A 270,339-nucleotide genomic window follows, 5' to 3' on the forward strand; every position below is an offset into this window, starting at 1 on the left:
TGGGATTACAGGCACAAGCCACCATGCCCAGTTAAACAATGACTTTTAAAAAAATTGAGACGAGGGTCTCACTATGTTGCCCAGGCCGGTCTCAAGCTCCTGGGTTCAAGTGATCCTCCCACCTTGGCCTTCCAAAGTGCTGAGATTACAGGCATGAGCCACTGTGCCCAGCCAAAGCAATGATTTTTAAAGGCAAGCTATAATAAGGAAATTAATTTTTTAAAATTCCAATTTCACTTAGTTGAGGAAATATTAAAACCTTTATTAGCTTGAAAAGAAAATAAGTGGATTAGTAAAAAACACTGCTTGTTTCCAGATACCTGTTTAGTTTTCACTGGGATGTTTTGGCTTTGGGTCAACAGAGTTTGCTCTTGTCTGTATGGCTCTGAGTGGTGCCTGTGAGATGGAGAGAACACCACAGAGGAGATCCCCCTAATCACCTAGGCCAAGTTGTCACCTTTTGCTCCCAGAAGTGTGGCCACTGTGGTACAAGCTGACAAGCTTCTCCCTGGCCCTGCCTCAGAGTCCCTTTCCAACAGGTCTAATAGACCCCAAAGATGAATGCAGCAGGGCCTGAGGCTTGGGACTACATGGGAAGGTGGAGAACTCCTCCGGAAAATCAATCGAACATCATAAAGATAAGCTGATAATGTGCAAACTTTAGGACCCAGAAATATCCCCAGAGAAACTCTTGACCATGGACCCCAGTAGTCACACACAAAAATGTTCATAGCAGCATTTGTGTGGCCAGGCATGGTGGCTCATGCCTGTAATCCCAGCACTCTGGGAGGCCGAGGCGGGTGGATCACGAGGTCAGGAGTTCCAGACCAGTCTGGCCAACATGGTGAAACCCCGTCTCTAGTAAAAATACAAAAATTAGCCGGTCGTGGTGGCAGGTGCCTATAATCCCAGCTACTCGGGAGGCTGAGGCAGGAGAATCATTTGAACCCAGGGGTGGAGGTTACAGTGAGCCAACATTGTGCCACTGCACTCCAGCCTGGGTGACAGAGCGAGACTCCATCTCAAAAAAAACAAACAAATAAACAAAAAAAACATAGCAGCACTTGCCAGTAATAGCAAAAAATCTCAAGGCCAGGTATGGTGGCTCACGCCTGTAATCCCAGCACTTTGGGAGGCCAAGGTAGGTGGATCACTGAGTCCAGGAGTTTGAGACCAGCCTGGGCAACATGGTGAAACCCTGCGTCTAGAAAAAAAAAAGAAAAATTAGCCGGGCATAGTGGCACACGCCTGGGGTCCCAGCTACTTGGGAGGCTGAGGTGGGAGGATTGCTTGAACCCAGGAGGCAGAGGTTGCAGTGAGTCATGATCCTGCCACTGCACTCCAGCCTGAATGACAGAGCAAGACCCTGTCTCAAAAAAAAAAAAAAAAAAAGGCAAACAACCCAAATGTCCATTGATAGGAGAACGGAGAAGAAAACAGCAGAAGGGTCACACAGTGGAATATTAGAGAGCTACAGCTGCAGCAAAGAGATGTCACATACATCATGTGGAGAGGTGAGAATAGCAAACTGAAGAATACATGCAGTATGATTTATTTTATATAATGTTCAAAAGCTTGCAAAAACAGCATATTGTTTACAGATGCATATTTTGGAGGTAAAATTATGAAGAAAAGCGAGATCATTATAAACAAAATTTAGGAGGGGGCTGGGATGGAGAAGGGCATGCAAAAGGGCTTTAACGGTGTTGGTTGTAATCTGTATCTTAAACTGGGTGTGGGTAGTAGGGTGTCCAGTTTTTATACTCTGTTCATGTGATCTCTTCTTTTGCAAGCATTTAATATTTAATTAAATTTTGAAAAACTAGATGTGGCAGAGGTCTCCTGCAAAAAAAAAAATTACAAAACGTTATCCTCCTAATCCCAGAACTCAAAACTCATCAACTCTCTCTGTTTAACAGTCAGACAAACAAACAAACAAAAGGACCAAGTTTACATATAGAGCAAATATAGATGGAGAAAAATGACCCAAGTGCCCGAGTTTCTCTCTCTTCTGGATCACATTTGTCTTTTAGCAATTTTTTTTTTTTTTTTTTTTTTGAGATGGAGTCTCACTCTGTCACCTAGGCTGGAGTGCAGTGGCTCCATCTCAGCTCACTGCAACCTCCACCCTCCAGGTTCGAGCAATTCTCCTGCCTCAGTCTCCCGAGTAGCCAGGACTACAGGTGCGCACTACTGTGCCCAGCTAATTTTTGCATTTTTAGTAGAGATGGGGTTTCACCATGTTAGCCAGGATGGTCTCGAACTCTGACCTCAGGCGATCCACCTACCTCAGTCTCCCAAAGTGCTGGGATTGCAGGTGTGAGCCACCATACCCAGCCTAGCAATTTTTAAAAATATTTCATTTAGGCCAGGCACAGTGGCTCACGCCTGTAATCCCACCACTTTGGGAGGCCAAGGCGGGCAGATCGCCTGAAGTCAGGAGTACAAGACCAGCCTGGCCAAAATGGTGAAACCCCATCTCTACAAAAAATGCAAAAATTAGCTGGGCATGGTGGCAGGCATCTGTAATCCCAGCTACGTGGGAGGCTGAGGCAGGAGAATCGCTTGAACCCAGGAGACAGAGGTTGCAGTGAGATCATGCCACTGGCACTCCAGCCAAACTCTGTCTCAAAAAAAGAAAAAAAAATCATTCATTATTGTAGTCACAAATACTTCTTCAGCATCTCATAAACCAGGCAATAAAGATAAACAAGGACAGATGCTGCACAGCAAAAGCACTGGAGGCTGGAGGAGCACAGGGCAGCCACAGGCAACTGGGCCTTGGGACATGTACTTCATTTATTTATTGTATTTTTTGTACAGATGGGGTCTCGCTGTATTGCCCAGGCTGGTCTTGGACTCCTGGACTCAAGTGATCCCACCTCGGCCTCCCAAAGTGCTTGGATTACAGGCGTGAGCCACCACTACCACTGGGATACGTACTTTAGAGCAAGCAGTGGTCCCTAAACTTTTTGGCACCAGGAACCAGTTTTGTGGAAGATAATTTCTCCATAGACAGTTTGGTAAGGGGGATGGTTTGTGGATGATTCAAGCACATTACACTTATTGTGCACTTTCTTTCTTTCTTTCTTTTTTTTTTTTTTTTTTTTGAGATGGACTCTCGCTCTGTCGCCAGGCTGGAGTGCAGTGCCGTGATCTTGGCTCACTGCAATCTCCACCTCCCGGGTTCAAGCGATTCTCCTGCCTCAGCCACCCGAGTAGCTAGGACTACAGTTGCATGCCACCACACCCAGCTAATTTTTGTATTTTTAGTAGAGATGCGGTTTTACCATGTTGGCCAGGCTGGTCTCGATCTCTTGACCTTGTGATCCACGCGCCTCAGCCTCCCAAAGTGCTGGGATTACAGGCGTGAGCCACCACGCCCAGCCTGGGCACTTTATTTCTATCATTATTACATTGTACTATGTAATGAAATAATATACAACTCACCATAATGTTGAATCAGTGGGAGCCCTGAGCTTATTTTCTTGCAACTGGATGGTCCCATATGGGGAGGATGGGAGACAGTGATAGATCATCAGGCATTAGATTCTCATAAGGAGCACACAACCTGGATCCCTCACGTGCTCAGTTCACAATAGGGTTCCAGCTCCTATGAGAATCCAGTGCTGCTGCTGAGCTGACAAAAAGCAGAGATCAGGTGGTAACGCAAACTCTGTTTGCGTACTGGGAGTGGCTGTAAATACAGATAAAGCTTTACTTACTGGCCTGTGCTCACCTCCCAATGTGCAGCCTGGTTCCTAACAGGGCACAGACTGGTATTGGGGTGACGGATTGGGGACCCCCTGCTTTAGAGAGTAGTAAGAGCAGATGTTTGTTGCATGGCAGGCCATATTCTAAGCATTTTACATATTCCATACAACATGTAGGAATTCACTGGATCCTCACCGTGCAACAATCCTAATGAGGTAGGTGTTATCATGATCCCCATTTCACAGAAGAGGAAATTGATAGGCACAGAGGGGTCGAGTGACCATCCATAAGGTCACACAGCTTGTAAGTGCTGAACCAGGATTCAAAGCCTGACACACTGGTGTTCCTGACCACCACACTCTGCTGCCCCTCATGCTTCCCTGAGAAGGTGACACTCTGGCTGAGACCTGAGCGATGAACACCAGTCAGGCAGCAATAGAGGAAGGAGATGGATGAAAGTTCAGGCAGATGGGGATGGATGAAAGGTCACCTGAAGGTCATACAAGGAACTAAAATAAACATTTAGCTGCACAGAGTGTGAAAGATCCATCCAGCTGAGAACAGTCCTCCTTCGTTTCTTTCTTTTGGACCTTGGCTGAGAAGGGCAGTGCAGGGATGAGGCGAGGTTTGGGGGAGGTGGTTCGAGCTCTGTGATCATTTTCTCTGGGTGAGAGGCAGACCTCGGTGCCAGGATCTGAGGGCTTCTAAAGGCCCTGGCAACAGCTACCAGGGCTCCTGAGAAAGTCCCCAGGCATCCAGGACCCTGCAGGCTTGGCAGCCCCTCAATCCCCTCTTGGCCTTGTTTCCCAAAGGACCCAACATCAATCAGGCACAAGAGCCTAAAACACGACCTAGCAAACAGCTGGCAAACTATTTTTAAAATCCAATTTAAAGTTGTATATGTATAAGCTCCAGTGGATTTCTCTGGGGAATTCTATCTTTCAAGTGGAAATTTTTTTTTAAGTCAAATAAGGTAATCTCTATTTTGATTCCCATCAAACCCCAGTGCGGGGCCCTGCAGCCAACGGTAAGTGCTAATCCACTTTAAGCACAAGCAACTCAGAGCTTGGGAGTCAGCGAGCCTCCAGGATCCACAGAGAAAGGTCAGGACTGCTGATATTTATCGTGTTAACGCTGTTAGTGTGTGTTTGGCTCTGTCCAGCACAGGAAAAGAAAGAAAAGACATGAATTTTGCCTGCTGGAGTGGAGAAGAGCCAGGCTTCTGGGATCTGCCCATGAGTTGTGCAGCTCCCTAAACCTTAGATTCCCTCTAGCCCTCTTCCAAAAACATAAATGTATAAATAGAGGAACCAAAAGAGACAAGAGCAGAGAGCAGGGTTCTGAGGCAGGAAATGGAGCAGAGAGAGCGAGAGGCAGGGCAGAGGGATGGGGAGGCAGCAGGCCCAGCACTCCACAGCCTTCTAGGCTAAGCTCAGCCACTGCCTTTTTTGTGATTCTGCAGCCACCAAGCTTAGGCCTCAGGCGCTGATGGAGAGATAAAGCATCGTGTGACAGGGCCAGCAGCACAGTGTACCCTGCAAGGTCGGCAGCTCTTTGCTTCTCCCAACAAACACCTTTTTCTGCATTCAGCCACCCAGATTTATTTGTCTCGGCTTTTCATCTTTCTGAGATCTAAAGTTACAAATTGGACAGACAGAGCTAGAGAAGGATTTCTCCTGCATTTTCTTCCCTACAGTGTGCTCTGCAAATGTCATTGCTCCTGCCTCACGGTTTTTGTCTAAACACAAACAAAACACAAACTTTAGGGTAATCTAAACGGACCCTTGGCTACCTAGGGGGTCGGATCTGCCGTGGCTACCCTTTCCCCCACCCTGCCCCCACCAGAGGCATGTTCCAAGCAGGCCAAGGTATTGAGACATTGGGAGGAGAGAGCAATGCTGGACAGACATCCTGGGGTGGAGGGGAGAGGGTCCCAGAGTGAAGGGAGAGAACTGGAAGGAAGCTCCCGACAGAAATGCTTTGTAATTTGCCTACTGTGGAGGGGCCCACAGAGGTTACAGGAGGCTGCTTTCAAGAAGGAAGGCAGTTCCACTGGGAGGGGAGAAGGGCAGGGAGCCCTACCTGCCCCTTCTGTCTGCAGTCATGATGTATGTGACCATAGTTTCACCAGGAAGTTCATGTTCAAGTCTAACCATTTAAAAAGCCATTCTTGGCTGGGCACAGTGGCCCATGCCTGTAATCCCACACTTTAGAAGGCTGAGGCAGGCGGATTGCTTGAGTCCAGGCTTTCAAGACCAGCCTAGGCAACATGGCAAGACCCCCATCTCTACAGAAAAATACAAAAATTAGCTGGGTTTGGTGGCACACACCTGTAGTCCCAGTGTCCAGCCAGGAGCACAGAACAGTCATCTGTGACCCCACTCCCTCCTGGTTTTCCTCTCCCAGGTCTGATCACTCCTTCTCAGCCTTACTGCCGGGTTCCTCTTCTTCCGCCCAACCCTTAAGGGTAGGTGATCTCTAGAGTCCCACTCATTTGGCCTACACAATTTCCTCATATCGAGTTTCAACTGCCACTTTCTCTGATGTTGCTGTCTTCAAAAGCAAACTGCTCTACGTCTCATCTACCTCATCCATCTTCAACCCAGAATTCTTGAGCACTAGATCCATAGATCTACTCAATGTGTTCACATGCAGCATGTTCCTCAACTCACCATTTTCTTTTTTTATTTTTATTTATTTATTTATTATTTTTATTTTTATTTGAAATGGAGTTTCGCTCTTGTTGCCCAGGCTGGAGTGCAATGGTGCAATCTCGGCTCACTGCAACCTCCGCCTCCTAGGTTCAAGTGATTCCCCTGCCTCAGCCTCCCGAGCAGCTGGGATTACAGGCATACACCACCACATCTGGCTAATTTTGTATTTTTAGTACAGACGGGGTTTCTCCATGTTGGTCAGGCTGGTCTCAAACTCCCGACCTCAGGTGATCCACCTGCCTCGCCTCCCAAAGTGCTGGGATTACAGGTGTGAGCCACCACGCCCGGGATTTTTTGTTCGGTTTTGGTTTGTTTGTTTTTTTTTTGAGACAGAGTCTTGCCCTTGTCACCCAAGCTAGAGTGCAATGCGTGATCTTGGCTCACTGCAACCTCCGCCTCCCGGGTTCAAGCGATTCTCCTGCCCCAGTCTCCCGAGTAGCTGGGATTACAGGCTCGTGCCACCACGGCTGGCTAATTTTTTGTATTTTTAGTAGAAACACGGTTTCACCATGTTGGTCTGGCTGGTCTCAAACTCATGACCTCAGGTGATCTGCCTGCCTCGGCCTCCCAAAGTGCTGAGATTACAGGTGTGAGCCACCGTGCCTGGCCTCAACTTATTATTCTCAAAGCTGAACTCATTATTTTCTTCCCCATCCTTTTCTGGTCTTGAACTCTCTCTCTCCTTCTGAGTGTTCCCTTGGGCAGAATTGCCATCCACTCAGTCACCCAAGGCAAACGCCTGCACTGTCTCCTTAATCCCTCCTTCTTTCTCATTCGTCTCATCCAATCAGGCACCAACGCTGTCAGTTTGTCTTTTCAATAACTTTTCCTATCTGGGGCTGCCCCTCCACCCCCACCATCACCTCTTAAATTTGAGCCCTGCTCTGTTGCAGAAATCTTCTTACTGGTCCCCTCGACTCTAGTCTCTTATCTCCTCTCCATCTTCCAGGATGCTTCCCTGGTGGTCTTCAGAAAAAACAAATGATTTGGTCACAATGCTTTCATTAATGCAGCTAAAAAACAAGGTTGTCCTATGTCAGAACAAACCATAATCTCCCATCTGAGGGATTCCTCTTCTCTCTCTTCGTTGTCTGTCCATGTTCCTTGTCTGCTTTCAAAATATTTATTTATTTTCGCTGGGTTCGGTGGCTCACGCCTGTAATCCCAGCACTTTGGGAGGCCAAAGCGGGCGGATCACCTGAGGTCAGGAGTTCGAGACCAGCCTCACCAACACGGAGAAACCCCGTCTCTACTAAAAATACAAAAATTAGCCAGGCATGGTGGTGCATGCCTGTAATACCAGCTACTCGGGAGGCTGAGGCAGGAGAATCGCTTGAACCCGGAAGGCAGAGGTTGCAGTGAGCCGAGATCTCACCACTGCACTCCAGCCTGGGCAATAAGAGCGAAACTCTGTCTCAAAAAAAAAATTTTTTATTTTAAAAATACGTTTTTAAAAATTAGACTTACATTCACCTAGTATAGAAAATTCAAATAATATAGAAAAGTGTCAAACAAAAAGCAAAATTTACCTTCTCCCTCCAGTCCCCAGAGCCACTCTCCAAACGCTACCACCATTTGTTTTGAATCGTTCCTGAAAAGTCTACATATACCTGTATACCTCTTTTTAATCTAACACAAATGAGATCATATTACCTTGCATATTGTTTTCTGGCATAACGTATTTAGAAGTTTCCCTATCAACATATATACTTCTACCTCCTATTTCAGTGATTGCATACTTTTCCATTACATGGATATATTTAACCAGTCTCCTGCTGATGGATGTCTAAGTGTTTTCCAGTTTTTTGTTATTATAATGTTGCAGTGAACATCCTTGTACATGATTTTGGCATAATTTTGCCAGCAAAATTACCACTAGGGCAAATTCCTAGTAGTAGAATTGCTGAATCAACCAGTACCTGCACTCAAAATGTTGACAGACACTGCTAAATTACCCTCCAGAAGACCTGAATCTGTTTGTACACTCCCAGCAACAAAGTATGAGGGTGTCTATTTCTCCATAGTTTTGTAAATACTGGGCATTACAAAATTTTTATTTGTTTTCCAATATGATGAAAAGTGGAAACTCATTCTGCTTTACATTTCTTTGACTATGAGTGAGGTTGAATATCTTTTCACATACTTATTGGCTATTTGTATTTCTTGTAATCTGTTCACATCCTCTGCCTGTATGGTGGTTACTTTATGAGTCCAGGTGTCTGAACCATTGTCTATTGTCCTAGGGAAGTTAATAGAGTGATAGAACCCCATGAATTTCACCTTTTCACAAGTAGGAGCCTCAATCAATCAAAGAAGATTGAACAGCCCTAAAATGCTCAAGTAAGGGATCGCTCCCGGTGCTTTCTGTCCATTGGTGCTTGGCTGACCATCTGACTGCTTGAAACTCCTTGATCATCCAGAGCTTTCAAGTTGGAGCAGTCACCATCTTCTCCCTTCTCCCATTTGGTGCATAACATCAGGAACAGGTGGCAAGGGAACTGACCAGGTCCAAAGCCACTTGTCTCTTTGGGAAATAACTGCAGCAGCACAAATCAATAAGCTTTGACCCAGTACTTCTACTCTGACCTATTACTCTACTTTGGGAAATCTTTCCTAAAGAAAGAATTCCAAATATAAAAAAAACTTCTATGCACAAGAAGTTCATTTACAGTGTTGTTTAAGTAATGGAAAACTAACTTCAAACAGCCTGTATGTCCAACACTCAGGAATTGCTCAGAAAATCCTTTGAATTTATTATCACGGAGTGCTTAATGATCACGAATATAAAGACAAGGTGATGACAGAAAAATGCTAATAATACAATGATTTAACTTTTGATGAAACTAATACATTTACACTATTTACCTATAAATATATTTAAATTATACTTTTTAAAAACCCAAAAGGGATGTTAACAGTAGTTTTGCTAACGAGCTGGCAGTATAGGTCGTTTTCTCTTATTTTTCCAAACATAAAAAGACAATTTTTGTAATTGAGATATAATTCACATACCATAAAACGCACCTTTTTGATGTGTATCAGTGATGTTTAGTATATTCATAGCGTTTTGTAACCATTACCACTATCTAATTCCAGAATATTTTTATCTTTCCAAAAAGAAACTCCATACCCATTAGCAGTTACTCTCCACTCCCTTCTTCCACCAGCCCCTGGCCACCACGAATCTACTTTTTGTTTCTATGGATTTGATTTGCCTATTCTGCCTTTTTTTTTGAAACAGGGTCTCACTCTGTAACCCAGGCTGGAGTGCTGTGGCACAATCACAGCTCACTGCAGCCTCAACCTCCCAGGCTCAGGTGATCCTCCCACCTCAGCCTCCCTAGTAGCTGGGACTACAGGTGTGTGCCAACCATCCCTGGCTAATTTGTGTATTTTTTGTAGAGACAGGTTCTCACCATGTTGCCCAGGCTGGACTCAAACTCCTGAGTTCAAGTGATCCTCCCATCTTGGTCTCCCGAAGTTCTGGGATGACAAGATGAGCTACTGCACCCAGCCTGGACATTTCATACAAATGGAACTATACAGTGTATGCTTTTTGTCACTGATTTCTTTCACTTAGCATAATGTCTTCAAGATTCATCTATGTTGGCCGGGCACGGCGGCTCATGCCTGTAATCCCAGCACTTTGGGAGGCCAAGGCGGGTAGATCACCGGAGGTCAGGAGTTCCAGACCAGCCTGGCCAACATGGTGAAACCCCGTCTCTACTAAAAATACAAAAAACTAGCCAGGCATGGTGGCAGGCACCTGTAATCCCAGCTACTTGGGAGGCTGAGGCAGGAGAATTGCTTCAACCCGGGAGGCAGAATTTTGCAGTGAGCCAAGTTCATGCCAGTGCACTCCAGCCTGGGCAACAGAGGGAGACTCTGTCTCAGAAAAAAAAAAGATTCATTCATGTTGTGGCATGTATCAGTACTTTATTCCTTTCTATGGCCAAATAATATTCCATTATATGGATATACCACATTATATTTATCCATTCATCAGTTGATGGACATTTGGTTGCTTCTACCTTTTGACTACAATGAAAAGTTGCTATGAACATTTGTGTACAAGTTTTTGTGTAAACATGTGTTGCAGCTCTCTTGAGCATACACCTAGGAGTGGGCCTGCTGGGTCATATAGTAACTATGTTGAACTTTTTGAGAAACTACAGAACTGTTTTCCAATGCGGCAGCACCAGTTTACATTCCCACCAGCGGTGTACATGTGTTCCAATTTCTCCACATCCTTGTTAACCCTTGTTAGATTCAGGATTTGTCAACATTTTCTCTCATTCTGTGGGTTGTCTTTTCACTTTCTTGACAGTGTCCTTTAACACAGTTTTTAATTTTGATGAGATCCAATTTAGCTCATCTTTCTTTGGCTGCTTATGTTTTTGGTGTCATTTCTAAGAAACCAAGATCATGGGCTGGGTGCAGTAGCTCACGCCTGTAATCTTAGCACTCTGGGAGGCCAAGGCAGCCCAATCACCTGAGGTAAGGAGTTCACCTGTCTGGCCAACATGGGAAAATCCCATCTCTATTAAAAATAATACAAAAATTAGCCTGGCATGGTGGTGGGTGCCTGTAATCCCAGCTACTCGGAAGGCTGAGGCAGGAGAATTGCTTGAACCCAGGAGGCAGAGGTTGCAGTGAGCCGAGACTGCACCACTGTACTCCAGCCTAAGTGACAGAGTGAGACTCCATCACAAAAAAAAAATCACAGGCCGGGCACGGTGGCTCACACCTATAATCCCAGCACTTTGGGAGGCTGAGGCGAGTGGATCACGAGGTCAGGAGATCGAGACCATCCTGGCTAACATGGTGAAACCCCGTCTCTACTAAAAATACAAAAAATTAGCCAGGCATGGTGGCGGGCGCCTGTAGTCCCAGCTACTCGGGAGGCTGAGGCAGGAGAATGGCGTGAACCCAGGAGGCAGAGCTTGCAGTGAGCCGAGATGGCGCCACTGCACTCCAGCCTGGGCAACAGAGAGAGACTCCATCTTAAAAAAAAAAAAATCATGGCAGGAGGCCAAGGGGCAGAGCCTGGCAGTGCCAGTGTTGGTGGCAGCAGTAGGCCTGGCATGGGCAGGATTCCAGGGAGAGCGCAGAGTCTGTACACACCAGGCCACGCCCACAAGGGCTACCCATCAGGTAACTTATGACACGTAGTTCCCAAGGCCCAGCCAGACTGCAGACACCATGAGTGTAGTCCAATCTCCAAGTAAGATTCTCAAACTAAAGGAATGCCTAGGACAGTATTGCCCCTGCATATAGAGTATCTCAGGACACTGAAGCTTAGGCTGGGACTGTGACAGTATCCACGATATGTGTGGGGGTGGGGGTGTCTATTGTGTATACTTTGCATATTTATAAAATAAAAAGTTCAGTGGTCCATCAGGTGACAAATGACTTCAGAAGAATGAACACAATGAAGCATGGGTTGGCTGTCCTTCTTTTCACAGAGGGCTCTGCAGTGGTGATGGCACCTCTGAGGCAGGTTACCTGGTATTTGGGAGCTTCCCCATAGAAGGTGTGCCATAGAAAATGCTTGCTTTGGCCAGGCATGATGGCTCATGCCTATAGTCCCAGCACTTTGGGAGGCCGAGGTAGGCAGCTCACCTGAGCTCAGTTGTTCGAGACCAACCTGAGTAATATGGTGAAACCCCCTATCTACAAAAAATATAAAAATTAGCCAGGTGTGGTGGCATGCACCTGTGGTTCCAGCTACCTGGCAAGATGAGGTGGGAGGATTGCTTAAGCCTAGGAGGTTGCAGTAAGCCAAGATTGCAACACTACATACAGAAAGACCATGTCTCAAAAAAAAAAAAAAAAAAAAAAGCCTGCTTTCCTTGCACTGGGGGAGCTCACTAGAATGAACCACTACTGCCTGGCTCCTATAGCCTGTTTATTCACCACACTCCATACCCTAGAGATAACTCACATTTGCTGCTAATCTTTTTTGGTTAACTTGCTGAAATAATTCTTACAAATTTTTACAATTTCAAATGACACGAGTTAGTACAGGAAAAGTATAAATCCCACCCACAGAGATACTCATTGTAAAGTTTGGCGTGCAGATTCCCAGAATTTATTCTATGAACCAAAAAAATATACACCTGTGGCTGGGCATGGTGGCTCATGCCTGTAATCCCAGCACTTTGTGAGGCTGAGGCGAGCAGATCACTTGAGATCAGAAGTTTGAGACCAGCCTGGCCAACATAGTGAAACCCCATCTCTACTAAAAATACAAAAAATTAGTCGGTCGTGGTGCCGGGCGTCTGTAATCCCAGCTACTTGGGAGGCTGAGGCACCAAAATCGCTTGAACCTGGGAGGCAAAGCTTGCAGTAAGCTGAGATTGCACCACTGTACTCCAGCCTGGGTGACAAAACGAGACTCCATATCCAAAATATATAAATTTGTTTTTTTCGTTTTTTTTTTTTTTTTTTTGAGGCAGAGTTTCGCTCTTGTTGCCCAGGCTGGAGTACAATGGCACAAAATCAGCCCACCACAACCTCTGCCTCCCAGGTTCAAGCGATTCTCCTGCCTCAGCCTCCCAAGTAGCTGGGATTACAGGCATGTGCCACCACGCCCGGCTAATTTTTTGTATTTTCAGTAGAGATGGGGTTTCACCATGTTGGCCGGGCTGGTCTCAATCTCTTGACCTCGCGATCCACCCACCTTGGCCTCCCAAAGTGCTGGGATTACAGGCGTGAGCCACCGCGCCAGGCTTTCCTTTCCTCCCCTCCCCTCCTCTTTTCTCCTCCCTCCCTCCCTCCCTCTCTTTATCTTTTGACAGAGTTTCACTCTTGTTGTTCAGGCGAGAGCGCAGTGGCACGATCTCGGCTCACTGCAACCTTCACCTCCGGGTTTCAAGTGATTCTCCTGCCTCAGCCTCCCAAGTATCTGGGATTACAGGCACCACCACCACGCCCAGCTAATTCTTGTATTTTTAGTAGAGACGGGGTTTCACCATGTTGGTCCAGGCTGGTCCCGAGCTCCTGACCTCAAGTGATCCACCCACCTTGGCCACCCAAAGTGCTGGAATTACAGGCGTGAGCCACCGTGCCTGGACTAGAATAGCTTTCTAGAGGTGGGACTGCAGATACTAGGGAATGTGAATTTAAATTTATGAGAGATACCAAAGGATTTAAAAAAAAATTTTTTTTTGAGACGGAGTCTCACTCTGTCGTCCCGACAGACTGGAGTACAGTGGTGTGATCTCAGCTCCACTGCAACCTCCGCCTCCCAGGTTCAAGTGATTCTCCTGCCTCAGCCCCCTGAGTAGCTGGAATTATAGGCATGCACCACCATGCCCAGCTAATTTTTGTATTTTTAGTAGAGACGGGGTTTCACCATGTTGGTCAGGCTGGTGTCAAACTCCTGACCTCAGGTGATCCACCTTGGCCGCCCAAAGTGCTGGGATTACAGGCGTGAGCCACCGCACCGGCCCTAGCAAGGATTCTTAACTTGCAATATATGGTTAAGTTTCAGAAATTATACATAAAATGTTTGTCCATGTGTGTGTGTGATTTCTAGGGAGATCCATAGATTTTGTCAGATATTTAAAAAGTTTCAAGTCACTGGGGTACAGGGGGCCGGCACTTCACTACAGCAGTGGACCATGTGTAGTATATTTGCAGGTTTTGAGCAATTTTATCAACCAGGTACTTGTCCAGCAAGGGTCACTGTCTGTGCAGCTACCGGACCACCTGCAAGGAGAGCAGATGACAGCATTCCCACGTATCTCCTGCCCCTAGAGTAAAGGTGAAGATCCATACAGACCACAGTCATGGTACCACCTCCTCTTTAGGTCTGATTAATTTGCTAGAGTGTGCCGGGCACGGTGGCTCATACCTGTAATCCCAGCACTTTGGGAGGCGGAGGTGGGCAGATTACCTGAGGTCAGGAATTCAAGACCAGCCTGGCCAACATGGCAAAACCCGGTCTCTACTAAAAATACAAAAATTAGCAGGGCATGGTGGCAGGCGCCTATAATCCCAGCTACTCGTAGGCTGAGGCAGCAGAATCACTTGAACTCAGGGGTGGAGGCTGCAGTGAGCTGAGATCTCGCCACTTCACTCCAGCCTGGGTGGAAGAGCAAAACTCTGTCTCAAAAAAAAAAAATTTTTTTTTTCCGCTAGAGTGGCTCATAGAACTTAGGGAAGCACTTGCTCATTTTTACTGGTTATTTTAAAGGATACAAACAAACAGCCAGATGAAGAGATACATAGGGTGAGGTCTGGGAGGGTCCCAAGTGTAGGAGCTTCTGTTACCATGGAGTTGGGGTGTGCCACCCTCCTGGCACGTGGATGAGTTCTTATTCACTTTCCTGTCAGCCTCCACCTGTTCAGCTCTCCAGAAACTCTCTGAACCCAGTCCTCTCAGCATTCTTTGTCCCAGGGTATGGGGTAGGACCCTCTCTGGAATGAGGGTCTTATGACCCATGATCAGAAGGGCAGGGCAAGATTAGAGTCCTGCCTTGGGGCAGGTGAAAGAGAAGCAGGAAAAAGTCAGAGAGATTCTGTTTCCTGAGGCCTGCTCCTGAGTCCTAACACTCTCAACATTATAACGAAACACTGTATAACAAGGGCTATGGGAGTTATGAGCCAGGAACCATGGATAAAAACATATATAAATTCACACATATATTAACATCACATCTATCAACGAGGTTGAGCATTTTTTTCATATGTTTATTGCAATTTGCATTTTCTCCTTGGTGAGCTACCTATTTTATGTTGTATATATTTTCCCACAGTAAAAGAGAAGGAAATGATTTACAGCTCTACATAGTATCCTGGAGAGACAGTCATGAAAATTGTTAAGAAAAAAAAAATCCATGTTTCTCTGAATAGTAAGATGTGTGCGTGTGTGTGTTCACAGAAAAAGGAAAGGGAGGATATAAACCAAATTGTTAATATTAACGACCTCAGGGAGTATGCAGTATTTATTGTTTGGCTATAAGAAGGGGCATGAATTTAGAGGTCAGACCAGGCTCAAGGCCCTAGCTCCACTACTGATTTGATGTGTGACATGGACGAATAACATGCCAGTTTCTTCATCTGTAAAACAGGAAGAGAAATAGAGCTGTTGTGAGTAGTAGATATTACAACAGTGCCTGTCACAATAAAGTGTAGCTATTGTCATCATATTATTATCTCCTTCAGTGTCTTCTTCACTGTACCATATCTATTCTTCCATTCAGGACTTCTTTATTGGGACTGTAAAAAGATTTAAGTATCAAAAGAGAAAAACATAGAAATAAAAACAAAATACAAAAAGCCTAATAATGAGGGGGTTCACATAGTACTTGTTTCTGATCCCACTAGAACTAGCTTGCCTCTGAGGCCATCCGAGATATCTAAGCTTTGGCCCTAAAGAACTGCCACAAATTTGGAGACGTGGCCTACATTTCTTTCTTCTTGGTCTGTCTTCACATAGAAGGTGCTCTTAAGACACACAGCCTAGGAACCTCCTTCTCAACACCTCCACACCTTCACTTGCTCTTTGCTATCCCTACTGTCACCCTCCTCTTTTCTCCTGCCACATCAACAGCTTCTTGCACTGCAAATGTTTTCTGGAACTCTCCCCATGACTGACAGGCTAATAAGGAGTTATTTTATTTGCTGTTTGAGTCACAAATACCATTTTTATCCAATCCCAACTTTGCCTTTTTTGTAGGGTTACTGCTACATTAATGTTCTCTGGCTTGAGAAATCTGAAGCCTTTAGGCAGTGATTAGATTTTTCCTACGTGCTTTACAACACTTCACATTCAACAAATTCATTAACGATAAACAGGAAATAAACCAACAATTTCTCCTGGTTTAGTTCACCCTTAGGACACGCATCTATGAAATCAGAAATCTTATTCCTGTCAGAACAGGATGGCCATGTGCTTCCCTGTTAACAAAGAAGTCTTAATTTTATTAATTACAATGCTTACGACTAAAACAAAGCAGGACCTCTTTCCATTGATTTCACATGATCGCCAGAGTCTCTCATTTCTCTGCTTCCTTCTGCCATCTTTTTTTTTGAGACGGAGTCTTGCTCCGTCGCCCAGGCTGGAGTGCAGTAGTGCGGTCTCAGCTCACTGCAAGCTCCACCTCCCGGGTTCACATCATTCTCCTGCCTCAGCCTCCCAAGCAGCTGGGATTACAGGCGCCCGCCACCACGCCCAGCTAATTTTTTGTATTTTTAGTAGAGATGGGATTTCACCGTGTTAGCCAGGATGGTCTGGATCTCCTGACCTCGTGATCCACCCCGCCTCGGCCTCCCAAAGTGCTGGGATTACAGGCGTGAGCCACCGTGCCCCGCCCCCTTCTGCCATCTTTATATTCGTTCATTTTCCGTTTCCTTCCCTTCCTTTCTTGTCTCTCCCTCTTGAACATTTCTAAGCACCTTGTGTGTGCCAGGCATTCAGTAACAAAGCTTGAGCAAAACAGCCCACCTTCTCATTATCATGGAGCTTACAAGCCTAACTGGGAATTGGAGACATTCATCAAATAATCACCAAATCTATAATTTGAAACTGCACTTAGTGCCATGAAATAAAACACAGGCCCCTGTGACAAATCTGTGTAGATGAAGGCTTCATCCAGGAAGTGGTAGCTGAGCTGGAGTGAGAAGGATAAGGAGTTAGCCAGGCATCTCCCCACATTTAGAGCGCCGAGTGGGCAGAGACCAGGATTGTTATAGCATTTGCTCCTGGGTCTGACTCACAGATGTGCTCATAAATATTTGTGGAAGGGAGGAAGGGACAATACGAATAATATAAAATAAATGAAAATGTGTCCTCCTTTGTTTTGATACTATGAAATTAATAAAATTAACTGCTACTAACTAAAAAATCCAAGTAGAACACAGAAAGGAGAGTGTGGCACAAGGTAAGGTTGCAGAAGTAGCAGCCAAATCACACTGGGGCCTTGAGTATGTAGAGATTTTAGTCCGTATCCCGACAGCAATTGAAAGCCACTGAAAAGTAATTCACAGCAAATATAGTTAATTTTTTTACAGCTTACATTAAAACAAATTATGTACTAGATACTGTGCTAAAGACTCTACTTGCACTATTTGAATCCTTGAAACAATCCTATGATGTACTATTAATATTCCAATTTTACAGAACGAGGATACTGATGCATAGAGAGGTCGTGACTCCAAACCCCTACTCTTACTGTATTACACCTACACACTATTCACAAGTGAGAGAAGTAGGTAAGCAACTATGTACAGCTAAATCTCATCTCCTTGGCAGGCCTAGCCCCACTGTGGAGTTGGTAGCACAGGGGTATCAGGATTTAATGAGCCAATCATTGACTTTACGCTCCTTGTTCTGACTCCCTAATAAAATAACCTTCTAGTTATATTCTGGCTTCCCATATAGATTTTTCTGCTGGGAGATAATGCACTGACCAGCCTACACACGCATTTTGTTCCAGTTGACAATTTTATTACACATTGTAAGTTAATAAATTGGCATTCTCCTTTAAAAAATAACAAAAAAATTTAATAGTCTTATACAGTTACTTTCCCATGAAGGGTTAGCTTGAAAAGTAAAAAGCAACGAATAAAAATATCATCACCTATTGTCTCTTTTGTGGTCGAACCTTTTCTTGCTGCCTGCTTTGAGCGACCGTGGATGTGGTCACTGAGTCTGGGGAGGAGCCCTTTATCTTCTTTGTGGATGCCCCCAGCACAGCCCAAGTGCTTCCTTTGTTTCCCACTGAGCCTTTAGCAAATCCCACCTTTCCTCCTGCACCGACGGAGAGGATTGTTCTTGGGAATGCACCTTGTTCTACTGCCGCCAGCAGTAGGCAGCTGGAGACTGTTACTAGGGGTCTCCTTCACCTCCCCAGCGTAAAGTACATCCCATGCTAGGAGCAGGCCGTTCCCTGAGAACCTCATTAAACCCGGCGTTCTTGTCACGCGCTCCGCTCAGGGCCACCAGGCCACCAGCCCGACCAGACCTGCACCGAGGCCCAGCCCCAGAACAGGCTGCAGAGACCCCCGCCCCCAAGGCGGGCTCCCTCCAAACGGGACTCCATACTCCTTGCTGGCTCAAGTTTTGTTTCGCTCTTTTTCCCTGTAATTCCTTTATTGGGCAAAACTGGGACAAACGCAGGTGGACATTTTAAAGTGAAAGCTTCATGAAACAGCCCATTCCACGCCGTCAAGAGATCTGCTTAAGCACATTCAAGGGAACGAATAGCCCCCACCCACCAAAAAAGAAATGTTCGTTCCATATTCTCCTGAACAGAGGATTGAAACATCGATTCCCCCCCCCTTCAAAGGAACAGGAAGGCCACGGGGCAAGGACGGACTTGGGAGCGGCCTCCTTTCTCTCTGGAGGGAAAGGCTGGAGCGCTGCCTCCACTTTTAAGTCCACGAACCACGAAGGGTGAGGATCCCTCAGAAACTTTAGCGCAGGGGAGCGGGCAGGAGGGCGATTGTTTAAATCGATGGCAGCACCTTCATTAATCTGCTTTCCGGCCATCTTCAGCAGAGCCATTCACCAGGAAACGACTAGAAGGTGGGCCTGCGCCCCTCAGATATCCCGGGGCCGGCAACGAGCCGGGCAGGGACGCCGAAGGAAGGCCGTGAGGAGCCCTCGCTGGCCGGCCAAGATGGCCACCTTCACATGGCCGACCGCCACCGGCTCCCTGCCACCCGGCATCTAGAGGCGGGACGGCCAGAAAGACCCCAGCCGCAGCACAAAACCTCCGCGATTCCCGCCGCCTCCGCTGGGGGACGCGACCTCCGGGAAAGCTATCCCGGCCAACGGTCGGAAGGGAGGTGCCATGTCACCGCACAGGGGAGCGGGTCCAGCAAGCCCCAGTCGCTTTTTCTCCCACATCAAACAAGGAAGAGCAATCCCCCACGTCTCCTCGCGTCTGCATTTTTCTCCTAGCTCTAGCGGCTCAAGATAGCTGAACGGTCTCTGGAGGGCCGGATTGCCACGGCACCTCCCGCGGCCGCGCAGTGTGGTTCAGCCCGGACTCCGCGGGGCGAGCTGCCCTTCCTCCCCCGACCCCCGCGCAAGTGGTGCATTGGCGCGCGGCGCCGAGGGGCGGGGCCCGAGCCGGGCGCGCGCGGGCGCTGCTCTATAAATACCGGGCCGCACCGCCCGCTGCTTCGTTCGCTCCGCGCCGCCCGCCTGCTACGAGTAGAACGCTGTCCGCAGCTTGCGCATTTCGCAGCCGCTGCCGCCTCGCCGCTGCTCCTTCGTAAGGCCACTTCCGCACACCGACACCAACATGAACGGACAGCTCAACGGCTTCCACGAGGCGTTCATCGAGGAGGGCACATTCCTTTTCACCTCAGAGTCGGTCGGGGAAGGCCACCCAGGTGAGGGGACGGCCTGAAGCGAAGCGTGGGGCGGGGCAGAAGGCAGCGCCAAGGTCCGGCTGGCTGCGGCCGGCCGGTGGTGGGGCCCGCGCGGGTCGTCCTCGTCCGCCGGGTGATGGAAGAGCGGCGACCGCGCGCTTTCCTCGTGGCGCCGCCAGGGCCTGGCGCGTGGCCGCCGCTCCTCTTCCCCCTCCCCTCTCCACCCTTCCCTTCCCCCCTCCCTTTTCATTCGGTCGCGCGCCTAGGCATGCGGAAGGTTCCAGAAAACGTGAAGGGCGGGGGCTGTGGTCGCTAGTGAGTTCTGGCCGGGAAGGGAGGGCACTGTTAACCCCTCCCGGCCCTGCCGTCTGACAAACCTGGAGTGGGCGACCCGCCCCGCGTGCTCGCGTCCGGCCCTCGGGAGCGCGCGCCCCGCATTGCAGCGGCGACCACGTGTTTGCCGCATGTGGTATCTGGGCGAGGGGGAGCCGTGAGCCTCCCCGGCTGTCCTGGCCCTCAGTTTGAGGGGTGGGGGGCCTATGCCTTGGGACGTCGTCTGGCTCCACTGCCTCAGTGGTTAGGTCTTGACTACACACTGGAGAATACGCACATGCCCTTCGGCGGATATGGCCTTGCCTCCAAGGTGACGGCCTCTGACTAAATATAGCTCATGTCCAAGAAGGCAGTCCTTATTTGGACCCCTTGTGAAAAGGATGGGAAGCATGAATTAGGAGCTGCCATTGCTTTGGGTTCGCATTTAAAGTCTTCGGTGCAGGGTTTTACTTGAGGCTTTGTCCGCTCAACCGCCATTATGGGGATCAATTGGCACGTGAAGGAGGAGTAAAGCTATATTTCCAGGAACTGAAAATCTCAGCCTGAGCATATCGGCTAGTAAAGATGATTATTTGGCTCTTTTGGCTGTTTCTGCCCTTAGGATGACCGCAGTAGTTATCTATCTGGTGGCTTTAGGGTCTGGTCAGTTTACTGTGCCCATGATGAAATCCCACAAGTAACTTAGTGGTATGAGAGGACAAACCCAGGATCTTGATGAGTGCTGAAGGTTAGCTGTTACACCAGTTAGTAGTAGACCGAAGTTCAGAGCCTGCAGTCTGGCTTCCACATTATGTTTGGATTCTGTTTTAGGCGGTTATAGAAAATTCAGAAAAACGAACTTGAATTAGGGAGATATTTGTTCTCCCTCCTAACAATAGATGACAAAGCAGGGAGACATGGATTCGGAATACGTTTGAGCATCTTCTACACTGTTGAGCTTTTGTTTCCTGCGCAACTCCTAACAGCAAAATCAGATAATTGCCATTTTAGTCAGAAAATGCTTTTCATTTAATTGTTTAATCGAATTATCTTGTTGCTCATTATAATTGGTGTTCCTTAAGATTAGGGAAACTGGCCTACCTGTGGCCTCAGTTCTACCAGACTCCCAGGTGCAGAGGGGTTTGGTACAGTTGTGGAAGTGAATATGATATAGGGCAAATTCTGTTCTTTAAAGGATATAGGACTAACAGTTCACCTTTCTGGTGATTAGATTTATAATGCAAACTTTGAATTTTAGGAGGAAAGTGCAAACACAATGAATTAAGATGTATTAAGCATGTTTTTTAAAATCTCCAAAGATTTTACAGATAGTAACAGGGAGGGAGCTTGCATACATACATACATACTTTGTTTAAAGTTAAAGAAACTGAGCCAGGAATTTCTCTTTTCCAGATAAGATTTGTGACCAAATCAGTGATGCTGTCCTTGATGCCCACCTTCAGCAGGATCCTGATGCCAAAGTAGCTTGTGGTAGGTTCAGAATGTGCTTATCAACTGGTGGAAAGATAGCATAAAAATTATTTTTATAGAAGTGATGTTTGAGTTGAATGTCTCTTTTTATTAGAAACTGTTGCTAAAACTGGAATGATCCTTCTTGCTGGGGAAATTACATCCAGAGCTGCTGTTGACTACCAGAAAGTGGTTCGTGAAGCTGTTAAACACATTGGATATGATGATTCTTCCAAAGGTGTGTTTTAATGATTTTGCTCATTTTTTTCTAGGTAACAGCTGTGAGGTTTGAAGAAACTCCTAGAATGTTCCTGCTAATCCTAAACTCCAGTTGTATCTTACTATACACTAAGCCCTATTCTGTTCATTCTCTAAAAGGTCCGATGGTTTAGGTATATTTGATTTCTTCAGCAGTGTTTAGAATTCCAGATAATTGCTGTAAACAGCAGGTATTTCTAGGACGTAAACAAGATGTTGTGTTTTTTGCTTATAGGTTTTGACTACAAGACTTGTAACGTGCTGGTAGCCTTGGAGCAACAGTCACCAGATATTGCTCAAGGTGTTCATCTTGACAGAAATGAAGAAGACATTGGTGCTGGAGACCAGGTATCTTGGTGTAGAGGCTGTTTTAATCTCTTCTAACATTAAATTCTGGAGCTTGATCACATTGGTGACTTTTCTTTCTTTAGGGCTTAATGTTTGGCTATGCCACTGATGAAACTGAGGAGTGTATGCCTTTAACCATTGTCTTGGCACACAAGCTAAATGCCAAACTGGCAGAACTACGCCGTAATGGCACTTTGCCTTGGTTACGCCCTGATTCTAAAACTCAAGTAAGTGATGATCATAAAGCTTGGTTGTCTCATTTATTACATCAGCACAGAAGATCCATAATTTTGATAATAGCTAACTGGAAAAAATAGCATTTGTTTTCCTATATTGTAACTTCAGGTAGAGAAACAAATACAAAGTTATTGTTTGGTGTGATGTTCTGATGACCTGTGTTGCCTTCAAGGTTACTGTGCAGTATATGCAGGATCGAGGTGCTGTGCTTCCCATCAGAGTCCACACAATTGTTATATCTGTTCAGCATGATGAAGAGGTTTGTCTTGATGAAATGAGGGATGCCCTAAAGGAGAAAGTCATCAAAGCAGTTGTGCCTGCGAAATACCTTGATGAGGATACAATCTACCACCTACAGCCAAGTGGCAGATTTGTTATTGGTGGGCCTCAGGTAATGTCATTTTGTTGCATTTTTCTGGATTTTTGATGGTTACTTAAAATTTTGGCTACTACATTTTTTTCAGGCTTTCTGAAACCTACATGTGAATCATCGGAGGATATTTGCTGAATGAATTCAGAATAGGCAACCTAATCCACTTGGAAAGCACTAGGCGTAAAGTAACTTAAATCCTGTAATTTCAGGGTGATGCTGGTTTGACTGGACGCAAAATCATTGTGGACACTTATGGCGGTTGGGGTGCTCATGGAGGAGGTGCCTTTTCAGGAAAGGATTATACCAAGGTCGACCGTTCAGCTGCTTATGCTGCTCGTTGGGTGGCAAAATCCCTTGTTAAAGGAGGTCTGTGCCGGAGGGTTCTTGTTCAGGTATACACTCTTTATATAACGAACGATTAAAAGTCATGTAAGTGGGAGGGTATTTAGTAGTAATCTACTTAACTACTTGTTTTATACCAACGTATTATACAAGTATATGGGTCTTTGCAATCACTGATTCTTACGACATTTGAATCCTTTTAGGTCTCTTATGCTATTGGAGTTTCTCATCCATTATCTATCTCCATTTTCCATTATGGTACCTCTCAGAAGAGTGAGAGAGAGCTATTAGAGATTGTGAAGAAGAATTTCGATCTCCGCCCTGGGGTCATTGTCAGGTAAAGATGGTAAAGCCTGTTGCTAGTCAAGTATTGAGGGTGTTGGGTGTGTGTGTATATACTTAAGGCTGAGGAGGTGAAGGTGTGAAGGAAGACTCCTCAAATGGGAATATATTTTAATTCCTGGAACAGTTTTGAACTGCTGCCTTAGTGAAGACTTAGTTATTTGAGAAATTTAAAATTACGGTGCTCCATGGCTTAGGCTAACCACTCTAGAGAATGTTCCAGATTTGATATTTGAGCTTTGTGCTCTTCTACTTAAGGGTGTTAAGAAAATAGAGATAAAGTGGGTTGCTCAAGGTTTGTTGCAATGTAAAAACCATGGTAGGGTGTGGGCGGCGGGACCTTGGTAAGTATTGTGTGATCTCAGGTGAGCTTTTTGACAATTGAAATTTCTCAGAATAATGACAAGTTTTCGTATTTGTTGAGCCAGGGACGGAAAAACAACTATAGTTACTAATAAGGACTGTGCAAGGAGTTTGGACACCAGGGAAGTAACACTTTTGCCACAAATTTTTTTCCTAGCATATCCCAGAGAACTCATTTGCCAGAGCTCTTGAAAATGAGTCTTGCTGATTGTTTTGCTTTATTTTAATTTAATGCTACATATTAAGTTACGGACTTGTATATTCCAGGGATCTGGATCTGAAGAAGCCAATTTATCAGAGGACTGCAGCCTATGGCCACTTTGGTAGGGACAGCTTCCCATGGGAAGTGCCCAAAAAGCTTAAATATTGAAAGTGTTAGCCTTTTTTCCCCAGACTTGTTGGCGTAGGCTACAGAGAAGCCTTCAAGCTCTGAGGGAAAGGGCCCTCCTTCCTAAATTTTCCTGTCCTCTTTCAGCTCCTGACCAGTTGCAGTCACTCTAGTCAATGACATGAATTTTAGCTTTTGTGGGGGACTGTAAGTTGGGCTTGCTATTCTGTCCCTAGGTGTTTTGTTCACCATTATAATGAATTTAGTGAGCATAGGTGATCCATGTAACTGCCTAGAAACAACACTGTAGTAAATAATGCTTTGAAATTGAACCTTTGTGCCCTATCACCCAACGCTCCAAAGTCATAATTGCATTGACTTTCCCCACCAGATGCTGAAAATGTCCTTGTGATGTGCACGTAAAGTACTTGTAGTTCCACTTATAGCCTCTGTCTGGCAATGCCACAGCCCTGTCAGCATGAATTTGTAATGTCTTGAGCTCTATTATGAATGTGAAGCCTTCCCCTTATCCTCCCTGTAACTTGATCCATTTCTAATTATGTAGCTCTTTGTCAGGGAGTGTTCCCTATCCAATCAATCTTGCATGTAACGCAAGTTCCCAGTTGGAGCTCCAGCCTGACATCAAAAAAGGCAGTTACCATTAAACCATCTCCCTGGTGCTTATGCTCTTAATTGCCACCTCTAACAGCACCAAATCAAAATCTCTCCACTTTCAGCTGTCTTTTGGAGGACGTACGTAATAAGGTTTTAATTTAGTAAACCAATCCTATGCATGGTTTCAGCACTAGCCAAACCTCACCAACTCCTAGTTCTAGAAAAACAGGCACTTGGCAGCCTTGTGATGTCATACAGAGAAGTCACAGGGCAGTACCTGAGGGTCTGTAGGTTGCACACTTTGGTACCAGATAACTTTTTTTTTTCTTTATAAGAAAGCCTGAGTACTCCACACTGCACAATAACTCCTCCCAGGGTTTTAACTTTGTTTTATTTTCAAAACCAGGTCCAATGAGCTTTCTGAACAGCTGGTGTAGCTACAGAGAAACCAGCTTCCTTCAGAGAGCAGTGCTTTTGGCGGGGAGGAGGAAATCCCTTCATACTTGAACGTTTTCTAATTGCTTATTTATTGTATTCTGGGGTATGGCGTAAGTACAGAGAAGCCATCACCTCAGATGGCAGCTTTTAAAAGATTTTTTTTTTTTCTCTCAACACCATGATTCCTTTAACAACATGTTTCCAGCATTCCCAGGTAGGCCAAGGTGTCCTACAGAAAAACCTTGGGTTAGACCTACAGGGGGTCTGGCTGGTGTTAACAGAAGGGAGGGCAGAGCTGGTGCGGCTGGCCATGGAGAAAGCTGACTTGGCTGGTGTGGTACAGAGAAGCCAGCTTGTTTACATGCTTATTCCATGACTGCTTGCCCTAAGCAGAAAGTGCCTTTCAGGATCTATTTTTGGAGGTTTATTACGTATGTCTGGTTCTCAATTCCAACAGTTTAATGAAGATCTAAATAAAATGCTAGGTTCTACCTTAACTGTGTCTGTTACTCATTTGTTAAAGTGCTTTGGGGCCATAGGTACGTGCCTATAATCCCAACACTTTGAAAGGCTGAGGTAGGAGGATCACTTTAACATAGAAGTTGGAGGCTGTAGCGAACCATTATCAAGCCACTGCACTCCAGCCTGGGTGACTGAGACTTTGGCTCTTAAAAAATGCTATCATATGAATAACCTGAGAATACTATATGTGTATCTTTAACCTTGAATTGTAATCCATAATTAGCCATAATTCAGGAAAATAACCTCAATCCCTAGACCCAGTGGGTGGGCATTTTTTAAAAGCCTAAGCAAGATTTAGTCCTCCTAGTCCACTTAAGCCAAAATTCATGTGTCCTTATTGCAGCAGCCATTCAATGCCATTTTTAAGTTTTCAACTAAGGTTGAGGGCTTCAAACCATTGAAGGCATAAAAACCGCTAAAAGTATTAACCTGGAAGTGGTAATGTCTATCTAAAGTCCTGGCAATTTAAGCCTATTAATCTGCATACATTTTTAAATTATGAGCTTAGTTTTAAGGGTTGTATGATGTTTTCATCTGAGAAGTTCTGAAACGTGATTTCTAGTCAATATCTTGCAGAGATAAATAATGCAAATTAGCTGAAAATGCTATAAATTTCCAAAGGCTTAAATTTCATTTATGGCAGGTTGTGTAGAAAATCCGCAGACCACACTGCTCTTGAACCTAGGAGCTACATGCATAGAGAATAGCCACTTGGATTACATTTCTACCAACATCTGAATGGTGGTCCAGCTTGTCCTGCAAATGTAGAGCCAAGGAGTGCTTGCTTATGCCTGTTTGCATGGAGACTTAAAAACTTGGAAATTTGGAGGCCAGGCGGAGTGGCCTGTAATATAGGCCACTATATAGTAATATAGGCGTGAGCCTATAATCCTAGCACTTTGGGAGGCCAAGGCATGCAGATCACGAGACCATCCTGGCTAACACAGTGAAACCCTGTCTCTACTAAAAATATAAAAAAGTTAGCCAGGCACCTGTAGTCCCAGCTACTCAGGAGGCCGAGGCAGGAGAATGGCGTGAACCCGGGAGGTGGAGCTTGCAGTGAGCTGAAATCGTGCCACCACACTCCGGCCAGGGTAACAGAGTGAGACTTAAAAAAAAAGCCGTGGAAATCTGGGTATGGTAGCTTACACCTGTAATCCCAGCACTTTGGGAGGCTAATGCGGGTGGATCACCTGAGGTCACGGTTTGATACCAGCCTGGCAAACTGAAACCCCGTCTCTACCAAAAATACAAAAAAGCTGGGTGTGGTGGCAGGTGCTTGTAATCCCAGCTACTCAGGAGGCTGGAGAATCACTTGAACCCAGGAGGCAGAGGTTGCAGTGAGCCGAGATGGCGCCATTGCACTCCAGCCTGGGCCAGAGCAAGGTTCCTTCTCAAAAAACTTGGAAATCTGTTGGGAAGTAGGGGGAGGGCAAGGTTAAAACCTATGCAGGTGTGTCAATTAGACTTGTTCCAACTTGAGAACCTGAATTTTGCATGTAATTGAAATGTTCCAGAACAAGTCTGGCAGTTTCATAAGGGAGTTTTTAGATGCCAATACATTGCAGATAACCATATTGGCTACATTAGGGGAATGAGCATGGATAGGTGCCTCCAAGTTGGTAGAATAGCATGAGAAGTTTTCAAAAGTAACCGCTTTAAGGTTATGTTCAGTATTTGCTAAGTAAACAAAGATTCCCCAACCTTGAGGGAGCTTGTGGACCAAGGGGATAGTGTTGTCCTGCCCAGCCTAGGGGAAAAGTATCCTGAAGGTTAATAAGGTGGTGGAGGAACATTAGGCCACAGGGAGCAGAGGGAAAGCATAACAGCAGGGGATGATAAGGGTGATTATAGTTTAGAAAGCATGAAAGTATGACTTAAGGAAATGTCTTTAGGTTGAACATTCTGTATATAACCTGCCTTTCTAAAGTTTCAAAGGGGATGGATACCCATCAGGGGCAAAGATCCAAATCCTGAGGGTAGAATGAGGAGGATGTATACTAAAGTCTTTTGGCTAAAAGGACATTGATAGCCCATTTTTAGAATGGCTACAGTTGCAACCCAACTCTACCCCACTGAACAGCTTTTATTACCAGTATTTACATGACCACTTTTTCTTTACACCTCACCCTACCCCAATATCTTCCTTGGGAAAATTGGTCAGAGAGGTGGTATACTAACAGTTTGGGGAAGGGCAGCATCCTTGCCCATATTTAGAAAAATACTTTTTCAAGTGTCTTCTCCCAAGTAACTCTTGGGACTTTTGTTACCAGTCAAGTAGGTACAGTGAGTTTGGCAAACAACATAGTGGCAAAGTATCTTCTATTGTGTTACTATGAGAGAAGATCTGCAAAAGGATTGAAAATCAGCATCCCTCCCACCCATTCTTACAAAGTAATCAGGGGACCCTGTGCCACAGCCATTGCTTGCCCATATAATACCTTGAATGAATTAGAGATTTTCCACCAAACTCCATTTGGCCTCCTCAGTGGTGGGGGAGGGTGGCAATCTGCTTGACAACTAACATGTCGGCCCTGTCCTGGTCTATCCCTAACTAGATGCTAATACAAAGGTTGAAAATACAGATATAGGTAGTAATGAAAACAGATTTGGCTGGGCACGGTGGCTCACACCTGTAATCCCAGCCCTTTGGGAGGCCAAGGCAGGTGGATACTTAAGGTCATGAGTTTGAGACCAGCCTGGCCAATGTGGGAAACCATGTCTCTACTAAAAATACAAAAATTAGTTGGGCGTGGTGGTGGGCACCTGTAGTCCCAGCTACATGGGAGGCTGAAGTGGAAGAATCGTTTAAACCCAGGAGGTGGTGGCTGCAGTAAGCCAAGATTGTGCCACTGAACTCCAGCCTGGGTGATAGAGTGAAACCCTGTCTTTAAAAAAAAATAGATTCAAGAGGTATCCAGGAGGTAAAATTGATGGGACTTGGCAATTTTAAGAAATGCAAGGAAAAAGGAAGAGTCAAGGCTGATGACCTAGAGATAACAGCTTGGCTAAGGTACAGAGCTGCCATTCAATAATAAAGAATAAGGAAGTCTGAGTTGGGGATGAATGTAAGTTCTGTTTAGGATGAACTGAGCTTGATAGCCCTGTGGGATATCCAGGTGGAACTTAGACCTATACGTCTAGGGCACAGGAAAGAAACCTAGCATCGTTGGAAATCCTGGAGTAGACACAATCATCTGAAGTATGTATACTGAAAAAGCAGTTGCTTAGGAAAGAACCCCCGGAACACTGTCCAAGGAGGAGTGGGGGAGAGTATGGGAAGAGAAGCCTGCAAAGAGATGCAATCATTTACAGAAGTTACTGAGACTGCCAATTTACTACCGGTCTCTGCTACAAGTCCATGAGCTCCCAAAGCAGGGATCCTTTTTCATAACCCTGCATTCTCGCTTCCTAGCTCAGTGCCAACCCTTTGAATTTTCACTGAACTGAGGAGCTTCCTGAGTTACCCTTGTATACCCCAACCTACAAAATGTCTAAGCATTCCCTAATCCCTTACTAAATTTAGTTAATTCTTACTTTACCTCCCCTTCTGCTCACCAAAGGCTAGAATAATACCAAATACTAAGCTTATTTTTAGAGAAAATCTAGCAATCATCTAGATTTCCTTATTTAACTTTGATGCTGCTATTCTGACTGCTCTCATAACTGCTAGTGAAACACTGGGTGTATATAGATAATAGGAACAAAGAAGGAACCAAAATTGCAATGAAGATAAATTACTTTGTGTGCATTTACAACCTGACCACCATCCAATTATACTTTTAATTAAGAAAACATGTTTTAAGCTGCATTATTTCAGATTATCAGTGATTCTGAAAATTACAAGTGGCAGGGTGCAGGACCTTAAGTCAAATAGACGTTAAGTTCAAACCATCAGTCCATTCGTCACTAGCTGTATGTCTTCGGGCAAATTATTTTACCTCTCAGCCTAATGTAATAATGCAGGTAACACTGCTCACGCGGTGTGTTGCACATAGCAAACACTTGGGAACAGTTAGCTATTCATCGTGGTACATTAAATTGCTTTTCCCCAAGAGCCACTTTATTTATTTATTTTGAGACGAAGTCTTGCTCTGTTGCCCAGGAGTGCAGTGGCTCGATCTCGGCTCACTGCAACCTCCACCTCCTGGGCCCAAGCGATTCTCATGCCTCAGCCTCCTGGGTAGTTGGATTACAGGCACCCACCACCACGTCTGGCTAATTTTTGTATTTTTAGTAGAGAAGGGGTTTTGCCATGTTGGCCAGGCTGGTCTCGAACTCCTGGCCTCAAGTGATCTGCCCACCTCAGCCTCCCAAAATGCTGGGATTACAGGCGTGAGCCACGGCACCCAGCCCCCAAAAAGCCACTTTAAACCTTATCCTAGGAGGACAGTTTCACATTGCGTCTAACCTCTTCCTGGCCTCTTAATCTTGGGTTGTTAAATCTTATTTGCTTTATTTCCTTGGTTCCTCTAAGTTGTAATCTCGGAGTTAAAAACAGCTTTAGAACCCCGCCCCCCCAAAAAAAAAAAAAAAACTTTTGAGAATTTTTTTCAAATAAATGTCCATTGCATAGAATGGGTCTGTGACTGGCTGCTTCTACATCTGCACCCAACATCTGGCCCCCTTCAGAACTCTGAGTGGACAGGATCAGGATTTGACTCAGGAGGATTAGAATGTGAAGAATCCGTGTTTGAGGGATTCAGTTCTCCAACTGCCTCAAAGGGTCTCAAGTTTGCATAAGTCACCTCCTGGGCCAGCTGCTCCAGGGAAGGACGGCCTAATATCAGATTTCGAAGTGAGATACAAGTCATCAGGAAGCTGAAAAACAGGAAAAAGCCGACCAAGTTCAAACTCCTGTTTCACCAGAAGAATTTCAGCTAAAGCCCTTAGAAGGCACCTGGTCCTCACTCCTCCCACACAGGCATATATGGGAATCTCCCCCCAAGTGACCCTCCATCTCCCAGCTGGAAGGGTACACCACTCTTTATACAGTCTGGTAGAGGATTCCAGGATAGGGTAGGAACAGCCCACAGAGAGGCTGGAGATAAGCTGAGGCAGAACAAGAAAGCAGGCCATCAGATATAGGCCACTTATTCTTCCAGTAAATCAAGAAGAATGGCAGGAAAAGATACCTAGAGCTAAACTGTCCTTTCCTGTATGACAGTCTCTAGAGTTACTCTCCCCAGGGGAAAGTTACCAAGCTTGCCAACATATGATGGCAATGACAAATATTGTTGTGAACTTACCTGCGGCGAAAGACATAGAGCTTTCGCAACAAGAAGCGGAAGAATCGCTCATGGAAAGGAGTATTTCGCCGGCGTTCAATCTCCTGGAGCCTTTGTTGGCGTCTAAGAAAGGTCTGAACCAGAGGTGTTGGCTCAGGGCCCCCTTTTACTTCCCCTTCCAACAGAGGCTGCAGCTCTGGGGGTAGAGGCCCTGTTTCTGCCCGGAAGACAGAAAAAAGAGGAATCACTGAGATGGATCACTCTCTCCCCTTAGAACTCCTCTTCTGCCAGCTAGAGACTTCAAGTTCATTCTTGAATGGCTAGAACATCATTCATAACCCTGACTTCTTGAAACCAGAGGCTATCTCAGCCCAAATGTTCATACACTCACCACTTCCATTCTCCACCTTTTCCTTTAATTCTTGCAGATATGCCAGGTCTTGCTCCAGTGCAAGCTCTGTAGTGTTGACATAGACGTACATGTAGCAAGAAGGGCTAGGTGATGTCGTATACACCTTATGGTACTCACCAGCAGGCAACTGACAAGGGAGAAGAAATGGATAAATTTCATCAGCTTTTCTCTAGCCAGCTTATGGCCTCCCTACTCTATGACTCTTGGCTTCTTTCTACTCAATTGTGTTTTGGAATCGAAAGTAACGGACCTCTAGAATCCTGGATGAGGCTCTTCACAGTCCCAGGGGCCCTTGTTTTTTGAGCTCCACTGCATTACTGCTATGGTAAAATATTTTCAGTCTATAATAAGTGAATCTTGCTCATCTAAGCTTTCTGCCATTGTTTTTTAAATTGTTAGAGATGGGGTCTCACTCTGTTGCTCAGGCTCACTGTGAATTCCTGGCTTCCCACCTCAGCCTCCTAAGAAGCTGGGATTACTGGTGTGAGCTACTGCACTCAGTTCTTTCTGCTGTTGTTAATCCCAGCAAAATACCTGCATTTTTTCTCCCTCTCGAAGAGTCTGGTTCTTCTGTTCTGCCACAAGCTCCACAGTCACTTCCCCCTGCAGCAGCTGGATGCTAGTGTTGCCCAGGTCTTCACTCACAAAATTCTCCAAGTGCAGTCCTGCCAGACCAACAGAGTTCATCATCCCACCCCATGGCAGAGTGAACTCACTCCCAGCCAGAACAGAGACATCACACCTTTACCACCATCATCCCCTTAGGTTTCAAAAACATTCCCTCTCCCCTCCCACCACATGGAATGTCCCTGGCCAAGGAAGCCAGAAGGAAAGACAGAAAAGCCTCTCCTCACTTTCCTCCATACCAGGGAAATCTGCAATGAAGACCACCTCAGTGTGGTTGTCTAGGCTGCTCTTGATTTCCTGTAACTTGGCCCTCCAGGGAGACAGGTCCATCAAGAGTGGTTGCACCCAGGATGTGCGCTGAAAGGGTGACCAAGCGGCCTGCACGATGTCCACACGAGGGTCAAAAATCCTTAGGAAAGAAAACCATGTTCTAAGGACATCACAGCCACCCACCCACCAGAACTTCCAGTTCTCTCCCTTTCATCATCATTCCTAAGGACAGGGAATAGAAGAAGAAATGGCCTGTGTCAGCATGTTATTGCCAGTCCAGGGCAGAGAAAGAAGGCAGAAGAGATCTGGAGCACTGGGTATAATGGGGGTTAGTAGCTACCTGAGAAGGTATTATGTCAACAGTGTCTAAAAGAACAAGTCAACTCACTTTTCTCCTGGATGATGGTGCCCCCTGCTGGAAGCAACCAGCTATGCCCACAACCAGATCAAGGGGGACATGCACTAGAGGAAGGACAGCTTTTTAAGCAAGACAATACCAGGAAGCAAGGGCTGTTCATCTTGGTAAAAAGAACTGTGCTTCATTTTTTCCCACTCTCTGCTCCCCTTGCCCACCTCTGCTGGAAGCGGTCATTGATGGAGACCCAAATATCAAAGTAGATCTGGGGCTCAGTGACATTATACTTGGGAAGCAGGCGGCTCAGGCAAGTGGCATATTGCTTCAGCATGTCTGCATGATCCTTCCATCGCCGACTCTGTGTAAATACCTGCCCCAAACCCCCATATTAGTCCCACCTCATCATTATCAACTTCCAAGACATGTCATGCACTGCCAATGGCACAACGAGATCCCTGCCTGCTGCCCATTCTGGCTAGAAAAAAATGGAACTTGCCTTTGGGAATGAATTTTTCATTGTTGGGCTAGTGGTGCTTACTTTTCCTGAATCTAATCTCAGTTCAAGGAAATGAATGCATTGCCCTATCTCAACCCACATAAAAGATAGTTCAATCTGGCTCTTGAGAAAAGGCAAAGCAGACTCAAATTTGTTTTGCTTTATGGTGTGTGTAAGACAAAACCAGACCCCAAAGCACAAGGGGGCTCTGAAGAACAGTAAATTGTCAGCATCAGACATCTCACCCCAGGGTTAAGGTAGCCCAGTTCGCCAGTGCGGCCATCACGGTAGGTGATCTTCACGTGCTGGTGGGAGCGGGAGTGCACCATCATGTCCCAGGAATAGCCATACAGCCCATTTGTCCAGTTGTTATAGCCCTGGGAAGGCAGCACAGAGGGGAATCAGCTCAATGCTTCTCACACTGACCCCATCCCCTACCAAGAAGGGGCTGCAAAACCAGCCCCATTCTTTCCCAACTATTGTCATCCGTTCCTTTCTAAGTCCAGCCTTTGCTGTACACTCCACAGCCCCTACAAACCTGGGTGAGAAAATGAGAATAGGGCAGGAATAGCTGCTCCAGGAGGTAGAGCAGGGTGAAGGCAGCTCCCAGCTGATGGCGCAGCCCTGGCTTCTGGCCACTTTTGCCCCGGCTCCTCTTATACACACAGGAAACACTGGGCTGAGGGGCTGCCTTGAGGGGCAACAGTTGTTGCAACCTTCGGGGGCAGTAGGACACCAGCTTCCGAGGCCACTCAGGGGAGCAGAAGAGAGGGCTGCTGGCCAGCATGACGTAGGAGAACATACCTAGGAAAGCAGGGAGAAAATACATATTTCAGGAGTTTGGCTGGGCCTCTTCAACCCCGTTCCCTTAGGAGACTTCTCCCAGGTGTTCCACTGAAAAGGAAAGTAGTTCTTCTTTTTTTTTTGAGACAGTCTTTCTCTGTCGCCCAGGCTGGAGTGCAGTGGCGTGATCTCAGCTCACTGCAACCTCTGCCTCCTGGGTTCAAGCGATTCTCTTGCCTCAGCCTCCCAAGTAGCTGGAATTACAGGCATGCGCCACCATGCTCAGCTAAGTTTTTGTATTTTTAGTAGAGACGGGGTTTCACCATGTTGGTCAGGCCGGTCTCGAACTCCTGACCTCAGGTGATCCACCCACCTCGGCCTCCCAAAGTGCTAGGATTACAAACCTGAGCCACCAAGCCCGGCCACAAAGTAGTTCTTAACTGTAAGATATTTGTTCTTCCTGGAGATTCCCTACTGTACAACATACTAACTGAGCCCAGAAGCCCCAGTCCTCTTATCCCCATTTATGCCTACTTCATAGTGACTGCCCTGGGTTCAATTTAGCTCCTGCTCACACCACCCTCTCCCACTCCCAAACAATGCCTCTGGCTAGTCCCTTCCTGCAAAACTGTGGTTCCTGTTTCCTCCCAGGCTACAGGTACTGACCAATGCTGAAAAGCTGGGAATTCATGCAGTGGAAGTAGGACACAAAGAACAGGCCAATGGATCTTGAGACATCAAAAAAGAGCAGGAAACCAGCTGAGAGGTCAAGCAGCAGCCCACCCCAGTGCACGACCAGCAGGCTAGTCAGCTCCTCAGACAACAGCAGTCTGCAAACACATGGAGAAAGTTCAAGCACCAGCCCACTGGAGAACACATCAAAGCACATTCACAGCACGAATGTGCCTTGGCTACTCCAGTGGCTGGGTAGATGCCTAAGGTACATAATCCACCCATGAAGACACTCCTCTAGGTTGTTTGTTGTTGTTGTTGTTGTTGTTGTTGTTGAAACGAAGTTTCACTCTGTCGCCTAGGCTGGAAGGCAATGGCATGATCATGGTGCACTGTAGCCTCAAACTCCTGGGCTCAAGCAATCCTCCTGTCTCAGCCTCCGAAGTAGCTGGAACCACAGGCACGTGCCACCACGCCTAGCTGTTTTTTTAAAAAATTTTTTTGTAGAGACAGTGTCTTATATTGCTCAGGCTGGTCTTGAACTCCTGGGCTCAAGCAATCCTCCCACCCCAGCATCCCAAAGTGCCGGGATTACAGGCATGAGCCACCATGCCCAGCCCCCTCTACATTTTCACACACTTTAGGTGTTCAATGTTTTCTAACATATCCTATGTAATAAGCAAGGGCAGATCTCCTAGGACAAAATTTGACTGAGATGTGTGTGTGTTGTGGAAGGGACGTTCCCCACGGAGGTCATGAGTGAGAGGACACTTTAAAAGGTGAATGCTTGGCTAACATCATAATGAAGTCAAACTTCAGGAACTGGAAAATAACAGGGAAGAAGAAAGAGAATAAAGTAAAACAAGAGGAAAGAAGAAATGGGAAGAAGACAAATCAGAAAGGTGACCCTTTGTTTTGTGGAAGTGATAATAATGGTTTTGTCAGAGCCTGAACAGTGAGTGCCCATCTTCTCAGTACATCAGCTGCAGGGCTCTGATGGGAGGCTAGAGTGGCAAGGCAAGGACACAGGCACCATCCAAGGCAGCTGCTGAGGGCACTGGCTCACTCACCAAGTCAGCCAGTTCCGGCTCTTTCCTTTCCTTTTTAAATTTCTTTTCCTTTCTTGCCTATCTATACCATATATCTCCCAAGAGCAGCTAGGGCTCAATCTTTTGATACCACTGACTCTGCTTCTGCTGAATAGGGAAATGAGTGGACAAAGGAAGGCATGTGGCAAATTCAGGCAAAGTAGGAACAGGTGCCATTACTGAGAGAGATGAGTCACCTGCTCTGTACCCATGCCTCAAAGAGGCCTCCACCATGACTGCCACTCACTTGAAGGGACTGAAGAGCCAGTGCCGGGACAAATATTCCATGGAATAGCCTTCAACCCAGTCTGCATCCAGCTTTTTCACACCCGCAATGAAGTACACAATGAAGATCTGAAAATAAAATGTGACACAAAGTTCAAGCAAAAAGAATCTTTTCTACAGATAGGCAAGAATAAAATAAGGAGCATATAGTTAGGACAACTTGAATCCATGCTCCTGAGTTACAGTCCTTGACCCAAATATTACAGTCCTTGACCCAAATAATCTACTTATATATATTTTTTAAATGAATAAAATAAATACTGATCTGAGTCCAGGGCCCAAGGAAGAATAGACCCCATCTTCTATTCATTCATCTCAGAAATTCGCCTCATCCAAACAGCATTTATTGACATCCAACCAATGTCAGCGACAGTATCAGGCACCAAGGAAGAAGTCATAAAGCACAGACTGAATCCTTTCTCTTTGTCATGAGGATTCCAATCTAGCAGGGACAAAGCTCTAGTCTTTCCTTGACAAATAAGATAATTCAGAGATTAAGGGATTGGAAAAAATGAGAAGCCAGCCTAGCTTTCCAGCAAAGGGTAAAAACTAAAAACAGAAGATCCAGGGAGGCAGCGGAGAGTGTAGTCTGGCAGTGGGATGGCCATGCTGACCACATGGCTGTCAAGGAGCTCCTCCCTCTGTCCTAAAATGCTGTACCTGGCCACGGAGCACTGCATAGTTCCAAAGGGGCACGTGGGCATTCCTCCTATGGGCATTCAGCAGACCGTCCACAGACCTACACCGAGGGAGGTAAACATTGAGGGGGGAGCTGCTTAATGCAGCTACATCTCCATCCTTCCTTTTATACACGATAATCCTATCTATCCTGGGCACATCTCCCATATCCTCCCTGGTTATTCTGAGACCTTTTAGAATTATATGAGCAAATTCTAACATGATTATACAAGTCATAGAAGAAATATTGCTACTAAGTTATAACAGCAAAAAGTTCAGTATTTCTTGTTAGCTCCCAGTTGAGTTTGTTCTAATGGATCAAATCAGGAAAAAAGGACTACAATACTAGAAAATTACTGAAAAAGGGGAGGAATTTGATGGAGTGTTTGAAAAGCTATGTATGTGTAAATAAATATGCGGTGTATTATCTTTAAAAAAAAATGAAAACCCTCAACAGCAGAGTAACACACAACATAAACTAACATTTCATAGACCTGGGTGCCAGGATCCAGTATAAGAGGGTTCCTGCTAACAGCTTGTATTCTGGAAGAGAACTGATTAGACCCAGGCTACTAACACCAGATGTACTCTGGGGAAGCAGAAGCAAAGCAAGTTTTCAAGAAGTAGAAGCTGGGAAAGGGGCAGCTTACACTGTGGTCAAGAGCACTGGACTCTGCAGTCATGAACACCTGGACTCACTTCTGTTTCTTAACTGCTAGCTGACCTTAGGCAAATTCTTCACTCGTCAATAATACTTAGCTTCTTTATCTTTAAAATGTGAACAGGCCAGGCTCAGTAGTTCATACCTATAATACCAACATTTTGGGAAGCTAAAGCGAGAGAATCTCTGGAGCCCAGGAGTTTGAGGTTGCAGTGAGCTATGACTGCACCACTGCATTCTGGCCTCAGTGACAGAGCAAGACCCTGACTCCAAAAAACATAAAATGTGAACAGCACCATCGACCTTACAGGGTTTTAATGAGGAAAAACTCTAAATATTTAGTATAGTGCCTGCGATGTGGAAAACCCTGAATAAATGATAAGTGATTTTTTCAAAATGCATAAAGTCATAAAAATGGAACTTCTGACTAGCCTGAGCAACATAGTGAGATCCCATCTCTACAAAAAATTTTAAAAATTAGCTGAGTGTGGTGGCACACACCTGTTGTTCCAGCTACTCAGGAGGCTGAGATGGAAGGATCACCTAAACACAAGAAGGTTGAGGCTGCAGTGAGCTATGATCACGCCACTGCACTCTAGCCTGGGCGACACAGTGAGATGCCATCTCAACAAATATCCCCACAACGGAACTTTTCAGAGATATTCTATCAAAACTGCCTCTTAATTCTCTATGATCAGAGCTGGCCATTCTGAATGAGTTTCAAGTTTTACCAAAGGGGTTTTGTATGTGTGTATTAACAAATAGGCCGGACACAGTGGCTCATGCCTGTAATCCCAGCACTTTGGGAGGCCGAGGTGGGAGGACTGCTTGAGCCCAGAAGTTCAAGACCAGCCTGGGCAACAAAGCGAGACCCCATCTCTATTTAAAAATAAATAAATAAAAAGAAAAATAAATAAAACTTAATGACTGTTAATGAATTCAATGTTTGAGTTTTTTTCCCCATACTCATGTTATTGACACCTATTTTATTACTTTTCACTCAACATATAAAGAATCCTTAAGGTCAACTGCCCCACCACCTTATCTCCAAATCCCTTCTCCACCTCCCCTTAGAGACAGTCACCTAAGCCAGAAATGGGGAAGGGTTACCTCCTCCGAGAACAGCAATGCTGAGCAGCCCTGGTGGGCCCTCTTCTCCTGACATGATCTCTGCCTCACAGCAACTTCTACTTTTGGCTCTAACTCTGCCCTTCTGGACTCACACAGAGAAAGTCTGCTCCCTCTTCTACATAACCACCCTTAAAGTATCTGAAAACAGCCATGTCTGGCTTTAGTATTCTGTTTTTCTCTCTAAGAGGGTTACAAGAGGTGAATAAATCAAGGCACCTGGGGAGATAGGGAAAGACTGAAGGGGTGGGATGGAGCCATTTTGCTTTGTGTCATCCCAAGCGCTCCAACTAGTTGGCCCTTTCCCCTCCCAAATCCACCTAGATCAAAGTGACCTTGTAACCATACTTTGCAAACATGACTGAAAAATTCCAGAACCTCACTGGGCCCCTATCTCTGATAACCATCCTGACCCAGCCAACCCCTCCCCTTTGTCCCCCCTGACTCATACCAGTAGTGGTTTGCATCCATGAATGTTAGCTGAAAGGCCAACAACCCATACAGATAGGAGTGGTTGTTCCATGATGTCTTGTCCAGGAGAAACACATACCAGTATGGCAGCAGGAATAACACACAGCTTATCCGGTAGCACAGGCCCAGCATCATGCCCAGTGCCCCTGGGATTTGTAGGGAGAGGATTAAGAGGTCAAGAGATCACCACAGGCCCAGTTTCCCTGGACCAGGATATGGTTGGAATTAAGAAAAATCAAGCATTGTATAATCACATAAAACTAAATGAAAATTAAATGTTATTTTAATATTTTAAAAAGAATTATGGGATCACAGCTTAAGTGACACACAGGTCAACAGCATGAAATTGATCACAGCAGAAGTGAAATAAGGTGCCAAAGACTTTGACCATTCACCAGCATGCTTCTATTTCTGTGTTTCTGGCAGGCCAGTCAATATTTCCCACAGTTCCCCTCACCCAGAAACATGATGGTGTAGACAAGATACATCCAGTCAAGTGGCAGTGGGCGTAGGGCATCCAGCAAGGGGAAGCGGCACACATCCAGCCCATCAAGGTATTTCCGGTCCAGAGAGCTGAGCCCCCGCTCCTGGGGAATGTCTAGCACCATCAAGAACCCTAAGAAGGCAATAGGGGAGTTGGTCATTGGGCCTCAGCTAAGGAAGCAGTAGAATACAGTGGAACACAGTTGACAGTGTGCAGCTCCAGGGTCAGACTTCTTTTCTAATCTTGGCTCTGCCATTTATTCAGTATTAATTATTGAGTGCCTACTCTGCACAGTACTACATCTGTTGTGCCATCTAGAACAGCCCCTGCAGCTCGGTTAACCAATTCCCCATTTGTGAGAAGGGGAATACATCACAGGACTACAGAGAGGATTAAATTACAGAAATGCACAAAATGCTATAAAAACTGTTAGGGTCTTGACAGCTATAAAGATCCATCCTATTGAGCTTCAGAAAGTGCTCTGGGAGGCCAGGCACGGTGGCTCACGCCTGTAATCCCAGCACTTTAGGAGGCTGAGGTGGGCAGATCACCTGAGGTTGGGAGTTCGAAACCAGCCTGACCAACATGGAAAAACCCCGTCTCTACTTAAAATACAAAAAAATTAGCCAGGTGTGGTGGCGCATGCCTGTAATCCCAGCTACTCGGGAAGCTGAAGCAGGAGAATCACTTGAACCTGGGAGGCGGAGGTTGCAGTGAGCCGAGATCACACCATTGCACTCCAGCCTGGGCAACAAGATCGAAACTCCGTCTCAAAAAAAGAAAGAAAGAAAGAAAGAAAGTGCTCTGGGAGTGCTTCTCAACCTTTTCTGCTTCCTGGCACACTCCAAAAACAGTTGCATTTCGTCAACACCCTGGGAATAAACAGAAGAGGCTACTCAGATCAGGAAGCCAGCTTGAGATAAAGCAGGGTTTCTCAACTTCAGGACTAGTCACATTTTGGGCTGGTTAATTATTTATTGAGGGGATTATCCAATGCACTACAGGACATTTAGGAGCACTCCCTGACCTCTATAGAGATGCCAGCAGCCACCTATTCTTCCTCCCCCAAGTTGTGACAACTAAAAATGTCTCTAAACATTGCCAAATGTCTCCCAGGGAGCAAAACTCCCTCCAGTTGAGAACTACTGGGCTAAGGGGACTAATATCTCTGCACATCTGTAAACCATTCCAAGCACACCATGCTGCGGCCTCAGTTAAGAAGCTCTTGATTAGGGAGTCACAGCCAAAAGGTATGGTCCCTGTGGCCCCCTGCTCTGTTTCTCTGAGTCTTCTGGGCAACTTCATGCCACAAGCAAAATGGGTCACTGCTGCCTCGCCTCTACATATCATATAGCATTTCTAGCTGGGTACGGTGGCTCACACCTGTAATCCCAGCACTTTGGGAGGCCGAGGCAGGCGGATCACCTGAGGTCAGGAGTTTGAGACCAGCCTGGCCAACATGGTGAAACCCCGTCTCTACTAAAAACACACATACAAAAAAAATAAAAAATTAGCCGGGTGTGGTGGTGGGCGCCTGTAATCCCAGCTACTCGGGAGACTGAGGGAGGAGAATCGCTTTAACCCGGGTGGCGGAGGTTACAGTGAGCCGAGATAGCGCCATTGCACTCCAGCTTGGGCAACAAGAGCGAAAGTCCGTCTAAGGAAAAAAAAAAAAGCATTTCTGGCCACCAAGTAAATCCTAACTGTAGGAGACAAAGCAGGTTTAATCCTAAACTTCGCAAAGACCTCTTCTTTTATACCAATGTCTTCAGCTCTGAGGAAAAGGGAGCTAAGTCTACTTGCAACCAAAAAATAGAGATTGTCATTCTCCACTCTCAACCAAATTGCTCCCACCCATAAACTGGACTCACCAAAAAGAAAACGAAAGACAGCTAAGCTTGCAGGGTCCGTTGGTCGATTCAGCAGGGTCACCAGCCTCCGCCAACTGGACAAATCTGTCCACTCAAAACCCAAGAGTTTCCCTATTCGGCTGTCCTGCCTGGGCCCTGAGATCAGTTCAGCCTTGTCTTTCTGTACTTTATCTGCAATCAATAAATGGAGAAAATATGTGTGCGGGGGTGGGCTCCACCTCAAATCAAAGAAATCACTGCACCAACAGCTCAGAGCTTCCGCCCACCCGGGTCGGCTCAATGAGGTTGCCTCAATGATCTGACTATAGGAAACATCCCTGCAGTGCAGCCCCCTCTCCACGATCCCCTAATGTCCCAGAACCCCTCAGACTACAGTCCCCTAACCGCAGTGTTCCCGAATGTCATCATCATTCAGAAGCCGCAGGCTGCAAATGTCTCACAGCACGCCCCCTTCCCCACAGAGGACCCCCCCCCCGCCTCACCGGGAGACACTGGGCGTCCTCCCGCCCCCGCCCCTCTGAGACCAGCGCTCCTAGGAACTCTCCGCCGGAGGGCGGGGTCCTAAGCCTACCTGAGCTGGGCGAGGTCCGCGCGGACCCGGCAGACACCGCCATTGCTCTGCGGAGGAGGCAGGTGGGTCACAGCTGCCGCGTCTGAACGGAGGCCGCCAGGAGAATTTGCTTCCCTAGGCTCCGCCTCCCGACGCGTCAGCGGCTGTGCGGCCGGCCGCAAAGCGCCAGCACTGTCGTAAATACTACCCACGACCGGCGGCGCCGGATTCCTTGCTTGGCGGCAGGGGGCGGAACAAGGAGCCTTGGAGCGGGGCAAAGGTACCCCTTAGTGCCGTTGATCTCCAGGGGCATTGTTAGACTCGCCTGTTATGCCTTCCGAGGGGGCCTCTGCTTTTTAAACACTGAAAAGAGTCTGAGTTCCCCAACTTCCTTGGGTCCTCCCCGACCCCATTAGTCCTCTCCGTCCCTGCGTCCCTGCGGTGCTCTCTGGTGTGAGGGATCGGGCGCAAAGGGCAAACTTTTTGTCAGAGTGACGCCGAGTTGAGGACGCGCCTGGAAATGTTGCCTGGGTTTTGAGCCATTGCACGACCCCTTCACTTTCTTTTCCAGGACCTGCAAAGAACCGAGGTTTCAAAGCAGTAGGGGCCGGGCACTGCTCTCGCTTGTAATCCCAACAGTTTGGAAGGCCAATGCGGGAGGATCGATAAAGAAAAAAAAAAAAGGCAACAACAAAAAAAGAAAAAACACTAAAAAAAAAGTTAGCTGTGTGTCGTGGCGCGCTCCTGTGGTTTCAGCTACTCGGGAGGCTGAGGTGGGAGGTTCGCTTGAGCCCAGTAGTTCGAGGCTGCAGGGAGCTGTGATCGCACCACTGCACTCCAGCCTGGGGGACACAGTGAGACCCCGTCTCAAAAAAAAAAAAAAAAAAAAACAAGCCGGGTGCGGCAGCAAGCCTGTAATCCCAGCACTTTGAGAGGCCAAGGCGGGCGGATCACTTGAAGTCAGGAGTTAAAGACCAGCCTGGCCAACATGGTGAAACCCCGTCTGTACTAAAAATACAAAAATAATCCGGGCATGGTGGCGTGCGCCTGTAATCCCAGCTACTCGGGAGGCTGAGGCAGGAGAATCGCTTGAACCTAGGAGGCGGAGGTTGCAGTGAGCCAAGATCGCGCTACTGCACTCCAGCCTGGGCGACAGAGTGAGACTCCGTCTCAAAAAACAAAAAACGAAAAAGAAAGAGAAAGAAAAGAAAAGGCGGGAAGAAAAGAAAGAAAGAAAATTAAAAGCAGCCAGGGAAACAGGAACAACATAACTGAAGAGGGGATACAGAGCAAGGGCAGTGAGTAGAGTGTGGCCCATCAGGGAAGGTTCTCAGAGGTGAGTCTGGAGCAGAATTAAATACCTAAATCTCTCCACTGGGATTAGCCAGCAGGAAAAGAAGAAGGCATCCCAGAGAAGCGGTTCTCAAACAGTTGGGTCTTGGGAACCATTTACAGTGTTAGAAATTATAGAAGACCCTAAAAGCTTTGTTTATGTGGATTATATCTTTCAATATTTGCCGTATTAGAAATTTTTTTGGCCGGGCGCGGTGGCTCACGCCTGTAATCCCAGCACTTTGGGAGGACGAGGCGAGTGGATCACGAGGTCAGGAGATCGAGACCATCCTGGCTAACACGGTGAAACCCCGTCTCTACTAAAAATACAAAAAATTATCCGGGCGTGGTGGCAGGCGCCTGCAGTCCCAGCTACTCGAGAGGCTGAGGCAGGAGAATGGCGTGAACCCAGGAGGTAGAGCTTGCAGTGAGCCGAGATCGCACCACTGCCCTCCAGCCTGGGCGACAGAGCAAGACGCCGTCCTGAAAAAAAAAATTTTTTTTTTTGAGGCCAGGCGCGGTGGCTCACGCCTGTAATTCCAGCACTTTGGGAGGCCGAGGCGGTTGGATCACTTAAGGTCAGCAATTTGAAATCAGCCTCGCCAACATGGTAAAACCCCGTCTCTACTAAAAATACAAAAAAAATGAGCCGGGTGTGGTGGCAGGCGTCTATAATCCCAGCTACTCAGAAGGCTGAGACAGGAGAATCACTTGTACCCGGGAGGTGGAGGTTGCAGTGATCCAAGATCGAACCACTGCACTCCAGCCTGGGTGACAGAGTAAGACTCTGTCTCAAAAAAAAAAAAAAAAAAAAAAGGCCGGGCACGGTGGCTCACACCTGTAATCCCAGCACTTTGGGAGGCTGAGGCAGGTGGATCACAAAGTCAGGAGTTCGAGACCAGCTTGACCAATACGGTGAAACCCCGTCTTTACTAAAAATACAAAAATTAGCCGGGTGTGGTGGCACGTGCCTGTAATCCCACCTACTGGGGAGGCTGAGGCAGGAGAATCGGTTGAACCCGGGAGGCAGAGGTTGCAGTGATCCCAGATTGCGCCACTGTACTCCAGCCAGGGTGAAAGAGCAAGACTCCATCTCAAAAAAAAAAAAAAGCTTTCTAACTTCTACTACAAAGGAAAAAAAATGGCATGTTTCTGTAGTCTCAGCTATTCCCAGCTTTTCTGGAGGCTGAAGCAAGACAATCACTTTAGTTCAGGAGTTTAAGACTAGCCGGGGCAACATAATGGGATCCATCTCAAGGAAAAAAAAAAAAAGCTATCAAGCCATTAGAAAACATGGAGGAACCTTAAATTCATATTGCTAAGCGAAAGAAATCAATGTGGAAAGACTACAAACTATGATTCCATCCATATGACATATATATATGTATTTTTTTGAGTCAAGGTCTTGCTATGTTGCCCAAGATGGTCTTAAACTTCTGGTCTCAAGCAATCCTCCTGCTCAGCCTTCCAAAGTGCTGGGATTACAGGCATGAGGCAGTGCGTTTGGCCCCAACTGTATGATATTCTGAAAAGGCTAAACTATGGAGATAATAAAAAGATCAGTGACTGCCAGGGAAGTGGAGTTGGGGGGAGGAAGGGATGGTAGGTGGAGCACAGGGGAGTTTTACAGAAGTGAAACTATTTTGTATGATGTAATAGTGTCATGGTGGATACATGTCATACTTGTGTGTGGAAAAGAGTAAAGCCTAATGTAACTTATGGACTTAGTTAATTATAATGTATCAATATGGACTATGTTTTTTTGTTTGTTTGTTTTTTGAGACGGAGTTTCCCCCTTGTTGCCCAGGCTGGAGTGCAATGATGCGATCTCGGCTCACTGCAACCTCTGCCTCCCAGTTTCAAGCGATTCTCCTGCCTCAGCCTCCTGAGTAGCTGGGATTACAGGCACCCGCTTCCACGCCCAGCTAATTTTTTGTATTTTTAGTAGAGATGGGTTTTCACTATGTTGACCAGGCTGGTCTTGAACTCCTGACCTCAGGCGATCCACCCGCCTCGGCCTCCCAAAGTGCTGAGATTACAGGCATGAGCCACCGCGCCCGGCTGGGCTATGTTAATAATATACCAATACTGGCTCATCAGTTGTAACAAATGTACCACACTAATGCAAAAAGTTAATAATAGGAAAAATGGGGAGCCTGAAGGGGGATATGGGAACTCTCGGTACTTTCTTCTTCTTCTTTTTTTTTTTTTCTTTTCTTTTTTTTGAGACAGAGTCTCCCTCTGTCGCCTAGGCTGGAGGGGCAGTGTCACAATCTTGACTCACTGCAGCCTTGTCCTTCTGGGCTCAAGTGATCCTTCAACCTCAGCCTCCCAAGTAGCTGGACTACAGGCGTGCACCACTGTGCCTGGCTAATTTTTTTTATTTTTTGTAGAGACGGGGTTTCACCATCTTGCCCAGCCTGGTCTCAAACTCCTGAGCTCAAGTGATCCTCCCTCCTTGGCCTCCGACAGTGCTGGGATTAAAGGCTTGAGCCATTACTCCCAGCCTGGAATTCTCTGTACTTTCTGCTCAGTTTTTCTGTAAGGCTAAAATTGTCCCCCCAGAATAGTCTGTTAATTAATTAATTAATTTATTTATTTATTTTGAGATGGAGTCTCGCTGTGTCGCCAGGCTGGAGTGCAGTGGCACAATCGTGGCTCACTGCAACCTCCGCTTCCCATGTTCAAGTAATTCTGCTTCAGCCTCCTGAGTAGCTGGGACTACAGGCGCGCACCACCATGCCCAGCTAATTTTTGTATTTTTAGTAGAGACGGGGTTTCACCATGTTGGTCAGGATGGTCTTGAGCTCTTGACCTCGTGATCCGCCTGCCTCAGCCTCCCAAAGTGCTGGGATTACAGGCCTGAGCCACCTCGCCCGGCCTAGTCTGTTAATTTAAAAACAACCATAGACTGGGCACAGTGGCTCATGCCTGTAATCCCAGCACTTTGGGAGGCTGAGGAGGGAGGATTATTTGAGCTCAGGAATTCGAGACCAGCCTGTGCAACATGGTGAAACCCCATCTCTACAAAAAATTACAAAAAATACAAAAATTAGCCAGGCGCAGTGGCACACGCCTGGAGTCCCAGCTACTTAGGAGGCTGAGGTGGGAGGACCGCTTGAGCCCAGGAGGTTGAGGCTGCAGTGAGCTGTCACTGTGCCACTGCACTCCAGCCTGGGCAACAGAGCAAGACCCTGTCTCAAAGAAAGAAAGAGAGAGAGAGAAAGAGAAAGAAAGAAAAGAAAAAAATAGGCTGTAATTGACTTACTGCTTGTATTCTTCTTCATCAAAGAATGCAATTGGACACTATTTGCTTTTTTGGGTGTGTGCATCAAAGGGATACTTGAAAGTGAAAAGAATGAGAGAAAGTATTTTAAAACCATATCTGATGAGGGTCTAGTATCCAGAATATGTAAAGAACTCCTGCAACTCAACAATGAAAAAGACAACCCAAATAAAAATAGGCAGAGGGGCTGGGCACAGTGGCTCACGCCCATAATCCCAAAACTTTGGGAGGCCAAGGTGGGAGGATCGCTTGAGGTCAGGAGTTTGAGACCAGCCTGGATGACATGGTGAAACCCCATCTCTACAAAAAAATACAAAAAAGTAGCCGGGTGAGGTGTCCACCCCTAGCTAATTTTTTGTACAGATCTGGTTTCTCCATGTTGCCCAGGTTGGTCTCGAACTCCTGATCTCAAGCAATCCTCCTGCCCTGGCCTCCCAAAATGTTTGGATTATGGGCGTGAGCCACTGCACCAGGCCAAAGGTTAGTTTAATTGCACAAGTGCTTTTTCTTGACAAACCATGAGACAACTATTATATGCAGAAGTGCTATATGCATATTTCCCATTTCTTCACACAAAATATTAAAAAGACATGTACTGTAGGGTCAAGATTTAATACAATTAATAATTTGTACTGCTTCATCAGGGATACTCATTTTTTTTTTTTTTTTTTGAGACCGAGTCTCACTATGTCGCCCCACTAGAGTGCAGTGGCACGATCTTGGCTCACTGCAACCTGACTCCCTGGTTCAAGCGATTCTCCTGCCTCAGCCTCCTGAGTAGCTGGGATTACAGGCACGCACCCACCATGCCCAGCTAATTTTTGTGTTTTTAGTAGAGAAGGGGTTTCTCTATGTTGGTCAGGCTGGTCTCGAACTCGTGACCTCAGGTGATCCACCCGTGTTGGCCTCCCAAAGTGCTGGGATTACAGGTGTGAGCCACCACACCCAGCTTCATCAAGGACGTTCTTAATAGAAAGTGGCATTTTTAAAAATTGCAAGTGCATGGCATTGAGGAATGCAATGGCTACTACTACAATTTGGTGCCATGGTCTTCATTCCTGCTTAGTTGCCAGCACTTTTACCCACCATTGCTTTTGCATCATCAGTACAAATGCTAGCTGTTAAAAAGGTAAATATCTCAGTATTACTACAGTAATTTTGTCTTTGAAGACCCCAGGAGTTTCTAGGCCATCCACCGAGAACTATTGTCCTAAAGGAAAAGAATGGCAGAGGTAGACATATAAAAGGGACTATTGGTACCAGATGGATTTCTAGCAGGAGGAATCACCAGGCAAACTGTGTTCCTGCTATTGAGGATATAGCTCATTTCTAGGTTATTCTAACAGGCAAGGCAGGTCAAGTCACTTTTTTTTTTTTTTGAGACCAAGTCTCACTCTGTCACCCAGGCTGGAGTGCAGTGGTGCAATCTCAGCTCACTGCAACCTCTGTCTCCCGGGTTCAAGTGATTCTCCTGCCTCAGCCTCCCAAGTAGCTGGGATTACAGGCGCCTGCCACCACGCCTGTCTAAATTTTGTATTTTTAATAGAGATGGGGTTTCACCATATTGGCCAGGCTGGTCTCAAACTGCTGACCTCAAGTGATCCACCCGCCTTGGCCACCCAAAGTGCTGGGATTACAGGTGTGAGCCACCATGCCCAGACCCATCTTTCTTTCTTTTTAGAGACAGGGTCTCACTATGTTGCCCAGGCTGGAGTACAGTGGCTATTCACAGGTGTGATCCCACTACTGATCAGCGTGGGAGTTTTGACCTGCTCTGTTTCCTACCTGGGCCGGTTCACCACTCCTTAGGCAACCTGGTGGTTCCTTGCTCCCGGGAGGTCACCATAATAATGTTGAACTTAGTGCAGATACCCGATGGGCATAGCACACTATAGCCCAGAACTCCTAGGCTCTAGTGATCCTCCTGCCTCAGCCTCCCAAGTAGCTGAGACTACAGGCACCTGCCACCACACCTGGCTTTTTTTTTTTTTTTTTTTTTTGAGACAGGTTCTCACTCTGTCACCCAGGCTGAGTGGCATGATCACAGCTCACTGCAGCCTTGACATCCTGGGTTCAAGCGATCTCCTCGCCTCAGCCTCCTGAGGAGCTAGGACTAGGCGTGCACCCCCATACCCAGCTAATTTCTTATATTTTGGAGAGGCAGGGTCTCACTATGTTGCCCAAGCTGGTCTCAAACTCTTGAACACAAGTGATCCTCCCACCTTGGCCTCCCAAAGTGCTGGGATTATAGGCATGAGTCATTGCTCCCAGTCTGAGATGTATTTCTTAATCCACTGTCAAATACTGGCCCAAACAAATTCAGTTTGGCTTAGGAAATTTGTATCCACTCGTCTAGGACTGCTCAATATTAATGCTTCCAGTAAATTCAGCATTTATGGTCTGTTATGTGCTAAGGACTGAACAAGTTACAGAGAGGGGGAAATGACTCAATTGTAGCCTCTGTCTTCTAGGAGTTAAATGGTAAGGAAACATGATAATAATAAAATAATTTAGAAATAATAGGATAGTAATAACAGTAATAGAATGTAGAAAGTCATAAATACTATTAAATGAGTGCAATGGAAGCATTGAGGAAGAAATGAATTACACTAGAGAAATCAGGAAAGCTTTTTTTGAGACAGGGTCTCCCGGTCTCACTTGGGCTTTGAAGGATGAGTGCAGTTTTAAAAGGAGAGAGGGAAATCACGTTCTTTTCAAACTTTTTTTTAATTTAAAAAATATTTTGGCCAGACCCGGTGGCTCACACCTGTAATCCCAGCAGTTCAGGAGGCCAAGGCAGGTGGATCATCTGAGGTCAGGAGTTCAAGACCAGCCTGGCCAACATGGTGAAACGCCATCTCTACTAAAAATACAAAAATTAGCCAGGTATGGTTGTGCATGCCTGTAATTCCAGTTACTTGGAAGGCTGAGGCAGGAGAACTGCTTAAACCCAGGAGGTGGAGGTTGCATTGAGCTGAGATCGTGCCACTGCCCTGCAGCCTGGGTGATAGAGTGAGACTCCATCTCTAAAATAAAATAAGATAAAATAAAAAAAAAATAAAATCGGCCAGGCGCAGTGGCTCACGCCTGCAATCTCAGCACTTTGGGAGGTTGAGGCTGGCAGATCATGAGGTCAAGAGATTGAGACCATCCTGGCCAACATAATGAAACCCAGTCTCTACTAAAAAAATACAAAAATTAGCTGGGCGTGGTGGCAGGCACTTGTAGTTCCAGCTACTCGGGAGGCTGAGGCTGAAGAATCACTTAAACCCTGGAGGCGGAGGTTGCAGTGAGCCAAGATCGCGCCACTGCACTCCAGCCTGGCGACAGAACGAGACTCTGTTTCAAAAATAAAATAAAATAAAATAATAAATATTTTGTACAGATGGGGTCTCATTATGTTGGCCAGACTCATCTGGAACTCCTGGCCTCAAGGCATCCTCCTGCCTTGGCCTCCCAAAGTGATGTGATTACAGGCATTAGCCGCCTTGCCCAGCTGGAGATCAAAAGTTCTTAATAGTCTTGGGTGAACAAGAGTATTCTGTATAGGAAACATACAGCTAATAGCTGGGCGCAGTGGCTCACGCCTGTAATCCCAGCATTTAGGGAGGCCGAGGTGGGTGGATCACGAGGTCAGGAGTTTAAGACCAGCCTGGCCAAGATGGTGAAACCCCGTCTCTACCAAAAATACAAAAATCAGCCAGGCGTGGTGGCGGGCGCCTGTAATCCCAGCTACTTGGGAGGCTGAGGTAGAGAATTGCTTGAACCTGGGAGGTGGAGGTTGCAGGGAGCCGAGATTGTGCCACTGCACTCCAGCCTGGGCAACAGAGTGAGACTCCGTCTCAAAAAACAAAACAAAAAAAAAAAAGAAAAGAAAAGAAAAGAAAAATACAGCTAATAAATGAGCTTGCTAACTCAGTATCTCCAGGTTTTCCTTTCAGGACCAATATACAAAGATTTGTGATATTTAGCATTCATTTATCCATAAAATAGGTCAAACTTTAGGAAAGAAATTTCTCTATAAATCTTTTCCAACAAAAATCATCTTTCTCTGTACTGTGGAGAAAGCAGCTTTCTTTCAGACTTCTCAGTTCAATATCTGAAACCTTTAGTGAGTTGCCTACATGTCTAGGACATATGTCATATACTACAAAGGGTACCAAAGTGAGGACTCAGTCCCTGCCTGCCTTTATAGGACTTAAGAGTGTTGGAGGGGTCAAATATGTATGACAAAGTATGTGAAAGATTCTTTAAAAGAAATAAAATGTGATGGAGATCAGAACAGGAACAAGTTAGCTTCAGTGGGGAAATCTCTAAAGCTTCATGGAGGCTATGTCTTAAATGTGAATAGAATTGTCATAAGCAGTGATGAGTGAAGGCCTTAGGGAAAGATATAGAAGGTGGATGGTGTACGACGTTTGAGAAAGGACATGTAATTTGGTTGACTGGAGGGCTGGGAGGTGAATCTAATGGGAGAGAAGTTCAGAAAAGCAGGTTGAGAACAGTCTTGGAATGCCATGCTAAGAAGTTTGGGCTTTATCCTGGAGGCAGGGTGGAGCATACAATATGTGTTTCTGGAAGATAGCAATCAACCACAGAGGGGTAGATGGGAAAAGAAAGGTGAATTTAGAGGGGATTGGAATTGTCCAGGGAAGAGATCGTGCTGCTGGCATTAACCAGGAGGCAGGAGCTGGTGGACCAAGGAGGTGGTGGATATGAGAGGCACGACCAAGAATGAACCAATTGCCTGATTTTTGTGCCCTTGTAAAAAATTTTTTTAAAAAAGTATGAACTAAGGCTTGGTGACGACCTTGCATGTGAAGGATGCTTTGTGGTTCCTAGCTTGAGAAGCGGGTAGAATGGGAGTCCCACCCAGGAGGAGGAACATGGAGAAAAGATAAAGGGTTTGGTTTGGGTGTTGGAGGTGTCTGTGAACTGTCCAGGGCATTGGAGAGGCAGCATTGGTAGTTGAGGGAGAGGCCCGGGCTGGAGATAATAAATTTGGGGATTTTTCATAAATGGCTATTGAAGCCGTAGAGGCACTGCACTTCCCTATAGGGAGACCAGGGTTTTCTCAGCCTCAAAACAATTGCCATTTTGGTCCAGATTCTTTCTTGTGAGAGGGTGTCCTTTGCATTGTAGGATATTTTAGCAACATCCTTGGCCTCAACCCACCAGATACTAGTAGCACCCCTACCCCCAGCTATAACAACCAAAAATGTCTCCAGACATTGTGAAAAGACCCCTGAAAGGTAAAATAACCCCTCTGAGAAACACTGCTCTAAAACAGAGTGGTTCTCTTCAGAAGTCGGAAGAAAGATTGCCAACGGGCCGGGCATGGTGGCTCATGCCTGTAATCACAGCACTTTGGGAGGCCGAGGCGGGCGAATTGCAAGGTCAGGAGATCAAGACCATCCTGGCTAACACGGTGAAACCCTGTCTCTACTAAAAATACAAAAAATTAGTTGGGCGTGGTGGCACATGCCTGTAGTCCCAGCTGTTCAGGAGGCTGAGGCAGGAGAATCGCTTGAATTCGGGAGGTGGAGGTGGCAGTGAGCCGAGATAGTGCCACTGCCCTCCAGCCTGGGTGACAGAGCAAGACTCCATCTCAAAAAAAAAAAAAAAAGAAGAAAAGAAAAAGATGGCCAAGGGCAGAATCTCTGTGTTCTAGGGGCACATTCAGAGAGGAAGAGGGCACATTAGGAGACAGGTGGGATGGCCAGCAGCATAACAGGCTACAGAGAGAAGGTTTGGAGACAGAAATGAACCTTGGCAGTGGTGAGAACTTCATGATCCTTCAGGAATCAGGTTCAGTTGAGCCTCCTGAATGTACCTTTTCCTTGTTCTCCAGCTTTTTTCCTCTGAGATATAGGAGTAAACTGCCCACCTGGGGCATAAATCAGAAGACTGGGATATATGCCAAGGGTTATGTACCTGAAAGTTTGCTTGGTTGCCTTTTCAGGTGGTAATATTCCCTTTCTCTTAGTTTCTCATTCAGTTTTCTCCATTAGTGTCCTTTTTCTCTTTTCTTTCTTTCTTTCTTTCTTTTTTTTTTTTTTTGACGGGGTTTCGCTCTTGTTGCCCAGGCTGGAGTGCAATGGCACAATCTTGGCTCACCACAAACTTCACCTCCCCGGTTCAAGCGATTCTCCTGCCTCAGCCTCCCTAGTAGCTGGGATTAGAGGAATGTGCCACCACGCCCAGCTAATTTTTTGTTTTTAGTAGAGACAAGGTTTCACCATGTTGGCTAGGCTGGTCTTAAACTCCTGACCTCAGGTGATCCACTTGCCTTGGCCTCCCAAAGTGCTGGGATTACAGGTGTGAGCCCCTGTGCCCCGCCTTTTTTTTTTTTTTTTTTTTTTGAGATGGGGTCTGGCTCTGGCTCTGTGAACCAGGTTGGAGTGCAGTAGGGCACGATCTCAGCTCACTGCAGCCTCCGCCTCCAAGCCTCAAGCAATCCTCCCACCTCAGCCTCCCGAAGTAGCTGGGACTACAGGTGTGGTCACCATGCCTAGTTAATCTTTACATTTTCAGTAGAGACGGGGTTATGCGGTATTGGCCAGGCTGGTCTCTAACTCTTGGTCTCAAGTGATCCGCCCGCTGCAGCCTCCCAAAGTACTGGGATTACAGGCATGAACCACTGCACCCAGCCTATTCTTAATCCTATTTTGCAAATGAAGTGACTTGCCCAAAACTGCACAGCCAGGGGTAGTAGTGTAGAAGAGCAGGAGGTCAGATGTCACCCTAGTCTTTTTATCACACAGGGAATTGCTAGGAAGCTGGGGCTTTATCCTGGAGGCAGGGTGGAGCATATTTAAATATCTGTTTTGGGAAGATAGCAATCAGCCACAGAGGAGTAGATGAGAAAAGAAAGGTGAGTTTAGAGGGGATTGGAATTGTTCAGGGAAGAGATCATGCTGGCATTAACTAGGAGGAAGGGGCTGGCATTAACTAGGAGGAAGGGGCTGGCATGGAAAGGAGGAGGTGTATATGAGAGGCACAACCAAGAATAAACCAAGATTTGGCCCATTGCTTCTTGGGCTACAACTCCTATAACCAAGCAGTTCAGCAGTTTTTCCTTACAAAGTCACTTCACTGAATATATATATATATATTATGTTTGAGGCTGGGGCGGTGGCTTACACCTGTAATCCCAGTGATTTGGGAGGCCGAGGTGGGCAGATCACTTGAGGTCAGGAGTTCGAGACCAGCCTGCCCAACATAGTGAAACCTCGTCTCTACTAAAAATACAAAAATTAGCTGAGCATGGTGGCGCATGTGCCTGTATTCCCAGCTACTTGGGAGGCTGAGGCAGGAGAATCACTTGAACCCAGGAGGCAGAGGTTGCAGTGAGCCGAGATTGCGCCACTACACTCCAGCCTGGGCAACAAGAGCAAAACTCCTTCTCAAAAAACAGAAAAAGAAAAAAGAAAAAGACAGGGTCTCACTATGTTGCTCAGGCTAGTCTCGAAATCCCAGGCTCAAGCAATCCTCTCACCTCAGCCTCCCAAAGTGCTGGGATTACAGGTGTGAGCCACTGCACCTGGTCTACTGAATTTTTTGAGTGCTAAGCACAGATGATGAGGTAACTGAGGCTTAGAGTTGTTATGCAAGTTTGTCCCAGGTCATGTAAATATTAAGGTATGGATCAGCCACCATGCCCAGTGATAAGCCACATTACAATATGTATTTTAACATTTTTCACTAATCACATAATTTACATTTTTCTACTGGCCAAATTTTAAAAGTAAGAGAAACAGGGCTGGATGCAGTAGCTCATGCCTGTAATGCTAACACTTTAGGAGGCTGAGGCAGGAGGATCACTTGAAACCAGGAATTTGAGGTTACAATGAACTATGATTGTGACACTGTACTCCAGCCTGGGTGACAGTGAGACCCTGTCTCAAAAAAAATAAATAAATAAATAAAAATGAATTTTAAAAAATAAAGAAACAGGTGAAATTATTATTATTATTATTTTTTTTTTTTGGAGACAGTCTCACTCTGTTACTCAGGCTGGAGTGCAGTGGCGCCATCACGGCTCACTGCAACCTCTGCTTCCCAGGTTCAAGTGATTCTCTTGCCTCAGCCTCCCGAGTAGCTGGGATTACAGGCAAGCGCCACCACGTCCAGCTAATTTTTGTATTTTTAGTAGAGACGGAGTTTCACCATGTTGGCCAGGCTGGTCTCAATCTCCTGACCTCATGATCGGCCTGCCTCAGCCTCTCAAAGTGCTGGGATTATAGGTGTGAGCCACCATCCCCGGCTGAAATTAATTTTATTTATTTTATTAATCTTTTATTTAACTCAATATATCCAAACATTATTTCGCCACATAATCAATATATAAAATTATTATTATTATCATTATTAGTGACAGGGTCTATCTCTGTCTCCCAGGCTGGAGTGCAGTGGCACTATCATAGCTCACTGATGTCTCACACCCCTGGGCTCAAGTGATCCTTCTGTGCTAGCTCTCCAAGCAGCTAGGACTATGGACATGCACCACTATGCCTGGCTAATTTTATTTTATTATTTATTTATTATTGGTTTTTTTTTTTGAGATAGAGTCTCACTCTTGTTGCCCAGGCTGGAGTGCAATGGTGTGATATCGGCTCACTGCAGCCTCCACCTCCCGGGTTCAAGCAATTCTCCTGCCTCAGCCTCCCGAGTAGCTAGGATTACAGGCATGCGCCACCATGCCTGGCTAATTTTGTATTTTTAGTAAAGATGGGTTTTCTCCATGTTGGTCAAGAGCTGGTCTCGAACTCCCGACCTCAGGTGATCTGCCCATCTCGGCCTCTCAAAGTGCTGGGATTACAGGCGTGAGCCACGGTGCCCAGCCAATTTTATTTTTTTAATTTTACTTTATTTTTATTTTATTATTATTATTATTATTATTATTACTTGAGACAGAGTCTCACTCTGTCGCCCAGGCTGAATTGCAACGGTGTGATCTCGGCTTACTGCAACCTCCGCCTCCAAGGTTCAAGCGACTCTCCTGCCTCAGCCTTCCGAGTAGTTGGGAATACAGGTGCCCACCACCATGCCCAGCTAGTTTTTGTATTTTTAGTAGAGATGGGGTTTCGACATGTTGATCAGGCTGGTGTCAAACTTCTGACCTCAGGTGATCCACTGCCTCGGCCTCCCAAAGGGCTGGGATTACAGGCATGAGCCACTGTGTCCAACAGTTTTATTTTTTTATAGAGACAGTGTCTTGATATGTTGTTGCCCAGGCTTATATATAATATTTGCTGAGCATGGTGGGTTATGCCTATAATCCCAGCACTTTGGGAGGCTGAGGTGGGAGAATCACTTGAGGTTTGGAGTTTGAGACCAGTTTGGACAACACAGCAAGACACTGTCTCCAAAAAAAAAAAAAAATTAACTGGACATGGTGGCCCTTGCCTGTAGTCCCAGCTAACTGGGGAGGATGAGGTGAGAAGATTGCTTGAGCCCAGGAGTTCAAGGCTGCAGTGAGCTTGAACACACTGCACTGTACTCTAGCCTGGATGACAGAGTGGGACCCTGCCTCTAAAAAAAAAAAAAAAAAGCTACAGGGGTCCGAAGTTTGTTTAAAGCTTTTAAAAAGGCATTTGTGGCCGGGCGCGGTGGCTCACGCCTGTAATCCCAGCACTTTGGGAGGCCAAGGCGGGCGGATCACCTGAGAGGTCAGGAGTTCGAGACCACCCTGACTAACATGGTAAGACCCTGTCTCTACTAAAAATACAAAAAAATTAGCCGTGCCTGGTGGCATGCACCTGTAGTCCCAGCTACTAGGGAGGCTGAAGCAGGAAAATCGCTTGAACCTGGGAGGCAGAGGCTGCAGTGAGCCGAGATAGCGCCATTGCACTCCAACCTGGGCAACAAGAGAGAAACATCTCAAAAAAAAAAAAAATTATTTGTGTCTGGATGTGGTGGCTCACACCTATGATCCCAACACTTTGGGAAGCTGAGGAGGGAGGATTACTTGAGAACAGGAGTTTGAGACCAGCCTGGGCAACATGGTAAGACCCCCATCTCTACAAAAAGTTTTAAAATAAATTAGCCAGACATGGCGGTTCGCACCTGTAGTTTCAGTTACTGGGGAGGCTGAGGCAGGACGATCGCTGTAGCCCAGGAGTTCAAGGCTGCAGGGTGCTACGATCATGCCACTGGACTCTAGCCTGGGTGACAGAGGGAGACTATCTCAAGAAAACAAAACAAAATAAACAAACAAAAAAAGTGTTTGTTGGAGAAGCTGACATTTCCTCCTTGGAACTGATTTCTTCTGGAATGGGTCAAGAATGTTCGTTCCCTTCTGAATGTCCCTGTTATTGTTCTTCTGTCTTGATAAACACTGTCAAGGAAGATCAGATTTTCTCTGGCCTGGAGCCAGGTTAGTGGAAAAATCCTTTGCCTTGGGCCCCCTGCTCTGGTTCACTGGGGCAGTCCTCTGATCACTGACTGGGATCAATTACCTCTGCGGTAGCCCCTAAAGGGAAATGCAGAATTGCTGAACTCTGGAAGGGAAGGAGAGGTTTGGTGAGCCATCATTATAGACACTGTGCTAGTGGCATTGCACTGCACATGCTATCTTTTTGCTTCTTTTTTTTTTTTTTTTTTTGAGGCAGAGTCTTGCTCTTGTCACCCAGGCTGGAGTGCAATGGCATGATCTCAGCTCACTGCAATCTCTGTCTCCCGGGTTCAAGCAATTCTCCTGCCTCAGCCTCCTGAGTAGCTGGGATTATAGGCAACTGCCACCACGCCTGTTTATTATTTTGTATTTTTAGTAGAGACAGGGTTTCGCCATGTTGGCCAGGCTGGTCTTTAACTCCTGACCTTGTGATCTGCCCGCCTCGGCCTCCCAAAGTGCTGGGATTACAGGCGTGAGCCACCACGCCCGGCCTCTTTTTGCTTCTTACCAGCACCATCTGAGCTAAGCATCAGCACCTGCAAACTCCACAGAGGTGAAAAGTTTCCCTGAGGGGCCTGTAACTAGTAACCCAGAACTTTCTGAATCAGAGCCCAGGATCACAGTATTCCAGACTTCAGGGATTTTAGTGCTTTCTGCCACCCAGGGACCTGGGAACAAGTGTTATCCAGCAATACATTTTCATAACTGCATTTTGTTTCCCTGTGAGCTAGGCCTGGCATGGTTGATCTCAGTCTCTAGAAACTGGAGTCAGATATTCAAGACATTACAAGGAGATGGCTGGTGGGGCATCATGGCTCCTAGGACTTTGGGAGGTTGAGGTGGGAGGATCGCCTGAGCCCAGGAGTTTGAGACCAGCCTGGGCAACATGGTGAGAACTCGTCTCTATTTAAAAAAAAAAAAAAAAAAAAAAAGGCTGCCCTTTCTAGATCAGGAGGTCCAGCCTCTGGAAACCTCGGAGGGCTGCTTGATCTTTCTTTTCTAATTCCTGACAAGTTAGAAGACCTTTGGCTTCTGAGAACCCTATTACTTTAAGTTTAAGCTCTTGTTTGGGAAGCCACTGGGAGGACAGTGAAGAATGCCCGCCTACCTGGGGAAACCTGAGTTAGGTGTGGCTGGAGCGACTCGAGATGCGAGGTGGGCGGGGGCAGGCTGAAAGTTGGAGCAAGCAGGAAGTGAACTGAGGGCCACCCTGGGAGGAAGCCGACTAGGCGAATTCACTTACTGACCGGCCTGGGCTGCTCTGAGACATGGTGAGCCAACTGGGAACTAGGAAAGGGCTGGTTTAAAGAGGAGCCAGAGGGGGCTTGGGACTGGGGGTTGGCTGTGTCGGGGGAGGAGAGTTGGTGGCAAAGTTAGAGGGCTGGGCCAGTGCTGCTATGGCCTCTCTTCTTTGACAACTTGGCTGCAAATAGCTCTGAGCTGTCCTGGCAGGTGTTTCTACTCCTTCTCCCTCCCTCCCCTGACCTCTGTGCTGGTGGGGAGCTGGGCTTCCGTGCCAGCGCCGATGGGGGCTCCGAATTCCAGGCAAAGAGTTGTTGTGCCTTCCTCCTCCAGGGAGCCCGAGGCGGGTGTTGTGACACCACACCAGGCAGCGCCTGGGCAGTTCCCAGTTCAGATTCCAGCCCAGCGGCAGAAGCTCTCCTCTCCGGCCTTTCACTTTATCCCCACACAGAAACACAAAGGATTTGTGTGTCCACTGAGTCCTTTGGGTGTCCTTTCTCCATTAACATGGAGAAGAGAACTAAAGGTTTATAAGAGAACCAGAAGTTGGTTCTCTGTGATAATGTAGTTCTGACCCATGCCACTGGCCTATTTTTGGAGGTCAAGCGGGGAGGAGCTAAATACTATTTTTCTCTCCTTGTTCAAAAACCTTGTCATGAAGCCTCCGAGATGAGACATCAGCCAGGGAGGACTAGTCCTCCATTTCCCCCAACACCCAGGCGGGTATTTTTATTTAATATCTGCATAAGCAGGCGGTTGCTTGGTGCCTGCACGTGTCGCCCAGTGGTGGGGAAAGCAGAAGTGTGTGGCTCAACGGCTCCAGGCGCCTTCTGGGATACTTGGTTGCCTGTTGTTCTGGGTCACAGCAATGGCATTGCGGCCAGGGCCGTGCTCCGGCAGCTGGCTTAGAGGGACAGATGGGTGGGGCTGGGTGAGGGTGTTCTGCTGGCCAGCACAGACACTTTCAACCAGGGTCCCAAGAAATCAGGAAAGGGGGGTGGCTCTGGGAATTGTAAATAGTGGCGGGCTCTGCTCTGGAAGGGAACATTGTGAGATGCTGGCCCTGCTGTATTCTACGGCCCTCTCTAGGGAGCAAGGAAGCAGTGGGGAGGGATTTAGTGATGTGCTGCTTTTCCTTGTCAGGGGCCCTAATAACCCCAAAAGAAGTTTGATCTAGTCTGTTCAGCATCACATCTCACCTTCTGGGGCTTACAAATGCATTTATTTTTGATTACAGAAGTAATACATGAAAACATTCTCTTTGTAAACATTTCAAGCATTTTACAAAAAGCTTAAGTCTGCCTGAGGCCTTACCCTCCCCAGATCTCTGAGCCCAAGTCTCCAGTTCCCCCACCACTTGGTCTAATTAACCCCGTGTTGCCGCACAGGAGGAAGCCAGTGAAGGTGGAGGAAATGATCGTGTGCGGAACCTGCAAAGTGAGGTGGAGGGAGTTAAGAATATTATGACCCAGAATGTGGAGCGGATCCTGGCCCGGGGGGAAAACTTGGAACATCTCCGCAACAAGACAGAGGATCTGGAAGCCACAGTGAGACAGGGAGCCCACTGGGGGCTGGAGGAAAACAGGGAGGGAGGGAATTTCTTTTTGGTGGGGCAAAATGGACAGGAGGGCCAGAAGTTTGACATTTCTGTTGCCTTTCACCTGGTTTGGGAGCTGATGTGAGCTGAGTCTCCACTTCTGAATCTGCTCTGCTCCACAGATTGTTATGGATCCCAGGGAATGGATCCCATGACTGGGGCTTGAGGTGGCAGCTCGCCCATAGAGGCATGTTCTGAGACCGAAAGCTCAGTCAGCCCATGCATTCTCAGGCTTCTCTCCCGGGAAACTTGTTTTCCCTTTGAAGCCTGCCCATGACAATCATCTGGGTCTGACCTTCCCAGGGCAGAAATATTGGCTCTGAGGAAACCCCCGCTGTGGCCTCTAGCCTTCTCTAGGAGCTGTTAGACAAGGGGTGGGAAATTGCTGGCGTCTTGCTGAGTAGGCTTTAAAAAGAAGGGGGAAAGAGCAGTGAAATGCTTTGATCCCAGGGTCCCCTGCTAGATGAAGGCTAAAATAATATCTCCCACACATCTTGCTAGACCTCATTCTTCTCTCTCTCCAGCCAGGGGCTGAGGCCAGCTGTTTCAGGGAGGAAGTAACTCCAAAGTTGAGCAAAGTCTGGAGCCTCAAGTTCTGTGTTCAGCGGGGAGGCTGGCTCTGGCTTTCTGAGTCCTGTGTGAACTCTTGGCTCTTGGGTATTGCTCCCTTGTCTCCCTGGGGCTCATTGCCTGTTTCTGTAGCTTAATTGTAGCTTAATTTGGGGAGCATGGCCCCGGGAATTTTTTTTTTTTTTTTAGACAGAGCCTCACTCTGTTGCCCAGGTTAGAGTGAGTGCAATCTTGGCTCACTGCAAACTTCACCTCCTGGGTTCAAACGATTCTCGTGCCTCAGCCTCCTGAGTAGCTGGGATTACAGTGTGCACCCCCACACCTGGCTAATTTTTTGTATTTTTAGTAGAGACGAAGTTTTGCCTTGTTGGCCAGGGTGGTCTTGACCTCCTGACCTCAGGTGATCCACCTGCCTTGGCCTCTCAAAGTGCTGGGATTACAGACTTGAGCCACCATGTCTGGACAAGCCCCAGGAAATTTAGTGTCTATAACTTGAATTGCTGGGCATGGGGAAGAGTGGGTGGAGGAGGAGGAGTTCCCTTACTTCCAACCCTCTATCCTGTCCTGGTCCCTCCTCCAGCCTCAGCAGTCCCGATGGGGCAAGGAGTCCTGGAGCTGCGAGATGTGCCCACCTGGAGCCTGCACCCCTCAGTCCCAGGGTCTGCCCTCCCAAGGGCAGATTTTGCTGCCAGTGTTGTACCCTTGGGTGTAAGCAGGTGTCGAGGACCCCTCAGTGTGCAGGGGTAAGAAGAGAAAGGGGACCCCTAGTCATATCTAGGTGGAGACCTCCTAGGATCCTGAGAATTCTAAATTTCAACCCGGCCTTCCAGATTTTTAGGAAGGTACATTTGTCAAGGTAGGCAGATACAGCATTTTTTTTTTTTTTTTTTTTTTTTTGAGATGGAGTCTTGCTTTGTTACCCAGGCTGGAGTGCAATGGCGCAATCTCGGCTCACTGCAACCTCCGCCTCCCAGGTTCAAGTGATTCTCCTGCCTTAGCCTCCTAAGTAGCTGGGATTACAGGCGTCTGCCACCACACCCGGCTAATTTTCTTGTATTTTTAGTAGAGAGGGGGTTTCACAATGTTGGCTAGGCTGGTCGCGAACTACTGACCTCAGGTGATCCACCAACCTCGGCCTCCCAAAGTGCTGGGATTACAGGCGTGAACCACCGCACCCGGCCAGAGCATCTTTTATTTAGCAGTTTGTTACCTCAGCTTACAGTGTCAGTATTAAGATGTATGGCTTGAGCTGAACGTGGTGGCATGTGCCTGTAGTCCCAGCACTAGGGAGGCTGAGGTGGGAGGATTGCTTGAGCCCTGGAGATGGAAGCTGCAGTGAGCTGAGATTGTGCCACTGCACTCCAGCCTGGGTGACACAGCCAGACACTGTCTCAAAAAACAAACAAACAAGGCCAGGCGTGGTGGCTTACGCCTGTAATCCCAGCACTTTGGGAGGCCAAGGCGAGTGGATCACCTGAGGTCAGGAGTTCAAGACCAGCCTGGCCAACATGGTGAAACCTCCTCTCTACTAAAAATACAAAAGTTAGCTGGGCGTGGTGGTGGGCACCTGTAATCCCAGCTACTCAGTAGGCTGAGGCAGGAGAATCAATTGAACCCAGGAGGTGGAGGCAGCAGTGAGCCAAGATCGAGCCACTGCCTGAGTGACAGAGCGAGACTCCATCTCAAAAAAAAAAAAAAAGTATGGCCTGTGGGCTGCACTTGTACTCTTATAATCTTGTTCCAGTGGGAGGAGCCACTGGGTCACTCACTCTGCCTTTTCCCCAACAGTCTGAGCACTTCAAGACGACATCGCAGAAGGTGGCTCGAAAATTCTGGTGGAAGAACGTGAAGATGATTGTCCTTATCTGCGTGATTGTTTTTATCATCATCCTCTTCATTGTGCTCTTTGCCACTGGTGCCTTCTCTTAAGTAACAGGGAACCTCTCCCACCTGCCCTTCTCTTCAGGGACAACCCTCCATAAATGTGTGCCAAGAGGGTCTCCTTTCCTGTCTTCCTCTACAGAGAATGCTGCTCGGTCCTCCTACCCCTCTTCCCGAGGCCCTGCTGCCATGTTGTATGCCCCAGAAGGTACCTTGGTCCCCCGGAAGGAGAGAAAAAAGAGAGATGGACTGTGGCTGCATTTCTTGGGTCCTTAGAGTGGGCTGGAGAGACCTAGAGGGCCCAGCATGTGGCTGGGAAACTGTTGGTGGCCAGTGGGTAATAAAGACCTTTCAGTATCCCTATATGTGTGAGGCACTTTCTCTCTTCCCATTTTGCCTTTGGCTTTTCTATTTCTTTTCTTCCTGAGGATACCTTCTGGCTAAAATTCTCTCATCTGAGGTCCAAGTTGTTGGAAGGGCAAAGAGTATATGTTTGGAGAAGAAAGTTGGAGCCCCCACCCTGTCTTTATTCCTCCCAGTTCCATTCATTGTCACAGGTCTCAAGAACAAGAATTTTCTGGGAGTCTTGGCATATGGAAAGTTCAAAACCTTCATAGCATTTTGGGGTGGTATGCAAGATTTTTAAGTGTTCCCATTGGGTCCTGCCATGGCCCTGTAGTACTCTTCTTCTGGAATTGTTAGCTGAGGCATGAAGCTGGTTGAAATCCTCCTGCCTCTTCCACCAGAGCCATCTCTCTTCAACGACCCTGTAGTCTAGAGCCGAGGGGTGGAGGAAATGGACTGCTATTCCTTTCCTTGTGCTTCTGCATGTTTTATTTGTCTTTTCTCTGTCCTTGTCTTCTGGGACTTAGCAAGGCCTCTGGGTCTCAGTTGTCCTGAGGGGGCAAGCATCTCTCCTTGGCATCCCATGGCTGGGCACAGTCAGTCAGTCAGTGTCACAGGACAGGGCCAATGGCTCTTCTTCCCCTCTGTGCACAATAAGCCTTTCTGTCTTCAGGCCCCCCTCCTCCCTACCAGGTTCCACCATCACTGTCACTTTTTCCAGTGCCCAGTCCGCCTTGGTTTGCAGGGAGGGTTCTTGCTATCTCTGTTCCTGTTTCCTCCACAGGCTTTCCAGAATTGGAAACAACCTGTTGTCAGGAAGAAGGGGAAGGGTTGAGAGTCAGGGTTTGGGACCAGATTGGCAAGTCAGGCTCTGGAAGAATCATGCTCTGAAATTTGGGGAGGGAGGAGGAAAGGTCAGAAAAGACCCTTGTGATATTTTTATTTTTATTTTTTCAGAGATAGGATCCCACTTTGTTGCCCAGACTGGAGTGCAGTGGTGTGATCATGGCTCACTGCAACCTCCATCTCCTGGGCTTAAGAGATCTTCCTGCTTCAGCCTCCCCTGTAGCTGGGACCACAGGTGTGTGCTACCACACCTGGCTAATTTTTGTATTTTTTGTAGAGACATGGTCTCACTGTGTTGCCCAGGCTGGTCTCAAACTCCTGGGCTCAAGCAATCCTACCACCTTGGCCTCCCAAAGTGCTGGGATTACAAGTGTGAGCCACTGTGCCCAGGCTTGGGGTAGTCTTTGCTACAACATGTTAATCCTCTCTCTCCTGGATTCAAGGTGTAAGGAACTGAAGTGAAGCTTCTGCCTTGGGACCCAGGCTGTCCAAGGTGGGGGTGAGTGTCTGTGAAACCCTCTTGGTCTGGGACTTCTGTATTCACAGAGGCTCAGCCCCAGAGAGGGAAACTTTCAATTCTGTTGGTCAAGAGAGGCCTCACTTGAGGGACCAGGCCCAGTGGCTCACACCTGTAATCCCAACACTTTGGAAACCTGAGGCAGAAGAACTGCTTGAGGCCAGGAGTTCGAGACCAGCCTGGTCAACATAGTGAGACCCTGTCTCTCTCAAAAAAAAAAAACAAACAAACAAAAAAAAAAAAACGAGGGACCTTATTTTAAGATGTCCGAGGCAGCTTGGAGTAGTGGAGAACAGGTAGCTGGTGGTTTCTCTGTAGCAGTGAGAGGACAGGATGGGTAGATTCGGCTCAGGAAGGCTCTGAAGTGGTAGTAGATACACCAGCCTCCCCCATCCTCTGACTGAGGAGCAAGTGCATGGCGGGTGCATGACAGCACAGAGCTGCACTTGCCCTCATGGTGAGGAAAGACATACAGAAAGGCTAGAGCTAGTACTTTGCCCATGTGGGGCTGCTTTCTTTTTGAATAGAGGTGAAAGTCACACAATGTACAGTTTGTTATTTTAAAGTGTACAGATCAGTGACATGTATTCAGAATGTTGTGCAACCACCACTTGTCTTTAGTTTCAAAACTTTTTGGGTGCCTGTTTTTGGTTCTGGGTGAGATGCACTCACCAGGGTGATAAAGACCCTGCCTGGCTTGTTCATGGCGTCTCCAGGACCTAGTATGGTGCCTGACCGTGGCACTCATAGGGTGTTTGTTGAGTGAATGAATGATGCCTTTTCAGCTGAACTCGAGCTAGAAGACTCCAGGGCTCACTCCACTGTGCCCATTCCACAGATCCGGCCCCGAGGTGTGCCCGTTCACCAGGCAGAGGTGTCATCCGAATTCAGGCTCCTGGGGCCCGGGAGGGTCCGACTCTACGGACCCAGGTCGCTGTGGCCCATCGCTTTCGATTTGACTTGGTTTCTGTCGCCACTCGCGGAAGGCGCGCCCCCCGCCCTCGCTCGGCGGCCCGCCCCGCCCCGCCCCTGCTCTTCCTCCGGGGCCGCTGGCACTGCGGCCGCTCCGCAGGCAGAGAAGCCGGGAGCGGGCGAGGCGGCGGCGGCAGCAGCGATGGTGAGGGCCCAGGCGGGGCCGGCCAGCCCTGCGACGGGCAGAGGGCGAGTGGCGAGGGTGGGAGAGAGGAGTCCAAAGTCCGCGGGCTGGGGCCTCCCCTGGGGCCCACGAGGGCCAGACCTGAGGCGGTGACCACTGCTGGAGCAGGACGGGGCGGACCCTCCACTCCCTGCGCGCCGCATGGGAGAGAAATGCGTGAGCCCCGTCCTGGCTGCACCGCGCAGAGCGAGCGGGACTCGGGCTCCCCATTCTCCTGAAGCAAAGCGGTTAAGAGCACCGACTTTGGAGTCGGACTCCGGGCTGGGATCCCAGCTCTGTGACCCGGGACAAGTCACTTAACCTCCCTGAGCCTCCTTTTCCGCGTCTGTGAAGTGGGGTCAGTAATACCTGCCTTGTTGGGTCCTTGCGAGGTTAAAGGAGCCACAGTGGCAGAGACCCGCCTGGCACTCAGAACCCACTGCTAAGAAGTGGTAGGAAATGTAACGACCTCGTCAGCCCTTTCCGCAGCTGTGAGGAGCCAAGCCTGGCTCAGGAGTTGGAAACTTGAGCAGATGGGGTGGCAGAGGCCATTCCAGCCCCATGGCAGGGTGTTGGAGGGCGAACTCCTCCCCTAGAGAAAGAGAAAGGGAGATGTTTACTCTGAAAGTTCCACTGAAGTTATCAGTGTATGGCACAGGCCTGACTCCCTGCTAACCTCTACCTAGTGACACATTCCTGAGTTGAGTCATCCCCACTCCTGCTGCAGATCCTGGCCTTTGTCCTCACTTGCCATCTCCAAGGCAAAGATGTCAGGAACAGCTGGTGCCAGTTTCTCCCTTTCCCTAGGGCTCCTGGGAAAATGGACTGGGCAGGAAGTAGGCTTGGTGCTTTAAGATTTTGCCTTGGAGAAACTGACAGAGGTGTGATGGATGTGGCCTGGCTAGGGGTCAATGCCTGGATGGCCTTATCTCCAGGGAACTTGGAGGCAGGAAGAGGAAGTGGGGCAGGAAGGTAGCACTGAGCTCTGAGGCCAGGCCAGGAAGCTGAGGAAGGCTCTGAGAATAGGGCAGAGCCCAGAGCCCACTTAAGGGTGTGCAGGGCAAGGGGTCAGGCAGGGGTAGGGGTGGGCTTCAGCCGGCCCTTAGCTCTTTGGGAGAAGCTCCTGAAGTGAAGGCTGAAGGCAGGATATTTTATTGGGGGAGGAGGATACTGGGAAACCTGGGGATTCTCACGGGTACATTTGAGGCAGTCTGTGGAGGAGAGGCTGGGGAGGTCGCTCCTCCACCCATCCATCTCCTAGCCTCTTCCTGTTTCTTCTTTCACTCTTGCCCCTTTAGCGCTTTCCTTCCTTCCACCCATCCCCTTTCCCTCCCTGGTCCTTCTTCCTTTCACTTTTCTTTTCTTCTCTATGACTCATTCAACCAACAAGGATTTCTTGGAAATGTCCTTCATGCCAGCATGGTGACAAGTATAGGGGACAGAGCAGGAACAAAGCAGTGATGGGAAAGATGGAAATGGAATGAATAATTACTTGAATTCATTAATCTTGTAGATGATCCTCTCTCCAAAGAATGTGTGTGTTGAGCCACAGGCCTCCCTCATATGCACACAAATTAGGTTGGTAGCATCAACCAGATTCTTTAGCCAATCAGCTAAAGTGTCTGACCTCCTTGTACCTGCATCTAATTTAGCACACGGGTTACAAATGTGGTGCCTGGAGTCTGTGTTGGTTCAACTCCCAGATCTTCTACTCACTGGCTCTGTGATCTTGGACAGGTGATTTAACACCTCTGAGCCAAAGTTTCCTATAAAACTGGGAAAAGGCCAGGCGCAGTGGCTCACACCTGTAATCCCAGCACTTTGGGAGGCCGAGGCGGGCAGATCACGAGTTCAACAGTTCAAGACCAGCCTGGCAAACATGGTGAAATCCCGTCTCTACTAAAAATATAAAAAAATAGCCGGGTGTGGTGGCACACGCCTGTAGTCCCAACTATGCGGGAGGTTGAGGCAGGAGAATCGCTTGAACCTGGGAGGCGGAGGTTGCAGTGAGCTGAGATCGCGCCATTGCACTCCAGCCTGGGTGACAGAGTAAGGCTGTCTCAGAACAAAAACAAACAAACAAACAAACAAAATAACTGGGTTAATAATATGGCCTTCAATGGGTTGTTGGGTGAGGATTAAATGAGACAGAGCAAATGAACAGCAAGCAGCATAGTGCCTACCTCAGAGTATGTGCCCATTGGATGGTGGCTGTTATTCTTGCTCAAGATGTAAAACCTCAACAGCCTGCCGTGCCAGATGAAAATAAACTAGATGCAGCCGGGCGCGGTGGCTCACGCCTGTAATCCCAGCACTTTGAGAGAGAGGCCAAGCCAGGTGGATCACGAGGTCAGGAGTTCGAGACCACCCTGGCTAACACGGTGAAACCCTGTCTCTACTAAAAATACAAAAAATTAGCTGGGCGTGGTGGCAGGCGCCTGTAGTCCCAGCTACCCTGGAGGCTGAGGCAGGAGAATGGCGTGAACCCAGGAGGCAGAGCTTGCAGTGAGTGGAGATCACGCCACTGCACTCCAGCCTGGGCGACAGAGTGAGACACCATCTCAAAAAAAAAAAGAAAGAAAATAAACTAGATGCTAGTTACCAAGTTACCAAAAGCCCATTTAAAGTTCTGAGCCACAGGTTAGAAACAATTATGTGTACTATGTGTACAAGTTTGCCATAGGGAAGAGCTTGCTTGGCTGTGCATTTTATAAAACGAAGAGGTTTTACTGACCACCTGTATTACACAATTTTTTTTTTTTTTGAGACAGAATCTCGCTCTGTCGCCCAGGCTGGAGTGCAGTGGCCCTTAGTTCACTGCAACCTCTGCCTCTCAGGTTTAAGTGATCCTCCTGCCTCAGCCTCCCGAGTAGCTGGGATTACAGGTGCCCGCCACCACGCCTGGCTAATTTTTGTATTTTTAGTAGAGACAGGGCTTCACCATATTGGCCAGACTGGTCTCAGACTCCTGACCTTGTGATCCACCTGCCTCGGCCTCCCAAAGTGCTGGGATTACAGGCGTGAGCCACCACACCTGGCCATATTGTACAATTCTTGAGATCTGACTGCTAAAAAAAAAAAAAGGAGCTAGGGAAATGTGGGCCACATCAATATAATAGCTCTTATTTATTGAGCATTTAGTATGTGTCAGGCGTTGTGCTAAGCTTTTGATTTACAATAAGTCACATAATCCTTAGCTAACATTATTATCAGCACTTTACAGAAGAGGAAGTGGAGGTCAGAAAGGTCATATCCTCAGTCTCAGTCACTCAGCTGGTGAGTGGCAGAAGCAGGATTTCAACAGACGGGTGCAAAGCAGAGCCCTGCTCCTAGTCTCTGAGCTGAGTGCCGACTTAGGGAGGCAATGTTATACCGGTACTTGCGCCCATTCATCTGACGACAGTTAGAACAGTTTCTTGGATACTAGACAGGAGATGGGGAGACAAGGAGAGTTAGGATAGGGAGGTTTTTTTGTTTTTGTTTCTTTGTTTTTTCTTGAGACAGGGTCTCACTCCTTTGCCCAGGCTGGAGTGCAGTGCGCAATCTTGGCTCACTGCAGCCTCTGCCTCCTAGGTTCAAGCAATTCTCCTGCCTCAGCCTCCCGAGTAGCTGGGACTATGGGCAGGCACCACTTTGCCTGGCTAATTTATGTATTTCTTGGTAGAGGCATGATCTGCCCACCTTGGCCTCCCAAAGTCCAGGGATTACAGGCATGAGCCACCGTGCCTGGCCCAGATGGTGTGGTTTTGAGAACTGCGTTTTCATAGGAGGAATCAAAGAGATTGAGCCCAGAAAAACCTGAGAGGTTTGAGTGTCATAGAGGGGATATTCTGTACAGGGGGCAACAGTCTGTCAAGAACATTTCCTGTGTAACTGCCACTCTCTGGCAATTACACAACTGCTCCCCTCTCGCCCTGGCTCAAAATTCCAAGCCCTGCAGGCTTCTGGCCTCAGGTCTCAGAAATGCCTGTCTCACCCTTCTTCCTTTCTCCACGCTCTGCTTGTCACCCCTCTCCCGCCTGGTGGCCATCTCCTGGCAGTCTTGCTGATGGTACTTCTCCACCCCTCTGGCTGGCCTCTCTGCCATTTTCTTACTTCTATCTGTGCCTGTCTACCACCAATAGAGAAATTATCCTGAAGCACTTCTTCACTGTCACCCGTGGCTCAAAAACCACACTAGCTCTTAAGTTTTATCAGTCGCTTGGAGCCAGTCTTCTCTACCTGACCTTTTCTGCCTTCTGTCCTGCCCCATCCCTCCCATCCTCTGCCTGGTCCTCACTGTCAGGGTGTATCCCTATCTCTCAGTGCAAGAATGTCCCTGCTCCATGTCATCCTTCAAGGGGTCACCCGCCCCCACCATGGCACCCTCTCTGTGGCAGCTCTGATACTTACTATCTGTATCGCACAGTGTAACTCTTTACTCTTCTCTAATTGTATTACATGTGTCTTTTCCCCAGGGCAAAGTGGTCTCTTTAAGAATAGGCACAATTAGGCCAGGCATGATGGCTCATGCCTATAATCCCAGCACTTTGGGAAGCTGAGGTGGGAGGACTGCTTGAGCCCAGGAGTTCAAGACCATCCTGGGCAACATAGCAAGACCCCATCTTTAAAAATATAGGCACCATTTATTCAGGAACTGTTTATCACATCTCTGCTGTCTGCAGACATTATGCTGAGTGACAGTGTGGCGTAAGGCAGTATGGCCCTTGTCCTCTTGCTTACCTCCTTCCAGGGTCCCTGGAGCTTTATTTCTCACAGTGCCAGCAGAGACCTGTGTATATAGTCAGTGTCCTTTTTCCTCTGGTTGAGTGGGGGCCAAGGAGGGCCCGAGACTTGAGTCTAAGGCCTCTGTGTTCCCTGGAGCGAATGTGTTCTTTTAGGCCTGGGTCCATCTTGGCTCCAGGCAGGCCTGGCTTCGCATTGGGGGAGACTGGTCCAGATTACAGCTGGAAGCACAGCCAGCTCTTTGGAGAATGTGACCCAAATATCACCCCTTGTTGAAAAATAAGGTAACAACAGCTGTAGCATTTAGAATAGAAAATAAAAAGATAATATCCAGCATTTTCCCAGTCTCTAGCAGTGACTCTTATTTTCGAGTATTTATCCATTCTCAAGTTTTTGCTTTGGACTATTTAATTTTGTTTTTTGTTTTGTTTTGTTTGCTGAGATGGAGTCTTGCTCTGTTGCCCAGGCTGGAGTGCAGTGGTGTGATCTCGGCTCACTGCAACCTCCGCCACCCAGGTTCAAGCGATTCTCCCATCTCAGCCTCCCAAGTAGCTGGGATTACAGGCATGCACCACCATGCCTGGCTAATTTTTGTATTTTTAGTAGAGACAGGGTTTCACCATGTTGGCCAGGCTGGTCTCGAACTCCTGGCCTCAAGTGATCTGCCTGCCTGGGGCTCCCAAAGTGCTGGGATTACAGGTGTGAGCCACTGCGCCCAGCCTGCCTTGGAGTATTTGAATGTGGGGAAGTTCAAAGGATTGAATGATGGAGCCTTGTTGAATGCTATAGTAGTAATAATAGTGATGACGGTTGACTCAGGAAAAGGTGAGAGTGCAGTTTCCCTGCTCTCTTCGTTGTTCCTCTGTGTTTCCTGCTTACTGCTTCCTCCAGCCTGTGAGCGCAGCCTCCCCTACAGTGGTTTGCCTGACCTCTCTTGAAGCAGGTTGCTTTTCTAGCTCATGGGTAAATATTGACCTATTTGGGTTTCAAATGCCTGCCCCTCGAAACTCATGCAGGGCTAGAAAAACATGCTGGGAGAACATCTCTTGAGAATAAGAATTGCTTTTGGTTAGGCTGTATCGTAATTGGCCCACTCACTGATTCCTTGCTTGCAATGGTCAGCACTGTGCTGGCCTCCCGGTGGGATGGTGGTGGACAAAGGCAGGGCACTGCTCCCTGCCCTCCCTCTGGGAGTTTGTGGTCCAGCTGGGGAGATAGGACTCATACAGTGGGAATTCTTGGAGGCTGTATACCAAGCAGCTGCAAGGATCCTGAAGGAGGATTCTTGGCTGAGTGGGAGGTAGCCCTCTGTGACCACCAGATCTCTTCTAACACTTAAGTTTTCTGGTTTTAAGTGGAATTCAGTCAAGTGCCAAAATGTCTGTTGTAGACAATGGGTGACGTGGGCTGGCAGGAAAAGAAGCTTGCCCTTCTTGTAAGGAGGGGAAGGGAACAGGGATGGGCTGTGGGGAAGTAGGCTAAGAGGAAGGAGTTTCTGTGGTTTGCTAATCCACTGGTATTCATCTCCCTGAAATGTCCCTGCTCCTAGGCTTCTGGCTTATACCAGGGCCTCCTGCCTGGTGTCTCTCTCTGTTACGTGCACCCAAAGCCCAGTGCCTTTCTTGCACATGACCCAGACTTTCTCTCTCCCCTGTCATTTCAACCTTCCCCAGCTTGGATCCAAGACCTCCCTTCCCAGTCCTCTGAAATGAGCTGGTGTTTTCTGTTAGGCAAAGCTGCCCCCCAGGCTGGGAAATCCAAGAGTTAGTCTCATCTCTGTAAGTTGGACCCCAGTGAGGACCCCAGCTGAGTGGAAGGCTGGAGGCCAAAAACCGGTACCACTGAGGTTCCCAGACGGAGAGGGAAGTTGGAGCAGTGATATAGGGAGCAGGATCAGGCCAGGAGGCAGAACTGGCCTGACCAGTCAGAGGCCCAAAGAGGAAGATCTGAGCTTCTCAGTTTGGGGATAGAGGGGTTAGGCAGAGACTATGATGTGTGCTGCTTCAAAATTACCTTTCTAGCCTGTAGGGTAGGTCTCCTCCCTGTGTGTTCCAGCCAGGTAGCTTGGTTACCCATTCTTTGCTGCCTTCTTAGGCCAGTGGGAAACCTTAGGGCAGCTGTGCATTGATTGGGTAGACGCCATTCTGGAGCAGGTGAGAAAAGAATCAGCTTTGTGGGAGGGTGGGGTCCTGGGAAGATCCCACCTTGGGACAGCTTAGAGGAAGCTGAGGTGCTGGAAGCCGGGACTTACCTAGGTCCTAGGCCCTGCCTTGACGTGCAAGGGGAGGAGCCTGTGAGACTTAAGGTGTGCCGCACTCACCCCGAAGGCCAGACCTTCACTCCGCACACATCATACCCTTACACGAAGGATGCTGTTACTCTCATGCTGTACCCACCTACAGGGGGAGAAGGAGGCTTCTAGATCTCAGGGGCAGATGAGGGCCAGGTGGGGGCCTCATGCAGCCCTGACCTCGGGCTTGGTGTCCAGGCAGGAATAGAGTTGGAGCGGTGCCAGCAGCAGGCGAACGAGGTGACGGAAATTATGCGTAACAACTTCGGCAAGGTCCTGGAGCGTGGTGTGAAGCTGGCCGAACTGCAGCAGCGTTCAGACCAACTCCTGGATATGGTGTGAGGCCTGGGGGAGCATGGAGGGGAGGGGAGAGGATTGGGAAAGTCTCTCTTGGGCTGTATTCAGGATCTCCAGTTCCTTGGTGGGGTTGAGGCCTTCTTGAGGGCCAGTGTGGGGCCTCTGGGTTTCCTCAGGCACCCATAGCCTAGACATGCAACAGATAGACCCCACAAGATAAGAAGGCCTTGGTTTGAAGCTGTGGACCTTCTTAAAGGTAGAAAACTGGTATCGTTTTTTGTTTCTTTTTTACTTTGAGACAGAGTCTCACTCTGTCGCCCAGGCTAGTACAGTGGCACAATCATATTTGCTGCAGCCTCTACCTCCCAGGCTTAAGTGATCCTCCTGCCTCAGCCTCCTGAAGAGCTAGGACTACAAGCCTGCACCACCATGCCTGTCTAATTTTTGATTTTTTGTAGAGATGAGGTCTCACCATGTTGCCCAGGCTGGTCTTGAACTCCTGGATCCAAGAGATCCTCCCACCTTGGCTTTCCAATGTGCTGGGATTACAGGCATGAGCCACTGTGTCCAGCCTGAGTACTGGCATTGTTAACTGAGGGTGAGACACTAGGGCTGAAAGTCAAGGGCCACACCGGTGTTTGAGATGAGTCAGGCTGGGAGGGTTCCACGGCAGGTGGTATAGAAAGAGAGCAGACAAGGCCGGGCGCGGTGTCTCACGCCTGTAATCCCAACACTTTGGGAGGCCGAGGTGGGCAGATCACAAGGTCAGGAGTTCAAGACTATCCTAGCCAGTATGGTGAAACCCCATCTCAACTAAAAATACAAAAATTAGCCGGGCGCAGTGGTGTGCACCTGTAGTCCCAGCTACTAGGGAGGCTGAGACAGGAGAATTGCTTGAACCCGGGAGGCAGAGGTTGCAGTGAGCTGAGATTGTGCCACTGTACTCCAGCCTGGGTGACAGGGAGAGACTCCTTCTCAAAAAAAAAAAAAAAAGAAAGAAAGTAGACAAGATGGGGAGGATGCAGGAGGAGACTAAGCCTTACTGAGATGGGGTTGGGAGGAGCTGGCTCCCAGGCCAAGAGGGTGCCAGCTAACTCCCACTTTGTGTCTGGGGGTATCCGCAGAGCTCAACCTTCAACAAGACTACACAGAACCTGGCCCAGAAGAAGTGCTGGGAGAACATCCGTTACCGGATCTGCGTGGGGCTGGTGGTGGTTGGTGTCCTGCTCATCATCCTGATTGTGCTGCTGGTCGTCTTTCTCCCTCAGAGCAGTGACAGCAGTAGTGCCCCACGGACCCAGGATGCAGGCATTGCCTCAGGGCCTGGGAACTGACCCAGCTGGTCCTGAAGGAGAAGCCAAATGGCTGCACTGGCCGATTCTGGTCTCCAGAGGACCTTGGTGTTTGCTCTCCCTTGACCCACCCCAGTGAGTGCCAAAGGGCAGCCCCAACATGTGCACCCCTGCATTTCCTGTCATGCCACAGACTGGCCCTTGAGGGCAGCCTGCTGTACTGGCCATGCTGGGCCAGCCCCACCTGGAGCTCAGTAAAAACTGCTGTTTGATTAAAAGCTGGTATCTGTGTGTGAAGGTCCCCAGGTTGGTTAATCCCATCTGTCTCTACCCCTAGGGCTGCTTAAAAAGCCCATCACCCAAAGGACTCCACCCCTGGGAGATGGCTCCTTCCTCTCCCTTCCCTACTTGATCCAGCCCGACACAGACAGGGAGTGTGGATGCAAGAACACAATGGCCCCCAAAGCAGACCCTTGAACCAGTCCTCCCCATCTGAGCCTGTTTCTCTGAGAATGAAATCTATTATTTTTCTGTCATCTTGGGGATGCTTAGAGGACCAATGAGACTGTAGATGCGATGACAAAGAAGAAAGCACTTCACCAATTTTTTTTTTTTTTTTTTGAGACAGAGTTTTTGCTCTGTTGCTCAGGCTGGAGTGCAATGGCACTATCTCAGCTCACTGCAAACTCCACCTCCTGGGTTCAAGCAATTCTCCTGCCTCAGCCTCCCAAGTAGCTGGGATTACAGGTGCCCACCATCACACCTGGCTAATTTTTGTATTTTTAGTAGAGACAAGGTTTCACCATGTTGGCCAAGCTGGTCTTGAACTCTTCACCTCAGGTGATCCACCTGCCTCGGCCTTCCGAAGTGCTAGAATTGCAGGCATGAGCCACCGCGCCTGGCCCAAAAAATTTTTCATAAGGCTCTCACCTTCAGATAAATGGTTTCCCCTCTGAACACTTCCCACTCCTCAATTTCTCTTTCCACATTCTATCTACCTCAAGCTTTACATCAGACTGCAGATGGGGGAAGTGACAGCAAGAGATGGGGACCTTAAAGCACTCCTTGGTATTCCCATCTCCCTCCCTCCCTTCCTTCCTTTTTCGACGGGGTCTCTCCTGTGTCTTCTCTCCCTCCCTCTTTCGACGGGGTCTATGTTGCCGAGGCTGGTCTCGAACTCCTGGGCTCAAGCAATTCTCTTGCCTTTAGTGCTGGGATTGCAGGCGTGAGCCACCATGTCCAGCCTGAATTCAGGCTTTTCAAAGCTACAGGGCCATATAGGCCAGGGAGGCAGTGCCTTCAGGGCCATAGCAAAGATCATTGGGCAAAGGCATGGAAGAAGGAAATAAAGCCACACCAAGACTGTGGAAACAGGGCAGCCTCTGCCTGGGCTACTTAGCTGCAGTTCAAACTCAGGTGTGAGTGGCAAGGGGAATTCAGGGTCAAGTGTGTAAAATAAGCAGTTCCTTGCTGGGTAAAGTGAGCGCTACTGACAGAAACCAGAATAAGCCTGAGTTGTGTGGAGCTTCACCCCTTACAGAGCGTGTTAGTTTTACTGAGCGCATTAGCGTCTTCCTCTCTTGGGAAAGATGGAGGAAAGCACTTGGCCCTGCAGCTGGTCTGCAACACCACTTACAGACTGCAAATTTGGGCAAGCCACTTCTGAGGTAAAAAGGGCATAATGACGCTTAGCTCCTGGGTCTATTGAGGGGATGATCGAGCGTGTAAAACATACATCAGACTAACAGTTCTAGATGCTAAATAGTACCTATCATCCAAATCATTGAGTGCAGTGGTTCTTAAACCTGCTTCACCTGCATAATTTATACAAGTGCCATTGCCCAGGCCCCACCACAGATCAGTTAAATCAGAATCTTCGAAGGTATCAGACACGGGTGTTTCTAAAGCTCCTCCGCGCCCATTCTCTCCTCTGGGAATTCATGTGTAGCCAGGAATGAAAAGGTCTTAGTACAAGCCAGCAGTTTTACAGAAGCTAGGGATAGCAACGGGCTGAAGGTAACAGTCCCATGAGCTGGTTGAGGCCCCAGGTTCTCCGGCAAAGAGATCTCTCTCAGTTGGGGAGGCTTGCCCCACCCTTTATTATTATGCCTAACACATAAGAAATGCGCAGGAATCAAACGCAAACTGGTGAACCAACTAGAGGGCCGCGGGGGCAGAAGTGTCCGGCGGGGATCCGGACAGCGCATCCGGAAGCGCCATGGGCCAACGCTCGCAGGAACCTGAACCCCTGGGCCAGCGCCGCCTTTGCTCGCAGAGGCCTCTAGCATCTGTACTGTCGAAGCCCTCTGAGCTTCAGGGCAGACTGAAGAGCCTTACACACCAGACACTTGGACGCGATCGCGCCAGAAATCCCCGGGAATTCAGTCTTGGCTCCGACTCCAAAACAAATGATTCCTCACCAGCCAGATCTCCATCATTGGCGTTAGTCTCTGGTCACCTGACTTGTTCAAGCCAATGAGAGGGGGCCGAATTAGTACTTCCGCTTTCCGTGCTGTTTAACGAGCCACTATGCCCGTCCCTCGGATACTCTGATTGGCCAGCCTCTCTCAGCTCGTCAGTTTATTGGCCAGCGCCGCTAGGCCGCTATCGAGCAGGGTCCGAGGGCTGTGTCAGAAGGCTGGGCAGCCATGGCGTCCTATTTCGATGAACACGACTGCGAGCCGTCGGACCCTGAGCAGGAGACGCGAACCAACATGCTGCTGGAGCTCGCAAGGTGGGTGCGCGGGGCTTGGGGATAGGGTCCAACCAGCAGGTTTCTGGGCTGGGGCTGGCTGGAGAAGGCGGATTACCAGGGGCAGCGGATTCTGGGGAGGACAGATGAGTAATCTGGAGTGTTAGTACGGGCGGCGAGACTGAGGGGTGTGGGGATGAGCATCTCGATAATTTGGGCCGTCCGTTGGGCCGGCCTGGGGCAAGGGGATTGCGGGAAAGATTGGAGCTGGAGAGTGGTGGGCGTGGGGGCGGAAGGACAGCAGGCTCTGGGAGGTCTCAGAGAAGGTGAGGCATGGGGGCGGGGTTGGGGCCGTGTGCTGTGAGTGGGTATATTCATCAGTAACAGCAGGCACTGCTGTTACTGGACCTGGAATCTGGCTTGGTCTTGGAATCTGGGCTCTACCAGGTTATTCAGCGTAGCCTGAGTAACTTCTCTGAATCTGTTGCCTCATGTGTAAAATGGGAATAAACACTTTACGTGCTGGGGCGGTCTGATAGCAGTTGTAAACTATTTCCCATCGTGCTTTTTATCTAGTGAGCATCTACTAACTACTAAGGGTAGCTATTATTCCTACTAGCTGGGCAGCGTGTTTATTAATGTCCAGTGGATTATGGGGACAAAGAAAAAGCATAGTTTTCCTTTGTTCTGACTTTACATCCCCTTCCCCAGGTCACTTTTCAATAGGATGGACTTTGAAGACTTGGGGTTGGTAGTAGATTGGGACCACCACCTGCCTCCACCAGCTGCCAAGACTGTGGTTGAGAACCTCCCCAGGACAGTCATCAGAGGCTCTCAGGCTGGTGAGGACACTGATTCTTTCTGCTATTTGGGCCAGACCCACCCCTTCCCCAAGCCAGACTGTGGTCTGGTCCTTCAGTTTTCCAGGTCAGGTGGGGGCAAGTGTCCTTCAGGAGTGGGAGCTTGGGAGGCAGAGCCTGTAGCAGCTCTCCTGATCAGCACTCCTTCCTAAAGAGCTCAAGTGCCCCGTGTGTCTTTTGGAATTTGAGGAGGAGGAGACTGCCATTGAGATGCCTTGCCATCACCTTTTCCATTCCAGCTGCATTCTGCCCTGGCTAAGCAAGGTACTGCTTCTCTTCTTCTAGCTCTCACCGTGCCCTGGGCCCAGTACTCAAGCTTCTTTCTGTTCATGGACTGCTGGGGGATGGAAGAAGAGTGGCAGTTGGGAGCAGGGGAGGGTGGTTATCAGCTTATGAAGATCAGACCAAGGCTAGAACACTACTCTACTTTTCTCAGACAAATTCCTGTCCCTTGTGCCGCTATGAGCTGCCCACTGATGACGACACTTATGAGGAGCACAGACGAGATAAGGTAGGGGCTGATGCTTAAGTGGAGGGGTCGTAATGGGCTCCCTGAGTCCTGTCCCCGCTGCCATCACTTCCCACCTCAGCAGGACTGGGTAGGCCTCAGAATCCCTGGCTCTGGCTGTCTTCTTAGTGACTTTGATTTGTGGTGAGAGCCTCAGCAATGCAGACGCCAGAGGCCTGAAAACAGAGCCAGCCCCATAATAGCTGCCCATCCCCTCACCCATAGGCCTTCAGTTTTGGCCCCTGCCCAGCATGCCTTCTTTCCTTCAGGCTCGAAAACAGCAGCAGCAACACCGACTGGAGAACCTCCATGGAGCCATGTACACGTGAGGAGGTTGGGGCTGAGTGCTGGCCCTCTGCGTCTTCCTTATTAACCTTGAATCCTCATTAAAGGTTTCTTTACCCACCCTGAGGCTGTATTGATCACAGACCTGGCCAGGGGCTCTGCATCCTCCATCAGGTCTCTACTTCTGTTGGGGAAGGTGATCCTAAATCGCAGAAGGCACCAGGCTGCGGTTTTCCTCCCTGCTGGCCCATCTGGACTCATGGCAGTGGTAAAGAACTGGATTACTGCAATAGCCAGGGCTTGGGCCTATGTGTTCATGGTTGGAAGGCAAAATGTGTCAGGGTCTGGTACCCAGTTAATTACTTAAAGCTGATAAACTAGGCTGGGTGCAGTGGCTCATGTCTGTAATGCCAGCAGTTTGGGAGGCCAAGACAGGTGGATCACGAGGTCAGGAGTTCGAGACCTTCCTGACCAACATGGTGAAACCCCGTTTCTACTAAAAATACAAACATTAGCTGGGCATGGTGGCACGCACCTGTAATCCCAGCTACTTGGGAGGCTGAGGCAGGAGAATTGCTTGAACCTGGGAGGCAGAAGTTGCAGTGAGCTGAGATCATGCCATTGCACTCTAGCCTGGGCAACAAGAGCAAAACTCCGTCTCAAAAAAAAAAAAAAAAAAAGCTGATAAACTAGCCTGCACCCTCCTCCCACTGCAATGTCTAGTTAACTTTGTAATCCCACAGGTTTTCTTTTTGCTCCATTGAGAAAGCCACTTTTAATATTTTAAAGTTGCTCTCTGTACCACCCCCACCTTCCCCCCATGCCTCCTAAGGAATCAAAGTTCAAACCAGACTCTGAGTGGGGGATGGGTGAGATTATCAGACCAAGTTAGTTCTTTAGATTGCTTAGAGGCCCAGAAGGGTTTCAAGCCCTTTGAAGGGGTATTTGGGTGGCACCTGGCATCCTTTGTTTCTGGCAACAGAGTGCACTCAGCACTCCTGGGGGGCAAGGGCTTCCTCCCATCCTTGGCTTATGGAAAGCCATCCCAGATCAGGCCCCCCAACTCTCCAGAACAGGCTACAAACATGCAAATTAGAATTCTTTTAATATAAAAAAAAGTACTAAAATACCCACGTGGTTCTGCTGTGTTATTTGCCCTAAAGGAAGTGAGGGGCAGAGTGAAGAATCCCAGTGCAGCTCAGTGGGCCCAGAAATGGGCCTTTCCGTAGGCTAAGGCGTGCCCACTCCACCTCCACCAGACTTCTATCCCCTCTGCTGTTCCCAGCCCCCAATTCCTGCAGCAGGAAACCCCAGTGGTCTGGCTTTGGCACTGGGAGTAGAAGGCACCTGAAGGGCTGGCTGGGTGAGTGAGGACAGGTGACCTTTAAAAACAAAACGACACCGTGGGGTGGGGAAGCAGGTCATGCAGCTGTGGCAGCTGGCAGGGCCCACTCCTCCATGGCACAGGTGGGCATGGGATGGCCACTTCTCCAGAAGTGAGGAAGCCCAGATCCCAACAGAATACTTTCTCAAAATTGTTTTTGGTACGAAATAAATGGAAAGAAGATATGGGGTGGGGTGCTGTGGAGGCCGGGCCAGCCACCCTCCCCAGACCTTAGATCATAGCGATGCTCTCGGGGGCACAGTTGAGGTGGGTGGAGGTGCTGCTGCTCCCGGAGGACTTGCAGGCCCGGCCAGGGGTAGGCTGCAGTGCAGCCACCAGTGTGTCTGAGGAGACTGCCCCAAACTCGTAGCTGAAGGTGCCATAGAAAATGAGGATATCGATGACACACACCCACTCACACAGGGCTGCCCCATGTTGCAGCTGAGAACTCTCATGGACAAAGAAGACTCCACCTAAAACGAGGCTAAGGAAATGTTCAGTAGGACATACGGAAACCTGGCAACACCCCTTCTGCAGTCTCAGGCCTCACCTCTCCAAAGGGAGAGGTGTTAGTCCTCTCCCCCACATGGCAGTGTTAGGCCTCCACCCCCCATCCTCTTGGGAGGGAGAAAGGTTGAGCTAGAGGATGAGTTCCTGGCTGCCCCGTCCTGAAAGGATACTGAGGACCAGGGTGATAAAGGCGATGACAGCCAGCACACTTCGCAGATAGGCCACAGCCAGGTCCAGCGGGGCGGTGGCCCCTTGGTAGGAGAGAGCACAGTGCAGGCAAACAAAGAGCAGCCCCGCAGGGAAGGCCACGCCAGCTCCAACGTAGTGCAGAGACCTGGCATGATCCACCTGGGCCCAGAGAAGGGCCAGTTGGTGATGTGGCCATGGCCCCACCTCTCCACCCCTCCTTCAATGAATCTCCTCTCTCCCTCTTCCTTCCTCTCCCTCTTTCCAGCCCCAACCTTGAGGTGCCACACTGCAGGCAGCCAGGCCTTGTTAGGTAAAGTTTAAGGTTTGCAGGGGAGAAGGGGAAGCACCTGAAAGTTGCCAACCACCAAGAGGCCCGCAGCGTTGGTGCAGCCTGTGATGAGTGCCGTGGTGTTAACCCAAGAGTGCCGACTCTGCTCCAGGAGCTGCCCGTAGCGCAGGAGGCAGATCAGGGCCACTGGGGGAGGAGAGCACAGTTGAGGCCTTCCTCCAGCCCTGGCCCTGCCCAGCGAGCCTGTCAGCTTCCCCCAGACGCTGTGGTGCTCCTGCCCCTTCTGAGGGGCAGAAAGGAACAGACAGGCGGGTGGTGAACTAGGTTTCCTCAGGCTCCAGCCAGCAGGGTGGCTGTGTGGGAGTCAGCTTTTGGCCTTCAAGGAAGGGGAGAAGCTGCCTCTATTGCCTTAGCCCTTGGTGGGGAGGGCTGCACAGAAGGGCTTCCTGGGCCTTTCTGTGTGGGGATCACTGGGCTGGGCACGCAGGGTCAGGGCTAAGGGTACAACTCACCCATGAAAGCACCCATGTTGCCAATGAGGCTGAAGAGGCAGCTTTCTGGGGGATAGGAGCCACACTTGCTGCGAGGAGGGGGAAGGACAGAGTAAGAGGGGTGCAGGAGGCCCGGGGGGCCCCCATTTTGGCTCACTGGCTCTCCCCTGCTTTACCTGCACCTGCTCCTTAGCAGGCAGGCCACTGATTTATGTGAAGATCCAGGGTCCCTCATGAACAACTGGTTCCAGGCTGGGCCCCCAAAGCAGAGCTCATGTGTGTGAGAGAGAAGGGAGTGCCCAGGAGTGTTCGGGCAACCCTGACACTCTTTGCTGAGCCCTGCGGCTGGTTTGGCTATCCTTGAGCCAGAACACGGGCTGGGCAATCTGAGGGCTCCAGCTTAAATCCAGGTGCCTCCGCTTATTAGCTGTGTGACCTGGATGAGGAAGACTGAGCCTGTTTCCTCACCTATAAAATGGTGAAAACAATACCTGCCTCACTCCTGGGAGGATGAAAAGAGACAATGCATATAAAGCACTCAGCAGAGTGCCTGCCCCACAGTAACTGTCAAGTAGTGTTGTTATTAAGTGGCTCTTAGGATACTTATTGTTCCTGAGACCCAAGGACAGCTCTTTGCTTGAGGGGCTGTCTGGGAGGCCCTTAGATCTCCCTGACCGGCCCAATGTCCAGGCCTTACCTGATGAGGGGGACATCGTCCAGGGTGCAGCAGGTCTTGGGACCCCCTTGCTCAGCAGGGTCAGGAGGGCAGGACTCGTTGTAGGACCTGGCAGGCAGGACAGGGAGTAGACTGGGGGAAGGGACTGCCCCCAGGCCCTTGGCCTATAGCCTCAGGCCTCAAAGAGGACTCTCTCCCAGACCTCCCCTACAGGGACAGAAGATCCCACTCCCCAGTGCCCGCCTGAAGCAGTAACCAAAGGGGCAAAGGGATAGTGGGAAGTGGGTAGGTGGCAAGAAGCCATGCCTGGGGACCAATTTCAGAGAAGAGCAGTGAGGCTCAGGGTTGCAGTCTGGCTCGTGGCAGCCTCAGGCCCAAGAGGGGACAGAGATGAAGGAAGCTTTAGAGCAAGGTTGTCTGCAGAGTCCTTCATACCAGTTCTCCACAGGGCATACATGGTGGTTCATCACAGCCATGGCATACCTGTGGGAACAGAACTGTCACCCTGGCAGCCTTCCCGAGCCCCACTCAACCCACCCCATGACCCTTCTCTTCAACCTTGATTTCTGGCCCCATTCAGCCTCATTATTGTTGCTGGGGACTCAAGTTGAGGTCCCTAAGGCTTGATGCCACACCAGCACCTGCAGCATGCCCCCAGCTACAGGCCCTCTGGAAATTGCCCTGGCTAGAAGTATATTTGTCAGGGCCACCCTGCTGGACAGCAGTGGTGCCAGCTTGTCCCAAGGGGCTGTGTGCCCAGGCACCAAGTCAGGCTTTTGAGACACCCAGAGTGACCCTGGGTACCACCGTGGCTATGACAGGACAAGAGACTTTGTGTGCGTCATCAAGCTCCTGTTGCCCCCCGGGCACCCCCCTTTACTCACACAGTCCATATGCCAGTGATGGAGAACGCTGACAGGCTGACAGGCAGGAGGATCCAGGCGGTCATGAGGGAGGGGAGCCAGGGTGGTGGTGGTGTTGGGGGGAGGACAAGAGGTAGATGGGGAAGTGGGGGCGGACCAGCTACCTTGAGATGTTTCTGCCACAACCATCAGCTGTCCTGGCCTGGTGGAGAGAGATCAAAGTCCAGGAGTGGGTAACTGGCCGGGAAGGGGGAGGGGAAGGGGGTCAACACCTTATCCAGCGCTCCCGTTGGGTCTCTGAGCGTCCAAAGTTTGGGCTGAGCCCACGGCAGAACGTGAACACCCTCTGGCACTGGGGGCCTCCGCGGTCAACCCAAATGCCACCGGCGTGCTGAGAGACGCAGGCGGACCGTAACATCTGGAAGGGAGTTACCCTCCTTCTGAGGGACCAGGGCTGGGAGAAGGGCTGGACAACCGAAGAGGCCACGCCAAGGAGAGGCTGGGTGCCGGCCCAGTGGAGCGGTGGCGAGTCGGCGGCGCGCAGGCAACCACCTGACCATCGGCGCCCTGGGCGAGGGGCGGGTTCACGCGGAAAGCCCAGCCCGGCCCGGCCCCCGCTCGCCTGGGCGCGGGGACCCCGGCTGGGGCCGGACCCTGCGGCCGGCGACCCCCCAGGACCCGGGACGCGAGAGTCCCCAGGTGATTCCTGGAAGCCCGGAGGAAGGGAAGGAGCCCAGTACGCACCTCCCCGGAGCGCCCCGCCGCCGCCGCACCCTGCTCGGCCCCCTCGTGGCGCCGACTCTAGCTGCGGCCCTCGGAGCAGCCCTGAAAGGTTTAAAGGGCCGAGCGGCCCCGCCCCTGGAGGCCCCAGGCCTCGCCGCGCCGCCCGCCGGGACGTGGAGTCCGCGCAGCCCCGGCCTCGGTGCCCGCGCCCTGCCCGAGACTACAACTCCCGAGCCCCCGCGCCCGCGTCACGGGGGAAACGTGGGCGGTGTCCCAACTTCGGAGGACCTGGGCGCGGAGGGCTGTGGCGTGAAGACCGCTCTAAAACCGAGATGACTAGAGGTTCCGTTTAACCGATTCCTGCCGGGGAAGCGTCAGCAGGTGGGGATCTCGGGGCAGCCTGCATTCCAGCTCTACCTGGGATTGTCGCCGTGCACATGGCTGGAGGAGCGTCTCTCCGCCACTGCGCACATTTTGCAGCCTGCACCGGCCAACGGTGAGTCCTCTAGGAAGCTCTCTCAACGTGGCGCCCCATGCCTGCCTCTGGCCAGGGCTGCGGTGGGTCCAGAGAAGCAGACACAAAGACTTGGCTGTTTCTTAAGAAATCCAAGCGCCTGGGATTTGGCTTATGGTTCCTGTGGCTCAGCAAACTCCGGAGGAGGGCTGCTTTCATTAGATACTTTTTGCTTTCCTGCATACAAGTACACAATGTACTAGCCAGAAATCAGTGTCCAAGACGTGTTTCCCGACTGATCAACACTTATTTGAAATAAGACGGCAGAGACCAGAGGACATCCATTCTAAATAGACACATGTAGGTGTCAGTGTAGAGTAGGTAAGGATTAACATGGCCAGTGTTGGTAAGCAAAGAGGGGAAGGTGAGAGACCCGGAGGAATCTGGGAAAAGGAAACAGGATAGTGTGGGAAAAATTACTGACCAGCTTCACCAAAAACTTACAGGCTATGAGTGCATTCCTGGATGTTTCTTTTTTTTTTACTTTTTCTTTTTCTTTTTTTTTTTTTTGAGACGGAGTCTCGCTCTGTCGCCCAGGCTGGAGTGCAGTGGCGCGATCTCGGCTCACTGTAAGCTCCGCCTCACGGGTTCACGCCATTCTCCTGCCTCAGCCTCCCGAGTAGCTGGGAACTACAGGCGCCCGCCACCTCACCCGGCTAATTTTTTTGTATTTTTAGTAGAGACGGGGTTTCACCATGTTAGCCAGGATGGTCTCGATCTCCTGACCTCGTGATCCGCCCGCCTCGGCCTCCCAAAGTGCTGGGATTACAGGCGTGGGCCACTGCGCCTGGCCCGGATGTTTCTTAAATTATTGCAAGGGTGGAAATACTTTCACATATCAGAAGTGTGCCTGGCATTCTGTCTCAAAGGCGGTCCCAGCATCTGTTGGAGCCCTTGTGAGATGACAGATCATCACCTGAATGGTGCACAGGCGCAGGTTGCCCAGCGTGGGGAGCTGAAGTTTGGCAACACTGGTGAGGCAAAGGCTATGTGAAACAACAGGGTCCTGTGCTTTAGAGAAGTAGAGCAGAATAAACTGCACAATGACTTGAAGAGGGAGAAACCTTCTTGGACCCAGTGGAAAGCAGAAATGGAAGCAGAAAACCTGTTGGAGAGCCCTTTTTCTTTTGAGACAGAGTTTCACTTGTTGCCCAGGCTGGAATGCAATGGTGCAATCTCGGCTCACTGTTACCTCTGCCTCCTGTGTTCAAGTGATTCTTGTGCCTCAGCCTCCCGAGTAGCTGGGATTACAGGTGCCTGCCACCATGCCCAGCTAATTTTTTTATATTTTTAGTAGAGACGGGGTTTCACCATGTTGGTCAGGCTGCTCTTGAACTCCTGACCTCAGGTGATCCGCTCGCCTTGGCCTCTCAAAGTGCTGGGATTACAGATGTGAACCACCGTGCCCAGCGGGAGAGCCCTGTCCTTAAACACATTAGGACAAGTAGTTAAAACAGGGCCAAGAAGTATGGCTGTGTAGTGATCACTGTACAAGCACACCTGGCTGAATAAACCAGTGGGGGATAAAATCCAGCTCACCTGCCGCTGGCTATGCTTTGTGCCTCAGGACAAGGGTGTGCTTCCTTGCTAATTGACAGGAACCATCTTCCTGCCCAACTGCATTCCCACTGCGTAGGCACCTTATCTGCCCAATGGGGCTGTGAACCCTAATTGGAAGCTTTGCAATTCTTAACACTATATCTTCTTGAGCTGGGTTTGAGTCCCTATCCAATCAAGATGAAGGCCTGAGAGGACTACTCAAGTTCTAACATGATGTGGGGGCAAGGCATAGTAGTCCAGATCCGGGACATGAGGCAGCTTTTGGCTTAGTATGACAATCTAATAGTTCCTAAAATAGAATTATCCCAGGATGGAGCTCCGTATGACAGAAGGGCTCTTCATAGGTAGTTGGTAGGGGGAATTGTGTATCATGTAAGAAGTAGGACCAGATGTCTTTAAAAAGACCTTCCAACTCTAATGCTACATGAGTCTGTCTAGTTGTTATGTTCCAACAGGGACAGCTCTTAAAATAGTGTGGCAAAGCAAGAGATGAGATTTCCAGTGCTGACTCGGTGGTGGAATGACTTTAGGGCAGGTATTTAACCTCCACTTCCCCAAGTACACAAGTTATTTCACAACTCTTGGCAAAAACAGTGCTGTAAAAATCGTAAGTTTATTTGTTAAAAAAAATACTGTATTTGAAAAGTACCTTCCTTCTGGGATTTTCAAATAATTTGTACACTACATTTTATTCATCTACACATTGGAAATGAGTAAACTGGTGAACATATAGCTTTTTATACATTTAACACAACCAGTGCAAATTCTCCTGCCTCTGAGAAGGCAGAGAAGCCCTTTACTCAGAAGGTCTTCAATTCTAGCATTACTCCAACTCCTAGGGAAATTTCGGGTGGGTGCCTATGGCTGTATGACCATCTGATTCCTCAGGGACAGGACAGGAATTCAGCAAGGGAGCTTAAAATATTTTAAGTAATTGTCAACATTCCATGGTGACTCTCCCCAAAAATCTAGTGGTAGGAAAATAATCTGTACTTATTCCTCTTTCTGCACACAAAGCCCTCATTTAAATTTGTGAGCCTGCTTGGGATCCATTACCTAGCCATTCAGAGATCCTGTCAAATGCACAGCAGATTGGATACTCACCATCCCAAAGGGGTTCCTCCCACCTGGATGGGGCCAATCTCTAGTTGACAGTGCCCCTCAGAGTGCACCATGGAGATGGAATGTCCCTTCCAGAGAGACTTTTACACAGGGAAAAGCATTTGTTGGCTGGGCTCCAACTCTCATTTGGTACAAAAAGCTTTACATTCTTTTCCCTTTTTACATTACATTCTTCAAAGACTTCCGTGCTTGCCAGCTGGATAACAACTCAAGCTCTAGTGTTTACTCTTGCACAGCCCCAAACCCTTGGAAACTCAGCTTCGTTCTATCAGTGACATCACCCATTGTGGCCGAGGAACCACAAAACCTTAAAATACAGGCTTAAATTCAGCAAGCGAAGAACATTCCATATTGAATGGGCATGAGATATGCCTATCAGATTGTGTGTGTGTGCGCGTTTTTTAAAGACAGCCAATTACATCGTATCTAGTCAAATGAGCGGATTCTAAAGCAGCCTGCTGGGATGTTCCACTTAGTCTAATGCTGTTGCCACTGTACGCCACAGCACCGGACAGTGTTCTTTGGGACATCTCTGGGAAATGCTCTGGAACATGCTCCTTGATGGAAAACACTAATTTTTGAAAGAAGTAGATGTCTGGAGGCAGGTCTGGTGAATAAACTGAATAGTACTGCCTTGGACCCCAGCTGAGGGGTGGCAGTAAGCAATGAGGATGGGCTATAAAGCTGTTAACTGGCTAAGGGCCATCCTTGGGCAGGCATTTCAGACACATCTGTAGAGAGGGCAGTAGCATCTCCGATAGGCCAGCTCTGAAGGAAGCTTAATGCTTAATACAGTCACACTGCATAAATTAGCTTAGAATGCTCTCTTGGGTAAAAAATATTAATAGTGTATATGCACTTGAAAAGCAAAATTCCTCAAGAAAAAAAGTTTAATAGCAAGGAGTTTCCATCAGTCCCGGTCTTTGTGAGGATTACCACAACAAACACTTAAAAGGATACAACAGGTACTTATTAAATGCTGCCTTGCCTTTTACCTCTTCCTTTTTTTTTTTTTTTTGAGATGGAGTCTCGCTCTGCTGCCCAGCCTGAAGTGCAGTGGTGTGATCTCGGCTCACTGCAACCTCCGCCTTCCAGGTTTAGGTGATTCTCTTGCCTCGGCCTCCCGAGTAGCTGGGATGGACTACAGGCACATGTCACCATGCCCAGCTAATTTTTTGTATTTTTAGTAGAGACGGGGTTTCTGTGTTAGCCAGGACGGTCTGGATCTCCTGATTTCATGATCCGCCCGCCTCGGCCTCCCTACCTCTTCCTTTACTTAATAAGAATGCGGTCTAAATTTTCAGGTGCCAAGCCCCCAAACTCCTCTTCTAGCCTTCTGAATTGTGTAATAAAACCAGGAAACAGGTGATCCAGCTGTGCGAAAACAGACCTCAAATGTATTTCCAGACTAAAAAGCCAGACTTGCAGTGAAATCCTATGTTCCAAGTCATCAGATCAGTTTAAGGACTAGAAGACTAGAATGACTGACTGGTTCTCTGACCAGGAAGAACAGGGGTGGAGTTTGGGAGAGCCTTCTTGACCCAGGAGGCTTTGGAGGGTAGTTAACATTAGAAGTCAAAAGGCACTTCTAGCCCAGCTGCCTAAGTAGAGGACAAAGACTTTCTCCTTTCAAAGGAGAACTGAGCCCAGGATTGGTAAGTTTAAGGCACTTAACCTTGACCAGCTCTGTAGGTCTGGAGCATTCTGGTCCCTGGCCGCTTTCACCACCAGGCCCTTCTCACTTATCCACCTCACTTACTGCCCCAGCATTCCTTTGGCATTGCGAGCTGTGACTTGACACATTTTAATGACAAGATTGAAGTAGCTACCTTGCAGGATAGATTTTCTGGGGTATAGGGGACAAACCAACAGTGCCATCAGGTGTCTTAACACCCGGATGTGGAGAAACCCCTGGGGCAAGGGCCTATGGTTTCAGGAAATCTCAGTTCTCAAAGGCTTAAAGCCATATTTCAAGGCACTGAGGTTAGGCTGATATGCTGGAAAACAAGTGCCTTGGAACTTCCGTACTGGAGGGGGAGGATGTCTTGTGGAATTCAGACGTAAGCCTAACCCTGCATTAGAAAAAATGTTCACCGGGTTAGAGCAGTGGTATTCCTGGGGATCTTTATGCTAAGGATCTGAGTTACATACTCCTGGGAGGTAGGAGAGAAGGCCTCATTTCATTCCCTCTGGCGTGCTGTCAATCAGGCAATTATTGCTAATATTGACTTTCCCTTTGTAGGTATGTTCAGAACTGTTAAGTCACAACTGGAGAGTAAGTTCCCACTTGTTTATAATTCCCTTTTAGTCTGAGCAGAGGACAGTCTGTTCACGGCTAGGAATCAAGTTGAAAGTTGGAATTCTGTAGCCCTGGCCGAGGCAGGTTTTGCTGTAAGAAATCTTTTCAGTTTAGCACCAACATCTTCCTAGGTTTCCTGTCTAGACAGTGCAAAGCAGTGGAACATGCGAGAAACGAAAAAGCCATGGAAAGGGAGGGAGACATGCTTGCAAATAGGCCTCAAAAATGGAGGTCTCCCACTTTATTGGTATCAGAATTACTTGGAGAGTTTTTTAGAAGGGTAGATCCCCAGGCCCCGCCCCCACCTCCAAAGTCCTGAGCAGCTGGAGGTACACAGTCATTTGGAGGGGGAGGAAAACTGATGGATTCTACCTGAGGCAAAAAGATGAGGGAAAGGAACAAAGAAAAAGGGCTGAAAAAAGGTCTATAAACACATGGGTGGAAATGAGCAAAAGCACAGAAGAAACATAAAATAACAAACGTGGCTCATGGAGCTGAGTGGAACAGCAGCAGCCAGGCATATGACCTCGGTGAGAAAGCACCATGTTGCACGAGGCTTCATAAATTCTGGTTCTCCCTGGAGTCTCTGCTTCTAGAACACATTAGCCACACAAAATCCTCAAAAAAAAAAAAAAAAAAAAAAAAAAAAGAATTCCAGAATATCAGGCTGGGCAAATGGGTCAACATATAAGAAAGAATGACTGCAAGGCAGGCCAGGTGTAGTCCTGCAACACCCTATGGATGCAGCAGCTCTGGGGGTCTCAAGATCAGACAAACTGGTCCTGGTACCCCCACACTAAATTCCCTGGGCAGAATTCTTCCGAGTGCAGTGAATCCAGCCTGGAGAGAACGCCTTCAACATGGTCAGTGTTGGCTCTGGCGCTTTGCAATCTCCTCCTGGATACGCAACTTGAGGGCTTCTCGCATGGGTGGATCCAGAGGCGTGTGTGCCGACACCTTCTCACTCACCTTTCCTGGGTCATCACCCTACGTGGAGGAAGAGTCAGAAGGCTCAGGGCCTGGCCTCTTCCAGAAAGGTGACCTGCCCTGTCCCTAAACACTCTCACAGAACTCCATTTAGCTCAAGGCTTTTTGCCAGCACCTGTCATTTCCTATGTGTCTCCTGTAATAGTGATTCTCCACTGGGGGCCAAGAGCCCTCCCTGTTCCCCTACTGAGAATCACTGTGAGATGGGAGTGAGTTGTGCTCAAAAGCACTGCCCGGCAGGCCTAGACTCACATGTGGAGCAGACGCTTCCCATTGGGGGTCCTGAGGAAAACAGGGCTCAGGGTCTGACAATGATTACTACCATGGCCCAGGACCTTCAGGCTGCAGCTGTTTCCACCAGGCGTACCTGATAGACGATAACTGATGTGACCTCTCCACTGTCTGCCTCGTATTCTAAGCAGAAGAGCTGATGGCCAGAAGGCTCCAGCTCAGAGCCTCCACTACTGCTGCTTTCACCGGACTCTTCATAGTCTGGGTTGCGTGGGTGGGCAGAGACATCTGGAAGGATGAACCACAGTAAGAAAGAAGAGGGGGGGTGCTGCTGAAGGCCCTGTCCATAGAGATGCTGCAGGAAAATATACGGTTAGGAAAGCCCCAGTCTTCTTTTTTTTGAGACGAAGTCTCACTCTGTCGCCCAGGCTGGAGTGCAGTGGTGCAATCTCGGCTCACTGCAACTTCCGCTCCCAGGTTCAAGCGATTCTCCTGCCTCAGCCTCCCGAGTAGCTGGGATTACAGGCAAGTGCCACCACATCCAGCTAATTTTCATATTTTTAGTAGAGATGGGGTTTTACCATGTTGGCCAGGCTGGTCTCAAACTCCTGACCTCAGGTGATCCACCCACCTTGGCCTCCCAAAGTGCTGGGATTACAGGCGTGAGCCACTGCACCCAGCTGCCCCAATCTTCTTATGGGTCCAGTGTAAGTGGTTTTTTTTTTTTTTTTTTTGAGACGGAGTCTTGCTCTGTTGCCCAGGCTGGAGTGCAGTGGCTAAATCTCGGCTCACCGCAACCTCTGCCTCCCAGGTTCAAGCAATTCTCCTTCCTCAGCCTCCCAAGTAGCTGGGATTACAGCCGCCTGCCATCATGCCTGGCTAATTTTTGTATTTTTAGTAGAGATGGGGTTTCACCATGTTGTCCAGGTTAATTTCGAACTCCTGGCCTCAAGGGATCCGCCCACCTCGGCCTCCCAAACTGCTAGGATCACAGGCATGAATCACCGCGCCCGGACCAGTGTAAGCATTTGGTGTGCTGCCAATCAAGGACTTATTTACCTTTGCATCCCTGCTCTGAGGCCAGCACAATCCTGTCACACAGTAGGTACACAATGCACATTTGTCTAGCAAAAAGTACTGGAAAGCAGAAGGGTGGATAGAGCTCTGCCTGGGTTCAAATCCAGGCTCTGCCATTTACTAGCTGAGATCTTGGGCAAGTTGTTTAACCTCTCTGTGCCTGTTTCCTGACTGTGAAACAGACAGAAGCTTTCTTATGAGGTTGTATAAAGACTCAATGAATTAATATACGTAAGATCTAAAAGCACTTTCACTAATGCCTAACAAAGGTAGTGGCACACACCTATAATCCCAGCACTTTGGGAGGCCGATGCGGGCAGATCACCTGAGCTCAGGAGTTCGAGATCAGCCTGGACAACGTGGAGAAACCCCTTCTCTCTCTCTCTTTTTTTTTTTTTTTTGAGACCGAGTCTTGCTGTGTTGCCCAGGCTGGAGTGCAGTGGCGCGATCTCGGCTCACTGCAAGCTCCGCCTCCCGGGTTCACGCCATTCTCCTGCCTCAGCCTCCCGAGTAGCTGGGACTACAGGCGCCCACCACCACGCCCGGCTAATTTTTTGTATTTTTAGTAGAGACGGGGGTTTCACCATGTTAGCCAGGATGGTCTCGATCTCCTGACCTCGTGATCCGCCCGCCTCGGCCTCCCAAAGTGCTGGGATTACAGGCGAGAGCCACCGCGCCCAGCCGGGGAAACCCCTTCTCTACAAGAAATACCAAAATTAACCGGTGTGGTGGCACACGCCTGTGGTCCCAGGTACTCGGGAGGCTAAGGCTGCAGTAAGCCCAGATCGCACCATTGCACTCCAGCCTGGGCGACAGAGACCTAGTCTCAAAAATAAAATAAAAACATTTTAAAAAAAGTAATAATGCTTAACAAAAATTGACCGTCATATATTAACCAGTGTGATCTCTAGGTAGCAGAGAAGCTGGGGAAAGGCCATTTACTGGGTTCATTCCGCAATTATGTGCTGGTCGCTCATCGCTGTGCCAGACTTTCTCTTTGCTAGGTAGCGGAGCACCTTACTAAAATACAGCACGGTGGGGCAAACCGGCAGATAAACTTCTTGCTGGCTCCCCGATACTCTGACAGCGATGCTTAACTGGGGGCTTATGAGTCGTCCCAGTTCTTGGTGAGAATCATTCAGCGGAGATTTGGGAGCGCTGAGGTGGAGGTTCCGGAAAGAGACGAGATGAGCTGAACCTTAGGAGTAAGAAGTGGTTTTTCCCTATAGAGAAGGGGAGTGCGTTGCAGGAAGAGCGCGCGGGCTGGAGGCAGGCGGGGCGGGCGGCCTCACCTCGGTGTCGCGGCAGGTACACCTGCAGGTCTGGCTTGCGGGGCCGCGTCGGCGCGGGCGTGTGCCGCCTCCTCACCTTCTCCTTGGCCGCCTGCTTCACCTTCTTGTCATAGTCGTCCCTGCGGGGAGCCGAGCGGGAGTCAGGGACTGTCGGGCCGGGCCAGGCCAGGCCAGGAGTGGTGGCGGCGGCGGCGCAGGGCGGGGCGGTACCGAGCGATCTGGTTCCGTCGGATATGGTGCACGAAGCCGTGGTTCATGTCCAGCCGCCCCCCAGGCTTGCAGCAGTGCCCCGGCCGGGGATGCGGCCCCGCCTCCATCAGGAGCCGGGGACGCAGAGTCGCCGCCGCCTCGACGGCCCCAACAACAGCCACCCGCCCACAGAGCTCCGCGCCGCCCCTTGCTCAGCTTCCGGCCCCGCATCCTGACTTCCGGTCTGGGAGGCCCCGGCCTGGCCAAGCGATGCAGCGCACGGAGTTTTCGGGTCTGGTCGGGTCGGGTGGAGTAGGGTATGCTTGACTTCCACCCCCCGGACGGAGGGCTTTTGTTTTTGTTTTTTTTTGTTTGTTTTTTCGTAACATATCAATAGGAAACAAGGACTTCGGCTTACAGCTGATACCAGAACCTTCAGAAAAATGCAAATCATCTATAACACAACTCGATGCTTACGGCGGTGCCTTCCCATCTTTTTTCTGGTAATAGGATGCTGTGCAATCCATCGCCATCTGCGTGACTTTGGCTGACTGTGTAACGCTGCCACTTCTCAGTTTCCTCATTAGTAAATGGGAACACCTAGAGCACCTACCTCAAATGGATTGTGAGGCCTTGAAGTGCTCAGGCAGGGCAACAGCGGCGCCCAGGCCGCAGGCGCCGCGAAGGCTCTCCTGGCCCGGCTTGCCTCCTGCTCACGGCGCCGATGGCTTAACTGTCCCCGCGGGAGGACCCAGGGTTTTTGAGGGACCTACGGGTGTATTATTTTCTTTTTTATTTATTTTTCCTTTTTTTTTTCTTTTTGAGAAGGAGTCTCACTCTGTCGCTCAGGCTGGAGTGCATTGGCGTGATTTCGGCTCACTGCAACCTCCGCCTCCCGGGTTCAAGCGATTCTCCTGCCTCAGCCTCCCGAGTAGCTGGGACTACATGCGCGTGCCACCACGCCCGGCTAAGTTTTGTATTTTTGGTAGAGATAAGGTTTCACCACGTTGGCCAGGCTGGTCTCGAACTCCTGACCTCAGGTGATCCGCCTGCCTCGGCCTCCCAAAGTGTTGGGATTGCAGGCATGAGCCACCGTGCCCGGCCCCTTTTTTTTTTTTTTCTATTTTTTCTGACCACTGGGTTCACGTCACAGCGTGTAAAATTCTCAAGTCCTTTTACAAAAGTCAAAATCAGGAATTCATGATTAGGACAGGGACAAACGGCTGGATGCAGTGGCTCATGTCTGTAATTCCAAAACTTTGGGATGCCGAAGTGGGAGTATCGCTGGAGGGAGGAATTTGAGACCAGCCTGGGCAACACAGCGAGACATCGTCTCTACAAGAAAAAAATACATTAAAAAAGAAAGAAAGAGCCGGGCGTGGTGGCTCACGCCTGTAATCCCAGCACTTTGGGAGGCCCAGGCGGGCAGATCAAGAGGTCAGGAGTTCGAGACTAGCCTGGCCAAAATGGTGAAACCCCGTCTCTACTAAAAAAAAATACAAAAAATTAGCTGGGCTTGATGGCCGGTGCTTGTAATCCCAGCTACTTGGGAGGCTGAGGCAGGAGAATCGCTTGAACCCGGGAGGCGGAGGTTGCAGTCAGCCGAGATCGAGCCACTGCAGTCCAACCTCCAAATCAAAAAACAAAAAACAAAAACAAAAAACAGGGACCAATGGTGGTCCAGCCACACGATGGAATATTACTGAGCAATCCAAAGGAAGATCTGTAGCTCAACAACATGGATGGATCATAAAATAAATATGCCCAGTGAAAGAGGCCAGGGACTCTGTATGATTCCATTTATATGAGACTCTAGGAAGTGCAAACTAATCTATAGTGACCGAGAGATCAGTTGATTTTTGTGGGGGTTCTCTGGGAGGAAGAGGATATCTTTGGGGCTGGGTAGATTCTTTAAATTTTTTTTTATTTTTTTATTTTTTTGAGGCAGGATCTCACTGTCGCATAGGTTGGATTGTAGTGGTGCAATCACTGCTCACTGCAGCCTCCACCTCTCAGGCCCAAACGATCCTCCTGCCTCAGCCTCCTGAATAGCATGCCACCATGCCCAGCTAATTTTAAAATTTTTTTGTGGAGATGGGGGGGGTCTCTCTATGTTGCCAAGGCTAGTCTTGAACTCCTGACCTCAAGTGATCCTCCTGCCTCAGGCCTCCCAAAGTGCTGGGATTATAAGTGTGAGCCACCGTACTGGGCCCAGATCCCGTCTCTTGATTGTGGTGATGGCTTCATGGGTGTATATGTTACAGGAAAGGGATCCCTATTCAGACCCCAGCAGAGGGTTCTTGGATCTTGTGCAAGAAAGAATTCAGGGTGAGTCCACAGTGCAAAGTAAAAGCAAGTTTATTAAGAAAGTAAAGTAGCCAGGTGTCGCGGCTTATGCCTGTAATCCCTGCACTTTGGAAGGGGAGGCGGGCGGATCACTTGAGGTCAGCACTTCCATACCAGCCTGGCCAACATGGTGAAACTCTGTGCCTACTAAAAATACAAAAATTAGCCGGGCATGGTGGCAGGTGCATGTAATCCCAGCTACTCAGGAGTCTGAGGCAGGATAATCACTTGAACCCAGGAGGCAGAAGTTGCAGTGAGCCGAGATCTCACCAATGCACTCCAACCTGGGTGACAGAGCAAGACTCTGTATCAAAAAAATAAAATGTAAAGTAGTGAAAGTACAGCTACTCCATTGACAGAATAGGGCGTTCCTGAAAGTAAAAGGAGGAACGCATCCACCATGGCTACAATGCTTGTTTATATATAGGATAAAAAGATCATGGGGAGATGTGCTCTGCTACAAGGGTTTGTGATAAAGGATTAATTTTATTATTATATTTTGCAAGAAGAAATATTATCTTTAAAGCAAAATTAGGAATGCCTTTATTCTCCAGATATTGGGATATTAGGACACTCCCAAGTCTGGATCTGTTTAGTAAACATTATCTCTCTGTTCCCTTAACTGTAGACATCTCTAGGCTAGGAATACCTAACTTCCTGGGAATGCAGCCTGTCAAGGCCCAGCCTCATTTTCCTAACCCTCACTCAAGATGGAGTTGGTCTGGTTGAAACGCCTCTGACATATACCGCAAGTCAGAATTCAGTAAATTGCACACAGTGTGGTGTGGTGTGGTGTGGTGTGGTGTGGTGTGGTGTGGTGTGGTGTGGTGTGGGTATGACAGAGTTTCACTCTGGTTGCCCAGGCTGGAGTGCAATGGGGCGATCTCGGCTCATTGCAACCTCCGCCTCCCGGGTTCAAGCGATTCTCCTGCCTCAGCCTCCTAAGTAGCTGGGTTAACAGGCTCGTGCCACCACGCCCGGCTAATTTTTGTATTTTTAGTAGAGATGGGGTTTCACCATATTGGCCAGGCTGGTCTCCAGTCCTGACCTCAGGTGATCCGCCCGCCTTGGCCTCCCAAAGTGCTGGTATTATAGGCATGAGCCACAGCGCCTGGCCTAAATTGCACACTTTAAACATGTAGTTTGTTGTATGTCAATTATACCTCAATGGAACGGTTCAAACAAGCAAACAAGTTCAAGGCAGGTCCTGAGGTTAGAGCTTTATTAGCTTCATGGTAAATCTGCCTTTACCGGGCATTTGCGTTTTCATGGTACCAAGAACCTTCTAAAAGTAGAATTAGGGCTGTCAAGGGGATGATTTGGGAATGTCGCCTAGTTTTCCTGTGCAGGATTGTCAGCCCCCAAGCCGCGGAGACTGTGGGAAACGACCTCACGGTGGTGGTTTCGAGGCACAAATCTGGGGCCGAATGACAGCTTCTTTGTTTTTGAGACGGAGTTTCGCTCGTTGCCCAGGCTGGAGTGCAATGGCGCGATCTCGGCTCACCGCAACCTCCGCCTCCTGGGTTCAAGCGATTCTCCTGCCTTAGCCTCCCGAGTAGCTGGGATTACAGGCATGCGCCACAATGCCGGGCTAATTTTGTATTTTTAGTAGAGACGGGGTTTCTCCATGTTGGTCAGGTTGGTCTCGAACTCCCGACCTCAGGTGATCCACCCGCCTCGGCCTCCCAAAGTGCTGGGATTACAGGCGTAAGCCACCGCGCCCGGCCTGACAGCTTTTATCCAGAAAACTGTCGCCAGTAAAGGTTCCCGTCTCAGTAAACTGTAAACGACAGTAGGCCCACAGAAGGTTCTAAGGGGAGAGGAAGCCAGTGCAGGAACAGCACCGCCCACAAATTTTCTGCAGCGTGATTTGTCCCCAGTGGCGACTCGTAGAGAGTTCGGGGCTCGCTACCAGCCCCTCTCCTGATTGGCCTTGTGCCGCGCGCTCGAGCGTGCTTGGCGCCTGCGCTGGACGACTCGGCCGGTAGTGGAGATGTCCGGCCGGTCTAAGCGGGAGTCTCGCGGTTCCACTCGCGGGAAGCGAGAGTCTGAGTCGCGGGGCAGCTCCGGTCGCGTCAAGCGGGAGCGAGATCGGGAGCGGGAGCCTGAGGCGGCGAGCTCCCGGGGCAGCCCTGTGCGCGTGAAGCGGGAGTTCGAGCCGGCGAGCGCGCGCGAGGCCCCGGCTTCTGTTGTCCCGTTTGTGCGGGTGAAGCGGGAGCGCGAGGTCGATGAGGACTCGGAGCCTGAGCGGGAGGTGCGAGGTGCGCGGGGCCGGGCCGGGCTAGGCGCGAGAGCCTGTTTTTTTCGCGTCCTTTTTTCTTGTCTCTAATCTTCCGCTAGGTCACTGCGCCGGAGTTGGGGGAGGGGTGGGGTTGGGGTGGAGAAGAGGAGGGATCCAGACTCGACGATTCTGCTGTTCGACTTGTTCTGATGAAGACAGTACCCTTCTCAATAATCGTATAGTATTTCTTTTTTCTTTTTTTTTTTTTTTTTGAGATGGAGTCTCATTCTGTCACCCAGGATGGAGTGCAGTGGCGCGATCTCGGCTCACTGCAACCTCTGCCTCCCCGGTTCAAACGATTCTCCTACCTCCGCCTCCCAGGTAGCTGGGATTACAGGCGCCCACCACCGCTCCCGCCACCACGCCCGGCTAATTTTTTGTGTTTTTAGTAGAGAAGGGGGTTTCATCGTGTTAGCCAGGATGGTCTCGATCTCCTGACTTCGTGATCCGCCCGCCTCGGCCTCCCAAAGTGCTGGGATTACAGGCGTGAACCACCGTGCCCGGCCAAACGTATGGTATTTCTAACTGCAAAAATCGTAACAACAGCAGCTTCCCTTTATCGAATGCCCGATGTGGGGGCTCAGTGCTGATTTTACAAGTGTTACTTCCTTCCATTTTAAAAAAGAATTTTTTTTTTTTTTTTTGCGTTTTAAGAGAAGCAAGTCTCGCTATGTTGCCTAGGCTGGTCTCGAACTCCTGGACTCAAGTGTTCCACTCACCTCGGCCTCCCAAAGTGCTGGGTTTACAGGCGTGAGCCACCGTGCACGGCTTTCCTTCAGTTTTTACATCTAAGGTCTTGTAATTTCTGTAATCAAGATATTCAGAATGCTTGAGCAATAGGCACCTCTACTAAAGTATGGATTATGTAGCACTTTTTAAGCTGAATAAAGTCTGGAGACAATTTTCCATTAGTCTCTTGAGTTTGTGCACGTACTGCGACCATTGCCTGACTGCCTTTTCTCCTGGACTCTCGTTAAGGATGTTCGTGTAGTGAGCAGCCTTGGAAGATAGAAATGGTGTCTCCCTACAAAACGAGGAGACAAGGGCACAATCCCTTATAAAAGATTTGGGGCAGGGTGTGGTGGCTCACACCTGTAATCGCAGCTACTCTATAGGATGAGGTAGAGTTCAAGACTAGGATAGGCAACAGAGCGAGACCTCGTTTGAAAAAATGGTTAATGGTTCAGATTCTCTAAGCACGGGGTTCGTCTCCTGTAAGGCAGCTCACTGTGTGCATGGGTTCTCCTCACTTTGCCTTGTGGGAATTCACTTGGAAAACTGACACCAATGCTATATTCCGGCTACTGTCATTGCTCTAATAAACTGTCCTTTATTTCAGGCCAGGTAGTCACATGCTTTCCATCAGCATTCATAAAACTGTGACAGGCTAACTTGTTAGCTTGCGAGTAGGGTAAGATCTGAGACCCACTCAAGTTTTTGACAAGTGGTAGATTTATAGATACACATGTACATTCTTTTTTTTTTTTTTGAGACAGTTTCACTCTTGTTGTCCAGGCTGGAGTGCAATGGCACGATCTCAGCTCACTGCAACCTCTGCCTCCCAGGTTCAAGCAATTCTCCTGTCTCAGCCTCCCAAGTAGGCTGGGATTACACGTGCATGCCACCATGCCCGGCTAATTTTTGTATTTTTTAGTAGAGATGGGGTTTTATTATATTGGTCAGGCTGGCCTTGAACTCCTGACCTCAGGTGAGCCGCCTGCCTCTGCCTCCCAGAGTGCTGGGATTACAGGCATGAGCCACTCACCCAGCCACTCTTTAAACTACGTAGTACATTTGTGGCCGGGCGCAGTGGCTCACGCCTGTAATCCCAGCACTTTGGGAGGCCAAGGAGGGTGGATCGCAAGGTCAGGAGTTCGAGACCAGCCTGGCCAACATGGTGAAACCCCGTCTCTTCTAAAAGTATGAAAATTAGCTGGGTGTGGTGGCTTGTGCCTGTAGTCCCAGCTACTCGGGAGGCTGAGGCAGGAGAATTGCTTGAATCCGGGAGGCGGAGGTTGCTGTGAGCTGAGATCGCGCCATTGCACTCCAGCCTGGGGGACAGAGCGAGACTCCGTCTCAAAAAAAAAAAAACAAAAAAAAAACGAAACACACAACTATATGGTACATTTGTATTACAATTAGTTTATTTTAGTGCTTGTGACATATTTCATATTTTTCATGCTTTATGGGATTTCTTTATGTAAAATGCAAACAAATCTTCTGTTGATTTTATGTATACCAAATATATTCTCCCAGTTTGTGGCTTGTTCTATTAGTGGGCTTTTTTCTTTTCTTTTTTTTTTGAGAGGGAGTTTTGCTCTTGTCGCCCAGGCTGGAGTGCAGCGGTACGATCTCTGCTCACTGCAACCGCCTTCTCCCAGGTTCAAGCAATTATCCTGCCTCAACTTCCTGAATAGCTGGGATTACAGGCACCCACCACCATGCCTGGCTAATTTTTGTGTTTTTTGTAGAGACGGGGTTTCACCATAGTTGGCCAGGCTGGTCTTGAACTCCTGACCTCAGGTGATCCACCCATCTCGGTTTCCCAAAGTGCTGGGATTATAGGCATGAGCTACCGCGCCCGGCTAGTGGACTTTTTTTTCGATATTGTTGCCACCCAAACAATAGGAACTCATCTTGATTAGTTTTTCCCATTTCTGTTTCTTTTTTTGTTCTGTTAGTTGGCCCTGAGTATAGGTTTCCCATTTTCAAAGCCTGTGATGATTTTCCTTTCAGCAAAGAATGGCCGAGTGGATTCTGAGGACCGGAGGAGCCGCCACTGCCCGTACCTGGACACCATTAACAGGTCAGTAGGACAGAGATGCTGAGTATAGCACAAGAACAATGGAATCTGTGCAGAAAGTTTTTGGACTGTACAGTGAACAACACATTGACAAACTTTACTTTTTTTGAACCTGTCTAGAGAGTTGTGCTTCTTGCCATGTTACTCCTTATTCTTTGATTTAAAGTGTCAGAACACATGTTGTTAAAGAGCTTATTTTGCATTTGTATGTTGGGATAACAGGATGCATAGTATCCTAAAATAACAGTAGCACATTGAAATGTTTATGGAGTATCTAGTATGTGCTGGATACTATTTTGGGTGCCTGGGATTCAGCAGAAAAAAAACACAGAAATTTGTTTGAAAGCTGAGGTAGTTTACCTCATCATAGCATTCTTTTCTCTGATTCCCAGGTGGCATGTAGAATGTTTTTCAACCTATATTGTAGGGGAATGTTTTACAATAATATAATTACTCTTGTAAGAGCTGGGTGTGGTGGCCCACGCCTTTACTCAGCCCTTTGGCAGGCCAAGGCAGGAGGATCCCTTGAGGCCAGAAATTTGAGACCAGCCTGGTCAACATAATGAGACCCATCTTTTTTTTTTTGAGATGGAGTTTCATTTTTGTCCCCCAGGCTGGAGTGCAATGGCGCGATCTTGGCTTACTGCAACCTTCGCCTTCCAGGTTCAAGTGATTATCCTGCCTCAGCTTCCTGAGTAGCTGGGATTACAGGTGCCCGCCACCACGCCCAGCTAATTTTTGTATTTTTTTTAGAAGAGACGGGGTTTCATCATGTTGGCCAGGCTGACCTCAAACTCCTGAACTCAGGAGATCCACCTGCCTTGGCCTCCCAAAGTGCTGGGATTACAGGCATGAGCCACCACGCCCAGCCAACGAGACCCATCTTTTAAAAAAACTTAAAAAAAAAGTTATGGCCGGGTGCTCTGGCTCATGCCTGTAATCCCAGCACTTTGGGAGGCTGAGGCAGGCAGATTGCTTGAGCTCAGGAGTTTGAGCATCCTGGGCAGCATGGCAAAACTTCAGCTCTACAAAAAATAAAAAAATTAGCCAGGTGTGGTGGTGCACTCCTGTAGTCCCAGCTTCTTGGGGGGCTGAAGCAGGAGGATTGCTTGAACCTAGGAGGTTGAGGCTGCAGTGAGCTGAGATTGCGCCACTGTACTCCAGCCTGGATGACAAAGTGAGACCCTATCTCAAAAAAAAAAAACCAAAAAAGTTATAAGGGCTGTTCATTATGGTAGGCATGAGCCACCTGTGGCTTCAGTGGCTCCTGCAGTTGAAGAACTGAATTTTAAATTTTATTTAATTGAATTACAGTCAGCCTCAGTATCAGGATATGGAACCTGAAGGTACAAAGGGCCAGCTGTAAGGGGCTTGAACATTGTGGATTTTGGTATTTGAAGGGGTCCTAGAACCAGTGTCCTGTGGCTACTGAGGGACAGCTGTATTTTAAATTTAATTGTCAATAGCCACTTTGTCTAGTGGCCTCTAATAAATTAGACAGCATAGCTCTTTGGGATTATTATCGGTTAATTAAGAGTTACTATTTGAGAATAAATCTCTTTGTGGATTCAGTGGAGATAAGGTTTTTGTTCCTTACTGCCAGTACTCACTTTGCACTTGAATAAATAGGTCTGTTTATAGGTATTCTGAAATTCTTCAGGCTATTTGTTTTTATGGATAAAAATACATTTTTATTTTGTAATTAATTATTATTATTATTTGTTTTTAAGAGAGGATCCCACTCTGTATCCCAGTCTGGAGTGCAGTGGTGGATCAGAGCTCATTAGTCACAAACTCCTGGGCTTAAGTGATATGTTTTTCTTTTATGCAAGGATTTATTCACCCTTTTTATGTCCTCTCCACCTCCAGAATGCTGCTGGGGTACTGTTACCTTAGTCTAACTTGTAGCTTTCTCTCTAGAGAAAGTGACTGCAATGGAAAGTCCTGAACTGGTTACAAACACTAATGAGAAAGAGGCTCGTGGGTATTATGTGTCTGGTGGAGACACCTCAACAGTGCTTTGGAGCATGGCGGGTGGAGGTGAGGAATAATCAGTGTCCCCCATGGTGTATATATGGTTGTGAACTGTTTTCTGAAGGATGTTATGTGGTATCATGGGTCACAGAGCCAGCACTGCTTCATTTGCGTGCCTTCCTACATGTCCATCCTATTTATTTTTTTCTGTTTTGTTTCCTTAGGAGTGTGCTGGACTTTGACTTTGAGAAACTGTGTTCTATCTCCCTCTCACACATCAATGCTTATGCCTGTCTGGTGTGTGGCAAGTACTTTCAAGGTAAATAAGTTGTTAGAGCTAACTGCAGATCTGCTCCAGAGGGACTTTTTTTTTTTTTTTAAAGAAAGTAAGCTGTTCTCAGGAATCATATCTAATAATTTCTATTTGTTCCCAGGAAATTGAAATATTCTTAGAAAACCAATAAGAGGTTCTCTGACTGGTCAGAACCTGGATATGTCTGTAAGGGAGAAAGAGCTAGTCATATGAAAGACTGTAATCTTAAAGACTCTGGGTTCTCGAATCTCTAATATATGTATTTTTTTAATTTTTACTTTTTTAAAATTATTTTGAGACAGTGTTGCCCAGGTTGGCTCACTGCAACCTCCGCCTCCTGGGTTCAAGCAATTGTCCTGCCTCAGCCTCCAGAGTAGCTGAGATTACAGGCGCCTGCCACCATGCCTGGCTAATTTTTGTATTTTTAGTAGAAACGGGGTTTCACCATGTTGGCCAGGTTGGTCTTGAACTCCTGGCCGCAGGTGATCCACCTGTCTTGGCCTCCCACAGTGCTGGGATTACAGGCGTGAGCCACCGCGCCCGGCCTAATTTTTTTTTTTTTTAAGAGATGGAGTCTCACTCTGTCACCCAGGCTGCAGTGCAGTGACGTGATCTTGGCTCACTGCAGCCTCTTGACTCCCAGGTTCAAGTGATTCTCCTGCCTCAGCCTCCTGAGTAGCTGGGATTACAGGCATGCACCATCACACCCGGCTAATTTTAGTATTTTTTAGTAGAGAGGGGGTTTCACCATATTGGCCACACTGGTCTTGAACTCCTGACTTTAAGTGATCCATACTCCTCAGCCTCCCAAAGTGCTGGGATTACAGGCATGAGCCACCGTGCACGGCCACATTTTTTTAAAAGATGGGATTGTACTCTGTTGCCCAGGCTAGTCTTGAAATTCCTGAGCTCAAGCAGTGTGCTTGCCTGTACCTCCCAAAGTGCTGGGATTATAGATGTGAGCCATTGCACCCTGCTGTCTGGCTAATTATTTTATTTTATTTTTTTGTGGAGACAAGGCCTTATTATGTTACCCAGGCTACAATTTTTTTTTTTTTTTTGGAATATTCTTTAGCTCAAAGGACTTTTTTTATTCCATTTTTTTCTGAAAATTTATCATTTCAACTCATTCACACCAAGCAGATGCCATGTACATAGTATAGTGGAGGATTCAAATGAGGTAAAAACAGCTGGGCACAGTGGTTTACACACCTAATCCTAGCATTTTGGGAGGCCGAGGAGGAGGATTGTTTAAAGTCAAGAGTTCAAGACCCACCTGGCTAACATAGCAAGACCCTGTCTCAAAAAAAGAGATAAAAACTGTATTCTTTGCTCTCGTAAGGAGCTTATAAGGAGTCAAGGTTGACATGTAAAACAACCAGTGAGTTCTGTTAGATCATAAAGATTACTGCTGGACTGTGGCACGGAGTAAAAATAAGTGCAATAGGAGTTGAATGTGCAAAAATCAATGTTAGCTGGAGTGTTTATGTTGAGTTCATGGAAGAGCTGAGGTGGGACTTGAATTGGCAGGACATAGAATTTGAATGGTTAAGGGAGAGAGATTCTAGAAAGGAGTAGCAACATGAAAAAAGTTACATAGATAAAGCATTGTCCTGAATATGGGCATTTGGAAATCCAGGACTGAGTGATGATGGACTGTCATAGGATATGTATGTATTTATGTTTATGTGTATTTATGCACACATATATGCATAGATATTTCTAGTTTCATGTATATAGGAAACTATGTATGAATATATAGTTATATGTATTATATATAGATATATATATAGGTTATATATATTTTACATATATATTAAAAAATAGTGAAATTTGTTTCCCTAATCAATGTCTTAGGCCATTTAGAGAATGAAGTAACTAATGTGCTAGTCTTTCTTGCTAATTTTTTTATGAGAGAACTTCATGTGGAGGATTCATTTTATGAATGGCATAATATTTGTTTTTTGCGGATATTAACATGTTCCGGTAGAAAATAATGAAAGGAAAAGCAAACCTGATCTGTGTGTTCTAGTATCTGCCCTTCTATTACAGCTTTTCACCCTTCCCTACAGGCCGGGGTTTGAAGTCTCACGCCTACATTCACAGTGTCCAGTTTAGCCACCATGTTTTCCTCAACCTCCACACCCTCAAGTTTTACTGCCTTCCAGACAACTATGAGATCATCGATTCCTCATTGGAGGATATCACGGTGTGTGTCTAAGAGGGTTGGTTTGGGGTCCATTCTTTAATGAGCCATCCCAGGGCTCCCAGGGGACTGCCCCACCTGAGGACAGGGAAGAATCTCAGTCCCTTTAGGCATCGAGAGGCTGCTTTCTCTTTTGGGAAGAACTGGGGAAACTGAGTAAGGTCAGAATTCATAATTGCAGCCTGTAGTCTGTAACTTAACTGTCATTTCTACTTGTAACATTGAGGGCTAGGACTGAAGAAATATGGGTGTATTCTGATGGGGTTTAAAGTGTTTTTGTGAAATTATTCTTCTACACTGTGAAGTAGGGATATGAATTGGTCCTGGTGTAGGACAGTATTTACCAAGCTGCACACCGGCTCCTGGCTGCTTTTAACATACGCCGTGGCCAGAGCATCCAGCCACAGATATCTTATCTGTGGGCTCTAGTTTGTGACCTGTGCCAAGAGACACTCATTGTACTGAGCATGGAAAGTCCTCTTGGGTTTGATTAGTGTTGGGCTTTTGATTATTATTTTCCTTTTCAGCACGTGGGGTGTATTCATGGTGCCATGTGCTCTGTTCTTGTTTTTGGTTTTTTTTTTGAGACAGGGTCTCACTTTGTCGCTCAGGCTGGAGTGCAGTGGTGCCATCACAGCTCACTGCAGCCTCGACCTCATGGGTTCAAGTGATACTTTTACTTCAGCTTCCCAAGTAGCTAGGACTGTAGGCGTTACCATCATGCCCAGATACATTTTTAAAATTTTTTGTAGAGATGGAGTCTCACTGCATTGCCTAAGTTGTTCATGCTCTGTTTATTTTTAAGGAAAACGTGGTATTTAGTCTTTGAAATACTGCTTTTTCTACTTGTAAAAGTTGTATAAGCCTATTATTAATAGTTGAGATTAAAATAGTTATGGACAGGCTTGGTGGGGAGGCCCACACCTGTAATCCCAGCACTTTGGGAGGCCGAGGCAGGTGGGTCATTTGAGGTCAGGAGTTTGAGACCAGCCTGACCAACATGATGAGACCCCGTTTCTACTAGAAATACAAAATTAGCCGGGCATGATGGCACATGCCTGTAATCCCAGCTACTTGGGAGGCTGAGGCAGGAGAGTTGCTTGAATCTGGGAGGGGGAGGTTGCAGTGAGCCAAGATCATGCCATGGCACTCTAGTCTAGGCAACAAGAGCAAAACTCCATCTAAAAAAAAAAAAAAAAGTTATGGTCAGTATTTATAGAGGGAAAAACTGGGCTAAATTCAGTGTTTCAAAGTGAGTTTGCGATGATCTCTGTCCAGTCTGTGACATAATGACTGTGGTAACTCTGTGCCTGGGAAGAGTCTGATCCTGCTCTTCCAGTACCAGGGACTCATGGAGATCCTCATTCCCACCCAGAGTGGAGGAAACTCTCCTGCTCCAAAGCTAGGTCCATGTGCTGCTCCCAGGAGGTTCTATCTGAGACTTAGACTGCCTTTAGGAACTTGAGTATTGTATGGTTTCTGGCAGTCAGTTTTCATGAGTTGACCAGACCTGAGGTCGGCGAAAAGACCTGGGATTCAGTGATTTTGGGATAGACACAGAGATCCCCTTGTAGATTAGCCATGGGAGAGGATCTACTCCGTGTTACTTCAATCTTTACACCTACTGGTTCGGACTATTTTTCTGTGTGTGGTGGGATGTTCATGGCCAAGTGTTTTTTGTTTTTGTAGAAATTACTGTTACAGACATTTCTTGTGAACTCAGCTCTTAAACAACTTAGCATTTTCTTTTGCTTTGCAGTATGTGTTGAAGCCCACTTTCACAAAGCAGCAAATTGCAAACTTGGACAAGCAAGCCAAATTGTCCCGGGCATATGATGGTACCACTTACCTGCCGGGTATTGTGGGACTGAATAACATAAAGGCCAATGATTATGCCAACGCTGTCCTTCAGGTAAGATCAAGACGGGAACATTGAGGAAGAGAAGGACACCCAGAAGGCTGAGCACAGTGGCTCACCCCTGTAATCCCAGCACTTTGGGAGGCCAAGGCAGGCGGATTGCCTGAGGTCAAGAGTTTGAGCCAGCCTGGCCAACATGGAGAAACCCTGTCTCTACTAAAAATACAAAAATTAGCTAGATATGGTGGTGGAAGCCTGTAGTCCCAGCTATTTGGCAGGCTGAGGTGGGAGAATCGCTTGAATCCGGGAGGCAGAGGTTATAGTGACCCGAGATCGCGCCACTGCACTCCAGCCTGGGGAACAGTGAGACTCTGTTTCAAGAAAAAAAAAAGAGAGGGACAGGAAATAGTATGTGTACTGGCCAAGAAATTACTGCCTTCGGCCAGGCGCAGTGGCTCATACCTGTAATCCCAGCACTTTGGGAGGCCAAGGCGGGAGGATCACCTGAGGTCAGGAGTTCGAGACTAGCTTGGCCAACATGGAGAAACCCCATCTCTACTAAAAATACAAAATTAGCCGGGCTTGGTGGTGCATGCCTGTAATCTCAGCTATTCGGGAGGCTGAGGCAGGAGAATCACTTGAACCCAGGAGGCGGAGGTTGCAGTGAGCTGAGATCACGTCACTGCACTCCAGCCTGGGCAAGAAGAGCGAAACTCCTCCGTCTCAAAAAAAGAAATTACTGCCTTCTTGTAGAGTATAGTCAGATGATCCTCAGACACCAAGTCTTGCTAAGGACTCTACTTGAGTAATTGTTCTGCAACAGGCAGAGCATTCCTTTGCTCACTGGGCTGCTGTCAAATGGTGAGGCTTTTTCTAGCCTCTGGCTCATGGCATCTGGAACTTCAGGGAATGAGGGACCGAATCTGTGTTGCCTTGCAGTATCAAGTAAGAAACATGCCAGATGCATTTTTTTAAAAAAATGGTGTAGATATTTGTTGTGCTGGCTGATCAATGACTTTTTCCTGCCCATGTGCTCATAACCCTGAAATTGGAAAGGCAGAAAACCAAAGCTGTCCTATTTTCTTTTTTTTTTTTTTTGAGACGGAGTCTCAGTCTGTTGCCCAGGCTGGAGTGTAGTGGCGCAATCTCAGCTCACTGCAACCTCTGCCTCCCAGGTTCAAGCGATTCTCCTGCTTCAGCCTCCCGAGTAGCTGGGATTACAGGCGCCTGCCACTGTGCCTGGCTAAGTTTTGTAGAGACAGGGTTGTAGTAGAGTTTTAGTAGTTTTAGTTTTAGAGACAGGGTTTCACCATTTTGGCCAGGCTGGTCTTGAACTCCTGACCTCGTGATCCACCTGCCTCGGCCTCCCAAAGTGTTGGGATTACAGGCATGAGCCACCGTGCCCATCCCTTATTTTCAATTAAAAGTTGTTTTTAAGAAAATTTTATGAGTAATAGGTGCATACTGTAGAAATTTTTTTTTTTAGAGGGAGTCTGTCACCCAGGCTGGAATGCAGTGGCATGATCTTCGTTCACTGCAACCTCTGCTCCCCAGGTTCAAGTGATTCTTCTGCCTTAGCCTCCTGAGTAGCTGGGATTACAGATGCCTGCCACCACACCCGGCTAATTTTTGTATTTTTAGTAGAGATGGGGTTTCACCATGTTGGCCAGGCTGGTCTTGAACTCCTGACCTCGTGGTCCACCCGCCTGAGCTTCTGAAAGTGCTGGGATTACAGGTGTGAGCCACCATGCCCAGCCAATTTTTAAATGTTGGTAAGTATAATAAGAAAACAATAATCCTACTTCACCAAGAAAATGATTAAAAAATCATAAACACAGGCTTATTGGGGAAAACATGTATAAATTGTAAGGGGCTGGGCATGGTGGCTCATGCCTCTAATCCCAGCACTTTGGGAGGCCAAGGTGGCAGGGTCCCTTGAGGCCAGTAGTTTGAAATCAGCCTGGCAACATAGCGAGACCCTGTCTCTATTTAAAAAAAAAAAAAAAAATTAGCTGGGCACAGTGGTGCATGCATGCCTGTGGTCCTAGCTGTTTGGGAGGCTGAGGTGGGAGGATCCCTTCAGCCCAGGAGTTCGAGGCTGTTGGAGAAGTTTGAGGACTTTGAAAAGTGCAGGCATTACAGGTGTGAGCCACTGCACCTAGCCTTGGATCACTTCTAAAGTTAATTATTTGTATTTTTTTCTTGAGTTATTGGGCCTTACAGACTCCTTTCCTATTGGTTCGTCTTACTGAGCTTTAAGAAATATATGATAAAGTTCTTCCCTTTTCTGTTGCATATGTTGCACATGTTTTCTGCTAGTTCTTATTTGGCCTTTAAATTTTTTAAGTGATATTTTTGCCATGAAGAATTGGACAAAAAACTGTAAAGGCATATTTTTTACATTCAGTGTCTGCTCTTGGTGTCATGCCTAGTCTCTGGAAAGGTCAAATTCTTAAGTAGAGAGACTTTTCATCAGATCGTTCCTCTTAAATCCTCTCATGGCTGCGTGAAAACTGATTTTTTTTTGAGATGGAGTCTCGCTCTGTCACCCAGGCTGGAATGCAGTGTCACAATCTCAGCTCACTGCAACCTCTGCCTCCCAGGTTCAAGCGATTCTCCTGCCTCAGCCTCCCGAGTAGCTGGGACTACAGGTGCGTGCCACCATGCCTAGCTAATTTTTTGTATTTTTAGTAGAGACGGGGTTTCATTGTGTTAGCCAGGATGGTCTCGATCTCCTGACTTCGTGATCTGCTCGCCTCGGCCTCCCAAAGTACTGGGATTACAGGTGTGAGCCACCGCGCCCTGCCGAGTGAAAACCATTATAGGATGGACAGATAGAATTTGGATTTGGTCAGAGCTGTTAGTCTTGGCTTTCTGATGAATTTTAGATCGCATAGGAAGTTCTCTTTATAAAAATAAATGGATTAACAAACCCTGTGTGATGATGTTTCCACTAAAATAGGGTTGACTGGACCAGATCATCCATCTGGAGGGTGGATAATTCTTCTCTGAGGATGACCAATATTATTTATATTGTTGCTGAGGCCAGAGTGCAACCTTTTCTCCACAAGATAGACAACTGAGAATTAGGATAAACTTTGTCCATCCTCTTGTTTTGAGAGTAAATCTCTCTTTTTAGTAATTATTCTACAAACAGGAAGTCCTTGTTTCTTTAGCTGAGCTTAGCTTGTCGGGGCTTTCCTAATCCCCTCTGTGGTTAAAGTGCTCTCTGTGTTCTGAGTTGTCTTCCTTAGAGGTGCCTGGGTTATTACATTTAGCAGAAACCCTTCTAGCTGACTCCCTGAATGGATGACCTTGTTTAAGAAAGAAATGTGTTCATGGTAAGCACAGTGCTGGTCGGGAAGGACCTGTGGGGATACTGCATTTTTATTTAGGGTGTCTTTGGTCCTCTTCCTCCCAGTTTCGTTTTGTTTTGTTTTTTTGAGATGGAATTTTGCTCTTTTTGCCTAGGCTGGAGTGCAATGGCGCGATCTTGGCTCGCTGCAACCTCTGCCTCCCGGGTCTAAGTGATTCTCCTGCCTCAGCCTCCCGAGAAGCTGGAATTACAGGCACTCACCACCACACCCAGCTAATTTTGTATTTTTAGTAGAGACGGTTTCACCATGTTGGCCTGGCAGGTCTTGGACTCCTGACCTCAAGTGATCCGCCCACCTTGGCCTCCCAAAGTGCTGGGATTATAGACGTGAACCATCGCGCCTAGACCCCTCCTCCCAGTTTTGTAGCTCAGGCTGATGAGCCTGTGTTTCTTCCTGAAATTAATACGGCTAGTTTTTATCTTTCTGCTTAATGAGATACAATTTGTTTTTATTGTCCTAAACCTTTTGACCATTTTCTCTTTCTCTTTTTTTTTTTTTTGAGACGGAGTTTTGCTCTTGTTGTCTAGGCTGGAGTGCAGTGGTGCCATCTTGGCTCACTGCAACCTCCGCCTCCCGGGTTCAAGTGATTCTTCTGCCTCAGCCTCCTGAGTAGCTGGGATTACAGGCGCGTGCCACCATGCCCTGCTAATTTTTGTATTTTTAGTAGAGACGGGGTTTCACCATGTTGGCCAGGCTGGTCTTGAACTCCTGACCTCAGGTGATCCTCCCACCTTGGCCTCCCAAAGTGCTGGGATTACAGGCATGAGCCACCTCGCCTGGCCGACCATTTTCCGTCATAACAGAGTATATTTACTTTTTAAAAAAAATTTTGGCTGGGCATGGTGGCTTAGGCATGAGAATTGCTTGAACCCTGGAGGCAGAGGTTGCAGTGAGCCAAGATCGTGCCACTGCACTCCAGCCTGGGGGATGGAGCAAGACTCGGTCTCCAAAAATAAAAAAAAAATTTCAGTAGGTTTTTGGGGAACAGGTGGTTTTTGGTTACATGAATAAGTTCTTTAGTGGTGATTTCTGAGATTTTGGTCACCCATCACCCAAGCAGTGTATACTGTACCCAGTGTGTAGTCTTTTATCCCTCACCACCCCCCACACTCTTTCCCCCAAGTCCCCAAAGATCATTGTATTGTTCTTACACCTTTGCGTCCTCACAGCTCCCTATATTTACTTTTATGTACAATTATATGGTTTTAGTATGGGAAAACATCACATTTTAAGATAATTTTCATATTATTTTAGTGTGGAGTTGAGAGATGGGAGAACTGTGTTTCCTAGGTAGTTATTTTTGCTTCAACCAAAATGGATGATGAAGGAAAGAGTATTTGGATTATAGCCTTCTGCCTTATGAATTTAAGTATTGTCACAGCATAATTAGAGTAACAAAAGGAAATTGTTGAATAAGTTGATAGAGATTTGAATACCTGTGTTTTGTTTTGTTTTGTTTTAACCTTCTTTGTGGTATCCACATCAGCAAAGTTGTCTGCAGAACTGTAGTTCGTATGAAACTCAACGTTAATGATATTTCTGTGATGTGAGCCTGGGTAGGATTCTCCAAGGGTCCATTTACTTTTGGCTCTTTAAGGCCATCACAGGCACATCACAAATTCTATTAGGAGAACTTTAATTGGAAGAGCTTGGCTCAAGGGGTCCTACAAAGGGGCTTTGGGTTAATCGGAGTGTTTGATTTTTAGGCTCTATCTAATGTTCCTCCTCTCCGGAACTACTTTCTGGAAGAAGACAATTATAAGAACATCAAACGTCCTCCAGGGGATATCATGTTCTTGTTGGTCCAGCGTTTTGGAGAGCTGATGAGAAAGCTCTGGAACCCTCGAAATTTCAAGGCACATGTGTCTCCCCATGAGATGCTTCAGGCAGTTGTACTTTGCAGTAAGAAGACTTTTCAGATCACCAAACAAGGTAAGAACAAGTCATTCATGTTTCAGGACAACAAAACTAGTTTGATGAACAAATTTATTTCCACTTGGCAGTGAATTTTTTTTTTTGAGATGGAGTCTCACTCTGTCACCCAGGCTGGAGTACAATGGCATGGTCTCAGCTCACTGCAACCTCCACTTCCAGGGTTCAAGCGATTCTCCCGCTTCAGCCTCCCAAGTAGCTGGGACTATAGGCACGCACCACCACGCCCGGCTAATTTTTGTATTTTTAGCAGAGATGGGGTTTCACTATGTTGGCCAGGCTGATCTCGAACTCCTGACCTCTTGATCCACCCTACTCGGCCTCCCAAAGTGCTGGGGATTACAGGCATGAGCCACTGCGCCCGGCCTTTTTTTTTTTTTTTTTTTTAAGAGACAGTCTTGCTCTTTTGACCAGGCTGGAGTGCAGTGGCGGGACTTGTAGCTCACTGCAGCCTTGAACTTCTGGACTCAAGGGATCCTCTTGCCTCAGCTTCAAGTAGCTATGATTACAGGCATGAGCCACTGTGCCCAGCTGCAGTGAATCTTGAGAGTAGCCAGGAGTGTCCAGTGGATAGTGTGGTTAGGTTCTTCATTCTTCTCTGACCAATCTGCCCTGCTAAGAGTCCCAGGAGATTCTAGCTGAATAGAAAGTCGGTCTTATTTGGTAAATTAAACTGTATGGCTTAGGGAAATACCAGGAGGCTGGGAAAGACACTAGCTTTTATTAAACACCTGTCACCTATCTTCATTCTTTCGTGTCCCACATTAGGGTATTCTGATGATATTTTTGTTTTGTTTTGTTTTGTTTTGTTTGTTTTTTTGAGACCGAGTCTTGCTTCATTGCCCAGGCTGGAGTGCAGTGGTGTGATCTCTGCTCACTGCAACCTCTGCCTCCTGGGTTCAAGGGATTCTCCTGCCTCAGCCTCCCAAGTAGCTGGGATTACAGGTGCCCGCCAACATGCCCAGCTAATTTTTGTATTTTTAGTAGAGAGGGGGTTTCACCATGTTGGCCAGGTGAACTCCTGACCTCAAGTGATCCACCCGCTTCGGCCTCCCAAAGTGTTGGGATTACGGGTGTGAGCCACTGCGCCCGGCCTCTGATGAACTATTTTGACTGTTTTTTTCTCTCCAAACCCAATTTGTTACTGTCTTATGAGTAAAGCGGACAGTGTAACTTTGTACCTGAATCTCATATGGTATCCTCTAGCATCTGTATTAGTTTATTCAGCATTCACTCATGGTGCTAGGTTTTAGAGCAGCAGGGATAAGAAACACGATTTTTCTCTTTGAAGAACTCCCAGTCTGGTGGGGAAATAGTTATGTAGAAAGGTTGAGTGTGCTGGCAGAAGCCTGTGGTCTGAGCTACTTGGGAGGCTGAGGCAGGAGTATTGCTTGAGCCCAGGAGTTCAAGGCTACAGTGAGCTATGATTACACCACTGCACTCCAGCTGGGGAACGGAGGAAGACCCTGTCTTTAAAAATCAATAAGCAAATTTCAACTATCTTTTTTTTTTTTTTTTTGAGACAGAGTCTTGCTCTGTTGCCCAGGCTGGAGTGCAATGGTGTGATCTCGGCTCGCTGCAACCTCCGCCTCCTGGGTTCAGGTGATTCTTCTGACTCAGCCTCCCAAGTAGCTGGGCCTACAGGTGCGTGCCACCATGCCCAGCTAATTTTTTTGTATTTTTAGTAGAGACAGGGTTTCATCGTGTTAGCCAGGCAGGTCTCGAGCTCCTGACCTTGTGATCTGCTCACCTCAGCCTCCCAAAGTGCTGGGATTACAGGCGTGAGCCACCACGCCCGGCTCAACTATCTTTTTTAAGAAAAGGTAATTACAGGTGTTAAGTGCTGTGCTATGGGAGGGGAGCATGGAGTAAGGACCCCCTCAGCTGAACATGTGGGAGGTAGATCAGAGATCAGAGTGGAGGAAGAGACCCTGAGTTTTAGGTAGAGGTGGAGGCAGGTTGGGATGGGGAGTAGGCATTCTAGGTAGAGAGGACATGGTGGGCAGAAGAGAAAAGTGCCTGGCATAGTCAGAGACTGCAAGTAGCTGGACCCTTGGACTCCTGGGGTCAGTGGAGAGCCAAGGTGTAGATCCTGAGGGAGGGACCAGATGGCCTGCTTTATAAGCTACCATAAGGAGCTTGGATTATATCCTGAAAAAAGCTGGAGTCATTGAAGGCTTTTATTTTTTTTTGAGATAGAGTCTCACTCTGTTGCCCAAGCTGGAGTGCAGTGGTGTGATCTCGGCTCACTGCAACCTCTGTCTCCCCAGTTCAAGCTATTCTGCCGCCTCAGCCTCCCGAGTAGCTGGGACTACAGGCACCCACCACCATACCTGGCTAATTTTTTGGTATTTTTAGTAGAGACGGAGTTTCACCACGTTGGTCAGGCTGGTATCGAACTCCTCACCTCAGGTGATCCACCCGCCTCGGCCTCCCAAAGTGCTGGGATTACAGGTGTGAACCACCATGCCCGGCCTCATTGAAGGCTTTTAACAAAGATGTGACATCAGACTTATGAATTTGTTTTTAAAACATTATTCCAGCTGGGCATGGTCACTCAAACCTGTAATCCCACCACTTTGGGAGATCAAGGTGGGTGGATTGCTTGAGCCCAGGAGTTAGAGACCATCCTGCGTGACATAGACCCTATATCTACAAAAAATTTTTAAAAATTACCCAGGCATGGTGGCATGTACCTGTAGTCCAGCTACTTGAGAGGCTGAGGTTGGAGGATCGCTTGGGCCTAGGAGGTAGAGGCTTCAGTGAGCCATGTTGGTCCCACTGTACTCCAGCCTGGACAACAGAGTGAGACCTCTGTCTGTAAAATAAAAAGAAAAACATTATTCTGGCTGAGGATTGACTTAGAGGGGACGTCGAGTAGTGGCTTTTTTTTTTTTTTTTTTTTTTTTGAGACAGAGTCTCGCTCTGTTGCCCAGGCTGGAGTGCAGTGGCGGGATCTCGGCTCACTGCAAGCTCCGCCTCCCGGGTTCACGCCATTCTCCTGCCTCAGCCTCCCAAGTAGCTGGGACTACAGGCGCCCGCCACTACGCCCGGCTAATTTTTTGTATTTTTAGTAGAGACGGGGTTTCACCGTTTTAGCCGGGATGGTCTCGATCTCCTGACCTCGTGATCCGTCCGCCTCGGCCTCCCAAAGTGCTGGGATTACAGGCGTGAGCCACCACGCCCGGCCGAGTAGTGGCTTTTAAGAGTCTCTGGTACTTAAGGAGAAATAGGAGGAATCAAGGTGGTAAGGAATGGGGCCCATGGAGCACTTGTTTCAGGGTTAGTAGGAAATAAGATACACTTCGGGTTGGTTACAACATGGCCAATGAAATCTTAATCTGGGGCCAGGCGCGCTGGCTCATGCCTGTAATCCCAGCACTTTGGGAGGCCGAAGTGGGAGGATTGCTTGAGCCCAAGAGTTCAAGACCAGCTTGAGGAACATAGTGAGACTCCCTCTCGACAAAAAATGTAAAAGTTAGCCGGGCATGATGGCACACGCCTGTAGTCCCAGCTACTTGGGAAACTGAGGTGGAAGGATTCCTTGGGCCTGGGAGGCAGAGCTTGCAGTGAGCTGAAGTTGCATCACTGCACTCCAGCCTGGGTGACAGAGTGAGACGCTGTGTCGCGAAGAAAAAATCTGGGTGCCTCACCCTTCTAAACAGGTGACAGCCTGTTTGTGTGCTTTGTAGGACCATCTAATTCCCAAGAACTAGGTGGCTAGGTTATCTTGTGTTTATAGAGACATTTCTGTTTCTGGACCAACTCCCTGAGCTCCCAGGGTTTTATATTAAGGCTGCAAGAAAGGAAGAAATTTGTGTTGAGAATGATTTTTTTGTGGACCATGAATGGATGGATGAGTGTCAGCATTCACTGTGTTCCACAGGTGACTTATGGCCTGAAGGTGGATAGTGGGGCCTGTCAGCTTTTGGCAGCTTGGAAAGTTAGGGCATAATTGGGTTGTAGAGTTGCAGAAAAACCAGGGTACCCTGAGAATCAACGTGTCTAGTTTCTTCTGTCATAGCCACTATTGGCTAGGATAGTTATGATGTCACATAAACATAATTTCCTCCATCTCTGAGACCTAGTAGGTTATTAGTTGCCGAGTGTTTAGATGTGTGAAGTGTTTCTTGCTGTGGTAGTTTGTTACATAAGAGCATTCTGTGTACAGGGAATAAAAAGAAAATCATTCTATGGAGTTGTTAGAGGCCTCTGGGTTTAGGGAAATGAAGTTGAGGAAGATATACTATAGTCTTTGAGATTTTAATTGCGTGAGCAAAGAGGAACTAAATAGAAGCAAATCTTCGTTGAAGAGAAAGTAGTCATTATCTGGCTGGGCGCAGTGGCTCATGCCTGTAATCCCAGTACTTTGGGAGGCTGAGGCGGGAGGATCACTTGAGGTCAAGAGTTCGAGACCGGCCTGGCCAACATGGTGAAGCCCCGTCTCTACTAAAAATACAAAAATTAGCTGGGCATGGTAGCAGGCACCTGTAATCCCAGCTACTCAGGAGACTGAGGTGGGAGAATCGCTTGAACCCAGGAGGCGGAGGTTGCAGTGAGCTGAGATCATGCCACTGCACTCCAGCCTGGGCGACAGAGTGAGACTCTGTCTCAAAAAAAAAAGTAGCCACTATCCCTGAAATGTCTGAGTGGCAGGTTCCGTAGACAGCATTTTCATGGAATATTGTCAATCTGCTTTCAGAACCCCTTGTTCTGTATGCCTTTTCAGTCTGGGTGCTAGTCACTTTCCTAAAAGACAGGAATCTTCATGAGCTGCAGAAGGGAAGAAGGAAGTTTGAGCTCACTCTGGAGAAAAGTGGATGTTAAAAGGTCATATTCATTTGTTTTGGTCATCACTGAGTGATGCGATACAGTCCTGGTATGAATCAGAGAGCCTATGGAGAGAGTCAAGATCGGAGGAGTGAGAGCTTGACCTTGAGGAGTGCCAGCATTTAATGATAAGATAGAGGAGGATGCACGGCAGTTGGGATGGGATGGCATGGCCAGAGAGGAAGGGGGAGAACCAGGAATGCCAACCAGTGCATGGTTTAAGTTAACTCTAATGCCACTTAGCTTCAACGTTTTCCACCCTTCCTTTTTTTCCAGGAGATGGCGTTGACTTTCTGTCTTGGTTTCTGAATGCTCTGCACTCAGCTCTGGGGGGCACAAAGAAGAAAAAGAAGAGTAAGTCATTTACTTATAAAAAGGAGTTATTTTGTTCCCTTTTAAAAAACTTTGCGGTCGGTCGCAATGGCTCATGCCTATAATCCCAGCTCTTTGAGAGGCCGAGGTGGGTGGATTACCTGAGGTCAGGAGTTTGAGACCGGCCTGGCCAACATGGCGAAACCCCATCTCTACCAAAAATACAAAAGTTATTCAGGTGTGGTGGGATGTGCCTGTAGTCCCAGCGACTTGGGAGGCTGAGGCAACTTCCCATTCTTTTGTTAACTGTTTATCTGGGGTAGGCTAGTATCTATGTTATAGATAAACTACATGTTCTTTCTGAATAGGCCCCTCTCCATAGTTTTTGCTAGAATATGGTTATAGTCCCAATGATATTTTATTATATATATATTTTGAGACAGAGTCTTGCTCTGTCACCTAGGCTATGCAGTGGCACGGTCTCAGCTCACTGTAGCCTCCATCTCCCAGGTTCAAGCAGTTCTTCTCCCTCAGTCTCCCAAGGGTAGCTGGGATTACAGGCACCCACTACCACGCCCAGCTGATTTTTGTATTTTTAGTAGAGATGGGATTTCTCCATGTTGGCCAGGCTGGTCTCAAACTCCTGACCTCAGGTGATCTGCCCAAAGTGCTAGGATTATAGATGTGATGGTGTCTTGATGTGGGATTGTGGCCTGTTGCTTTTCCCACTGGATGGCCCTGCCCTCTCTACCAGGTGTCTTCAGCCTGTGTTAACCCTCTGAGCTCTCTAACTTGCGTCTTGGCAGGGTTCTAGAACTTGGTTGTGCTTTCTCTCTTGTTGCTTTGATCCTGTTCTGGCCCATCTCTTAGTCTGTCATTGTCCTCTTGTCTTCATTACAGTTTGGACATTGTCTCCCTTTGAAAGTAGCTTATGGTTATGGGAAGTTCCTTGGCTGTACCTTGTTTTGCTTGTGAATTTTTTTGTAATTCATGTATCACCATTCCTTCATTTTGAACACATTTACCTTTTCTTTTATGGACCAGGCCCTGTGATGGAGGATAAAAAGTTGTCTTAAGAGAAATAAAGTAATTATTTACACAAATAATTATAAAGGTACCCTGGTGGTATATAGTACAAAAGGAAACTTCTGTGTTTAGTGAGAGCTCTGTGTCTTTTGCTGGAAGATGCTGGTTTATTTCAGAAATTTAGAAGCTGGAAATATACTTCAGACATGTTTTCCATCCTCACGGAATTTGTCTCTTGCTTCCTGTTTGTGCAGCTATTGTGACTGATGTTTTCCAGGGGTCCATGAGGATCTTCACTAAAAAGCTTCCCCATCCTGATCTGGTGAGTTAATTGAGCCTGGGTCTTGGACTGATTCATATTGCTTGAGGGGACGTAGGGGAGATGAAGAGATGCTCAGAGAACTGACAAGCCTGCTTGCCCTGTGAAGAGGTTCAACAAAGCACCTGCCTAGTGGCAGCTCTGCCTGGTCCCTGTCATACTAGTGCACTTTTTCAGTTTGGGAGTTAGTGGTTGGATGTACTGTGCTGGTTTAAGTGTTCTGGCCACTAGGTGGTGCTGCTGTGTTTTTTCAGAAAGCTCAGCTAAGCTTTCTTTTTGTTTTTCTTAGTCTCCCTCTGTCGCCAAGGCTGGAGTTGCAGTGGCGCCATCTCAGCTCACTGCAACCTCTACCTCCTGGGTTCAAGCGATTCTCCTGCCTTAGCCTCCTGAGTGGCTGTGATTACAGGCGCTTGCCACCACGCCCAGCTAATTTTGTATTTTTAGTTGTGACGGGGCTTCACCATGTTGGTCCAGGCTGGTCTCGAACTCCTGACCTCAGGTGATCTACCTGCCTCGGCCTCCCAAAGTGCTGGGATTACAGGCGTGAGTCACCGTGCCTGGCCCTCAGCTAAGCTTCCTAGATGGTCTTAGAGCTTTTCTTTTTTGAGATGGAGTTTTGCTCTTGTTGACCAGTCTGGAGTGCAATGGCATGATCTCAGCTCACTGCAACCTCCACCTCCCAGGTTCAAACCATTCTCCTGCCTCAGCCTCCGAAGTAGCTGGGATTACAGGCATGCGCCACTATGCCTGGCTAATTTTTCTATTTTTAGTAGAGAAGAGGTTTTACCATGTTGGTCAGGATGGTCTCAAACTCCTGACCTTAGGTGATCCACCTCCCTTGGCCTCCCAAAGTGCTGGGATTACAGACATGAGCCACCGTGCTCGGCCCACTTTCTTTTTTTAATGGATTTTTTTTCCTTTTTGAGACAAGATCTCTGTCACTCAGGCTGAGTGTGGTGGCGTGATTATGGTTCACTGCAACCTCAACCTCCCTTGCTGAAGTGATCCTCCCACCTCAACCTCCCCAGAAACTGGGACCATAGATACACACCACCACACCGGGCTAATTTTTATTTTTATTTTTGTTTAATTTAATTAATTAATTAATTTATTTATTTTATTGAGACGGAGTTTCACTCTTGTTGCCCAGGCTGGAGTGCAATGGCACTATCTCGGCTCACCGCAACCTCCGCCTCCCGAGTTCAGGTGATTCTCCTGCCTCAGCCTCCCGAGTAGCTAGGATTACAGGCGCCACCACCACGCCCGGCTTATTTTGTATTTTTAGTAGAGACGGGGTTTCTCCGTGTTGGTCACGTTGGTCTTGGACTCCTGACCTCAGGTGATCTACCTGCCTCGGCCTCCCAAAGTGCTGGGATTACAGGTGTGAGCCATCATGCCCGGCCAATTTTTTTTTTTTTTTGTAGAGATGGAGTCTCACTGTGTTGCCCAGGCTGGTCTGGAAGTCCTGGACTCAAGCAGTCCTCTCACCTTTGTTCCCAAAGTGTTGAGATTACAGCCGTGAGCCATCACACTTGGCCTCAGGGCTTTTTAGATAGTCTGGTATATAAGCAAAATATCTTTAAAGAAGGAAACCTGTTGGTTCTTAAGTTAATCTAACCAGGTGGTGCATGCCAAACTGCCCAATCTCTCGGGCACTTCTCTTTGTTCTTTCAGATGAAGGAAATGTCGGCGTGGTAAAACATCGGTTCTGTGTTGGTTCCTATACCCGTCACACTCCTTTCCTCTCTTTTCTTCTCATTCATTTCTAGCCAGCAGAAGAAAAAGAGCAGTTGCTCCATAATGACGAGTACCAGGAGACAATGGTGGAGTCCACTTTTATGTACCTGACGCTGGACCTTCCTACTGCCCCCCTCTACAAGGACGAGAAGGAGCAGCTCATCATTCCCCAAGTGCCACTCTTCAACATCCTGGCTAAGTTCAATGGCATCACTGAGAAGGTAGCCCATTAACACACCTGCCCTGCCTATACTTACCCTCGCTCTCTCGACTTTTTCATTTTCTTTTTTTTTTTTTTTTCAAGACAGAGTTTTGCTCTTGTCGCCCAGGCTGGAGTGCAGTGGCGTGATTTCGGCTGACTGCAATCTCTACCTCCCAGTTTCAAGCGATTCTCCTGCCTCAGCCTTCCTAGTAGCTGGGATTACAGACATCCGCCACCATGACTGGCTAATTTTTTATATTTTTAGTAGAGACAGCATGTTGGCCAGGTTGGTCTCGAACTCTTGACCTCAAGTGATCAGCCTGCCTCGCCTCCCAAAGTGCTGGGATTACAGGCGTGGGCCACCACACCTGGCCCATTTTCATTTTATATGTAAGAATCACCACATGTATGTGACGTATTTATTATAAATTATATTGACTTTATTGAGCCTCCCAGACTCGTTGGTATTTCTCACTGGTCACCCCCAACTCTTAACTTATAGTGCCCCTTTTTATTATTTTTTGAGACAGGGTCTAGCTTTATCACCTAGTCTGGGTGATCATGGTGGCGTGATCATGGCTCACTGCAGCCTCAAACTCCTGGGCTCAAGTGATCCTCTCACCTCAGCATCCTAAGTAGCTGGGACTAGACACACTCCACCACATCCAACTAAGTATTTTTGTAGAGAGAGTGCTCACTTTGTTGCCCAGGCCATTCTTTAACTCCTGGCCTCAAGGGATCCTCCCACCTCGACCTCCCAAAGTGTTGGGATTACAGATGTGAACCACTGCCCAACCACAGTGCCCCCTCTTGTACTTCTCATATATCCTGTTTTCAGCTTTCTGCCTGCCTCTGGGGTAGTATAGAGAAAGGAAGGTCATTTAGGAGAGGAGAAACTCCAAAAAGTGGGGAGACATACTTTTTTTTTTTTTTTGAGATGGAGTCTCACTCTGTTGCCTAGGCTGGAGTGCAGTGGTGTGATCTCAGCTCACTGCAACCTCCACCTCCCGGGTTCAAGCGATTCTTCTGCCTCAGCCTCCCGAGTAGCTGGGACTACAGGTACATGCCACCATGCCCAGCTAATGTTTGTATTTTTAGTAGAGATGCGGTTTCACCCTGTTGGCCAGGCTGGTCTCGATCTCCTGGCCTCAAGTGATCTGCCTGCCTCAGCCTCTCAAAGTGTTGGGATTACAGGCATGAGCCACCGTGCCTGGTTAGTTTTCTTTCTTTACATATATATATATATATTTTTTTTTTCTTTTTTTTTCTTTTTCCTTTTTAGTAGAGATGGGGTTTCACCATGTTGTCAAGGCTGGTCTCGAACTCCTGTGCTGAAATGATCCCCCTGCCTCGGCCTCCTACAGTGATAGGATTATAGGTGTGAGCCACCAGGCCCGGCCTTTTTTTTTTTTTTTTTTTTTAAATCAGCCTTAGCCAAACTGCACATCCTAAGCCTCATACATAATTTCTCGGACCAGGAGTCTTGTGAACTTAAGTGTGAGGCAAAATTATATTTTAAAAAATCGAAATGAAAAACTCATGCCCCTGCTCTAATACTACTGAACTTCAGCACTAATTTGAGAATTTTCTTTTCTTTCTCTAGGAATATAAGACTTACAAGGAGAACTTTCTGAAGCGCTTCCAGCTTACCAAGTTGCCTCCATATCTAATCTTTTGTATCAAGAGATTCACTAAGAACAACTTCTTTGTTGAGAAGAATCCAACTATTGTCAATTTCCCTATTACGTAAGTAACATCCTGCCTCACTTCTCTCACGGGGAGTGAACCTGGATTTCTTCTCTTGTATTTTTACCAGTATTAATTTTGGACTGTCTTAGTTGGGGATTACAAGGAACAGAGCCTACCTACAGTAGATAAGAGTTTTTATTGGAAGGATACACTTATTTCAGGGACCACAAAAGATTGATGTTTATTGGGATGCAATCCCTATTTTATCTTCTCTCCTGTTGCTAGCTGGAAATTATAGTCTTCCTGCGTAGAGAAGAAGAAATGATGCAAGTAGGATAAGACAGGTAGGATTCTGCCTGGTTTGGAAGATGTCCTGAGTAGTGAGGGTCTGCCCATCTATTTGCTGGCCATCACACCTTTTTGCACACTAGAGTTGTACTAGATGCTTTTAGTTTGCTTCCTTCCAACTCAGAAAACTTCTGCAAGATCCTTTTTGGGGGTAGACTGTTGGTTTTCAGTTCTCAAGAGACAAGGTTTTTCATACTTAAGAAGATGTTTGGCTGGGCGTGGTGGCTCACGCCTGTAATCCCAGCACTTTGGGAGGCCAAGGCAGCTGGATCGCTTGAGCTCAGGAGTTCAAGACCAGCCTAGGCAACATGGCAAAACCCCATCTCTACAAAAAAATACAAAAAATTAGCCAGATGTGGTGGTGCACACCTGCAGTCCTAGGTACTTGAGGGGCTGAGGCAGGAGGATGGCTAGAACCTTGGAGATTGAGGCTGCAGTGAGCTGAGATGGTGTCACTGCCCTCCAGCCTGGGTCTGGGTGACAGAGTGTGACTGTGCTAAAAAAAAAAAAAAAAAAAAAAGAAAGAAAGAAAGAAAATAGTGTCAGTTTTAAATTCCATGTAGTGTTTAAGAAAGTAGTATCTAAAATTAAGAGGCCTGAGTTTTAGGCTGTCTTAGTGGTGGGACCTCAGACCCATAGTTTGCGTGTTTTCTGGATATGTTCTCTCATAGATAAAATGAGAGGCTTGGAGTAGATGGGCCTGAGCCCTAGGGGTTTGTCCAGGTGTAACATCTTATTATAGTATTGCCAGGACTCTTAGAATCATGGAGGGTGAGGAGAGAGAACATTTGCAGTTGAGAATTACAGGGGAATTTCTTTTTCTCTTTTTCTACACTTTTCTCCACTAGCATCTTGTTTGTGACTAGAATTAAATGGGGGGACATGGAGGTTTGTTCTCTGCCTCCTTGAGTAGGATGACAGAGGTGCTTTCTTCGAAAGTCTGTGTGTCAAAGTTTTATTTCAGCACTAGCCTCTTGTGAATTGCCAGTCACCTGTCTGTTCCTGGTAGGTAGGGGCAGTCTGGATTCCAAGGGCAACTCCAGAGGGAGGAAGATTGTGTATCAATGGTACTTCCTGCTCAGTTGCCACAGAAATTTCCTTGCCCCATTGGTTTCTTTTATGGGCCTAGAGTAGGCCCAATATAAAAGTTTGTCCTTCAGAAAGCTTACTTCGGAGAAGTTGAGAAAAAGATTGTTTCTTAACTACGCAGTCTTTTAGAGAACATCAAATTGTGACTAATTCTGGAAACTTGCACTTTAATTATTTTATGTGCTGTAATTACTTCGAGTAATACAATTCTGGATCATTTCATTGTCCATACTTCTTGAAAAGGATCTTTTTCATACCTGTCTTCTCCTATGTTTTATTCATAACACATCCTGTTTTTGTCGGAGAGTTATCAGACTTATGGTGATTAGGCACCCTCTGCTTATTTGGAGATAGAGATTTTTGAGGGCAGGTTTAAAGTTTCACTTTCAGGTAATTAGCCATTCTCTTAACTGGTCTGTTGCTGTGGTTGGGAGATGAGTATAGTTTGCTCTTTTAGGCTGGGCGCAGTGGCTCACATCTGTAATGTCATCACTTTGGGAGGCCGAGGTGGGAGAATTGCTTGAGCTCAGGAGTTTGAGACCTGCCTGGACAACATAGCAAGACCTTGTCTCTACTAAAAAAAAAAAAAAAATGAATAGTTTGCTCCTTTTCCTATTTACTAACACAAAATGATTAAACGTAGTATTTCTCTTTTGCCGCATGGACAGTTTTGGTTCAGTCATGAAATCTTGAGTATAAAGACTTCTCCAAACCAGGCACGGTGGCTCACACCTGTAATCCCAGCCCTTTGGGAGGCCAAGGCGGGCGGATCACGAGGTCAGGAGATCGAGACCATCCTGGCTAACACGGTGAAACCCCGTCTCTACTAAAAATTCAAAAAATTAGCCAGGCATGGTGGTGGGCGCCTGTAGTCCCAGCTACTCGGGAGGCTGAGACAGGAGAATGGCGTGAACCCAGGAAGCAGAGCTTGCAGTGAATTGAGATAGCTAGCGCCATTGCACTCCAGTCTGGGCGACAGAGCGAGACTCTGTCTCAAAAAAAAAAAAGACTTCTTCACTGATACTCATTCAGACAAGTCTAGTCAGCTTTTGTTCAGGCTGAAGAGAAAATAAAATGAGAAGTCAGCCTTTAGTAGCAGGAAGGCAGGTTGGCTGACTAGAGCTCACATGGACTCAGGACTCATATCTCCTTTTTTTTTTTTTTTTGGAGATGGAGTCTCGCTCTGTTGCCCAGGCTGGAGTGCGGTGGCGTTATCTCGGCTCACTGCAACCTTCGCCTCCTGGGTTCAAGCAATTCTCCTGCCTCAGCCTCCGGAATAGGTGGGACTACAGGTGCACGCCGCCACGCCCAGCTAATTTTTTTTTTTGTACTTTAGTAAAGGCAGGGTTTCACGATGTTACCCAGGCTGGTTTCGAACTCCTGAGCTCAGGCAGTCTGCCCGCCTCGGCCTCCCAAAGTGTTGGGATTACAGGCATGAGCCACCGCACCTGGCTTCCATTTTCTTAACAGTGAATATTTATTGCAGTCTGACTGCATCATATATGGGACACTGTCAGTCTGTAGAAACAAATAGCTGTCACCAATACATAGAAAGCTACATATAATAATTACAACAAAGTTGTATGTTTGTTTATTACCACATGGTTTACATTTTAAACTCTGTAATTTTGAACAGTTAATATGTTCACAGTCTAACTTCAAAGGGAGATATATAACTGGACGTGACCACCATTAGCTGTTTCTTGTGAACTCTTCCAGTGATAACATGGTTTTGTTTCATGTAATGAGTGGTAGCACATCAGACAACTTTTATGATGCAATGTCTTTTTTTTTATTTTACCTTGTATTGTGTAAGTTTTTATAAATATTTGTAGACTCCAAAATGATATATTTTTCCTAAAATTATGTATTTAATCTTAATATTCTTGTTAACTGTCTATATATTTTCCTTTTTAACTATTTGAAAGTTCTTCTTCCTTTTGGGGGTTTTTTGAGACAGGGTCTCACTGTCGCCCAGGCTGGAGTGCAATAGTGTGGTCCTGGCTCACTTTAGCCGTAATCTCCTGGGCTCAAGTGATCCTCTCACCTCAGCCTCCTGAGTAGCTAGGACCACATGCATGTACCACCATGCCTGGCTAATTTTTTTTTTGTAGGGGTCTCACTACATTGCCCAGGCTGGCCTTGAACTCCTGGGCTCAAGCAGTCCTCCTACCTTGACCTCTCAAAGTGTTGGGATTATAGGTATGAGCCACTGCCTGTCATTCTTTTTTTTTTTTTTAAATCATATGGGAAGCTGTGTAACCCTGTCATTCATTTTGGCATATTTTGTGAATTCCAACGCACCTGGACCTTCTTGACTCTGCAAGCCTACCCAGAGAAAGGGTCCTAAAATAGGGCTGAACAATTTTGTGGTCCGTTTGTGTAGGACAGTTTCCTTAACCTCACAGCCTTTGTCTGATTATTCCGGCTTTATTTTAACCATTAACAGAAATGTGGATCTGAGAGAATACTTGTCTGAAGAAGTACAAGCAGTACACAAGAATACCACCTATGACCTCATTGCCAACATCGTGCATGACGGCAAGCCCTCCGAGGGCTCCTACCGGATCCACGTGCTTCATCATGTGAGTGGCTGCTGACCGTCTCATGGCACAGAGTGGCAAAAACAGGTGTTTCTTTGGCATCTCAGAGGGCAGCTCCCTTCAGTGTGTCCTTGCTTGGCCTTGGCTTTGGGACTCTGCAAGTAATAGTGCTGTCAGTAGTTAGTTTAAGGCAGTGGTTCTCAATTTTGGCTACACATTGGACTCACCTTGGGAGCTTTTTTTTTTTTTTTTTGAGACAGGGTCTCGCTCTGTAGCCCAGGCTGGAGTGCAGTGGCGTGATCTTGGCTCACTGCAACCTCCGCCTCCTGGGTTCAAGCAGTTCTCTGCCTCAGCCTCCCGAATAGCTGGGATTATGGGATTACAGGCGCCCATCACCACGCCCGGCTAATTTTTGTATTTTTAGTAGAGACGGGGTTTTACGATCTTGGCCAGGCCAGTCTTGAACTCCTGACCTTGTGATCCACCCACCTCGGCCTCCCAAAGTGTTGGGATTACAGGCGTGAGCCACCGCGCCAACCGGGAGCTTTTTAAAATCCCAATGCCTGGCACCACACCAGGCCGGTTATAATAGTAGTTTTCAGCTGGGGCAGAGGCCAGGGATGTTGGTATATATTTTACAACACGAAGGACAGCCCGTGTTACAAAGAATTATCTGACCCTAAACATCAGTCAGCATTAAGGTTAAAGGCTCTCTGTTAGATTGTCTGGAGGTGGATGTCTTTTCTGTTTGATGTCTTTTCTATTTTTCAAGTTAATTGAGATGGGGTTGTGCTATGATGCTCATGCTGGTCTCAAGCAATCCTCCCGCCTCAGCTTCTGAAACTGCTGGGATTACAGGTATGAGCCACCATGCCTGGCTGGCATTTGATGTTTTGAAGTTCCCTGAGAGACCCTGATATGCAGCCAAGGTTGAGAACCTCTGCCCTAGACTAGAGCCTTACCATCCAAAGTGGGATGCATCCTTGGACCAATAACATCAGCATCAGTCTTGTTAGAAATCAGCTTGTTAGAAATGCAGACTCTCAGTCCCCTCAAACCTACCACATCAGAACCTGGATTTTAACGTGACCCTCTGATTTGTAAGAAATTAAAGTTTGCGAAGCACTGGTTTAGAGGCTCCCTTTCATCTTAAAAATGTTGTGGATTTGTCTCAAGTTGAAAACAGATAAAACATGTACTTGAGATATATTTGATATCACATAGATTATTAGCATAAATTGTTCTCATTTGATTAGCCTCTTCTGGAACTGTGGGTTTAATCTTAACTAGCTTCTGTTTATCAAGTGCTTTATTGTGGTTAGGCAGTACGCCAGTTACTTAATGTACATTAATCTCATTTCTTTCATTAAAACACACCTCCAAGACAGATGTCAGTATCATCTTTTTTACAGAGGAGGAGACCTAGGCTCAGAGTTTCAGTAATTGACCTCAAGTCAGTAGAATTAGGATTTGACCCAGGTACTCTGCTTCAAAGCCCATGTTCTTAACTCGTCCTTGAAGCAGGAATGGGAACTTACTTATGTGATCCTGAGCTTTCCTTATGTTTCCTATATTCTCAACTATTGTAATATCCAGAGGATCTGGAATATTTATATTCTACAATAATGGTCTTTGGTATTTCTTAGAACTTTGGTTGGATAAGACAGGTGGGCGGCCAGAGGTGCCTCTGCCTTAATCTAGAAACATTTTTTCCTTGTTCATGGAAGCATGAAGTGAGATACGTTTTGCTGTATTTGTAGCACTGGTTTCTTAGGCCAAAGGAATCAGGTTAGTGTGATAGACAGTGTCCACCAAGGACACCTTTTCTTGATGACCTGTTGCTTTTTTTTTTTTTTTTTTTTTTAAGACAGAGTCTCACCCTATCACCCAGGATGGAATGCAGTGGCATGATCTTGGCTCACTGCAACCTCCACCTCCTGGGTTCAAGTGATTCTCCTGCCTCAGCCTCCCAAGTAGCTGGGACCTACAGGCACCTGCCACCAGGCCTGGCTAATTTTTGTATTTTTGGTAGAGACGGGGTTTTACTGTGTTGGCCAGGCTGGTCTCAAACTCCTTACCTCAAGTGATCTGCCCACCTCGGCCTCCCAAAATGCTGGGATTACAGGCGTAAGCCCCTGTGCCCAGCCAGGAATGTCCATATTTAGGTTCTCTCAGTGGTTGACACTGTGTACCTCATAAGTGAGAATGTCTAGTCTGTCATTTCTGAGCAGGAAGGAGACATCATAGGTGATGATTAGATGGCTTCCTCTTTTCTCATCTTTAGTGTCCACTAAATTCCTTTTAAAAAGATGTACAGAAGTGTTTCAGACTCCATTGTACTTCAAGGGGCCAGGCGCAGTGGCTCATACCCATAATCCTAGCACTTTAGGAGGCTGAGGCGGGAGGATCTTTTGAGACCAGGAGTTAGCCTGGGCAACACAGTGGGACCCCATTGCTATTAAAAAAAAAATTAGCCAGTTTTAGTGGCACACACCTGTAGTTCCAGCTACCTGGGAGGCTGAGGGGAGGATCGCTTGAATCCAGAGGGTCAAGGCTGCAGTGAGCTGTGATTACACCACTGTAGTCCAGCCTGGGTGACAGAGTGAGACCCTGTCTCAAAAAAAAAAAAAAACAAAAAAACAACAAACAAAAAACAGTGCTTTAAAAAAATTCCCAACAGGAATTGAGTTTGCCATGATTGACACACCAAAAGTCCTATTAATTGAATCATGGCCAGAAGAAGTCATGTACCCTCTTCTTTATGACTGTTGCTGGATGATGTCTAGTGGCTGTTCTTCTAATTTTTCTAGTCTTGGCTATGATCCTTTCCTTCTACACCCTTTTGGTTTTAGAGAGCAGACTAACCCAGCTCTTCATACTTTCTGCAGGGGACAGGCAAATGGTATGAATTACAAGACCTCCAGGTGACTGACATCCTTCCCCAGATGATCACACTGTCAGAGGCTTACATTCAGGTGGGTTGGCCACAGGCTTAGTGAGCCACAAATAGGTGGCGTATGGGGCCAGTGAGAGGAGTGGGCCAAGGCAGGAAGAGGGATAGAGTTAGGACCTTGGTTGGAGGGCCAGGTACCTATTGGGAAGTACTTAGTAGTGAGTTGGGGGCAGAATGTATGGCCCTGAAAGTCAAGCAGAGATTTTCAGAAAAGAAGTATAAGGAAGTGTAGAAAATGTATGAGTGAGCAAAGAAAGTTGCGATTATGGCCAGGTTAGTTTTGCAGAAGTGTGCGGTCTGGTTTCGAGGAGGAAGAACCTAGACTCATCAGGGAGGCTGGCTAGAAGTCGACCACGAAGTGCTCCCCAGAGCCCCAGGCAGCTTTGTGACCCCACAGCGCTTTCTACTTGACGTTTGTTTTAGTGCCGGCCATATCGCTTTGCCTGTCTGTCCTCTCCATTGGATTGACCCATGGAGCACAGAGCATCTCTGTCTTCTCTTTATGTAACTGCCCTAGTACCTGGCAAAAGAAGGAAGATTGAGACAAAAGCCATAGCTTTGTAAGAAGAAAGTGATACCTCTCCTTCTAGAGATAACTTTTTTCTCCTCAGTGGCTGTAGCCACTGTAGCAGATTTCCAAATGGGGTATAGCAGATTTGTAAATGGGGTGACAAGTTGTCCATGGCCTGGCACAGAATAGGTATTTGATAAGTGTCTGTTGACTGAATGCCTCCTAGACTTCAGTTTGTGTTTTCATTTCTTACAGATTTGGAAGAGGCGAGATAATGATGAAACCAACCAGCAGGGGGCTTGAAGGAGGCGTCTAGGGCTTTGCTCCCAAGGGCTGTGGCTGATGATGGTAAATAAGAACACAGAAGCTGTAGCTGAACACAGGCTGGCTGGTGGGCTTCCTAGGCCAGCCCAGCTTGTATGGGTTCTGGCTACACCAGAGCACCAAGAGCCCACTTGCCTGGGATGGCCCCACACTGTCACTCAGCTGTTCTTTGATCATTTTTTTCTAGATTGATGCTCCTTTCTCCCATGCATTGAGCTCCCATCTAGCTTCAGCAGGGCAGAACCCTTCTCCAGATGTGTGTAACTTATGTCTTGAGTATCTGGGAGTAGTTGAAGAACAGATAATTCCTTCCAAACATCAAGCCTTGGGATTCTTGGAGCAAGCAGAAAGCCAGTAACTTCGCTCTGTTAGAGGTGGAGGATTTTCCTATGGTTCCCCCCATTTCCTGATTTGTATTTTTAGATGGATTAAATAGTCTCCTGTTTTTAAACCAGCCTCTTGTTTTATATCTTTTCCTTTGGTGGTTGGCTGAGGAAAATATTTTCCTTTTTAATCTTCACAAACTCTCTACCCTACAGTCTGACATCTGGTGCACATCACGCTCGCCCTTTCCTGTCAGCTTGTGGGTGGTGTGTCAGTTAGGATGCATTTGTTTCTAAGTAAAAAAATACCTGAGTCAAGGGGATACATTATTATTGTGCTTAACTAGAGGGCCAGAGGTGGGCAGTTTCCAGCTGCAGTGCAGGAATGAGTAAGGGAAGAGGAAAAAAAGGAAATAGGAAGCGCTTCTCACTACAGTGCAATTCTGAGGTGGTCTCAGCCAGTCCAGTGTGGAGCCCCAGGGCAAAGATTCCGTCAGACAATTCAGCAGAAATGGCTCCCATCAAGCTCAGTCGTGGGCTCTAGCAGCCTAGAAGAAGGGTGGCCTTGGCATGAGCACTGTGGCAGGTCCAAAGATATGGGAAGCAGCTGGAGGCAGCCAGTCAGCCCCAGCAAGTTCTGTTGAATGGAGACAGGAGCCCCGCACTCCTGTGGTGCCACCCTTTACCTGGTCACAACCTTGTCCTCACTTTCCTCTACCTCTCTGGAAGCTCCAGTATTTCCTTAGGAGGCTTATCTCTTCTATCCAGCCATTAAATTTGGGTTTTCTCAAGATTCAGTCCTAGCGTCACTCTTCTTGCTGTTTACTTTTTCCCTAGGCCATTTCAGCTATGCATTTTTATGGAAATGACTCATAAACACATCTTAATCCCAGATTTTTCTAAACTCTTGAACTTCGCTCTGTTGCCCAGGCTGGAATGCAGTGGCACAATCTTGGCTCACTGCAACCTCCACCTCCCAGGGTCAAGTGATTTCCGGCTAATTTTTTTATTTTATTTTATTTTATTTATTTTATTTTATTTTTTAATTTTAATTTTTATTTTAGAGATGGAGTCTTGCTCTGTCGCCCAGGCTAGAGTGCAGTGGCATGATCTCAGCTCACTGCAACCTCTGCCTCCTGGGTTCAAGTGATTCTCCTGCCTCAGCCTCCTGAATAGCTGGGATTATAGGCGACCACCACCGTGCCCAGCTAATTTTTGTATTTTTAGTAGAGACGGGGTTTCATCATGTTGGCCAGGCTGGTCTCGAACTCCTGACCTCAAGTGATCCACCCGCCTCGGCCTCCCAAAGTGTTGGGATTACAGGCGTGAGCCATGGTGCCCAGCCCTATTTTTGGGTGTTTTAAAGTAAACTCAAACTTAACATTGTTTAGAACTGAGCTTGCCAGGTGTGGTGGCTCCTGCCTGTAATCCTAACACTTCGGGAGGCTGAGGTGGAAGAATTGTTTGTGGCCAGGAGTTCAAGACCAGCCTGGCCAACATAGCAAGACCCTATTAGCCGGGCATGGTGGTGTGTGCCTGTAGTTCCACCTATCTGGGAGGCTGAGGCAGGAAGGTCCTTTGAGCGCAGGATTTGAGGCTGCAGTGAACCATGATTGCACCACTGCACTCCAGCCTGGGCAACAGAGCAAGACCTTGTCATTACAAAAAAGAAAAAAAATTGAGCTTGTGAGTTTCCCTTTTTTTTTTTTTGAGATGGAGTCTCACTCTTGTCCAGGCTGGAGTGCAGTGGTGTGATCTCAGCTCACTGCCGACCTCTGCCTCTCAGGCTCGAGTGATTCTCCTGCCACAGCCTTCCGAGTAGGTGGGACTACAGGTGTGCGCCCCACACCCGGCTAATTTTTGTATTTTTAGTAGAGATGGGGTTTCACCATGTTGGTCAGGCTGGTCTTGAACTCCTGACCTCAGGTGATCTGCTGACCTTGGCCTCCCAAAGTGTTGGGATTACAGGCATGAGCCACTGTGCCCTGCCATGAGTTTCTCTTTCAAACTTGGCTATTTTTGAGGTGAAGATTACACTATCCAGTTAGAGAAATTCATGTATAATAATCTGTTCAGGGAAAGTTTAATTTCAATAATTATTAACTACAACGGGTTTGTAGAAACGGGATTAGTTAGTAACAAGTAAAGTAAAGAATGTAGGAATAACAGATACAAAGAGCTGCCACTAGTTCTGGGGCTGACAGTGTCCAAAGCTGAGATCCAGACCTTGCTAAAAATATGCCCTCTGAACCTCGTTAAAAATCTGCTTTGTAGTGTACTCAGGAAAGCCATTCACAGGTGTCTCCCTGGAGGCCTCTGCTATAAAACTGTCCAGGGAGGAGAGTGCCAGGTGGAGCTACTGGGTGCCTGTGCTGCTCAAATGTATATGTGGTCTCCAAAAGCCAAGAAAAACCTATCAAACATTGTGCGTGCGTGCGTGCGTGTGTGTGTGTGTGGTGGTATGAGGTACAGCCACCTGTCTTGGAGAGGATATTTTGACATAACTCTATACTGTTGACTTCCGAGAAATGTCTCTGAGGTGGCAGGCCCCTGAATTGTTTGTTTGTTTGTTTGTTTTGTTTTTTTCTGAGAACGGAGTCTCGCTCTGTCGCCCAGGCTGGAGTGCAGTGGTGCGATCTCGGCTCACTGCAAGCTCCACCTCCCGGGTTCACGCCATTCTCCTGCCTCAGCCTCCTGAGTAGCTGGGACTACAGGCGCCTGCTACCACGCCTGGCTATTTTTTTGTATTTTTAGTAGAGACGGGGGTTCACCGTGTTATCCAGGATGGTCTCAATCTCCTGACCTCGTGATCCGCCCGCCTTGGCCTCCCAAAGTGCTGGGATTACAGGCGTGAGCCACCGTGCCTGGTTCCCTGACTTGTTTTTGGGTTTAACTCCCAACTTCTTATTTATGTCTTACTAAGGCATCTAAAGCGCTTGGTACTTTCTGCTCATCAGATCCAACAGCATAGTGTCATCACTGTAGTGGACTAGTGTGATATTTTGTGGATTGTCAAGATGATCAAGATCTCTGTGAACTGTATTATGCTAGAGAGCAGAACTGACATAGTCCTGAGGTAACACTGTGAAGGTATACTGTTGGCCCTGCCAGGTAAAAGCAAACTACTTCTGGTGATCCTTATAAATTGGTATGGAGAAATACCAATTTGATTCTAACTTGGTAGCTCCATACCAAGTGCCAAGAGCTGTTGTGTATGAGTAAAGATGCTACATCTGGCCCCAGGCGTGGTAGCTTACAGATGTAATCCCAGCAGTTTGGGAAGCCAAGGCAGGAGGATTGCTTGAGCCCAGGAGTTCAAGACCAGCCTGGGCAACAAAGTGAGACCCCATCCCTCAAAAAAAAAAAATTAGCCAGGAGTGGTGGCATGCACCTGTGGTCCCAGCTACATGGGAGGCAGGAGGATCACTTGAGTCAAGGCTGCAGTGAGCTGAGTTTGAGCTCTGGGTGACAGAGCAAGACAGTCTCAAAAAAAAAAAAAAAAAAAGATACATCTGGGACAGCAGCTTCAGCTGGAGTCACTCTGATTAAGTTTACGATAGTCCACGGTCGTTCTCCAAGATCCATCAGACTTCTGTACTGGCCCTTTGCCACTATCATTTTAGTTTAAGCTATTGCCAGTTTCTGTTTGCAGTGCTCTCAATAGGTCTCTCCACATTTCTTTGCCTCCTACCCCCAGTTTATCCATGCTTTAGTCAGAGTAATCTTTTAAAACACAAACCTGAGTCATTTCTCCCCCATACTCTGATCTCATGCTTAAAGACACTTCACTGGCTCTTAGGATAGCAAGTGAAATCCTCAGCTGCTAGCCTAATTTATCAGGAAGTTTCTACTTTTTTTTTTTTTTTTTTTTTTTTTTTTTTGAGACAGGGTCTGGCACTGTCGCCCAGGCTGGAGTGTAGTGGCATGATCTTGGCTCACTGCAATCTCCGCCTCCTGGGCTCAAGCCATCCTCCCACCTCAGCCTCCTGAGTAGCTGGGCCCACAGGCTTGCACCACTACACTGGGCTAATTGTTTTGATTTTTTTTGTAGTGGTGGTGTTTCACCATGTTGCCCAGGCTGGCCTCAAACTTCTGAGCTCAAGTGATCTGCCCGCCTCGGCCTCCTAAAGTACTGGGATTACAGGCATGAGCCACCACGCCTGGCCCCTGCTTGTTCTTGAGCCTAGGCTCGCTGAGCTTCATTCTATTGCTCAGATGTACCACATGACATGAGGCCTCTGTACTATCTGCTTCCTCTGTGAGGGATGCTCGTTCTTTCCCTTTTAATTCTTTCTCCTCCATGACCTCTCATACCCTTAATACCCTGTGTATCTCTAATTGATAGCCCTTATTGCACCTGAAAAATTTGTTTTTTCTGTGATTCTTTGATTAAGGCCTATTTTTCCAACTAAACTCTCAAGTTCCAAAGGATAGATAGAAACTTTTGTGCCCAGCCCTTGGGAAATGCTTGGCACTTAGAAGTCAATCACCCATTTATTTATTTATTTATTTTTTTGAGACGGACGGAGTTTTGCTCTTATTGCCCAGGCTGGAGTGCAATGGCATGATCTCAGCTCACCGCAACCCCTGCCTCCTGGGTTCAAGCAATTCTGCCTCAGCTTCCTGGGTAGCTGGGATTACAGGCATGCGCCACCACGTCCGGCTAATTTTGTATTTTTAGTAGAGACGGGGTTTCTCCATGTTGGTCAGGCTGGTCTTGAACTCTAGACCTCAGGTGTTCTGCCCGCCTCGGCCTCCCAAAGTGCTGGGATTACAGGCATGAGCCACCGTGCCCGGCCAATCACCCATATTTTTTGAGTAAATGCTTTAGTACTTAGCCTGTGTTCTCTGTGTTGTCCTTTTGCACAAATGATTTTGTCTCTTTATACCCTTCCAAGATGGTGAAAATAGGAATTATCACTTAAAAGTTTAGGGACTATTTCTTGGAGCTGACCGTCATATCCTGTGTGATCTTGAGGTCCTTTGTGGGTGACACATGGCTTGCTTCCACCACGGCTGTCTGGGTTGGGGGCCTGGCCTGCATGTCTTCAAAGCTGATCCCAGCATGCCCTTCCTCTTTTGGAGACCTCAAGGTCTGGCCAGAGTTTGAACCACACATGGGGAAGAAGTGAAATTCAATTCATGTTTTCTTAGCATGACCCCACAGCCAGAAATCACGAGAAAAAGATAGATGTGGAAAAAATACTCCAGATATATGATAGAGAAAAATTTGCAATGTATAGGACAGTAAATAAATGAATATACCTAGTTTATTTTTACTCGTAAAACAATAAGAAAAAGAAACCTAAACAGAAAATTGGGCAAAAAACCCAAGTAGGCATTTCACAAAAGATGAAATATAAATGGCCAATAAACATGTGAAAAGGTGTTTATTTGGTAACTAAAGAAATGCAAATTAGAACGACCATGAGACATCATTTAAAAATATTTTGGATTAGCAGAAAAAAAAAAAAGGAACCAAACCAAACCAAAACAAAACAAAACAAATATTTTGGATAGGCCAGATGCAGTGGCTCACACCTGTAATCCCAGCACTTTGGGAGGCCAAGACTGGTGGATCATCTGAGGTCAGGAGTTTGAGGCCAGCCTGGACAACATGGTGAAACCCCGTCTCTACTAAAAATGCAAAAATTAGCCAGGCATGGTAGCACGTTCCTGTAATCTCAGCTACTCCGGAGGCTGAGGCAAGAGAATTGCTTGAACCTGGGAGGCAGAGGCTGCAGTGAGCCGAGATTGTGCCACTGCCCTCCAGCCTGTATATATAAATATATATATATATTTTTGGATTAGCAAAGTTTGAAAGATTGTTAATACCCCAGTTTGGTGAGAGTGGAAAGAGGCACTTGTTTTCTTTTGGGATAGAAGTTGGTACGGCTGGCACAGAGGCCCAGATTGATAATCCAGCCTCTGTTAAAAGTAAAGGTGTCCCCCAAATTTCATGTCTTGGAATTGATTCTAAGAAGACAGACAAACAAAGATGTAAGTGCGAGGATTTTTATTTTTTGCAAATCGTTGATAATAGTTGCTTAAAAAAGAAAGGGCCGGCCGTGCGCGGTGGCTCACGCCTGTAATCCCAGCACTTTGGGAGGCTGAGGCGGGTGGATCACGAGTTCAGGAGATCAAGACCATCTTGGCTAACACAGTGAAACCCCGTGTCTAGTAAAAATACAAAAAAAAAAAAAAAAAAAAATTAGCTGGGCGTGGTGGCGGGCTCCTGTAGTCCCAGCTACTCAGGAGGCTGAGGCAGGAGAATGGCATGAACCTGGGATGCGGAGCTTGCAGTGAGCTGAGATCACGCCACTGCAATCCAGCCTGGATGACAGAGTGAGACTCTTGTCTCAAAAAAAAAAAAAAAAAAAAGTAAGGGCCAGCCATGGTATCTGACGCCTGTAGTCCCAGCACTTAGGGAGGCAGAGGCAGGAGGATTGCTTAAACCCCAGAGTGATCGCACCACTGCACTCTAGCCTGGGAGACAGAGCTGTCATGTGGCAATTAGCAATAATAGTAGATACTTACATTTATTGACCTGAAAAGGTTATTGTTAAATGAACAGTGCAGGTTACAAAGCAGCATGTATAGGATGTTTCCATTTTGTAGATCTGCTGTATCTGTTTTTGTATATGTGCACAGAAAGCTTTGGAATTATAGATAATAACATGTTAATAATGATTATGTCGTGGATTTAAAATTTCAGTTATTCATTAGGGGGACATAATGTAATTATCTTTATTTCTCTATAACTGAACTCATTTTGGCTCATGAGCCCTCAAAACATATTATTTCCATTTCGGAGTAACTCATTCCCTTCTTAATACTCAGCCTCTCTTGGCTGACTAACCACTGAATCCTCTTTCCCCTTTCCCTGGGAATGATTTACAGATTGCCCTGCGGTGAGGAGAGGCACTGGGGACTAAGCATTCCCTGGCCATCCAGGTCTCTCTGGAGTGTCTCTCGTCTTGCCTGATCATCATCTTCTTGTGCCATCACTGCTACACATCTGATTTCTGCTCATCTCAAGATCCACTAAATCTGTCACAGATTCATCCCCAACCGTGGGCTCTTACGGGTGCACCATCTTGTCCAGAGCCAATTCTGACTGCCTCTCGGTCTGTGGGTTGAGGTTGCTCTTCTGCAACCACATCACACTGGGAACACTCTGTGAGGCAGACCTCAGGCCAGCTGCCTAGCTCCATCCCTCAGGCTAGCGTCCTCACCCTTTCTGATGTCCTGTGAGAGGCAGGCTTCTCTTAGAAGCCCACACCCTGGAAAGTGAAGAATAAGTCCCCTCCTCTTGGGCTATAATCCCTCCTGGGACTTCTCTTCCCCCAACTTCCTAAGGGCAGAGGTGCAGGATGTTGGACACTTCTCAGGGACCCTAGGAGTCTCAAGTGTAGCCACTTCCTGCCAATTCTGTCCTCCTACCAGCTAGTCAACTCTTTTTTAAAATTATTTATTTATTTGTTTTTGAAATAGGATCTCTCTGTGTCACCCAGGGTGGAGTGCAGTGGCATCATCACGGCTCACTGCAGCCTTGACCTGGATTCAGGCGATCCTCCCACCTCAGCCTCCTGAATAGCTGGGACCACAGACACACACCACCATGGCCAGCTAATGTTTGTATCTTTTTTTTTTTTCTTTTAGACAGAGTTTTGCTCTTGTTGCCCAGGCTGGAGTGCAGTGGCGCAATCCTGGCTCACTGCAGCCTCTGCCTCCTGGGTTCAAGCAATTCTCCTGTCTCAGCCTTCCAAGTAGCTGGGATAACAGGCATGCACTACCACATCCAGCTAATTTTGTATTTTTTTTAGTAGATATGTGGTTTCACCATGTTAGGCTGGTCTGGAACTCCTAACCTCAAGTGATCCACCCACCTCAGCCTCCAAAAGTGCTAGGATTACAGGTGTGAGCCACCATGCCCAGCCAAATTTTTATATTTTTTATAGAGATGGTGTTTTGCCACGTTGCCCAGTCTGGTCTTGAACTCCTGGGCTCAAGTGATTCACTCACCTCAGCCTCCCAAAGTCTGCCAATTCTTGACCTCCTTTTGAATGAAGCCGCCTTTTTCATTATCAGGCACTCATTCCCACTCATATTTTTGGGATAAACTATTAATGCCTCCAGTTCTTCAAACATTGGCTCTTCATTGTCTCAATCAAACTTTTTTGTTTTTATTTTTTTAAATTTAAAACACCCTTTTCTCTCAGAGAGTTGGATTTTGTAATGGAAACAATGGCTTTAAGGACAGTAGTTAGCTATAGATTTACAAATGTCTACTTAAAATCCAGGAGCCAATGAATTGTGTGTCTCATCCCCAGGCCCAAGAGCAGGCTGCATAGACAGCTCTTTCTGGCGCTTGAACGGTGGAGGTGTGGAGCCAGAGGCTGTGGGGAGAAGATGGAAAAAGCCCCAAGCTCAGTGTCAAAACACACACCCTGCCGTAGCTCTCTCCTGGGCTAGGTGGGATTGTGGGTGTCACATGCTTCCCTGTGAAGAGACTACCAAACAGGCTTTGTGTGAACAATAAAGCTTTTTAATCACCTGGGTGCAGGTGGGCTGAGTCCAAAAAGAGTCAGCAAAGGGTGGTGGGATTATCATTAGTTCTTGTAGGTTTGGGATAGGCGGTGGAGTTAGGAGCAATTTTTTGTGGGCAGGGGGTGGATCTTACAAAGCACATTCTCAATGGCGGAGAGAATATTACAAAATACCTTCTTAAGGGTGCGGGGGTGCGGGCGTGGGGTGGGTGGGGAGAATATTACAAAGCACCTTCTCAAGGGTGGGGAAGGTGTATTGTCACAAGGTCAATTGATCAGTTAGGGTGGGGCAGGAACAAATCACAATGGTGGAATGTCATCAGTTAAGGCAGGAACTGGCTATTTTCACTTCTTTTGTGGATCTTCAGTTGCTTCAGGCCATCTGGGTGTATACGTGCAGGGCACAGGGGATATGATGGCTTAGCTTGGGCTCAGAGGCCTGACAGTGGGTAATTTCCACTCTCTTTGTCTGTAGTTTCTGAATTTCTTACAAGAAACATGTATAAGAAATATGACAAAAGTTATTTTATAAATAAAGGGACACTTCCAGGCATTTCAGTCTTTAAGAAAAGCTAAGGCTTGTTTGGCTTTTTGTTTATTTTTAGGTTTTTGGTGTCCTCATGACCTAACCTCATCCCAGTGAGTAGAGACTGGGAGGGGAGAGCAGCAGCTGGAGGGCAGGCTGGGAGCGCTTGTGAGGGAGAGGAGCTATGGACGTCTGCTTCTCTGCCAAGGGAGAGAGTGAGGTAGGCCTGGGCCCGCTGACTTCAGGGTGAGGCCACAGCTACTGCAGCGCTTTTTATTTATTTATTTATTTACTGAGATGGAGTCTTGCTCTGTCACCCAGGCTGGAGTGCAGTGGTGCAATCTCGGCTCACTGCAACCTCTGCCTCCTGGGCTGCAGTGATTCTCCTGCGTTCAAGTAATTCTCCTGCCTCGGCCTTCTGAGTAGTTGGGATTACAGGCATATGCCACCACACTTGGCTAATTTTTTGTATTTTTAGTAGAAATGGGGTTTCACCATGTTGGCGAGGCTGGTCTCGAACTCCTGACCTCAAGGATCCTCCTGCCTCGGCCTCCTAAGGTGCTGGGATTGCAGGTGTGAGCCACCACGTCTGGCCATACTGCAGCACTTTAAAGGACGGTGTCTTTTTCTTTCTCATAAAAGAGAATAGGACTTTATTAGCATTGGTGCAGACATTGTATTACACAGGAATGGGTCCCTAGCTTGCACAACCCCAGCTGAGCTTTCAGCAGATAAATCACAGCAGAAATAGAATCACCCTAGGACTTTCAATCAAAAGCTGGAAGTCCACCTTACAGAAAGACAAAAAGAAACCCCTTTTTATATCTTAACAAAGCAATAGCTCTCAAGCAGCAGAGCATCTCGAGGAAGAAAGCTTGCCCGGTCGCCATCCCATCATGCCAGAGCGTGCAGTGTCCACCCTTGACTACGCTGGGGAATTGCTGATTTTTTGAAAAAGCTTAACTTAACAATTTCTGATGTCTATCTTTTAGAGTTCTGTATGTTCCCATTTTTTATTCTTCTGAATTTTGAATTGCAAGTAGCTGTAAAATCCAATCTTTGAGTGCATGGGGGTGGGTGTGAGGCGGGGCTCAGCTTCAACCCCCTGTCCTGTAAAGCAGTGGCTGGTTTTTCCTGAGCCCAGCCCTGGGAGGTCGTGGTAGGTGTGGAGGCTGCAGAGCTCCTCCAGATGCTGCCCTCGCTGTGCCTCACACCAGAGAGGATGGAAGTGGGCTCTGGTGTCAGACTGTGGTTGAGCTGAGACAGACAAGGCCGACACAGGGCTGGGGGCCCGTGGTCCACCAGTGGAAGTGACTGCCGAGGAAGGGCGGTGAGGAGGGCGGTGTGGGAGCTGAGGCTTCTTTTCAGCCTGGCAGCTGGCGAGGGCCAGGGAGCAGGGGAAGAGCCTGGTCACCATGGTCCCAGAGCCCGTCTCACTTGGCTTTTCCTTTGCAGCTGAGGAGGATGAGGGCCAGAGAGGGACTGTGTGTATGTCCTGCCTGGGGACCCACAGCCAGGTGATAGCAGAGGTGGTTTGAAGCCCAGGCCTCCCACGCCAACCCACTGGTCTTGCTGTTTCAGCAGGGAAGGCCGGGAGCCCTAGGAGCTGGGGAAAGGCGACTGCCCGGGTCCTGGGTGACTCCCCACCCCCAGATCCCCAGCTGTCATCACTGGGGCAAGGACACATTAAACTGGTCCCTGTGGGTCAGGTCTGAGTGGGGGAGGACCTCCCCTCCCCACTGCCTCCCACAGGGGCTTGTGATGCAGGGTTTCAGGAACAGGGCTGGCTTCCCCGCCTCAGATGGAAGAAGTGGACTTGGCTGTGAGCTCCAGGAGGGCAGGGCTCAGCCATAGCCCCTACCCTAGGATGTGGCCTGGCCACAGGCACCCACTACTTTTTTTTTTTTTTTTTTGAGACGGAGTCTCACTCTGTCACCCAGGCTGGAGTGCAGAGGCGCAATCTTGGCTCGCTGCAATCTCCGCCTCCCAGGTTCAAGCAATTCTCCTCCTCAGCCTCCCAAGTAGCTGGGATTACAGGTGTGTGCCACCACATCTGGCTAATTTTTTTTTTTTTTTTTTTTTTTTTTAGTAGATACGGGGTTTCATCATGTTGGTAAGGCTGGTCTTGAACTCCTGACCTCAAGTGATCCACTCGCCTCGGTCTCCCAAAGTGCTGGGATTACAGGTGTGAGCCACTGCGCCCAGCAAAGAAATACCTTTTTTTTTTTTTTTTTTTTCCTGAGACAGAGTTGTGCTCTGTTGCCTAGGCTAGAGTGCAGTGGCACGATCTCGGCACACCGCAACCTTCGCCTCCCAGGTTCAAGTGATTCTCCTGCCTAAGCGTCCTGAGTAGCTGGGATTACAGGCACCTGCCACCATGCTCAGCTAATTTTTAAAAAATATTTTTAGTAGAGACAGGGTTTCGCCATGTTGGCCAGGCTAGTCTCGAACTCCTGACCTCAGGTGATCTGCCTGCCTCGGCCTCCCAAAGTGCTGGGATTACCGGCGTGAGCCACCATGCCTGGCCTTACATTTTTTAAAATGAGGGAACAAATGAATAAATGACCACCATGTTAGGGGCTGGCTCTGAACAGAATTGTAAAGTGGGCCAAGCTTGCTCTCAAGGTCACCTTAAGCCCACGGTTGCTGTGTCCTGCCCTCTCAGGGTCATTTCCCAGCCTCCAGGCACCTGTTCACAGAGGCTGCATCTGGCCTCGCCTCCACCCCTCCATCCTAAGGTGCTCCGCTGACTTAGAACAGGACAGTCAGGGAGAGAATGTGTCTCAGGAGGGTGGAGTCAGATGATCACGGCCTTCCTGGCATCTGAGGGGATACAGCTTCGGGTAGCAAAGTGTGATTTTCCCTGAGCCCCAGGAAAGCTTGGCCTTGGTCAGAATACATTGAACCCTGAGGGCCAGAGAGTCCCTGGGGCAAGCTCTGAGAGGGAGGCCTGGGACAGGGCAGGGCGGGGGGTTGGGGGGGAAGCTGGGGGTTGGGCACTCAGTGACTGGGGTTCTGGGCGGGGCAGTGCTCGGGGTCCGGAAAGGGTGTTTTCCTGATGGCCAGCCAGAAGCCCTCAGGAGCCTCCAGCTGTGCGGTGAGAGGGAGGATGGAGCAGCCGGCAGGAGTGGCCGCCTCTTCCTGCTTGGGGAGCAGAAGGGCCTCCCATGCCCTGATGGTCAGGACCTGCCCCCTTACCTCCCCGCAACTGGGGGCCTGGACTCACCTGGACAGCTGAGTTCTCATCAAAGGTCGGGGCTGTGGATACACTGGAGAGGGCTGGACATGGTCCCACACACCCCGAGGGCCTGTCACAGGGACAGCACCAGGGCTGAGGCCTGGGCCCCCTCAGCTCCCCACACCCAGCTCTTCCGGGAAAGAACAGCACTCACTCCACCTCCCGCCTAGTGGGTGCTACCAGTGTGACTCTGTAGACCCCTCGGGCCACTCCCTGAGCCACAGGCCTTAGGGTTTAGAGCCTGAGGAGGTGAGATGTTCACTCCAGAACACCCACTTTGTACCCCCACCCCACCAGCACACACTGGCCAGGGAACACAGCCCCATCCTATAATGGACATCCAGCCGCACTCCTCAGGCCATCCCTCCCTTCCCATCCCCCTTTTCCATGCTCTCATGATTTTTTACACTGAAACAGAGAGGGGTGCCTCCCAGTCCCTGGCCCGTGCACCTGGGACCACCTTGGACCCAGGGGAGTGAGGCCTCTGAGGATCACGGGCCCAAAGGGTGGGGGCTCTGGGAGCCAAGGGAAGTCCTAGGACCAACTGGGAGGGGTGGGTGTACCTGGCAGGTGGTGTGGGCATCCCAGCCCCTGGGCACCAGGGTCAGCAGCTGGGGCGTGTGCTGCTCCACAAATTGCTTGCACTGAGGAAGGAGACACACAGCTGTGGAGGGTCCCTTTGCAGGACTCTCCTGTCGTGTGGTCCTGGCCTCTCCACATCTCTGGATCACTCTAGGGCTCCCTCCCGACTCCTCCATCAGCCCTCACGGAACACCTCTGGCTGCAGTTGAAACCCTTAACAAACTGGAGCCAGCTGAAATGGAGGACTTCCATCAGAAAAGCAGGCGACACTGGAGACGGAGGACTCAGGCAGAGGGGTGGAATCTCAGCCACCACCCTCCCCTCCCTCCACCTCCATTTCAGTTCTAGAAGGAAACTTAACGTTCATCTGGTCCTTGAGACCAGATGTGATGGGCAGTCGGGAGGCTTGGGAGTTGCTGAGCAGGGAGCACAGTGTGGACAGCTGCCTCCTGGGAAGAGCATCAGCTGGCTTTCCTCAGGACAGGATCTCGCTTTAAGAAGGGAATTTCCTGTCCGGGTGCAGTGGCTTATGCCTGTAATCCCAGCACTTTGGGAGGCCAAGGCGGGCAGATCACTTCAGGTCAGGGGTTCGAGACCAGCCTGACCAATATGGTGAAACCTTGTCTCTACTAAAAATACAAAAATTAGCCGGGCCTGGTAGCACATGCCTGTAATCCCAGCTACTCAAGAGGCTGAGGCAGGAGAATCGCCTGAACCCGGAGGCAGAGGTTGCAGTGAGCCAAGATTGTGCCATTGCACTCCAGCCTGGGCAACAAGAGCAAAACTCCATCTCAAAAAAAAAAAAAAAAAAAAAAAAAAGGGAATTTCCTGTCATTGACTGAGTATTGGCAAGGGCCCTAGGACCTTCAAGTCCAGCCCTCTCCTTTTGCCAATGGGTTTGTCCTGAGTGAGTCACACCTTGAGGAGTGTGGGGGCAGTAAAGGGATCAGGACCCTGGAGAGAAGGCTAGTCCCTTTCCTGGCTTGAACTGGCCCTAGCATTACTCATCTCCTGGTAGATAACCAGGCCTCTGAAGGCTTGCCTGGTGCTCACTCAGCCCGTGAAGAGGGCCTGCTGGTCCTCTGGAGCCCACAGCCCTTTGTCCAGAGGCGACTCCTAACCTTTAGCAGGCTCTGCCCTAACTTACAGTCCCACCATTGTCTGCCCCACATCCTGTCTGCCTGTCTGTGCTCCATTCTGGCCCATCCTAGGTGTCTCTGGCTGCAAAGCCTTTCCTGGGCTCAGCCTTCTGCCTTGAACGGGCCCTGACCATGAGTCCCCATGTGCCCAGCCCATACCTTTTCCCTGTCCAGCCAGGAGCCAACACAGGCCTGGAGCATTGCCTGTGGTATGGCCTGCTCGCTGCTGTTCCCGGCCTGGGTGGTCACGGACATGCAGAGGTGGCACTCAGAGTCTCGCGGCAGCCATTCTCCTGTCGGCGACCCTGGAGATGTGAGCATTAGGGGGAAAGCAGGCAAGGCCACCCTACAGAGGTGTTTGGTTTCTGTCCTCCTTGGTGCATTGCAGTGGGACCACAGAGGGAGAGGGTCATGCAGTGGCAGGGTAGGGGGAGGAGGAGAGCAGGCATTGGGCTAAGGAGTGGGCAGTGGGCTCACTTGGGCCAGCGCTGTCATCCATGGAGCACCGGAGGACGAGGCGGCAGACCAGCTGGGGCAGCATGCGGCCCAGCAGCGTGTCGAGCAGGATGACGGAGTAGCGCTCAGCCAGGCACTGGCAGATGCCGCCCGCCACCAGAGGTACCACGCGGCACACCTGGGCCACTGCCACAGCTAGCGCACCCTGGGGCGGGGGCGGAGAGAGGCCAGCATGGGACCTTCACTTGGCAAGCCTCCACTCTCTGCCCAGCACCCAGCTGGGCACTTCCTACGCATTCCCTCATTCTCTTCTAGAAGGGAGGGCAAGGCTATTCACAAATAAGGACACTGGGGATCAGAGAGTCCAGGGGATGCAGGGGACTCACACAGGGTCACTGAGTGTAGGAGCCAGCTTCAGACCTACGTCTGGCCCCAAAGGCTCTGGCCCACAGCTAGTGACTCTCAGACTGACATGGTGGACCTGACCTTCCCCCAATGCTTGGGATTCAGCTGCTTGCCTGACTCTCCTCTCCTGCACTTCACACAGGCATCTTGAACTCAACATGGCCAGGAGGGAGCTCTCTGTTTTTTTGCTCAAACCTGTTTTCTTCTTTAGTCTCCCCATCTCAGCTGCTGGCATTACAGAGGGCTGGTTGCTCTGGCCAGTGTGTAAAAGTCACTTTGGAGTCCTCCCTGGTCCTCACGCTCCAGGCCCATCCATGCCCAATAGCAGTGGGCCCACCTCCCAAATGCATCCCCAGGCCAGCCCTCAGCTCCGTCCCTGTCCCATCACCTCTCACTGCAATCTCTGCAGTGATCTTTCCTTCTTTCTTTTTTTTTGAGACAGAGTCTTGCTCTGTCACCCAGGCTAGAGTACAGTGGCGTGATGTCGGCTCACTGCAACCTCCGCCTCCTGGGTTCAAGTGATTCTCCTGCCTCAGCCTCCCGAGTAGCTGGGACTACAGGCACCTGTCACATCTGGCTAATTTTTGTATTCTTAGTAGAGACGGGGTTTCGCCATGTTGCCCAAGCTGGTCTTGAACTCCTGGGCTCAAGTGAACCACCTGCCTCAGCAGGAACCTCACCTGCTGCCTTGTGCCCCTGGTGGCCCACGCAACCCTATCTGGGAAAGGCTGAGGGGGCAGGGCCTTTCCTCATTTGGGCCCCAATTTGGGCAAGGTAGCCCTGGGCTGGCGGGGCCATTGGACAATAGCCACTGCAGGTCTGGAAGACTCCAAGTTGGACTCAGGCAAGGATGGGGAATCTATCTGTGGAAATTCCCCTCTTGAAAGATCAAAGCAACCTTTCTACAGAGACCTCTGGGGATCTTTCTCCATCAGATGGTGAGCTGCTGGAGGACAAAGCTGCGTCTTGTCCGTTTTTGTACTTTGGCTCCTGGCGTGGCACCTCCATACAGTGGGGGCTTAATGTTTGTTGCATGAACTGTAGGCCTGGCACCTACCAGGCCTGAGCCTGAGCCCCAGGGTCCCCTGGGTGGGGGCAATGCACAAGCGGCTCTCTCCCCTCCTAACTTCTGGCAGCCAGCTGGGTCCTGACGGGGGTGTGAGTTGGGAGAGAGGTGGGAGCTGCAGGGAGCTACAGGTATGCGTGTGCTCCTGGGCTCTGTGAGGCCCTGGATGCCTCACCTTGGGAATCATGGCTTGGATCCGCTTGATCAGAGCCCTGCAGAGCCAGCAATAGGGGAGAGGAATGGGGAATTGCTGCTCGGAGAGATCCTGGGGAAAGAATCAGGTGGAGGCCAGGCTGGGTGCTGGGAGAAGAGTCCTCCAGGCTCTCCTCCCCTCTCTCTTCCTCCCTTTCTCTCCCTCCTCCCTTAGGCCCTGCCTGGAGCTTCCTATCACCTTCCCGGCTCTGCCTCTCCCAGGGCCCAGTGCCCATGGGCTTCGGAGGTGGCTCTAGCCCTCTGGATCTCCACTTTACTGGCTGTGGGGGCCTCCCTCACCTGTGTGTGAGGCCCAGGCCTCGCCTGGAGGGCCCCGGGCAGCACAGGGAGGACGAGCTTGTCCAGCAGAGGGTCTGGCAGAGGGTCCCGCAGAGGTTTGGGCAGGGGGTCTGACATCCCTGGCTCCTGCTCTGGCTCTGGCTGCCGGGATTTGCACAGGCCCAGGTGCATACAGATGCCGTTTGAGTCCTGGGGCACAGCACAGGGTGGGAGTGTTAGGGTCTGGGAGGGAAGCCCACCCCTATTCAGGCCGGCCCAAGGGCTCAGGGACCACTGGAATGGGAGGAAGCAGGCCTAGTGGGGGTGCTGTGGTTTAGAACTCTATGTGGGGGGACAAAAGGCAAAGATAGGGCTGTGTGGGGACTTTAGGGCAGGTGGCCGGGATTGTGTGTGAATGAGCATGAGCATATATGTGAGAATGAATAAGTGTGTAAGCATGTGTGTGAGAGTGAGGGTGTAAGGGTGTGTGAGCGTACAGGCCCACCGTGTGCACCTGAACCTGGGGGCCCATGGTCGGGTGCATGGCTGAAGGGCACGTAGTTTCCTAGGCCCTTTGTGGACAGGGTGTGTGTGTGTGTGTGTGTGGCCAGCTGGGGTGCTGTGTGTGTGCTGTGTGTGTGTGTGTGTGTGTGTGTGTGTGTGTGTCTGGCTGGCTGGGGTACTGTGTGGGTATGTGTCTGGATGGAGTGCTGTGTGTGTGTGTGTTTCCAGCTGGCTGGGGTACTGTGTGTGTGTATGTGTCTGGATAGGGTGCTGTGTGTGTGTGTGTCCGGCCAGCTGGGGTACTGTGTGTGTGTGTGTCCGGCCAGCTGGGGTGTTGTGTGTGTGTGTGTGTGTGTGTCCGGCTGGCTGGGGTGCTGTGTGTTTGTGTCTGGCCGGCTTGGGTGCTGTGTGTGTGTGTGTGTGTGTGTGTGTGTCTGGCTGGCTGGGGTGCTGTGTGTGTGGCTCCCCATGGGTGGGCACAGGGGCCTGCGTGGGGAGGCAGGCAGGAGGTGAGCTTGCAGCCCTCACAGTCTGGTTCTGGAAGTAGTCGATGACCAGGGGGAAGTAGTCGTCAAGCACTTGGTTGCACTGGGGCATGAGCAGCTTCAAGGGGAGGACGTTGCACTCCTGCTCCAGGAACTTCCTCATCGTGTCCTGGGAGGCCAGAGGGGGCCGTCAGCTGGGCCTCTCTGAGGTCTACCCCGCCCAAGTCCCTGGACACAAGGCCCCACCAGGGCAGACTGACCCCTAATCCCCCAGGGTGCTGGAGTTCACGAGTGCCAAGGAGTTAAGTAGTTGGGCACATGTAGGGGCCCTTCCCCTCAGGGAAGACCATCTCTGGCTGTGCTATTGAGCTCAGGGCCATGACCTGCTCCCAGCCAGGAGGAGCTGGGACTTCCCAGGCACCCAGGCCTCCTCCTCAGCCTGGAAATGGCCCCTTTAGGGGGCTCAGCTCTTCCCTGCTCTGTCCCTCATCTCTTGGGCCCCAACCTTCATCCAGGATCTGGGCATCATTACCTGGAAAATGGCCTCCTTGGCCATCTTGTTAAGGATGTGGACGATGTCCTCACACTCTTGGCATAGGTCATCCTGGGGAGGGAGGGGCCCCAAGGTGGAGGACACATGAGTGGGGGAGGCTCCCAGCTCCAATGGGGAGGTTCTCTTAGGAAGAGGCCAACAGAGCACTCCAAGGCACATGCAGCTGCCCACCAGCCCAACTTGTCCCATCTCATCCATATCAATTTATCCCATCCATCTCTTCTATTCATCCATCCCAATCCATCCATCTTTATTCTGTGTCATCCCATCCCATCCCATCCCATCCCATCCATCTTTATTCTATGTCATCCTATCCTATCCCTTCCCCTCCCATCCATCCCATCCCATCCCATTCATCCGACTCCATCTATTCTATGTCATCGTATCCCATCGCATCCATCCCATTCCATTTTATCCTATCTCATTTCATCTCATCCCATTTCATCTCATCCATCCCCTATGGGGGCTCCACTCTCCTCCTGCCCATCCAGAGCCCACCCAGCACCCTTCATTTCAGACCCCCAGTTGCCATGCATCCTTGGTGGTACTCACGGCTCCCACATGTCCCCAGACTTCCTGTAGGCAATGCCCTAGGGCTCTGCACTGCAATGCTTGCTCCAGGCTTTGGCACCAGAACTCAGGGCCCTGGGCACAGGCCAAGGATGAGGTGGTCCAGGCAGCTGTGGTTTGGGGCCAGAGCAACCTTAATCAGGATCCAGGCTACACACCTGGCATCATGATTTCACCCACCCTCTAGACCCAGTTTTGCTGGGAGTGTGAGGCCATTAAACATGTGGACGTCAGACAGCTCTGGGTTCCACCTGCTCCTGGACCCGCCAGCTGTGTGACCTTGGATAAGCTCTGAACCCTCTCTGAACCCCAGCTGCCTTGTCTTTAAAATGAGGACAGACTTGGGTTAATGCCTAGCACAAAGCAGTGCTCAGTGAGTGGTGGAGCTGCCTAGGAGAGGGGAGGCTGGGGGAGACTCACCAGTGCCTGGGCCACAGAGCGTGGGCAGCAGCAGCAGCAGCCACTGCAGCAGGTGTGACTCAGCCATGGCACCTCTGCAGCCTGGGTACCCTGCTTGGTGCATGGCCCCTTATAGCTGGGCGGGGCGTGGGGGCTCTGTAGGAGTGGCAGCGACCTCAGTGTTTGTCTTTGCTCTGAAGAGCCCTCCAGGTGCTTGATCCCACCTTTTCCCAGCAGGAACACTCCTGCCTGCCTTACCACCTGTCCTGGCTGATGGCCTGTTCCTGCCTCCTTTGCCCCCTGCCCAGACTCCCATGTTCCTGGACTTGTGGCTTCCTCCAACCAGGGGCTCTCAAGCCTCCATACCTGGTCCCACCTCTCCAGGCCGTGGGAGGGAGGTTGAGGAGGGTGGAGGGCATCTGGTTGGGGGCAGCCTGGGTGTTCCCCTCCCATCCCCTCCCTGGGCCTCCCAGGCCCCCTCTACTCTTGAGCAATGCTCTTGAGAGCTTCCTGCCTGGCTCTTAACCCAGGGCAAGCCCTGGAAGGGCAGACCCAGGACACTCTCACCACCTCCTTACCTTTTCCCCTGGAAAAATCTTCTGGTTCTATGGACACATGGTTTGCATTAGTCAGAAGAGCATTTACACAAAACAGAAAACAAAATACCCTGAGTCAGAGACAAGATTTCTGTGGCCCTGGAGTGGCTCCCAGACAGCCCTATACAGGAGGTGCTGCCCATGGCCCCTGGGGACCCCTCCAGGGTAGGGGCTGGGGCATAGCTGCGATGGTTCAGCAGAAAGAAACTGTCCTCTGCAGCTGCAGGGGCTCTCAGGCAGGGCCCCCACTGGCAGAGCACACTGGAGAAAAAGCTCACAGGCTGAGGGAGACAGAGGATATCTTGAGTGGAAGAAAGAGAGCATTAGCACATTGCCACCACCCCAGCCATTGTGATCAATTTATCTGATCTCTGCAGGAGCCCTCTCCCTAGTGGAGGCTCACAGGCCTCTATACTCGGGAAGCACTACAGTGCTTTTGTGGGTGGACGGGCAGGAATTAGTACCATGATGAAAAGAGATGGGGCTGGGTGTGGTGGCTCACTCCTGTAATCCTGGCACTTTGGGAGGCCGAGGAGGGAGGATCCTTTGAGCCCTGGAGTTTGAGACCAGCCTGGCCAATATAGTAAGACTCCATAACTACAAAAAAATTAAAAAATTAACCTTGTGTGGTGGTGCATGTCTCTGGTCCCAGCTACTCAGAAAGCTGGGGCAGGAGGATCGCTTGAGCCCACCAGGTCGCGGCTGCAGTGAGCCATGATTGCACCGCTGCACTCTGGAATGGGAGTGTGAGGCCATTAAACATGTGGCCATTAAACATGTGACTGAGCTGAGGGTGTCCTGGCTCCTGGTCCCTGGGATGGGCAGTCTCCTGACACCATGTTGGCCAGGTAACACTCTGTCTCAAAAAAAAAAAAAAAAAAAGAATTAGATACAAGGTGGCTAATGCCACACTCAAGGTTACCCAAGGATTTATGTAGTTTCTGTTGGCCTCAAGTCCTTGTCAGTACAACAAACACAGCTGCCATCATGGGAGTCCACCAAGACTGTGTAAAAATGAGTAACCAAAGACTGGGAACTGAGTGACCTTGGTAGAACCTCAGGAAGGTGGAACTGAAACGTGCTTGTTATTCAGTATGTATTAAACAAATCAGCGAGTGGTATCTCGTTTGAATACAATCAGGACAGGCTGCGCAAGAGAGTGGGGATTTGTGGCTGGCTGCCTCCAGGGGCGTATTGGTCAGGGTGGTCCCACTACCATAACAGAGAGCCCTCCAGTCTATGGGCTTCATGCAAGTTTCTTTTTCTTTTTTTTTTTGTTTTTTGACATGGGGTCTCACTCTGGCGCTCAGGCTGGAGTGCAGTGGCGTGATCTTGGCTCACTGCAACCTCTGTCTCCCAGGCTCAAGTGATCCTCCCACCTAAGTCTCCAGAGTAGCTCGGACCACAGGCATACGCCACCACGTCTGGCTAATTTTTTTCTATGATATTTTTGGTAGAGACAGGGTTTTGCCATATTGCCCAGGCTCGTTTCGAACTCCTGAGCTCAGGTGATCCACCCACCTCAGCCTCCCAAAGTGCTGGGATTACAGGCATAAGCCACTGTGCCTAGCCACATGTTTCCTTCTTTTTTTTTTTGAGATGGAGTCTCACTCTGTTGCCCAGGCTGGAGTGCAGTGGTACGATCTTGGCTCACTGCAACCTCTGCCTCCCGGGTTCAAGCGATTCTCCTGCCTCAGCCTCCTGAATAGCTGGGGAGTACAGGCACCCGTGATCACGCCCAGCTAATTTTTGTATTTTTTTAGTAGAGATGGGGTTTCACCATGTTGACCAGGTTGGTTTCGAACTCCTGATCTCAGGTGATCCGCCTGCCTTGGCCTCCCAAAGTGCTGGGATTATAGGTGTGAGCCACCGCGCCTGGCCCACATGTTTCCTTCTTACTCGGTTACAGTGCAGCACAGGTTGGCTCCGGGTGGTGAGACTCAGGTCCGTACCGTCATTCAGGTGCTCGGAGTCCCCCTTCTGCTTGCTTGGAGGGCTCAGAGTCCTCCCCTGGGTCCCCTGCATCTGGCCAACAGGGAGAAGAGAGAAAGAGTGGAAGATGGTGGAGGAGGTTTTAGGGACGAGGCCTGGGAGTGGTGTCCGTCATTTCTTCCCTCTCAGTTCAGTCTCACACCCTCACTAACCCCAGGGAAAGCTGGGAAGTGCAATGCGCCTGCATGCCCAGGAGGGAAGGGAGATGGAGTTGGTGGACACATAGCATTGTCTAAAAGCCATAATGCTGAATGCAAAACCAGGTGCTTATGTGGGGTTTTCTAGGTAGTGGGTCCGTGGCTTTTATCAGAACCTCAAAGAGGGATTGGTATCTGACTGTCGAGAGCTGCCATCCAAGAGCACCAATAAAGGAGACACAAAAAGCCAGCTGTTGACTGAGCTGAGGGTGTCCTGGCTCCTGGTCCCTGGGATGGGCAGTCTCCTGGCACCCCTTGCTTTGATGCCATCCTCACCACAGTCTCTGATGAAAATCGGGCTTCCTGTGAAGCGTGGCTGCAGGGGGAACCTGCATGGATCTGCCTCTACTGACGGTTCTTCTCCTGGCCTACCTGCTTCTCACTGGAAATGAATAAAGAAACATTCTGGGAAAAAAAAAAAAAAAAAAAGAACATTCTGATAGCTACTCTGGGGATGGAGAACTTGATTAACTCAAGTTTATTCACAGGAGATGCCTCTTCTCTTGGTGTGTGGACAAACTCATGTTTCTGAGAGCCAGTTCCTTGTCATCAAAATATAGAAGACACATGTCCCGCCTAGCATTGTGTCCATGGGTCTACACCACACAGGTCTGCCCCTGCCTGCCCCAGTAATACTGTCTAGAAAGCCACGCACCACATCCCTGGAAAGGGAAGCCTCATGGACCACCTCCCTTCATCCCCCTGGCCAGAGCCGACTGGACCAGAGGTAGACACACCAGACCCCAAAAGAGTCCATCTGCATGCTTGGCTGAACCAATTGGATTTTTAAATTGGGAGATGAGAGCCAAGTCAGCTGATTGTGGGGTGAAGGATCAAAGTCAAGTTAATGGTGCATTGCCAAGGGGGTCCTTGGCCACTTAATGCAAAATGGAGCAAATCAAAACCATACCTCACACCCTCTAGGACGGCTATTATGAAAAACCAGAAAATAATACATGTTGAGAGGATGTGGAGAAATTGGAACCCTAGGTGCTTTGCTGCCGAGAATGTGAAATGGTGCAGTCACTGTGGAAACCTGTGTGGAAAATAGTTTTTACAAAACAGTTTCTGAAAAGTTTGAATATTGAATTACTTTCAGACCCAGCAATTCCACTCCTACGTACGTATTCAAGAGAATGGAAAACAGGTACCGGAACAGATATTTGTATGTCAGTTTTCATTGCAGCATTATTCATAATAGCCAAAAGGTAGAAACAAGTGTTCATCCACGGATGAATGGGTAAACAAAATGTGTTGTACACACTCAAAGGAATATTATTGAGCCTTTTTAGGAAGGAAATTCAGCCAGGCGCAGTGGCTCATGCCTGTAATCCCAGGACTTTGGGAGGCCAAGGTGGGCAGATCACGAGGTCAGGAGTTCGAGACCAGCCTTACCAACACGGTGAAACCCCGTCTCTACTAAAAATACAAAAATTAGCCGGGCCTGGTGGTGCATGCCTGTAATCCCAGCTACTCGGGAGGCTGAGGCTGGAGAATCGCTTGAACCCGGGAGGCGGAGGTTACAGAGAACTGAGATTGCGCCACTGCACTCTAGCCTGGGCAACAGAGCAATACTCCGTCTGGGGTGGGTGGGGGTAGGAAAAAAAAGGAAAGAAATTTGGACACATGCTACAACATGGATGAATCTTGAAAACATGACGCTCAGTGAAATAATCCAGTCACAAAAGGACAGATATTGTGTGATTCCATTTATAGGAAGTATGCAGAGTAGTCAAACTCGTAGGGACAGAAAGTAGGTCAGAGGTTACCAGGGGCTGGGGAAGAGGGAACGCGGAGGTACTGGTTAATGGAAACAAAGTTTCATCCTGTGATGAAAAGTTCTGGAGATGAACGACGGTTTTGGTTGCATAATGTGGGTGGGCTTGACGTCCCCGAGCTGTACACTTAAAAATGGTTAAGGCAGTATTATGTTATCTATATTTGTATATTTCATCACAATTGAAAAAGAAAGGGGAAGAGAGAGAAACAAACCAGGCTGCAGGTGGAGAAGAGTCTTGTTTTTCTTCTTGACTGTGGAAAGTGTGAGACTCCCAAGTGTGGGACTTGAGACACCTGGGGCTGGGAAAAAAGAGATCAGCCAAATGGGACAGTTGATATTAAAATCTCTTTTATGTCCTTGCAGAGATGCACGGAAGAGCAGAATTCATTTTAGTTCCTTTTGTTGTATTTTGGGCTGCATTCTTCTGACTCTGCTTGGGGCCTGAGCCTAAGGACCCATGACTTTCCTCCCCTCTCCTATCCCCACTCTTCGTAGTTGAATTTATTTGAGTGTAGTTTCTGTTTCTGGGGTAGAACCAACCCATGAGAAATACAAGGCCAGTGCACCTCAGGAGGCCTCATGGTAGCAGCCTTTCCTAGCATAGCTCTATCTTATGTCTTTCTTTCAAAAGAAGGAATTTCTCCGTGGGAAGGGGTAGGGAGGTAGGGCCCTTGGCAATGAAACTTACAGTTTATAAAGACCTTTCACAATTCATTTGTTTGACCAAAAAATGGTTAATGAGCTAGGAGTTGGGATGACAATGGTCACCACCCTGGTGGACTTAATATCTATGGATGAGGGCACAGACCAGTAATCAGAGTGGAATACTACCCAGGCCTGGAGAGGAAGAGGAGACGCTGGGGGAGATGGGGCAGCTACGGGGAGACTTGGGGAGGCATAGAAATTGGCCTGGTCAAATGGTGGGGCGGGATTGATTGAGGAGGATTTCCAGGCAGATAAATAGTTCATGCAAAGGCCTAGGAAAAGAGAGAGCATGGGGCTGGTACAGGGAGAGTTCACCACTCTGCACCACAAATAGAGGTTCAGAGTGTTGGGGAGCTTGGTAGAGAGTGACAGCCAAACCCACATCTCCTGCTCCCTGGTCTGTGTCTGAGCAGCCCGAATAGCTTTGGCCCTGAACATCTCTGGGGACTGGGATCATCTCTTTTCCTTCTTCTGTCTCCCCAAGCTCAGCTGGATTCTATTAAGAATAGCCGGTAGGAGGAACTGGCAATGTTGACATTGACCTTCCTCGAATTCCCTTTTCTTTACGCTGCTGTTGTGGGCTGAATTGTGCCCTTAAAATATGTTGATGTCCTAACCCCTGGTGTCTGTGACTGTGACCTTATTTGAAATAGAGCCTTTGCAGATGTAATCAATTTAAGATGTGGTCATTAGGGTGGGCCCTAATCCAATGACCGGTGTCCTTATAAGAAAGGGAGATTGGGGCACAGAGGGAGTGCCATGTGACCATGGAGGCAGAGATTGGAGTGATGGCAGCTGCAAGCTCAGGAACACTAGGGATTGCAGCAACCGCCAGAAGCCAAGAAGAGGCAGGGAAGGGTTCTTCCCTACAGCCTTCGGAGGGTGCACGGCCCGGATTTCAGACTTCTGGACTCCATAGTCGTTAGAGAACACATTTCTGTTGCTTGAAGCCACCCAGCTTGTGGTGCTTTGTTCCAGCAGCCCTAGGAAATGCATGCAGCTGCCCACCGTATTTGCAGCCCATCCATGTTTCCCCTTCCCCACACCAAGATGTGAGGCTCTGTTTACCAAATCCAAATTGAACATTGGACATGTTGGGTTTTGGGCAGGCACAGTTCGAGTCACTCTTGCTGTGCGTGAGTTCTATGACCAAAAAGTGTGATTGCAGTAGAGGCCTTGGGGAAGATCTGAGTGTTGAATCTCAGTGAAGAAATATTCCTTGAGTAAGTGTCCAAAATGGGTGACATTTGGCTCTTGCATCAGGGCTGTCCTCTTTCATCATCTGTCAGATGTCCATTCCCCCAGGGCCTTGATGAAAGCTCATCTGCTCATCCTCCCTGCCAGGAATGTCCTTTCCCTCTGTCCCTAACTGGACACTCCCTGCAGGAAGGAAATGTGCTTGTCTGCTCATGGCTGATTCAGGCCCCAGCATGGTGCTGGGAACACAGTGGCTGCCTAATCAACCAACTGCCATTCCCTCTTTCTTCCTTGTTAATGGAACCCAAGTTTTGTTCTGGTTCAGAGAGCTGATTCTGTGGCCTCACCCTGGGGACGCACCATGATCTGGCCATACCATCTCCCTTTGCCGGTAATTACTTAGGGTAAGCATGTATTTGGGTTCTGGTCAACCAGACTGACGCAAGTTGGCTGGCGGCAGCATGGTGGGGGATCCTTCCGGGGAATGTTTTCATCCTGGTTAAAGCAGACAGATGAGGAGAAGTGCCTCTTTCTTCTTTTGGACATTCTCATGCAAGGCTGGGATGTCGAAACCATGGCAGCCATCTTGCTCCAAGAATGGGGAGACAGAAGAAGTACTGAGAAGGAGCTCAGAGCATTGACATGGCCAAGATGCTGATTTAACCAATCCCAAGCCCTTATTGTTCTGTTTGTATAATTTCTACTTGGATATTCTGTTATGTGCAGCCCAAATAATCTCAATCAAAGGCAGAAGGAAGGAAAGACAGAAAGAAACAGGGAGAAAGAACAGAGGGAGGGAAGGAAGAAAGGAAGTTAGTTAGTACTTTACATCCTTTTTGTGCAGGTTAAATTTCACATCCTCCAAGGAGGTCTCCCAGTTTCCTCAGACCTGGAACCCAATCCCCTCCCTCTTGCCATTGTACTATCTGTCCTTTGGGAGAGCTCTTAGCACCTGCCAGGCTTTGACTTGGGTGTTCATTTGGCCTGGAGGCTACAGCTTGAGCCTCTCCCATGCCGCCTCCTGGGTGCACACACATTTGGTTCTGGCCGGTGTCGTCCTGCTGTAGTAGCCTGCTGGGAAGGAGCATGGGGGCCTGGGAGCCTCTCAGGAGAACCTGCTCCCTAAGGGACGAGAGAGTCAGACTGACCAGTTCGACTCTCTGACAAAGCCCCAGTTATGAGAAGAGACGAAGGGAGCTGAGCTTTTTTTTTTTTTTTTCTGAGACAATGTTTTGTTCTTGTTGCCCAGGCTGGAGTGCAATGGCGTGATCTCAGCACACTGCAACCTCCACCTCCTGGGTTCAAGCAATTCTCTTGCCTCAGCCTCCCGAGTAGCTGGGATTACAGGCATGCATCACCATGCCCGGCTAATTTTTTTATTTTTTAGTAGAGACTAGGTTTCACCATGTTGGCCAGGCTGGTCTTGAACTCCTGACCTCAGGTGATCTGCCTACCTCAGTCTCCCAAAGTGCTGGGATTAGAGGCGTGAGCCACTGTGCCCGGCCCAGGAGCTGAGCTTTTTATGGCATTTGTCATCTACCAGCGCAGCCCTGCCCCTTCAAGTAGAGCCTGGGTTCCAGGAAAGGAGAAAGCAAAGAAATCTGTTCCACTAACAACTTCAAGGGGACCCTTTTGAAGTTCAAGTTGTTTGACTCTGGCATTGACTCCATTTTTAAGTCCACATTGGTATGACCTAAAGAAGTAATGGTTCCATTCATTTATTCACTTCTATTATTTTTATTCAATTATAAAAATATATACTTGGCAATGTGCCAGGCACTAATCTAGGCACTGGAGATACAGCAGTAAACCAGCCAGATAGTGGGCTTGGCTTCCAGGAGCTTCCCTCCTAAGTGGGTGCTGTTCATGAAGGCAGGTTTGTTCCTCATTGACCCCTGGAGCAGAAATTGCATCTAATGATATCTTCGGCTCTTATCACACCCTTGATGGGGCTTTGTCCATAGTGGGGGCTCAAAAATATTTTCTAATTTCAAGTAGTCCTGATATCTTAACCCCATTCAGGACAAGCTTAATGTGAGAATTCGCTCAACACGGCACTTGCATATTTTATTCAAAAGCCAGAAACATCTGAGGGCAAAGGAAGAACTAAAAATAACTTGCAGGCTTTCTTAAAGCTGGTAAGAGAAGATTTGACCTTGGGGAATGTATTTATTGTTTTTGTGTTAATTAGTTAAATTCTGATTGCAAAAGAAAGTGTTGTCCGACATTTTTATGTTACAAAGCAGAGAGAACTCGATGCAAACTGACCTATAGGAAAGGGAATTTTCGCTTGAGCCCAGGAGTTCGAGGTCAGCCTGGGCAACATAGTGAGACTCTGTCTCAAAGAGAAAAGCAGGGGCAGGATTTTTGGTTCATGTAATTGAAAAATCTGGAAGTTGATCAAGTAGTTGCTGGCAAAGTTTATCCACGGGTGCAAATCATGTCACCAAGATATGGTTTCTCCCTGTGCTCAGCCTCTGCTGTCTGGAGCCTCCAAGTCTTCCTCCATAGCAGTGAAAAGGCTACAGCTGTTCCAGATGTCACAGCTTTATCCACGTTGTCCAAGCAGGTATTGGGACTCCTCTGGTAGCTCTAGTGCTAGTCTTGCTCTGTTGCCCAGGCTGGAGTGCAGTGGCACGATCTCTGCTCACTGCAGCCTCAACCTCCCGGGGTTCAAGTGATCCTCCCACCTCAGCCTCCCGAGTAGCTGGGATTACAGGCACCTGCCAGCATTTCCAGCTAATTTTTGTATTTTTAGTAGAGACGGGGTTTCACAATGTTGGCCAGGCTGGTCTCAAACTCCTGGCCTCAGGTGATCCTCCCGCCTAGGCCTCCCAAAGTGCTGCGATTACAGGCGTGAGCCACCGCGCCCGGCCTAGCATATTTAAATTTTAATGCACACTGACAATAGGTCTCCCAAGATGTCATGCTGACATCTCCTCTGAGCAGTATAGAAGACAGTGCCTTTCTCCTGACTGGAATTGTGAATCTTTTTCTTTTTTCATTTGTGGTAAAATACACATAACCTAAAATTTGCATCCTAGGCCAGGAGTGGTGGCTCACGCCTGTAATCCCAGCACTTTGGGAGGCCGAGACGGGTGGATCACCTGAGGTCAGGAGTTCTAGACCAGCCTGGCCAACATGGTGAAACCCCGTCTCTACTAAAAATACCAAAATTAGCTGGGCATGCTAGCGGGTGCCTGTAATCCCAACTACTTGGGAGGCTGAGGCATGAGAATTGCTTGAACCTGGGAGGTGGAGGTTGTGGTGAGCCGAGATTGCGCCACTGCACTCCAGCCTGGCCGACAGACAGTGAAACTCCATCTAAAAAAAAAAAAAAAAAAAAAAATTTACATTCTAACCGTTTCCAAGTGTACATTCAGTGGCTTTATGTACATTCACATTGATGCGCAACCATCACCACCATCCATCTCCAGAATGCTTTTCACCTTCCCAAGCAGAAACTCTGTGCCCATGAAACACTAACTCTCCTTTCCTCCCATCCCCTGACAATCATTCTACTTCCCATCTCTAACTCTCTTTTCCCCCATCCCCTGACAATCATTCTACTTCTCCTCTCTAACTCTCCTTTCCCCCATCCCCTGATAATCATTCTACTTCCTGTCTCTATGATTTTCACTGTTCTGTGTCCCTCCTAGAAGTGGACTCATATAGTATTTGTCTTTGGTGACTGGTTTATTTCACTTAGCAGAGTGTCTTTTGGGTTCATCCATGTTATCATGCATCTCTTATAATTTCCTTCCTTTTAAAGGCTGTGTGCATACACCGCATTTTGTTTATGGAATTATGACCCTTTTAAATGTCCCTAAAATTGCACCTGTTGGCTGTAGCTGCGCCTATAGGTTGTAGCTGGAGGACATTCCTGCCCATTGTTGGTTTCTGTTCCTTTCTGCCTTTCTGACCCAGCCTCCAACTGCTCCGGTCTAAGGAGATAAGAAGCCACACAGGCCTCTGGCAGGGGCTGGGTCTCCTTTCTGCAGGAAGTGCTTCAGGCCCCTCTTCTTGGTCTCTCCCTGAAGTAAGAGGCCTCAAGTGGAGTCCTGAGGGGCATGATGAGGGCTGTGCCCTGAACAGGTGCAAAGTATGGAGGGAAAATGTGGAGCCTGAGGAAGGCATCTTGAGGCTGGAGCAGGGAAGGCCGAGTGGGCACCTCCTTAGTTGAGCTGCCTTAGGACAAGGGAGCAGTGATGGTGGCTTCAACAGGAAAAGAGAAGCTGATTCTGACTGGAAGGGCACCAGCTGCCATTCCTGCAGGAACGAACAAGTGTTTTCCCAGGAAGATGGGGTCAGGTCGCTGAATCTGATGGGTCCTGGCTCTGTGCCCAAGTGCTGTTCCAGGCACAGGGTGGGGGTGACAGAAGGGGCAGCGCAGCCCTGCTCTCACCAAGCCACCTGTATGAGAAAACACAACAAAGACATTCCTTCAGCCACTAGGAGCCTCTGTCTCCAGGAAATTACCATGAAACCCCTAAGTGTAGTGGCTCAGGGCCACAAAGCTACGTCCCATGCCCAGGCTCAGGCCCATTATGTGTGGCCAGGGACTCTGCTCATCACAGTCACCCCGGGGCACAGGCTGACTTGCAGTGGTCGTCTTGAACACTGCCCATCATCATGCCAGGAGAAAAGAGAATTCTGGGGTCTCTCCCTGGCTGTTAAATGTTCCAGTTGGGAAGGAACAGGCTTAACTTCTGCTCAGGAAGCAACCTGGCAGGACGCCACCCAGCCTTCCCAACCCTCACTCGCAAACACAGGGCGGCCAGGGAGTGCAATTCCAAAGCAGGACCGGAAGGTGGCGCCCGGGAGCCAGGTGGAGATGCACCGCCCTGGGCAGCGCGATCCCCACACCTTGCCCTTCGCGGACTTCGCTGCAGCCCAACTTTCTTGGGGCAGCTGTTTCTGCTGAACTAAAGGAACACCAGGGGGTCCAGTCTCTCGACACCCCAGGGCCCACGCACCTGCTGAGGAAGGCGCTCCTTCATTACAGGCGGCAGCACCGAGTACCTGGGCTTTACAACATTTTAACCTCCCCTCCCCTCCCCTTCCCTCATTTTTCTTTTCTTTTCTTTTTTTTTTTTTTGACGGAATCTCGCTCTATAGGCCAGGCTGGAGTGCAATGGCACGATCTCGGCTCACTGCAACCTCTGCCTCCTGGGTTCAAGCGATTCTCCTGCCTCAGCCTCCCGAGTAGCTGGGATTACAGGCATGTGCCACCACACCCGGCTAAGTTTTGTATTTTTAGTAGAGACAGGGTTTCACCATGTTGGCCAGGCTGGTCTCGAACTCCTGACCTCAGGTGATCCGCCTGCCTCGGCCTCCCAAAGTGCTAGGATTACAGGCGTGAGCCACCATGCACGGACAAGCTGTTCTTTCTTACTGTTTACACTTATTTGTGTATATATATATATTTTTGAGATGGAGTCTCGCTTTGTCACCCAGGCTGGAGTACAGTAGCACAATCTCAGCTCACTGCAACCTCTGCCTCCCAAGTTCAAGCGATTCTCCTGCCTCAGCCTCCCAGGTAGCTGGGATTATAGGTGCCCACCACCACACCTGACTAATTTTTGCATTTTTAGTAGAAGTGGGGTTTCACCATGTTGGCCAGGCTGGTCTCGAACTCTTGACCTCAAGTGATCATCTGGCCTCGGCTTCCCAAAGTGCTGGGATTACAGGTGTAACTCACCACGCTGGGTCCACTTATTTGTAATTTGATCATTGTCTTCTCTCCCACTAGAAAGTAAGTTCCATGAGGGCAGGCCCCATGTTCATGTTTACTCATCTTCCTGTTCTCAGTGCCTGGCGGAGTACCTGGCACAGAGTAGCATTCACTTGGTGTTTGCTGAATCAATGAACATGACCGAGGGCTGCAGTCTGAGGTCTGGAGGCTTTGCAGACTGGTTGGGGGCACCATCCTAAAGGCTATCAGAGCAACTGCTGAGAGAGACTCCAACCAGGCTGGAGCTCCACTTGTAGCAGAGTCCCAGTGTTCTGGCTGGGCAGGGAGTAGGGCAGTTCTGAAAATTGACAGGGAGGTCTGCCCCAGCCCAGCCCCCAGGGGCTCTTGTCCAAGTCCCAGTGACAGGATGTCTGCAAGTAAATGCTGAAGGAGATGCTTCAGCTAAAAGCTCCAGGACATGTAGGTTCAAATGGCCTAACAAACTGGGAAACCAGAGTGGAGGGGAGACATTCTCATTTCAGGATAGACCCTGGCTGCCTTGGGGCCTCCAGGGTGCTAGGGGACACAGCCCAGCTCTGCATCCCTGGCAGAGATGGCCACATCCAGCAGGCCCTGGTGGCACTGCAGAGAGAACAGCACCCTGGGGACCAATTATCCTGGGAAACAGGCTGGTGCCTATCCAGATGGTGGTGCCAGGCACTGCCACTGTACAACTGGCTGATTTGGTGAATAAGTTGCAGACATAATTGAAGGGCAATTTGTTGGGGATGTAAAGTACTGCAATGGCCCACAGGGTAAGAGACAGTAAAATAAGGGTAAATGTCACCACTCAGAATTTACACACAGGTTGGTATGCCTCAGGAAACTTAGGTTAATAATGAAAAAGAAAAAAACACAACAATACGAAACACTGGAGAAATACTGGCAGGATGTGTATCACCTTGTTGATAATGGTATTTCTTGGTATAATTACATGTGGTCATTACTCATTGTCTTTGTACTTTGAAAAAAAAATTAAGCCAAAGGAAAAAAAAAAACCTTCCTTTCCCAGTCAAATATACTAGCAAACAAGAAGCTGTTAGAAAACAATTCTCGCTGGTGTAGATTTTGTCCTGTTTTGGTTGTGAGGATGAGGGGCTGGTGTGGATCAACAGTCCTGAGGGGGAAGCAGGAATCCCAGAAGACGGAGGGTCAGGCTGGGGAATGCAGTTCTGGAAGCTGAGAGCAGAGTGCCCAGTCCTTTCACATCAGGTATGAGTCAAACGCCAGGACAGGGGTGTGGTAAAGGTCAGGCACCAGGACATCCAGGGACAGAAGCCAGCAGACAAGTGAGGCTGCAGGGGAGGCCAGGGTCATGTGGGTCATTCTGGGATGGAAGCTGATAGGTGGGAGAGTGGAGAAAGCAGGCAGGTAGGGCTCGCAGCCAGGTGAGGGTTCAGAGTGGGCGTATATGAGCCTCAGTTCTAAGACCTCTGGATCCAAGCTGTCATCAACCGTGAAAGTCAGACATAGAAGTTGCCAGTGACTTTGGAGCCTCCCAAAGGAAGGGACCCAAGTAGGGGAGGTCCTGGGGTGGCAGAGTTTTGAGAAGTTATGTGGCAGAGAGCCTGTGCATGAGGGAGAAAGGGTGATGTAAAGGGTTAACCTCTGAAACCAGAGGCATGGATGAAGGCTGAGCCTCTCTTGCAGCCTAGGAACTTGAGAAATGAGTTATGGACAGTTCAGGTGAGGTCTGCTGACTCCCTGGGAAACTACTGACATTTCCTTTGTGTCATACTCCAAAGCCTGATACAAATGGTGGTGGCCATGTGGTCAGGAGTGTTTTTTTTTTTTTTGGTAGAGATGGGGGTCTCGCTATATTGCCCAGGCTGGCCTTGAACTCCTGGCCTCAAGTGATCCTCCTGCCTTGGCCTCCCAAAGTGCTGGGAATACAGATGTAAACTGTCGTGCCCAGCCTCATTTCTTTTGGGTGCATACTCAGAAGAGGGATTGCTAAATCATATGGTAATTCTATTTTTAAATTTTCAAGGAACCTTTATACTGTTGTCCATAATGGCTATACTAATTTACATTTCCACTAATACTTCACTATGTATATGTTTGCCAAAATATCACGTTGTATGCCTTAAATATATGCAATTTTTACTTTAACAAGTCAGCCCTCAGACTTTTATCTATTTTTAGTTTGCCATAGTGCTGCATTCAGGAGCTTCTGTCCAAGACACAAAGCCTGGCTGGCCTGTCATTTCTTAATAATCCAGCAAGCTTCCAGGGTGAGTAGGCTGCCTGGGCCCAGAATGGGTCCTTAGAGTCAGCTGATGCATAACTGTCTCTGTAACATCTATTTTAAGGGGCATCCAGGCAGGGCGCGGTGGCTCACGCCTGTTATCCCAGCACCCTGGGAGGCGGAGGCGGGTGGTCAGGAGTTTGAGACCAGCCTGGCCAATATGGTGAAACCCTGTCTGTACTAAAAATACAAAAATTAGCTGGGAGTGCTGGCACATGCCTGTAATCCCAGTTCCTCAGGAGGCTGAGGCAGGAGAATCGCTTGAACTTGGGAGGCGGAGGTTGCAGTGAGCTGAAATCATGCCACTGCCCTGCAGCCTGGGCGACAGAGCGAGAATCAGTCTCAATAATTAATTAATTAATTAATTAATTAAATAAAAAAATAAAATAAAATAAAGGGCATCTGGGGGGGTGTATCCAAAATGATGAGCAAAAACTATGGCATGTGGGGGCTGTTTCCAATCATCCATCCATTCACCCATGATCTAGATTTTCTTTCTTGTTTCTTCCTTGCAGACTGACTTCATCCTTCTGTCCATTCAATCATCCATCCATCCACTTACCCATCCATCTATCCAAAGGGGCACAAGGACACTTTTAGGGCTGATGGATGTGTTCACTGTCTTGACTGCTATGATGGTTTTATGGGTGTGTACATGTGTTAGAACTGGTAAAGTGGTATACTTTAAATGTGTGCATGTGAGTGTACCTTAATTATATTTCAATAAAGTTGGAAAAAAGGAAGGTAAATAACAGTAGGTCAAAACTGATAACACCCCACATTATCCATGGACAAGACAATGGATAAGCTGTGGAATATCCATACAATGGAATACTGCTCAGCAGTAGAAAGGAACAAATTGCTCAAATATACGACAACATGGACCATCTCACACATGAATGCTGATCAAAAGACGTCAGATGCGACAATCATTCTGTACAGTTCCATTTATATACACTTCAAAAACAGAGAAAACAGGCCTGGCATGGTGGCTTATGCCTATAATTCTAGCACTTTGGGAGGCCAAGGCAGGTGGATCACCCGAGGTCAGGAGTTCAAGGCCAGCCTGACCAACATGGTGAAACTCTGTCTCTACTAAAAATACAAAAATTAGCTGGGTGTGGTGGCGCACGCCTGTAATCCCAGCTACTCAGGAGGCTGAGGCAAGAGAATTGCTTGAACCTGGGAGGCAGAGGTTGCAGTGAGCCGAGATCACGCCATTGCACTCCAGTCTGGGCAACAAGAGCAAAACTCCAGCTCAAAACAAACAAACAAACCAGAGAAAACAGAGCTATGGTGTTTATGAGTATGTGCTCAGGTGGTAAAACTATAAAGAAAAACAAGAACACAATGATCATTAAGTCCTCCCTAGGGAAGGAGGAAGGGGTGGTCTCTGGGAGGGAAGATGATGGGGCTTCTGGGGAGCTGGCAGATTTCTTGACCTGGGTGGTTACGTGGATGTGTGCTTGATAATAAACCATTGAGCTGTACGTTTTGTTTTGTGTGCATTTCTGAATATATTTTACATTGTGTAATTTAAAATGGAGCAACATATATATACATGCTTGTATGGAAAGGTACAAAAAAGGAAAATTTTAACAGTTTTTCTTTCCTCTGAGGAGAGAGGCTATGAACTAGTGGGGGCTTATATTCTTTTTCCTTATGCTTTTCGTAAGTACATTAAAATGTCAAAAATACATAAAATATTTCCTCGCACTGTTCGTAAGGAAAATCCACAAATTTTCATCATAAATGCATGGATGAGAAAGCAAAGAAGGGGTTCTCCAGCTGCAGGTACTGAAGCAAGGACTAGGGATCTAAGCAGAAGACAGAAGAGGCAATGGCTTGTGTGTCTACGTGAGAGAGAGAGTGTGTGTGTGTCTGTGTGAGAGTGTGTATGTATGTCTATGTGAGTGTATGTGTCTGTGAGAGTGTGTCTCTATGTGAGTGAGAGTGTGTCTATGCGAGAGTGTGTGTGTCTATGTGTGTGTTTATGCGAGTGTATCTATATGAGTGTATGTGTCTATGCGAGAGTGTATGTGAGAGTGTCTATGTGAGTGTGTGTATGTGAGAGTGTGTTTGAGTGCATGCATATGTGTGTGTGCCTATGTGTGTCTATATGAGTGTGTCTATGTGAGTGTGTGTGTTTGAACTCTGTGTGTATGTATAAGAGTTTGTGTGAGTGGGTGTGTGTGTGTGTGTAGTGGAATGGGGGACAGGAAGATGAGGCAGAGAGGGCTTCAGAGAGGCTGGAAGCCTGAGAAAGATTTACCCCACCATCGCTGGCTTTGAAGGGATGGACAGGGCCATGAGCCTGGAGATACCAGCAGCCTTTAGAGCTGAGAATGACCCTCTGATAACAGCCAGCACGGAAAGGGGGATCTCAGTCCTGCAACCACACGGCACTGAGCTCTGCCAACAATGTGGCATGAACCTAGAAACAGATTATTCTCAGATCCTCCAGGTTAGAGCCCTGCCAGCCCACATCCTGACTTTGGCCTTGTGAGAACCAGTTGAGCACACCCAGTCTTCTGACCGCCAGAACTGTCAGATAATACACAGGTGTTATTTTAGCCCATTAAGTTTGTGGTAATTGCTGTGACAATAATAGAAAATTAATACAGTCAAGGGCAGTGGAAGTGATTTCTCAGCCTAAGGGAGTCCAGCTGGAAGGAAGGTAAAATGGAGGGTGAGAGAGTTGCCCGAGGCCTTTTTCTTTGTGTTGCTTTTCTCACTGATGTTTATATTTTGGGTGGCAAGCTGCTTCCGAGGAGTTGTTTTTGTTTTTCAATTTGATTAAAATGTTCATTTGTTTATATCATAAAGTTGGTAGTAAATTTTATATTTACATAGCAAATTAATATTTATAATATACAATGTCCCTGAACAGGCATAACAAATGTTCTTGGAGTTGTTTTTTAAATTTAAAAACTTTTTTTGAGATGGGGTCTCACTATGTTGTTCAGGCTGATCTCAAACTCCAGGGTTTGAGTGATCGTCCCACTTCAGCCTCCCAAAGTGCTGGGATTACAGGCATGAGTTACCATGACTGGCTGGAATTATTTTGTTTTTAAAATAAGATACATTTAATAAATAATCCATATCCCCAAAAGATACATTCTGAAGAGGTGTGAAAGTTAGAGGGGAAAGGCTTTCATCCTTTTTTTTTTTTTTTTTTTGAGACTGGGTCTCCGTATGTTGCCCAGGCTGCTCTTAAACTCCGGGGCTTCCTGAGAAGCTGGGACTACAGGTGCGGGCCACTGCCTCAGGCTTCAGCTTGTTTTTTATATATCCCGACTCATCATTCTTTTCCAATCATAAAATTATGATTCTTATTGTAGTTGTAAATTTTAATTCACTTTTAATGGCAACATATTAACAGATTCCTATTGAGCAAATTTTCAAGATTATAAATTGTATGTGGAAGGAAGCAGCATTTCAAGCTGACAAATGGATCCACAGGTAATTCGATGTCTCCTAAATTAAGCTTGTGACGATTAAACCAATAAACTAGCGATGAGAAAACTATTGACAAAGTACAACCAGAGAACTCATCTCAGTGCTGGAATCTGTACCTTAAGAAAAAGGATGATTACGGGCCGGGCGCGGTGGCTCACGCCTGTAATCCCAGCACTTTGGGAGGCCAAGGCGGGAGGATCACGAGGTCAGGAGATCAAGACCTTCCTGGCTAACACGGTGAAACCCTGTCTCCACTAAAAATACAAAAAATTAGGTGGGCGTGGTGGCGGGCGCCTGTAGTCCCAGCTACTCGGGAGGCTGAGGCAGGAGAATGGCGTGAACCCGGGAGGCGGAGATTGCACCACTGCACTCCAGCCTGGGCGACAGAGCGAGACTCCGTCTCAAATAAAAAACAAAACAAAACAAAACAAAACAAAGAAAAAGGATGATTACTTGAAGTGGTACAAATGACAACCAGGTACCAAGAAAACAGTGAGTTTGGGCAAGTGTAATTTTTTAGAACTCACAGTATATCTAGAATGGGATGAAAGGGAAGAAGATATAGGATAGTCTCATTCATATAGAAAGTTATCCTAAAATCATGTAACAAAGAGGTTATAAAAACCATAAAATCATCACGAAAAATGACAGCCACTAGCCCTGAATGCTGATGTAGAAAGGACATTGATGAGAATAAACCTTCTGTGCCTTCAGGCTTTGGCAGATAGCTGGGTCTCCCAAAATGTAAGCAAGGACTGAAACGTAAATTGAAATTACTGCAAAGAAATAAAAATAATTTTGACGCTTAAGGGAAGCTTGCTTTTTGAGAAATTCAGGCAATCATCTATACAAACTATCAGGAAAACTGGATAATGCAAAAAGGCTTTAAGTAAAGGACATCATTTGAGTAAATAGGCAGATGTGGTATTTAGTAAACCTAGTGCCTGAAAGTACAGAATTTCTGAAATAGGAGATGATGGAAATGTTTACCAAAAGTACGAGATTGATGGATGCTGGTGAAATGTAAAAATATTCCATACAATTTCACAGGTGTATTTTCTTCTCATTCTTAGGGTGAGGCTATTTAATAATATTTTCCCAAGTGCAATCAGACAGTTAACATCTAGGGACTGCTTGTTTGCTGTGACTGGTGCTGAGAAGAGCAGTTCTCTAAATAAAGGGTCATCATTTTTTAAATTTCAGAAAGTCTGGTGAAACACATACCAAAAAATCTGCTTCACTTTATTTCCCATCATCTGCTTTCTCCCATAGGTCTTTTTTGGCTGATTATCTCCCTATTTTATTTCTGTTTTACTGCCTTTAATTATCTCATTTTGAGTCCCTGGCATTTTGTTTTGTTATATCAAAATGTCACGTGAATAGGCTCTGAGTCATTTGCGCAAGCTGGGGAGAAAGCGGAGAGGGATCTGCTCCCAGCTGGACATCCCTCTGAAGTCTCCTGCCCCCCGCTGACCCCCACCATCTCCCTGGCCACCCAGAATCATCACGGTCCGGGTCCTGGGTTGGCTGATGCTCAGCTCCCCTGCACTGGAAAACTCTTCCTAAAACTTTATTGAGAGAGAAAAAAGATGACTTGGAAAAAATAGAAAGTCATACTATGATCTGCTGGGCGCGGTGGCCACGCCTGTAATCCCAGCACTTCGGGAGGGCGAGGTGGGCAGATCACTTGAGGCCAGGAGTTTAAGACCAGCCTGGCCAACATGGTGAAAACCAGTCTCTACTAAAAATACAAAAATTAGCCAGGTGTGGTGGCGGGCGCCTGTAATCCCAGCTGCTCTGGAGGCTGAGGCAGGAGAATCAGTTGAACCTGGGAGGCAGAAGTTGCAGTGAGCCAAGATCACACCACTCACACCACTGCACTCCAGCCTGGGCAACACAGCCAGACCTGTCTCAAAAAAAAAAAAAAAAAGTTATACTATGATCATGGCTGAAAGAGTGGCTATAAAGAAGTGAATTTTTTCCATATTAGTTTTTAGTTATAACAAAATTAAAAGTGAAAATTAGAATCTGATATACTATTGGTCAAAATAATTTATATTTAGCATTTAGTAGATATTTAATATTTAGTATATAAATATTATACCTTATATATACTTTTAGCATATAAAGTATTATAGTAAATAAAATATTACCCAATGTACAATTTAAAAGTAAAGGAATATCAAAGGAAAATATCAAGAAAACTGCAGGATTAGATAATGTGGTGTTAATAGAACACAAGATATTTGGGTCAATTAGACAGAATGGATAGGTCAGAATTTGATCCTATTACATATAATTGAATATACAATAAAAGAACCATTTCAGATCAATGGAGAGGAGGGGAAAGTATACAATCAATACCTTTACACTAAGGGAATAGCATTTTGAAAAGAATACATCCCACCTCATACCTCCCTAAAATCAATTCCAGAGGATTGAAGTGTCACATTAAAAAAAGTCTAACTGTAAAAATTAGCAAAAAAAATATTTTCTAGGGAAAAAGAGGCAATCACAACTTTCTAAACTGAGAAAATATGTCATAAATATACATATTTGATTATAGAAAATGAAAACTTTCTATGCATAAGAACCTTATGGAAATTTAAAGGTCAATCAAGAAGTGACAAAATATTTGTAGCAAATATATCAAAACATTAATGTATTTATTAGTAAAGAAGTCTTACAAATTGAAAAACATAGTAGAGTCCAGTAGATATTGGACAAGGGACATAAAAAGACAATTTCAAAATAAATGTAAATGTAAACAAATACCTGGGAAAATATTAAACTTAATTTGTAGTCATTGAAATGGAAATAAAAGTAGGTGTTAGTTTCACTCATTACATTTGCAAAATAAAGAGTGTGACAATATTCAATGCTGGTGAGAGTGCAGGGAACTCTCATACAATGTTGGCAATGTTGTAAATGGGTACAATCCTTTGGGGAAGTATTTGATATTGTTCATTGGGAGCCATAAAATTGTAACTTAAGAATCTTTTTTGTTCGGGCGTGGTGGCTCACACCTGTAATCCCAGCACTTTGGGAGGCTGAGGCGGGCGGATCACCTGAGGTCGGGAGTTCTAGACCAGCCTGACCAACATGGAGAAACCCCGTTTCTACTAAAAATACAAAATTAGCCAGGTATGGTGGCACACGCCTGTAATCCCAGCTACTCATGAGGCCAAGGCAGGAGAATAGCTTGAATACTGGAGGCGGAGGCTACGGTGAGCCAAGATCATGCCATTGCACTCCAGCCTGGGCAACAAGAGGGAATCTCCCTCTCAAAAATAATAATAATAATAATTTTTTGGATAATTTTTAAATTGAGGTATAATTTACATCTAGCAAAATGCTTAAGTCTTAAGTGTCCAGTTTGAAGAGTTTTGATAGATGCACACTCATGCAATTCACAAGCTAATTAAGATATAGAACACTTTCACTATCTAAAAAAAATACCCCTGTGCCAGCCCAATAACCCTCACATCCTCCTCCCACCTCCTACCATTTTTCTGATTTCTTTTGCCATAGATGAATTTTGCTGCTCAAGAACTTCATACAAATGGAATCATACAGAATGTAGTCTTTCGTGTCTGGCTTCTTTTTCCTTTTTTTTTTTTTTTTTTAAAGATTTATTCATTTTATTGCTTGTATTAGTAGTTCATTCCTTTTTATTGCCAAGTAGTTATGTATAATATTGTATGGCTCTACCTTAATTTCTTCATCCATTGACCTGTTGATGGACATTTGGGTTATGTCTAATTTTTGGCTGTTATGAAAAAGCTTCTGCAAACAATCTTTTATTTATTTATTTATTTATTCATTCATTCTTCCTTTTTTCATTTTCTTTGAACAACCTTTTAAAACAATTTTTTTCTATTGTGGTAAAATACATATAACATAAAACGTTTACCACAAAAAATGATAACGGAGGTGATAGATATGTTAATTACCTTGATTTAATCATTCCAAGTGGTATACATATATCAAAACATCACATTGTACTCCATAAATATATAAAATTATGATTTGTCAATTAAAAATAATATTAATAAAAATAAATGACAAAATTAGCCATTTTAACCATTTTAAATGTACAATCCAGTGGCATTAATTATACTCACAAGATTGTGGAATCATCTATTTGGAACTATCGATTTCCAAAACCATTCTCATCATCCCAAATGGAAAGTCTAACCAGTGGGCACTAAATCCTTCATTTCCCACTCCTTCCAGCCCTGGGTAACCTCTAATCTACTTTCTGTCCCTATGAATTTGTTTATTCTATAAATTTTATGTAAGTGGAATCATACAATGTTTATCCTTTTGTGTTTGGCTTACTTCGCTTGGCATAATTATTTCAAGGTTCATTCATGTTGTAGTATGTATCAGAACTGTGTTCCCTTTTTAGGCTGAATCATATTCCATTGTATATGTAGAGCACATTTTGTTTATGCACTTTTTAAAATTTTAATTTTAATTTTTCTTAGAGACAGGCTCTCACTCTGTCATCCAGGCTGGAGTGCAGTGGCATGACCTTGGCTCACTGCAGCCTCGACTTCCTGGGCTCAAGCAATCCTCTCACCTCAGCCTCCTGAGTAGCTGGGAGTACAGGCACATGCCACCATGCTCAGCTAATTCTTAACTTTTTCTGTAGAGCTGGGGTCTACTATGTTGCTCAGGGTGGCCTCAAACTCCTGGCCTCAAGCCATCTTCCCACCTTGGCCTCCCAAAGTGCTGGGATTACAGGTGTGAGCCACTATGCCCGGCTTGTTTATCCATTTATTTGTCAATGGACACCTGGGCTCTTTCCATCTTTTGGCTACTGTGAATAATGCTTCTATGAACATTGATGTACAAGTATCTGTTTCAATCTACTTTTATTTCTTTTGGGTGTCTACCTAGGAGTGGAATTGCTGGGTTACATGTCTGTGAACATTCTTGTATAAATCTGTGTATGTAGAGGTGTTTTCATTTAGTTTGGGTAAATACATAGAAGTGAAATTGTTGAGTCACAGGGCAGGTGTACGCTCAACTTTCTGAAAAACCGTCAATCCAATTTTCAGTTATTAGTGTTTTATATTCCCACCAACAATGCTTAAGAGTACCAGTTGCTCCACAGACACATCAGCATTTGGGTTTTCTGTCTTTTTAATTTTAGTCATGTTGATGCATCATCTCAGTATAGTTTTAATATAGAATTTCTTGGCCAGACGCAGTGGCTCATGCGTGTAATCCCAACACTTTGGGAGGCTGAGGTGGGTGAATCACTTGAGATCAGCAGTTCAAGACCAGCCTGGACCAAGATGGTGAAACCCCATCTCTACCAAAAATACAAAAATTAGCCAGGTTTGGTGGTGTGTGCCTGTAATCCCAGCTACTCAGGAGGCTGAGGCAGGAGAATTGCTTGAAGCCGGGAGACAGAGGTGGCAGTGAGCCGAGATCACGCCACTGCACTCCAGCCTGGGCGACAGAGTGAGGATCCATCTCAAAAAAAAAAAAAAGGAATTTCTTTGTGATTTACGATGTTGAGCAGGTTTTCAAATGTTTTGGTCATTCTTATCTTCCTTTGCGAATTACCTGTTCAAATATTTTGCCCATTTAAAAAATTGGATTGCTTTATTATTATTATTGCAGTAGCAGTTGATATAATAAGGAGTCCGTAAACAGACCCACAGTCAATTGATATTCAACCAACGTGCCAAAGCAATTCAATGGGAAAAGAAAAATCTTTTCAAGAAATTGATATGAAGAAACAAAACCTCAACCCAGCTCACACTATACATTAATTTGAGATGAGTCATAGACCTAAATGTCAAAGTTAAAATTATAAAAGTTCTAGAAAAAAACATAGAGGTGATTTTTATGATAGCGTAAGTGAAGATTTCCTGAAGAAGATACAGCAGGCAATATTTCTTTTCTTTTCTTTTTTTTGAGACGGAGTCTCGCTCTGTCGCCAGGCTGGAGTGCAGTGGCGCGATCTCGGCTCACTGCAAGCTCCGCAGAAGGCAATATTTCACAGAGGAATTCTTTGTGGGCCTGGGCCTGACTTGCAATGGGCCAGTTCCTGGGGTACCATGGGTGGGAATTGGGTAAAACTTACCCCAGGTTCTTATCACACGGGACCCCAGAGGCCTGGGTGGAGGCTTGTGACTAACTACATGAGCTTTGCCACGTACTCCTCAATACCTCTGACAAGGACTTACTGCAGTGTTTGGTCTCACCAAGTTTCCCACAATAAAGAGACATGAGTCACCTTTCAAGACCCTTTACCCCCAAGAATGTGGTCTTCACACATGAGACCAAGGTCTACAAGTGGTCAGGAGAGAGGGGGTCTGCTCAGATGGGGGAGTAGTGCCTGAGCTGGCCTCAAGAGGGTTAAGTGGCCCTGCACTGAAAACCTGGACACTGAGTTAGGGTAGGGCTGGGGGAAAACTTGGGCTTTGGAGTCGTAGGGTCTGGGTTCAAATCCACAGACCATTCCCTTCCTAGCTGTGTGTTGGTGGGTAATTCACTGGATCTTTCTGAGTCCTGGTTTCCTCATCTGAGGTAAAACGAGTTTGCCGGTTGGTCTGAGAGCTGTTCTAGGCATGGTGGGGAGACCCTGACAGGCAGAGGCAGCCCTGCTCTCAAGCAGTTGATTTACAGCTGGGGAAACAAGACAGCCACAAATGCAATACCTCAAACTCAACTTCTCACCAGAAAGCTCCTTTTCCTAATTTTCACAGCCAGTCCCTCAGCCTCCTGGGCCCCAAATACTAGTAAAACCTTTGCCTCCTCTCTCTTCTTTCTTTCTTGTAATCATATAGGTACAAAGTCCTACCAATTCTTCCTGAAATATGTTTCCTTATCAAAAAGTCCTGCAAAGCCGTGCGTGGTTGCTCATGCCTATAATCCCAGCACTTTGGAGGCTGGGAGGATCGCTTGAGTCCAGGAGTTCGAGACCAGCCTGGACAACATATGGAGACCCATCTCTACCAAAAATTTTAAAATCAGCAGGGGTGGTAGTGGCAAGCACCTGTGGTCTCATCTACTTGGGAGGCTGAGGTGGGGGGATTGTTGGAGCCTGGGCGGTTGAGGCTGCAGTGATCTGTGATTGCACCACTGCACTCTAGCCTGAGGTACAGAGCAAGAACTTGTATCAGAAAAAAAAAAAAAAAGTCCTGCGGTAGCTGACACTGCCATTGCCTATACGATTCCCATTCCCTCATCCTCCCTAGCAGGATATCAATTTTGTTCGAAGTGTCAATGAAGGCCAGGTGCGGTGGCTGATGCCTGTAATCCTAACACTTTGGGAGGCCGAGGCAGGCGGATCACCTGAGGTCAGGAGTTCAAGACCAGCCTGGCCAACATGGTGAAACCCTGTCTCTACTAAAAACACACAAATTAGCAGGGCATGGTGGCGTGCACCTGTAATCCCAGCTACTCAGGAGGCTGAGACAGGAGAATCACTTGAACCCGGAGGTGGAGGTTGCAATCAGCCAAGATCACACCACTGCACTTCAGCTTGGGTGACAAGAGTGAAACTCTGTCTCAAAAAAGAAAAACAAAACAAAAACAAACAACAACAACAAAAAGCAAAGTGTCAGTGAAGGTCCAGCAAAAGACTCCCTTCCTATTGCCCTTTGCAGCCAGGGTCATCATGTGACACAGTTCAGATCAATGAGATGGAGGCTGAGGGTCCCTGGGAAAGATGTTTTTCCTATACAGGTACCACCTCTTTCAGCTTCACTCTTTCCATTTTCCACGTGAACAGGCCTTGTAGCCTGGAGGAGCTACAGCTGCCTTTTTGAGATGCTGAGGCACCCTGTCTGAAGAAGGCCCTCACATCACTCAACTTGACTACTGGGTGAGCCCTTGGAGAGGCTTCCCAGCCTCTGCTCTTCAAGCCGAAGTACCACAGGGGACACGAGTCCCAGAGTTACAGGACCCCAGCTATGGTTCATGTGTAAAGGGAACCATTAGGCAACCAGGGGAAATGATGAAGAAGATCTACATTTACAAATGTGGAAAGATGTTCGTGGTATATTGTTAAATTAAAAAGCTGTTTAAAAATAGTTTTTGGGTCAAGTGAGATGACTCACTTATACTTTTAGTATAAGTATGTCCCATGCAATATCTGGAACGTACTTGTACTAAGGGGTTTCTCCCTCCATCGGCACATCCCAGGCATCCTGGCAGCTGCTGGCCTCCAGCAACCCCACATTCTAGTTGTGTGGGAGTGGGGTGTGGCATGGACCCTGTGGGCTACCACTGCCCTGAGCTGCTTCTTCACACACTGGTATTTGTATCTGTGGTAAACCCAGTGACACGGGGGAGATGACATACAAAAAGGGCAGGACCTGAGAAAGATTAAGCTGCAGGCTCCCTGCCCATAAAACAGGGTGTGAAAGGCATCTCAGCGGCTGCCCCACCATGGCTACCTGGGCCCTCCTGCTCCTTGCAGCCATGCTCCTGGGCAACCCAGGTAAGGCCTTCCCCTCGGGATCGATCCTGATGGCCCACCCAGCCTCGCACTCTCAGGCTGGCTGAACCTGGAGCTTGGACTCTGTGGGCACCCAGGTGCCCCTGCCTCCCCCCGGCCTTCTCCCCCGTCATGGAGGCCTGGCCTCCCCTCAGAGCCAGGCTTAGTCCAGTGTGCTGCCCAGCCTGTCACTGGCCTGGCCAAGGAGGAGAGACAGGCCAGGGATTCTGGTCCTAACTCTACTGGCCACACTGTGTGGCCTGAGACCCCCCTTTCCCTCCCAAGCCCCTGCCTCCGCATCTGCGTGGTGAAGGCCATTGGCCCTCATCGGTGGATCTGCGTTTCCTCGGGCCTACACTGTCTAGGATTGTGCGGGGCTGGTGAGAGAACAAGATCTCTTCTGTGTTCAAGGCAGACTTCCTGCCCCCTGCACCCTGCTCTCTCCCAGGCCTTGAGGTCAGTGTGAGCCCCAAGGGCAAGAACACTTCTGGAAGGGAGAGTGGATTTGGCTGGGCCATCTGGATGGAAGGTAAAAAAAGAAAATCCCTTGAAAGGAGATTGAGGGAAGTTTCTAGACAAACCGACCCCCAAATCTGTGTTGCTGGGGGAACAGAGGAGAAGAGAGAGTCTCGCCCTCCTGGCTTTCTAGAAGGAACGTGAGAACACGTGTTTGTGCTGAGAGTGGGTCAGAGCGGCTCCAGGGCAAAGCATGTGGACAGGTATCCTGGCCCCCTGCAAGGCCCAGCTCCTGTCCTAGGCCCTGGTCACCTCCTGGACTCCCACCAGCCAGGAGAACGGGCTTTCCCTCTCCTTCCGCCTGCGGAGGGGAAGCTGAAGTCTGGTCTTCCTCAGGTCTGGTCTTCTCTCGTCTGAGCCCTGAGTACTACGACCTGGCAAGAGCCCACCTGCGTGATGAGGAGAAATCCTGCCCGTGCCTGGCCCAGGAGGGCCCCCAGGTACGTGTTGGCTCTCTGCTCACCTGCCACAGTCCCTCTCCTTTCCCTCCTCCCTGGTGGCTCCTGGGGTGAGGTCTGGAGCTCTCTAATGGTCAGGAGGTGGGAGTGGAGGCTGGGCTGTTTCTGACGATGCTGGTTTTGTTGAATTCATGTCTGGCCAGGAGGGCTACAGGTATCTGGCAGACTCCTCCAGGAGGATCCTCTGGGGTCTCACCCTCCAAGGAGCCTGGGGCTGCAGAACCCAAATAGGCAGACTCCCCTGGGAGTTCCTCAATAGGAGAGGGGCAAGTGCAGGGCTGGGAAAGTACTGGGGGTGTGGGAGGCTGTTTCTGGGGTGTCTCAGAGCCTCTAAGACAAGCAAAAGGGTGGGCAGGGGCCAGGCAGCCAGTTCAGGCCTTCAGTGTATCCACGCTCTGGGAAGAGATCACGGACATTCCTGCCGGCCTCAGAAACACAAAGGGCCCCTTTCCTGGGCACTTTCACGCGCTCCCAGAGTGTCTGAGAGACCATCATAAGGGCTTTCTTTCCTGACAGGGTGACCTGTTGACCAAAACACAGGAGCTGGGCCGTGACTACAGGACCTGTCTGACGATAGTCCAAAAACTGAAGAAGATGGTGGATAAGCCCACCCAGGTGAGGCCAAGGGGCTACAGAGCCTCCTGTCTGCTGCTCAATGGAGGGGCCAGCCTGTGACCAGGTCGGGGATCGGGGAGCCCGGGGGCACCTTGCACAGTGATCCTGGGGGAGGGCTTCCTAGAAGGGAATCTGTGAGTCCCCGTGTGTCTGTGGATGAATTTCAGAGAACTTGTGAAATTGTGACTCTCTGGAACTGTGTAAGTCAGACGGCAGAGTATACATGGTTTTCATCATGTATCCTCAAAGAGGGCTTGTCCCAGAGAAGTTAGGAATCTTCCCCTAAAGCCCTAACATTTGTGTCCAAGGCAGAGTTTGAGAAGCTAGTTCCCCAAGAGGCCTGGGTCAGGACTGATAAATCCCAGATCTGCTACTTCCAAGCTGCATGGCCTTGGGCAAGTCACTTCCACTTTCTGAGCCTCTGTTATCTTATCTTTGAAATGTGATGGATAATAGTCCCTATCTTGCAAGTTGTCAAACCCTTTTTTTTTTTTTTTCCTTGAGATAGGATCTTACTCTGAGACCCAGGCTGGAGTGCACTGGTGTGATCTTGGCTCACTGCAACCTCTGCCTCCCTGGCCCAAGCAATTCTCCTGTCTAAGCCTCCTGAGTACCTGGGGCTCCAGGTGTGCGCCACCATGCCCAGCTAATTTTTGTACTTTTGTAGAAACAGGGTCTCACTGTGTTGCCCAGGCTGGTCTCCAACTTCTGAGCTGAAGCAATCCACCTGCCTTGGCCTCCCAAAGTGTGGGATTACAGGCATGAGCCACTGCACCTGGCTGCTGAAGCTTTTTAAAAGAGCTGAGGGCTGGGATGTACTTAGCTCCACGTCCAGCACTGAGTAAATGCTTAACGAATGACTGTGTTACTACCAAGAATTATTGTTTCACTCTCCCTCCTTCCCTCTCCTCTGCTGCCCCAAACTACTCAGCATCCTGGCACTGCAGGCTCGCACTTAGCCCTGGATACCCAGATTCATCCTCCTCCCCTGGGATGGCATAGAAGAGACTTTAAAACCAAATGAGCCAAGACTCCAAGCTCTGACCACACCTCCCACCCCACCAGTCTTCTCTATGCACCCCCTCTATCTGGAGCCCCCAGCCAGGTCCTGGACCCAGGTAGCTACATGGCAGAGCATTTAATGTGTGCCTGGCAGCCATGGGCACCATTCTCCACACAGAAGGCAGGGGACAGGTGCACAAGGCGCTGAGACCCCAGCAGGGCTAACTGTCCTTGTCTCAGGAGCCCTACCTGGCCAGTCTTGGGCCAGGCCTTGGGGACTGGGAGTAGGGGCTGAGCCCCGTCTGTACAGTCTCTGGCCCCATGGGCACCAGGTGCCAGCTCCTCGCACCCAGTACTCCCATTGCTAGGGCTGCTGGAACCTGCAGGGTGGCAGAGCTGGGCAGGACTCACCCTATAACCATGTCCACTGTGGTGCTGCTGCTGCAGAGAAGTGTTTCCAATGCTGCGACCCGGGTGTGTAGGACGGGGAGGTCACGATGGCGCGACGTCTGCAGAAATTTCATGAGGAGGTATCAGTCTAGAGTTACCCAGGGCCTCGTGGCCGGAGAAACTGCCCAGCAGATCTGTGAGGACCTCAGGTTGTGTATACCTTCTACAGGTGAGTGCAGAGGTGACAGCAGGGATACCTCCTGAGGGTTGGAGACAGCTTCCCCCAGGATATATCAAAGCTGCCTCCTTACTCCCCCATCTCCCAGCTTGGGAAAGTGTGGAGAATTGAGCAGATGGACTTTAGCTAGAAATGTTTGAGAAATACTGATTAGAGCTTGGGCTTCAGACACAGGTGGTCGTGGAGTAAAATCTGGTCTCCATCTCTCCCTGGCTGTGTGACCTTAAGCAAATAACTTGACCTCTCTGAGCTTCAGTTTCTTCATCTGTGAAGGGGAGATAGCAATCCTGATTTTTGAGATTGGAATGAGAATTGAAGGAGGTCACCGTGTGTGTGGACCTGACCCTGGGGAAATGTCCTCAGACTGAGGCTATTCAAGGTCATCAGACCCTCAGTCAAACTCCAATCCCAGCCCAGCACAGGCCCCTGGGGTCGGGAGCTGGGGCCATATCCTCCCCCACAATCCTGGGCCCTGAGATCTGGGCTAGGGAACCCTTCAGGCAGGGGAGCATGAGGCCTTTCCCTCCATGGCTGCCCAGGCTGTGCCTGGAGAGAACAGATCTCGGCTGTAGGAAATGGGGCCAGAAAGGGGCCTCGGTGATTGGCTCTGGCAGCTCAGCTGGCACTTGCCAATGCTCTGGGATTTTATGCTGGCAGATCGGGGGTCCCCACCATTTCCTGTCATTGGAGCTTGTGGCTTTTCTATTCAAGGCCCCACAACCTGCTCAGGCTGCCGACTGGCTTCCAGGATGTGCCTCTGGGTGTGTTCAGTAGGGTCAGGTGGCTCTGGGACCTTAAGCAAGTAACATTCTGAGTGCCTGCTTCTCCTTGAGGACCCACCACATCTGCCCACAGCTGGCTGTTCTCTCCTCTCCAGGTCCCCTCTGAGCCCTCTCACCTTGTCCTGTGGAAGAAGCACAGGCTCCTGTCCTCAGATCCCGGGAACCTCAGCAACCTCTGCCGGCTCCTCGCTTCCTCGATCCAGAATCCACTCTCCAGTCTCCCTCCCCTGACTCCCTCTGCTGTCCTCCCCTCTCACGAGAATAAAGTGTCAAGCAAGATTTTAGCCGCAGCTGCTTCTTCTTTGGTGGATTTGAGGGGTGGGTGTCAGTGGCATGCTGGGGTGAGCTGTGTAGTCCTTCAATAAATGTCTGTCGTGTGTCCCATACACTGTTGTAGATGTTATGGATTTAGTGGTGAACGAGACAACCTTAACAGCATTCACACAGTTAGTCGTGAAATGCTTACTGAGCACTCACCACAGCCATGCGTTATTCAGAAAGGCCAAGGCACACAGTGGCGATGTCCCCAGAAGCTCTCAGACCAGTGGGATAGACCAGCAGGGTTAGAGGTGTTTTTGTTTTGTTTTTGGTGAAAAGGAACAGAAACCCATCCTCTTGCTTCTTGCGACAGGCAGCCTTCCTTTGCGGTTTCGGGGGAGTGTATCTTTTAGGGCCCTTTTGGTTGCAAGCAACAGAAGTCTCAGCCCATTCTGGCCTAATCAAAAAAGATAATTTACTGGTTCAAATAATTAACCAGTCCACGGGTATGTTCAGGCACAGAATGATCCAGAAATGTGTGGCGTCAGCAGAGCCCCAGTCCTGTTTTATTGCAATTTTTCGTTCTCCCGACCTCTGTATATTGAAATTGTCTTCAGGTTCGCTTCTCTCTTGGCAGCAGAAATGGCTTCATCAGGTCCACACTTCACCTCTTTACAGTGCCTCCATCAGAGGGAGAGAGAGCTCCCTTGGAAAGAAATAGGAAGCTTCTTTCCCAGAAGGCCTATCAGCTATCTCCTCAGTTCTCATTGGCCAGTTCTCACAGGTCATTTGCCCACCCTCAGACCAATCACTGTGTCCTGGAGAATAATGGGGTACACTGATTGGCTTAAGCTAAGCAGGGCACACCCCTGGAGCTGAGGTGGGGTCCATCTCAACCCAATCACTTGGTTGACAATAAACATGAAAATCTGGGCTACTGTTGGTGGGAAGAGGGAAAAATGGATGCTGGCCACCCAAGGAGTATGGTGTGTTATTCTGGGTTCAATCAAAGAAGCTGTTCAAGGGGACTACCGATGGCCAAATCTGGGGCTATTTGAGCCTCAGAATAGATGATGACAAGAACAGATCGTAATCCATTGAATAAAGCAGAATCCATGAATTCATACAAATACAAATAATACATGAATAAATAAACAAGGGAAAAGGAAACGTGCTACCTTACAATACAATTACAGTTAATAAATGTAGACATAGTTGCAAAGTATATCCTACTAACATATTTGGTATAGTGAGTATATCATATACTAACTTGATTTTTTAAAAGTGTTTATTTATTTATTTATTTATTCTTTAGAGACAGAGTCTCACTTTGTTTCCCAGGCTGGAGTGCAGTGGCCCTTCTCAGGCATGATCTTAGCTCACTGTAGCCTCAAACTCCTGGCCTCAAGGGATACTTCCACCTAGGCCTCCAGAGTAGCTGGGACTACAGGTGTGCAGAACTGCGCCTGGCTCACTAATTTGATATTAATTAATACATTCCATTATTAGTTAACCTGACAGTGGAGAAGCCTGTCAGCTGATGAAAGTTACTCCCACCTCCCATGGGGCAAGTCAATATCATGGGCCTCATAATATAATGCTCTGAGAGAAATATAATACTACTTTTCCATTGTTCCTGCCGAAATGCAAAAATCATGAGGAAACATCAGAGCAACTCAAACTGACATTTTACAAAATACTTAGCATATCCTTTTTTTAAAAATTTTTTAAAAATTTTTTATTTTAGACTGAGTCTGGCTCTGTCACCCAGGCTGGAGTGCAGTGGCACGATCTGGGCTCACTGCAATCTCCGCCTCCTGGGTTCAAGTGATTCTCCTGCCTCAGCCTCTGAAGTAGCTTGGGATTACAGGTATGTATCACCACAGCTGGCTAATTTTGTATTTTTTATTAGAGAAGGGGTTTCACCATGTTGGCCAGGCTGGTCTCAAACTCCTGACCTCAAGTAATCTGCCTGCCTTGGCCTCTCAAAGTGCTGGGATTACAGGCGGGAGCCACTGCACTCTAGCCTGTCCTCTTCAAAAATGCCAAGGTCTTGAAAGACAAGTAAAGATTGAAGAACTGTTCCAGATAGAAGGAAACTAAAGAGACATGACAACAAATTGCGACACATGATCCTGATTTGGATCCAGACCTATAAAGAACATAATTGGGGCAATTTATAAAATGTGACTGGAATCTGTGATGGTAATATTCTGTTAATGTTAATTCCTGATTTTGATGGTTGTACTATGGTTATGTACGGCAGTGTCCTTGTTAGAAAATATACACTAAGGTATTCAAAGAGTAATAGGTCATCATATCTGCAATTACAATTTCTGAAATGATTCAGAAAAAAAGGGAATACATACGCAAAGAATGAGTGTGATAAGGTATATACCACATACATGCAATGTGGTAAGGTGTTAACAGTGGAGAATCCTGTTTAAGGGTAAATAGGGGCTCCTGTTTACACTGGGAGGTTTGGAAGGTGTAATCTCCAAACTCCATGGCAAGTTGCAAGAATGCAACTTTCAAACTTCATGTTGAAATGTGATCCCTGGCCGGGCACAGTGGCTCATGCCTGTAATCCCAGCATTTTGGGAGTCCTAGGTGGGTGGATCACCTGAGGTTGGGAGTTCAAGACCAGCCTTACCAACATGCAGAAACCCCATCGCTACTAAAAATACAAAGTTAGCCAGGCGTGGCGGCACATGCCTGTAATCCCAGCTACTCGGGAGGCTGAGGCAGGAGAATCACTTGAACCTGGGAGGCCGAGATTGCGCCATTGCGCTCCAGCCTGGGCAATGAGGACGAAACTCCATCTCAAAAAAAAAAAAAAAAAGACATGTGATCCCCAATATTGGAGGTGGGACCTAGTGGGAGGTGTATGAGTCAGGGAGGAGGATCCCTCATGAATGGCTTGGTGCCATTCTTGTGGTAATGAGTGAGTTCTTGCTCTATTAGTTTCTGTGAGAGCTGCTTGTTAAACCTCCTCTCTCTCTTTTTTCTCACTATGTGATCTCTGCACACACTTGCTCCCTTTCTCTTCTGCCATAAGTGGAAACACCTTTTTATTGAGACGGAGTCTCGCTCAGTCCCCCAGGCTGGAGTGCAGTGGCTGCTGCAACCTCTACCTCCCAGGTTCCTGGGTCCAAGTGATTCCCCTGCTGTTGAGACTATTATCATGAAGAGATGTTAAATTTTGTCAAATGATAGTTCTGTGCTATTGAGAGGATCATGTGTTTTTCATTTTTAATTTTACTGATATGATGAATTTTATTACTTGACTTTTGGTTGCTGATTTGCCTTGCATTTCTGGATAAATCTTACCTGGTCATGGTATATAATTGTTTTTATGTGTTGCAGGATTCAGCCTGCTAGAATTTTTTTTGAAAATTTTTGTATCCATATTCAAAAGAGATATTGGTCTGTAGTTTTTTTTTTTCTTTTGATGTTTTCATCTGGTTTCACCTGGTTTTGGCATCAGGGCATCCTCTTCTAGTTTTTGGAAGAGTTTCTGAAGAATTGGTATTAATTCTTTAAATATTTGGTAGAATTCACCAATGAAGACATCTGGCTTGGTATTTTCTTTGTGAGTCATTGTTTTGATGACTAATTCAACCTATTTATTATAGGTCTATTCAGATTTTCTGTTACTCTTGCATCAGTTTCAGTCATTTGTGTCTTTGTAGGAATGTGCCCATTTCATTCTAAGTTGTCTAATGCATTAGCATAATTAATTAGCATAATAGTATAATCCTTTTTCTCTCTGTAAGGTCAGTTGTAATTTCCCCTCCTTCATTTCTGATTCTAGTAATTTGCAGCATCTCTCTTTTTATTGTGGTCAATCTAACTAAAGACTTGCTTTTTCAAAGAACCAACTTTTGATTTCATCTCGTATTCTCAAATATTGTTTCTAGTCTCCATTTTAATAATTTCCACATTTCCACTCTAATTTTTTAAGTATCTCTTTTTTTCTGCTTGCTTTAGGTTTAATTTGCTCTTCTTTCTCATGTCTTTTTTTTTTTTCCATTGTAACCTTGAACTCCTGGGCTCAAGCAATCTTCCTGCCTCAGACTCCCAAGTAGCTAGGACTACAGGCACAGGCCACCATGCTCAGCTAATTTACTTTTCTTTTTTTTAGAGATAGATCTCGCTATGTTGCCCAGGCTGGGTTTGAACTCCTGGCATCAAATGATCTTCCTGCGTTGGCCTCTCAAAGTGCTGAGACTACAGATGTGAGCCACTGCACCCAGCCTTTTTCCATTGTCTTAAAATGGGATTTCTGAGACGAAGATTTCAAATCTTCCTCTTTTTCATTATAGGCATTTACAGCTACAAATTTCCCTTTTGGCACAGCTTAAGCTACAACCCGTAAGTTTTGGTGTGCTGTGGTTTCATTTTCTTTCACCTCAAGGTATTTTCTAATTTCCCTCTTGATTTTTCCTTTAATCCATTGGTTATTTAGGAGTGTGTTGTTTAATTTTCACATATTTGTGAGTTCCCCAAATTTGTTTCTGTTACTGATTATTAGTTTTATTCTGTTGTGGTCAGGGAACATATTTTGTATTCTTTCTATCCTTTTTAATTTATTGACGTTTGTTTTATGGGCTACCACATAGTCTATCCTGGAGGTGTGTTTCCCCACTGCTATCTGGACTCATCTGCACTCCACTGTTTCTGATGAGGAGGCACCTGTTAATAATTGGGGGTTCCCTTGTAAGTGATGAATTGTTTTTCTTTTGCTGCTGTCAAGATTTTCTCCCTGTATTTGGCTTTCAGCTTTTCTTTCTGTCTCTCTCTCTTTCTTTCTCCCCTTCCTTCTTCCTTTCCTTCCTTCCTTCCTTTTCTTTCTTTCTTTCCTTCCTTCCCTCCCTCCCTCCCTCCCTCCCACCTTCCTTCCTTCCTTCCTTCCTTCCTTTCTTCCTTCCTTTCTTCCTTCCTTCCTTCCTTCAACAGAGTCTTGCTCAGTCACCCAGGCTGGAGTGCAGTGGCACCATCTCAGCTCACTGCAACCTCCACCTCCTGGGTTCAACCGATTCTCCTGCCTCAGCCTCCCAAGTAGCTGGGATTACAGGCCCCCACCATTATGCCCAGCTAATTATTTTTTGTATTTTTAGTAGAGACGAGGTTTCATCATGTTGGCCAGGCTGGTCTCAAACTCTTAACCTCAGGTGATCCACCCACCTTGAACTCCCAAAGTGCTGGGATTACAGGCGTGAGCCACTAGGCCCGGCGGCTTTCAGCATTTCTAATGTGATATATTTATTTGTGGATCTCTTTGCATGTATCCTATTTAGAGTTTATTGAGCTTCCTGGGTATGTAGATTGTTTTTCAATAAATTCGTGACATTTTCAGCCATTATTTCTTCAACTATTTTTTTCTGTTTTGTTCTTTGTCTCCTTCTCTTCTGTATTCTGTTCTGCATATGTTGGCGTGCTTATGGTGTACCAGTCCTCTGAGGCTCTGTTTATTTTTCTTCATTCTATTTTCTCTCTGTTCTTTGGATTGCATAATCTCTATTGATTTATTAATATCTTCAAGTTGGCTAATTCTTTCTTCTGATTGTTCAGATTTACTGTTGAGCTCCACTAGTGAATTTTTCATTTTAGTAATTGTACTTTTCTTCTTCTTCTTTTTTTTTTTTTTTGAGATGGAGTTTTGCTCTGGTTGCCCAGGCTGGAGTGCAGTGGCGCAAGTTTGGCTCACTGCAACCTCTGCTTCCTGGGTTCAAGCAATTCTCCTGCCTCAGCCTCCCGAGTAGCTGAGATTACAGGCGCGTACCACCAAGCCTAATTTTTGTATTTTTAGTAGAGATGGGGTTTTGCCATGTTGGCCAGGCTGGTCTCGAACTCCTGACCTCAGGTGATCTGACTGCCTCGACCTCCCAGTGTGCTGGGATTACAAGTGTGAGGCACCGTGCCCCACTAGTTATTGTACTTTTCAACTCCAGAATTTCCATTTGGTTCTTTTTAAGAATAATTCTATCTCTGTATTAATATTTCTATTTGATGAGACATTATCATCATATCTTTCTTTACTTCTTCAATCACAGTTTTCTTTAGTTATTTCTGAACATATTTATAATGGTTGCTAGGAAATCTTTGTTAAATCTGATATCTGGTTGCTTTCACAGGCAGTTTCTGTTCCTGTTTTTTTTTTGTGTGTGTGTGTATGGATCACTCTTTTATTTCTTTTTATAGCTCTTAAGTTTCTCTGGGAAACTGGGCTTTTTAGACAATATATTGTCACATATCTGGCTACCGGTCATCCCCCTGCCCCTACCCAAGCTTGATACTGTTATTTACTTGTTTTGTTGTTTGGTGACTGGTTGGATTATTTTAGTGAATTCCCCCACCTGCCACAGTGTGAAGCCTCTGATGTTGCACCTTAAGGAGCGTTGCCTTGAGTGTACCCACAGTCATCCTGTAATGACAGTGGTTTTGGCGGGGCTCTCTTATCTATTTCTTTCTCTGACCACAGCTATCCGTTAAACTACGCTAATTCCTGGCTGATTGCTCTGTTGTTTTCAACAATGCCTTTTATGGAAAAACAAACCATGTTTTTCCTCTGCTCTTACACCAACACAACAACAATCAACACAGAAGACTTCTCTGACTCCTAAATACGTGGCTGTTTCTCCCCACCAGCAAGCAAGCAGTCAGTTCCGCAGTGGACACCAGCTAGGTGTCCTCCAACTCAATTCTGACGCTATTTATCTGGAGACAGTGTCAGATCCCACAGGTTGGGGGCTCAGTCCCCATAATTGCCTTGGCAGATTTGGGATTTGAATCCAGGCAGTCTTAGCTGTGAACCACCACACAAATCCACCTTTCTCCAAAGAATGGAGGCCTGAGCTCCCTTGTAACTTGGGGTAAATAATCTGGGCACATATCCTTGAGGAATAGCAGGACCAGAATGCTCTGCACAGGACTGGAAATGGCTGGGGGGAGGAAAACCAAGTCCCTGACAGTGTTGACCATTTCCTTCATCCTGTGAGGCAATGGGCTTGACCCTGCAATGTTCCCAGCACAAGTCTGAGGAGTGATGCAATAGAGAGTGGGTGAGTTGAGTAACCACTTGAAATTCCACTCCTCTCTTCCCTTTTCATAACAGGTGTCCTAACTTTCTGCCAAGCACACTCAGGTTTTCCATGTTCTGCTTAGAAGTTACCAACTGGCTGTTGGTTAGGCCTAGCAAATTATGTAGACTTCTTTTCGGCTAAGAATCATAGCAAGTTTATTCCCTCAGGGTAGGAAGGTCATATTTTTTCTTTAGGCTCCACCTTGGTCTTCCCTCGGAAGGGGAAATAGGAATTCTTTCTTCCTCAGGATGAGCTCGTATAAGGCCAGGCTCATTGATGATAAGAAGCAGAAATGGACTCAGCCTAAATTAAGACAAGGGAAGTGACAGGGCGGCCATGGCTGCCACAGGATGGAAGGGAAGGACTAGAACAGAGCTTAAACAGACAGGGGCCAGGCAGCTCAGATGGTTTTGGAAGCAGGGACGGTTCCACAGTCTTGCCTAGGTGCCATTACTGGGATGAATGAGCTTCCACCACTCCTTCTGTCCTTGTGTTTCTTACTCCATAGTCACATTCCTAGGAAAGCAAGTCCAAGCTTAGTTCTCATGCCTGCCTTTGGTTGCTGTAAGATGGCGAGAGGAAAGTCAGGCAGCGGCAGGGCACCTGGAAGACCCTTTTGTCTTAGGAATGGGATGGCGGATGCTGGGTTTACTCTCCACCAAGACTGTACAAAGTAGGTGCCAGATAATTCTCCAAAAGAAGATAGGCAGAGGAATAGGCAGTGCCAAATTCCCAGCACAGCTTGTGCTGGCAGGTGGGTACTGTCACTGTGGTACTTCCAAATAGGAAGAGATGTCTCTGACAGAATCAGGAACTGGATGGAGATTTACCCGTAGAAAAATGGTGACCTAAGTGAGATATGCTTTCCCCTTGCTCAGGCCGAAAACCCTGGGGTTCTTGCAACAGACTTCCAGCACGCCCCCCGTGGGTGCCTCTTGCCCTCTCCTGCCACTCATGGGAGCAGGACTGGTAGTATGAGGACACTAACAGGGGAAGTGACTGCCGTCATCTTGATTTCCTGTGTCTGAGCCTCTTATTCTGTGGTTAGATGGACACAAGGTCCCACAGTGGGGCCCCATTGCCCCCCTCTCACCCCCCTTTTTAGCCATGTTGAGTGGGTCTCTGTTTCTTGCTTCAAATGGAGCCTCTTGCTTCTCCAGCCCCAGATAGAGAGCCTGCACGCATGACTTTGTGCGTCTTTGTAAGCCCCACCAGGCCCTGGGTCGGGGAGATCTGAGTGTGAAGGGGCAGAGCCCGAGAACCTGCCCAGCTCCTTGCCTGGCTTGGGACCTCAATAAGCTCTGTCCACCCTCCACCCCAGGGATGACATTCCAAGTCCTGGGGGACCTGAGACCCACCCACCAGGAGCAGGTGTCCTGCGGCCTGGACCAGGTTTGGGCAGATTTGCTTGAATTCACTGTGGGTATTTCAAAAGTGTGCTTAGGGATGGGGCATTTCTTTTCTTTTTTTAAAGTTGTGGATTATTTCTCACATTTTGTATGAGGATCCTAATTCCGAAGTTGTTTTCTTTCTCCAACATGCTTGGGTCGTCTCATAAGGAACCCGCCTTAAAGGCAACGACACATATGCTGCCACCTAGTGGAGGAAAATGATCAGCTTCTACAACTGCGTAAAGTCACGAATCACTTAACCACAGAAATACAGATACGGTCTGAGAAACGCGTCTTTAGGTGATTTCATCGTTGTGCAAACATCATAGAGTGTACTCACACAAGCCTAGATAGTATCACACAAACCTAGATGGTATAGTCTACTTCACACCTAGGCTATATGGTATAGCCTATTTCACTGAGGCTACAACCCCCTACAGGGTGTTACTGTACTGATACCCTAGGCAATTGTAACATGCTAGTAAGTATTTGTGTCTAAACATATCTAAACATAGAAAAGGTACAGTAAAAATATGGTATCATAATCTTATGAAACCACTGTCATATATGTAGTCCATCTTTGACTGAAACGTCATTGTGTGGCACATAACTATGTGGAAAGAGAAATTGTATGGAAAGCTTCAGCGCTTCCAACCTCTTTCTTGTTTCCCTCACATCAACTGATATATGGGTCAACTTTTTATTAAAACAATTGGGTACTCATAGAAAATTTCACTTTATTTCCTAAACAATAGCTCATAAAAATGTGTACCATTTATTTAGGGTTTCCTATGTGCTAAACACTTTACGTACGTTCCCTCAATCCTCACTGCACTCCTATGAGCTACACATTGTTATTATTCCTATTTTGCAGATAAGGAAGGTGAGACTCAGAAAGATTAAATAACTTCCAACTTCCAGAGTTTACACACTTAACCAAGTCTGTCTTGCTTCACCTTTAACCTTAACAACATTTATTGACTAAAATTACACAAACATAAAAAAGGCATCCAAAATCCTGAAACTATCTCAAGTGCATTCCACAATTAATCAAATAAGTAAATATGTGGCAGAGAGTGAGAACCAGGTTTTTCACTGTTGAAAAAGCATAACAAATATGGAAAGGGGGAAGGTTAGAATACCCCCTATGGAGCTGGATTAGAATCAGAGGAATTGGTGTGAATGGATGGTTTATATACGTAGGTAGATATAGAAACTGTTATAGGTATATATATTAGGTAGATATAAAAACAGTTATAGTTATAGATATAACTATATATACATACACATACATATATAACTATAACAGTTTATCTACTATATATATGTGTTATAGGTATATATATTAGGTATATATATCAGCCATTAACTTCAGTGTTCATAGATGATTCTGTGGCCGGCAAGAACCATCAATGAACACTGAAGTTAATGGCTGCAAATGTGATGAGAAACAAAATATTTATATAGTCTCAAAGCCTCTTCACAAGAGACTTATTAATTGCAAAGGGAACAATAGCATAATAACTGTGCAGTGGACCAGTCTGGTAGGTACCACCTTTTCCAAGTGATCAAAGTTAAGATCACCAGGAACAAGATGTACCAGCATCCTGTGCCTCCTGCTGTGATGTACTGAGAAGGACTCACTGTCCCTTCTGTGGTGTTCTTGCCAAAAATGCGTAACTACAATCTAATAATGAGTAAACACTATACACACCCAAAGTGAGGAACATTCTACAAAATAATTGGCCACCACTCTTCAAAAGTGGCACCATCATGAAAGACAAAGACTGAGGAAGCTGTCCCAGATTGAATGAGACAACTCAGTGCAATGCAGGATCCTGGAACAGAAAAAGAACATTTGTGGGACAGTTGACAAAGTTTGAATAAAGTCTGGAGATCAGTTCACAGTATTGTATCAGTGTTCCTATCCTGGTTGTGAGAATTAGGATAATTATACGGTGCAGTGGTGCAGCTTTTTTTGGAAAGCTGGGTGAAGGGTATATAGTATTCTTTGTACCACTTTTGCAGTGTTTTCAAAGTCTAATATTATTTCAAAGCTAAAAACTAAAACAAGCTTACAATAAAAAATATGTAAGTAAAAATCCTTTAAAAAGACATGACAAAGTGTGTCAGATATTAGATTATCAAAAGCTAGGAACTCTCTGGGGCCAGAGCTCAAATTCTCTTGTTTTCAGTCTCTTTATCAAATGAAAACTTCTGTCTGCCTTCTACCTTTAGCATGACACAGAAGTAGAAAGAAGGGAAGTGTTTGGGCAAATGTTGAGCAACACACACACAGCAAATGCTCATTTGATGTTTTGGCTGAATCGTAGAACACAGTAGACTGTCTAAACCCTCTGTTCCTGTTCTGGAATGTTCTGATCATAGCTGCTGGCTTATGTCTATCTTATAGCGATCCCCAAAGCTGCACCCGGCGTGGTCCTGAGGATCACAGGACTTAGCATTTCCTGCTTCCACAATGCTGGCCCTTAAGGGATATACTTAGGGATCCAGAGGAAGCAGATTGTATCTGTTGAGTGCTTGAAATAATAATAGTGATGATGATTGATGATAATGATGATGATGATGATGATATCTAAGCTATCACATGCCAGGCACTGTTCCAAATGCTTCAATGCTTAAACCATCCCTGGGAGGAAGGGTCTGTTACTGCACACATTTACAGAGTGAGTGCATCGCTTAGGCTCTCTCGCTTCTCTACATGGCCCGTAAGTAGCGGAGCTGGGCTCTGACCCCACGCAGACTGCCTCTGGAGCCCACCTTCTGATGAATGAGAATGCACATGGGGCAGTGGGCTGAGTCATGGGACACATGCAAGGTGAGTTGGGGATTAGCCTCAACCCCTTTTGGCTTTGATAGAAATCCTTCTCAGAGACTCTCGGAACAGAGTGGTGGTAAAGCACCACCTGGGGCCTGTGGGAGGCCATTTTGGACCCAGTTCTCAGTTTCCAGGGCTGTAGATGTCCCTGGATGGGGCCAGCGCCTGGGGTCCCCCCACCACCCCACACCATACCAACTCTTGTTATTAGCCATTTATCTAGCCACTTAGCACTTTCTCTTGGAAGTGCCACGCTTTGGGACACTTGGAGGTTCTGACACGGGAGTTCCTGATAGTCTGCTTCTGGGTAGAGATAATCCTGATGACTGAGGTGCCTGAAACCCCTCCTGCTGCTGAGCTGAGCCCCGAGGTAGGACAAACACCCCTCTGGGCAAGTACAGAATGGAAACTGAAATAGAAATAAACTCCAACAAAAGCAAACTTCCTGGGGTTTTCCTCCTGCCTCCTCACACACACACCTCTGAAAGGTGTGTGTCTCAGAAGCAATGGCCTGGACCAGGAGTCCTGACCTTGCTGTGTGACTTTGAGCAAGGCCGGGCCCTCTTTAGGCTTCGGTGAACTCAGCTGTGAGTGAGGGGTAGGATTTGATGATTTCCAGCGTCTCTGCTTCCAGTGCCTTCACGTTATGGCACCCAGGGCTTGTGACAAGAGCAGAAGGAAGCCAGGCCCATTCCTGGTGGACTTGAAGGTGTTAGCTCTTTGTTCCCTGGAAGAGTGTGGCCACGGCATTAGGGAGGGCTTGCCACTGCTCTGTCCACACACAATTAGGGCTTAGGTGACTCAGAAGCGAACACACCATGTGTTAAAATAAGAGTTGGTGTTTCTGAGAAGGGAAGTCCAGGAGCTGACCAGGATGGGATTAGCTGTTGATAAGGGGCCCAGCATTGTTCTAGCTCTCCCCTGAGGCCCACACCACATCCTAGAAGAGAAGCCAGGTCCCTCGGCCCTACCAGGGCTGGGACAGTCGGGGCACAGCTGCAGGAGACGCCCTGGGAGGCTGTCTGGGCTGCGGCAGGAGGAGGCAGGGCAGGGCAGTGCAGTGGTTGGGAGGTGGCCACTCTGCCTCTGTTGAGTTTTCTGGCTTTGTCACTTGACGTTGATTCTCCCCCAGGGCCAGAGTGGGGTCAAGTGGGGACCATGGAGGAGGACATGAGATCCTAACAGGCGACCTCAAACTGCTGTACAAGCCCAGCAACCCTGACCGCTCCCCAACCCACAACCAGCAAAGGTCAAGGCCAGTGCCAAGGAGTGCGGGGAGGGCGGCGTGGGGGACTCTCCAGTTTAGACTCTTCAGTCTCGAAAAACAAAGGCTGACAGGAATGTGAGGAAACCACTGTTTACTCTGTTTTCAAGGGTGTTCCACTGAAGTGTGTCCCGAGATGTTTCCAGAAGGAGGATGACGGGGGTGGTGCTGAAGAGGCTCTGCCATGGGAACCGGAGCCGGAGATGCCGGCCAGAACTCTGGGTTCTCTGGAAGTGGTGGGAGGAAACCCGCAGGAGGGAAGAGGCCATCTCTCCTTTAACTCCTAGGGGAACAGACCGCAGGGGCTGAGGGTGCTAGCCCTTTCTGAAGCTGAGAGGGAGCCGGAAAGGAAGGGACTCAGGGGATCTCATGGGAGCCAGAAGGGCCCAGACTTAGGATCCGAAATTGTGCCTATGAGAGTGGTGAGCATTGGAGACTCTCCCAGGGGTTGGTTGGTGGCAGGCGACATGAATCTGTGAATGCTGGCTTAGCTTTAGAGGGACTGAGGGTGAGGATGTCACAGAGCCCAAGGGCAGGATTCAGAGCCCAGCCTCCAGGAGGACAAGAATGGGGACATTCCTTGGGGACAAAGTTGGGCTGTCAGTCACTGTCTCAGACCTTCTCTCCGGCCTGTCTGGTTGCCCGTCTCCGCTGTGCGCCTGCAGACCCTGCCTGATCATTGCTGCTCATGGTTTCAAAATGTGTTTCCTCAGATGGTGGCCCCAGGCCCTGAGCCTTGTGATCTTCTGGATATAGAGCTCATGCAGCCAGCTAACCAGAGACCCTGTGCCTCAGCCCCAGGCCCTGAGCCTTGTGATCTTCTGGATATAGAGCTCATGCAGCCAGCTAACCAGAGACCCTGTGCCTCAGCCCCAGGCCCTGAGCCTTGTGATCTTCTGGATATAGAGCTCATGCAGCCAGCTAACCAGAGACCCTGTGCCTCAGCCCCAGGCCCTGAGCCTTGTGATCTTCTGGATATAGAGCTCATGCAGCCAGCTAACCAGAGACCCTGTGTCTCAGCCCCAGATCCTAGAAAGAGAATGTGATTGTTCCAGACTGGCCGGGGATTCGCCCCCTAGTTTAGCGGGCTTGGCCGCGCGGTAGGCCCACAGGAACAACGCAGGGGCCCTCCACTTCCCCTCCAGCTGTGGGCAAGGGCAGTTCTTGCGTCCCAAAGAGGGAACCTAAAGAAAAAAGGGAAATATGGGAGGCAGGAGACTGGGTGGAACCAGAAGTGGAGGATGGGGCCACGGAGACCTCCTGAAGCTGGGCTCGCAGGGAGTTCAGGGGAGAGCCGGAAGGAGTGGGGTCGGATTAGGGACAACACAAGGACCCACACCCACGAGCTGTACAGTTCATTCCTAGATAACGACGACTGGTTTGGGCTTTTATAAACTAAAATTTCCCCTGAAGATAATCTATAACCCAACTGCCACTGATACAGTGAAAAAGTCTGGCTTCTCTAGGAAGCCATTTAGCTCAAGGTAACCTCAAGAAGAGAAACAGAGAGGTTTAGGAGTGACAAAGTTTTCATGGCCAAGATGGAAATGTCCTGCCTAGAAAGAGGCCATAAGGAAAAAGTCTAGAAGTGTATATGTGTGTGAACCTGGACCCCACCGCACCCCAGTGAAATCAGAATCTCGGGGGGGTGGGACTGGCCAGGTGATTCCCATATGCACCCAGGATTTCAAATCACTGGCCTAGGAACAGCTGACAGGTCATTCCCCTTTTCTCCATGACAGGAGCTCAGATGTTTGGAGATTGCCAATAGAAGTCAATGTGGCAGAGCTTGCTCTGTTTCCTGGGCCGTGGGCTCTGGGAACTGGCATCTCAGAGCCTCATGGCCCGAGAAGCTGTGTAGCTACCCCTGTTCCTATTGGTGAAGCCACCCAGCACCCTTAGTAGAGCAGCTCTGTCCTATCCCCACTGGGTGTTCAGGCAGTAAAGATGGGGGGTTGTGCTCAAAGAGCCACAACCATCCTGGTTTTCTGGAACTATCCCAGTTTCAGTACTGAATGTCCTGTGTCCCAGGAAACCCTACAGTCTGTGTAAACTGGGGCATTGGTCACACAGTGGCACTCAGCTGAGGGTCAGGAGAGCCCAGCTGACGTCTTTCAGCCCTGACACAGGCCCCACACCCACGTTCCACAGCGGCTCCTGGCCTGGGAGCTCCAAGCCTGGCATCATTCTCGGCGCTGGGCTCTCCCTTGTCCTGGAGAATGTTGACTTTTCTCACACCCACACATACACATGCACAAGCAAGAAGGAAAAAAAATGCAGGCATTGTTCAGACTTATAGCAGGTTATATTCTAGGAAAAGGTGGTGTAAGTCAAAAAGATAAAAATTGAATCCATTTTCCCACAGAAACAATACCTTGATGAGAAATCCTGAGCCAGGGAAAGAAGTCTATAAAAAGTTCTGTCCTGGTCACAAAAAATTTCCCTAAACCCCTCTAAATATCTCTGTTAGGTTAATACTAGGCAAAATGGTCTCCTAGAGAAATCAGCCCCCTAACATAATTAACTGTAAATTAAAACCTCTACCCTCTGCAGTGTGAGTGCTCTCAAATGCATATACCTCAAAGGAAAAGAGCAAATCAGTACTCAGCCATGGGCAGTGTTATTTTATTTGTTGAAACGATTCCACATGTGAAGGGCCACTCAAGCTAGAGTGGTGGTTCTCAACCTTGGCTGGGCCTTGGAGTCACGGGAGCTGTTGCACCTGCTGGTACTTGGTCCCGACCCTGGACAAGCTGATGAACTGCAGTGTGGCTTGGACACAGGGAGTTTTCGAAGCTCCACAAGTGATCCCAGTGTGCTGCCAGGGCAGGGCACCACTGGGACAGAGGAGGCTACAAGGCCTGGAAGAAGCACCTGGAGGAGCTGATGTGTGGTGGCTATACCTGGGGCTGAGAGCCAACGAGATCTGCTGGGAAGGTGGGGGCGTGGAGGAAAAGCTGCCTGAGCTCTGGGGTCCAGGCCTAGGGTCTTGAGTGCTGGAACATTGAGACACATGCTAACTGAAAATGAACCCTTAGCAGTCATCCAAGTCAATCCTGTCATTTTGCAGATGGGGAAATAGATCTAGAGAGGTGAAGGGATATGCCCAAGTCCCCCAGTGTTTAGAAGGAAAATTAAACATAGGTAGGCTGAGTGCGGTGGCTCACCCCTGTAAGCCTAGCACTTTGGGAGGCCGAGGCAGGCGGATCCCTTGAGCCCTGGAGTTCAAGACCAGCCTGGCCAACGTGGTGAAACCCTGTCTCTACAAAAAAAATACAAAAATTAGCTGGGCGTGGTGGCATGTGCCTGTAGTCCTAGCTACTCAAGAGGCTGAGGTGGGAGGATCACTTGAGCCGGGGAGGTCGAGACTGCAGTGAGCCATGATCACACCACTGCACCCCAGCCTGAGTGACAGAGTGAGACCCTGTCTCAAAAAACCAAAACCAAACCAAAACAAAACAAAACAAAACAAAACTAGGTATTTTGATTCCTTGTCCTGTATGGTAAGTCCTTACTTAACATTGTCAATAGGCTCCTGGAAACTGCAACTTCAAGTGAAATGGCATACAGTGGGTCCTCAAATAGTGTCATTTCATTCACTATCATTTTGTTATAACGTTAATAAGAAAAAAAATTCGTTTCACTATACGTTCTTTTGCTTCAAGTTGCAATTTCCAAGAACCTATGGACAGCGTTAAGTAAGAACTTCCTGTACTGTTCGCATTGTGGTGGTTTTAAACTATGCCCGAAAATTCTTTGATACTCCTCCCTTCAAAAGGTGAAGCTTAATTCCCCTCCCCTTGAGTTTGGTCTGGACTTAGTGACTCATTTCTTTTTAAATGTTTGATTGTTTATTTATTTATTTATTTTAGAGTCAGTGTCTTGGTCTGTCACCCGGGCTGGAGTGCAGTGGTGCAATCATAGCTCGCTGCAGCCTCGACCTCCTAGGTTTAAGTGATCCTCCTGCCTCAGCCTCCTGAGCAGCTGGGACTACAGGTATGCACCACGCTGTCTGGTTAATTTTAAAATTTTTTGTGGAGATGAAATCTTGCTATGCTGCCCAGGCTGGTCTTGAACTCCCGACCTCAAGCAATTCTCCTGCCTCGGCCTCCCAAGTTGCTTGGATTACAGGTGTGAGCCATTGTGTCTGGCCAGTGACTCACTTCTGAAGACAGAATACAGGGGAAGTGATGGTATGTGACTTCAGAGATCAGATCATAAATGGCATTGTAGCTTCTGCCTTGTTTTCTCTCTTGTGTCATTCACTCTGGGGAAAGTCAGCTGACACTCGTGAGGATGCTCAAGTGGCCTTGTGGAGAGGCCCACGTGGTGATGGGCTGAGGCCTCTCTCCAGCAGCCTCAAGTGGGCACCATCTTGGAAGCAGACCCTTTCAACCCAGGCAAGCCTTTGGAGGACTGTAGTCCTGGCTGACGTCTTGACTGCAATCTCATGGGAATCCCTGAGCCAGAACCATTCAACTAAGTCACTCTTAATTATAATTCTTGACCTGCAGAAACAGAGAAAAAAAATAAAAGTTTATTGTTTTAGGCAGCTAAGTTTTGGGGCAGTTTGTTACACAGCAATTGATAATGAATACACATACCACCCTAAAATATAATCTTTCAGAGTCAATGACATCCACAAACTCGAGTATAGTGGGAGAATATGAATGAAAAGAATAGAAGGTGTAGCAACATATTCCTTCTAAGGAAGAGTAAGGCTGGAGGGGTAGGAAAATTACTCTCCACTAATCCTTTCTGTTTATGGAGACTGGTGGGGAATGGAGAAAAGAAAGATGCAAGCTTCAAGGCGCCTGGCAGTTTTTCACTCCGCTGATGCTTACAGCCTAGAGTAGATGGCTTTTGTCTTAGCAGAGCTCAGGAAGCAGACCTGATACTGAGGAATGGTGGAGAAACAGGACTGAGCAACTTTTAAGAATCATGTGTCTAATGTGTAATAATATCATTTGTGTTGGTGTGTGACAAAACTCTCCTGGTAACTTCTAAGCCTCCTGTGAAGTCCACTGCACACACAGAGGCCTTGAGGAGCCCTAAAAAGGGGGTCAGGTTTCCAGCATGGGTCCATGCTGAACTGGGGGTGGGGATTGAGTAAGGAGAGGCCCATGTGAGGCTGGGGGCTGAGTGGAAGCTGGAGCTCAGAGCCAGAGAGAGCAGGGAGCTCCTTATGCAGCCGCATGGGTCAGGGGAGGTCAGGACACAGAAGCCATTCTGCATCTTGACAGCCTCAACCTGAATCCTGGGTGTGGGGGAAGAAGTGACAGGCATGGGAGTTCTTAGAAGTCGGCCATGCACCTGCATCTGATGAAGCGCCACGTCCGTTCTTACTAACCCCTGAGAACAATCACTTCTGCTTCCCTTCTGCCTTCCAAGTCCTGTGCAAGATCCTCTTGTTGGCAAACTCTAACCTGGGAGCATGAGGAAGAGGACTGCGGGGAACGGTTTCCAGCCCTACGTAGACATGGTGGTGGTGACGTGTTGACACATGGGGGCTCCGCTTCGGACTTCGCAATGAATAAGGCCAGGGAACTGCAGCTGATGGCTGGGTCATCCGAGAGACCTTCAATCTTTACTTTCTATAATGACAGAGCAAACCATTCTATTTGCTATTTACTTTCCTGATGGTATCTTCAAGAAACTTCTGGAAATAGGTCTTTGTGTCAACCAGAAACTGCTGGTCAGAGGATAAGTTCTGGAGTTTTCTTGTAGAGCATGGAGACTGCAGTTAATAATAACATATCATATACTTGAAGATTGCTGAGAGTAGATTCTAAACATTATTATTTATTTATTTTCTTAGTTTTTTCGCCCCACTTCAATAAGCTAGTCGAAGACAGTAGATTTTAAATGTTCTCACCACAAAAAATGGTTAAGTATGTGGGATGATAAATATGTTTGATTTACTCATTCCACAGTGTGTACGTATATCAAAGTATCATGTTGTAAACTATAAATAAATATCATTTCTTATTTGTCAATTAAAAGTGTAACACACACATATGCATGCACACTATATATAAATACATCTTTTAAAACTGCTGGTCAGGAATCAGACGGCCTCCACGGGTGGTGTCACAGGGCTGCCCCCCGCAGCCTCCCTCATGGTTCTGAGCCCTCCTCAGTCACTCTTTTGTTTAATGCTTTAATCCCTGCTTTAAGTAGGAAGCTTCCCTTCAGCTCATGGGAGGCCCTTATCTTACCGGTGGTCAAATAGATATGGGAAACATTGCCTGCTCTGTTTTTGGTGATTGGCGGTGCACGTGAGTATATTAAAGACTCTAAAAACGCATTTTTCAGAGCATGTCTATGACAGCTTGCAGTGTTGGATGTGAATGGCTTCTTCAATGCCAATGTGCAATTAAACGGGAGGAACAGAGATGCTGTCTTGGGAAGTACAGACACAGGGAGAAAAGAGTCATGAGGCTGGCTAGTGACGAAGACAACTCAAGAAGACTTTGTGTACACTTGCCACGTTACGTCACGCAAGATAGGAGTTGTCAATAATTTCCAAATTAATATATTGCACAAAAGGCCTGGGAGTTATTGTTGCTGTCGACAGCACAGTGTTGGTGAGTGCCCCTCCCTAGCATGTAAGATAACATCTGTCTCGGCCTCTGTAATTAAGAACAGATGCGAATCCATTTCAACCTTTCCATGCTCTAGGAGGAAAGGGCTGCCATGCAAATGAGTCAAGCAGGCAAGTGTGCACTACAAATCTTTTCACTTCGGAAGGGCAAATATTGATTTCAAACTTCCTAGAAGTACCTGTTTGAAGCCCTGTCAGTAGCCCAACAGATTCAGAAAAGATATCCTTCCCCGCTTTAGACACCCGACCACCACTTGCCAGAGAACAGTCATAGATGTTCAAATTCCCCATCACGACCATGTGAAGGGGCCACTAGAGCTTGCAGTGCACTTGCGACACCTATGGGCATGGAATCTCCATATTTTCAAGACATACCACGGGTGGTTCATGTTCTGAGGGTTGTCTGATGGAGGACATTCTATCAGCTTTTACTTGGATCTATTGAATGTCCTTTGACGACAAACACTATTCTCCAAAAAATTTCCACTTTTTATTCTCTCTTAATTCCTTTCTCTCCTCTGTCTGCTGTCATCTGATTGATAAAAATCCTACTAGCTGCCTGCCCTGTCCTGTCCTATTCATAGGGACAGCCACCTACCTCTGTGGGCTTCTCTTCTCCCTCTCCCAGCTGCCTGTCCTGTCCTGGTCCCTTTTTTTTTTTTTTTTTTGAGACAGTGTCTCACTCTGTTGCCCAGGCTGGAGTGCAGTGGCGTGGTCTTGGCTCACTGCAAGCTCCTCCTCCCGGGTTCACGCCATTCTCCTGCCTCAGCCTCCCACGTAGCTGGGACTACAGGCGCCCGCCATCACACCTGGCTAATTTTTTTGTATTTTTAGCAGAGACAGGGTTTCACCGTGTTAGCCAGGATGGTCTCCATCTCCTGACCTCGTGATCTGCCCGCCTAGGCCTCCCAAAGTGCTGGGATTACAGGCGTGAGCCACCTTGCCTGGCCTGTCCTGGTCCCTTGAGGTGGCTTTCCTCCCTGAATCTGCTCCTGTACAGTCCTTATGGTCCCCTGATTTGCATCTTTGCTCCTTCCTCCCCAGGCTGTGGGAACCTCCAAGAGAAGGGAGACGGAGAGCCCTGCTCAGAACAAGTGGCCTATGAAGCTGTGGCTGGGTCCCCAGGGTCCTCGGCCTTCCTTGTTCATGGAGGGGGTGTCCTGTGGGTGTGGGGACAGTGGGCTCAGGTGGTCGGGCCAGCAGTGAGGTCTGGCGAGTGAGCTGGTCAAGCAGGCAGAGTAACCAGAGGTGAAGATGAACGCCATGGATTTGGGCACGCAAGAGCTGGCTCCTGGGAAAATCAGCTAGGGCTGGCAGCTTAAGACAGAAAGGTTCTCCTAAGTCCAGGGAAGGGGGTCAAAGTCCACAAAGCAAGGACCTTGCCCTCACCCTCCCAGTAAGTGACACATAGATTAGGTCAGATACTTGAGCGGGGCTGTGAGACTTAGGCACATCCCACGTGTGGCAGATACTGATGGGGTGAGACGCTGAACCTGGAATGGAGCTCTAAATTTGAATTCCAGTTCAGCAGTAAACTCACCACATGACCTTGGAAGAGACCGTGCACCTCCCTGAGCCACAGAGCCCTTTACTGCAAGCTGAGGATAACACCCGTCCTCTGCACCCCAGAAGTGTGTTGGGAGGAGAAAAGGTTAGAAGCCTGGGGGTTCCTTGTAAGCAGTGATGAATGGAGGGGTCTGTGAAGGGTGGCTGAAAATCAGGGTGCTCCAGGCCAGGGGCAGGGATCCTGGCAGTGGAGTGGGAGAGAGATTCAAGAACAGAGTCTCTCCAGGTTTTGCCATCTGTAGAGGTCAGAAGCACCCTGCCTTGACCTTGGGCTATTTCTAGAGAGCTGGCCAGGCATCTCTCATGATGGCAGCAGCTGGCTGCCTCTCCTCTGGTGCTGGCTGCCTGCTCCTTGGCTCTGGCTGGACCTGCTCCAGGTTGAGGTCTCACCAGTTGAGCTGTCAGAGCCAAGGTAGGACAGAACCCAGGCTGAGCCCTCTGGAGAACCCGCAGTATCTCAGAGGCACTTTAGCTTCTGAAGCGAGGAGAAAGCCTTGCAAGTTTAGTCCACGGTAGCCTGGAAGAAGCCGTCTCACTGGGGAGTTGGAGTTGGTCAATATTTCCTACCCCCATCACCACCACAACTTTACAATTGCTTCAGGCATTAATTACCCTTTGCAACAGCCTTCTCATCAAGTCACTTCTCCATTCAACAAATTCTTAGTAAGGGCCGATGTGGCCCCCATAGAGCTTACAACTGAGTGCATCGACAAGAAAATAAACATGAAAAAAATATAATTCTGACTTGTGGTAAGAGCTCATAAGGAAGTGAACTGGGTGCAGTGTAGTTGGGTGGTAAGGGAAGGGGCTCTCTGGAGAAATACCACTGAAGCTGAGGCTCGAAGGATGAGAAGGGGCCAGCTAAGTGAATAGTGGGGGGATAGGAAGGTGTTCCAGGCAGAGGGAACAACACATGCAAAAGCTTAATGGCAGGAGAGGGCTCAGGGCCTTAGAGATATAAAGGAGGTGAGGGGGACTAGACTGTAATGAGTGAGGAAGACAGAGTGGGAGACCAGTCAGAGAGACAGGCAGGGGCTAGATTGGGCAGGGCCTTTTAGGCCAGGGGAAGGAGCTGGGATTGTCTTCCAAGTACAATGGGAAATGCTAAAGGGTTTTAAGGAGAGAGTGATGGCATCTAATTTGCACCGTGAAAGGTTACTTTGCTCTGTGGAGAGACAGAAGAATAGAAGTAGGAAGACTCTGAAGTAGTTTGGGTGACTTAGACTATGATAATGTAGCAGACAGGATAAGCTAGGTTGTGCTGCAGTAACAGACAGCCCCCATTTCAATGGCTTAACATAACAAAGATTTATTTCTCTGTCATGCATCAGCAGAAGGGCTCTGTTGATCTTACTCACTCAGGAATCCAGGTATGGGTCTCATCTGGACATGATGTCCATAATCCCCATGAAAGGAGACAGGAAGTATATTGGTTCTTTAAATTACCACCAGAAGTGACAGATATCTCTTCACATGTCATTGGCCAAACAGGTCACAGAGGCAAGCCTAACTTCATATCAAGTGGGAGAGTGCCATCATGCCACAAACCCAGAAAAACTGTGTCACACTAATGACCACCACAGACCAGGAGAGTGAAGACAGAGAGAAGCAAATGAATCCAAGGTACATTTTGGAAGCGTCAGCTGAACAATTACAAGGGTCATATATTTAGACAGGAGAACTTTATTTCTCCTAAAGAATTGTAGCTTGCAGGGTACCCATTCTGACAAGCTGGGAAGTGTAGCCTTGGGTCAGAAGCTGAGAACAGGCACTTTGAGGCTGGGAAGACTAAGACAGGGATTTATACTGAATGGGATGGCCAAATATAAGCATATTATGTGCAACTGAGGATCATGCCTCTCTGCGGGTCCCATGTTAAAAAAATGGTAGCATTAGCATGATCCAAGGGTAGAGGTTTTGGTTCTCTGGTGTCAAAAGGTAAAGCAGAGGACATGAAAACCCTCACTGTGCATCCTTACAGGTTGGTTTCAACCTGGCTGGTTGAATTCAAGGGCACAGCAAGTCTTTTGAAAGGCTGGTCACTGTTTAGCCCTTAGGGAAGAAAGCCTTGTGGTGGTTAGTGAAGAAGGGCGGATAAGGAAGCCTGTCTCACCTCTGGTTGCATCGTGGCTGGGAATTCAGTTTCCAAGGTTTCTCTGAGGTCCTTTAGACCGAGAAGGGATCTATTCACTTAGTTGGGGCTGGATTTCATTTTTATTTCTCAGAAGTAAAAGTGACAGGCCTTCCTGATGAGTTGTATGTAGAGCAGGGGGAGGAGATAGGAGAGTCTGATGATTCCCAGGTTCCTCAGGGCCTGGTGCTTGGTGGTCCCATTTGCTAGAGCAGGGGCTGGAACGAAAGGCATGGAGCTGGACATGCGCCAGTGTGGAAACTGGATTATGTAAATCTGGAGTTTGGGAAAGGGGGTTCGGGCTGGAGGTACAAATTTGGGTGTCATCAAATATAGATAGTGATGAGTGCTTCAGGAATGGATGGCTCTTGGGCCTTAGAATTCAGACTGAAACTTACACCACTGGCTTCCCTGGTTGTCCATCCTTTGAACTCGGACTGAATTACACCACTGACTTTTCTGGTTCTCCAGCTTATGGACAGCAGATGGTGGGACTCTTTGGCCTCCATAATCACATGAGCCTCTTCCTATAATAAATTTCCTTACATATATGTAATATATGTGTGTGTCCTGTTGATTCTGTTTCTCTGGAGAACCCTGACTAATAATACACTATTTCCTCCCAAAACTTTTTTTTTTTTAATACCAGTTTGCATTTCCACCAACAATATTTAAGAGTCCTCTTTTCCCATCCTTCACTAATACTGAAAAATCTTTCCGGCTGGGCGTGGCTCATGCCTATAATCTCAGCACTGTGGGAGGCCGAGGCAAGTGGATCACATGAGGCCAGGCATTTGAGACCAGCCTGGCCAACATGGCGAAACCCCTCCTCTACTAAAAATACAAGAATTAATGTGGCATGGTGGCGCACACCTGTAATCCCAGCTTCTTGGGAGGCTGAGGCAGGAGAATCACTTGAACCCGGAAGGTGGAGGTTGCAGTGAGCCGAGATCATGCTGCTGCACCCCAGCCTTGGTGGCAGAGCAAGACTCTGTCTCAAAAAAAAAAAAAAAAGAAAAAAGAAAAATATTTCTGAATCCTTGTGGCTGTTGCTCTAAAGTTCAGCACAGTGGAAGCGCAGAGACTCGGAAGCAGGCTGACTTTGGCTGCAATCCTGGCTTCTGCTTGTTTCTAGTTTTGGGCCTTCTAGTGGGCAACTTACGTAACCTCTGTGAGCCTTGTTTTTCATAGCTGCAGAGTGGGATTAATGATTGTATTAATTAAAATCCTTTCAGTGGCAATTACCAGAACGACCACTGGCTAGCTTACTGGGCCTTTATTAGAAGGGCCTGGGGGTGCCTCATGGCTTCTGAGGCAGGGCAGGGCCACCTAACTTCAGCAGGGCCCGAAAGGCCAGATCCAGGCGGTCAGCAGCAGATTCAAGGACTTCCCCTGTAGAGCTGGGCTGCTCAAATTCTGTGGTTGGAGGACCAACTCTTTAAAAACTTCAAATGTTATATTCCAGTGCTTTTGGAGATGCCATAAAATTCAATGACTGGAAAAATGAAATTAAAAAACATGCACAAAACAAACCCCATTTTAAATTATTGGGTCTAACAGACATAAAGTTACTTTGTCAAATTGCTATAAGAGTTTCTAAAAGCTTACTCAATTTCTGTGCTTACCTGGTTGAAGACTGATGACAAACACTTCAGCATCTTCCCTAGCCTGAGATGACACTTGGGGCAGCACTGTTCACCCTAGAGCATTGCTAAAAGCAAGCTCACTTCCAAGTCTTTGCTCTCAGGTCAATATTCCACATTCTTGGAGGGAGAATCTGATTGCCACTGACTGTGTCAGATCTCAGAGGAGACAGAGCCATAGAGTATGTGCATCGCTTTGGGAAGACATTTTCATCTGTGGCCAGCCAAACCTGTTGAACACCCCATGTAATTTCCCACATTGTGACTATTGCCTTCTTTGTGTAGAATCTAGAAATCTACGTTTCCCAGTTTCTCTGGCTACTCACAGCATTTAGGTTTATGTTCATTCATGCTTGAGATTTTGACTCAAGAGTGGGTATGAAGCAGAGATGGGGCTTGGGGTGGTGATTTTGCTAACATGGGGAAGCCAGCGTAACTGAGATTTTGGGGTGCCAGCAAGACCAGCTCCATATCAGGCCAATTCAGTGGGGTCATAGGAGGCTCCTGGAAGCCCACCTAAAGCCTATTTCTCCAGCTGTCTAATGATTTTTGAGCTTTCTTTCTTTGCTTTTACGAGACAGGGTCTCGCTCTGTTGCCCAGGCTGGAGTGCAGTGGTGTGATCATAGTTCACTGCAGCCTCAAACTCCTGGGCTCAAGCAATCCTCCCACCTCCCTCCTGAGTAACTGAGACTACAGGTGTGCACAACCACACCTGGCTACTTTAAAGTGGAGATGGGGGTCTCACTATGTTGCCCAGGCTGGTCTCCAACTCTTGGCCTCAAGTGATCTTCTTGCCTCAGCCTCCTGGTTTCCTGACCTTTCTAATAATTTTAACTATATCCCTTTCTCTTTTGGATTCTGTTGTCTTCAGCCATGAACCTTGACCCATACAGGCCCATCCCCTTGCTGCTCAGTGCTCTCAATGACATTTCACAATGATGTGTCTTGCTGTAGGGATTCCATCCATTTTTCTGGGCACATGCAGGCTCTTTCAATCTGGAAATGTACATCTTTCAGTTCTGAGTAATTTTCTTAGATTTTTTTTTATTAGTTCCTTCCTTTTTCTTTTTCTGATCTCTTTGAAATCACTCTTCAGAAAGAGCAATTTGGATGTTGGACTTCCTATTTTGGTTTCTCTGATTTTCCATCATTTTTTCTTTTTGTTATACACTTTCAGGGAAATTTCCTCAATTTTATCTTCCACACTTCCTGTCGAGTTTTTCATTGCTGCTGTCATTTTTTTCCCCCACTGTTAAAAGCTTTAAGACATTCTCTCAGTGAGCCTTTAAAAACAGTATCTTGCTCCTATTTGGTGGAGACAGTAGCTTTTCTCCTGTCTCTGAAGATAGTAAATAAATATTATCAACATTAGTAACTGTCCTCTCGTCTCTCTCGTACACATTGTCTGTTCCTGGGTGTTTCTCATTCTGTTGGTTGGTGTCTCTGGCCCTGATGAGAGAGGTATTCCACTGGTGCTAGGTAGCTCTCGGCCATCTGCTTGCAATTAGAGTGAAGATCAGCCTCTGAGCCTGAGGAGGGGGCTTGTTAGCTTCAAGTCCAAGGCAGGGCAATGCTGGGCCACTGGGCCACTTACTGCAGGAAAGCCAGATGTCAAGGGCTTTAGAGCTTTCCTCTTGGGCTTCTCAGGGGTATAAGCCGGATGCTTTGGGTTAAGCTACACTTAGGTTTGTCCAAGCACACTTTCCAGTATGCTGGGCTTCCCCAGAGCTTCCTCATCTCCTGCCTGGAGGCAAGGACCCAGCTGCTGTTGCCCTGGGTGGCTCAGCATGCAGCAGGCAGCAAAACTCCTTGTTTCTCTTCTGCAGCTCACACCCTCGCCTGTGCCAGCTGACCTCCAGCCGCGGAGACCCTCAATTTCCCCCTTTCCAGAGAAGACAGGTTGGGTCTCAGCTGGGTGGGGAGGACAGCTCCCTGGTGTTGCAGAGGAAGGGAGAGCATCTGGGGTGCTGGTGGCCTCCCACACAGCTTTCCCCTCACCCTCCTCCATTCAGGCCCCCTTTGCCTTGACCTTAGAAGTTCCAGGGGCTGCCAGTTCCTGAGCCCCTGAGGATTCTGCAGTGCAGATCTGTATTCTTCTCAGCTTTCCCCACCTCAGCATCAGCTCTTCCTGGGTTCTGTTAAACTAGTCCCCATGCATTCATCTGCTTTCAGCTTCCAAAGTTTGGTTGCAATGCCCTCTCTTATGTTTTCCCCATCCTTTTGGTTTATATATGCATTTTCTCAATCTCTTTACTATAATGCTGGTGGGGTTTCAGGAGGGAGAAAAGTTGAATGTGTGGGCTCAACCTGACATCTTGACCTGGAAACTCCCAATCAGCTTTTTAGTATCATCCCCTTAAATAGAAGATAACAGCCAAAGGTCAGTGAATGATTGAGGAAAGCCTGTATGTGAATATCAAGAGAAAAAGCCAAGCCAAACAAAAGCAGAACAAGCTCCAGGGAAAGGAAAACAAGGAAGGGAACTAGAGGAACACTTCAAAAATGTATGGTAGCAACAACTTATTTATGGGATGGTCAGTATATACGGTTTTAGTTTGGAAATGGATAACCAGAGAACTCGAGGGACAAGTAATCTTTTAAAAAAGCAAAGACACATAAAGATGCACATAAAAGAATGTTTATCACAACATGGTTTCTAATAGTAGAAGATGTATACAACTTAAATGTCTAAGAATAAAGGAACATTTTAATAAGTTATAGTATATAATTATAGTGGAATACCGTGCAGCCATTCAAAGCGAGGTGGTAGATGCTGGTGTGGTGGTGTGTGCCCATAGCTGGACTATAGTGCCAGCTACTCTGGAGGCTGAGGTGGGAGGATTGCTTGAGCCCAGGAGTTTGAGACCAGCCTGGGCAACAGAGCCAGACCCTATTGCTTAAAAAAAAGATGTGATAGAAATGAATTTATACAAATGGGGCCAGGTGTGGTGGCTCACGTCTATAGTTTCAGCACTTTGGGAGGCTGAGGTAGGAGGATTGCTTGAGCCCAGGAGTTTGAGACCAGCTTTGGCAACATAGTGAGACCTTGTCTCTACTGAAAAAAAAAAATTAATTGGTCATGGTGGCATACACCTGTAGTTCTAGCTACTTGGGAAGCTGAGGCTGGAGAATCACTTGAGCCTGGGAGATTGAGGCTGCAGTGAGGCATGATTGCACCACTGCACTCCAGCCTGGGTGACAGAGTGAGACTCTGTCTCAAAATAATAACAATAATAATGGAAAATTACTCACAGTATATCACCAAAAATTAGAGTACAGAATCAAAATATTTACAGTAAAATCTCATTTTGGAAAAAATATGCACAGAAAAGTGTACAACTCCAATTAAAATACAAAGACTGTCAGACTGGATTTTATTTTATTTTATTTTATTTTTTGAGATGGAGTCTTGCTCTTGTCGCCCAGGCTGGAGTGCAATGGCGCGATCTCGGCTCACTGCAACCTCCACCTCCCAGGTTCAAACGATTCTCCTGCCTCAGCTTTCCTAGTAGCTGGGATTACAGCTAATTTTTTTTTGTATTTTCAGTAGAGACAGGGTTTCACCATGTTGGCCAGGCTGGTATCCTGACCTGAGGTGATCCACCTGCCTCGGCCTCCCAAAGTGATGGCATTATAGGCGTAAGCCATCGCGCCGGGCCCAGACTGTATTTTAGTACCCTTATATGCAGATAAAAATCTGGAAAACGATGTATCAAGAATATTAATAGTAGTTACCTGGAGGTAGTGGACTTATAGGTGAGCATTATTTTGTTCTTTGTACTTTTCTGTATTTTGTTAAATATTTTTCAAAATGCTTGTATTACTTTATAATTAGTATTCAGTGGTTTTTTTTGTGTTGCTTCTCATATTTATTCCATTTGATCTAATAATTTGTTTTCCAGAGAAAATAGTCATAGCAGATCAGATACATTACCTAAAATGTTTTAATTACATTGTAATTTAGAATCACAAAAGGATGGGAAACAAGCAAGCAAGCTAATAACTGAAAGCCCGAGATGTGTTAAATGGATTATTTTACATTTCTGTGTTGGAACACTCAGCCATTACAACAATACATGTGATAGAATATTTTTGATAAATAGCATATATCGGTGCAGATAGGTATGAGCTCAGTGTGCTTTGAAATAACTAAATATAGGTTAGATATATTTATGGAAAAAAACTTAAAGGAAGCATATGAAACTATTGTAAGTGGTTGTCTCAGGGTAATGGGATCCCCTACCTAAGCATGATTTCTGGGAGGGTTGAGATGGGGTCTCTCGTTCGCCATTCTATTCCCTGCTGCTTTAAGTATCTCTTGAATGAGTGCATGTATTACAGATGCTTTTGACTTTCTTCTTTTTACTTTCCTGTATATTCCAAAATTTCTACCATAAACATGTTTGTTTTTATAATCATAATACATTTTAAAACTTTAAATGAGGAAATGGGTAAATAAAAGGGAAAATATGGGAAAGTGGGAGGGTGCAAAAAATGTATCCTCCTCTGAATTGACTCCACTCCCCTGTGAGTGACAGGAGCCGGCGTTCTCCACGAGACCCTGTCTGCATCAGTCCATCTCCCCCACCCCACGCTAGGTCTGCCACCACCTCTCTGCGCTGGCAAATAATCTGCACTCAAAGGAAATAATTATGAGGCCCATGGTGGCCTCAATACCCGCAAGACCAAAGCCTGTGACAAGCGCAATGCTCCAAGCCTGGCCCAGGGAAGCAGAATGGAACTGCCACAGCCCCCACCAACCCAGATCCACCTACTCCAGGAAACCGGCCCAGTGCCAGGGCTTTGCGCCTGGGGTGGCCTAACATTTCCGCCCAAACTTGGGCCAATTTGAGAAGGTGGAGGGTGAGGTGTTTGGGGAAGGAGTGTGTTCCTGTTGCTCGTTGCCATCACCACCTGGAGGAGGAGAATGGAGTCGATCCAATGGAAGACGAAACTTTCTTTCTTTCTTTTCTTATTTTTCTCATTTGGGGAAAACACAGGGGTCTGCACCTCCGGGGTGCAATGGTGAGCCTCGCACTGGGAAAACCACCTTTGTGATCATGGTATCTCCCCTGTCAGGTAAGCATGAGCATAAACTTTGTGTACCCCTCCCATTTTCCCTTTTCTTTACACATTTCCTTGTTTAAAGTTTTAAAATTTATTGTGATTGTAAAAATAAACATGTTTATTGTAGAAATTTTAGAATAAAATTTCTGCCCACAGGAAGCCTGTGTCCCTGAACCCTTCTCCCGGGCCAAGATTGGACTGTTTGAGGAAGATGGAAAAAGTGCTCTGTGAGCAGGATTATGAAATGACAGGGAGGACGTGAGGGGCTTTCGAAACCCTGGGAAGGAAGATGCCCACGTGAATGGAAAGTAGAAAGAAGAAAGTCAAAAGCACCTGTAATACATTCACTCATTCAGCAGATACTTAGGAGCAGTCCCCAGGTCCTGGGAATAGAAGGGTGGACGAGAGGGTCACCCAGATTCTCCTCATTATAATAATAGCAATAGCTACCCCTCTGGGTCCTTGTATGTGCCAGGTCTTTACTATGTGTTAAGCAATTTTCATTTATTATCTCCCTTGATCTGTACAAAACCCATGAGGGAGGATTCATATTAAAATCTCTGTTTTACAGATGAGAAAACTGAGGCTTGGAATGGTGAAGGAGGTCACTGAAAGTCACACTGTGAGTTAAACTGCAAAGCTGTGAATGGAAAACCCCCTAAGGCCCTGCTCTTAGCTCCTCTTGGTTCCCTGTTGCAAAGAGGCATTCCCCAGGCAGCTGTGAGGTGGAAATCTCTGTCTTCAGGCTTGCGGCTGAGAAGTTTCCCAGAGACGAGAAGCTGGAGCCTTTGGAGACCCCACTCGGCTGAGGTCCCGGGACCACGAGGGGGCAGCAGAGGTCTGCTGCGCTGGCGGGAGGCTCTGTCCCCGGCTGACTGCAGGCTCCGGGCAGCTGTCCTGAGTTAAAACCTGAACCTCGGGTGGCCGAGAATAGCAAGGGGCTGTCATTCACGTGGGCATCTTCCTTCCCAGGGTTTCGAAAGCCCCTCACGTCATCCCTGTCATTTCATAATCCTGCTCACAGAGCACTTTTTCCATCTTCCTCAAACAGGTCTGATCTTGGCCCGGGAGAAGGGTTCAGGGACACAGGATTCCTGTGAGCAGTGTGTTAGATGCTGGGCTGGTCACTGGGGCCACGGAGATTAAAAAAAAAAATCCTCTATAAAACCCAGGACTTGCCCCCAAGGGAGACTGGCACCTAAATAAGTAACCGAGGTACACGATGCAAAGTGCAATAATAGACGGACATCTGCGATTCGGAGGCAGCACGAAGTGGGAGAAAGAGGGGCGGAATTAGAAGCCAGGGATTTGGCTTAAAGGTGGCCCGAGGTGTGCAGCTGCCTGCAAATGCCATCCTTCATGTGAGCTGAGGCACAGGAAGAGGCTGAGAAGTCCGGTCTAGAGGGATGTTGGGTAAATGGTCCCAGGTTGAAAAATATTAGATGCTGAAGGAATGTCAGATGGTCTCGAAATTGTGAGGTTTGCCTCTGAGTCCCAGGCAGGATGTGGGCTGGGATAGCTGAGGCAGGCCGAACCTAGGCTCAGGAAGATGGTGAGAGATTGTAAAAATAAACAGGTTTATTGTAGAAATTTTAGGGGTGGGGTTAGGAGGTCATTAGGAGGTCCAGGGTCAGGGTCAGTGGGCTTCAGGACCTGGCAAAGCCAGAGGGCATGAGAGCCAGCCTTGCCTACCCACTCCGGGCTGGGCCCACAGCTGCCACGACCCTTTGTCCCCAAGGGTGACAGGAGAGCTTGCACCAGCCCAGATGCTTCCTTCTCCAAAGACATGGACGGAGGGTCTCAGGCTTATACCAGCCAGGATTATTCCAGTGGGATTCCAGCTCTCCTCCTAGCCATGTCCTTCCCGCAAAAGTTTGAAGCGGGTCTGGCTGGGTGAGGTAACTCCTTGACAAACTGGACTCATTTTTGGCTGATGACCTGTGTGGTCCCTGAAGCTCTGTCCTCACCCAAGATTGGCCCAGAGGGGAGTGGAGGTGGAAGGGGAAGGCCAGGCATGGCTGCGGCACTCCATTTGCCCCCAGCAGCCTGGCGGTCTTCACTTGTGCTCACCCCACAGGCATTGTGGACACAGGTGTGTCACCAAAGGGCCATGAGGCTCCTGTGTCACGTGGGACACCCCTGCCTTGCCAATCTTTAATTTATTATTATTATTATTTTTCCGAGAAGGAATTTTGCTCTTGTCGCCCAGGCTGGAGTGCAGTGGCGTAATCTCGGCACTGCAACCTCCGCCTCCCAGGTTCAAGTGATTCTCCTGTCTCAGCCTCCTGAGTAGCGGGATTACAGGTGCCCACCACCACGCCTGGCTAATTTTTGTATTTTTAGTAGAGACGGGTTTCACCATGTTGGCCAGGCTGGTCTCGAACTCCTGACCTCAGGTGATCCATCTGCCTCGGCCTCCCAAAGTGCTGGGATTACAGGAGTGAGCCACTGCACCCGGCCATTAATTTTTTTCCCAGGCAGTCTCCCTCTGGGCAGGTGAGTCCCAGGTGGCAGTGTCCGGCAGCCATCCTCGGACTTCTTCCCCGCAGCATGGCCAAGGGCAAGGGAGAGGGAAGGGACGCAGGCCAGGGCATGACATACAGTGGCCCAACGTAGGAAAAACATTTTTTTTTGACCTCTCATTCATTTTCTTAAAAGTTCACATGCCTTTCACCTTCTTTTTAGTGCCTCCTGGCAAGTTTTATCATTAAAAACAATCTTTTTTAATGACTTGCATTTCCATTTAAAGCGATTTGTGTGACTGGTTTATTTGCTTAGTCTTAAGGTGATGTCACTGCAACAGGCACCATGGATTTAAGGATATATAAATCCTTACGTATCCTTTTTTCTTTTTTTGAGAAGCAAAAAACATGATCTCATTAGATGTTAAAATGTTAAAATTAGATATTAAATGTTAAAATATGGGGAAAATGCAGATCTTAGAACGAGGGAAATTCTTGTTGGTAATTTTCATCCTCCCAAAAAACTTCAGAATAAAATTGGTTCTCCCTGAAGATGTGTGACATTTGTACTTGGCTTCATGTCCTTATCCTGCAGTGTTGGGGGGCACAGGGTGAAGTCACGCTTGTTGTGAGCTGGCCCTGTATTTTCCCAGAGAGAATTCTTTCTGGCTACCCAGAATGTTCAAGGGCTGGAGTTCCAGTTAATTGAACCATTCTGGGTCAACAGCCGCTCTTGACAGATTTGAATTTTCAGCATTTGGAGTTAGAAATCTTTCTTAAGAATGTAATCTCATCAACAAGCATTCAGTGAGTACCGAATATGGACCTGTTTCTCTGCTTTTATGTTGTTGTCTCCAGAACATTCAGGGATCCTCATTCAAGCAGTTGACAATTTCATGGAGTTCCTCAAGGCCTTTGTAACTGACACCAGTTTTCTAGAACTGGAAATGAGAGAAAGGAGAGATGGGGCTGCATGAGACGATTCTGTGGGCGTGCTGTACTTTTTTGCCAAGCACTTTGTCACCTGTCATCTCATTTGTTTCTTACAACAATGCTGTGAATATTATTACCAGGCTCTGACGGGTGAAGCAGCTTGCACCTTGCCTGGCACCATGTGTCTGGGTGGGTGCAGAAGGGAATTTCCTCCAGGCTCCCAGGCCTCCCTCTTCCTCATTAGGCTTCTTGGGTGGGGGAAACATCTGGGCAGCTTTGGTTTCATTGGTTTGTTCTAAGAAAACTCAATTGCTTTTTTTTTTTTTTTGAGACAGAGTCTCGCTCTGTCACCCAGGCTGGAGTGCAGTGGCGCGATCTCGGCTCACTGCAAGCTCCGCCTCCTGGGTTCACGCCATTCTCCTGCCTCAGCCTCCCGAGTAGCTGGGACTACAGGCGCCCACCACCACGCCCAGCTAATTTTTTTGTATTTTTAGTAGAGACGGGGTTTCACCGTGTTAGCCAGGATGGTCTCATCTCCTGACCTCGTGATCCGCCTGCCTCGGCCTCCCAAAGTGCTGGGATTACAGGCTTGAGCCACTGCGCCCGGCCTCGATTGCTTTTTTTTTTTTGCAACTTTTCCCCCACACTGAAGACCAACCCCCATATAACTCCAAGACACAGAAGAGAGAGCGGGAAAGAGACCTCTGTGGCTTGGGGTTGCATGTGGGCCTATGATAAAGGCCTATGTAAGTATATTCAACCAATAACAATCTGTTATTATTTGGCCCTGGCCAAATAGTTATAACTAATATTTGTTTGAGCCCCAGCTGTGTGCTCAGCACTGGGCAAAGAAGTGACTATGTGTCTACAGAGGACCCAGTCAGGCCTGCTCAGCCTGAGCTCTGCCATGCCTCCTTGGCCTGCCCTGAGGTCCTCCTGGTCAGGGAGCTGGATGTGTGGGCTGTGAGGCCATCTGCTAGCACAGTGGTGTTAGCTCAGTGGGGTGGCAGGGCTGCTGGAACCCAAGGATGGCACTGATGAATCTGTTTGGGGAGAGGGTGGGGCCCCTGGAGAGGACATTTCACAGAGGAGGTGACATTTTAGTGGTCCTCTGAAGAGTGAAAGGAATTCTCCACGTAGACAGAGGGTGTTCCTGGCAGAGCAAAACTCAAAGAACATAGAGGATGGGATGGGTTATGAAAGTCCACATGTGTGCGTGTGTGCATGAGAGAGAGAGAGAGAGAGAGAGAGAGAGAGACTCCTATCTGCATTCATCTCTCTCTCCATGGTCTCTGGCTTCCCCCTCAACACCCTTCCCCAGCACTCCTGGCCTAGCCCTGGGCTTGGCAGGCCTCTCCCTGCTCCCTCTGGGCTCAGAGTTTCTGCCCTTCCACCCCACAAGTGCTTCTCTGTTCCCTCAGCCTCTACTGGCTTTCAGTTTGTCCTTTGAAAAAAAGCCGCCTTTGAATTTGTTCTTCCAAAGCCTGCCCTATGCTCGGCCTCCAGAAGGATGGACACTTGATCCCATCCATGGCTGGCCACAGGGCGTGGCCTTCGGAGCAGCTGCAAGGATAGTGTTGACTCCAGATGGAAAGTGTCTGGAGAATTCTGACCTGACATCACACCATCACGAACTGCACAGGCAGTCAGTGATCTGGGGGTGCCCAGGTGAAGCTGTTCCCAGCCTGGCTTCTTGTCAAAAGCTGGCTTTGAGTTGGAGTCCAGAACAAAAGCGTGGCCCAGGGAGAGGCCAGCTTCTCTGAGAGCAGCCTGGAGGCAAACGGGCGTCCTTCATATATTCCCTGTGATGTGAGCCCAGTGGAGGCCCTGCACTCACGGTACTGGCTGCAAGCGGGGCCCGGTATTGGCCTCTCTTGACTCTCCTGCCCACCCTGGGGCCTTGGCCATCTCTCCCCTCCCCGCTGGGCCTCCACTCCCAAAGGTTCTAAGTCCCCACATGTGGCCTCATGCAGCTCAGCCCTTCTGCCCTGCTGAGCCCTACTTAGCCAGGTGAAGAGCTGGGGTTATCCCAGCCACATGCTGGAGGATGAAAGGGGAGCGCCTCGCCACAGCTGACACCGGCACCCTGGGCCCCATCCCAGGACTCATCTTCAAGGCACCATCTGTCGCCTGTGTGGGCTAAGCAGGGACAGAGGGTTGGCACGGGGGCCCAGAGGGCAGGGCTAGGAGGGGAAGTCACAGGGGCCTGCACAGTGGTTTTCACCAAGTCTCTGTGGCGAGTGAATCCTCTTTGGCTTCTCTTCTCCTGCCACCATCTCCCACCCCAGGCAAAGTCTGTATCTGAGGCTGAAGAAGAAAGAGTTAGACCTGGCCAGCTCCTAGCAGGCTGGCGTCAGCTTCCTGACATCTAAGAGCATCCCCTTCTGGGGAAGCCAGAGGGCACAGCCAGATGGTCTGTAGCCCAGGGAAGAATCCAGTTCCAGGCACCACAGCGGTCACTGCAGAATCATGAGACAGGAGCTGGACACCGGGCATTGGGCCACAGGACAGGCTGCCTGAGGTTGGCACCCTGCTGGCTCTCTGCCTCCTCCCTGGGTGCAGGCTATCCTCAGAGCACAGAGCTGGACACAGCGGGAGGCTCCCCTGGGTAGGAGCAAATCCCCAGCAGGCCAGGGCCTTTGGGACAGGGACACATTCACAGGGACCAGGGAGCAGGAAGGCTCTCTGCACTCTTGGTGTCTGTGCCCATCACCTGCCATTTTGGAAGAAGCTAGTGGGTTGGAGAGAAGAGAGAAGGGGAAGGCGAGGGGCTTTGGGGATTGGGAGAAAAAAAAAGGAGTGGGAGGAAGGAGGAAAAAGAGAAAAGAGAATAATATAAAGAAGAGAGAGGAGGAGAAAGAAAAGGAGGAGAGGGGAGAGAAAGGGCTGGGCTACAGGTAACACAGACCCCAACATAACAGTGGCTCAAACAAAGAAGATGTAAGTTTCACTTAGATAACAATCATAAGTAGGAGGTCCAGGGCTGCTGCGGGAGCCCAGGAACCTTCTCCTTCCATTATTTTCAGGGTGTCAGCCTCATCGTCATGATCAAACATGCCCACCCCCAAACACAACAGTCTATTTCAAGCAGCAGGGTAGAGGAAGGGCACTGTACCCCACTTTATGGCCCAGCGCAGGAGCTGACACACCCCTTCCCCTGCCTCTCAATGGCCAGAATACACTCCCCATAGCTGCCCCCAACTGCAGGGGAGACTGGGAAATGCAGCCTTGGTTTTGAGCATCCACGTGTCCAGAATAAAAATCTCAATGCAAAAGGAGACAATAGATATTGGGGCCGAGGAAAGTATAGAGGAAGAGAAGCTCTTGGAAGGAGAAGAGGGAACAGGAAGGGAAGTGGGGTAGGCTCTCTGGAGTAGTTTGCGCCCTTGCCAGACCTGACCCCCAGCATGCCTGGCCCCCACTCCTGGGTGACTGGGTCTGAGGGGTCTATCATAAACAAGTTCCTTGAGGGCCAGAAGCCCTTCCCTTTCCCCAGAGATCAATGAACCTGCCACTGGGTGCCAGACCTGAAGTGGCTCTGGATTCCTTTGTGAAGGTCTCTGGAAAAAGATCTGCATCTAACAAAAGGAAAGAAGACAAAGTGCAGGGTTCTACTTTCCTACTTAGCCAAGAAGAGGCTCCAGACAGCCTTGTGATCCTGAAGAAGGACGTGATAAGTCATATTGAGTCATATTCTGCAGGATGCCAGGAAGGAACTTGTCTGGTTTTCTTCAAGGTATATAAAGGAACATAAAACTATCTTGATATGTGGGACTACCTCACATATCAATTAGTTTGCACTGGGCCACCCATAACAGAAAACCCAATTAGAACGTTCAGTAAGAGCATTTGTTATTGCTCAAAACAAGAAGTGCAGAGGAGGGCAGTTCCAGGATCAGTCAACCCAACAGCTCCATGATGTCTGGGCTCTGTCTCCATCTCCTAGGAATTCTCATAGTTTTTCCTTTGGGTTGTTATGTGGCAGCCTGACCTACAAGCATTATGTCCTTCTAAAATTGCTTTCAAAGGAAGTATTCTCCCCACCACTGTCATTTAATCTGGAAGGAAAACCTTTTCCAGAACCTCTCCACCAGAATTCCCCTTATCTTGGCCAAACTGTGTCACAATTGCTGGTAAGAGCAAATGAGATTACCCCTTCCCATGGGAGGGATTGTTTAGGACAATCCTGATTCATGATGGGGGAGCCACCTTCTCTGAGCACACTGCAGCTGGATCATGAACAAAGACAAATTCTGTTATCAAAATCATAGGAAGCAATGATTGTTGGTTTGGCCAAGAGCAGACATTAACAATCAATCTTAACTCTCTCATACAGTCATTACAAATCAAGCAAAGTTGGCACATGAGATAAAGCATATGTATTATCTCAGTCTTAGATAATGGGAAGTAAGGAAGCCGTAATTCAAGGCATCTTTAGTGACCCAGTTATCGTGTCATTGTCTCATGGAGTGCTTTTAAATTTGTCTGCAGACAGGGTGCGGTGTCTCACACCTGTAATCCCGACACTTTGGGAGGCTGAGGCAGGAGGATCACTTGAGGCCAAGAGTTTGAGACCAGCTTGGATAACACAGCAAGACACTATCTCTACAAAAAAAAAAAAAAAAAAAAATTAAAATAGCTGGGCATGGTGGTGTATGCCTGTGGTCCCTGCTACTTGGGAGGCTGAGGTGGGGGCATCACTTGAGCCCAGGAGTTTGAGGCTGCAGTGAGCTATGATCACGCCACTGCACTCCAGCTTGGGCAACAGAACAAGACTCTGTCTCTATAAACAAAAAATAAATAACATTTTTAAAAATTAAAAAAATATGTCCACAAATTCTTTGACATTCCTCCCTACAAAAGGTGGCAGCTAATTCCCCTCCTCTTGAATATGGGCTGGACTAGTGATTCATTTCTAAGGAATAGAAAGTAGCAGAATGATACTGTATGAGTTTTGAGACTATGTCCTAAAAGGCAGGATAGCTTTCACCCTGCTCTTTCTTGGACCACTTGCTGTGAGGGAGGCCAGCCACCATGCCATGAGGAAGCTCCAGCAGTCCTATGAAAAGACCACATGAGGAGGAACTGAGATCTCAGTTCCTGGCAACAGCCATGTGAAGGAGCCATTTGGAAGTGGATTTCCAGCCCCAGGCAAGCCTTCTGATGACTGTAGCACTGGCTGACATCTTGACTGCAACCCCATGAGACACCCCGCGCCAGAACCCCCAGCTAAACCACTTGCAAATTCCCTTCCCACAGAAACTCCCCACAGATGATAAATGTTTGTTGTTTGGAGCCACCAAATTTTGGGGTAATTTGTGCAGCCAGAGCTCACACTGTCACTAGGGTGAGGCAAATGGCACAACATCTAAGGAGATGCTCCCTTTCAGGGCTATGACAGTTCAGGGTCCACACATGACCCTGAGACGGAATGTCTTCTTAAATTCTGTTCCCTAGGCTCCTCGCTTGCCTCAGCCCCGCCCCAACCCTGTGTCTAGCAGCAGATATACCTCCACGGCCTTTTTCCCTCTTCTGAACATTCTCCAGCTTATGTTGGGAATCCACGCAGTTCATTTTTTTCCTCTTTCTCCTCTTGAGACAGAGTCTTGCTCTGCTGCCCAAGCTGGAGTGTTGTGGTGGAATTACGGCTCAGTGTAGCCTTGACCTCCTGAGCTCAAGGGATCCTCCCACCTCAGCCTCCTGAGTAGCTGGGACTACAGGTGTGTGCCACCATGCTCAGCTAATTTATTTTATTTTATTTTATTTTATTTTACTTTTTGTAGAGACAGCATCTTGCTATGTTGCCCAGGCTGGTTTTGAACCCCCAGGCTGGAGCAATCCTCCTGGCTCCCAAAGTGCTGGGATTACAGGCATGAGCCACTGCGCCCGGCTTTCATGTAGTTCTGAAGAAATTGGCTTCGGAACTGCATGGTTCTGGTTCCAAGGTGGAGCATGTGACTACGCCAGTCAGCACATTCCATTACCCTTTGGTCAGAGTGATTGGATCAGTGTGGCATGTGGCCCAGTCCTGTCCAATCAGAGTAGGTGGTGTCAGGCTTTATTGCTAGCAACATGGGGACAAATATGAACCCACTTTTCTGATGTTAGCAAGATAAGTGAAACTGTGCAGACTTCTGGCAGCCTTTTTGGGACCTCCAAGGGGAGCCAGTTCAGGGATAAAACTGATATCAGGAAACAGGGAAACTGGGTCCTTGGTGACATTGTTCAGCTGTTAGATTAACCTGAAGCCAGCCTCATCTCTGGACTTTTCAGCCCAGCAAGGTAAAAATTTCCCTTTTAAAATTTAAACCAGTGTGAGTCTGGTTTTCTGCTACAGGCAAAGGAAAGCACAAATGTGATGTTAAACACACGGAGGAGACCCCACATCAGTCACTCCCGCAGATGCTGCCAAGGATCCAGCTGCTCCACACTGTGCCGAGTGCATATCCAGATGTTCTGTCAAAGTGCTCTTGTTTCAGCCAGATGTTTAGTATCTTGTAGATGGAAGGTTAACTTGATTTAGTGCTTAAATGCAAACATCCTTCCCTCTCTCTCACCCACTCCCTAGGCCTGGTATCTGCCCACTCATAGCCCCTGCCATGTGGCTGTGCCCCATCCACATCCTGGGGCAGGCGCTATGTGTTGTATCTTGTAATAGCACCCCCTCGCTTGTCCTCATCCTCTCTAGCCATTTGGGCCAGGGATTGGGATCCAGCCCAGAGGGCCAGTCTAGAAGCAATAACCGATGTGTAGCTTGGCATGAAGAGATGCGCTGGGGCAGTCAGTCTTTCTTTGTCTCTCTGAGGTAAGAGATCTTGAAGAATGAGGCAGTTACAGGTAAAGCCACAAAGCAGAGATAGGCCCTAGAAGAACGTCAGGCAAGTGGAAGTGACGTGGAAGCAGAGATGAGGAGCAGGTGATGGCTACAAGGAAAGAAGAGCTATCCTAGAGTCCGGGGAAAGAATGAGAAGAGGATGGAGCAGATTCAGAGGGAAGCAGACTCCCGGAGAGAGGGGATGAGCCACTGAGAAGGAGATAGAGAGCAATCAGACAGGGCAGGCTAGGTTCTGCTGTGGAAACAACCCCAAATATCAGGGGCTAAGCCCAACAAGAGTTTCTTCTTGACCACGCATGACCTGTCCATCACAGGTCAGCAGGGAAGGCTCCGTGCACCATAGTCACATGGGAACGTAGGCTGATAGAGGCTGATGCGTGCTTCCACAGTTGCAGAGGCAGGTGAAGGAAGTTTAGCCAATTGTACACTGGCCCTTAAGGCTTCTGTCTAGAGTGACACATGCCCCTTCTGCTTACAATTCATTGACTAAAGCAAATCTCATGGCTGTGCCTAATTTTAAAGATGGAAGAGTCGTGCAATGCTACTGTCTGTGTGGAAAGAGGAGAAACAGGAATATCTGTGACCAGCTTTATTGACTGCCACAGAGTAGGGAGCTGGTCCCTAGAGCTGCCTCAGATCCCACAGGCTAAAATTTCATGTGGCCCTGCCATCCTGTGATCCTGGTTTATACTTACACAATGTTCCTCTTACCCCACACATGCTTCACAGTGCCCACCATCCTCCACGTACATTTGTGTATTTCTTGCAGCTTAAGACATCCCTCCCTAGACTTCTTCCTTCTTTTGAATGCTCCTTTCCCAACTGGGGGCTCCCTCCTTCAAACGGTCTAATGCGGCACAAATTCCTTTGTGTCTTTGTTTTGCAGCAAGGTGGGAGGATCTACAAACCCTTTTACTGGGGAATATCAGAGAAGACTGCCAGAAATTCTACTTGTACACATAAAGACCTTGTAGGTTCCCCTGGCAGACACTGTTAATAATACAAATCTATATGGTATTCTAGTGCTCACTATTTGCTAAGCACTGTGCTAAGAACTTTGAATTATCTCATTTAAAATACTTTTGGCTGGGTGCAGTGGCTCATGCTTGTAATCCCAGCACTTTGGAATGCAGAGGTAGGAGGATCGCTTGAGACCAGGAGTTTGAGACCAGCCTGGGCAATATAGCAAGACCCCCATCTCTAAAAAAAATTAAAATATTAGCCAGGCGTGGTGGTGTGCACCTGTAGTCCCAGCTACTTGGGAGGCTGCAGTGGGAGGACCACTTGAGCTCACTAGTTGGAGGTTGCAGTGAGCTGTGATTGTGGCACTGTACTAGAGCCTGGGTGACAGAATGATACCCTAACTCTAAAAGAAGAAAAATAAAATAAAATCCTTAAAACCTCACTTTGCAGATGAAGAAGCTACGGCATAGAGAGGTAAGCAACTCTCTCGGTGCACCTCATATTCCAGTACACACCCAAGAGAGATGGTGGGCTTTTGGGGCTGATGGACCAGCCCTGGAGACTGAGGTTAATCTCTGGGGAGGGAAGTAAAAGGAAGGAGGCCGCTTCAGGTGGGCAGAGCTTACCTCCAAGGAAGAGACAACCTGGGATCCAGGAGAAACACACTTAATGGGGCAGAGTGTGGTGTCCTTCAGATGCACTTGGCCCAGACTCAAGTTATTCGAGAAGATTGAGAAACAAAAAGAAAAGAAGCTGTCTCTGGTTGAGCACGTATAGTGCCCAAACTGTGGTCTCTAAGTATCTTTTCTCACTGAAGGGAACCAAGGCTTCTTGGAGAATTGCCTGTTTCCAGGTCTGGGGCAACAAATACACAAGATGAGCCCAGAACATCCTGAACCAGAAAGCGAGAAAGTGACCAAACACCACGAGGGGCATGTCAAAAGGACTCAGGTGCCAACTTGAAGGAGCTCCCACTGGATAAAATGGGATTATTTGTGCATCCCAAAACAAACCAAAACAAACATACAAAAATCCTGCAATGAGCTGAAACACATCAAATATTGTAAAATCCAAGAATTCAAAATGACAACAAAAAAGAACCAAGTCACTATTCTGAGAACTGATCAATTAAGGAAACACGTTTTTTTAAAAACTGTCTTTGGGGCCTCCCAGATACACAGCGAATTTGAGGGTTAGTTGGAAGGCACCCCATGTTCTCTCCAAGATTCTTTTACTGGCTTTCTCCAGGCCTGAATTTCCACCATTAGAGACTCATTTCTTTGGGTTTACAAAGTTTCGGAATCAAAGTCAAAATACCCTTGGGAAAGGTTTGTTGACTACTGTCCTTGAAGATCGTGGTAAAGGGAAAGTGGAAAGTCCTGTGGTTCCTAGGGTCTGGATAGATAGTGCTACAGCCAGAGAAGAGGAGCCAGGAAGGTCAAAGGATTTGGCAACATCAGCTCGGGCAGGGATTCTTCAACCTGAATGTGCAGGAGAATCCCATGGCTGGCCATCTAAAGTTCAGCTCCTCAGTGGCCCAATCACATGGGTTCTGATCCAGCAGGTAGAAAGAATGGAAGAAAGGTACATTTTATTACATACTCCAGGTGATTAGGACACAGGCGGTCCTGCCATCGCCCTCTGGGGGACACTGGATCTTCCTTCTTGGACTGTGTACCTTCCTGCTCCAGAGCCCCTGACCATCAAGCTGAGCACCGACAGCCACTGCAGACTCCATCAGGCCCTCTCTCTGGGATCTCTTCGGTACTGCCAGCTCCCTTAAAGGTGCCAGGCTCTTCCCTGTATGGAGAAGCTGGCACCATAGAGAAGCGACCCAGCCACACAGGTCCTGGTGCCAGCTCTGAGCTGCCTGCTCTCGTCCTGTCTCACGGCTTCCCAAGCTGACGGACCTGCCTGGCTTCTCATGTGACTGCCCACTCACTCCTGGCCTGATGCTTGACAACACGTCTGGGACTCTCCTGGGCCAAGGACCCTACATCTCAGCCCAGGTCCCGCATGCTCTCTCAGTCCTGGGATCCCTGTCTCCTTTCCCATGCCACCTCCCAGCATCCTTGTTCCTGGGCAGGAGGTGCTTTGCAGCCCTGCTCCTCAGCTCTGTGACCCAGCCAGATTGGTGGCCAACTGCCCTCACTCTGGGGTCAGCTAACCACCTCTCTGTCCTCCTCCTCACCCTGCCACCTCACCTAGTCCCTTCCACCTCCATGGACTTCCCCTGGGGCCTCCCTCCCCACATCACAACCCTCCTTTGCTGAGATGAGCCCCACATCCCATGAGCTCATCCTTTCTTAGCAATGCTCCTCGGACCACCTCTTCCCCATGGACTGAGCCCCAGCTGGGGGCTGACCTTCGGCATCAAACGCCTGGCCCTTGACTCACAGCTCCCCTGTTCTGACACCCGGCCTTTGCCTGACCCCATGGGCAGGCCTGGGCGCCAGCCTTGCCCCCCCTGGCTGGCCCGTCCCCCTGCCGCCTGAGCCTGGGTTATGACATCTTTCCACTGAGCAGCTCTTATTTTGAGAAGGCAAACACGGCGGCGCCCACAGGCATGTGCACACGCCAGCACACGCACACACATACCCTGTCCATCCCCGGACTCCTCGCGCACTGGGGTTAAAATGTGGCTGGCCATGTTTATTTTTCTTCCTCTAATTTCCCCTTTGGAACAAACAACAGTCCTGTAACCCCGATCACCCTCCCCTTTCAGATCTGTGGTCTCCCACCACCCTTCTCCCGGGTCCTCCCCTCGCAGCTGTGAATGAGAACAGAGTAAGTCTTTTAGCGGGAGGCAGCAGCCTGAATGAATTGATCACAGCCTCAAAGCCAGCAGGATGGGGGGATGGTGAGCATGTGTGTTTGCTTCTTAAACGCTATTTGTACACCCTGAAGCTTCTATTTTTCCATGTGACTTGGAGCAAATGCCTTCCCCCAGCCCTCCATCCTTTTAAAATTTATTTCATTTCATTTTTGGTCCAATGCATTTTGTTTTCTGTTTTCTACAAGGGAGCCCGAATCAGGGCCTCAGAAAAACAAGGCCGAGCTGCCAACTGGAAATGTTTGCTCTGGGGGCGAGTTCGGAGGCTGGCGTCAGGCGGGGCAAGATCCGTGCCAGTGGAATGTGATTTGGGGAGGAAGCTGCAGGTCACTCAATCGCTGGCAGCCAGCCCGGGAGCAACTGGATGCTTTCTGGGCTGTGTGTGTGTGTGTGTGTGTGTGTGTGTGTGTGTGTGTGTGTGTATGTAGAGTTTTTTCCCTCATGCAAACAGAGCTCTGGAGACATGGAGACAGAAGCATTAGGAACAAATGAGACAGGGGGTTGGAAAATCAGGGGATCTGGGGGAATAAGGTGGGCTGGGGCGGGGAGAGGGTGCCAGGAGCTTGAGCAGCCATGTTATTCAGCATGTGCTGTGTGTTCAGCTCTGAGCTGGGAGCCTGCAGGAGCAAGGAGGGCTGCAAACCACATCAGCCCCCAGTGATCTGTGGGTTCTTTGGAGAAACAAGGCTTTCAGTATAGAACACTGGCAGGTGAGCCTGGAAGTTCCCAAGAGCGGAGTGTGTTCCTCTGGGCTGAGTGTGTCCAGGGAAGGCTTCCTGAAGGAGGTGTGGTAGGATCAGAGCCCTGAAGCATGTATGGTACTGCACTGAGAGGAGAGGAGAGACGTTCAAGGTGCAGTTATTAGCTGCCATCTGCCAAGCCCTGTGCTCAGCCCTTTACATTGATAATCTCCCTTTAATCCTCACAACAACCCTATGAGGGCCAGTAATCTTTCTATCCTAGCTTTGCAAACAAGGAAACTGAGGCCCGGTGAGATCAAGGAACTCAGCCAAACTCCCAGCTTGTAGGTGGTGAGCCAAGGGTCAATTCGGGACCATCCTTGTCCAAAGCCTGGGCTCTGTCCACCACCGCTGAGGGCCACTTTTCACTTAGCCGAGTTCCTTGTGGAAGGGCTTGTTTTCCCTGCCCCACTCAAAAGAGGATTGTTGAATTCAAGATGGGGAATGTTGGGGACCTAAGATGCCAGGGTAGACTTCCAGGGGGCAGTGTGACAAACGCTCCGAAGCCAGAGAGATAAACTACCTTGTTTCCTTGTTCCCAGGAGGTAGTGGCTGGGCCCCTTGGCAGTCCCCCCAGGGTTCATATCAGGTCAGCCCTCTCCTGCAGCCTACCCCCCTTACCAATGACCCACGCCACCCTCACACTCCCCCACACACCCCCATCACATGTCAAGTTCTTTGCCACCCCAAAGTGAAGGTCCGCCCACTTCCAGGAGTCCTCAGAAGTTATCTGTGTTGTTCTGAGTCACGCACGAAACTCAGTGAACCAGACAGAATGGATTTTCCCCAGGCAGCCACCACAACCCTGGAGTTGGAATCAGGAGACCTGAGCCAACTGAGTGGGGGGCAATTGGTTAAAGTCAACAGTCTACCTCCTGTGTGATATCAAGTGAGCCATGTCCATTCTTGAGCCTCAGTTTCCTCAGTTTTAAAATGAGGAGTGGCCTGAATGGTTTTTGAGCTGTCACAGATGGAAGGAGAGGCTCTAAGGCAGTGGAACTATCTGCAGGTGTTGGAAGGGTCAGTCAGGAAGACTTTCTCGAGGTGTTCAGCCCACTGCAGAAGGATTCTCTGGCAGAGGAAGCAGGATCTGTCACGGGCTCAAAAGGGGAAAGGAAAGAAGCCAGGCTGGAAGGGCAGGAGGAGATGATGGTGAGGGAGGTAGAGTCCTGGCCAGGGTGGCTAGAACACCTTGACTCAAGCTTGTCTGGTAGTAATCAGACGGCCAGTGATCCATCTGATTAGAACAACTTTGTTGACCACTTGGGAGTTCTATTGTCTTGAGCTCAGATAGTTGGTTAGCCTCCCCCATGAACTCTTTTTGGCCAAACTGAGCACTAACGTTAGGTAGACACTGGCTTGGGGCTTACCTGGGCCTGATACATCACCTACATTGGTTGAACTGACCAGTCGATTCCACGAGACAACTAATTTTACCGATTATTTCCAGGAAACAGGCAGTTTATAGCATTAACTAAAATCAGCAGTTGTTCTGGCTTTTTGGAGACAGTCTTTGGATCTGACATCTTCAGTCCTCAGAGACATTCAGGCTACCTGCCACTGACCAACAGTAGTCAGATTCCTGAGAAGGCTGGGAAAAACCCTACCAACAACGGGCGTCAGGACTCAGTCTCTCTCATCAAAAAAAAAAAAAAAAAAAAAAAAAGGCAGGATCGAACTAGACCAGGAGTGGCAAACACATGGTGTGAATCCTGCCACTCCTTTTCTTTCATCCATGGCAGACATTGCTAATCAATTATAGCACTCATTCCCAAAGGGACCCAGATGCAGCCTCAGGATCCTTTTCAACACAGAGCTTCAGGCAGCCTCTACCAATCAATTAGATTTGGCATGCGTGATAAAAAGCATTTGTCCTCTGGACTAGATGATCTCCAAGCCTCCCTCCAGCTGTGCTGATCTAGAATTGCAACTGATTAGGCATCTTGAGGACTCAGCCTGGGGACCACCAGGTCTACAGCTGTCCCTGGGGCATCCAGGTCTGTGGGGCTGCCCTCGAGCTGGTGCCTTATTAATTTTCCTCACTGCTAATAAATGTGCATTGCGTCAGCTCTGTTCTGCCCCCTCATGTTCTCTGGCTGCTGCCATCAGTGGGGACTTTTTCAGAGAGCTGCAAAAATAGTTTTTTGTTGTTGTTGTTTGAGGAGCCTACACAGAAGCAGCAGCCAAGGCTTTTTTGCTTCCTTTCTTTTCTGAGGGAATGGGGAAATGCGGAGGGAAGACCTCACAATGAAGGAATGTGCTCCTTGGGGAACTGAAAGTTGTTTTCCTTAAAGAAGAAGAAGATGAAGAAGAAGTCAGCACACTCTAACTTCACATCTAGCCGCAAAGCACATCTGCAGGGATTGCTAACAGCTCCCAGGAGATCGCTGGCTCAAGCCAAGCCTGGTTAGGCTGTTGACAACTAGGTCCTGATGAGCAGAGCCCTAATGAGCAGCTTGCTCACTGTCTGCCCTCCCGGCTCATCCCTCGTTGATGTTCATTGGGCTCATCGAGGCCCTGGGAGACAGTTTTTCTTGCCTGCGATGGATGTTAGGCATGCAGGGGAGCTCACTTTCTCACGGGTGAATGTTTCACTTTTCCCCACTGCTGTGCTCTGGGGTTTTTAAGAGGCTTAAGACAAATCCTAAGACACTAGGGATGGGAAGAGCTTGAGATCTGTGGGTTCCAGCTCCCCCTCTCTTTTCTCCGTTTACAGATGAAGAGGCTGAGGCTTGCGGTGGGGCGGGAGGGGGAAGATAGAGGACAGGGGAGGCAGATGCCGAAGGGTACCGAGCTGGTCCTGGGAAGAGAATGCATCTCTCAACTTCCAGACCACTAAGTCAGAGGTGCAGAAAACTCAGAGAGTGTCCAGCCCAGAGCTTCTTGAACTTGAGTAACATATGCCCTCGTCCCAAAAGGAAACACATTGTCCCAGAACCCTAAGATCAGAATTATGCTCTTGTACTTTATGTTTTTAATTCTTATATAACTATAAGCCCAAAACAAATTAATAAATGAATACAAGCAAAACTACAAAGGTGATCAAAATTCACTTTAACAAACAGGTTAATATGATGAATAATATTGTTTTGCAGAAACAGAATCTCACAGGGCACAGGAGAGGAGCAGAGCACCAGCAGGGGACCCTAACCTTCTTCCTGCATCCATCAGAGCCTTCAGAATGAAGAATCTGGGGGACAGGAGGATGTCAGGGGGAGGGAAGAGGAGCAAGAGAAGGCAGGGACAAGTCAGATGCCAGGCAGAGGAAGCCGAGAGCCTGGAGACTTGGCTGCTCCAAGGCAGCGCACTTATCCTCTTGGGGCCGACCATGTTTCTTCCTTAGGCAGGGCTCCTTGAGGCTGAAATCATCCCTAACAGACCCTCAACGGTCAGGACAGTGTCATGTCACCTGCCAGTGGGAACCTCACTGGGCTCTGCCCACACCCAAGCACTGCTCCTACCTGCCACTTCCTGTCTCCTTCAAGTGGGGACACAGAACAAGCACACTGCACAAGTAAAGCATAGAGCATGTCATAAGGTGAAATGGCTGGTGGCTCCAGCTGGAAACGGGTGGTAAGGGGAGGCCTCAGTGACCAAGTGACATAATGGCAAAGGTTTGGAGGAGGAGAGGAAGCAAGCCATAGGCATTTCTCAGGGAGGTGGTCTGCCCGGCCAAATCCCACCATCTTTCCAGCCTGGTTTAAATGCCTCTTCTTCCAGGAAGTCCCCCAGAGCTGTTTGGCTACACTCTGAATTCCTACAGCTTTTTCCTTAGTGTCTATCACTTCGTACTGGTTCAGACTTGCATTATCTTTCCTACTGGACTCGGAGTTCCTTGAGGTGGGCACTGTGTCTCCTCTTACTAGAATGTCAGCTCCACAGGGTAGAGGTTTTGCTCTATTCACTGCTGCATAACCCCAGGCTTAGCAGGTGCTCTACAGAGGGTAGCGAAGGCTTATGGTGGATAAAGGAAGGGATGAGGATGGTCTCTTTGCAGGACGTGAGCTCTTGATGGCAGAAACCTCACCAAACTTATCTTTCTTCTTTTTTTTTTTTTTTTTTTTGAGATGGAGTCTCGCTCTGTCACCCAGGCTGGAGGACAATGACGTGATCTTGGCTCACTGCAACCTCCGCCTCCCAGGTTCAAGCGATTCTCCTGCCTCAGACTTCCAAGTAGCTGGGATTATAAGTGTGTGCCACCACAACTGGCTAACTTTTTGTATTTTTGGTAGAGACAGGGTTTCGCCATGTTGGCCAGGCTGGTCTCAGACTCCTGGCCTCAAGGGATCTACCTGCCTCAGCCTCTCAAAGTGCTGTGATTACAGGAGTGCGCCACCGTGCCCAGTCACCAAACTTATCTTTCTAACCAGCCCCATTACAGTGCCCGGCTCAGCTCGAGTTCTGTCCAGTGTAAGAATGACTGTTGACTTGAATCCATTGCTCCCAACTCAATTGATCAGGTTGGGGAACCCAATGCCAGAGAAAAGATTGTGGATTCAAGACAACCACAAGTTCTTGGCAGTCAGGGCAGCTGTGCCTTTGACATGACCAACTCTGTCTCTGGATCCACTGTTTTTTTCTGGTCAAAGCAGCTGACTAAATAGCTGAGCAGGTCTTGGTCCAAACAGAGGAGTGGACCTTCATTCACTCAGTAAGTACTTATTGAGTGTCTACTGTGTACTAGGGATTGTTCTAGCGGCTGGGATATAGCAGTAAACAAGGCAGGCAAAAATCCCTGACCTCATGGAACTGACCTTCTAGTGTATGGGAGACAGAAACCAAGCAACCAGTGATATCTATAGTATGGCAGATGATGGTAAATGCCATTGAAAATAAAGCAAGGAAGAGGTAGATAATACTGAAGGGGAAGGGTACAAACTTCATAGAGTGTGATTAGGGACAGCCTCACTGAGAAGGGGACATAGAAACACCAGAAAGGGGTGAGGAAGTGAACCCTGAGGCTACCCGAGCTAAGGGCATTTCAGGCACAGTAAACAGCCAATGCAAAGGCCCTGAGGTGGGAGCCTGCTGGGTAGGTTCAAGGAATGGCAGGGAGCCCTGTGTGGTGAGAGCAGAGTATATGGGCTAGGGCGGGGGATGAGGTTAGAGAGGAAATGGGGGACCAGATGTCAACTTTTGCTCCTACTCGAATGTTTCAGTTCTCTATTTCTGTATAAGAAACCACCCCAAAATGTAGTGGCTTAACACAACCATTTAATATTCTTTCTCATGTTTCTGTTAGTTGACTGGGTTCAGCCGGGTGGTTCTTTAGTGGGTTCCCCCATGGGGCTGCAGCCAGCTAGAGGCTGGGGCTGGAGGCACCCATAAGGTTCTGCTGAGAGCCTTCTTCACTCATATGTCTGGCACTGTGTTGCTTTCTATGTGGCCTCTCTCTTCAGCAGAACCCACCGGGGTTTCTCACTTAGCAACTAAAGGCTTCCAACTGGCCGGAAGCCTAAACAGCCAGTCTCCATAAAGCACAGCAGCACTTCTGCAGGGCTCCATTAGCCAGAGCAGTCACAGGCCAGCCCAGGTTCCCAGCAATGGAGGGACAGACTCCACCTCTCCATGCATGCAGGGAGGGAAGGAATTCATAGCAGCCACGAACATCCGAGCAAAAGAATTCAAGCGGAGGTTTTAAGCAGAGAAATGACATATGTCCTGCTTTAACAGGACACCTGGCCAATGGTGTGGAGATATGTCATGCCAGCCTCCTCCTGTTTTTTGTTGACAACCCTCGTGACCTTTTTCCCTCCCCACTCTCCCTTTCCACTCTGACCAAGAGTCAGGACTAAACCCTACCCCCTGGGCACTGCCCTCTGCACATGTGTTAAGAAGGTACACAGAGCATGTGCTGAGATGGTGCACACAGCGGGTCTCAGGGAGAGAGTGCCCTTATCTGGCATCTGCCCAGCCCCAAAGACTCGGTTTTCCATAATTGGGATGGCCACTTGAATAGAGGAAGGTAGAAGGAAGATTGCAGGAGAGTCTGAAAGAGCTTCCTGCCTGGATGCCTCATCACTGTCCTCTGGATCCAATGTCCTGCTGGTTAATGGTGGCAGTGCTAGCACTGTGAATGGGAGGCGGGGAGGAACTCTGGATTCTTCTTATTCCCCTGGTTGGCCCTTTCTGGAGCTGCTGTGAGTACCACCCCAGGGGGGCACCATTCATGCTGTGTCTGTTTCCACTAGGAGAGTTTCCTCATGGCAGTCTAGTTTCCACTCTTCCTCCCTTTCTCTAACGGGTGCCACACCTACTTTGGAACAATCTGAACAGCCATAAATAGGGACTCCAGATTCAGGAATGCAGAGCTTCATGTAGCAAGCATCCAAGGTTCCATCCTATCCGGCCAAGAAGCAGCTAATCACTGGCCTGCAGGGCTGTCCTGTCTGCACTCGGGTGGTGTGTGCACCAAGGAACTGCTGGGCAGATTCCACTTGCAAGGAGGGAGGGCTCCAGTGCCTGGATACCAAGATCTGGGCTCTATATGCCCTTGCCATCTGACCCTGACTAGAAGGAGCTAGAAGTGCACTGTGCTGGACCAAGGGAGGCCAGTGGCTCCAGCTGAGAGGTTGACAGCAAGAAGCCCACCAGGCTGGCAGCACAGCAGGAAGAGCTGGCTTACACAGGCCAGCCCTATAGGTGGCCCAGTTATCACCTCCCAGATGCTAGTCACTGAGCTCTCAGGAGGCAGCGGACACAGTGGTTCAGAGCTTGGGTTTTGGGGTCAGTTGGCCTGGGTTCAAATCCCATGACTGTTCTTTTTTTTTTTTTTTTTTTGAGACGGAGTCTCGCTCTGTTGCCCAAGCTGGGGTGCAGTGGCGTGATCTCGGCTCACTGCAAGCTCCGCCTCCTGGGTTCACGCCATTCTCCTGCCTCAGCCTCCCGAGTAGCTGGGACTACAGGCGCCCGCCACCATGCCCGGCTAATTTTTTTGTATTTTTAGCAGAGACGGGGTTTCATTGTGTTAGCCAGGATGGTCTCGATCTCCTGACCTTGTGAACCACCAGCCTCGGCCTCCCAAAGTGTTGGGATTACAGGCGTGAGCCACCGCACCCAGTGACTGTTCTTTCTGTTGGCAAGATTATTTTTTTCCCCACTAAGAGCCTTAGTCTTCTTATCTGTAGAGTGGGTTTACTTCCCTGGGTGATGATAAGGATTAGTGAGATAGAGTTTGTATGCACTCCTTGCATGGCAGTATTAAAGAATTAACGATTGCCTGACTTTCTAATATCTGTTCCCAGTGGCCTGACCCCTAAGCTCTTGCTTTGCCTTCCCTTTTTATCTTTATTCCTTTTCCCTAGACCAGCCATCCAAAGGGGTATGGAATCTTCCAGTGACAACATCCCTCGATCCCAGGGTCACCTCAAATGGTTAATTCAGTGGGCGATGTTTTTAATGAAGGGCATAGGGTGTCGTCTGCATTGTACCATCCAAAGGTGTGAGTAGGGCCAAATGGAGCCTTGGGAGACTTTTTATCCTGGAAAGTCTATGAATTCATGAAATCCACATTACTGTCATTACAGGGCCACCACAATGGGCAAAAGTTCCTCATGGGGAGACCGCAGTGTTGTGTGCAGTCCCAATAGTGTGATACCACCAGGGGGTGCTGCCCAGCTGGTCTCTGCCCCAATTCTCAGCAAGGCTGAGGAAGGCAGAAGTGAGAGCCCTTGGAAGACAGGTTTGACCCCTAGGCTGGTGGGGCGTGGGCAGCCAGCCTGGACCTGGAAGGTCTGCAACCTGGCAGGCTGACAATGGCAATAGCAGGGACTCCACATCAATCGGCCTCTTTACAATTTGTCGCCTGTTCCCACACACACCATTCCATCTCAAGACTCAAGAGATGATGCCCAGATAGTGAACAGAGGCTCAGAGAAGTCAGGGAGCTGCTCAAGGTCACACACCTGGTACGTGACAAGGTGAAGATCCCTCTGGGCTTGCCTGTTGCCAACTCTGGGGCCCTGGCATTTGGCCAGCGGGAGAGGCAGCATGTTGAGGAGAAAGAGCCTGTCTGGAAGCCTGTAGCCCGGCTTGGAGCCCTGCTCTACCTCCACCCTGCATGGCTGATCATTCCTATCCAATCCCTTCGCCTCCTCCTGCCCCATGGGATCTCGGTGACCTTCTCCTCTATTTGGGGGGAAGTTGGCACGGGGCTTAGGATCAGTATGAGTGGATCCTTTGGTATTCAGCCAAGATGTGATTTTCCCAGACACAGCTTGGCCTCTTTAAGGACAAAATTCAGTCCTGCTAGAGACTTCTCACACAACCTCACCAGCCACGGGCACCCCAGTCTTCAGCTACACCCAAGTCTGGGATGCAAGGGGGCCTTAGCAGCTGGCTGACCCAGGATGCCCAAGGTCACCATTCCCTAGACTCTAGGCATCATGCCACATGCTGCACATGCTGCGTCTTTGAGTCCTTGCAGCCGTGTGAGGCACGGTATCATTACTCCCGTTTTACAGAGGAAGCTACTGAAGCTCAGAGAGTACCTGAGCAGCCCTGGAGAAGGAGTGTCACTTTTCCTCCATCTCTGCCACTGACTGGCTGGATGCACAGGAGGACTGGGTCTCCAGACAGGAGTGTAAAGGGCACGAGGGTTGCTTGTCCTTATCAGAGGTTTCCTGAGCACCAGCCTTTAGAGACAGGGAGGAAGGCAAGAGTGCGCCTTTGAGGAACGCACAAGCCCAGGAGTTCCAACAGGGCTGCAGTGGAGGCTAAGTTGCAGCAGGACTTTTGAGCAAGCATGCACACAGGCCAGCAAGAGCAATTGGAGGCTATGGTGAGCAGGGAAGGTTCGCGGGAGGAGGGGGACCGGAGCTGTTCATCGAAGGGTGAGGAAGAGTGTGCGTTGCAAAGGGGAGCCGTGGGAGACCTGGGAGCAAAGGCCAGAACTTTAGGGTTCGAGGCTGAGCAGGGAAACGACAGGAGAATGAGGGCTCCTCTTTGGCAGCACACACCTGGTCTCCAGGACAGAGATAAGGTGCAGGAATATGCAGGTGTCCAGGGAAGACGATGTCTCCGGGAGCACATGCTTTATGATGCTGGCACCCACCTTGGTGGCAAAATGAGATTTTGCATTTACTATATTCAGAAAACTGCATGCCTCAGTGTGTGTGTGTGTGTGTGTCTATGTTTGAAGTCTTATGTCAAAGTCCTTTGACATCCATCTCTTTGTCCTTTCCCAGCTACCCTGAGAAGGTTGGCTGGAAATATCCTCAAAGACAGAAAAGAGTGACGGTGGGAGGAAACGTCTTGCTCGTGGTCATGGGGTTCCGTCGTTGACAAACCAAGGCTCAACCGGGGCTGCTGGCTGGAGCTCCATGCTCCTGCCCCCAAAGCTATGCCCAGATCCCCATCCCACCTCCCAGCACCCTGCGTGCCATCTGCCTCCTCCACCCCTAGGCATTCTCCCATGGAGGAGAGAAGCACTCCACTCTGTGTGAGCCCTTGTGTTTTCATCAGAGTTCAAGGCCAGGGTCAAGGGTCCATCTTCTCCCAAACCACCTTGCTGGCTTTTAGTGTCCACCTTCCTTAAGGAGTAACAGTCACAGAGAAGGGACCAGCAAGGAGTGAAGCCCTGTTCTGAGCCTCGGAAGGGAGCGGCTGGGAAGCAGTCCTCTGGCAAGGACATCTGAGGGCCTACTAGTTTGACCCCTTCTTTCCAGAATCTCCAGTGGAATGGCACTGATGACTGAGGGTCTGGGGGGTCTACCTCTGCCCCTTGCCAATAACCGTGGGCACCTGCAAAGCTCTCACCTGGTGCCAGGCACTGCTCTGAGTGCCTTGCGCATACACGCTTTTCACACCGCCTGGGGAGGAAGGTACGATTATGACCCTCGTTTTACAGGTGAGGAAAGGGAGGCACAGAGAGGTTAAGTGACTTTCCCAAGGTCATTCAGTGAGTGGCAGAGCTGGGGTTTGAGCCCAGGAAATCTGCCTCAAGTAGCTGTTTTGCCTCAATAAATAATACTAACAACAACCACAGCTACCATTTGACGACCCGTTCCTATGTGCCTAGTGCTTTAATTCCTCAGAGCAATGCTGTGACTTAGGCGTTGTTCTCCGAATTTCTCATTTCACAGATGAGTAAATCCCGGTTTAGCAGGGCGCCTGGAGTGAGGTGACTGCGGAGGCTCGCAGACGTTAGGTCTGCCTAAATCCGAAGCTTCCACCCTCCTCTGCCTCTGTGACTTGCTGCGTGACTTTGGAGCTTTCGGAAACTCAGTTTCCCTGTCTTAAGCCCTCTGCTCCTCTTGCTTTCCCGCTCCAGCAAGTGAGAGTGGACTGGGTTGCCGTGCCGGGCGGGTGTGGGTCGCCGGGCAACTCCGGAGTCTCCCCTTCCCCATCGGCCCCCAGCAGAAGTCCCAGCTCCCGGCGTTTTCTGTCTCGTGGCGAGTTGGGGCGGAGGGAGCGGCGGGAAGGTGCCGGGTGGGCAAGGTCGGAGCTGCGTCACCGAGAGGCCGGCAAGGCCAGGGAGAAAAGGCCCCGCTGTGATTTGGGGAAGGGCCGGGGGCCCATAAGTCACGTGCTCGGGGCGGTTGTGCAGGAGCGGACTGTCCTCTGGGAACATAGAAGCGCCCCCGACTAGAGTAGGGGCGGGGAGGGAGCGCCGGAGGAGGCAGGTTCTGGGCCAAGGGGATGGGGGTGGGGGGGAGGTAGGGAGCCCGCGGACAAAGGAGGCGGCCGGCGGCCCAGCTGTTTTGAAAAATGCTTCCTGTTTCTTTAAAGGCGCTCGCGGCTCGGGCGGCCCGGGCTGGGGAGGCGGTGGCGGCGGGAGCTGCCTCCTCTCCGGGCGGCGGCGCTGACTGATCTCGCGAACTGGGCTTCTGTGTAAACTGAGGCTAAACAAACACAGATGGAGCGCAGCGGGCGTTCTCCAGAAATGCTGGCAAGGAGGCAGCGACTTCAGATGACACTCTGAGCGCTCCGGGAACGGACAGCCCGGCGGCTTCCCGAAGCCGGCGGCGCAGCTGCCCGGGGCGAGGGGGAGAAAGGGAGAGAGGGAGGGGGAGGGCGGGCGAAGCGGGAGAGCCAGAGACTCCTCGGCGCTGAGCGCGGCGGCGGCCCGGGCAGCCCCACGCCCCTGCCTCGCGCGCCGCCCGCGCCATGAAGCACATCCCGGTCCTCGAGGACGGGCCGTGGAAGACCGTGTGCGTGAAGGAGCTGAACGGCCTTAAGAAGCTCAAGCGGAAAGGCAAGGAGCCGGCGCGGCGCGCGAACGGCTATAAAACTTTCCGACTGGACTTGGAAGCGCCCGAGCCCCGCGCCGTAGCCACCAACGGGCTGCGGGACAGGACCCATCGGCTGCAGCCGGTCCCGGTACCGGTGCCGGTGCCAGTCCCAGTGGCGCCGGCCGTTCCCCCAAGAGGGGGCACGGACACAGCCGGGGAGCGCGGGGGCTCTCGGGCGCCCGAGGTCTCCGACGCGCGGAAACGCTGCTTCGCCCTAGGCGCAGTGGGGCCAGGACTCCCCACGCCGCCGCCGCCGCCGCCTCCTGCGCCCCAGAGCCAGGCACCTGGGGGCCCAGAGGCACAGCCTTTCCGGGAGCCGGGTCTGCGTCCTCGCATCTTGCTGTGCGCACCGCCCGCGCGCCCCGCGCCGTCAGCACCCCCAGCACCGCCAGCGCCCCCGGAGTCCACTGTGCGCCCTGCGCCCCCGACGCGCCCCGGGGAAAGTTCCTACTCGTCAATTTCACACGTAATTTACAATAACCACCAGGATTCCTCCGCGTCGCCTAGGAAACGACCGGGCGAAGCGACTGCCGCCTCCTCCGAGATCAAAGCCCTGCAGCAGACCCGGAGGCTCCTGGCGAACGCCAGGGAGCGGACGCGGGTGCACACCATCAGCGCAGCCTTCGAGGCGCTCAGGAAGCAGGTACCCGCTCGCCGCCGCACGCCCTCACTGCGCCGGGGGACGACTGCGGGAATGGGTGGGCGAGTGGCCGGGGCGGGATAGAGGTGTGTTTAAGGGGCAAGCTGCCCCGCCCGGTCCGACCCTGGTGCCCAGACAGGTGTGGGCAGTCCTAGGGTATGGATCATAGTTTTCAAAGTGGCTATAAGAGTTGGTTATCTCTGGCCCGAGCACCCCCCGCCCTCAACCCCCGCCTCGGGGGTAACGCTGTCTGCGCTTCTGACTTCAGCCTCCATAGTTCACTTTTATGGCAGCGAGTATTTGCCTGCCGGAGTCCCCTGGGCGCGGTGCGGAGTGGAGAGGGGAAATGTGGGAATCTGTCAGCGGAGGAAGGGGGGAGCCTTCTCCAGTTGGTGGTGGCAAGGTCCGGAACGCTGCGGTGGGACAGTCCGGGGGAGTTGTCAGCCCCTCTTCAGGCCCCAGCGGTGATGCCCCGAACACTCAGGTTGCTTCCGGGCTATGCACTCCTTGCCCTGGCATCCTCAAGAACCCGCGCTACAAGCCTGTGCCCTCTCCCCAGGGGTGGGCTCAGGAATCGGCTGGTGGGAGTCTTTCTAGCAGATCCCTTCCTTTCACCCGTGGTGAAGCAGGCAGCTCTGCCGAGGGGACTGCCTAGGTTGGGGATTCCCTCTGGAGCATCTTCAGAGCCTAGTTCTGGGGTGGGTCCGGGACTTTTTAGTTTGGGGCTGGTGCGGGCTGCCCTCACCAGACAGTGCCCCTGCGCAGGTAGCGGAAGAATACTTAACCCAAGAATTACCCGTGGTGGGGCGGGACAATCGCTTGGGCTTCTAGGCTTCTTATTTTCTTAGCGAGAAGGAGCTCTAGGAAGGAGGTGGTGAGTTCTCTCCCACCCCCACACAGGGCGTGGGGAAGGGTTAGGGTAGATGTGGCTGGTTTGAAGGGTGTTTTTTTTTTCTTTTTATTTGCATACTCTGCAGCTGACTTGCTGTGTGACTCCAGGAATGTTGCTCAACTTCTCTGGGCTTTATCCAGCAACAAAACATTTCAGAAACCATGATCTTCTTTTTGGATCACTCTCCTCTTCCTGCTGGGGGTTGGGGTGGGGTGGGGCAGTAGTGCCTGTGTCCATCCATGGAAAGGAAATTGAATCCTTGGAGGAAAGAGGCCCTATGACTTTTGAGCCAAAGTGTCTTGCTTGGGCTTGGGGAAAGTGGTCAGTGAGGTGGGGTGGGGGTGGGGGTGGGGGACGGGTGGCTGTCACAGACCAGGCTGGGCCTCTGCCCTCATCCACACCAGCTGGAACCCTGGGCGGTGGGTCCAGTGGAGCAGTCAGTCCCACCCTGAGCCAGCAGCTCTGTGTCTGCATCGCTGGGTAGAGGTGGCGGTGCGTGGGGGATCCTGCAACCCACTCCCCAGGACAGAAGGATAACAGAAGGGCAGAGAGATGCCTGTCCACCTGCCCACCTTGCCACTAGGGAAGCCCCTCCTAGACTGGGGAGGCACGTGCCCAGAGCCTCATAGCTGTTGAGTAGCAGGTCAGGGCTGGCACCTAGGGGCTTTGACTGCAGGTTCTGGGCCCTTGTGCTCCTCTATTGCCTCTGTATGCTGAGAGAATACTCATCTGAGTGCTTTGTTACATCTCATGTGCCCACTGACTTTTACTTCATTCAACAATCAATTCCATCTCATTTGATCTAAACATAATCCCTGTCGAAATTGGATTAACTCATTTTATAGTATGGAACACTGAGGCCCAGAGATGGAAGGAGACTTGTCCAAGGTCACCTAGTGGGTTAGGGAAGATAACAGCAGTTTCTGGAATGCCCTCCTGGCCAAATGCTTCCCACAGTGCCATCTGTATCAGCGTCATGTGCCACCCCCCCAGCCCCCAGCCTGTGATGTTTGTTAACAATCAAGGCAGGGTGCACACTTGGCAGACCCTTTGAGATGAGATTGTTCATCCTGGTCTCCTTTTACTTCCCCCCTTACCGTGGGAAGTTCTCTATAAAAAGGGCAAGTTCAGTGTATCTAAGTAGAAGGCACACCCATGCCCTCTCAGGGAGAGCGTGTGTATGCAATGCAAACACACAGGCAGGTACACACACACATGCTCCTTACACGTGCTCAAGAGCACACACAAATGCATGGTCACAGAAGCACCTGTTCCTGTTTGTTTCCTCCTTGCCCTAGCCATTCTGCCCCTTCCCCAGAAAGGCTGCCAGGCCATAGTGGGCACCTGCCTGTTAGCTGGGAAGGAAAGAAATACAGCCAGGACGTTTCTGGTCATAGAACCAGGGGCCAAGGCCACACCCACCATGTCCTCCTCACCACCATGGCACCCATTCGATAGAGGAAGTCCTGTGTTCTGGAGGAGCCCCTTCCTCCTCTGGGCCTCAGTCTTCTCTGTAAAATGTACTCCGCACCCCCTCCCCGAATCCAGACGAGCTGCAGCTCTGGAGCTAGGCTCGGGCCTGACTGAAATGGGTCCTTGGAAATGGACAAAAGGCAGATCAGCTCCGCCTGAAATGGGGCCTTGGCCAGTGTGGCACTGAGATGGGTTCTGGGATTGTGGCTCTGGCCTGGGGCTTCATTCTCCTGAGCAGCTTCCTGGTACCATGAAAGAAGCACTGATCTGGGAAACTGGAGGCCAGGCATTGAGTTGTTCCTCCCCTGCATGCCTTCTGTGTGGCTGTGGACAAGTCACTGACCCTTTCTGGGCCTCAGTTGCTGAAGTTGTAAAATGGTAATATTGCTGACCTCATCCAGTGTTGAGAAGAGAAAGTGAGGAAAGGTAGGAGGCCTATAAGAGCAGTGAACATTTCTTTCATTTCATTTTTTTTTTTTTTTTTGAGACAGAGTCTCTTTCTGTTGACCAGGCTGGAGTACAGTGGTGTGATCTCAGCTCACTGCAAACTCCACCTCCCAGGTTCAAGTGATTCTTCTGCCTCAGCCTCCCGAGTAGCTGGGATTACAGGTGCGCACCACCACACCTGGGTAATTTTTTGTATTTTAGTAGGGATGGGGGTTTCACCATGTTGCCCAGGCTGGCCTCGAACTCCTGGGCTGAGGTGATCCACCCACCTCTGTCTCCCAAAGTGCTAGGATTACGGGCATGAGCCACTGTGCACAGCCAGAGCACTGAACATTTCTTAAGCATCTCCAAGGTCCTCAGGGCTGGGCAAGGCTCTCGACAGATGAAGCAATAAGAATTCTTTAATTGTTTTAATAACTGTCACAGAAATTAGCATTCATCACATGCTTACTTTGTGCCAGGCATGGTGCTAAGCTTGTTATGTGTATTAGTTCATTTAATGAAATAGATATTATTGCACCCCCTGCCCTGTTTCACAGATGGTGACACTGAGTTTCAGAGAGCTTATGTAAGTTGTCCCGGTCTTTTGCCACTGCACGTGGCCTTGTGGGTTTTGTGCTACATGCTACCTTGGCACGCAGTTTGCCAGCCTCCAGGGTGGCGGTGCCTCGTGGTCATGTACAGTGGCAGCCTGCGTAGCTGTGTGCCGCTGTTGCTGCGGAGCTTGGGTTGGGCTCCCAGGGCCCAGACTCCTAACAGCTCTGCTCCTCAGCCTGTCTAATGTCCTGGAGCCATCTACCCTCAGCATGAGGAAGCCAGACAGGCTCCCATTGTGTCATAATCCACTGTCCTCTCAACCAGGAAGGGAGCAGGGAGGGTGGCTGCAGGGCCGCAGGTGGGGAGGTGCAGGTGGGAGAGAGGCCCTCTGGTCTGGTCTGGTCTGGGCTGGGTGGTGCAGGGCAGATGGTCAGGCCCCAGCACATGCCACCAGCGCAGCTGCACCAGAGCCCTCCCTGCCGCCTCATGTGAAGGCCATGTGTGCACAGCTGGCCTGGCCCCGGGAGTGGGGCTGCTCCCTGCCAGGTGGGAGGGGTCAAAGGGAAAGGCTGGCCTTGAGGGGTGGTGAGGGAAGGGGCCAGAGTGGCAGGACCTTCTGTCTCACAAGCTGTGCCCACCCTTGGGGCATGTGGTGTGCGTGTGGATTTCCTCTCTCCCTTCAGGGTCCCTCAGGGTTGATGGAGGATGGCAGCAATGGAAGACAGTGCGGGGCCCCGGCTTCTGCCGTGGTCCTCTCTACGGAGGACATGCCAAGCACCTGGGGCCCGGGCTACCTCCCCTGCTGCCCCTGGAGCTTCCCAGGGGGTCTTCACCGAGTGAACTCAGGGTGGCCCTGGAGAGGGCGTGGGAATGGTGCCCTCAGCACCTCCCTCACTCTGAAACCCCACAGGGTGCAAGGAGGGCATAGGGAGTGCAAAGCAGCCTGTACACCATCCTCTCGGGCAACGAGGGACAGGCCTGCTTGCACTGGGGGCTCCATGCAGGTAGGTAAGGGTGACAGAGGCCTTCCTCCTGTTCCATCATGTCCAAAGTCACCAGGGTGGCTGCCGTGGAGCCTCACTGCACTGAGTGAGGCCTTACCTGAGCCTGCTGTGGGATGTCCGTAGTGCTGTCTTCCCATTTTACAGATGAGGACACTTACAGAGAGGTGACGCAGATTGCTCAAGCCCACAGAGTGACCAGGATCTGTACTGTGGCCTGTCTGACCCTGGGGCTATAGCTCTTAACCACCAAGACCCAGGTTCTCAGGGTCCAGCCTGGTGGCAGTGCAGGAGGCTGGGATTTTAAAGAACCTATTTAGATAGACTTTGGGAAGGACATTGAACAGCTCTGGGTAGAGTGGATTCACGTCGGGAGTCCAGCACTCACTGACACGAGACGATCAGATGATAATTTCAGTGGAATCCGGTGCTCATCTGTGTGTAGTGGATGTGGTGCTGTTGGAGCTCTATGGGCCCAGGAGTCTTGGTGGGCTTCCAGGAGGGCGTCTTGGGCTGGGTCTGCAGGGTGGGCAGGAGTTGGCACAGAAGCAGGAGCATGGAGGGCTTTGAGGCCTTTGTTGCATTCTCTGGTGGGTTCTCGGAGTTGTTTCTTTAGGAAGTTTTCCCACATTTGCTCCTGCGATCTCATTCTGAGGTAGCAGGTGTTCTAATGCCCATTTTACTGGTGAGGAAACTGAGGTCCTGTAAGCTTGTGGACCTGCCTAAGGTCACATGGCTGGCCAGGAGTGGAGCCAGGCCCTCGGGCTCCCAGGCCAGTGCTCTTCATGTTTTTTCATGCTTGCTGGAACTGGGTCCAGCTTAGGGTGGGTGGGGTGGAATGTTTTGGGGGCATATGGGACCTTGCGAAAATGCCAAAGTCTGTTCCTCCAAAGTTTAAAAATCCTTGTGGGATGAGCACAAGGCAGATCCTTTTACTTTTCTGGAAGTTGGGCAGTCTGTCGGGAGTGGGAGCCAGGTAATTCTGCCTCCTCCTTTGGCCCGTGTCCTCTGACCAGGGTGAGCCGACAATGGCTGTGGGGGACTCTGTAGGCGGTGCGGGTGGGTGGGCTCTGGGCCTTGCTGTGGATACTCTAAGAGGGATCTCATGGCATCATCAGCCCAGAACTCTCCATCCCGAGCTCAGGAGGATGGGCTGCCTACCTCCTCACCTTAAACTATAGACACTTATTCAGATCCCCAAGCAGTTCATGCTGGAAAGAGCCCAGCTAAGCCACGAGTTCAAAACGCAGCTCTTCACTCACCAGTTGGGAGATCCAGGAAATTCCTACATGCCTGAGAATCACATGCTTTTCTGTAAAGTGGAAGTGACCATTTCTACCTCATTGGGCCACTTAAAAGATGAATACAGACATTGTATTTGAAACATCCACCCTCTGCCTGGCCTTATAGATCGTAATAACTGCAAGGTGGCCTGGGCCCAACAGTCACGGAGAATCTGTGCCGCTCAGACTCCGGTGGAAGCTGCTTGATGTAGTCCTTGAAGCTCTGTGAGCTGCCCAGGCATTGCTACTCCGACTTTCCAGATGAGGAAACGGAGGCTCTGAGGAGTGAAGGCACTTCCCAAAGTCACACCGCTTGTAAGTGCCTGGAATTCAGACGAGCTCTTTCCACCATACTTTGACGTCCTAGAACCAGAACGGGTGCTAAATTCTCACTTTGCAGTGGCAGCCCAGGCTGGGGTGCCTCTGAGCTGGGCTGTTGGGGGCTGAGGGGCTGCATCCGGGGGCATGGGCACCAGGAGGATCTGGAATTGGCCAGGTGGTAAGGAGCTGCCTCTAGGGGTCGGGGAGAAGGAGAGGGGAGCAACCTGAAAGATGCCTTTGGTGTCCCTTATGTGGCTACCTCCGGTGTGGTGGTGGGAGCTGGGAGAGCCTAGTGGCTATGTGCCTGGTGTCAGTCAGATGAGTTTCAGGCTCCAGCCGGGTCTTAGCTGAGTGATCTGGGGCCCAATATGTCACCTCTCTGTTTTTGTGTGTACAGATGGTGGGGAAGGTTTTAAATGGGCTAATACTACCTGTAAATAGCTACCACAGTGTCAGATATACAGGAGCTCAATGGATGGGTTTCTTCTTGTTAGATCTGGAGCTTGATAGAAACAATAGGGCAAGGTGACATATCTAGGACAGAACTGGCCCAGAACCTGGCATGGGGGCCTCTAGATTGGCCTTGGCCTCAGCTGTCACTTTGTGGTCCTACAGTGACCCTGGATCACAGCGTACAGATCCCTTCCAAAATCCCTGCTCCCTCCTGGAAGCCCAGCTGTTACGGGCCATGGGCTCAAAGAGCTGGGTCTTTAAGGGAAACTCCTGGTGTGGCCTCTGTGTGAAAACAGTGCTGAGGGCTGTGTCACAGAGCTGCACCCAGTCCCCAGAGTCTCCCTCAGGCTGCCACACCCTCCCTGGGGTGAAGAGGAGGCAGAAGTGCTAGCTGGCCCCTGAGACCCCCTTCCCTGCCCCAGGACTACCAGACCTTGTTTATTTGTTCAGGTTGATAAAGCAGGATTCCCTGGACTCTGGCTGGGAACGAGCAAAGTGCATTGTTCTGCCAGCATTTCTGGGATGGGTTTGGAGCTGCAGCCAGGGCTGGGAGTGGGAGATGGGGTGAGGGATGGAAATGCATGGGAGCTGGCTTTCTCTGTTGCCTTCTTCTCCCTCTCTGGGTTTCCTAGTCTCAGCACCCCCAGAGGGTGGAGGGTAGGGCAGGCACGTGTCCTGGCTCCAGACCTCTGGCTTCTCACCTCCTCTGGAGCCCCTCTTTGAGGACCTTCTGCAAGACCAACCATAATGCTTTCACAGACCTCTATCAGGCCTTACTCAATGCAATGCACACATCATCTCATTTAATCCTTACCTCCTTGTGAGATCAGTCCTGTTCCCAATATGACAAGGAAACCGAGGCTCAGAAAGATTCTGTCTCTTGCCCAGAGCATTACAGCTAGACAAAGCTAGAGCCAGGAGTTGAATCCACGTGACAAAAAGATACGCTTAGCTTTATGCCAGATAGCTTCATCTTCATCATCAGAGAGAGGAAAGGTGTTTGAGCCCAGTTCAAAATATTCTAGAGTGAAGATCCAGAGGGAGAGATCATTCATTTGTTCACTCATTGCCTTAATCAACAAACCCTTTTGAGGGCCTGTTATGGGCAGGACCTGTGCTAGGCACTGCAGACATAGGCCTTCCCCCCACAGTTCATAGGGAGACTGAGCACTAAAGAGCCACAGTATGGGCAGTTAAGGACAGACGGGGTGCTATTAGGGCCCTATTAAGGGCAAGCTGTCCCTCCTGGTGTAGGGTAGGGGAGGTCAGGGAAAGTTCTTGGACACAGTGAGGTTTAAAGTGAGATCAAAGTGGGCGATGTGTTTAGGGTCCCCAGTCTGGGGTGACTGTTCATGCTTTTTCTCCATGCTCTGGAATAGGGATTTCCATCCTTGGCACTATCGACATTTGGGGGCAGGTAGTTCTCTGTTGTGGGGGCACTGTAGGATCCTGTGCTCTGTAGGATGTTTAGCTACGTGCCCACCTCCGTCCCTGCAATGCCCCCACTCCCCTGTCCCTAGGGGACAAAATCATCCCTGGTTGAGAATCACTGGCCTGAAAGAATGCCTGGCATATGGTGGGCGCTCACTAAATACTTGTGTGGATGCATCGTGCCGTCCCACCCCCTGTGGGATACGAGTTCATCAATGATATGGATGCCACGTGTAGATCCTCAAGAGCCATAGCGAGGAGTAAACCAGGAGCCATCGTTGCTGGATTGTTAGCCCTTTAGGTGAACAGTACATCATAGGAACAGTGGGGTCTATTAGCACCTATCAGGTTGATTTTGTGGAGCTATTTCCAGGTTCCAAGACAGAACTCTGTTCAAGTGTACCACAGTCTTTGGAACTTTTTGCTCATGCAGCACAAATATTGGTGGAGAGACATATTAAAAATTAAAGGCTCCATCTTTCACCCCATACAAATCCCTGTGCAATTAGTGAGGAGCTAGTTGGTGATGAATCATTGACAAACGTGTCAAGTTTGTTCAGTGCCGTGTGTATTACGCCACTGTTGTCTGCCCAGCAGCACCCCAAGTCCTGAGGGCACAGAGTAAAAGATTTTTAAAAAATGAAAACCAGCCATGTTTGTGTCTTTCCAGCTGAGCACTGACACTTTCCTTCCTGTATGTCCCCAGAGTCCCAGGTGTGACATTATAACCTCACTCGAGTGTAAGTTCTCTAAAGTAGGAATCAAGTCATTCATTGTTGCACTCCCCAAGTGCCCAGCAAAACAAGTGTTGCTGAATGAATGAATGGAACATCAGAGCTGAAAAAACAAAATGCCTCTCAGGAATCTCAGAGAGATTCCTCCTCAAGAGGGTGGAGGACAGAGCTCTGTAGTGGTCGTGGAAATTCACTGAACTTAGATTCAGACTGACTGGATGGTGGGCATAAGCCAAACCTGTTTCTTCCCCTGCAAAATGGGAATGTGGGTATATCTCAGAGCAGATGAGCTGACGTGTGTGTGTGTGTGTGTGTGTGTGTGTGTGTGTGTAAACAGCAGGTGCGTAGAGCAGATCATAAGATTAGGGTGGAGGGCTCAGATATACCATAGACAGGCCGTCTCCCATGCCTGCCAGGCTGGGCACTGCGCCCCTGCAGCCCCTCCTGACGCCTTCTCCCCTCAGGTGCCGTGCTACTCATATGGGCAGAAGCTGTCCAAACTGGCCATCCTGAGGATCGCCTGTAACTACATCCTGTCCCTGGCGCGGCTGGCTGACCTTGACTACAGTGCCGACCACAGCAACCTCAGCTTCTCCGAGTGTGTGCAGCGCTGCACCCGCACCCTGCAGGCCGAGGGACGTGCCAAGAAGCGCAAGGTATGCACCAGCTGGGTGGGCGGTAGCTTCTGGGGAGCATAGGGGAGGCAGGGACAGGAACTTGGGGGTGCCCTGCCTATGCCCAGAATTCTGAAGGGGCCAGAGAGATCAGCTCTTGGAGGTTTGCTGGGAGTTGCCTCAGCTTCAGTGCTCCTCAAATCCCTGGGATTATAGGTGTGTCTCTACTTCTGGTAACCGGCTGCTGGGTGACCTCGAACAGTCACCCAGGGTCTCTGGGCCCCGGTTTGCTCCTCACTTAAATGAAGAGGACCATTTATCTCTAAATCCCCTTCCTGGCCTTAGGTGCTCTGGTGCTGAATTCCTTGGGTGGCCTCTGATAGATGTCATACCAGGACAAGATTCCCCTGAGCAGGGTGACAGCCCAGGAGAGCCCTTTGGCAGGTTTTGGGAGGGTGACTTGGCCTGTGGGTTATCTGAGGCTATGCATTAAGGGCGGTGATGGTCATTCATTCATTCATTCTGGAGAGACTGATGAAGCTCCAACCATGTGCTGAGCATACTGGGCAGGGGTATAAAGATGACAAACATATGGTCCTGGTCCCCAGGCAGCTCATAGGAGGGTCAGGGAGACCCTCTTGTAAGTAGATGAGGGCAGGAGCCCTGTGCTAGGGGCAGTGGAAGGCCAGGTAGAAGAGAGACAGATTCACTCCCTGCCCACGGGAGTTTGAAAGGGCATCTTAGTGTAAGTGGTGTTTAAGCTGGGACCAGCAGGACCACCAGGTCACCAGGCAGATGAAGGAGGGAACAGCATCTGAGGCAGAGGGAACAGCTTGTACGAAGCCTGATGTGGCTGGGGAAATGCATTTAGTGGGAAAGGTGTTGGGCACAGCTATAGGTCCCCAGGTGGCCAAAGCTCTGGGCATTCCCAGTCAGGGGTCAGTGCTGAGCAAGGCTTAGTGCAGCCCTCCGGATCTCTGTTACCACGTGGCTTCAGGGAGAGCAACAGAGAGTGGGATCCAGTCTACATCTGTGAGGCAAGAGGCCTGTCCCTGCCTAGGGCAGGGGGCGGACCCTGTCATCCTCCATCCATTCTTTCCGCTGCCTCCTTCCTTCCTGGCCTGCCCCTCCCCCATCCCTGACATTCCTTTCCAGACCCCTTTCCAGCAGGCCCCTCTGTGGGTTCTCCGGGTTTCCCGGAGGTCCCCCACGGACTCCAGACTCATGCCAGGGAGGGTCACGACACCTTCTCAGGGCTCCCCGCTGCCGCTGCCACGGTAACTGCACGTTGCATTCCTGGGAGTGCTTTAACGTGGACCAATTAGACAAAATCCTCATCAAGTGGGTGAGAGAGGAAGCGCCACTGGCGGCTCTGGGCAGCTTTCCTCTGGAAAGTGACACTGGTAAATTAGGGCGTGATTGATGGCTCCCGCGGCGCTCGGTGACAAAGGAGGTTTGTAAACTCTCGGTGAACTTCCCCTGGCATTCAGGCGGTCCGGAGGTGTAGATGGGCAGAGTGGGCAGGCGCCCCGTCTCCATCTCAGCCCCTCACTGCCCTACCCCCGCACCCTCCTCTTCACCCAGGGAAGGCAGAAGCCAGCGTGGAGGTCCCGCCTTCCCGGGTTCTTTGAATGGAGCAGGGTCTTGGGCTGGGAGGAGGCTGGATGCCTGGCTGGTGAGGAAGGAGGGACAAGTTGGGTGGAGAGGCCCGACAGAGCCGAGCTTTTGGCTTCCCCTGAAATCACCTCAAATCTAACACATCTTAGACACCCTCTGGGCCTGGTCCAACCTTCCCATTGTGGAGTCTGGGACTTTACCTGAGGCTACAGATTGTGGTTAAGAGCATAGCACAGCCCCGAGTTCAAGCCCTGGCTCACCACTCACCAGCTGTGTTATCCTGCACCCATTGCTTAGCCTCCTCCGCCTCAGTTTTCTTGTTGATAAGTGGGGACGGTGGAAATACTCACTCATGGGCCACCGTGAAGATGAAAGGAGTTACTGCAGGAGAGCGTGTGGTGTCTGCATGGTCACCGTCCTCAGGGTAATGATAATGAGCCCCTAAAATGCTTGAGCTCTGAACTTGAGGCTTATCCTATGGGGCTTACTTATGTGGTGAAATTGCCCTGGAGAGGGATTTTGGGGGTCGAGATGGAAGTTCCAGGGTAGGAACTCGACTGTTTCCTCTCCACCCTCCCTCCCCCACACCCAGCCCGGGCCTGAGGGCACTTCCTGCCTCCTGCCCTCAGTCTTTCCCAGCTGGGTGAGGAGGTCACCCAGCTGGGACTCTGGGAGGTGGGGTCTGTATGTCTTTGCCCTAATGACCTTCATGGTCTCGCAGACTCACATCATATGTGTGGTGACACATTTCTCATATGAAACCACTCAGGAAGCCCTGGCTGGCCCTGCGTCTCCCCATGGGGGCCGGTGTTCATAATTCCAGCCCTTCCCATACCAGCCCCTTCCATAGTTTTATCTGGACGACCAGGATTTGACACGGCAGCCTTTGCAAGTGTGGGCATCTCAAGCAGCCAGATTCCTTTCCAGCTCAGGACCCCTGGAGTCGCTGGAGCCTTCGAGCTCCCAGGCAGCCCTTCCAGGCAGGCCCCTGTGTCCCGCTTCTGGGCACCTATGCTTTTGCGGTCATAATTGCTAGCTGTCACCCTCCATCTGTCTGTCTACCTGTCTTTCTCTCTGAGTCTGGCTCACACTGTTCCCCTCTTTATCCGCTCTCTTGGTGGGGATGTGTGGCCCCACACTGAAGCCCAGCATAGCTGGCCTTAGCTGGTCCCCTCGGCAGATGTCCTGCCCCAGAGTGGACTCATGGGCCCTGACACCGAGGGGGCCTGAAGCCCCAGGGGAGGGTACTTCCCTGCCTCCTGGGGCCCCTTGTCCTTCCCTTTTTTTGGGGGGCTTGAGATGGCATTGAATGAGGAGCCCATCTTTAGATGTGTCCTGGCTTTCGAGTTGCAATTGGAACCTCACCGGTTTTATTTTCTTCGTTTTGTGCCTCCCAGCCTGGGACTCCTGAGGCCCCACCTCCATTTACAGAGATTCTGTTTGGGGAATCAACCCCCAGGACAATTGAACCAACAAATATTCTTTCCTCATGTCTAGGATTATTTCTGTGAAAAGACTTGCAAAGGTCTACCAGTAGATTGCACGTGGTTATGAGTTTTTGGGAAGAGGTGACTGAGAGCATGCACTGCTCACAGCGCTCAGTCCTGCCACACCACAGCCTGGGAGCCAGGCAGGGGCCAGGGGAAGCCCAGGAACTTATAACAGGTGCTGGGAGGAAGAGCCCCTCTTCCCCACCGTTCACCCTCTTCAGCAGTTGTCTACCCCCGCTCAACAGGACATGTGACTACTGTAGGGGTCCCCAAGCAAGAGATGGGAATCTCAAAGTGCTTCTTGGTATTCCCTCTTCCCCTCCCCTCCCCTCTCCTTCCCTTCCCTTCCATGAACAGCTATTGAGTACCCTCTATGTACCTGACACAGTGCAGGTACAAAATAATTTACCACATAGTCCCCACCATCATGCAGCGACTGAACACTTCTTGGTCTAGAGGATTTGGGAACCAGGAGTGGTTAGGGTGAGAAAAAGGAAAAAGCAAACCAAAGAATTTCTGCTTCTAACACAAATTTCTAGCCATCAGGGGCCATCAGGAAGCTGTGGACTGTGGAGGGGACCCAGGAGGGCTGGAGAGATTGCCCAGAGTCCTGCAGGGGCACAGGAGGGCAGGAGAGGGGTGAGAACTAGAGCCTTCCATCCAGACCTGCTTTGCCCTCTCTGGGTCAGGAGGTGGGTTCATGGGTTGGAGTCCCCACCACACAGGGTCTGGATTAGCACACAGTCCCTGGGCCACCACCCTGGGGCTTGCCTCTTGGCGTCACCTTGGAGATGGCCCTGGGACAGGAGCGTGGGCCCAGTTTGAGTCTGAATGATATTACGAGTGTGTAGTTTCTCTGTGAGGCCCCTCCACCTGACTTCAGGCCACTGTCCCTCTCACGACCACTCAGGGTTGCTGGAGTCCATTGCTGTTCCTCTCTGGAAAATGAGATGACCACCTAAGGCCTACTTGCTTCCCAGCCCTTCCTACCCCAATGAGCCACGCTTGCCGCTCCATGTGCTGTGGCTGTGGAAGCCTGCCTGGTAAAGGAATTCCTGACAAGGTGCATGGTGGCCCATAGCTTCACAGTCACCCTCCTGGCAACTCAGTTGCATGTTAGCTGGGGTTTAAAGCCTTAGGGTAGAGGACTGCTGACAGGCCTGTCAGGCAGGGTTGCAGAAGCCTGGGAGCAAAAATCTGGACCAAAGGCTGTGAGGCCGCAAGCAGATGCCTGCTGTAGCAGCTGTGATGGCAGTGGTCATCGCTGGTGTGATTGGCGGCCATTTGAACTGTCCCATGCAGGGACTGCTTCCCTCAGAGCTACTGTGTCCAAAAGAGGCTGGGCGACCCTCCTTCAAGATGCCCACTTGGGAGGTTGAGCTCAGTGTCCTCTGAGGTCCCTCGCACCCCGAGGAGCTGCACTGTGGGTCCAGGTCAGCATTAAGAATGAGATTTAAAGGGCACTCAGCTCCCCCTCCAAGCCCAGGTGCATCCTTCCGCCCATCTCAGCCCTCCTCGGCAGGGGGTGGGGAACCTGCATTCCTTGGCCAGTGAATCCTCCCCTTCTGGGCCTCACAGATCATGACTTTGAGGATTTGGAGCCCCATTTGGAAGCCCCAGTAGTGCAGAGGCCCATGTCAGAGGCCGCCCAGCAGAGAGACGGGCGGGAGGCCTGGAAGGACTCTGGGGAGTTCAGTTCTGACTCCGGCTGCAGCCGGAGATAATGCACGTTAAGCACCTGGCTCTGGGCCACTTTTCCACAGCTCCTGTTTTTAAAGCAGCAACTCCTGGGAGCTTCTGAGGAGGAGGAGGGGAAAGAGGAAGACAAGGAGGAGGCAGAACTGTTCTTCCACACCTGGGCTGGGTGGGCCACCCCCAGATCTATGGAATAGGAAAGCACTGATTTTGCACAAACCAGGGCATTGTCTTCTAATGATTTTAAGCCATCAGGTAGTATAATACTAACTACAACAACAGCTACTCAAATTGATAGCATGTTTTGAGCCCTGGCAATAAATGGCCAGTAAGTTCCTGCCCTCAAGTTGCTCAAAGGCCCTGGTTTTGCATGGGAGACAAGACGAACCAGAAAGTGCTGAGTTGAGGGCTGTACCAGAGGCTTAGCCAGCAAGCTAGACCCCCCCGGGTGGTGTGCCTGCAGCCGTGTGCCAGTGCTGGGAAGGCGGGGTCTGCAGGGCTGGGAGGTTTGCTCCTGGCCCTGTGGGTAATCTGAAGCCAGAGGTGGCAATTAAGCCAGTGCAGCTTCATGAGATCTGTGTCCTCCCTCTTTTCCTTGCTGCTTTCTGGGGACAGGAGGCAGGTCCTAGTATGGCCTGGGTCCGCTTTGGAAGAACGTCTTGGGTGCAGACCCCGTAGCTTCGGTGCCAGGGACAAGATGAAGGCATATTGGATTTTGTCGGGTGAAGGGGGTTTGGTGTGAGCTGAGGGTGTGTAGGAGGGGCCCCCTTCTGTCTGGATAGCTGAGCCCAGGCCTCGGACAGGATCCCTGGGTGCCAGCCCCTTCTGTGGACTGTGGGAGGCGGAGTCTCCAGAGCCGCACCCTGCCTGGATTCAGTTCCACCTATGGCCCCTAGGGTGCCCACCAAGGGGCACTGTCCCAGCTTTGTTCCTACCTCCCATGTACATTGTCAGCCCTGCTGAGGCCTTGTCTCTGAAAAGTGAGGAGCTGTCATAAGTGATTTCTAAGGCCCTTGCCAAGCCCACCTAAATCCTCTTTCTGCTTTAATGACTGACCCCTGTGTTACTTCTCAGGGCATTTCACAGAGATTTGAAAGTCGCTCCTAGAGACTGTTGGGACCTCAGGGCGGTTTGCCCTGAGAATACTGGCGACATCTGATGTTCAGAGAGCGTGGATCATGTGCCAGGCATGTGCTTGGTGCTTCCCGGGTATCACCTCGTGGGCTCCTCTCACCAACCCTTGAGGTGGGGGACTGGTGTTGTCTGATGCACAGATGGTGAGTCCGGGGCTCCCTGAGCCCAAGGAACTTGCCTGAGATCACCTAACCACTAACAGAGGTGTGTGCCCCCAGCTCCTACTGCTTCCCTGTCCTGCTTCTCACATGGGAGTGGGGTTGAGGGGAGGTTGGTGGCTCACATATCCAACCCCCTCCCGGCCCAGTTATTAAGTTAAATACCATCTGCTTTCAAAGCCCAAGGAGGCCATCTATGCTGGGGAAAAGGGGGGTGGGTGGGAAACCACCATCAAATTCCCAACTAGCCATAAAAATGGATGCAATTTATTTTTTCTGGCATTCCAATTACATAGACGTTTGTCGCCAGCTGTTTGTTCTAACACGGAGTGTTCTCTCAGCTGCCGTTTCTCTTCTCCCATTTGACACTGTTAGGCCACAAGTCTGGCAGGGCCTGGGCTGGAGGGGTCATTGGCTGGGGAGCCTCCCAGGTGAGCTGAGCTGGCTTTCCCTGAACGTGGACCGTGCCTCTGAGGTTCCCCGGGTGGTCTCGAGGCGAGGCGCAGGGAAAGGCTGGGGTGCCGCTTCCTCCCTCTTTTCACACTCTCTGCCCCTTTCCTCCTCCTCTCTCTTTTTCCAAATTGCTCCCCACCCTCAACATGCGCTCCCAGACCCCACCCTTCTCCCCAACACACTGAGAATGAATGAAAACTCAGGATCTCTGACCTAGGGAGAAAAACCAGCTCTTCCTGCTCAGAAGGTCTCTGAGACGTGGGAAGTCCCCTCTGATGCCCTAACTGACCACACTGGGGAATGCAGAGAACCCCCTGGGGCACCTCTGAGCCAAGATTCCCCTCTGGAAGCCCCTGTGGAGGCTCAGTGGCTCTCGGGACGCTGGAGAAGGGGTGTCTGTGTAGGGTGGGGGCTAACCCCAGAGAACGCTGTGGTTCTTTCTGGTGCTCTGTAGTGCTATCATTTAAGGCACAGGAACGCACGCTATGGCGGCCCTCAGCAAAACTGTGAAGTAGGCAAAGTGCAGAGTTCTGGGGCTGGAGACCTGGATTTGAGTCCTGGCACTGTCACTCTCGCTCTGTGGCCTTGGGCATGTTATTTGACCTCTCTGATCCCCAGTCCTCTCATCTGTAAAGTGAAAGCACACAAATCTGCCTTGCTGCCTTGCTGAAAGGATTAAACAAGACCCCATATGAGAAAGGGCTGGTGTTCCCGGTGAGTGCCAGAGAGGAAATCTCATGAATTTATAGCTACAAGGTAACAACTTAATTGGAACCCCGGGAAGGAACAGCTCAGAAAAGGGCAGTGCCAGGGTGGATGAATGACCGACCAGCCAAAAGGCAGATGGGGAAGGACCAACCTTTCTGAGTGAGAGATTCTTTCCCCTCTAGCACTTCAGCTCAAACCCCTGGTCCTGCACCCTTAGCATAGGGTGCAGCCTGCAGCCCATCCAGAAATCCTCGGATGTCAAAGTAGAGGGAGTCATACCAAGAAACATGCATAACATGTGGTCATATAATAATGCTAATCGGCACTGCAGCAGACCACTGCCACCACCAAGCACATCAACCATGTGGTGAGTGCCATTGTGTCCCCTTATGGGCATCCCACTCACATTATCTCTACCCCGTGTTATACTAACCCCAAAGTTGGGACCACTTCCCTCATTGCACAGATGGAAGACTGAGGCCAGGAGAAGGGCGTAACTTGCCTGGGGCCACATGGCCAGGAAGTGGCAGAGCTCAGTTTCCAACCTGTTTTATCTCTTTGGTTCTGAGTTCTGAGCTCTTCAGTCCTGAGGCCAGCCCGCTGCCTGAAGCTCGCACACTGCCCAGCACAGTGGCCTGTGCCCAGGAGGCCCCCAGCAAGTGCCTGGTGCCGTCCCTTGCCCAGAGCAACAGCTCTTATGTAAGCAGCCCGGCTGCAGCGCAGTGCAGGCTCCATTTAGCTGTGGGGAGCCAAGAGCCTGCTGGTGGTGGCCCTGGTGGTAGCGAGGGGTGGGTTGGGCAGGGAGGTGTCATCAGCTGCGGGCACCCCCAGCTTTGTGCCGCCGGCGAGGACTGACACCAGGTTAAGTCGCCTGGCGGCCTTTGGCTGCAGCTGGGAGCGCGCCTGGTTCCCATTCGGGCGCTGTGGTTTTGATTAGCTGTTCTGCGAGGCGGGCCTGCTGGTGAGTCCATGGGAGCTCCGCTGGAACAGAGGGTCCCCCGCCCGGCCGCCGCGGCCCCCCCTCCTGGCAGCCCCAGACTCCAGATGTTCCGAGCGCTCGCTGGGAAGGCCTGCTGGCGCCACGGAGGGCAGAGGGCAGGGAAAGCACGCGAGCTGGAAGCCCAAGCACTCAGTCACCACAGGCCTTGGCAGCCCGCCCGGCCCTCTGCTGGCACATTCCCCAGCTCTCCCCTGGCCATCTGTTCCCAAAAAACCCTTTCAGAGCCTCATCATCACTCAGGATACAACAGCGCGAGCAGCTGGTTTGGAGGCAGCAGGGAAAACCGTGCAAAAGGTTCTTTGTGAGAGAGGAAACTCGCTTATGAATAACAGGACTGGACGCCGTAAAAGTTGGCGGCTGGAATTCTTGTTTCTCAGGCGCCGCTGTTTTCTCTTGACTTTTTATCTCTGGTTTTTATTTTTTTCCCGTTTTCTTTTAATGTTGTTTCTTCCTCTTCTCACATCAGTTGTGACTTTTCTTCCTCCTCTGCGAGCCCGAAGGCCACCTCATTAGTGCTCCTGACACTGCGGAACTTTTCTTTCTCAAGGCTGTTGTCACTGGGGATGGTTGAAAGTGACTATTTTCCTAAGAAAACAGCTGGAGGGGACATGGGAGCAAGAAGGTGCTTGGGAGCGCATCTCAGTGTTGAGGCTCAAAACAGGCAGCGCCATGGCAGAGTCATTCCGCCGTCACCCTGAATAAACCCCATGCACACAGACGAGAACAATGTCTCCTCAGAGGGAGGGTCTGGGAGACCGGACACCATGCAGAGACCCCCATCAGCTCATCAGAGAGCTTCACGGAGATGTTCTGGGAGGACAATCACATTCATAAATACGCCGGTGCCTCGGCTCTGCCGCTGACTGCAGCATGACATGAAGCCTTTTTTAAGAACTGGCTGCTGCCGCCAAAGCCTTCTGGGATATGTCTGCCTGGAACCTGGGCACCTCCTGGGAGCAGTCACTGGGTGGCCTGTCAGGGGCTGTGGGGTCCTGGGGCAGGGCCGGCAACTGGAAGCCAGCCCTGGGGAGGAAAGGAGAGAAGGGCAAGGCTGGGCTGCTTTCCTCACAGCCCCTGGACACTGAGGGAGGAGCTGAGTTGGGCCTGGGGCTGCCATGTGTCAGACAGTGGTGATGTGATGGGGGGACACAGGTCAGTGGCAGGGTACTGGGAGTTTCCCCTTTCCTTTCTCAGTTCTTTGCACCCATTTTCCATGGGCTGCCTCCCCAGATCCAGAAGCCCCAGCAGCCCCTCACCCCAGCAGTGGAAAAAGCCCGTCATTGACACGGCTGTGGGTGGCCGGCTTTGCAAAAGCCTCACATTTGGGGCTTTGGAGGGCTTTTTGCATTTCATCTTTACACAGGCTCCTGCACCTCATTCCTCTTGCCCTCCTCTCAGCTTTCCTCCCACTTCCAGTTAGAGAGATGGCAGCTCTGGCAGGACCAAATATTGATGTTTATCACAGTTTTAGGGCCATTTGTCTCACCATCTGAAGGGCTCAGCGCAGGCCCACGGGATCCTCTCTCCTTGAGTGACCTCTGGGGGCAGGTATCTGGTTTGGATGCTGGAGCTGGTCCCTACTCTTCCCTTGGGGGCCGTGCGGCCGGGTGCTCAAGTGTTTTAACCTCAGGACCCTGATTAGTTATCATGAAGCTACCCCACCAGCTCCTGGGTCTGTTCATGGATTAGTGGCATAAAGGACGTAATATTGTTTTGCAAAATCTGCTCTCCCTCCCATGTCTCCTGCCCAAGAAGTTGGTCTTCGTGGGGCCAAAGGCAAGGAGGACCCGAGGAAGGAAGAGGAACCACTGTCCCCAGCCCCTGGTATGGCATGGCGTCAGCCTAGTGACCAGAAATTGCTTTTGAACTCTGAGGCTTCCAGAGGACAAGAGGAAGAGGAGGACAGGGCTGCCCTGCCCACTGCTCAGCCTTGAGCCCTGCACCTGGCACAGTGCGAGGCCTCAGACAGGGTGTCAGCAGGCCCTGGCTCCCCACATCCCATCCTTAAACAGGCCATGCCCTTTCTACCTGCCCCAGCAGACCAGAAAGCAGTTTCCATGGGAAACAACAAACCTTCCTTGTGCTCCCAGGATAAGTGTTTCTAGAGGGTGAAGTCGGGAGCCATTCTCTCCTTTAACATCTTGCCACCTCTGCCCAGAATTCACAGCCACCGGCGCCTGTCTTAGCTGCCCTGGCTGTCAGCCCCACCAGAGCCCCTCCTGGCTGCTCTGCTGAAAGCTGGTCAGACTGCCTCACTCCATCCCCTACTTAGCTCCCCTAAGGCCTAGGGGGCTCCCTACAGGCCAAGGGATGAGGCCAGACTCAATAGAACACCTGATAGGCCCCCCAAGTGACCTGGCCCTGGCCGGTCACTCCCTATGTCCCAATTTACACCCCAGCAGCACAGAACTCCTTGCTCAAAGGGGCTATTTTTGGCCTCTGTGCTCATGCCATCCCTTCTGCCTGGAATGCCCTTCTCCACTGTCTGCCTGGCTAACTCCTGCTCATTCTGGAAGGCTCAGCTCCTCCTGAAAGCCCTCCCTGACCCCAACCCCAGCTCCTTCCTCAGGGTGTCGTAGCACAGGGATGCTTTTGGTCTAATTCAGGAGAGCATCATGTGATATGCTTTTAAAGTAATGAGTTAAAATGTTAGACAATATGAAACTCTATTATGTGATATATTAGATTTCATGTCATTACATTGTATTATATTATATTTTTAGGTGGTATGCTATGTGACATAGGATGCGATGTGATATTACATCCCATGACACTATGTTACACAGTGTTGGATTAAATGCCTGTGTCTCTGGCTAGACTGTGAGCCCCTTTCTCTTTGTGTCCTGTCTTCTGGCACATACTAGGGCCCCCAAATAATGACACACCATTCTTTCCACTAAAATCCACACTGCTAGGGCTGAATGTCCCTATGCTGATGGCAAGGGACATTCCCTTCTAGGGAAGGATTAACTAGGGGCTTTAGGACACAGCTAGGGAGATGCCCCTGGGCTCTCCTGTGCTCCAGTTGGGCTCATACCCTTGTTCCCTTGAATCTGCAAGGAAAGCACTGTGTTTCAAATAACAGAAACCCCTCAAGCAGCAGCTTAAACTAACAGGGGCTGGCATTTTTCATAGTTCAGAAATCAGCTGCTCCCTGGGATCCAAGAGTCCAGGCTTCTTTTGATCTTTGCCTCATGGCTGCAGAGTGGTTGCCACAGCACCGAGCTTTTCATCCTCAAGCTGCATCTACAGTCAGGGTAGGGGGCCATGCTAGGAAGAGTGTTTCTCCTCACCAGGGCAGTCAGTCTTGCCCAGACAGCCCCTCCCTTCCTCCAAAGGAAGATGCTCCCCTCGAACCCGAGAAAAACATCAAGGTCTGTCAGCTGGGAGGGCAACAGAGAAAACAGCCATGTGGCTCGTGTCTGGAGGGTTGACCCTGATTTGTGACAAGGTGGTTTTCTTCCTGGGGAGCTAACTGTTGTCATTACCTTAACCACAATGTCAGAGCCCCACTTCTTTGAGCTTGCCCAGTCCTCACCACAGCCCCACAAATTGGGTGTCACCAGCCCCATTTTCAGGTGACAGTGCTGAGGTTCACAGAACTGAAATGACCTGACTAGGCCCCCAGCGACCTCGTTCCTGTGCACTGCACTTTCCGGTTTGCAGAGCCCTCTCACACCCATGATTTTCTTGAATCCTAGAACAAGCTCCTGGGGTCCACATTATTAAACATGGGAGTGAGATGAGGCGAAGTCGCCCAGGCTCAAGCAGCTGGGCAGGGCTGGGTGGGGCTTGGACAGGCTGAATCCAGGCCACCGCTGTCCTCTGTCCTCTGTTCTCTCAAAGGTGAGGGTGTGAGCTTCAGGGGTTGCCTGGCGGCTTGGGGCCTGAGGCTTGGAGGCATGGTCTGAGTCTCAGCTCAACCACTCAGGAGCTCCGTAACCTCAGGCACTTGCCTTCAACAAGCTTCACTTTCCTCATAAAATATGGATAAAAGCAGGTGAGGAGCGTTTGAGGAAATGAGGGCTGTGAAAGCATTTTGTCAACTGGAGGCACAGCACTCAGAGAGGGTCACTGGAGGCCACTGCTGGCCCATCAGGAAGGTGGGCAGAGGGACTTCAGTGTCCCCTCCTCACGCAGTGACTTAGAGAATGTGCATGCATGCACACACGCAGGTGTGCTGGCGCGTCCGTAGGCACCGTCTGCTGGGGTCCGGTGGAGGGCCTCCTGCATGGTGGGCCGATTTCCCATGCACATGGGAAGGAGGTACTCCCTGGAAGGCGGCTGATTGACTTCAAGGATTTCAAAATTGCTCTACCTGCACAGGGCCCAGGAGCCATTAAAGATGGACCCTCAGTGGCAGGGCAGGGCAGGGCAGAGCCAGGCAGCTGGGCACATGTTGGGCAGCTCTGGGAGTGAGCCGTTTGGAGCCCACCTGGAATCTGGAGAGCCGTGACCGGGCATTGCTGAGAGCTGTCCATCCCCCTGTCAGCAGCTGTGCCTCCCGCCTCGCTTTCCTGCCAGCCCTGTTCCTGCCACCACCACGTACACACGAGTCCCTGCCACCACAGCCCACCCACCCCCTCCACACGCACACACAGGGGTTCTTCACTTGTTCAGTCTTTTTAGGTACCTGAGTGTTAAAAGATGAGTAAAACATGAAGGGCCCTGCCCTGCACATCTACTTAAGAATAAATCGCCCTGAGTGTTTACTCTGTGTCAGGTACTGTTCTAGTGCTGGGGGCATTTTGGAGAATAAAACAGAGGCCCCACCCTTCGGAACTCAGAGCTAAACTATAGAAAGGCTATGCATAAAAAATTCAGAGGAGGGCCCCTCGGTATGGTCTTTGGAGCCCACTGCACTTAGCCTGCATACAGTTCTTACGAGCTTGACTCTCAGGCCCCTCAGATCTGAACCTCAGAACAAAAACAGCCTATGAGGGCAGGGGTTGGGGTATCAGGCCATGGAGCAGGTACAGAGATAGCACCCAGAATCAGCCAGTGGCCTCATCGAATAAGAAGAAATAGACGCATGATAAAGAACAAGGCCAGAGGCTCAGAAGGACCGAGAGGCTGGGGGCCCCCTTAGTGTCAGGGCAGAGAGCCGGCAAGCCTCAGGGACCTTGGAATTGTGTGTGCACTGATGTTCGTGGACTTGACCTTGAGTTGTCAAGAGGAAGCTAAAGTACATCCAGTAATGTCGGGCTGAGAATGCAGGGAAGTGCATCAGTTATTGGGAAAGGGCCCATCCAAGCTGTTTTGGCACAGAAAACATGTGGCTTCCTTTCTCCAGGGAAGTCTGCTTCTGTGCAGGAGCCTGTTCTCCTAGGATGGCGGAGCTGGGAGGGCTGGGCTTCTCGTCTGTTTTGTTCACTTTGGGATCCCCAGAGCCTCCAGTGGAGCCTGGCGTGGTCTAAACGCTTAGTAAACATTTGCTGGATGAATGGAGCAGTGGAAGCATGAGGTAAGGCGGTGTTTTCAGTTGTTTTCCACAAATACCGAAGGGCGGCTCCTCTGTGCCCATACAGAGGGAGGCCCTGGTGATCTGAAGTGGAGACAAAGTTCCTGTCTTGAGTTGCTGATGGGTAAATGGGGTGGCTGGGGACCCTTCCTACCCCACCCCGATGGAGTCTCTGTGCTCCGACATGTAGCTACTAAGCACTGAGTGCTTGGCTTTGCAGCCATTGTGTTCTTTAATCTTCCTGACAAGCTCATGCAGTAGATACTAATATTACCATTTTATAGGTAAAGAAACTGAGGCACAGACAGGTTAAGCATCTTGCTCAAGGCCATGCAGCTGGTAGAATGGGGAAGTCAGGATTCAAACAGAGGCCGTCTGGTGCCATAGCTGGCACATTTAACCACTGTGCTGGATTGTTTGCCAGTGAGTGTGCACACGTGCATACGTGTGTGTGTGTGTGCGCGCGCGTGTGTGGCAGTGAGTAAAGACCTCTAATCAGAGATGTCCCTACCCCCACCTGGATCCCTCGGTGGCACCTGCATCTAGCTAGGGGAGGGGCTTAGGGACAATGGAAGAGGCTAGGGGAGGTGTTCCTCATCTTAAAACTGCATTTGCATGGAACGCACACTGTTTTTGCTGAAATCACTGGATTATTTGGGCTTCCCAAATGTCTCACGGCCTCTCCAAGCCACGGGTGCCCCAGTGGTCCTGAAGTATCCACAGCCGGGCTCCGTCCTGGGAGTCTCCTGGAGAAGCACTGTGATCTCTGCAAAGGCTTGCTGGCCAGCACTTTGGTGTGACTTGGCTTGTCTGGTTGGTTGGTGCCCATCAATCCCTGCTGTCACTTTGCGGTAAGGACTGGGGAGGGGAGGCGCTTCGAGAGGCAGCAGGGTGATGGGAGCAGTTCCCAGTCCAGAAGGAGGCAGGCCTGATGGGGACCCTCCACCGTGGTCGGGGCATGTGAACTTACATGTCGTGTGGGGGTGTCTGTGTAAGGATCATAAGTCAGGCCCACAGGGCAGGTGAAGAGCAGAGCCTTTCTCGTGTGGCTGGGCCACCAGTCTGCCCATTGGTCTGCTCTCCACCAGCCTGGGTGCCTCCTCCAGCCTGAGTGGGCTGCCCCCTCCTGCTTGAGTGCCCCCTCCAGCCTGGGTACCTCCTCCAGTCTGGGTACTCCAGCCCGGGTGCCTCCTCCAGCCTGGGTGCCTCCTCCAGCCTGGGTGCCCCCTCCAGCCTGGGTGCCCCCTTGAGCCTGGATGCCTCTTCTGGCTCTGCAGTGCGGCCATGGGCCTTTTGAGCTGCTGGCATCTGGAAGAGCAGTGAAGCCAAGTGCGATGACCGGACAGCATCGCAGGATGGAAGCAGATGGGAAGCCGCAGCAGCTGCCTGCAGCTTCGCCTGGGCCAGCTCGACCCTCACAATGCCCCACGCTGGGGGTGAGCTGGGGTGGGGGGCAAGAAAGACAGATAGACTGATGGATATGGAGAGAAAAACAAAGAAGAGGCCAAGGAAGAGTTGGCAGAGACACACAGGCAGAGCATGGAGAGGGAGACAGCTCGGCAGCCAGAGAGAGTGGCCTGCAGCCTGAGAAGGCGTCAGCATGGCATGGCTGCCTCTGCAGGCCCAGTGGGCTCCTCTAAGCTCTGGCCCTGGCCCTGGGGGTGCTGGGCCTCCCACTGCCAGCCACCTTCCCTTAGGCTCCAGGAGTCAAAGGCCAAGATTTTCTTAGAACCAAGGAGGTGACAGCTGGCTGGATGGCTTGGGGACCTGCCGTTCCTGTTTGCCAGTGAGGAAACTGAGGTCTGTAGGGGTTAAGGGTCTACCTTGCCCTGCTGCATCCTAGCAATGTGGCCTAGGGCAAGTGAGGTCACCACTCAGGCCTCCATTTCCTCATCTGCAACATGTGTGCAGCGGTAGGCACCTCCCAGGAATTGCAAAAGACAACGCATGCAAACAAGTGTGGCACGGTGCCTGGCAAGGAGCCGCCCTCCGTAAATGGTGGCACTGAACACTAATGCACTTGCTTCTGTTCCCAGGCCCTGGGAGGATGGGGTGCTCGTGGTGGAGGTGTGTGGGGTAGGTGAAGGGACCGTGGCAATCACACCGACAACCATTCGTGGCGTAAGGGGATGTAGGAGGAATTGGGATAAAGAGCTTCGGGAGTTCAGAGGAGGCACCTGTTGTCCCCACCTTGCGGTGGGTGTGGGGCTGGTGGGGGTAAGAGGGTGGACATGAGCAGGCCCTCATTGTCCTGGACTAGGGAGGCAGCAAGGACTCCAACTGGCAACCCCCAGCCCCAGCCCTGCACTTGTGGAACCTACATTCTAGTGGGTGGAAGTAACTCAAAGTAAGGGCCTGCAACACTGTGGAGTACATGGTAGGTGCTCAAGAAATGCTAGCCTAGGATACCTGGGACCCAGCACCACCTCTAGCATCTTAGCACAAGAAGGGCTCCCCCAGGTTACCTGCTCTCATCCTCAACATTGCCTGATGCAACGATTGTTTCTTACTGATAGGAAAGTTCTTCTGCACGGCCTTGACTGACTCCGAGGTTTGCAAACATCCACTGGCTTCAGTGAAGGAGGGGTTTGACCACTGGCCCTACCTTGCTCCTGACCTGGGGCCTGTGGGGCAGCTGTCTGCACAGCACGGCTGAGGCCTGTGCCAGTCCCCTCCTCTCTGGTGAGCAGCCTTGAGAAATACAGAAAGGACTGGGCGGAATCCACAGCAGCAGCCAGCAACGGTGGTCCTCAGCTTTCCCCTAGAGTTAGACTGTAAGCTGCCGCAGTGCCTGGGACAGGACTGGCCCCTATTAGGAACTAATGCATCTTTGTTGAATAAATGACTTTTTCTCCCCATTCTTGGTCCCCAGGCCAACTGTCCTGGCTCACTAAAGGCTCTGGCCATAACTGAAACTCTTAGACACTCGGGACCTTGAAGGGCCCTCCAAGCCCGGACACAGCACTATCCTCGATTCATGCCATGTTCCCGCCCCCCGCAAATAGCAGCCAATTCCAACTGCTCATAAATTTCCTGCCTGTCACCCATGGCACCCAGGCCAGGCAGGCAGGAGGTGCTGGAGGCCGACTGGTCCATACTTGCTTCCAGGTCCCTGGGGAGCTTGGAGGCCAGAAGCCCAGGCTTTGCGCCTGTGCCCAGAATAACCTCTGCAAAGTCTGTCCCTTGGAGAAGATGTGAAAGCAGATCTGTCAAACGCAAGGATGTCCAGGCTTGAGTGTTAAAGAAAACACCAGTGCAGCTTATGATGCAGCTTGTACAGCGTAATTCCACTTTTCGTAAAATACTGTATGTGAGTACGCATATGCATGGGAATAGCATATGGGACAATAGTTAACCAAATGTTATCAGTGGTTTGCTCTCCGTGGAGAGATTAAGGTGATTGAAACAATTTTCTTTCTGTTCACTCTTCTGTATTTTCTTTTTCTTTTTTTTGAGGCAGAGCACTTTGGGAGGCTGAGGTGGGCGGATCACTTGAGGTCAGGAGTTCAAGACTAGCCTGGCCAACATGGTGAAACCCCGTCTCTACTAAAAATACAAAAATTAACCGGGTGTGATTACATACGCTTGTAATCCTAGCTACTCGGGAGGCTGAGACTGGAGAATCATTTGAACCCAAGAGGCAAAGTTACCGTGAGCCAAGATCACGCCACTGTACTCCAGCCTGGGTGGCAGAGTAAGACTCTGACTGAAAAATAAATAAATAAAGATGAGGAAACTGACCAGGATGGTGGCTCACATCTGTAATCCTAGCACTTTGGGAGGCTGAGGTTGGAGGATCGCTTGAGCCCTTAAGTTTGAGACCAGCCTGGGCAACAAAGTGAGACTCCGTCTCTACAAAAGATAAAAAAAAACTAGCCAGGTGTGGTGGCATGAGCCTGTGGTCCCAGGTATACAGGAGGCTGATTGGGGAGAATCACCTGAGCTTGGGAGGCTGAGGTGGCAGTGAGCCTTGTTTGCACCACTGCATTTCAACCTGGGCAACAGAGCAAGACTCTGTCTAAAAAAAATAAAAAATAAATAAAAATAAAAATAAAAAAGATGAGGAAACTGAGGCTTGGAGAGGTTAAGTATCCTGCTCAGGGCCCCCCAGCTGACTCTGGGGCCAAGATGAACCCCAGTAAGAATCAAGAGCAGCATTCAGAGGCAAACACGAAGCCCCATTTCTAGCCCACATACTGGTGTACTTAACAGTGAAAGGCAAACTAATACTGTGGTTTTTGAAAAACTCTCCTCCCATGCCATATCTGCTCTTTTTTTCACCTTTTAGTTTTAAAATAACATTTGAAATCTGCCCTTTTTAGGAAAGACCAATTTAAAAAAAAAGTCAGGATTTCAACCCCATTGGAGGTTTATTCCTCCCTGCATGTAGAAGGCTGTATCAAAATTGCTTAAATACAAAAAATGTATAATTTGAAATAGTGGAAAATGGTTAAGTAGGTAAAGTGGGCATCATAGACTGACAATAAATGTAAAAGGTAAAATAACTTAAAGGCAGATAAAATCATTTTTTTAAATGCCCCAAAGTGGTAAAATTACCCTGCAGTGCACAGAAGTGATCAGGATAGGAAAACAATTAGAATTTTTTTTTTTTAAACTGGAAACGAACAAAAGCATAAAGGTTGCTAAATTGTTCCAGGGTTCATAACAATTACCACAACTTCCCTGAAAGTATAGATAGACCCATTTACAAAAATGCTCAATGTTACATTTGAAGTAGGAGAAACATCTTGCAATATATAAAGCCACAGTGAGTAAAATGCCTGTGACCAAAAGTAGCTATGATTGAGTCAACCAGTATTTATTTGTTGTTGTTGTTGTTGTTGTTTTGAGACAGAGTCTCCAGAGTCTCCCTCTGACACCCAGGTTGGAGTGCAGTGGCATAATCTCAGCTCACTGCAACCTTTGCCTCCTGGGTTCAAGAGATCCTCCCACCTCAGCCTCTCAAGTAGCTGGGATTACAAGCATGCGCCACCACACCCAGCTAATTTTTGTATTTTTAGTAGAGATGGGGTTTTGCCATGTTGGCCAGACTGGTCTCGAACTCCTGACCTCAACAGATCCTCCTGCTTTGGCCTCCCAAAGTGCTGGGATTACAGGCGTGACGCCTGGCCCAGCATTTACTGAGATACTGCTGTGTGTTAGATACTGTTTTGGGCATTGGAGCTACAACAGCAAACAAAACAGGCCACGTCCCTGCCCTCGTGGAGCTGGCATTCTGACTATAAACAAGTGAACAGATAAAAAGATGATTTCTGCTTGTGATAAATGCTCCCACTTTGCCACACTGACCAAATCACCTTGCTCTGATTCAGCACGTCAGAGCAGCTGAGAGGGACCTGTGAGGCCTCCTCATCTAGTCATTCTCAAGGTTAATCTTAGCAGCAGAACCTGTTGTTTAAAGGACATCTTCGGATGGGCACGGTGGCTCAGGCCTATAATCCCAGCACTCTGGGAGGCCAAGGAGGGTGGATCATCTGAGGTTGGAAGTTCAAGACCAGCCTGGCCATGGTGAAACCCCGTCTCTACTAAAAATACAAAAAATTAGCCGGGTGTGGTGGCGCACGCCTGTAATCCCAGCTACTCGGGAGGCTGAGGCAGGAGAATCACTTGAACCTGGGAGGCGGAGGTTGCAGTGAGCCGAGATCGTGCCATTGCGCTCCAGCCTGGGCAACAAGAGTGAAACTCCGTCTCAAAAAAAATAAATAAATAAAATAAAGGGCATCTTCTGTGGTGGCGGGGGTTCTGAGGACAGTAAGCTAGGGAGTAAGCCGGACCCAGAGCCTTGGCCGGCAGCAGAAACACAAAAACCCACAAAGGGCCAGTGCTGCGGGGAATGTAAGCCTCTCGCACTGTGCCCCTCACATGGGACACAGGATGTTGCCAGGCTTTCCATGAAAGGGGTTCTGTGGTGTGGTGGTCACAGCGCGGATGCTTGCTATTCTCCATATTTGCAATTATGCACCCCCACATGCACCCCCCGCCCCCCACACACAGCCACTTATGAAGAGGTATCATTGGCATCTTTGTCTTCTATCCCTCGGCCAGAGCTGATTGGTCCAGGGGAATAAATCAGACCTAGGCTAGACCAATGGGCGTCCTCCACTGGGTCTTGGGGATTGGCATGCTGGGAGACCAGGCCAGTCAGTAGTCAGGGAGGAAGGCGGATACCTGCAAGTGGCTGTTATTAGCAGGCGTCTAGAGGGCAGGGCCACAGACTGCCCCTGCTGACCTTTGCAAGCCCTTTGCTACCTATCCTGAGACCTTCCCCCTGGTCTCTGTGAAATGCCCTTTTGTAACTTTAAGTGAGCTTCCCTTTCCTGGAGGGTTGAAGTGAGTTTCTGCTCCTCACAATGCAGTAGCAATTACACGGTCAAATCAGTTGGGAAGGCTGGCTGCAGTGGCTCACACCTGTAAGTTTGGGAGGCTGAGGCGAGGGGATTGCTTGCATCTGGGATTTCAAGACCAGCCTGGGCAACATAGTGAGGCCTTGTCTCTATAAAAAATAAAATAAAAAATTAGCCAGGCATGGTGGTGCATGCCTGTAGTCCCAGCTCCTTGGGAGGCTGAGGCTGGAGGATCGCTTGAGCCTAGAAGGTCAAGGCTATGCTGAGCCATGATTGCAACCACTACACTCAGCCTAAATAACAGAGTGAGACCCTGTTTCAAAAAAAAAAAGTCAGTTGGGAAACTGGGTCATTAAAGCCACACAAATTTGTTTACTGCAGGACTTTTCGGAGCCTTTGACATGCTAATACATACAGTGACTTTCCAAGTGGGACCAAGGTATGTGGTATTTCCCAAACTCATGGAATGCCTCACCTAGCTGGTGTTCACAGAACACCTTTTGGGCAATGCTAATCTGCCTCCCCTCCCCTCACTGTACAAGTGACGGAATGAAGGCACAGAGCGGGAGAGTGAGTTACCCAAGGTCACACAGCTGCTGAATTGCAGAGAAAGTCCTGGCACCTGAGGCCTCCTAGTGTTCTTCCCATTACATCCCAGTTGTCATAAGACTTCCTTGGATGGATGATGTATGTGCTGAGATTCTTGGACCGAGGTGGTGGTGGTCCAGTGTAGACGCCAGGAAAAGGGTGAGGTCGAGAATTGAAGGTCAGGCCTTGGTGAGAGAAACCCCTGTCTCCTTTAATCCTGGATGGTAGCTGTGGCTTCAGCGGGGACTAAGAGCCAACAGACGGCTTGGGGCTGGCCCCAGGCTGCCCTGACCGCCTTTACAGCATGCCCAGGAGGACGGCTCCAGCCAACCCAGCCTCCCCTTCTTCCTCAGGCCACGGGCAGGCTGAACAAGAGAAAAACCTTTTCTGCCCATGGCAGGGCCCGCCCAGGCAGCCAGCGCCGGGATGACGCGAGCTGTAAATCACCCCGTGGACCACAGACCCAGTGCCATCCCCACGGGTTTCCTTTCCGCTTCTTAATCCTCCTCCTCAGACTCGGTAACACAAAGCAGATTCCTGCTGGGGCCAGCCATGCACAGTGGGCTTGGAGAATGTGAGCCTGGGATTTACCACATCAAGATGCTCCCGCCTCTCACTTTTCCTTTTCTCCCTCCTGAGCCACTATTAGCTGGAGAGCACTCCCTCCCTCTGGCCCGGCTCCCTCGCCCTCCTTGGACCCCACTTCAGCCTTGCCCCAGACTTGCGTCTTGGCTGGCTGCCCCGGCCCACGGGGCTCACCAGGGCCTGTGGTTAGCAGGCCCTCCACGTCGTGGTTTGGCTCCATCCTGGCTCCCCAAGCCTCTGTCTCAGTGAGAGCAGCCTCTGTGTGGTAGAATGAACACTGCCGATCTGGATTCAAATCCTGGCACTGGCAACTTCTAGCACTTCCTTCTCGGAGCCTGGGATTGCTCACTCATGAGAGGGGGGAATGGGAATGCTCCCTGGCAGGTCGGAGGTGCCTGACAGATGTTTTGCTTTAAAAATAACTACTTATTAATAGCTGTTGGTTGAGGGTTGGAGCACGAATCAAAAGGGTGTTTGGAGTTGCTTTAAGAGGGTTATGTTGTACCAGGTTCAGGGACTTTGTTATTTTTCATCCTGGGTGGATCTGGAGGTCTCACAGAGCCTCCCCACCGGCTCTGACCTCCCCAGAGAGCTAAAACCCCACAGGCCCCATGACCTTGCCCCCTGTCCCATCCCTTCCTGGTAGCCAGTTACACCGTCTGCTCAGAGCGCCAAGTTCAGCTGCCAGAATGAGGATTGCACAGATCAGGGCTGCAGGGAACTTAAAGGTGGTCTAACCCAGCAATTTTCGAACTGTGCTCCTTAGCACCCTGATTCTCAGACATGTCCCAGGCTCTCTGTTGGAAGGAATGCAATAGGTCTCTGGGTCCCCCTTCCTCTGTGTCCCCTGACTCCACTGCAATCAAATAGACAGACACATGTTTTCTGTGTTAGTGTTCCATGTACTTCATTCTCCTGCTTAAAAGGAGCTTTCATCGATCTGCTCCAGCCACGCCATTTTACAGATGAGGACACTGAGGCCTAGAGAAGTCAAATGACTTGTTTTAGGTCACCCAGCTGGCAGGTGAATGTGCTACAACTAGAGTGGGCCTTGTGACTCCTAGGGCAGCGCAAGGAAGCTGCAGATGGCCATTCCAGTGGGACTGAGCCTGCAGAGGAGCCTGCCACCCCAGGGTGGGGACGGGCCTCTGAGATCCCTCAGAGGGGTGGCCCTGGGGATTGTGGTGTCAGCCCCAGGTGTCCCCGAGCTTCCAGCGGCCCTGGCTCCCACTACCCACTGTGGTCCTCTTCTTTCCCCAAACCAACCAAAACGCAGGGCCTCTGAAATGCAGCACTAAGGAACAGGGGGACAGTGTGGGCTCTGGAGGCAGCCAGGCCGGGGTTTGAATCCTGGCTCTTCCACTTATCGAACCCTTCAAGGTGGGGGCCCCTCTGCCTGGAGGACTCAGTGAAGGGACATTCTGCAGCTGTCCAGAAACAGGAACCAGGTGGAGCAGGGGCAGCTTTTAATGGCTGGTCATGTCTTTCAGGAGTGACTGGCTGCAGGCAAGACCAAGGCCACCACTGTGGGCCCTCCTTCCAGTCAGGCCTGAGGACAAGGTGAGCTCGCTGAGTCCAGCCTCGTGGTCTTCTCCAAGATGCCGCCAGATGCCCAGCCTACAGCCTCTCAGGGTCGGATCGGAGCACGCCTGCCTCCCTCTCCCCTCCGCCCTCACCCAGCCAATCCGAGGCTGCTTCGCACTTTGCCCTCTGCCTGGTGGGGAGGGGAGAGCTCAGCCCCCGACTCACTCAGACCCCAAGGCCCACTGTCCAGCTGCAGAAATTCGTTGCCAAAGATTGGACAGAGACACCGAAGGAAATGGGGTGGTGAAACCCCACAGCGAAAAGCCACACCGTTGCTCTGTGACTTTTGCTCCTCCTGTTGCCTGAGCCCCATCTCAAGCCAAAGATGAGTCAGTGGTTCTGCTAGGAACTCATGGAATGGATGGGCATTTGATGACCCCTGGGGGTCATCTTGGCCCTCTGACCTGGTGCTCTCTCTCCACTGGGCCTTGTGCTGGCTGAGTGCAAGACAAGCCTTAGGGGCTGTGAGAGGGAGGCTGGGGTGCCTGGGCGGGGCTGGGAGTGGGACCTGAGATCCCTGCCCACTCTCTCCCCTTCATTGGCTGCCCAGGCCACTGGCCCCAGTTCTCAGTGTCCCTTGGGTCCAGGCTCCTTGGGCCCTAAGCATCACCAGAAGGGAGTAAGCAGGGAGAGAAGCAATATTACTCCCTCCCCTACACCAGGGACTTGCCCCAGGGCAGCTACCTATGGGTCTTTGCTTCCCCAGCCAGCCTCTCCTCACTGTGACCCACCCCCATGGGCCCCCGTCCCAGGCAGCCAGCACCATGGGCAGGCCCTGCCATGGACAGAAAAAGAGTTTTTCTCTTGTTCAGCCTGCACGTGGCCTGAGGAAGGAGTAGAGGCTGGGTTGGCTGGAGCCGTCCTACTGGGCAAGATGGCGCCCCACTTGGAGGGCGGTGGTCTGTTACAGGGTGTGCAGGGGCAGAGAAGGAAGGGACCAGGGGACTGGGCCAGTATGTGGAGGATGGGGCCTGCGTGTTCAAAGCCAAGGCCCGCCCCTTCCTTGTGCTCAAATGGCCAAAGCTGTTCACGTCTGTGCTCAACCATCTGCTTCAAATTGAAGTAAAAGCCCCAAAATGTCAAGAAAATACTTGTGTTGAGTGGACTCTGTGGGTGACCAGGACTTTGGCCGGTCATCAGCTGGGGAGTGTGAGGGAGGGGGTTGGTTTCTACCTACAGGTTGAGAGCCCTTCAGGATCAGGCGCTGTCCGAGTGAGAGTGTGTGTGTCTGTGTGTGGAAGGGGGTGGAGGGCGGTTCCCACAGTAGTCTCAGCCTGGACTAGTGACCAGGAGGCCTGGTCAGGAACACATGAGGAGCCCTCTCTGTCCGCACTGCACTCAATCTGTACCATGGATTTATGAGATAGGGGCCCCTATTATTAACCCCGTTTCACAGATGGGGTAACTGAGGCCTCAAGTAGACAGGGTCAGTCGGTGACAGAGCCAGTCATCGAATCAGGATGGGCTCACTTCAAATCCTGTGCTCTCAAACCTTTTCCAGCCCCATCACCAGTCCCAGCCCAAAGTCTCTTGTGTGGCCTTGTCACATTGCTTCACCTCAGCGGGCCTAAGGTAGGGACAATAAAGGCCCATTGGGACTGGGGGAAGGGGTGATAAGATAAAAAATAGGAGAGCACTGTCAAGGCAGAAGGGACAGGGCTGGCCAAGGAAAGGGGGATAGGAGGGGACCGGAGGCTGCAGCCATACAGGACACAGTTTGTCCCTTGGTTTCACCAGTGTCACTTTCTCGTCTCTGCTGCTCAGACTCCTGGGCTGGGCTGGGGCTGGCTGCAGGGAGCCCCCCTTGCAGTAGCGTTTCTCAGGCTGGCCCTTTACCAAGGACCACAGTGTCCATGCTGTCTTGGATCCCTAGGCTGGCACAGAAACAGGGGACCCAGGTGGCCCTGAGCACTCCTCAGAGCAAAGGTGCTCTGGAAGCAGACTGGACAGAGTGGGCATGGAATGGGGCCAGGAGGGTCTGTTAGGAAGGTTCAGCCACCCTGTGAAGCTGGCACAGATAACAGCACTGCTCTGTTGTCCCTCGGAGCCTCTGAGTAACCCTGATGGCACTTCCTAAGGCAGCAGGACATGTGGACTGACCAGCATCAAACTGTTGACATAGAAGACCATTTCTATTACCAAAGGGAGTGTACCCCATTCTGCTGCCAAGGGAGCAAACCCATGGCCTTACCACCCAGAAAGAGCCCATCCTCCACCTCCCATCCCCCTCCTGCATACATACTTCATTACATGTTTCCCTTTCATTCTGAAGCATCATTGATGACCAGCTGCCTGTCAGACACTAAGATAGGCAGTGGGAATGAAGAGATGGATCTTGTGTCATGCATGGCATCACGGAGCTCTGGGTTCTGTACGGAGGGTGGGACAGACAGGTAGACAAGCAAATAATTATGATTATAGCAGATGACTAAGGTGTTGTCGGGAGCTTCAGGAAAGGAAGAACTAACTCTTGGGGAGGTTCTCAGGAAGGATTTCCCTGGAAAGTAGCCATGGGACTTGCGTCTTAAATGGTGAGTAAAAGCTTTCTGAGCAGGGGAGTAGGAAAAGGGCTTTCTATGCAGAGGAGCACTCAGCGCTGGCAGGAAATTGGAATCACCCAAGGAGATTATTAAATATTAAATATTGATATGAAGTATTGATGCCCAATTTCATCTCCAGAAATTCTGATGTATTGGTCTAGGGTGTTGCCTGGTCATTGGGATTTTTACAAGCTCCTCAAGTGATCTTAATGTGCAGGCAAGGTTGAAGCCGCTGGTCTAAGTGGGGTCTGGTCTACGATAAGAAAGTGACTTTGAGCCATCGATTTGGGAGACAGGCTCTGGGTGGATGTGTGTGTGTGCACACATATGTATGTATGTGGATGACTAAAAGTGCATGCTCTCCTCTCCTTTCCCAGCTTCCTCTCCAGCACAGCAACTTGTGTTCGTATGCACACACATG

The 270,339-nt window shown here is 49.0% G+C and overlaps 11 protein-coding genes, 3 long non-coding RNA genes, 1 other non-coding gene and 3 pseudogenes across 60 annotated transcripts in view, besides 41 other annotated features; 9 read left to right on the top strand and 9 right to left on the bottom strand.

Annotated features, from left to right (window-relative positions):
• Window positions 7,589-7,780: a silencer, noted in NCBI's record as "fragment chr2:85754312-85754503 (GRCh37/hg19 assembly coordinates)". NCBI's record gives its function as "represses an EF-1alpha promoter that drives an FKBP-Casp9 reporter gene in an ReSE screen in K562 erythroleukemia cells {active_cell/tissue: K562}" and the evidence as "EXISTENCE:reporter gene assay evidence [ECO:0000049][PMID:32094911]".
• PARTICL (promoter of MAT2A antisense radiation-induced circulating long non-coding RNA) lies at window positions 17,867-19,286 on the bottom strand. Its single transcript, NR_038942.1, has one exon. It is a non-coding gene; the product is annotated as a promoter of MAT2A antisense radiation-induced circulating long non-coding RNA (long non-coding RNA).
• Window positions 18,486-18,575: an enhancer, noted in NCBI's record as "active region_16127". NCBI's record gives its function as "activates an Ori minimal core promoter by ATAC-STARR-seq in GM12878 lymphoblastoid cells {active_cell/tissue: GM12878}" and the evidence as "EXISTENCE:reporter gene assay evidence [ECO:0000049][PMID:35858748]".
• Window positions 18,976-19,185: an enhancer, noted in NCBI's record as "active region_16128". NCBI's record gives its function as "activates an Ori minimal core promoter by ATAC-STARR-seq in GM12878 lymphoblastoid cells {active_cell/tissue: GM12878}" and the evidence as "EXISTENCE:reporter gene assay evidence [ECO:0000049][PMID:35858748]".
• Window positions 19,256-19,345: an enhancer, noted in NCBI's record as "active region_16129". NCBI's record gives its function as "activates an Ori minimal core promoter by ATAC-STARR-seq in GM12878 lymphoblastoid cells {active_cell/tissue: GM12878}" and the evidence as "EXISTENCE:reporter gene assay evidence [ECO:0000049][PMID:35858748]".
• Window positions 19,376-19,645: a silencer, noted in NCBI's record as "silent region_11701". NCBI's record gives its function as "represses an Ori minimal core promoter by ATAC-STARR-seq in GM12878 lymphoblastoid cells {active_cell/tissue: GM12878}" and the evidence as "EXISTENCE:reporter gene assay evidence [ECO:0000049][PMID:35858748]".
• Window positions 19,568-25,681, top strand: MAT2A (methionine adenosyltransferase 2A). Its single transcript, NM_005911.6, has 9 exons — window positions 19,568-19,778; window positions 21,483-21,560; window positions 21,655-21,777; window positions 22,033-22,145; window positions 22,229-22,372; window positions 22,555-22,773; window positions 22,965-23,147; window positions 23,301-23,434; window positions 24,070-25,681. Exons 1-9 carry the CDS (start codon window positions 19,688-19,690, stop codon window positions 24,170-24,172), a joined length of 1,188 nt encoding a protein of 395 aa, NP_005902.1. The 5' UTR covers window positions 19,568-19,687; the 3' UTR covers window positions 24,173-25,681.
• Window positions 19,826-20,155: a silencer, noted in NCBI's record as "silent region_11702". NCBI's record gives its function as "represses an Ori minimal core promoter by ATAC-STARR-seq in GM12878 lymphoblastoid cells {active_cell/tissue: GM12878}" and the evidence as "EXISTENCE:reporter gene assay evidence [ECO:0000049][PMID:35858748]".
• GGCX (gamma-glutamyl carboxylase) lies at window positions 25,120-41,893 on the bottom strand. 7 transcript variants are annotated; one of them, XM_005264259.6, is made up of 15 exons: window positions 41,786-41,893; window positions 41,215-41,385; window positions 39,317-39,475; window positions 38,840-39,005; window positions 36,582-36,660; window positions 35,884-35,990; window positions 34,543-34,706; window positions 33,632-33,897; window positions 33,339-33,470; window positions 32,816-32,967; window positions 32,212-32,381; window positions 31,880-32,010; window positions 31,325-31,472; window positions 30,955-31,144; window positions 25,120-30,526 (listed from the first exon to the last, which is right to left on the bottom strand). In XM_005264259.6, exons 1-15 carry the CDS (start codon window positions 41,826-41,828, stop codon window positions 30,334-30,336), a joined length of 2,271 nt encoding a protein of 756 aa, XP_005264316.1. In that variant the 5' UTR covers window positions 41,829-41,893; the 3' UTR covers window positions 25,120-30,333. The 7 variants fall into 7 exon arrangements, with proteins under 7 accessions (XP_005264316.1, NP_000812.2, XP_016859292.1 ...); NM_000821.7 differs by having other exon boundaries at window positions 30,955-31,150; XM_017003803.3 differs by lacking the exon at window positions 41,215-41,385.
• Window positions 41,867-42,096: an enhancer, noted in NCBI's record as "active region_16130". NCBI's record gives its function as "activates an Ori minimal core promoter by ATAC-STARR-seq in GM12878 lymphoblastoid cells {active_cell/tissue: GM12878}" and the evidence as "EXISTENCE:reporter gene assay evidence [ECO:0000049][PMID:35858748]".
• Window positions 47,274-47,792: an enhancer, noted in NCBI's record as "NANOG hESC enhancer chr2:85793997-85794515 (GRCh37/hg19 assembly coordinates)". NCBI's record gives its function as "activates a minimal SCP1, AML or CMV promoter by ChIP-STARR-seq in naive H9 embryonic stem cells {active_cell/tissue: H9 hESC(naive)}" and the evidence as "EXISTENCE:reporter gene assay evidence [ECO:0000049][PMID:30033119]".
• Window positions 48,062-48,360, bottom strand: RN7SL126P (RNA, 7SL, cytoplasmic 126, pseudogene; annotated as a pseudogene).
• Window positions 57,838-58,117: an enhancer, noted in NCBI's record as "active region_16131". NCBI's record gives its function as "activates an Ori minimal core promoter by ATAC-STARR-seq in GM12878 lymphoblastoid cells {active_cell/tissue: GM12878}" and the evidence as "EXISTENCE:reporter gene assay evidence [ECO:0000049][PMID:35858748]".
• Window positions 57,986-62,431, top strand: VAMP8 (vesicle associated membrane protein 8). Of its 2 annotated transcripts, XM_017005170.2 has the most exons (4): window positions 57,986-58,049; window positions 59,409-59,567; window positions 60,142-60,274; window positions 61,976-62,431. In XM_017005170.2, the coding sequence occupies exons 1-4, from the start codon at window positions 58,047-58,049 to the stop codon at window positions 61,978-61,980; spliced, it is 300 nt and encodes a 99-aa protein (XP_016860659.1). In that variant the 5' UTR covers window positions 57,986-58,046; the 3' UTR covers window positions 61,981-62,431. The 2 variants fall into 2 exon arrangements, with proteins under 2 accessions (XP_016860659.1, NP_003752.2); NM_003761.5 differs by lacking the exon at window positions 60,142-60,274.
• Window positions 58,878-59,017: an enhancer, noted in NCBI's record as "active region_16132". NCBI's record gives its function as "activates an Ori minimal core promoter by ATAC-STARR-seq in GM12878 lymphoblastoid cells {active_cell/tissue: GM12878}" and the evidence as "EXISTENCE:reporter gene assay evidence [ECO:0000049][PMID:35858748]".
• Window positions 59,278-59,417: an enhancer, noted in NCBI's record as "active region_16133". NCBI's record gives its function as "activates an Ori minimal core promoter by ATAC-STARR-seq in GM12878 lymphoblastoid cells {active_cell/tissue: GM12878}" and the evidence as "EXISTENCE:reporter gene assay evidence [ECO:0000049][PMID:35858748]".
• Window positions 60,054-60,707: an enhancer, noted in NCBI's record as "NANOG-H3K27ac-H3K4me1 hESC enhancer chr2:85806777-85807430 (GRCh37/hg19 assembly coordinates)". NCBI's record gives its function as "activates a minimal SCP1, AML or CMV promoter by ChIP-STARR-seq in primed H9 embryonic stem cells {active_cell/tissue: H9 hESC(primed)}" and the evidence as "EXISTENCE:reporter gene assay evidence [ECO:0000049][PMID:30033119]".
• Window positions 60,708-61,362: an enhancer, noted in NCBI's record as "H3K27ac-H3K4me1 hESC enhancer chr2:85807431-85808085 (GRCh37/hg19 assembly coordinates)". NCBI's record gives its function as "activates a minimal SCP1, AML or CMV promoter by ChIP-STARR-seq in naive and primed H9 embryonic stem cells {active_cell/tissue: H9 hESC(naive and primed)}" and the evidence as "EXISTENCE:reporter gene assay evidence [ECO:0000049][PMID:30033119]".
• Window positions 61,363-62,016: an enhancer, noted in NCBI's record as "H3K4me1 hESC enhancer chr2:85808086-85808739 (GRCh37/hg19 assembly coordinates)". NCBI's record gives its function as "activates a minimal SCP1, AML or CMV promoter by ChIP-STARR-seq in naive H9 embryonic stem cells {active_cell/tissue: H9 hESC(naive)}" and the evidence as "EXISTENCE:reporter gene assay evidence [ECO:0000049][PMID:30033119]".
• Window positions 64,508-65,463: an enhancer, noted in NCBI's record as "H3K4me1 hESC enhancer chr2:85811231-85812186 (GRCh37/hg19 assembly coordinates)". NCBI's record gives its function as "activates a minimal SCP1, AML or CMV promoter by ChIP-STARR-seq in naive H9 embryonic stem cells {active_cell/tissue: H9 hESC(naive)}" and the evidence as "EXISTENCE:reporter gene assay evidence [ECO:0000049][PMID:30033119]".
• Window positions 64,753-65,102: a silencer, noted in NCBI's record as "silent region_11703". NCBI's record gives its function as "represses an Ori minimal core promoter by ATAC-STARR-seq in GM12878 lymphoblastoid cells {active_cell/tissue: GM12878}" and the evidence as "EXISTENCE:reporter gene assay evidence [ECO:0000049][PMID:35858748]".
• Window positions 64,831-73,806, top strand: VAMP5 (vesicle associated membrane protein 5). Its single transcript, NM_006634.3, has 3 exons — window positions 64,831-64,893; window positions 72,125-72,262; window positions 73,348-73,806. Exons 1-3 carry the CDS (start codon window positions 64,891-64,893, stop codon window positions 73,555-73,557), a joined length of 351 nt encoding a protein of 116 aa, NP_006625.1. The 5' UTR covers window positions 64,831-64,890; the 3' UTR covers window positions 73,558-73,806.
• Window positions 73,092-73,593: an enhancer, noted in NCBI's record as "H3K4me1 hESC enhancer chr2:85819815-85820316 (GRCh37/hg19 assembly coordinates)". NCBI's record gives its function as "activates a minimal SCP1, AML or CMV promoter by ChIP-STARR-seq in naive H9 embryonic stem cells {active_cell/tissue: H9 hESC(naive)}" and the evidence as "EXISTENCE:reporter gene assay evidence [ECO:0000049][PMID:30033119]".
• Window positions 73,594-74,093: an enhancer, noted in NCBI's record as "H3K4me1 hESC enhancer chr2:85820317-85820816 (GRCh37/hg19 assembly coordinates)". NCBI's record gives its function as "activates a minimal SCP1, AML or CMV promoter by ChIP-STARR-seq in naive H9 embryonic stem cells {active_cell/tissue: H9 hESC(naive)}" and the evidence as "EXISTENCE:reporter gene assay evidence [ECO:0000049][PMID:30033119]".
• Window positions 76,037-76,176: a silencer, noted in NCBI's record as "silent region_11704". NCBI's record gives its function as "represses an Ori minimal core promoter by ATAC-STARR-seq in GM12878 lymphoblastoid cells {active_cell/tissue: GM12878}" and the evidence as "EXISTENCE:reporter gene assay evidence [ECO:0000049][PMID:35858748]".
• On the top strand, window positions 76,145-78,108 carry RNF181 (ring finger protein 181). 2 transcript variants are annotated; one of them, NM_016494.4, is made up of 5 exons: window positions 76,145-76,249; window positions 76,919-77,049; window positions 77,222-77,331; window positions 77,504-77,578; window positions 77,845-78,108. In NM_016494.4, exons 1-5 carry the CDS (start codon window positions 76,164-76,166, stop codon window positions 77,902-77,904), a joined length of 462 nt encoding a protein of 153 aa, NP_057578.1. In that variant the 5' UTR covers window positions 76,145-76,163; the 3' UTR covers window positions 77,905-78,108. The 2 variants fall into 2 exon arrangements, with proteins under 2 accessions (NP_057578.1, XP_005264416.1); XM_005264359.5 differs by lacking the exon at window positions 77,222-77,331 and having other exon boundaries at window positions 77,353-77,578.
• An 838-nt stretch (window positions 78,109-78,946) lies between these two features.
• TMEM150A (transmembrane protein 150A) lies at window positions 78,947-83,098 on the bottom strand. Of its 11 annotated transcripts, none has more exons than NM_001031738.3 (8): window positions 83,007-83,098; window positions 82,284-82,464; window positions 81,835-81,882; window positions 81,421-81,507; window positions 80,745-80,812; window positions 80,291-80,418; window positions 79,925-80,102; window positions 78,947-79,717 (listed from the first exon to the last, which is right to left on the bottom strand). In NM_001031738.3, exons 2-8 carry the CDS (start codon window positions 82,346-82,348, stop codon window positions 79,476-79,478), a joined length of 816 nt encoding a protein of 271 aa, NP_001026908.1. In that variant the 5' UTR covers window positions 82,349-82,464; window positions 83,007-83,098; the 3' UTR covers window positions 78,947-79,475. The 11 variants fall into 11 exon arrangements, with proteins under 11 accessions (NP_001026908.1, XP_006711994.1, XP_006711993.1 ...); XM_006711931.4 differs by lacking the exon at window positions 83,007-83,098 and adding an exon at window positions 82,696-82,794; XM_006711930.4 differs by lacking the exon at window positions 83,007-83,098 and adding an exon at window positions 82,535-82,794.
• Window positions 82,568-82,627: a silencer, noted in NCBI's record as "silent region_11705". NCBI's record gives its function as "represses an Ori minimal core promoter by ATAC-STARR-seq in GM12878 lymphoblastoid cells {active_cell/tissue: GM12878}" and the evidence as "EXISTENCE:reporter gene assay evidence [ECO:0000049][PMID:35858748]".
• Window positions 82,728-83,307: a silencer, noted in NCBI's record as "silent region_11706". NCBI's record gives its function as "represses an Ori minimal core promoter by ATAC-STARR-seq in GM12878 lymphoblastoid cells {active_cell/tissue: GM12878}" and the evidence as "EXISTENCE:reporter gene assay evidence [ECO:0000049][PMID:35858748]".
• Window positions 83,261-129,683, top strand: USP39 (ubiquitin specific peptidase 39). 9 transcript variants are annotated; one of them, XM_047442988.1, is made up of 14 exons: window positions 92,505-92,759; window positions 99,620-99,689; window positions 101,885-101,979; window positions 104,046-104,182; window positions 105,939-106,091; window positions 111,121-111,346; window positions 116,453-116,530; window positions 117,769-117,836; window positions 119,603-119,791; window positions 121,376-121,518; window positions 125,348-125,483; window positions 128,330-128,416; window positions 129,161-129,253; window positions 129,417-129,683. In XM_047442988.1, exons 1-13 carry the CDS (start codon window positions 92,726-92,728, stop codon window positions 129,206-129,208), a joined length of 1,464 nt encoding a protein of 487 aa, XP_047298944.1. In that variant the 5' UTR covers window positions 92,505-92,725; the 3' UTR covers window positions 129,209-129,253; window positions 129,417-129,683. The 9 variants fall into 9 exon arrangements, 8 of the variants coding, with proteins under 8 accessions (XP_006711985.1, XP_047298944.1, NP_001243656.1 ...); NM_001256725.2 differs by lacking the exon at window positions 92,505-92,759 and adding an exon at window positions 96,586-96,863; NR_046347.2 differs by lacking the exon at window positions 92,505-92,759 and adding an exon at window positions 83,261-83,481 and having other exon boundaries at window positions 104,026-104,182; window positions 129,161-129,683.
• On the bottom strand, window positions 85,654-92,466 carry C2orf68 (chromosome 2 open reading frame 68). 3 transcript variants are annotated; one of them, NM_001013649.4, is made up of 4 exons: window positions 92,278-92,466; window positions 92,068-92,186; window positions 89,835-89,986; window positions 85,654-89,467 (listed from the first exon to the last, which is right to left on the bottom strand). In NM_001013649.4, exons 1-4 carry the CDS (start codon window positions 92,382-92,384, stop codon window positions 89,345-89,347), a joined length of 501 nt encoding a protein of 166 aa, NP_001013671.2. In that variant the 5' UTR covers window positions 92,385-92,466; the 3' UTR covers window positions 85,654-89,344. The 3 variants fall into 3 exon arrangements, with proteins under 3 accessions (NP_001013671.2, XP_005264362.1, XP_024308647.1); XM_005264305.5 differs by lacking the exon at window positions 85,654-89,467 and adding an exon at window positions 91,718-91,973 and having other exon boundaries at window positions 89,900-89,986; XM_024452879.2 differs by lacking the exons at window positions 85,654-89,467; window positions 89,835-89,986 and adding an exon at window positions 91,643-91,973.
• Window positions 92,237-92,618: a silencer, noted in NCBI's record as "fragment chr2:85838960-85839341 (GRCh37/hg19 assembly coordinates)". NCBI's record gives its function as "represses an EF-1alpha promoter that drives an FKBP-Casp9 reporter gene in an ReSE screen in K562 erythroleukemia cells {active_cell/tissue: K562}" and the evidence as "EXISTENCE:reporter gene assay evidence [ECO:0000049][PMID:32094911]".
• Window positions 92,238-92,307: a silencer, noted in NCBI's record as "silent region_11707". NCBI's record gives its function as "represses an Ori minimal core promoter by ATAC-STARR-seq in GM12878 lymphoblastoid cells {active_cell/tissue: GM12878}" and the evidence as "EXISTENCE:reporter gene assay evidence [ECO:0000049][PMID:35858748]".
• Window positions 92,578-92,807: an enhancer, noted in NCBI's record as "active region_16134". NCBI's record gives its function as "activates an Ori minimal core promoter by ATAC-STARR-seq in GM12878 lymphoblastoid cells {active_cell/tissue: GM12878}" and the evidence as "EXISTENCE:reporter gene assay evidence [ECO:0000049][PMID:35858748]".
• Window positions 92,794-92,966: a silencer, noted in NCBI's record as "fragment chr2:85839517-85839689 (GRCh37/hg19 assembly coordinates)". NCBI's record gives its function as "represses an EF-1alpha promoter that drives an FKBP-Casp9 reporter gene in an ReSE screen in K562 erythroleukemia cells {active_cell/tissue: K562}" and the evidence as "EXISTENCE:reporter gene assay evidence [ECO:0000049][PMID:32094911]".
• Window positions 96,250-96,299: an enhancer, noted in NCBI's record as "active region_16135". NCBI's record gives its function as "activates an Ori minimal core promoter by ATAC-STARR-seq in GM12878 lymphoblastoid cells {active_cell/tissue: GM12878}" and the evidence as "EXISTENCE:reporter gene assay evidence [ECO:0000049][PMID:35858748]".
• Window positions 96,330-96,379: an enhancer, noted in NCBI's record as "active region_16136". NCBI's record gives its function as "activates an Ori minimal core promoter by ATAC-STARR-seq in GM12878 lymphoblastoid cells {active_cell/tissue: GM12878}" and the evidence as "EXISTENCE:reporter gene assay evidence [ECO:0000049][PMID:35858748]".
• On the bottom strand, window positions 137,707-149,141 carry SFTPB (surfactant protein B). 7 transcript variants are annotated; one of them, NM_198843.3, is made up of 12 exons: window positions 149,074-149,141; window positions 148,517-148,651; window positions 148,079-148,206; window positions 147,506-147,577; window positions 147,017-147,142; window positions 146,006-146,194; window positions 145,689-145,778; window positions 144,064-144,247; window positions 143,746-143,891; window positions 142,429-142,509; window positions 141,854-141,935; window positions 137,707-139,255 (listed from the first exon to the last, which is right to left on the bottom strand). In NM_198843.3, exons 2-11 carry the CDS (start codon window positions 148,581-148,583, stop codon window positions 141,873-141,875), a joined length of 1,146 nt encoding a protein of 381 aa, NP_942140.3. In that variant the 5' UTR covers window positions 148,584-148,651; window positions 149,074-149,141; the 3' UTR covers window positions 137,707-139,255; window positions 141,854-141,872. The 7 variants fall into 7 exon arrangements, with proteins under 7 accessions (NP_942140.3, NP_001354210.1, NP_000533.4 ...); XM_047445414.1 differs by having other exon boundaries at window positions 139,123-140,082; NM_000542.5 differs by lacking the exon at window positions 149,074-149,141 and having other exon boundaries at window positions 137,714-140,082; window positions 148,517-148,599.
• Window positions 150,179-150,328: an enhancer, noted in NCBI's record as "active region_16137". NCBI's record gives its function as "activates an Ori minimal core promoter by ATAC-STARR-seq in GM12878 lymphoblastoid cells {active_cell/tissue: GM12878}" and the evidence as "EXISTENCE:reporter gene assay evidence [ECO:0000049][PMID:35858748]".
• Window positions 150,399-150,448: an enhancer, noted in NCBI's record as "active region_16138". NCBI's record gives its function as "activates an Ori minimal core promoter by ATAC-STARR-seq in GM12878 lymphoblastoid cells {active_cell/tissue: GM12878}" and the evidence as "EXISTENCE:reporter gene assay evidence [ECO:0000049][PMID:35858748]".
• LOC105374842 (uncharacterized) lies at window positions 161,748-163,687 on the top strand. Its single transcript, XR_940317.3, has 3 exons — window positions 161,748-161,908; window positions 162,842-162,930; window positions 163,460-163,687. It is a non-coding gene; the product is annotated as an uncharacterized LOC105374842 (long non-coding RNA).
• Window positions 166,839-167,790, bottom strand: GPR160P1 (GPR160 pseudogene 1; annotated as a pseudogene).
• Window positions 167,505-168,007: an enhancer, noted in NCBI's record as "NANOG-H3K4me1 hESC enhancer chr2:85914228-85914730 (GRCh37/hg19 assembly coordinates)". NCBI's record gives its function as "activates a minimal SCP1, AML or CMV promoter by ChIP-STARR-seq in naive H9 embryonic stem cells {active_cell/tissue: H9 hESC(naive)}" and the evidence as "EXISTENCE:reporter gene assay evidence [ECO:0000049][PMID:30033119]".
• Window positions 174,758-179,252, top strand: GNLY (granulysin). 6 transcript variants are annotated; one of them, NM_012483.4, is made up of 6 exons: window positions 174,758-174,870; window positions 175,153-175,396; window positions 175,720-175,823; window positions 176,358-176,456; window positions 177,906-178,077; window positions 178,964-179,252. In NM_012483.4, the coding sequence occupies exons 2-6, from the start codon at window positions 175,390-175,392 to the stop codon at window positions 178,972-178,974; spliced, it is 393 nt and encodes a 130-aa protein (NP_036615.2). In that variant the 5' UTR covers window positions 174,758-174,870; window positions 175,153-175,389; the 3' UTR covers window positions 178,975-179,252. The 6 variants fall into 6 exon arrangements, with proteins under 6 accessions (NP_036615.2, NP_001289687.1, XP_005264141.1 ...); NM_001302758.2 differs by having other exon boundaries at window positions 175,316-175,396; XM_005264084.3 differs by lacking the exon at window positions 177,906-178,077 and having other exon boundaries at window positions 175,316-175,396.
• Window positions 185,360-185,861: an enhancer, noted in NCBI's record as "NANOG hESC enhancer chr2:85932083-85932584 (GRCh37/hg19 assembly coordinates)". NCBI's record gives its function as "activates a minimal SCP1, AML or CMV promoter by ChIP-STARR-seq in naive and primed H9 embryonic stem cells {active_cell/tissue: H9 hESC(naive and primed)}" and the evidence as "EXISTENCE:reporter gene assay evidence [ECO:0000049][PMID:30033119]".
• Window positions 191,097-191,597: an enhancer, noted in NCBI's record as "H3K4me1 hESC enhancer chr2:85937820-85938320 (GRCh37/hg19 assembly coordinates)". NCBI's record gives its function as "activates a minimal SCP1, AML or CMV promoter by ChIP-STARR-seq in primed H9 embryonic stem cells {active_cell/tissue: H9 hESC(primed)}" and the evidence as "EXISTENCE:reporter gene assay evidence [ECO:0000049][PMID:30033119]".
• Window positions 191,598-192,098: an enhancer, noted in NCBI's record as "H3K4me1 hESC enhancer chr2:85938321-85938821 (GRCh37/hg19 assembly coordinates)". NCBI's record gives its function as "activates a minimal SCP1, AML or CMV promoter by ChIP-STARR-seq in primed H9 embryonic stem cells {active_cell/tissue: H9 hESC(primed)}" and the evidence as "EXISTENCE:reporter gene assay evidence [ECO:0000049][PMID:30033119]".
• LOC124907851 (uncharacterized) lies at window positions 195,661-197,707 on the top strand. Its single transcript, XR_007087118.1, has 2 exons — window positions 195,661-195,701; window positions 197,097-197,707. It is a non-coding gene; the product is annotated as an uncharacterized LOC124907851 (long non-coding RNA).
• RNU1-38P (RNA, U1 small nuclear 38, pseudogene) lies at window positions 208,594-208,737 on the bottom strand (annotated as a pseudogene).
• Window positions 231,060-231,280: a silencer, noted in NCBI's record as "fragment chr2:85977783-85978003 (GRCh37/hg19 assembly coordinates)". NCBI's record gives its function as "represses an EF-1alpha promoter that drives an FKBP-Casp9 reporter gene in an ReSE screen in phorbol 12-myristate 13-acetate-treated (for megakaryocytic differentiation) K562 erythroleukemia cells {active_cell/tissue: K562(+PMA)}" and the evidence as "EXISTENCE:reporter gene assay evidence [ECO:0000049][PMID:32094911]".
• Window positions 234,391-270,339, top strand: part of ATOH8 (atonal bHLH transcription factor 8) — a 37,393-nt gene continuing 1,444 nt past the window's right edge. The window contains exons 1-5 of one of the 7 annotated variants that reach the window (XR_939732.2): window positions 234,391-235,357; window positions 244,391-244,582; window positions 261,365-261,566; window positions 265,003-265,060; window positions 267,285-270,339. The exon at window positions 267,285-270,339 is cut by the window's right edge and continues 1,444 nt beyond it. Coding sequence is in view for 4 of the 7 variants with exons in the window: in XM_011533139.2 (XP_011531441.1) it covers window positions 234,590-235,357; window positions 244,391-244,582; window positions 265,003-265,029 (987 nt within the window). In the remaining 3 variants the exon portion in view is untranslated. Of the gene's footprint in view, window positions 235,358-244,390; window positions 244,583-253,261; window positions 255,612-260,772; window positions 261,115-261,364; window positions 261,567-265,002; window positions 265,061-267,284 lie in introns of those variants that run through there. The other 6 variants (XR_939731.2, XR_939733.3, XM_011533139.2 and 3 more) reach the window with 6 other exon arrangements.
• Window positions 245,383-245,966: an enhancer, noted in NCBI's record as "H3K27ac-H3K4me1 hESC enhancer chr2:85992106-85992689 (GRCh37/hg19 assembly coordinates)". NCBI's record gives its function as "activates a minimal SCP1, AML or CMV promoter by ChIP-STARR-seq in primed H9 embryonic stem cells {active_cell/tissue: H9 hESC(primed)}" and the evidence as "EXISTENCE:reporter gene assay evidence [ECO:0000049][PMID:30033119]".
• Window positions 245,967-246,549: an enhancer, noted in NCBI's record as "H3K27ac-H3K4me1 hESC enhancer chr2:85992690-85993272 (GRCh37/hg19 assembly coordinates)". NCBI's record gives its function as "activates a minimal SCP1, AML or CMV promoter by ChIP-STARR-seq in naive H9 embryonic stem cells {active_cell/tissue: H9 hESC(naive)}" and the evidence as "EXISTENCE:reporter gene assay evidence [ECO:0000049][PMID:30033119]".
• Window positions 246,550-247,132: an enhancer, noted in NCBI's record as "H3K27ac-H3K4me1 hESC enhancer chr2:85993273-85993855 (GRCh37/hg19 assembly coordinates)". NCBI's record gives its function as "activates a minimal SCP1, AML or CMV promoter by ChIP-STARR-seq in naive H9 embryonic stem cells {active_cell/tissue: H9 hESC(naive)}" and the evidence as "EXISTENCE:reporter gene assay evidence [ECO:0000049][PMID:30033119]".
• Window positions 250,106-250,400: a silencer, noted in NCBI's record as "tiled region #11465; K562 Repressive non-DNase unmatched - State 20:ReprD". NCBI's record gives its function as "represses a minimal TATA promoter and a strong SV40 promoter by Sharpr-MPRA in K562 cells {active_cell/tissue: K562}" and the evidence as "EXISTENCE:reporter gene assay evidence [ECO:0000049][PMID:27701403]".
• Window positions 250,744-254,282: an enhancer, noted in NCBI's record as "VISTA enhancer hs1652". NCBI's record gives its function as "enhancer in: other[6/8]" and the evidence as "EXISTENCE:transgenic organism evidence [ECO:0001131][PMID:17130149]".
• Window positions 256,635-257,135: an enhancer, noted in NCBI's record as "H3K4me1 hESC enhancer chr2:86003358-86003858 (GRCh37/hg19 assembly coordinates)". NCBI's record gives its function as "activates a minimal SCP1, AML or CMV promoter by ChIP-STARR-seq in primed H9 embryonic stem cells {active_cell/tissue: H9 hESC(primed)}" and the evidence as "EXISTENCE:reporter gene assay evidence [ECO:0000049][PMID:30033119]".
• Window positions 257,136-257,636: an enhancer, noted in NCBI's record as "H3K4me1 hESC enhancer chr2:86003859-86004359 (GRCh37/hg19 assembly coordinates)". NCBI's record gives its function as "activates a minimal SCP1, AML or CMV promoter by ChIP-STARR-seq in primed H9 embryonic stem cells {active_cell/tissue: H9 hESC(primed)}" and the evidence as "EXISTENCE:reporter gene assay evidence [ECO:0000049][PMID:30033119]".
• MIR6071 (microRNA 6071) lies at window positions 264,000-264,077 on the bottom strand. The gene has a single exon (NR_106719.1). It is a non-coding gene; the product is annotated as a microRNA 6071 (primary transcript).

Source organism: Homo sapiens, chromosome 2 (assembly GCF_000001405.40).
Source record: "Homo sapiens chromosome 2, GRCh38.p14 Primary Assembly".
NCBI lineage: Eukaryota > Metazoa > Chordata > Mammalia > Primates > Hominidae > Homo > Homo sapiens.

What these genes read in the sequence shown, in the direction of transcription:
- MAT2A (NM_005911.6), top strand. Translation starts at nt 19,688, where the DNA reads ATGAACGGACAGCTCAACGGCTTCCACGAGGCGTTCATCGAGGAGGGC. An exon ending in ATATGATGATTCTTCCAAAG is followed by an intron (nt 21,778 to 22,032) that starts GTGTGTTTTAAT and finishes TTTTGCTTATAG; the next exon opens with GTTTTGACTACAAGACTTGT. An exon ending in TTGTTATTGGTGGGCCTCAG is followed by an intron (nt 22,774 to 22,964) that starts GTAATGTCATTT and finishes CTGTAATTTCAG; the next exon opens with GGTGATGCTGGTTTGACTGG.
- GGCX (NM_000821.7), bottom strand. Translation starts at nt 41,828, where the DNA reads ATGGCGGTGTCTGCCGGGTCCGCGCGGACCTCGCCCAGCTCAG. An exon ending in ATGGATGCAAACCACTACTG is followed by an intron (nt 36,661 to 38,839) that starts GTATGAGTCAGG and finishes CCCTCGGTGTAG; the next exon opens with GTCTGTGGACGGTCTGCTGA. An exon ending in TGGGCTACCTTAACCCTGGG is followed by an intron (nt 32,968 to 33,338) that starts GTGAGATGTCTG and finishes GGTTTGGGGCAG; the next exon opens with GTATTTACACAGAGTCGGCG.
- VAMP8 (NM_003761.5), top strand. An exon ending in CAGAGGATCTGGAAGCCACA is followed by an intron (nt 59,568 to 61,975) that starts GTGAGACAGGGA and finishes TTTCCCCAACAG; the next exon opens with TCTGAGCACTTCAAGACGAC.
- VAMP5 (NM_006634.3), top strand. An exon ending in CAGACCAACTCCTGGATATG is followed by an intron (nt 72,263 to 73,347) that starts GTGTGAGGCCTG and finishes GGGTATCCGCAG; the next exon opens with AGCTCAACCTTCAACAAGAC.
- RNF181 (XM_005264359.5), top strand. Translation starts at nt 76,164, where the DNA reads ATGGCGTCCTATTTCGATGAACACGACTGCGAGCCGTCGGACCCTGAG. An exon ending in CATCAGAGGCTCTCAGGCTG is followed by an intron (nt 77,050 to 77,352) that starts GTGAGGACACTG and finishes CTCTTCTTCTAG; the next exon opens with CTCTCACCGTGCCCTGGGCC. An exon ending in AGGAGCACAGACGAGATAAG is followed by an intron (nt 77,579 to 77,844) that starts GTAGGGGCTGAT and finishes TCTTTCCTTCAG; the next exon opens with GCTCGAAAACAGCAGCAGCA.
- TMEM150A (NM_001031738.3), bottom strand. Translation starts at nt 82,348, where the DNA reads ATGACCGCCTGGATCCTCCTGCCTGTCAGCCTGTCAGCGTTCTCCATC. An exon ending in TGGTGGTTGGCAACTTTCAG is followed by an intron (nt 80,103 to 80,290) that starts GTGCTTCCCCTT and finishes CTCTGGGCCCAG; the next exon opens with GTGGATCATGCCAGGTCTCT. An exon ending in CTTTATCACCCTGGTCCTCA is followed by an intron (nt 79,718 to 79,924) that starts GTATCCTTTCAG and finishes GCCTCGTTTTAG; the next exon opens with GTGGAGTCTTCTTTGTCCAT.
- C2orf68 (NM_001013649.4), bottom strand. Translation starts at nt 92,384, where the DNA reads ATGGAGGCGGGGCCGCATCCCCGGCCGGGGCACTGCTGCAAGCCTGGG. An exon ending in CGACGGAACCAGATCGCTCG is followed by an intron (nt 92,187 to 92,277) that starts GTACCGCCCCGC and finishes GGCTCCCCGCAG; the next exon opens with GGACGACTATGACAAGAAGG. An exon ending in CATCAGTTATCGTCTATCAG is followed by an intron (nt 89,468 to 89,834) that starts GTACGCCTGGTG and finishes TCCTCCACGTAG; the next exon opens with GGTGATGACCCAGGAAAGGT.
- USP39 (NM_006590.4), top strand. Translation starts at nt 96,596, where the DNA reads ATGTCCGGCCGGTCTAAGCGGGAGTCTCGCGGTTCCACTCGCGGGAAG. An exon ending in TCAATGGCATCACTGAGAAG is followed by an intron (nt 119,792 to 121,375) that starts GTAGCCCATTAA and finishes TTCTTTCTCTAG; the next exon opens with GAATATAAGACTTACAAGGA. An exon ending in TGTCAGAGGCTTACATTCAG is followed by an intron (nt 128,417 to 129,160) that starts GTGGGTTGGCCA and finishes CATTTCTTACAG; the next exon opens with ATTTGGAAGAGGCGAGATAA.
- SFTPB (XM_047445414.1), bottom strand. Translation starts at nt 148,619, where the DNA reads ATGCACCAAGCAGGGTACCCAGGCTGCAGAGGTGCCATGGCTGAGTCA. An exon ending in GGCCTGGGCCTCACACACAG is followed by an intron (nt 145,779 to 146,005) that starts GTGAGGGAGGCC and finishes TTCTTTCCCCAG; the next exon opens with GATCTCTCCGAGCAGCAATT. An exon ending in CCTGGCTGGACAGGGAAAAG is followed by an intron (nt 142,510 to 143,745) that starts GTATGGGCTGGG and finishes CTCCTTCCTCAG; the next exon opens with TGCAAGCAATTTGTGGAGCA.
- GNLY (XM_005264084.3), top strand. Translation starts at nt 174,819, where the DNA reads ATGGCTACCTGGGCCCTCCTGCTCCTTGCAGCCATGCTCCTGGGCAAC. An exon ending in CATGCTCCTGGGCAACCCAG is followed by an intron (nt 174,871 to 175,315) that starts GTAAGGCCTTCC and finishes GCTCTCTCCCAG; the next exon opens with GCCTTGAGGTCAGTGTGAGC. An exon ending in TGGTGGATAAGCCCACCCAG is followed by an intron (nt 176,457 to 178,963) that starts GTGAGGCCAAGG and finishes TCTCCTCTCCAG; the next exon opens with GTCCCCTCTGAGCCCTCTCA.